This window comes from Gossypium hirsutum, chromosome A08 (genome assembly GCF_007990345.1).
Source record: "Gossypium hirsutum isolate 1008001.06 chromosome A08, Gossypium_hirsutum_v2.1, whole genome shotgun sequence".
Lineage (NCBI taxonomy): Eukaryota > Viridiplantae > Streptophyta > Magnoliopsida > Malvales > Malvaceae > Gossypium > Gossypium hirsutum.
In genome coordinates this window covers 125,715,395-125,970,729 of record NC_053431.1, presented here as the reverse complement: position 1 = coordinate 125,970,729, position 255,335 = coordinate 125,715,395, and the positions used below count along the sequence as shown (strand labels likewise).

General features: G+C 31.0%; 25 protein-coding genes, 4 non-coding genes and 3 pseudogenes across 34 annotated transcripts; 17 read left to right on the top strand and 15 right to left on the bottom strand.

Annotated features, from left to right (window-relative positions):
* Positions 1-3,859: 3,859 nt before the first annotated feature.
* On the top strand, positions 3,860-7,291 carry LOC107909189 (uncharacterized). 2 transcript variants are annotated; one of them, XM_016836641.2, is made up of 3 exons: positions 3,860-4,193; positions 5,409-6,818; positions 6,905-7,291. In XM_016836641.2, exons 2-3 carry the CDS (start codon positions 5,442-5,444, stop codon positions 6,926-6,928), a joined length of 1,401 nt encoding a protein of 466 aa, XP_016692130.1. In that variant the 5' UTR covers positions 3,860-4,193; positions 5,409-5,441; the 3' UTR covers positions 6,929-7,291. The 2 variants fall into 2 exon arrangements, with proteins under 2 accessions (XP_016692130.1, XP_016692129.1); XM_016836640.2 differs by having other exon boundaries at positions 5,337-6,818.
* Positions 7,292-8,241: 950 nt separating this feature from the next.
* On the top strand, positions 8,242-8,437 carry LOC121205902 (U2 spliceosomal RNA). Its single transcript, XR_005900975.1, has one exon. It is a non-coding gene; the product is annotated as a U2 spliceosomal RNA (small nuclear RNA).
* A 3,370-nt stretch (positions 8,438-11,807) lies between these two features.
* LOC107909188 (UDP-glucuronate 4-epimerase 1) lies at positions 11,808-13,467 on the bottom strand. The gene has a single exon (XM_016836639.2). It carries the CDS (start codon positions 13,255-13,257, stop codon positions 11,965-11,967), a length of 1,293 nt encoding a protein of 430 aa, XP_016692128.1. The 5' UTR covers positions 13,258-13,467; the 3' UTR covers positions 11,808-11,964.
* An 8,099-nt stretch (positions 13,468-21,566) lies between these two features.
* Positions 21,567-24,192, bottom strand: LOC107908208 (tetraspanin-15). The gene is made up of 2 exons (XM_016835451.2): positions 23,556-24,192; positions 21,567-22,109 (listed from the first exon to the last, which is right to left on the bottom strand). Exons 1-2 carry the CDS (start codon positions 24,144-24,146, stop codon positions 21,816-21,818), a joined length of 885 nt encoding a protein of 294 aa, XP_016690940.1. The 5' UTR covers positions 24,147-24,192; the 3' UTR covers positions 21,567-21,815.
* Positions 24,193-26,361: 2,169 nt separating this feature from the next.
* LOC107908206 (tetraspanin-7) lies at positions 26,362-28,385 on the top strand. The gene is made up of 2 exons (XM_016835450.2): positions 26,362-27,017; positions 27,908-28,385. Exons 1-2 carry the CDS (start codon positions 26,508-26,510, stop codon positions 28,193-28,195), a joined length of 798 nt encoding a protein of 265 aa, XP_016690939.1. The 5' UTR covers positions 26,362-26,507; the 3' UTR covers positions 28,196-28,385.
* A 3,716-nt stretch (positions 28,386-32,101) lies between these two features.
* LOC107909187 (very-long-chain aldehyde decarbonylase CER3) lies at positions 32,102-42,240 on the top strand. Of its 2 annotated transcripts, XM_041075246.1 has the most exons (12): positions 32,104-32,195; positions 32,300-32,517; positions 32,600-32,835; positions 33,845-34,064; positions 37,412-37,539; positions 37,753-38,009; positions 38,178-38,285; positions 38,647-38,853; positions 38,946-39,056; positions 39,374-39,547; positions 40,468-40,635; positions 41,812-42,240. In XM_041075246.1, exons 1-11 carry the CDS (start codon positions 32,142-32,144, stop codon positions 40,630-40,632), a joined length of 1,878 nt encoding a protein of 625 aa, XP_040931180.1. In that variant the 5' UTR covers positions 32,104-32,141; the 3' UTR covers positions 40,633-40,635; positions 41,812-42,240. The 2 variants fall into 2 exon arrangements, with proteins under 2 accessions (XP_016692126.2, XP_040931180.1); XM_016836637.2 differs by lacking the exon at positions 41,812-42,240 and having other exon boundaries at positions 32,102-32,195; positions 40,468-40,772.
* Positions 42,241-48,167: 5,927 nt separating this feature from the next.
* Positions 48,168-49,163, top strand: LOC107908205 (transcription factor IBH1-like 1). Its single transcript, XM_016835449.2, has 2 exons — positions 48,168-48,369; positions 48,534-49,163. The coding sequence occupies exon 2, from the start codon at positions 48,535-48,537 to the stop codon at positions 49,042-49,044; it is 510 nt and encodes a 169-aa protein (XP_016690938.1). The 5' UTR covers positions 48,168-48,369; position 48,534; the 3' UTR covers positions 49,045-49,163.
* Positions 49,164-60,357: 11,194 nt separating this feature from the next.
* LOC107909186 (putative RING-H2 finger protein ATL49) lies at positions 60,358-61,909 on the bottom strand. Its single transcript, XM_016836636.2, has one exon. The coding sequence runs from the start codon at positions 61,854-61,856 to the stop codon at positions 60,552-60,554; it is 1,305 nt and encodes a 434-aa protein (XP_016692125.1). The 5' UTR covers positions 61,857-61,909; the 3' UTR covers positions 60,358-60,551.
* A 12,418-nt stretch (positions 61,910-74,327) lies between these two features.
* LOC121204752 (RING-H2 finger protein ATL56) lies at positions 74,328-75,098 on the top strand. The gene has a single exon (XM_041075244.1). It carries the CDS (start codon positions 74,426-74,428, stop codon positions 74,954-74,956), a length of 531 nt encoding a protein of 176 aa, XP_040931178.1. The 5' UTR covers positions 74,328-74,425; the 3' UTR covers positions 74,957-75,098.
* Positions 75,099-81,924: 6,826 nt separating this feature from the next.
* On the bottom strand, positions 81,925-85,452 carry LOC107909185 (protein SUPPRESSOR OF MAX2 1-like; annotated as a pseudogene).
* A 17,831-nt stretch (positions 85,453-103,283) lies between these two features.
* On the top strand, positions 103,284-109,326 carry LOC107909183 (diacylglycerol kinase 7). Its single transcript, XM_016836635.2, has 12 exons — positions 103,284-103,783; positions 104,113-104,232; positions 104,606-104,743; positions 104,831-104,916; positions 105,133-105,220; positions 105,704-105,779; positions 106,194-106,276; positions 106,391-106,461; positions 107,025-107,102; positions 107,312-107,399; positions 108,054-108,170; positions 108,897-109,326. The coding sequence occupies exons 1-12, from the start codon at positions 103,433-103,435 to the stop codon at positions 109,053-109,055; spliced, it is 1,455 nt and encodes a 484-aa protein (XP_016692124.1). The 5' UTR covers positions 103,284-103,432; the 3' UTR covers positions 109,056-109,326.
* Positions 109,327-110,562: 1,236 nt separating this feature from the next.
* On the top strand, positions 110,563-112,559 carry LOC107909182 (small nuclear ribonucleoprotein E). Its single transcript, XM_016836634.2, has 6 exons — positions 110,563-110,722; positions 110,823-110,849; positions 110,970-111,032; positions 112,000-112,078; positions 112,159-112,204; positions 112,288-112,559. The coding sequence occupies exons 1-6, from the start codon at positions 110,681-110,683 to the stop codon at positions 112,295-112,297; spliced, it is 267 nt and encodes an 88-aa protein (XP_016692123.1). The 5' UTR covers positions 110,563-110,680; the 3' UTR covers positions 112,298-112,559.
* Positions 112,560-116,362: 3,803 nt separating this feature from the next.
* LOC107909180 (TPR repeat-containing thioredoxin TTL1) lies at positions 116,363-121,144 on the top strand. The gene is made up of 7 exons (XM_016836632.2): positions 116,363-117,475; positions 118,620-118,815; positions 119,288-119,472; positions 119,553-119,886; positions 120,234-120,411; positions 120,500-120,606; positions 120,680-121,144. The coding sequence occupies exons 1-7, from the start codon at positions 116,802-116,804 to the stop codon at positions 120,830-120,832; spliced, it is 1,827 nt and encodes a 608-aa protein (XP_016692121.2). The 5' UTR covers positions 116,363-116,801; the 3' UTR covers positions 120,833-121,144.
* A 273-nt stretch (positions 121,145-121,417) lies between these two features.
* LOC107909181 (olee1-like protein) lies at positions 121,418-122,355 on the bottom strand. The gene is made up of 2 exons (XM_016836633.2): positions 122,146-122,355; positions 121,418-121,896 (listed from the first exon to the last, which is right to left on the bottom strand). Exons 1-2 carry the CDS (start codon positions 122,315-122,317, stop codon positions 121,568-121,570), a joined length of 501 nt encoding a protein of 166 aa, XP_016692122.1. The 5' UTR covers positions 122,318-122,355; the 3' UTR covers positions 121,418-121,567.
* A 913-nt stretch (positions 122,356-123,268) lies between these two features.
* LOC107909179 (phosphoenolpyruvate carboxylase 2) lies at positions 123,269-127,481 on the bottom strand. The gene is made up of 11 exons (XM_016836630.2): positions 127,325-127,481; positions 126,947-127,159; positions 126,464-126,855; positions 126,311-126,395; positions 125,999-126,221; positions 125,813-125,916; positions 125,652-125,739; positions 125,421-125,575; positions 124,323-125,321; positions 123,867-124,253; positions 123,269-123,780 (listed from the first exon to the last, which is right to left on the bottom strand). The coding sequence occupies exons 2-11, from the start codon at positions 127,124-127,126 to the stop codon at positions 123,484-123,486; spliced, it is 2,910 nt and encodes a 969-aa protein (XP_016692119.2). The 5' UTR covers positions 127,127-127,159; positions 127,325-127,481; the 3' UTR covers positions 123,269-123,483.
* Positions 127,482-133,446: 5,965 nt separating this feature from the next.
* Positions 133,447-135,384, top strand: LOC107907767 (protein LIGHT-DEPENDENT SHORT HYPOCOTYLS 10). 2 transcript variants are annotated; one of them, XM_016835087.2, is made up of 2 exons: positions 133,447-134,107; positions 135,074-135,384. In XM_016835087.2, the coding sequence occupies exon 1, from the start codon at positions 133,563-133,565 to the stop codon at positions 134,100-134,102; it is 540 nt and encodes a 179-aa protein (XP_016690576.2). In that variant the 5' UTR covers positions 133,447-133,562; the 3' UTR covers positions 134,103-134,107; positions 135,074-135,384. The 2 variants fall into 2 exon arrangements, with proteins under 2 accessions (XP_016690576.2, XP_040931177.1); XM_041075243.1 differs by having other exon boundaries at positions 133,453-134,107; positions 135,059-135,384.
* A 3,611-nt stretch (positions 135,385-138,995) lies between these two features.
* Positions 138,996-140,771, top strand: LOC107909178 (multiprotein-bridging factor 1b). The gene is made up of 4 exons (XM_016836629.2): positions 138,996-139,340; positions 139,494-139,577; positions 140,340-140,422; positions 140,525-140,771. Exons 1-4 carry the CDS (start codon positions 139,199-139,201, stop codon positions 140,642-140,644), a joined length of 429 nt encoding a protein of 142 aa, XP_016692118.2. The 5' UTR covers positions 138,996-139,198; the 3' UTR covers positions 140,645-140,771.
* A 62-nt stretch (positions 140,772-140,833) lies between these two features.
* Positions 140,834-144,546, bottom strand: LOC107909177 (tubby-like F-box protein 7). The gene is made up of 4 exons (XM_016836626.2): positions 144,041-144,546; positions 143,237-143,324; positions 141,657-141,786; positions 140,834-141,467 (listed from the first exon to the last, which is right to left on the bottom strand). Exons 1-4 carry the CDS (start codon positions 144,389-144,391, stop codon positions 140,891-140,893), a joined length of 1,146 nt encoding a protein of 381 aa, XP_016692115.1. The 5' UTR covers positions 144,392-144,546; the 3' UTR covers positions 140,834-140,890.
* Positions 144,547-146,649: 2,103 nt separating this feature from the next.
* On the bottom strand, positions 146,650-148,242 carry LOC107909176 (protein DOG1-like 4). The gene is made up of 2 exons (XM_016836625.2): positions 147,800-148,242; positions 146,650-147,098 (listed from the first exon to the last, which is right to left on the bottom strand). The coding sequence occupies exons 1-2, from the start codon at positions 148,180-148,182 to the stop codon at positions 146,801-146,803; spliced, it is 681 nt and encodes a 226-aa protein (XP_016692114.1). The 5' UTR covers positions 148,183-148,242; the 3' UTR covers positions 146,650-146,800.
* Positions 148,243-153,083: 4,841 nt separating this feature from the next.
* On the bottom strand, positions 153,084-154,046 carry LOC107908211 (B-box zinc finger protein 22). Its single transcript, XM_016835455.2, has 2 exons — positions 153,748-154,046; positions 153,084-153,649 (listed from the first exon to the last, which is right to left on the bottom strand). Exons 1-2 carry the CDS (start codon positions 153,931-153,933, stop codon positions 153,467-153,469), a joined length of 369 nt encoding a protein of 122 aa, XP_016690944.1. The 5' UTR covers positions 153,934-154,046; the 3' UTR covers positions 153,084-153,466.
* Positions 154,047-155,004: 958 nt separating this feature from the next.
* On the bottom strand, positions 155,005-157,931 carry LOC107907766 (beta-glucosidase 12-like; annotated as a pseudogene).
* A 6,786-nt stretch (positions 157,932-164,717) lies between these two features.
* On the bottom strand, positions 164,718-165,846 carry LOC107907765 (uncharacterized). The gene is made up of 2 exons (XM_016835085.1): positions 165,282-165,846; positions 164,718-165,178 (listed from the first exon to the last, which is right to left on the bottom strand). The coding sequence occupies exons 1-2, from the start codon at positions 165,844-165,846 to the stop codon at positions 164,718-164,720; spliced, it is 1,026 nt and encodes a 341-aa protein (XP_016690574.1).
* Positions 165,847-167,454: 1,608 nt separating this feature from the next.
* TRNAL-AAG (transfer RNA leucine (anticodon AAG)) lies at positions 167,455-167,535 on the top strand. The gene has a single exon. It is a non-coding gene; the product is annotated as a tRNA-Leu (tRNA).
* Positions 167,536-177,079: 9,544 nt separating this feature from the next.
* Positions 177,080-177,160, top strand: TRNAL-AAG (transfer RNA leucine (anticodon AAG)). Its single transcript has one exon. It is a non-coding gene; the product is annotated as a tRNA-Leu (tRNA).
* A 1,052-nt stretch (positions 177,161-178,212) lies between these two features.
* LOC107928366 (zinc finger BED domain-containing protein RICESLEEPER 1) lies at positions 178,213-181,750 on the top strand. 2 transcript variants are annotated; one of them, XM_016859575.2, is made up of 4 exons: positions 178,213-178,630; positions 179,175-181,163; positions 181,257-181,322; positions 181,419-181,750. In XM_016859575.2, the coding sequence occupies exons 2-3, from the start codon at positions 179,201-179,203 to the stop codon at positions 181,310-181,312; spliced, it is 2,019 nt and encodes a 672-aa protein (XP_016715064.2). In that variant the 5' UTR covers positions 178,213-178,630; positions 179,175-179,200; the 3' UTR covers positions 181,313-181,322; positions 181,419-181,750. The 2 variants fall into 2 exon arrangements, with proteins under 2 accessions (XP_016715064.2, XP_016715063.2); XM_016859574.2 differs by having other exon boundaries at positions 178,244-178,630; positions 181,408-181,750.
* Positions 181,751-182,119: 369 nt separating this feature from the next.
* LOC107928367 (trifunctional UDP-glucose 4,6-dehydratase/UDP-4-keto-6-deoxy-D-glucose 3,5-epimerase/UDP-4-keto-L-rhamnose-reductase RHM3-like) lies at positions 182,120-185,413 on the bottom strand (annotated as a pseudogene).
* A 1,328-nt stretch (positions 185,414-186,741) lies between these two features.
* Positions 186,742-186,813, top strand: TRNAM-CAU (transfer RNA methionine (anticodon CAU)). The gene has a single exon. It is a non-coding gene; the product is annotated as a tRNA-Met (tRNA).
* Positions 186,814-188,020: 1,207 nt separating this feature from the next.
* LOC107909173 (ribokinase) lies at positions 188,021-191,950 on the top strand. The gene is made up of 4 exons (XM_016836622.2): positions 188,021-188,713; positions 190,506-190,691; positions 191,237-191,432; positions 191,540-191,950. Exons 1-4 carry the CDS (start codon positions 188,075-188,077, stop codon positions 191,629-191,631), a joined length of 1,113 nt encoding a protein of 370 aa, XP_016692111.2. The 5' UTR covers positions 188,021-188,074; the 3' UTR covers positions 191,632-191,950.
* A 701-nt stretch (positions 191,951-192,651) lies between these two features.
* On the bottom strand, positions 192,652-194,505 carry LOC107909172 (uncharacterized). Its single transcript, XM_016836621.2, has 2 exons — positions 194,057-194,505; positions 192,652-193,146 (listed from the first exon to the last, which is right to left on the bottom strand). The coding sequence occupies exons 1-2, from the start codon at positions 194,263-194,265 to the stop codon at positions 192,942-192,944; spliced, it is 414 nt and encodes a 137-aa protein (XP_016692110.1). The 5' UTR covers positions 194,266-194,505; the 3' UTR covers positions 192,652-192,941.
* A 596-nt stretch (positions 194,506-195,101) lies between these two features.
* On the bottom strand, positions 195,102-201,428 carry LOC107909171 (ubiquitin carboxyl-terminal hydrolase 25). Of its 2 annotated transcripts, XR_001687179.2 has the most exons (8): positions 200,583-201,428; positions 199,857-199,932; positions 199,644-199,736; positions 198,330-198,416; positions 197,191-198,239; positions 196,382-196,510; positions 195,464-195,652; positions 195,102-195,379 (listed from the first exon to the last, which is right to left on the bottom strand). XR_001687179.2 is itself a non-coding variant. In XM_016836619.2 (7 exons), the coding sequence occupies exons 1-7, from the start codon at positions 201,242-201,244 to the stop codon at positions 195,529-195,531; spliced, it is 2,220 nt and encodes a 739-aa protein (XP_016692108.2). In that variant the 5' UTR covers positions 201,245-201,424; the 3' UTR covers positions 195,102-195,528. The 2 variants fall into 2 exon arrangements, 1 of the variants encoding a protein (XP_016692108.2); XM_016836619.2 differs by having other exon boundaries at positions 195,102-195,652; positions 200,583-201,424.
* A 16,405-nt stretch (positions 201,429-217,833) lies between these two features.
* Positions 217,834-220,061, bottom strand: LOC107909170 (9-cis-epoxycarotenoid dioxygenase NCED3, chloroplastic). The gene has a single exon (XM_016836618.2). It carries the CDS (start codon positions 219,883-219,885, stop codon positions 218,167-218,169), a length of 1,719 nt encoding a protein of 572 aa, XP_016692107.2. The 5' UTR covers positions 219,886-220,061; the 3' UTR covers positions 217,834-218,166.
* A 28,119-nt stretch (positions 220,062-248,180) lies between these two features.
* LOC107907764 (uncharacterized) lies at positions 248,181-250,290 on the top strand. The gene is made up of 3 exons (XM_016835084.1): positions 248,181-248,976; positions 249,179-249,820; positions 249,905-250,290. Exons 1-3 carry the CDS (start codon positions 248,181-248,183, stop codon positions 250,288-250,290), a joined length of 1,824 nt encoding a protein of 607 aa, XP_016690573.1.
* Positions 250,291-255,335: the final 5,045 nt, after the last annotated feature.

The following is a 255,335-nucleotide window of genomic DNA, read 5'->3' as shown; positions in this document are numbered from 1 at the left end:
TTTTAATAGCAACAAATAACTGAGCTAAAACTCAATCTACATACTGTAAAAATAATTTTAAATATTTTCATTTATAATCATGTATACGTTTATAAAATAAATTTTCATGAAATGCTTCAAATTTTAAATAATTTAAATAATTAAATTTGATTTTTTATATGTAAAGATAAATATTATTATTTTATATTTTAACAGCGGAATAAAAAATTGTACAAACAATATTATAATATTATAGTAGTTTTAAATTTATATATTATTTAAAAATTAAGAGAAATTAACATTATTAATAATAAGTAACAATAATTAAAAATTAAACACTTAAATATATAACATATGTAAGAACTAGTTGTATTAAGAAAAAAAAATTAAAGTGTCTTTGCAAAATTTCAATGCAATAAATACATGTAAGACCTATTTATGAATTGTACATCATTAGATGTCTAAGCAAGCAAAATAGGTCTTACATGTAATTATTGCAAATTTTCAAATACAATAATTACAAAAGTCTTATGTTTCGACCTTGAAGAAAGGCTAGGGGCTACGATTGAAGAGAATTGAAGAGTATGTATAGTTGAGTTAAAGTTAAATTAATCGATTAGATTGAATTAACTCGATTAAAGTTTTTATTTTTTTTCTCTTTAATAATTCAAAATTTTCATAAAACAATTTCGAACGTCATGAATCAACGAATTAAAATCTAAATAGTTTTTTTATCTGATTTCTGATGCTGACTGTTAGATCGACTTAAATATAATGTATGTTATTTTACTTATTAATTGGTATTGAACTACCGTACCAGTTGTCTTCATTGTTTGGAACTCACAAATAGGACTTTTTATTTAAAAAAAATTAATAGACAAATGACTTAAAATGAAAACTTTTGAATAGTTCAATGACTGTTTTGTAACTTTTTGAAGTTGAGTGACTAAAATATAAATTTACTAAAAATTTAATAACTTTGAGTATAATTTATCCAATTTAAAAACAACAAAAGGAAAACTCATAACTCAAAAAAAGTTAAAAATTTCAATTAATTTAAAAACTGATCAAATCAATCCTTAACTCAAGAAGAAGATTGTATATACCAAGATTTCAATGCCAAACTTATTAAATGTCACGTCTTGAAAATAATTACACGATCAAGTTTTTATTTTTTTAAAATAGTCCTACCTCAAAGAAATTGGATTAAAAATAAATTATAGAAGTTAATCCACAATAAAATTATATAATAGTTAGCAGATCGTGACACTTAATATATCTTAAAATATTTAAGTCAACTTATGAAATTTCGAGTGTCCATGTGAAACTCTCATGCTACATTTGCTAATTTCATAGTACTAAATTATTGGTCGGTCATAAATTTTATTGTTGTGTCTAATTATGAAGTTCATGCTTATATTTTGTAGAAATTGATAAATTAGTCCTTCTACTTTAACTCTTTTAAAATTTGATTCTTGTAATTTATAAAAGAAGAAAAGAGAAGTTAATTAAATTGAGTAACATTGCTAATCGCAGCCATTAAACCATTGCCCTTGAAATCAATAGTGCAATAATTTCTATGCAATAAATTAACAAAAGTCAACAGTTTAATAATTTATACTAATAAATTAGTAAAATCAATAGTTTAATAAAGTATGATGATCAAATTTTAACAAATTAAAATGGAATGATTAATTTTTCAGTTTTTGTAAAGTAGAAGGATGAAATTTCAAATTAAACCTACTTAAAATTTTCATAAACAAACTTCCTTTGACAATCAATGAGAAGGACAATAAGGCCCAACTGATCAGGAAAACATAAAGGAGCCAAATAGCAGGGGCGAAGATAGTGGGAGCCCCTGCCCTAAATGGTAAATTTATCATTTAACTCTTCTAAAAATAATAGTAAAATTTTAGTTTAGTCCCTTGAAATAATTTTTTCAACTTTGCCCCTAGCACATAGGCATAAAACACAGATTATTGATTATTAATTTAATTAAATAAATTATTAAAAAATTATTTATGATACTAAAATAACTAATCTAATTTCATATTTTAAATCGATAATCTATTTAATTTTCAATCAAACTAATCCGATCTACCTATTCAATATAATTTTGAAAATAATGATCGCAACCTCTAATACAACGACAGGAGATGAATCAAAGCTGGTTCGGAAACATGAATACAAGTGCAAATTAATTAAGCATTGTCATGCAATTGTTTAATGACACCTAGACGTTATTACCGTGTGAGACTGGCAATGTACACATCAAATGAAATGGTCGGCGGCAAAGGCAAGACTTGTGGACCCGCTTTTAGTAACCGTTAAGATATTGCTTTTTGAGGTTTTTTAACTTTTAACGGACATTTTAATCATGAAAGGCTTCCAACAAATGTAATGATTAATTATAATTCACAATTTAATCATGATGTTCCACCCAATAAGACCAATTTCATATAAAAACAAAGAGAATATTTTCGATTCTTCTCGTAAATTTAAATTTTAGTATGTATTTTTATTTTAAAAATTAATATTTTATTTTTAAAGTTTCACAATTTAGATTCGATTATTTATTTTGTTAAATTTAGATTTACTATATTAACATTTTTTAGTTGCACAAATCATTATTTTTATTTTAAAATGTCATATTAATAAATTTAATAAAAAATAGTATTAACAATTAAATCTGAATTTTAAAATTAGAAAAAAAAAGAAATTAAATTTTTATAAATAAAATTACATGGATTAAATTTTAAGTTTATTAAGAGTACAAGGATTTACGATATATTTTAATCTTAATTTAATTGATTGAATTAGTTGCATAAGTACAATTTCAATTACAATCATAATTAAGTATTATAGAGCGTAATCACACTAATATCTAGAATCAAACTAGAATAGTTATCGAGAGAACTCATATACGATGGAATATAAATTAGAATAAATTTAAAAACAATTCACACATATTTTACACAAGGTGAAGTCGAACCTAAGCATAAATCCCAAAACCTTAGCTTTTGTAAATAATGTTAAGGCATCCTTAGCAAGCAATGTTTACAAAATCAAGCTAGGAGTTGGTCAGTACATCCATCCAAAACAAGATAAAAAAACCAATTAATTCATGAATTGATACAGACTATTTGAACCAAGTAAAAAAAACTTGAATTTTTTAATAATCTATTTAATTTAAACCAGATGAATTGGTCAAACTAAAAATTGATGGTTCAATCGATTCAACCACCAATCTACTTTCAAAAATATCATTAAAACATTAAATTTAAATTTAACGTGAAATATTTTCAATATAAACGAATCAAACGTGTAAATTGCTTTGAATCTAATGCATTTAAAGTTTTTTTTTTACACAAATCTTTTACATATGATTTAGGTTTCATTTCTTACAATAAATGTGTGACGATTTCGTTGATTAAATATATTTCTAAATTTAATTAACAAAATCTAACTTTAACACTTTTTTTAGTAATCACTTTTAAAACTTAAAATCCTAAATAATATAATATTTAGTGCATGAACTTGGCAAAAAATTATAATTTGGTATTTAAATTTTTTTATTCACATTAATCTCAAATTTTAGCAATTTTTTTAATTTAATATCTGAACTTATTCCATGACAATGTAATGATGTGGCACTTTAAAATATATTTTAAAAAACATACAATAATATAACACAATACGGTTATCAAGATTTAATGGAATCTAAATTTAGGGATCAAATTGACAAAAACACCCAACTTTTGAGACTAATGTGAAGAAAGGTTTAAGGATCAAATTAAAAACAATTAACAAATTTAGTGACAAAATATTGACTTATCCCCATTCATAATCACTATAAATTCACACCATTGTCTAAATCTCTGCTTTTTTGATGTTCCGAAATTTATTCTTACGTTTTATTTTTAAACCTCCACTTTCCCAAGCAGTTTCCAAACACCAATTTTCTTTTCTCTTTCTTTCTCTCTGTTTCTCTCTTCTTTTTAAATGCAATGAAAAGCACAAGCCAAGCTTTCATATCTTATTTCTTGTTCGAGTTTCTTTAATGGAAAAGAAAAAAAAGCTGAAACTTTGTAGAAAAATTCGGTGTTCGAATCATGAGCTGTTTGAATTTCGGAATTGATCGCTTTTGTTCGTGTAAATCAAAGCCGGCTTCTCCGAGGATCAAACTTGTTTGTATTTTCTGCAAATTAAAAAAGGTACCTTTTGTTCGTTGAAGAACTTTTTAGATTGTGATTTGAATTTTGTTTTTGAATCTTTGGCGGTAAATATGTATTGCCTTTATGGTATCTGATTGCTTAAAATTTTATCGGTAAAGTTCTTTTATCTTTTTTTTTTGTTCTTAAAATTTTCTCAGTAAAAATTAAAGAATTAAGATCATAAAATTTAAATAGCGAAATGTACTTATTTTTACAAAGATTTTTTTTAGGAAAAAAAGTCTAAATAAAATATATTAAAATTAGTGTTATATTGAAAAAAAAGTGGTGAATATTATCTAAAGTTACTTCGAACAGCCTTTGAAAATTTTGGAAAAAATAAACCCATTTTTAAGTCTAAATTGATGGGTTTGAATTATTTTATCAAATATTAATTCGAGGTAAAGTTACAAATTTTATTTAAACAAAAATATAAATAATTATGGTAAAAAATTCGAAATAGTTTATTAATTTTGAGAAAGAAAACCAAAATATAAATTTACTATATAAGCTAATTTTTTATCAACAATTAAATTCACTTTAATATTTATATATTATTTTCATTTTAGTACTTAAACTTAATAATTAAGCAAGGTGAAACTAGGGCAAATTCTGAAAAACTTATAGAGAGAAAGACGAAATTAAATTATATATTTTTATGAGAGTTAAAATGTAAATTTATAATAATATTAATTTATAATTTCATATATTTTAAAGGAACTAAATGATAGAATTACCATTTTTGGGGTCAAGGCTATTGACTCCCCTTTCTACTATCTTGCAACTAGGTCCATATTGGTATTCGATTTTAGACTCCGTATAAGTGTGATGTAATTTTTGGGTTTAAATATCATGGTTGACCTAGTTATAAGTCCAGGTACCAAAATAACCCCCGCAAAAAGAGTCTAATTGCAAAAGGTTAAAAATTAAATTAACCATAAACCAAATGCTGCCAAGACTCCTGCAATTAGTTGCACAGCAAAGAAAAACTTGTCATCACTCAAGTTTAAATTCCTAATTATGGTAATGTACTTTTTATTTGGTAGTTAAGTACATGTTTCTTTTATTGAAATAAAATAAATCATTGTTTTGCATTTTACTGTGTTTGATTTTTTTATTTTATTTTGTCACTTTCTTGGGCAAAAGTATTTTCCTTTGCAGTTCAGATGAATATATAAAGAACCATTCATAATTTCCTGTGTGCTTAATATTCGTAAGGAAATAAGGAACTAGAACCAACATTAATCCTCCATGGATGCAAGCTCTGCTGCAACATTGCCGACACAAGAAACTGATTTCACAGTTCTAAAAGACACCCTCCGTTCACAGCAACAGCTTCTTCAAAAGCTATATTCCGAGCTCGACGTCGAACGAGAATCCTCGGCGACTGCCACGAATGAAGCCCTGTCGATGATACTTCGCTTACAAGGTGAAAAGGCAGCAATGAAAATGGAAGCAAGTCAATACAAGAGGTTAGCTGAAGAGAAGATTGGTCACGCTGAAGAATCACTAGCAATACTTGAAGAACTTGTGTATCAAAAAGAAATGGAGATATCTTCACTTGAGTTCCAAATCCAAGCTTATAGGTATAAACTTTTAAGCTTAGGGTATGATGATTTGAATGATCTCGAATCACAGTTTATGATGATTCAATCGACCGAGAAAACCGATGGATTCATTGGTGAAAAGGGTATTAAATCTACTGTTAAGAGACTTAGTTCTTTGCCTGCTAGTTTACAAATAGGTTTTGGTGCTAAAAAGAATAGTAATGATAGTGAAAACAATCTGGGACCGGTACAAGATTTGTGTTCGAGCGCGGATACGGGGAGTTTCGATATGGTAGTTTGTGGTTTAGAGTCAGAATCGAGGAGGAGTTCAGTGAATTCAACGACCGGGGACTTTAAATCTTATTTGGAACAAATCAGACTATTGGACAAAAAGGTGAAAGAGATTTCAGATTGTGAGCTAAAGAAAAATTCAGATGTCTCAAAATCTCATGAAGATCCATTAGAAAGGTCCATTTCGAGTACCGCTTGTTGCACTAGTATTGTTCATGATATCTTTGAAGTTACTGAAACCAGAGCGAAAAAGGAAAAATGTATCGGTAAGTCGGTTTTAGGAAGCGATGATCGGCTAACAAAACCGGATTTGATCATGGAAGATACTTTGGGATTGCTTGTGAAAGACGAGATTGATTGCATAAAGATGAATAACTTTTCAAGTGCAAAGCCTGAGAAAGTATCATGTAAACTAAGAGATGGATATGGAACTGAATGTGTAAAGGTTAATAAGGTCCTAAGCGTAAACCATGACAAAAGTTTATATAATAAACTGATAGATCATACAGATGCTGATTGCAAATCGGGTCTTATTTGCCAAGCTACTACCGATGTTACCGACTATCAGTCCGAGTTGAAACAACTTAGCCAGAGAGTTGAACAGCTTGAGAGTGGGAGAAACAATGCAAGGCATGATGAAATTGTAGAAGCAAGGGAAGAGGAATTGAATTTGTTGAAGGATGTAAGAGAACAGTTGAATTTAATACAATCCGAGATGCAAAGTTGGAGACCAAAGAAACTGGAACTGGCCTCTCGTTCGGCCGAGGTGGATTTAGTTCCTCTTACAGAGGTATGATTTGTGATTGCCCTTTTCCTTTTTTCACTCTCTAGCATCCATAAGTATTTGATAATGTGACCAATTTTTGTGCAAAACAGGCAATGCTGTACTTTTGGCTGTAATTCAAGCATTTGATGTTGGAATCAATATATACAAGCACCACTGTAAATCAAAGCATGGCATAGTGAGCTAAAAATGGTGCACATATACTGTATATCTTTTGATTTGCCCGTGAGTTTGTGATTAAAAATAGATAGTTTTGCCTATAAAAAGAACTTCGATTCAAAAATTGCTTTTTGGTTGAGCTTTTTCATGTATGTATTTTCATACAGGCAAATATTAGTCCCGGTTTCTCGATGAAAGAAAAAACCGAGGAAATTACCAAACTGTATCTTATTTTTGTGTTACCCAGACTCGGATGTGAGGTTGGACATGATTGACGCCCTTTGATTTTTTTTTTTTACCTGTTTCGGGTTTCGATATTATCAGATCAAAATAGCCTTTGAACCATTTGAATCACAACTTGTGGATGGCTTGGCTTATGTTGCCTGGCAGATTGTCATATGTGAACTGAAGCAAGCAGCACAGTTAGCTTTGCATGTCAACGCATTTCATGTTGTAAACCTGGAAAATGTTTTCAACTTGGACCAAACCGGAAGTGTTCGGTCCAAATCGGCTCTGCACCCTATGGTGGTCTAAACCCCCTCATAATCACCCCATGGGATATGTTTTTTGTGTTCCCACGTGGTCTAATTCATTTCCACTTCAACATAGATAATAAAACTAATGATGTTTGCCATTGATGCTCCCTTGTTTGACTTACCATTGCAAACTGCGGTATTTTGGATCCATCGAAATTGCAACTTAAACCACAAATTTTCTTGTTGAAGTATCTTGTTCATATTGTTGAATGTTGTTGATATGAGGTTCGAGTTTGGAGATTGGAGAACTGTTCATCTTCGGAGGGTGGAGAATCGTAAAAACGAGTGGTCTTGGGAATATGATGAAAAAAAGAGAGATGGGTCCTTAAGAATGTATATAAACCAGCTTTTGCAGAGGCCTGTGATACCCTATTCGGGGATCATCGAGAATCCAGGGGATCATCGAGAATCCATCTTTTCTCCTCTTTTTTTTTTTAACTATACTTCCAAGATCACTCTTCACCTTCCAAAAGTGAACTGTCCACAAACCTCTAAACCCGAACTTTGCATCAACAAATTTATTATATTTTTACCTCAACCACAATTTTTACATTTCATTGATGGTGCCTTGATTCTTGAATCAAAGTCCCAAGTTGCCCGTATTCAGTAAGGGTTTCAGTCTTTTTATTCGAGGCTTTTATAGTTGGCTTAACTAGAAATCCCACATCAGGAAGCTAACATAAGAATAGGCAAGAAGCTGGCTTTAAATAGAGCGAACCATGATGATATTAAGCATACCTTTCTCGGCCTTTTGGCTAAGATCAAGTGTAGTATCTGTTCTTATCAGTTTAATATCTGATACGTGGGCCAATGGTCCACACGATATTAAATTTATTTTTTAAGGGGGAGGGTACATCACGGTAGCTTGCTACTCGGACTCTCGAGCGTCGCCCAAGTGTTGCACTATTGCTCGGGCCTGGCGCACCCCACCCAATTCCAGTTTTAAGTATTTGTTAATTGGGTCTGGATTGACAACGGTAATGTATATTTTGAACCTGATGGACTGGTAATTGTACTTTGGTTCATTCTATTATCTATTTGGAACAAAATTTCGGTGATGACTTTAGTTTATTCGATCATCAATAATTAATATTTTTTTATGAATTTGTTATTTATTCGATTCAGGTTGAATCGGTTAAATTAAAAACTGGTCGTTTAACTTCTTGTTTAGTTTGATTTTAGAGATTACAACATATCATCTATTTTTTTTTCAAGTAATGAAAATCTCATAATTAAATTTTTAAAATTTTCAAGTATCAAAATGAATCTAATTGTCATGTTCCAAATGAACCAAAAAAAGTATTGGTATCGAAGTGAGCGTGTTTGTCAAGTTCAGTAATAGAATGAACTTAAATAAATAACAATTTTCAACTTCAGATGTTTAAAGTAGATAAAAAAATTCAAAAACTAATGTAAGCCTATTTATTAAATTCGAAGGTCAAAAATTATATTATCTCAAAAGTTAATCCTGTGTAAATTTCATTTTTTTTTGAACTTATCTTATATTTCTAAAGAATAATGGTTTTTCTTATCCAACATCTAAAAAACTATGTTTATCTATGTATTTTATAATTTTTTATATTTTATAAGAGGGTTAAATTTATTATGATTAATTGTTGTTAGTTGTTTATTTTTAAAATTGATATGAATTAAGTTACTTTAAATTTTTTGAGAGATAACAATTTATTTAAATTAAAATCGAGAGAGACTAAAGAAACATTTTTTACCAAAAAAAAAAAACAAATGCCAAAAAGAAAACCCTTGAACTTATAAGCGAGAAGGACGGATTTTGACCTCTCAAGGCATTGTGATCCATAACCTTTTGTTAGGACTTTCCATCGTGACTTTCGAGTCCATAACCTTTTGTTAGCTCCGTTGCTTCCTAGTAGACCAAAAGTGGCTCATCAGGATGCTCCTTGTGAGGGGCACTTGAAGATCAACATCTATGTCGTGTGGAGTGGTGATGAGAGGAGTGCAGTTTGTGGTGCCATTGTTAGTGCCTCGGAAGGGCTTGTGTGTGCGAGCTTTGCGCACTAGTTAGGCAACGTCTTCTATGCCCCTTCCGCTAAAGCTTTAACCATTGATGGTTTTCTTAAGTTTGCGAGTTGGACTTTAGCCAAATTATCATTTAGACGGATTACTTATTTATTGTGAACAAAATTAATAGTGTTTGTTTGACATTTTTCTTTGTTTTTGGTCGTATTGTCAAGGAGATTTTTTTGTGTGCGATTGTTTTACTTATTTATCTTTCTATTTTGCCCATCGATCGACCAATGGTGTCGCTCATTGCTTGACACATTAAGTGTTGGAGGGAAATGATAAATTATGCTTCGGTTTAAACTATTCGGATTTCATCCACAGACTTACGTTGAATATATTATTTTATCCTTTTTTATTCAATAACTTTGTAATATCATATTTTTTGGATTAATTTATATTTTCCTCTCAAAACTATGCAAATATTTTATTCAATAGGTACGTCAATTGTCTTTACCTTTTTTATCTTTATAGTAAAAAAAAAGATTTGTGACCCAAAAACAACTCGATTTCAATATCTCACGAGTCTAATTGAGCTTTAATGTTAGTGTGTAGAAAAAAAAAAGATAAATTTTAATACTTGATTCGAACAACTAGCGAAATTGATTGAGCTATTCATTTTATTATATTATTTATATTCTAAAGTCATACTTTTACTCTTATAATATATTTTAATATTTAAGATATAGTTTATGTATTTAAATTAAATTTTATAAATAATTTATATTAAATGCCTTAAAAATTTTAAATTTTATATTTCATATACTAAAGTACTATTAATAAGCTACAATAAATTATTTTCTAACAATTTTATTGAAGTATCATAATACTAACGAATTTGAAAATAATTTAAATACATATTTTCTATTTTATAATATTTTATCTAAAATGAATATTTTATATTTTTGAAAGCGTTTCTCGACACTTAATTAAATTTTTTTAAAATGTTTTTATGGCATTTTTTGAAAGTATTTTGAAAAGCAACGCCGAATTAGCTTTCAATGACTCATTTCCTTTTAGAACAAAATTCCTTAACATTATTAGTTATATATAGAAGATAAAGCAATGTTTAGTCTTTAAATTTGATAATTTTTTATATTGAGTCCTTGAATTTTTTTGTTTTTGGTTAACATTAATCTTGAAATTTGACAGTTTTTCTCGATTTGGTACTTGAACTTGAATTTTGTGAAAATAAGATGATGTAGCACTATGAGACTATGCAATATAATCACTTTTAAAAAAAACATTATAATTTCTTTACAGCTTCTAATTTTTTTTGATTATATATATATTTTAAATTTTCAAGTAACAATATGACATAATTTCAGAGTACCATATCATCTCTCTTGAACAGAGATGACAACGAGGCAGAGTGGGATGATTTCTTGCTAACCCCAAACCCGTCCTGAAATTCTACTATCATGACTTGAACCCAACTTGACCTCAATTTAAAAGAAATTTAATCCAATCTAAATGTGGTCCGAAAAAATTAATGTTATACATGACTCGACCTGATCTAACGAAAATCAATATCCCTTGTGTTTCAATTTCAACATAGATATTTGGAAGATAAACTAGGGAGATTATATTAGTTTCTTCTTGAGAATCAAGTTGGCTTTTAGTTTTGGTTTTAGAGGACAATAATTAGATTAAAAGATAAAGCTACAAATTTTGGCACTGATTTCTTCCTACTTATACAGTAGATGGGAAACCATTTTATTGATTTATGCCATCTCTATTGAATGGAATTTAAATTTAAGGATTAAATTGAAAAAAAAAAGTTAAATTTTAAAATTAATTTTAACAAAAAAAATTCAAGGATTTAGTTGAGAATAATTTCCAAGCTCAAAACTAATTATTGTTTTATTTATATATATACATAATTTAGTATATATTTTTTGATATAATACTTAAACTACTCATAAATTCCCTTACTTATAAATTGAATGATAAAACATACTTAAGTGTGCTTGAACCCACATCCTCCTTATTATTACAACAACAACTACGCCAATGCCCTAAAGCTCAATCAATAATTTAATATGTATCTTAAAATTATAATTTGATTTAATAAAGAAAGAAAATCCTATTTCATTCAAATGCTAATAAGGTTTTTGTCCCTATATTTTAATTTAGTTATTTTAGTTTTGTGTAATTTTATACATTAAATGCTAATTTGATTCACTAACACAATTATTGATATCATATCATATCACGTAACAATATTGCATACACATATAATTATATTTATTCAAAATAAAAATAATTTAGGAAAATATCTTTAAACTTTACTTACAAAAGAAGAAAAAAAAACATAATTCCATTTTTTTCCCTAAAAAAACTCTCATTTTTTTTTCCTTTGAACTGGTTTTTCTTTTTTAAAAAGAAAACCCTAAATTATAAAAAAAAGTAAAAAAAAATTACCAAACATCTTTACGATTATAACCATAATAAGATAAATACCATCTAACAAATTTTTTCAACCCGGTTTGCAAATCGGTTGTCGGTTTATACCCGAATTCTCTTCGGGCCAAACTAATATTCGCATGTGTGTACGGAACGTCGCCGTTTCCAGGCATTTCCACAATCTTCCTTTTCGCTTTAACCCTCAAATGTTTCTCCAGTATATTCACCAACGTCGGAACCTTAACCGGCGTCGTATTACCCAAATTAAAATTCCTATACGGGGCGGGTCCCCTTTTTTTACCACCCGACCCGGTACTTCTCCCGGATGTATCCAACGATCCTAAACAACCTTTCACGATATCATCAATATATGTAAAATCTCGTGCTAAATCCGCTTTGTTTTTCCCACGATATATCGTGATTGTTTTCCCTTGTAATATATTTCTTGTGAACGAGAAATACGCCATATCGGGTCTTCCCCATGGACCATAAACGGTAAAGAATCTTAACCCGGTTATTGCTAAACCGTAAATATGGTTATAAGTATGTGTAATTTCTTCACCGGCTTTTTTAGTGGCGGCGTATAAGCTAGCCGGCTGGTCAGTCCGGTCTAATTCGGAGAAAGGAACTTTATCGTTTAAGCCGTAAACGGAGCTGGAAGAAGCCCAAACAATAGCCGGCTGGGGATTAGCCGACTTACAAGTTTCAAGAAGGGTAACAAGACCGGCTATATTACTATGAACGTAAGAGCTAGGATTTTCCATGGCGTACCTTACACCGGCTTGAGCCGCTAAATGCATAACGTGAGTAAAAGCCACCAAGTCGAAAAGCTTAGCCATCAGCTTAACGTCGTTTAAGTCACCTTCAACGACTAAAATGGCTTGGCTATGTAACAATGATTGCCTTGCTTTCTTCAACGAAGGGTCATAATAGTTATTAAAATTATCAAGCCCAACGACGCCGTCGCCGCGTTTTTTCAAAGCGAGTGAAACATGGGAACCGATGAAACCGGCGGCGCCGGTCACCAGTACCGACATTCCACCGGGACGATTAGTTTTAGCGGAGTTACGGATTTGTTTCTCCCATTGGATTCCACCCCATGAAGCGGTGAAATACCGGTTACCGGAATCGACGAAGCTTTGGAAACTTAAATACGACGCCGTTAAAGCGATTAAGAAAAGTGCCCATATAAACATGGTGCTGGTTGAAGCGAAACAACGGTGGAATTGACGGTTAATATTATGGCCTCTATCGATTTTAAATTTCCCTGGTGTCGATGGGAACAGTTCATCTTCCAGGGACGGCATTCTTTCTCTTAATTCCTAACTTTCTTTTTTGGAATTACAAGATGAAGAGAGAAAAAAAAAAGGGTTTACTTAAATGATCATGTAAATGAAAATTTGAGGGAAAATAAATAATGGGTGTGAAGGAAAAAAATGAGAGGCGAGGTTTAAATTTTTTTTCATGAACCTATCAATAAAGGGTAGGAGGAAAGGTGAGGAGAGGGGGAGGGTTAATGGTTGGTTACCCTCAAAGTAGTGACATGTATAGACGTACGCCTTTAAGGGGTTGTTTTTGGTTTTTAGCTCCAACTCTCCATTAGGTTAAAATTGGCACAAAATTTGTTTTTGTTTTTTAAATGGAAATAATGTTAAAAATTAAGGGTAAATTGCATCTAAGGTTATAAAAGTATTAGTATGTTACGTTTTGATCACTCAACTTCAAAAAGTTATAAAATAGTTATTGAATTATTCGAATGTTTTCATTATTGAATAATTCGGACTTTTATTTATTTATTTAAGTCATTGGGATGTTTAATTTTCTTTTTAAAAGTTTGGCAAATGAGCTTCAAGCGACAATTCAACAATGGGTTTGGTGACTCAGTACACATCGACGATTAGAAGAACTTATCATAGATCCAAGTTGTTTTGATGTTCAGTGTTGGAGATTAGAGAAGAAAATTGTTTGGATTTTGGTTTGTAGATTGGTGACATTAGAAGCTGTTTCATGAAAAAAGTTAATCTATAAAAGAGAAGATGAAAGAAAGCTTTTGATTGATGTAGGCGTTGCGAATAAAGAAGTCCATACAACAACAATTTTAATAGTCTAGTGATTAAATAAAAACTTTCAAATAGCTCGACGACCATTTTATAGTTTTTTGAAGTTAAATACCCAAAACATAAACTTATTAATAGTTTAATGACCTTGAGTGCGGTTTACATAGAAATCAAATAAAATTTTAAATTTTATTATATAATTAATAATTCAAGCGGTTGAAAATGAATAATTTTTTAATTATATTATATTATTTATATTTGTTATGTATTAAAAATAATAAAAAATGATATACATTTAGTTGATTAAATTAATTAAATCGATTATGAATTTTAATAACTCACCAACAAAACCATTTTAATTGGAACCAAAACCAATTTAACTGAGAAAAAAACTGATTAATTGAAATCAGTTTAACTGAATGACTACCAACTTATTTTCTCACTTATCAATTGTTGGATTTTAAAGTTTGAGGATGAAAATATAATTTAACCTAAAGTATAAGGGCCATTCTATGAATAAGTTATGAGTTATTAGGTGAGCTACTAGTTGTACTTTTTGTTGAGGAGCTCTTTTTCCAAAGTTTTTGAAGTGTAATCTGTTATAAGTTGATGGATCATTGTCGGTTTTTTACTTAATGGAGGTTTTCTCTCTTGATTTTGCAAAGGGTCTGAGTGTTTAAAGCTGCCTGAAAAGGAGGCATGTTCAACAAAACATGAGCGCCTCATCGGATTGGATCGTGGGTTGCGCACAACCACCTACCAAGGAAATGTAAACATTAACGCTTGGTAGAGTTTGAACCCATGTTCTTATATGACATTGTTAGGCTTCTACGCTACCTGGTTCTACTCGCTCTATTGAACCTGTCGCCTCTTCAAGTAGCCTCAAGCACTTGGGCTCTCAACAAAGTTGAGAAACAAAACCCCGATTGAGGATACTATTGATCCATTGAGGGATCTTCCATTAACTCTCGATAAATGACACTTTGAATATTTTTTAAAAAGAATCCACTTCCATTTAACACTTTTATTAATTTTACATTTATTATAAATAAATTAAAATTTTATATAGTGCAATTTTCATTCTTCACATATTATCAATGTTGTTCCAATAGGGTCGGAAGCGTGTAAATTATTGTACTAAAAAATCACACAAAGTTCAATTCCCAAGAAAGAGAGGTGGATCACATGGATCTCTTAAATACCAAGTCTTTCCTTAGACAGAATATCCCTTCTATAGTAATTTAATAGCACAATTAAATACTACTATTATACCCTCAAATATTGAAAGAAAAATAGGACAAGAAAGAACACAAGAGTTTTAACGAGGTTCGGTAAATTATACCTACGTCCTCGGGCACTAACACCAGATGATAACTTTACTATCTCCAAAATATTACAAACAAATAGAATTCCTTAAGAATTCTCAAATGGGAGAAGAGAGAAAACTAAAAGAGAAAGATTGGTTGGGATGAATTGAAATGAGAAATGAGAAGGCCTATTTATAGTTGAGGTTTAAGGACCAAACAATAAATAGCCCATTATCTTAAGGACCAAAAAAAAAATTATCCCATGCCACTTTTTCAAAGTCAACTTTAGGGTGCTAAACTTGCACCACTTTGTATTGTTTGCCATTAATGTTGTCTCCCATTAATGTTAACAATCTCCACCTTGAAAATTTGATTAGGATAATCACATCTTCACACACTTCCTTCAACTCTCCAAATTCGATAAAGCTATCTTTTGTAGTGCCTACAAATGCACTCTCGAGCGCCATACACCTGAAGGTGCTCAAATTCTCAGGATGTTAATCAAGTTCAAACAATGATTAAACTTGATTGTTGTTACCACCTTGGTCATCATATCTGCGGGATTATCTGCTGTTGGAATCTTCTGAAGTAGAATTTTTCTTTTTTCAAAGACTTCCCGCACAAAGTGATATCTTACGTCGATATGCTTGGTTCTTGAATGATAGACTTGATTTTTCGCTAAATGAATAGCGTTCTGACTGTCACAATATAAACTTATGTGACTTTGAACAACTCCTAAGTCTTTCAACAATCCATTAAGCCAAATAGCCTCCTTAACAGCTTCTGTAACTGCCATATATTCTGCCTCTGTAGTAGACACAGCTACTGTAGACTGTAAGGTAGACTTCCAACTCACTGGGGCTTTCGCAAGAGTAAACAGATACCCCGTAGTTGAACGACGTTTATCTAAATCACCAGTAAAGTCGGAATCAACATATCCAACTACAAACTGACCAAGTGCTTCATCCTGTTCAAAAATTAAACCAACATCTACGGTTTTTCGAAGATACCGTAGAATCCATTTCACAGCTTGCCAATGTCCTTTTCCAGGATCATGCATATACCTGCTCACAACTCCAACAGCTTGTGAAATGTCAGGCCTCGTACACACCATCGCATACATCAAACTCCCAACTGCATTAGCATATGGGACTTTCGCCATATATTCTCTTTCATCTTCAGTCTTCGGAGATAATTGAGCACTAAGTTTCAAATGAGAAGCAAGTGGGGTACTTACATGTTTTGTGTTTTCATTTACACCAAAACATTGTAATACCTTTTTCAGATATTGCTTCTGATTTAAACAGAGCTTGCCTCTCGGTCTATCTCTACTTATCTCCATGCCAAGAATCTTCTTGGCCTCACCTAGATCTTTCATCTCGAACTCTTGATTCAACTGAGCCTTCAGCTTATCTATCTCATTTTGGCTCTTCGAAGCGATTAACATATCATCAACATACAAGAGTAGATAAATGAAAGATCCATCATGCAGCTTCTGCAAATATACACAATTGTCATATTTGCTTCTTGTGTACTTCTGCCTTCTCATAAAGCTATCAAATCGCTTGTACCACTGCCTCGGGGATTGCTTCAATCCATATAGCGATTTGTTCAGCTTACAAACCCAATTTCTACCACCAGCATCTGTGTATCCTTCGAGCTGAGTCATATAGATCTCCTCTTCTAACTCACCATGCAAGAAAGCCGTCTTAACATCAAGTTGAGCTAGCTCCAAATTCAACTGTGCTACCAAGGCCAACAAAATTCTAATGGAGGAATGCTTCACAACAGGGGAAAATACATCATTGTAGTCAATTCCCTCCTTCTGAGCGTAACCTTTAGCTACCAATCTTGCCTTGTAGCGAATATTCTTCTTGCTAGGAGATCCATCTTTCTTTGCGAATACCCACTTGCATCCGATTGCCCTTTTACCTTTCGGTAATTGCGCCAACTCCCAAGTATTGTTCTTCCGGAGAGACTGCATTTCTTCATCCATGGCGCTTTTCCATTTATCACTTTCTGAGCTTTGCATTGCTTCTTGATAAGTGATAGGAATATCATCAACAACGGGAAGGGCGTAGGCCACCATATCAGTAAATCGAGCAGGTTTATGAATTTCTCTCCGTGGCCTTGCAACTGCAACTGGTTCTGGTGTACTTAGTGGTTCTTGGGTCAGAACCTCTTCAACCTCTAATTCCTCCATTGTGGCTGGAGAATTAGACTTATTAACTGGGCAAATCCCCATCTGCTCAAACTTCACCTGTTTTGGAGTACACTCCACCTACTGTGGAGTATTGCTCGTCTGAATATCTTTATCTGCTACCTTTTTCAATGTGGCAGATTCATCTAAGGTAACATCTCTGCTACAGATCATTTTTTTTGTGTTTAAGCACCAAAGACGAAATCCCTTCACTCCAGAAGTGATTCCCATAAAGAGAGCTTTCTTTGCCCTCGGATCTAACTTTAACTCATTCACATGGTAATATGCAGTGGTTCCAAACACATGTAAGGAATCATAATCTGTAGCCGGTTTTCCAGACCATACCTCCATAGGAGTTTTTCTTTCTAATGCAGATGATGGCAAATGATTAACAAGATGGCCAGCGTATGTCACAGCCTCAGCCCAAAATTGCTTGCCCAACCCAGCATTGGACAACATACATCGAACTTTCTCCAGCAATGTTCGATTCATATGCTCTGCCACTCCATTCTGTTGTGGTGTATCCCTAACTGTGAAGTGTCGAACAATACCATACTCTTGGCACACATCGAAGAACGGATCACTTTTATATTCCCCTCCATTGTCCGTCCTAAGCCGCTTGATTTTCTTGTCAGTCTGGTTTTCGATCATAGTTTTCCATTTAAGAAAAACTCTAAGCACTTCATCCTTAGTTCTCATGGTATACACCCAAACTCTTCTGGAAAAGTCATCAACAAAAGTAACAAAGTAGTGTTTTCCTCCCAACGAAGGTGTTTTGGAAGGCCCCCACACATCTGAGTGAATATATTCTAAAATACCTTTTGTATTATGGATAGCAGTGCCGAATTTCACTCTCTTTTGCTTTCCCAGAACACAATGCTCACAAAATTTTAATTTGCAAGCCTTTGCACCTTTCAACAATCCTTGCTTTGCCAGAATTTGCAAGGATTTTTCGCTGGCATGTCCCAACTTCATATGCCACAACTGCATTGAGTCCAAGTCTTTGTTACCGGAAGCTGCAGCGACTGCTCCAATAACTGTACTACCTTGGTAGTAATACAAGTTATTTTTCCTGATGCCCTTTAATATCACAAGTGCGCCAGATGTCACTTTCAAAACCCCATCTCTCATAGTAACAACTGAACCATTGGATTCCAAGGCTCCCAATGAGATGGGATTTTTCTTCAAACTGGGCACGTACCGAACATCAGTTAGAACTCTGGTTGATCCATCTTTATTCTTTAATTGGATTGAACCTATCCCAACAGTTTTACAGGCATTGTCATTGCCCATATAAACAACTCCTCCATTTAGTTCTACTAAATCAGAGAACCACTCCCGGTTAGGGGACATATGATAGGTACAACCCGAATCCAATATCCACTCATCTGAATGGAACGACGATGATGATGCAACCAGTGATAGTTCAGAGTCACTGGTATCATACTTTACAACACAAGCATCTACAGCAGCTTTTCCCTTATTCTTCAGCTTTGGACAATTTTTCTTCCAGTGGCCTTTCTCATGACAAAAAGCACATTCATCTTTCCCGAGTCTGGACTTTGACTTTGATCTCCCCTTTTGAGTTTTCTTCCGAGTGTATGAACGACCTCGGACTACTAAAGCTTCTGTATCTCTGATTGAGTTTTTCTGTTTGTCCTTCTTTCTCTGTTCATAACTGTATAAGGCCGCACAGACTTCGCTCAGAGATATATCACTCCTGCCATGAAGTAGAGTAGTTTCTAGGAACTCAAACTCCTCAGGAAGTGACCCCAACAGCATCAAAGCCAAATCTTCATCTTTGAATGTCTCATCCATATTCAGCAAATCAGTGACTAACTGATTAAATTTGGTGATGTGATCATTCATTGTGGTACTTGGGACATATGTGAAGCGAAACAGTCTTTTCTTCAAGTGGAGCTTATTTTGACTGTTTTTCTTCAAAAATTTTTCTTCAAGTGCCACCCACAACTTATTTGCAGAAGTCTCCTTTGAAAAAGCATACCTCTGCTCTCGAGAAAGGCATGATCGAATTGTGCCACATGCCAACCGATTGATCGCCTTCCAATCTTTCTCCTGTACATCATCTGATTTCTCTTCATCAATGGGAATGTCTAGACCCTGCTGAAAAAGGGCATCTAGAACCTCACTTTGCCACATACCAAAATGGCCCGTGCCATCAAAGATCTCCACGGCCAATCTTGCATTTGCAATTATCGGTCTTTTCCACATGGACGATGTTGAAGCTCCTACACCGACCGTTTTCTCCATAATCTTTCAATATACCTAAGGAAATCTTTTCTGATGTGGAAGATCAGTTTAAACTGCAACCACAGAGCATACTACGATTAACCTTCGGCTCTTGATACCACTTGTTGTTCCAATAGGGTCGGAAGCGTGTAAATTATTGTACTAAAAAATCACACAAAGTTCAATTCCCAGGAAAGAGAGGTGGATCACATGGATCTCTTAAATACCAAGTCTTTCCTTAGACAGAATATCCCTTCTATAGTAATTTAATAGCACAATTAAATACTACTATTATACCCTCAAATATTGAAAGAAAAATAGGACAAGAAAGAACACAAGAGTTTTAACGAGGTTCGGTAAATTATACCTACGTCCTCGGGCACTAACACCAGATGATAACTTTACTATCTCCAAAATATTACAAACAAATAGAATTCCTTAAGAATTCTCAAATGGGAGAAGAGAGAAAACTAAAAGAGAAAGATTGGTTGGGATGAATTGAAATGAGAAATGAGAAGGCCTATTTATAGTTGAGGTTTAAGGACCAAACAATAAATAGCCCATTATCTCAAGGACCAAAAAAAAAAAATTATCCCATGCCACTTTTTCAAAGTCAACTTTAGGGTGCTAAACTTGCACCACTTTGTATTGTTTGCCATTAATGTTGTCTCCCATTAATGTTAACAATCAACACCAATGAATTACATTCCTATATTCCTATTTTAGTTGTGTTATTTAATCTTAAACCTCATTTTAGAAGTGGTCCTCAAGTAGACAATAAAACTCTCAACCACAAACTTGATGCTATCTTTATACAATTGATGCACCATATAATTAAATTGGATAAATTATTCCATGCTCCTCAACCATATATTATAATTTGATGTCATGTTTCTGCTACTTACTAAGTTGGCCCTAGCAATGTTCATCTCCAATGTTACTTAGAATCAACATCTCCTCTTCAAAATCTTAATGATTATCGTATTAAAAAGGAGTAAGTTCGTTTTGTTTAAGTTGCGTGAAATCAGATTTGGCTCGAGTTTAGAAAAGTATTAAGAGTATTGAAATTCATTAATACTACGTTTGATTCTATTTGAAATGAAGGTAAGTAAAATTCAATTCGACTTGCAAAATCGAAAAACTTGAATATTGAATTATTCAATTTTTCAAATAAAATCAAATAAGTGAAATGAATTTTTACTACTCGAATGAACTAAAAAACAATATACACCACTCAGTCCTTTCTAATTTTCAAAATGAAGAAATTAGTCTAAATTAGTCTCTCTTGAAAAATTACAAAAATTCAAAATAATCTTCAAAAAATTTTAAAAATAATGTTAAATTAAAATTTTTATCATAATGATAAATTTTAATTTGACATATTTATTTTTTAATTTAACTCGAACAAATTTATTCAACTTGCTCAAATATCATTCGATTTAACTCAATTTGTATTTTTTTTAAATTGAGTTAAAATGGTAAATAAAACTCAACTCAATTAACTTAAAATTTTTTCACTCAATTCCAATGCACATCTCTAACTTGAAATGTGGGGTACAATTTTATATTTAAATCCACACAGATTTACATAAAAAGATTTATAAATATATATAATGTAAGTAAACTTGTTCAAGGGTTAAGTTATCTGTTCAAACCCAAATGCTTGCTTAAGAGTACTTTTTAGGAAAAAATGTTATATATAAGTTAAAAATAATATCATACTTAGGTTCGGTTTACACCCTAGTCCGACCCATAAACACTTTTAAACATAAATATAATTTATAATTTATAAGTTATAGATATTAGACAAAGCATTAAATACCATTTAACCTGAAATGATACATCGAAATACACCAAAACGATAGGAATAGTACTAAAACAAAAACATGACTACTCTCCTCTAAGACGTCTAGGGTCTAGCAATTAAAACTAGTTATTTAACCAAGTGAAACCCTAAGGATTAAATAGCAAAAAACAAAAGAAAAAGGGCTACAGCCAAAAATACCAAAGAATTGAACCTTTTCATGCATCTCTGTCTCACTGCTCTACCATCATGTACAGTGGATCTCCCACATGGTAGCCAAGAACAGAGCCATATGACAAGCTATGAGAAACACCGCCATGGAAACCAAGAACACGCCAAGTTTGGACCATTTGCTTTTCAATGCCTTGACGTAACCTTGTTTACAGCTTTGGCAATCGTAACACAATACGTCCCTGTCGTTCTTCCATGCATTACAGTCGGCGTTTACCGACGGATCGGTTTCCGGTGTATCGTCTTTTTCCCAGAAAGTGGCGTTTACGTACCGCATGTGGCACTCTTCTGGTGGTTTGCAACATCCGGACTTTAAAAAAAAGGGCACATAACTACATAATTAGTAATTTGCCACCCAAAAAAAAAATAGTGTTACAGTGAAATTATGATTCTTATCTCTCTATTATACTCAAAATTGGGAGTTATTCCCTTCATCATATACAGATGAGGTGGTGGTGTTTTAGAACGGTTCAATCTATTGGGCAAAGAGTCGTTGAATGGCCAGAGGTAGGTATTGGAGGAAAAGTTAGGTATTTTGGGTTACTTTAGCTCTCTCATTGAGGTTTCAATTTATATATACGAGTATTTCTATGGTGTCACATGTCATTTTACGGTTGAAGCATTGGTAAACAAGTGGACTATAATAATTAGTTTAGGGAGGGTGGTGCTATTAGCGAGTGGGATCAACTTGACGTGGACGGATTGTTGGGATCTGTTGAGTGAGGTGTTCGCTCGAACGAGGAGTCACCACTAAAGAGTTCTAATGAAAAGAGTTTAGGCGAGGTATCCATGAGGTATTTGGTGGAAAGGGGTAACATCTTGTACTTCAATTCGGCATAATTTGATATGTTAAATGTTGATGTGGACTTTTTTCCTTAAAATCTCCTTTTTCAGTTAGAAGTTGTTTTATGAAAAAAAAAACTATTATTTAACTAGAATAGTTAGTGGTATTAGCTATTGAACTAAATTGAGTGATTATGTAATTCAAGTATAAAGATTAAATTTTAAATTTAAACATGCAAGAATGACCAAAACCATAATTAAGGATGAGTTAGAAATGTGTTTTTAAGAAAAAAATACATGCTCTTATTTTAAACATGCATAATTAGCGGTGATAACTATTTGGATTGACTAATAATATTATAAAGTAGAGGGATCAAGTTATGTTAAATTAAAGTGTAATGACTAAATTTTAAATTTGAAAATAGCAGCAGATCAAAATCATAATTTGACCTAAAGATGAGTAGAATAATGTTTTTAAGAAAATGTCCTTGTTACTAATTTAACTAAAATAATTAGTGATATTGCTAATTAACTATTTGGACTAACCAATGACATTATAAAATAGAGGGATCAAATTATGTCAAATTATGTGGAACGGATTAGGGATGTAATCAAGTGGAGCCAGATTCAAATACTTGTTTAGCAATTTTACATACTAAAGCTTGATTAAGCTCGTATGTATTTAATTTCAAGCTCGACCCCATAATTAAGTTTAGAATTGGCAATATATATTGAGGTTAATAATGTAATCTAGCAATATAAAATATATATTGAAAATGAAATCCTCAATAAAACTTCTAAACTATTCGAGCCTAAATTACTAATCTTGAATTTGGTTCGATCGATAGCTTCAGCTACATGAGCACGAGCACGAACTCGAGCTCCACTCGATAGTTATCAAATTAAGTTTAAATTTTTTCAAATTCTATCTCAACCAAGATGCAAATAGCGGTGTGATGATATATTAATGTACCTCAACGTATGATAATTTCTTCTTATTGAAATCACTCGGTTTCAATGGCATCGACGAAGCAGCCAAATCTTGACACACATGAACATCATAAATACACCCTTTAAGATTATTCCAAAGCCCATCATCATCAACCTTCATCTTAAACCACAACGGCGTCGCCGGTACCCTCCTCGATTCCAAACTATTAGAACCAAGCAATGCCAGTCCAACAGTAAACATCAACGTCAACGGCACCGTCACAACAATAATCGCCACCATCGGCCACCGTGCCCGTAGAAACAACGCCCCATTACAAACCAAGAACACTAAAATCAACCCAACACTGATCCCAATCTGTAACCTCGGCAACTTAAACAACCACTCACAGTCATAACTTTTCATATATAGCAACCAAGTGACAGAAGCAAGAATCGGAAGTGAAAACACAAAGGATACCAATGATAATATCCCTGTAACATGTTTCACTTTGAGGTCTTTGAACATGTTCTTCTTTGAACCTTTGTCTTGTTTGGTTTGGGTGTTGTTTTCGGGGTCGGGTGTTGGTTCAGTTTCTGGTGGTGGTGGTGGTGTGTTGTTTGGTTCTTCCGCCATTGAAGTGAGAAAGTAGAGCTTGAGTTAGTGCTATAGACTGTGTGTGTTCAAGTGAAGGGGAAAGTATCTAGGGATGGATTTTATGCAGTACTTTTGGGGATAAGGGGGCTTGTGTGTCATGGTTTTTACCAGGTCTTGTTCTTTGAACGTGCTTAGCGTACGGGTTATCGTTGGAGAGATTGAGTGATTGTAGGGAAAGGTTATGAATCTGTTTCCTTTGAAATTCATACAAATTTGTATATAATTTACATAATTTTGTAAGGTTTATGCAATTAATATTTGGTTAAAATGTGATCTGAGTCCTTGTAATCTTCATTTTTTGCTATTTAATCCTTTTATTCAAGGAATTTAGTCCCTCTACGTTTCAAATTTAAAAATACAAGTTCAATTGTTAATACAGTTAAAATTTTGTAGTGTTTATGAGATTAAAATTTGGTTAAAATGTGTTCCAAGCCCTTGTACTCTTCACTTTTTTACAATTTAGTCCTTTTATTTTTATTTCAAGAATTTAGTCTTTTTATTTTTCAAATTTAAAAATACAAACTCAATTGTTAACCTTGTTAAAGATTTTCTATTGAAATTTAATTTCATAGCGATATCATTTTTCTGTTATATGGCTTTGAAGTGAGTCTGTTTTTTTATTATTATTTCAAATTCAAAAAAAAGTTCTAATGGAAATAACAATTAAACCTAAATTTTGAGATTTGGAAAATCGATGGACTAAATTTTTAAAAATGAAAATAAAGAAACTAAGTTCCAAATGTAGAAAAAGTACAGGGACTAAAAGAAGAAAGTATATTTTAACCTTAATATTTTTCATATGATTATCGTATTTTATGTTTTATTTGCTTATATAAGCTACATTGCATATTGAGTTTTAAGTAAATTAAATGTGTATAACAATTTTTTCAGCATGATAAAAAAAAATAGGTTTTATTGTGAAATCCTCCCTCTAGTTTATAAAAATTGAAAAATGAATATTTCTATTTTAATTTTTTAGAATTTGGTTCTTGTACTTTTATGAAACTAACAAGGTAAGTTTAATCAGGTGACATTGATAAATTTTATCGTGGAATCATTGATTTATACGTAAGGAATTAGTAAAAATCAATAGTTCGATAATTTATATGCAATAAATTAACAAAAAATTATTAGTTTAGTTTCACGTTTTGGTTAATAACTTGACTAACTTCTTACTTGTTAGTTTTAGTAATGTACAGAAGTTGGATTTTAATAAATTAAAGTATGAAGAATAATTTTTCAAATTTTCTAAATTAGAAGGATGAAATTTAGAATTATACCAATAAAAAGATTGAAACTTGTTAAAATATTAATGATATATATTTGAAAATATATAAAATTAATTTAATTTTACATTAATATTCCTCCTTAATAATTATACTAATCATATGAAATGGAGGACATATTATTTGTGGAATGTTCTCCTTTTCATTAGTGTGATTTTTAGTATTTTAAAAGTGATTACTTTATGAAAATATACACAAATACAAAAATAAGTTAAAATATAAAATATATAAAATATTATTTAATATTTAAATAATTTTTAGTTAAACAAAGTTTTGTTGAAATCGTAATTACAAATAATATAATATTTGAATAATTAAAAACAAAACTAATCAATACAATCGAACTCATAACCAGAATAAATTCGGATAGAGCTTAAACATTGTAGAACTTAAATTGAAATATATTCGGATAGAACTAATACAAGTTTTACATAAGATAAAAACTTAAACACGATATTTTAAAATTTTCAAAACTTGAACTTTGACAAAGCCAAAACTAGATTAAAATGATTCTTTCTACAAGGAGAGTGAATACGGAGTGCCTAGCAATTAAATTTAGGACCTAATATCAATGTGAGTGAACAAGTTGGGCGATTTTTTCAGTTATGGATTCAATTTTGTTGGTTATTCCGATCGGTTATCAATTTTTTAATTTTCAAACCAACCCGACCAAAATAACCAATATAGTATTTTTAATTATTTAAAATATATTTAAAATTTATAATATATCAAATAAATATATATATTATTAAAGCCCAATTGGCACACCTAAAGTCCAATTGTTTATGTGGATTTAATAAAAAACAGAACGGTCTTCAGTGGGTTAAACCAACTTATCTCATAAATCTATATAAATTATGGTGAAAATATTAGATTAAATTCGATTTAGCCACGTGGAACAACAAATGCAGTTACAAAAACGTGTACGGCGCGTGACAATAAACATTCCATGAACCTTCAATAAGATCACTGTTTTTTTTCTCTTCAATCATAACAAGAAAAAAAAAAAACCCCGACCTAATAGAGAAAACCAACAAAAAAAATCCAAAAAACGATGTCGTTCCGCCTGAGCAACAACCTACTCGGTATCCTCAACTTCGTAACCTTCCTCCTCTCTATCCCCATCCTCGTCGCTGGCATCTGGCTCAGCCGTAAAGCCATAACTGAATGCGAACGTTTTCTCGACAAACCCATTATCATCGTCGGAGTTTTCCTCATGGTAATCTCATTGGCTGGATTCGTCGGCGCGTGCTGTCACGTGAAATGGTTTCTCTGGCTTTACCTCGTCGTTATGCTCATCCTCATCGTGCTCGGCATTGCCGGCACGATTTTCGCTTTCGTGGTGACAAATAAAGGGGCGGGAAGGGTCTTGTCAGGGAAAGGGTATAAGGAATACCGGTTGGGGGATTATTCGAATTGGTTGCAAAAGAGGGTTGGTGATGAAAATAATTGGTTTAAGATTAAGAGCTGTTTGGTTGATAGTAAAGTTTGCACTGAGTTTCATAACCAGCATATTAATGAGAGTGTAACAGAGTTTTATAAGGTGCTTTTGTCTTCCATACAGGTACGTTTTATTATTTTTTTAAAGTTTAATTGATTTTTGAGTCGAGTTAATTGTTCAAAGACTCGAGATGAAATTATAATAAAAATATTTAGTTTTAAAAGGTAAATAATTAAAATATTCAAAATATAACTCGAATTTGAGTTAGAATATATTTAAGATTTGAACTTATCTTGACTAATTTTAAGTGTTATGATATGTTGTTTTAGTTTTTTATATTTTTTAATTAATGTGGTTTGCAAATTAAATATATAATATTATAAGTTGAACATTGAAATTATATTAAGTTAATAGGTTGTTTATGTTTAAAATTTTAATAAAAATGAAAAATTTATAAAATATTAAACAAAAATAACATATATATCTAAGAAAAATAAAGAAATATGGATGAGTCTTGTTGATATCAAGTGTAAATTATGATGGTGGACGATGGTTGGAGAATGGTAGTATTGGTGGAGGTTGTATGTAATTAAGAATGGTTGGAGTTAGGAGAAGGAAGGGAGATATATGTAGGTAGAAGAGTAGAGAGAGAGGCCCCAACTCTCTAGGATTTTATAAAAGATATTGTCAGTCTTTTTTAAAGTATTACGTGTCATTTTTTATTGGTTTCATATTTCTTGAAGTTTAATCGGCTAATATGAGTTGTCATGTCAAGACAATAGATAAATGTAATGCATGGATGATAAATGTTTTGTCATTGATCCACCAATAGGTGACCCTAGCTTGTAAGGTTGTAAGTTGCGAAATGATCTCGCAAGGTGTGACAATTTACAAATATTTGATTTAACTCGATCCATGAATACTACCATATTATATTTTGTGACTTAAATTGAGGTTTTTTTTCTTTTTATATTTGGACTTTCCATTTATGTGTTTCATGTTTTATTTTGCAGTCCGGTTGTTGTAAGCCATCAAACGACTGTCAATTCACCTTCCTAGGACCAACAAACTGGACCAAAGGCAATGGTGTCTTCATCAACAACACCGATTGCAATACATGGAGCAATGATTTGGGCACATTATGTTTCAATTGCCAAGCATGTAAAGCTGGTTTTATAGACAACCTAAAGAGTTCTTGGAAGAAAGTAATGGTGGTCAACATTATCTTCCTAGTTTGCCTCATCATTGTCTACTCTGTCGGTTGCTGTGCTTTCAGTAACAGTAGGAAAAGCAAGTCCTGAGGACACTAAGGCTTATTTGTTTGTTTCTTTTTTGTTCATATAGTATTTTGAATTTGGGGTAAGAAATTAGGGTTTTAGTTTGTTGGGTTTTTGCTTTTGTTTTCTACTTGAGTTTTGCAACTTCGGATTTTTTTTCCTTCCTCTCATTGGTAGATTTGCTATTTAATGGAGATTAAATTTTTTTATCAAATTACATGTTAGTATAGTGATGAAATTACACTTCGACCTCAAATAATTTATGATTCATCTCTGATCAACTAAAAAAAATAAAATCTTACACCTAAAATCGAAATTTGCAGTATACAAAGTAGCGTTGATTCCATAAAGACTAGACTGATCAATTTTATATTTTATATGACTAAGATTTATACAAATCTACAATGTTAAAAAAATGGAGTTAAATCTAAATCTAAAATAGATAATAAAAATTTAATAAAAATAGAAATTCTATCAAATGTATGTGCGTGAGAACCACGAATTTAGAACATATATGTTTTTAAAAATAACATATAATAAATAATAAAACATATAGTTTGAAACTAATTAATAATTTCTCTTGAAATATGTACGATATTAAAATAAATACATCATACTAACAATACTAAATGCATTACAAATTTTTTATCATGGTGTTGTATTGAGTTGACTTGTGACACTAACTTAATGAACAACATTATTAATATATACAACTGATGGAGATAATAAATTGTGCTTATTAAAACAAAAATGTATAAAAATATCAAAATAAATGTGAGAAATTAAAGCTTTTACTAATGCGATCGGTTGGGTTGAAATCCCAACATATGCATATTTTTATTGATTTTTTAAATAAAAAAACTAAAAGTACCCTCGAATAACATAATTTATTTTAATTATGGAAGGGCATTTTCATACATTTTCAAACCAATTGGTGACCTAGTTGACAGTAGTGATAGCAACTCAGTGAGGAGCTTAGAAAATATTATAGATAAAAATACAATGGAAATTAAGTTTGAGTAAACTAATAAGACGAAAACTCTAGCTTCAGGTGGGATTTTGACTCCGGTTTCAAACTGATTCCAAACAATAGATTTTCTCCTCCAATCAATAAGTCGATTATAGCGGTCAAGGAATAACCTCAAACCACCATCCATTCCATATGTAAATTAACTGCAATAATATCTTGATAGCTAACCTTTACCAAGTGAATAACCCTAAAAGTAGCTTCCACGATTTAATTACTCGATAGCCTTGTGAACTAGAAGGACATCGCTCAAATCAATGGTCTCAATTGCACAAGTCGTTTAAACTTGATCGTTAACTCCCTTAAAAAATTCAATCACTCACTCAATTGGTCACATAAATTTATTCTTCGATGGATCGAATATGACAATTACGGATCATATCGATCACTAACTGTATGTCATCCAACATTAAATTGAAAATCTCTTTTCAATTGGACATTAAAATAATGTTGTGAGATGATTGAATCTACCTTCTAAACTAAAAAATTAACAAATATCAAAGTGGAGAGTATAAATGCAATTTCAAAATCTCATGGTTCATGCATTGAATTAATTACGGACGTTGGCTAAATCTAGTGACTCATAATAAAAATAAAGCAAGAATCAAAGTTTGGTAGCTCAGGCCTTCCTGTTCATTACCTAATGTCTACCTATATATATTATAATAAATAATCATAATAAAACCTAAATCCTACAGACTCTTTGGCACCTCCGAGGAGTGAAATTAGGGGTTGGCAGGGCTGGAATTTTTGTAATGGAAATTTTTTATTTAAACATTTATAAATGGTAAAATTTTAAATTAAAAATAATATTGTATGAAAATTTTTAAAAATTATAAAGATATAGATTATTAAAGTAATAAAATTACTATTTTACTATCATAAAAAAATATAAAATTTAATTTCGATCCTCCCAACAAAATTGTTTGACTTTACCCTTAACACCTCTTTTGCTAAAAAAACTCAAAATATACGCAAGGATAAAATAAATAAAGCTAAAGAAAAAACATTTTATTTGTTATTAAAGATGAATCTAATCTAATCTTAATTAATTTCTTAAAAATACATCTTCCCAAATAAAAATAATAAAAATTAGAATTCTAAATTTCTTGGATGCTAACTGGGGTTTTCGTGTCAAATTTTCCTTGTAGTTCACAATTCCATTTATTTTTCAACACGTTGTATAACATCGTACCCACATATAAAATGACTAATTAAATGTCAAAATTAGTAGAACACATGAATAAAGTTAATTAAAATAAACAATAAAAATATGTCAATTAAGCTCGTTACTTTACTTACCAGTAAAGAAACCTCCAAAATCAGTCCATTATCATAAATATATTAAGAAATAATAAAATCATAAAATTTAAGATAAACTATACTTAAGCTCATCAAACTATTACTAAGTTTACGTTTCGGTCATAAGGTCACTGAACTAATTTAAAGTTTTTATTTAAGTCAATGAATTATGAAAAAAAGTCTTTAAGTCGTTGAGTTATTAATTTTTCTTTTAAAAAAAATTGTCCAACGAGCTCCAAGTGACGATTCGATAACCATTACAGTGTATCAGCAACCACCGATGAGTAGAACAACATAACTTAAATTCAAGTCAATCTGATTATTAGTGCCAGAGATCGAAGAATAAAACTATTTGGATTGATGAACAAATTCGTGGTATTCAAAATTATTTCATAAAAAAATGAACTTTAGAAAAGAAAGGAATGAGAACTTTCGATTGGTGTAGATAGTGTGAATAAAGAAGGTCATACAACAATGATTTTAAAAACACAATAACTTAAATGAAAATTTTCGAAAAATTTAATTATATTTATAATTTTTTTTAAATTTAGTGACTCAAACGGTTAATAATTTATTGACTTCGTATGTAGTATACCTAAAATTTACATTAACTATGCAAACTTATGGTGACCATAAGTGTTGAGCTCCCATCTAATATCCCCTTCTTCCCCAACCATACTAGCCATTAATGAAATTTGACACAAACCATACAGCTGTCCCTTGTTGAAACCAATGAAAATAAAAAATTCAATGATGCCATCTTACCCAACTGTTTGGTACAATACCAATACCATATAAATTTTAAATTTTTTAAAATAAAAATCAATCTATAATTGTATATTTATTCAATATCATCCTCTAAACATAATTTACATGAATCAAGTCAATACGTCACCTTAAACCGTCTTTCTTTTAGGGATAAATTAATATTTAGCTCACAAACTTAGTATTTTTCCCAATTTAGTCCTTTAACTATTTTTTTTGCCCACAATAGTTCCATAATTTGTCAACTTTTCTCAATTTTGGTTCATATTTATAATTTTTATAAAAAAATATTAGGAAATAACGTGACACAATCTCAAGGTGTTATGTCATCATAGGGATCAAAATTGAAATTTTTTTTACCAAGTTTCAAGACTACGCGTTAGTCTTGAAACTTGTCAACTTGTCCTAGTTTTGGCCCATATTGTACCACGTCATTACTAAAGAAATTATAGTTTTTATTGAAAAAAATTAAGTGACAGTATGGTACAATATTAGAGTGTCATGTCATCATTGGGATCAAAATTGGAAAAAAAATACCAAGTTTCGGACTACATATCCGTCTTGAAATTGGTCAACTTTTCTTAGTTTTGGTCCATGTTGTACCACGTCATTACTCAAAAAATTATAATTTTTATAAAAAAAAAATTAAGTGATGGCTTAGAGTGTCACATCATTACAGGGGCAAAATTTGAGAAAAATTGTCAAGTTCCAGGACTAATGCCAACAAAAAAGGTTGTCAATTCAGGGGCTAAATGTTGAATTATCCCATTCTTTTATCTGTCACCACCATTTTCGTTTCTCCTTGCAGCTATAAAAACCCTCAGAAGATTTCAAAATAAAACATAGTGAGCTAAACGAAGCAAAAACAAGTTAAAAATGGCTAAAAAACCTCTTTCAGCTTGGCCATGGGAAAACTTGGGGAGTTTCAAGGTACGGAAAAGGAAAACTAAAATGTGTTTAATTTTTTTGTCATACAATTTGTTCAATACTGATATCAATTTTTTTTTCTTGGAAACTCTTTGATAATGGCGAAGTATGTGATTTATGGTCCATTAGCTGCAAATGTTATGTATTCATGGATCTATGAAGATTCCTATAAGCATCCATGGTGTGTTCATATACTCATTATATGTGCTTTGAGAGGTTTCATGCACCAACTATGGAATTCTTACAACAACATGCTTTTCCTTGGAAATTGTCGGATTAAGCAACAAGGAGTTGAATTCAAGCAGATTGACAATGAATGGGACTGGTAAAAAAAAAAAACCATGAAATTTCTGTCTTGTAATAATTCAAAGGATTTTGATAATTATTATTATTATTATTGTTTGAAGGGACAATTTTATACTTCTTCAAGGTCTGTTAGCTACCATGGCTTGCCTAATGTTTCCGTCCATGGATGATGAGTTTCCAATATGGAACACAAAAGGGTTTATTACATTGATGTTATTGCATATAATGGTGTCAGAGCCATTGTATTATTGGATGCATAGGTTCTTCCATGGAAGATACCTTTTCACCCATTATCATTCACTTCACCATTCATCTTCGGTGCCCCATCCCTTTACAGGTCGGTAGAAAAACCCGATTTCCTCTTTGTTTTGATTTCCATTTAAGTTTTTTTAATATGAGATAATTGTAATTTTAGTTTCTCCTAAAAATAAATATTCAATTTAAATCTTTTTAATCCTTTGATTAATTAAAAAAATTAGGTTAAATATGCAACAAATCCTTATACTATTTGTAAATTAGAAATTTAATCCCTTTACTTTTCAAATTTTAAAATTTAAGTTCAACTGTTAACACTATTAAATTAATGTTCATTACAACTTCATTTTTTTTAGTTACATTACTACCAAATAGACCTAAGCATGGGTCAGGCCACTCACCCAGGCCCAAACTCCGCTCAAAAAAATGGGAGAGTTTGGGAAAAATATGGACTCGAAAAATGGGATTGGATAAAAAAATAAAACATGTTTTCTAAACAGGCTGGGCCTGGCCCGAATCAACGTAAACTTTCTTTTTTGGTACTGTTTTGCGACCATTTCACTATTATATTGTTGCGATTTCGTTGTTATTATTTGGATATTGTATAACTCTTGTTTTATTATTATTATTGTTACTATTTTAGAGGTATTTGCTTGCTAAGTTGTAACTTCTTAGTATCATTTACTTTTTTACTGTATTTTTAATTTGTTGGGAAATATTTATTTTAATGTTTTTAGTTTATTTGATGTATTATATTTTTAAAAAAAATTATTTTTATATAAAAATAATCTAAAAAATAATCTGGGTCGGGCTTAGGTAGAATTTTAAGCCCATTTTTAGGTTGGGCTTAGAAAAAAGACTTAAAATTTTGCATAGGCCCTAGAGCCGACCTAATCCATGATTAAGTCTACTACCAAATAAATATTTTTTATTTTAAAATATCACCCCAACAAATTAAAAAAAAAAGAAATGAAATGTCGAGGGATCAAGAGACCTATGATATATTTTTACTAAAAAAAAAAAGAAGAGAAAACGATCTCCCTCGTAAACTACTTCATGCATTCATTCACTTTCAATTTTTGTTTTTGCAGCTGGACATGCAACATTTTTAGAGCACCTTATATTATCTATGGTGATTGGAATTCCAATAATGGGGTCAATTCTAATGGGAAGTGGATCAACAAGCATGATTTATGGGTATGTTTTGGGGTTTGATTTTATGAGATGTATGGGGCATTCCAATGTTGAAGTTATTCATGGTGCAATCTTCAACAAGTTACCTTTCCTTAGATATCTCATCTATACCCCCACGTAAGTAAATTTTACCCTTTTTTCAGTTTAGGGTTTATTACTAAAATACATTTAGAGCCAATTTCAATTTGAATTAATTTAATATAAAAGTATAATAAACTGAATTTGAACTTAAATTAAACTAAATCTAGATGGTAAACTATCATAGAGGTTATTGTATTAAAAATCAGATTGTACTAAAAAATTAACGAATTAGTCCTTATATGTTAGATTAAAGAGTAAATTGGTCCTTGTGTTAAAGAATCCATCTATTTCTACTATTAAAAATTGGTCTCTGTATTTTGGAATGAGGTACATGTGGTCTAGTTAATCCATCAGCTATATTAGTTTTTAGCAAAAATGATCAATTTGCTCATGTTTTTTAGTAAAAGGGATAACATGCAATCTGACTCTTAGTAAAGGAACCTTTATGGTACTTTTATCAATTTAGACAAGATCCAGACGTGATGAGACGTGAGTGATTTTTATTCTTCTATACCTAATTTTATTTTAGGAAATGATAATTGTGTAGGATTATATTTAATACATTATTTTTATTTAATTAAAAAAATTAAAGCATTAATTGTACTTTTTCTTTTACACAACAATTGCAAATAATGAACAATAATTTTCTTTAATTAAATACAAATAATGCAATAAAAAATAATTAAATTATCTTTTACTAGTTTATTTATGCACTTATTTAGAAAATCCTTAAACAAAATGTAACTAAAATACATTTAAATATATATTGAATGGTTCCAAATTAAAAATGACTAATTTATAGAAAAAAAAGGACTAAATTGACTAAAAATACATAACAAAAACCTTTTGTAGAAGTTGAATTTTAATAAATATTTTTAAAAATAAAAACATTTATTTCATTTTAATTAAGTGAAAATTGCCATATGGATTTGTTTATGTGTTAATATATGAGATATAAATCTATTAAATAGTGTTTAATTTGTGTCTATAAACAACCCATTGTTTTCAATTTTGGTTAAATTATGTTATTAATCCTTGCACTATATATAAGTTGTTAATTTGGTTATTTTTAATTCTTATACTTTTTACATTTTAAAGTTTTAGTCCTATCTAAACAGTAGCTGCTAAATTCATTAAGTTATGATTTTCTCAAAAGTTGATACAATAAAAATATTATCACATATGCAATGCTATGTTATTTTCTTATTTTCACATATTACTCATTAAGAAGTTAGTGAATGGATTTAGTGATTGTCGTTTGCGTCAAGACTAAAATTTTAAAATTCAAAAAGTATAAAGATTAAGAATGGTCTAATTACAGAAAGTGTATTAAATCTACAACTTTATACATGTTGAGCAAACACTGAAATTTCAACAATAAAAAAAGTATAAAAATTAAAACTGATCAAATTAAAAATACATAGACTAAGTTTACAATTTATACAAAGTACAAGGACTAATATAAAATTTTGACTTTTTAATTTTTAGACTTGGAATTAGGTAGGAATTAATTTAGATCCCTTTTCTTTTTAAATTTTTAGACTTGGAAATTAGGTGTGAATTAATATGGGAAGGAAAGTTCATTTATAGCTTTAAAATGGGAAGTCAGTTTTGTTATAGCTAAATATTTATTAGTTATTGCTACTTATTTATACTGATTTTAATTGCATTTAGTCAAAATCCTTAACCCTTAAATTTAGGTTCTTTTAAAAGAAAAGAAGGTATGTATAGTTATTAAATGATTCAACTTGAAATTGATGTCAATGTATGAAAGATTTTGCTTTTGTACAAAAGATTTGTTAGGGGGCAGCCACAGGTTTATTTTTCTATGGGTCGGGTGGGGTCGGATTTTGGTTGGGTCATGTTGTAATTAAATATTAGTCTATTTGATAGGTTTACGCTTGATTTAAAAAACGAGCTTAAATTTTTGTCTAAGTCCAACCTAAATTATAAACGCTAAACCTAGACTGGCTCGTATTAAATTTTATTTTATTATTTTTTTAAAATTTTAATACATAAAAAATACTAAAAATATTAAAATAAATATTTCCTAACAAATTAAAATAAATTAAAAAAATATTTATACTTAAATAACACTAAAATAGATGCAACTTAACAAGAAAATACTTCTAAAATAGTAATAAAATTAACAATAAAACAAGAGTTATACAATATCCAAACAATAACAACAAAATAGTAGTAACATAAAAACAGTGAGAAAAAAACGACAAAATAACAATTTTTTTTTTGCAAATTAGGGCTGGGCCTAGGTAAAAATCTTACTCGAGGCTTGACTTGTTTAGAGGTGTCCATGGGTCGGGCCCAACTAAAATTTTAGTCTTGTTTGCTAGGCCCAGTCTGAAAAATGGGCCTAATATTTTTCCCAAGCCTGGCCCGAATAAAAATGTTAAAACCCGGGTCAAGCCTTGCCTGCCCGTATTAATTTTTTATATTATTTTTTAAAAAAATTATAATACATAAAAAATACTAAAAATACTAAAATAAATGTTTCCCAACAAATTGAAAAAATATATATATTTATATGTATACTTAAATAACACTAAGATAAGTACAATTTAACAAGTAAATGCGTCTAAAATAGTAACAAAATTAACAATAAAACAATAACAACAAAATAGTATCAACATAATAGTGAAATGGTAGCAAAATAAATAAATAAAAAAGAAAAGGAAAAGCAGCAGATTTTTTTTTTGCATATTTGGGCTGGGCCAAAAAAGCCTTACCCGAGACCAGATCTGTTTTCTAAATGGGTCTTTTTTTTTGTCCACACCCTCCTACTTTTCTGACGGGCTTAGCCCGACCCATAGACATATCTAGTCACAAATACTTATTCAATAATTCATGGATCATAAAACGAATACGTAGGATACTTTAGCAAGCAAAAAAAATCAAATGAATTTCATACATGTATCGTACTAAAATTAAAAAGTTATATTCAAATTTGAGATTCAGTCTTCATACTTTAATTTCCGTTAAAATGCTAATTTTGATTTCTTTTTAAAAGAATTCCTTTAAAAAAATCGTATCAACATAATACGTTGGAAGGAGTTTTTTTTTTTAATTCACATCAATATTTTAATTGGATAGTCTACAATGTTAACTATTTAGAGAAATCAATGACATTGTGTCAAACTTTAGGAACAAAATCATAAATTTGAGTATAATAGAATGATCAAAACTATCATTTGATCAAAATAAAATATATCCAATTAGTCAGGACAGAGCTAAAAATTTATTTTAGAGGGGTTAAAAATTGAATTATAAAATTTTAAGGGGTTAAATTATAAGTCTATTATTGTATTAACTTATTTTAAAAAGAAAAAAGAAGTTTATTAATGTTTGATGTTTATGCAAATTGTCAGGTACCATAGCTTGCACCACTCAGATATGGGGACTAATTTTTGCCTCTTCATGCCCCTGTTTGATGCAATGTGGAATACACTTAACACCAACTCATGGCAGCTTCACAATAAAATTACTTCGAATTCAGGTAAATTTGGTTGATTTCTGGCTTTAAGTTTTAAAAAAGTTTAAGTAAAAATATTAAGTTTCAGAAATAAATTTAAGTAAGATATTAGATCTATCTAAAATACGGACCGAATTTAATATGTTATTCGGGTTTGTCAATGTTTTAAATATTATTGGTTTTTCGTATTTATATTCAACATCCGAATACGAATATGATATATGATTTTTAATGCAGGCGAAAATGGGAGGGTTCCGGATTTTGTGTTCCTAGCCCACATATTGGATGTAATGTCGGCGATGCACATTGCGTTCGTAAACCGATCCTTCGCATCAATATCCTTCTCCACAAGGATATTTCTACTACCATTTTGGCCTGCAACTTTGATGATATTGCTAATGATGTGGGCATGGTCCAAGACCTTCCTCCTCACTTTCTACAACCTTCGAGGCCGTTTGTACCAGACATGGGTCGTTCCCAGATTTGGTTTTCAGGTATATGTGTAATTTTAAATTATGATTATTGATTTTACTGACGTTTTGTAATGATTCGAAGTTATCGTAGATATGAATTTGATAACGTGATTGGTATAAAATTATTAAGAGATGATGTAAATGTAACCAGAAAAATTTATTGGTAAAGAGCATTACTTGTTTTGGCAGTATTTCTTACCATTTGCAGCTGATGGCATCAACAAGAAAATAGAGGAGGCCATTCTAAAGGCTGATAGGATGGGGGTCAAGGTCATTAGCCTTGCAGCATTAAATAAGGTTAGTATTTTTCATTATATATACATATATATATATATATCAGTTAGGATTAAAATTGAACTATAAATTTTTGGAGGTAAAATGTAATTTTATTATCATTTTAATTTATAATTTTATAATTTTTTAAGAGACTCAAAAACAAAATTTCCTGATTCATTTTTTCCTTTTACTTCTATAAAATTTTTAAATTGAGTATGATTCAGGCAACATATTAATGAATTTTGTTATTATCCAAACTCAGTTCAAAATATGGTTTATTCTTATGTTCAAATTTATTTTCAAGTTTATTTTTTTGTTTAAAAATTCTCAAATTTTAAATAAATCCTTAAATTTGACGGATAACCCGATCCTTAATCTACAGAATGAAGCTCTAAATGGAGGAGGAACATTGTTTGTTAACAAGCACCCACAACTTAAAGTTAGAGTTTGCCATGGCAACACATTGAGTGCTGCAGTTATTGTAAAAGAAATTCCCAAAGATGTCAAAGAAGTGTTCTTAACAGGCTCCACTTCAAAGCTCGGTCGAGCGATCGCACTCTACCTTTGTCGAAGGCATGTTCGTGTTCTCGTAAGTCTTTTTCAATTTTCTTGATCATTTCTTCTGACACATTTAATACACGTATCGTATTTATATTGAAAATTTATATACATATATTATAGATGTTAACTTCATCGACCGAGAGATTTCAAAAAATACAAAAAGAAGCTCCAACGGATACCCAAAACTACCTTGTCCATGTTACCAAATACCAAGCAGCTCAAAATTGTAAGGTAAGATAAGTTGTCTTAAATTATTGAATTGTTTTGATCAATGGCGGCACTAAGGGGGTAGCAGGGGCAGAGCCCCCTAAATTGAGAAAATATCACTTTGGCCATAGATGTTAGTAAATGGTAAATTTATATTTTGCCTCTCAAAAATAATAAAATTTTAATTTAATTTTTTAAAATTATAAAGATAAAAATTAATACAATGATAAAATTGTGTTTTAACACTAATAAAATTAGATAACTAAAATTTGACCTCAAAAAATAATTTTTGATTTCACCCCTAATTTTGATATTTCAATAATTATATGATCATGTTGTAGACATGGATTGCGGGCAAGTGGATAACACCATGGGAGCAACGTTGGGCTCCAAGTGGAACACATTTTCATCAATTTGTGGTGCCTCCCATTTTAGCCTCCAGGAGGGACTGCACTTACGGTGATCTTGCAGCCATGAGGTTGCCTGAGGATGTTGAAGGACTTGGGAGTTGTGAGGTTAGCAATCTTCTCATTAAGCATATCCTAATTTTTAGTAAAAATTATAGGGTCAATTATATCAAAAATCTTGAAACTATCGTCTAAGATTCTAAATGGGTTCAAAAAGTTTAAAATATTTTAATTGAGTCATCAAAGTATTAGTATTTTATAAATAAGGTCCTTCCATTAACATAGCTATCAAATTAGTGTTAGTTTAGATTTGATTTGAATCATTTTTTAAACACCTGAATCAAATTGTAAATACAAGTGTACTTATCATATAGATAATTTGAATTTAATATGTTCAATAATCAAATGTCATTAAAATTTAGGAGGACTATTGATTTATTTTAACACGTCAGGTCCAAGTAATACATGCAATAGGGATAGGCGAATCTAGGGGGCAGCAAGGGCTTAACCCCCTAATGAAAAATTGCCTTTTAGTCCCCTCATAAATGATGAAATTAGATGTTTATATACGATAAATTGCATTTTAATCCCTTAAAAATGAAAAGATTTATGTTTAATCCTTATAAAAATGATGAAACCATAAGTTTAATCATAAATGATAAAATTGTACTTTGACCTCTTAAAAATTTATAATTTAATTTCCCTCTATGAAAAATTCGATGACTTCGTCCTTAACAATACAGTAGGTACACACATATTTACAATTTAACTCACACCTTTAAAATGCACTCTATGTCGGAATCAATTCCATTTTCATGTTATTTTATTTCGACCAAAGGTTAAGGGGAAGTGTAAGTAGGTACTTAAGCACTGCTAGTCTTTTGCCACTAAATTAATGATTGATTGACAGTTTAATTAACCTTTAATGTTCAAACTAATGGTAAAACGATACGATACTGAATATTTTGTGCGACCTTTTTCCATTCATATGATTTTTATTTACTAAGTTTTGGTGGATGTTGGGGCAGTACAAGTTGGAGAGGGGAGTGGTGCATGCATGCCATGCAGGAGGAGCAGTTCATCAACTAGAAGGCTGGACTCACCACGAAATTGGGCCAATTGATGTTGATAGAATCGATCTCGTATGGGAAGCTGCACTCAAGCATGGTTTCCGGCCTGTGTTTCAACCTTAAACCGTAATATATAATCGATATTAATGTATTTTGATAAACATATTTGGACAAAAACAATAATTAAGTATTATGTGTGATTTTTATTTGTAAATTCCTTTAAAAATAGGGTTAGTATATACGGAAATATTTAAATTTGATAATTTAGATTTATTTGGCATTAAATTTTTTTAATTGATGCCAAAACTTGAAAATTGTAAGTCAATTTAGTACCTTACTTGACTAACACTATTAAAATGCATTGACACAACATTGACGTGACACGGACGACCAATAGCATGGTAGCACATAGTAGTCTCACATTTTAACAAGTGGCAGAAATAATTTGTTTATCAATTTTAAATATTTTTCCTTTTTGCCATGTGTCAAAATATGAGGTTACCATGTATCACAGTGCTATTGGTGATCAGTGCTACATCAATGTATTCTAACGGTATTAGTTAGGTACCTAAAAAAGGCATCAAGTTGACTTATGGTTTCCAAGTTTAGCTGCTAATTAGGTTTAAAACATGGTTTAGGTACTAAAGGTAAAAGTGTTTTTGAGAAGATCTAATAGGGGATAAAAAGGTAATTCATTGAAAAATACTTCTCCAAAAGTCAAAAGCTAAAAATTTCCCCCGGATCCCTCCCTTGTAGCGACATGGGGGCTAAAAAAGAAAGAGAGAGATTGGGTTTCTCTCGCTTTTGTCATAGTGGGCCCCCAGTGAGAGGCCCGCACGACGGGCTATTATTAGCTTAGTGGTAGAGCACGCCCCTGATAATTGCGTCATTGTGCCTGGGTTGTAAGGGCCCTCAGCCACATGGACTTTTTAGTTTGGGTTAAAATCAAGGTTTTATTTGAAAAGTGCTCATTTACCAAATTTTTTGGTTTGAAATCAAGGTTTGGGTTGAAAAATGCATTTCCATCTCAATGGTAAAAAAACCTAAATAGGTACAAATTGCCAAATTTAGGTATCTCTATATATATTAATCCAAAAAAATATGCTAATTTATTTTATTACCTTCAAAAAATTATTTATTATATATAAATAATATCAATTCCAAGCTAATATTAACATAATGTATTTTTTATGAGAGATTAGTGATAATACTCTAAAATGACGTGTTTTTATATATTAATCATGTGTTTATTTTGAGCTTGAGCCTACTAATTTGAGCTATTTATGTCTTTTTATCTTTTAGGGACTAAATTGGAGGCGAAAAGTAAATTCAAGGGAAAAAGCGTCAATTTGGAGATTAAATGGGCCAATATGCAACGTGGGGCAAATATGGTGCCAAAAGTGCGAACATGGAAGGCACAATGACTTAAAAGCAAATAGAAGAGATTTTATTTTGGAAGACTCTATTTTATTTTATTCTATTAGGATAATTAATATTAAGATAATTATTAGGATTATTCAAATTTAGTATTTTATTTTAATTATCTTTGTTTATCTTTAATTAAATGTATTTATCTTTTTAGAATTTAAGTTCAATTAGACTATCTCCCTAGCACTATAAATAGGGGGTGAAGTGACTCTATTTGGGGGCATCTTTTTCTGTAAACACTCTCCCTCAAAAGTCTTTTGTTCTTTCATATTTCTTTTCAATAAAATTTCTTTTTCCATATTTTTATTTATTTGCTTTCCCTCCATTATCATGAGCTACTAAAAAACCCTTCTAGCCAAAAGTTGTCAATATTTCCCCAAAAAGGTTCTTGAGGCCTAGAATCCATACTTAGCCTTCTCGCCAAGTATTCATCGTTTCTCCGCATTACGGGCTGACGCTTCCGTCCATGGCCCTTAAGAAGTAAGCTTTTCAGCACATGCAAAGGCAGCCGCTTTGTATGTTTTGGAAGGACTGCATAGTCGGTTCGTTAACTTACTGCATCAGAGGTTGGCGAGCCAAAGAGACAAAATAGCGTGGGATTCGCCATTGAGAAGCGTTGATCTAGCATAGATTACTGGCTAGAGTCAAGTTCCCTAAAAATCGTAAATCTAATCTTTGGAGCTGGTGGTCATAGGCTTCCTCTTCCACTATAACTGGCTTACTTGAGTCGAGAAGGATCATCCAAAAGCCAAGGATTGAGCCCAAGGCGGAATGAGACAGCCGGAGGCTGGAACTTTCCCATAAGAATTTCTTTTCTCTTAAAACTCTCTTTATTATTTTTATTATTTTCGTAATCATAATTTCAATAAACTTTAAATTCTATTTTTATTTTATTTTCGCTTCCAAAATCAATTCTTAAATTCTGTTTTTTATTTTTTTTTCCAGGAACGCAGGTTTTCTTGGGCACGATTCTACCCAGGATTTCAAGAGACAAGCATTCTTATAATCTGGTCCCTAAGGATTCGGCCCTACTTCCCCTTTACTATTTCTTTTTCATTATTTTACAGGGAATAGGATATTTTTGGTGCTCTCAACGACCGCATTAATCCAAAAAAAACGAGATAGATCAGCCCAAGTTGTAATGGATCCAAGAGGTAAATAAAATAACCATTCCCTGGCTGAATCTGCTAGGGAAAAAGGGAAAGCGCGCAATTTAATTTGATCCTCAGTTACGCCCTGAGGTTTCATACTCAAACAAACCATATGGAATTCTTTTAAATGCTTGTGGGGGTTTTCATTTTGTAACCCACGGAAAGTTGGCAGTAGCTGAATCAAGCCTGACTTTAATTCAAAATCAGTATCCATAGTAGGATACGCGATGCATAGTGGCGGTTGTTCTGTCGGCGCTTCGGCCAGTTGCCGAATTGTCTGAGCCATAAGTTAAGGTGTTAAATTAGGGTTTTCGTCAACCCTAGTGTTCAACACTTCTTCAGGGGAATCGACTTCTTCTTCTTTACTTTCTAACGTTTGAGTAGGGTTTTCGTTCACCCTAGACTCTACTTCGTCGTCGATTCTACCTTCTGTTGTGCAGGCTCCAGATTTGGAATTGAAACCATTTCCCGCGCATCTCAAGTATGCATTTTTTGGAAAAGGTAATACCTTACCCATTATAATTTCAAATAAACTCTCTAAACCCGAGGAGGAAAGTTTGATCCAGGTACTAAAGAGTCATAAGGATGCGATTGGCTGGACCATTGCTGACTTGAAGGGGATAAGCCCCTTGACATGCACCCACAAGATTTACTTGGAGGAGAACACGAAACCAAGGAGAGAGGCACAAAGACGCTTAAACCCGAATATGATGGAGGTGGTGAAAAAAGAAATAATTAAGCTGCTGGATGCTGACATCATTTCCCCATTTCTGACAGCAGATGGGTAAGTTCGGTACAAGTCGTGCCCAAAAAAAGGGGCGTGACAGTAAAGAAAAATGTTGAGGGCGACTTAGTACCGGTCTGAGTGCAGAACGGGTGGCGTGTCTGCATCGATTACAGGAAGTTGAACGCTTATACTAGAAAAGATCATTTCCTTCTTCCTTTTATAGATCAAATGCTTGAACGTTTAGCTGGTAAAACTCACTTTTGTTGTCTTGATGGATATTTAGGTTTCTTCCAGATCCCTGTTGCGCCAGAAGACCAAGAAAAGACCACTTTTACATGCCCGTTCGGCACGTTTGCATACAGGAGGATGCCATTTGGACTTTGCAATGCACCAGCTACCTTCCAGAGATGCATGATGAGTATATTTTCTAAATATGTAGAAAAAATTATTGAAGTTTTTATGGATGATTTTACCGTGTATGGAAACTGTTTTACTGAATGCCTTGAAAACCTTACGATAATTTTGAACAGGTGCATAGAATTTAATCTTGTCTTGAACTATGAAAAGTGTCATTTTATGGTAGACAAAGGTTTGATTCTAGGTCATATAGTCTCATCTAAGGGAATTGAGGTTGATAAGGCCAAAATTGACATTATAAATTCTTTGCCATATCCCTCTACTGTTAGAGAGATACGTTCTTTTCTTGGCCATGCAGAATTTTATAGGCGTTTTATAAAAAACTTCTCAAAAATAGCTGAACCATTGTGCGAGCTATTGCAGAAAGACAAAAAATTTGAGTTTGACTCAAAATGCAAGGAGGCTTTTGATACACTTAAGCAAAAGTTGGTAACCGCCCCTATAGTACAAGCACCAGACTGGAACTATCCCTTTGAAATTATGTGCGATGCAAGCGAACGTAGCGTGGGAGCCGTATTGGGACAAAAGATAGCGAAAGAGCCTCATGTCATCTGTTACGCCTCAAAGACCCTAGATGATGCACAAAACAACTACACAACCACAGAAAAAGAACTTTTAGCTATTGTGTTTGCTTTAGATAAATTTCGATCATATTTACTGGGATCTAAGGTGATTATTTTTTCTGACCATGCAGCTCTTAGGTACTTAATCGCAAAGAAGGAAGCAAAGCCAAGGCTCATTAGGTGGATTTTACTGCTCCAAGAATTTGACCTCGAGATTCGTGACAAAAAAGGGTGTGAAAACCTGGTGGCCGACCACTTGAGTAGGATAAAAACTCCATTTGATGATGATCCCAAAAAACCTAAATAGGTACAAATTGCCAAATTTAGGTATCTCTATATATATTAATCCAAAAAAATATGCTAATTTATTTTATTACCTTCAAAAAATTATTTATTATATATAAATAATATCAATTCCAAGCTAATATTAACATAATGTATTTTTTATGAGAGATTAGGGATGGGTAAAAGTGTTTATTAGCTGAATTGAGTGGATGCATGTATATATAGCATTAATATTATACATAATTTTCAAGTTCGATTCAACTCAAAATATAAGCTTTAAATTTTGCTACAGCCTTTTCATATTGTAAATGGTTAACTCAAATCCGATTAGGTATATATATTTTATTTTAGAATATATTATATTTCTTTAACAATTAATATGATTCTTTTACTACCGTTATATTTTTTTATTAAATTCCTAAATATAAATTGAATATTAGAGCCTAAGCCCGACCCGTAATTTAAACAGGTCTGAACTTTTTGTTTTGTGCAAATTCGTTTTTCAAGTTTTATATTCTATCTAAACCCTCTCAAATATCAAGCAAACTTTTAGATTTAGGCAGATAACTCGACCCTTAAATATATCTAGGGAAAGAGTGTCCAAATTTAAACTCGAAATGTGAAATCAACAAAGGCTTAAACAACACAAATAATACTCTATTTGTATGGGCATAAATTAGTTTGAAAATAAGATGTTTATTACAATGCCATGTGCTAAAAGATTGGACAATCACCAAGACTCAAACTTTGTTGTATAATAAAATTATGGGCAAGGCAAAATATTCAGACAAGGCATTTGGATAAGTCATATTATTGTGTAAAACTTAAATGATAAAACCCAAAAAATAAATAAATTGCATGAAAAAGGTAAGTGAGGGGGGCAAGCATGCATGCAAGCAAGCATGCGCCCTGTGCTACTCTTTAATAACCCTCCCTTGATTTTCTCCTGAACATCCATTGTTTAAAGTAACCATTTATTCAACATGGCCCTACACCTCAGAAACCTTGTCTATGAATATAAATATTGGTTTAATTTTGTCTTTGATCCTTGTACTTTTTTGAAATTTAAAAATTATCATTTTATTTTTATTTCTAGAAATTCAATCGTATTACCAGTTTAAGAATTGAAAGTTAAAGCTCAATTGATATCACAAATACAAATTCAACTAATGTTAGTTAATAATGTTATCAATTGAATTTTAATTTTTAAATCAGACAAATAGAGGGACTAAAATTTTAAAATTAAAAGCTAAGGGATGAAATTTCAATAATCCAAAAAGTAAAAAACCAAACTAACTAAAGGCTAGTTTTTTTTAACGATCAAGTATACTTTATATTCGTTTTTGTGATTTTTTCTCTCAACAATGTCATATCTAAAATTTAAACTCGAGTACTTTTTCTAGAAATACAATATGTATTATCATTACACTTAATTCTTATTAAAAAGTAGGTACAGAACTAAACCATAAATATTTGGGGAAAATAAAATTAAGGGGACAATAATAAATTAAAAGAATTACTTAGTTAAGATCCTTAATAAACCTAAGATGACTAATTTAAAGTTTATATTTATAGTAATGTTTTAATTAAAGTATATTTTTTTCCGAATATATTTAAAACTATTTATAGCCCCTCCTTAACTCATAAATAGGAGGATAATGCGCTTCAACGCACTCGAACTCACATCCTCTTGCATTGGCAATAATATTTATACTAATCAAATTAAGACTCAATCGACACTCACACCCTCTTGCATTGACAATAATATTCATACTAATCAAACTAAAATTCATTCGACACGAAAGTAAAAACTAAATACGCAAAAATCTTGAGATTTTATTCGGAAAAAAAAAAGAAAAGAGAGGAAAGAGTTATATTTATTATACATACTAAGATCTAAATAAGGGGGATATCATGTATATATGTATAGATGTAATGATTGAAGGAAAGAACCCCATGTGGAGACCATGTGGGGAGGAGAGGAGAACGGGGGAGAGCCTTTTAAGTGCTTAACTCCTTTTTTTCATTGCCTAGTCTTTTTAAAACTTTTGGATTTTAATTTTATACATGATATATAGATAAATAATTATTTTGTATATTGACATTAAAATTAAAATATTATAGAAATGAGATTACGAACAATGGTAGATCTTGATATTAAATTTTAAGATTTAATTAAAATTTTTAAGAAATTTAATAATAATTTTTAAAAGATTTTGAGGGTTTAATCAAAATTTCAAAAACTTCAAAGTGTTAATGATGATTTTTCAATTTTTTTTCTAATAAAGATCCATCTTTGGTTAAGAATTTATTAAGTGTTTTTAGTTCAATTGAGGTAATTATTATTATAAAAGTCAGAAAAATATAAATTCGAAGGCACTTAAACATATGAATTTTTTTTAATTTAAAAGTATCGAGGTTAGGGGGTGTAGTAGGACTGATTGTACCATAAAAATATAAATTAATATACTTATATATGTGTACATACAATAAGGTTAGGTAGGTGGAAGAGAGGTGTTTTTCATGTTAACTCCAATTTAGGATTTTTGTTTATATTCGTAACCCAAACTTACAAATGTTGGCTTTGCTTTAAACATAACATAAAATCAATATTTTTTAGGATGTTTTTTATCTCTCTCACTACACATAAATAATGGTGAATGTACCTTAGAGATCACTTTATTATAGGGATGTGATCAAATTAGCGATTACTGTTTATGATTTTTTTATGGTTTCTATAAATAAAATTTTTTATTTAGAATTGATCTACAATTGAAAAAAAATAATTTTCAATACATTTTTATACAGTAAATGTTAACTCTGTTATAATTGGACTTATTTAATTTTTTTTAATAATATATGGACTAAATTGATCCATTTAATAATAAAAGGACTAATTTGATCCAATCCTTATAATAGAGGGACTTTCAAGATACTTTAACCCATAAAAAACCCAATAATAATAATAATAATTGAAATAAAAGAAAAAAAAAAGGTTTTAAAATATATCCCTAGGTTTATGGGGTGGGCCATGAATTGTCATGTGCTTGCATGTGCATTGTCTTTCCCTCATAGGCCTACTACTTGTTTTCCCATTGAGCAAATAAATGAAGTTTTATGGTACATTCCCTTCCCCTCCCCTCTCTATTTTCTTGGATTCTGATTCACTTTCTTGGATCTGTTTCACTCTCTCAGTCTCAGTTTTCTGATACTTCTCTCATCTCAACAATAATTTCATTAAAAAAAAACCATATATATATATTATTTCCATAGAAGAAGCTTAATCAAGGTATGTACATGGTAACATGCATAATAACAATCTTAGTCCCTTGCTAAATTGCTACTAATGCCATATTATTGTCTTCTCTGAAACCCTAAGTTCCATTTTTGTTTTACTTTCAATAAATTACAATATTGGTCCTTGAACTTTTGTTTGTTTTTTTTTTTTTATAGGATGCATCTTCCTCATAGTACACTCAAGCAAGAGTTTGTCAAGAAATGGATAATGGGTCTTCAAAGATGCAAGTTTTCAAACAAGAACATGAGTATCTTTGAGAGAAAAAAGGCCATAAAGTTATCAGCTGATACAGCCATGGCATCTGCAAGAAAGGGTCTAACCTGTTGGAGCCGAGCACTCATTTCGACCCCCGATCGGTCGGCGGTGCCGACAACGACGAGACGAGCTTCGTTGGCGTGTAAGAAGATTGTGAAAAGGAGCCGTAGGATCCGAAGGACAGCAAAATGTGGTGCTGCCCGAAAGAGACAAATAACAAGGTCTATTGCTCAATGTCTGGTATGGAAAAGAACGCAGATTTTGAAAAGTTTAATACCAGGTGGAGAGTTTATGAATGAAGTGTGTTTGATTGAAGAAACTTTAGATTATATTACATCTCTTAGAGTTCAAGTTGATGTAATGAGAAGCCTTGCTAGTGCTTCAGTTAGAGCTAGTGAACCCCATAATTAAGAGCATCAATGGTGTTTTTTTTATTATTATTTGGTAAGGGTATGGGTCGGTTGATATTAACTGAATATTTTAATATAAATCCTTTGCAACTCCGTTAATGGTAGGGTGTTTTCTTTTTACTTTTGGAGCCATTTTTAAAATGGAAGTTGGAAACCATTGAACCAACCATTTACATATCAACTTTATCTATCTATCTATGTTTCTTTTCCTCTTTATATAAACTTAGAATTTACTCTCTACTTTTATTTTCAGAAATCGAATCCCTCTGATTTTTAGATTTTAAAATTCACGTCCAAAATGACTAAAGAAATGATATTATAATAAATATAAATTCAATAAATTAATTTTAACAGTATTAACAATTAAATTTACATTTTAAAATATAAAAAATAAAAATACTAAATTTCTAAAAATAAAAATATAGGGATTAAATTCTAAATTTATGAAAAATATAAAACGGGTTTAATTTCAATCTTTCTATACTTAATTTTCTTTCCCAAGCACATGTTTCTTATTCATTATATTTATATAGATTTCAACTTTTCCTTCTCTAAAAATTTATTCGTTTCATATTTCTAAATATAGACTTTTGACACTTAGGGTCTAAGGTTTTGAAATTTTGAATCCTTAGAAACAACTTTCATATTATGGATTTATATCTTTTCTATAAATATTTTAATTTAGCTTTGAATATATTTCGAAAATTAATCTTATATACTTTGTAATATATACTTAACTTTGATTATAATTGAAATATATTTAAAATTAAACTAAAATCAATCTGGATAATTTTTATTCACGATGAAATTTAAAATGCGCGTATAACTTTTATATAATGAGACTCGAATTTATAATCTCAAAATTCGAAAAAACATTAAATTATTTAATGTATTGATTATACATAAATTTATGTACTTAAAAGTAATATTGTCAAAAAAAATAATTACAAATTTAAATAGAAAATAGACATAATAAAATGTAATATATGTAGGAGTGTGGGTTTTCTAGAAAGGGTTAAAAATTATGATTTGATATGTCAATTTGTCCTCAGAATCTGTGTACCAAGAAATACCAGCAATGCGATGATTTGATTGATGTCTTCATTAACTTTTTACTTATGTTTCCAACTCAATCCAATTGCTCAGACACCACTCTGTTTTCACTAATCACCTTCCATACCCAAAGTGCTTCAAATATATATAAAACATAAACTCTTGTGTTTGACTTATATTCAGTGTATTTATCATTTTAAATGTAGTCTTGATTTAAATTACGTGTATTTAATGTTTGAGATATAATTTGAATTTGAGTCGTATTAATTACATTATTATTATTATTAAGATTTTATCTTTTTATAATTTACCAATATATATTATATAAAATAATAAAAAATTTATCATGTTTAACTCTCATGAATGTATTGTTCCCACTACTTTTAAATTTAATTTAATGTCATGTATGAAATAATTATATTTATTTTCCATTCAATTTTATAAATTTATAATTTTGTTCAATATTTAAATGATATGAATTTAAATTTTGTCAATTTTTTTAACTTTATAACGATAGAAAATTTAAATATTAAAATCTATTTGATTTGCTTGAAAATAATATAATAATTCATTTTATGAATTTTATATAAATTAGGTTAATAAATAATTAGGTCACGTAATTTTTTTTTACTTAATGTGAATGATGTTAATATACATTTTAAAAAATAATAAAATGTATGCTAAAAGTGGGAAAATATAAAAAAAAATGTTAAGGGTAAGATTATATATTAACAATGATTTAATATATTTATATATATATAACAATTTTCAACAAAGTAATAACACTTATCTTTCACCAAGCATTTTAAAATTCAAGTGTCATTTAACATAACATTTCTCTTTTCCATCGACTTATCAAACGTGGCGTAATCATATATATACACTATAAAGTAATACACACAAATATTTAAAAAAAAATAATTAATTCCTTATTTATAATAAATATAGAATAATTTAATATATTTTAATTATTAAATAGAATAAAAATGTAATTAATTTTTAAAAAAATCCATGACAGCAATAAATACTAGTTTAAACCATAAATGGAAAATTTTCAAATTTTACTTTTAAGCAATGTAGAATCTAGATTTTAGATAGAGAATTAATGAATGGTCAAACTCATCTAATCCGGATTCATTTTTATTTTAATTTAAGGATGAAAACAAAAGGGTTAATTATTCTAGATGTCCTTAAACTATGGTCTAAATTTTAAATTAATTTTTAAACATTAAAATATTCTAATTGAGTCCTCAAAATATTACTATCGTATAAATCATATTTTTCCACCAACCTCACGGCTGCTTATATATATATATATACATATATTGTATTTATTGAAATTTTATATATTAGTAACTTAACTTTTTTAATGTTTACATTATAGTATTAAATATATTTACTATAGATTTAATTTTTATATGATATAAATTGCATAATATATAAAGATAATATGTTAATGTTATATTACAAACTTCAAAAAACGGTTGGGTGGGGCTCGAACCTTGAATGTTTGAGCCCGAGCTTGGCCCATATTTTAAATAGGCCTTCTTCTTTTTTCACTCAAATCCACTTTTTAAGCTTAATATTTTTGTCTAAATCCTCCCAAATTTCAGGCAAACCTTCGGGCTTGGGTGGATAGCTCAACCATTGAACCGGTCTACTTTTTAAGAGCTATTTCTACTTTTTTTTTTTTTCTTAAACATGTTAGAACAAAGTGTCCATGCAATAAATAGACATGTCTAAAATGTGGGCCATATATTTTAAATATGCACCATTAAACAAGTTAAATTTAAAGCCCAAACTAACAACTAATTAAGCTGATTGAATGATCTAATTGAAACAATATTGATACTATGAGAACTCAGTTAAAATATTTTAAAATTCAAAGATTAATTTAGAATATGGATTGTAGTTCGAGGACATAACATGAAATTAACTCAGAACATAAATGTTTGGTCCTTGCACAAAAGCATGGGACACAAAGTAAAAAAAAAAATGAACATATTAAATAAGTCATTTCTAATATCATCATATCTTGAAAACATTGATCTCATATCAATATTATAGTTGAAAATCAAAGTAGTAGTTTATTAGGATTTTATGTTCTTTTTGTTTGTCTATTTGATTTGGACCCCTCTTTTAGCAAATTGACAATAATTTTGCTTTCTTGTGACTCGGTCGGGAGACCACAAACCAAAGCCCTTTTTTTTGATGAATCTAAGTGCTTTCTTAATCTCATATTATGCTGGCCAGCTAATTTGCTTCCATTATATACATTCCAAATCATTGATTTTGACTCATCTCCCTCTTGCATTTTCTTATTAATTGTCAATTGGATATATAGGTAAAAGGGCTTAATGCTTAATTTACTCCTTAAACTATATCAATTTTTCACTTTAGTCCTTGTTATTTTTTCCCAAATCAAGAACTAAACATAATTTATAGCTTAAATTCTATTTTAGCCGTGTACTTTACAAAAGTTGTGGATTTAATCTCTGTAGTTTTTCGAATTGGTCAATTTTAGTCTCTGTACCTTTTGAAATTCAAAAAATGAAAATTTAGTCTTGACTCAAACAATAACAATTAAATTTGTTTGGTTAAATTTAATTACTAGTCTTGTACTATGCATAGGGTTGTAGACATTCGTTAATTTATTAATTGGATTTTTAGTGCGTAATATGTGAAAATAATAAGCTGATGTGACATTACGCATATGATAATATATTTGACGGATCAGATTTTGAAAATAGCAGAACTTAACTTAATGAATTTAACAGTTAATTTTTGGTTTGGATTGAAATTTTAAAATTTAAAAAGTACAAGAACTAAAAATGACCAGATTAAAGTGCATAGATTAAATCCACAACTTTAGCAAAGTGTAAGGACTAATAGCAGAAATTAACCAAAGTTATATTTACCCTAATTTTTAATGGAACTGTCTATAGAGTTCAAGATCATTAAAGGGTAATTAAGACATTGTAGAGCATACAACCAAACAATATACATATACATACATACATACATACATACATACATACGGAGGATTTTCAAAGATAATTGATAATATGCCTTGACGTTCCCTTTGTAAAAAAAATACATAAATAACATTGCTTAGCTTAATTTAATTTTCAGAAATATAATCTACTTGGTCATCTCTAAATGTTGCTGAAAATGTAGATAATAATACACAAAGGAACAACTGCAGTCATACACCATAAGAGTTAGCCATCCTTTTGAGAACACAAACAAGTGACTTCAATCCGATAATGTGCTCGACAGACCTCCGAAACAGCGTCTCCAAATCGGCACCGTCACAACCCGGGACTATCTTCCGCAATGTACGGAGATTCCTTCGCACAGAAATTTTCGCAAACTTCACCTTTTTTCTCATCACTAGGCGGTTCATCCTTGTCCTTTGATTTCCTTGGTTCATGGACATAAAGCAAGGTTTCCCCATGGTAAAAGGCAAGGAAAAATTAAATACTTGCTTGGGGTTTTATAGATTTTAGAAATTTCTTTTTCACTTGCTTGGGGCATTTTAATAGTTCAAACTTTTTAAAAGCTCAAGATGGGGTAGATATGGAGCAAATTTGTGATTGAAGACTTATTCAATACTTGTCAGTTGTCACCTAGTGAAACATCACTATATATATACATATAGGGTATTAATACAAACTTGTAATTTCCAGCTCAATCTTATGGTTAAAGAGGTGTAAATCACAAGGAACAAAAGAAGATGGAATCCTGGAAACTGGTCTCAGGATTTTGTTTTTGGAAGTGAATTTGATCGACAATGAAGCATGGTGCATGAACTTGGAACTGTTTAAATGTTCTGTTTAAAAGAAAAACTCATTTTCATTTCAGTCCCTCTACTATGTTTAAAATTGAGATTTAGCTCCTACATTCTAATTTGGTAGTGAACTTTTATACTTCTTTAATTTGTCAAAAATAGTTGACATCATCTAATTCATCATGTTTAATTGGAATCAAGGGTGAAGCTAAAAAATTGGTTTAGGAGGATAAAAAATGTATTGTAAATCTTTGAGGAGTCAAAGTGCAGATTTATCATTATATTAATTTGTAAGTTCACAAAACTTGAAGGGTATAAATAAAAAATTTTCCTTCTTAATTTTAGATTAACTAATAACATTAATAAGAGTACATATCAAATTATATATGGACTAAATCTCATATATGAGAATAGAAGACAGACTAAAACCATAATTTAACGTAAAATAAAAATTATTATCCATGTTATAATCGTACCTGCGTTAGTATGAATATATTTTATATAATTTATTTCTAAAATATTATAATCATATTCAAGTAATTTAGAAGGATGAGGGAATGATATGGCAAGCATGTATGGGCAGGACCATATTTATGTGTTGGTGGTCGGCATGAATGTTTCCCTTAGACCATATCTCTTCCATCTCAATTTCTCATATTCTGGAATTCTTGGGATTGGTTTTCCACTGCAAAAAGTGCCAGTTTAGCCAGATATTATTCACCAACCAACCACCCAAAAAGGGTTTTTTTTTTTATATTCCGAAATAAATGTATTTATCATCTATAGTAATGATATTCTTTTTGCAGTAAATGTTCTTTGGAGAATTAAACGACTAATCATAAAGCACGTTTCATTTCTATGAGCGAAGCTCAAAACACCCGACTACATGGTTAAGAGATGATATCAGGGGTGAAGTCAAAAATTATTTTTGGAAAGGCTGGAATTGAGTTATGTATTTTTCTAAAGTTAAAATATAATTTCATCATTTATTAGTTTATATATTTATAATTTTTTAAAGATTAAATTAAAATTTTATTATTTTGCGGGAAAATGCAATTTGACAATTTACTCATTTATAATTTTATAAATATAAAGTGGTCAATGTGATGATATTTTTCCATTTTAGGGGCCCTAGCCCTTGCCAGCTCCAAATGAGATGAACAACCACCACACTACACCTCATGGCTTTCTTGTAAGAATTAAAATATATTTCATATATATTTTATGGTCTATGAAAATTAATTTTTTTGAGATCTGTAGTTGTCTCTCTTAATAATGTTATTATCAAAGATTGCACTTAATTTCTCTTCGTAAGACTGCAATGTACCTTATCACTCAACTTAAAAACTGCTAGTAAATAAATCTTTGTCCTTTTACAATTGTTTCATTTATCAATATGAATTTTTCATGATTGAATATGTCTAAATTCAGATATTCATAAATATTTAATTTTTCTATAAAATTATAAATTCTAATTACTATTTGCAGCAGATTTGAAATGAAAAGAGATGCAAACCCTCAAATTTTTCATTTTGTTTCTCTAAAATTTTATTTTAAAATTGCACTTATTAAATAATTCATATATAGTACTTATAATGTTATTTAAAGAAAATTAGATCAAATATTATAAAATTTACACATATCCAATATGCTACCATTTCTTCCTGAAATATGACAAAGATCATAGCATGTAGAATCATGTACTTTTTTCGAAAATTCAGTACCAACTCACCAGCTTGTCTTTTCTCTTAATATTTATATTTATATATATAATAAGATTTAATACATAATATTTTTATAAACTATCAATCAACCAAATAATGCACGAAATTATTTTTTTTAATGATAACTGAGATTGTGTAGATATATATATATACTATCAATATATAAATAGAAGTTAAATTAGTGGCCGAGAGTTTGATTTTTGTTTTGGGTTTAGAGTAATTTTAAAATTCGTGGTTAATATCTACCTTCTTAATGAGAATACAAAATGTAAAGAATTTATCATTAGACTCGCTCCGATAAATACCTTGAAAAAAAAAATTGGGAACAATGTGGTCCTTGGATTGCATATCTTTTTCTCCCATTTGGGGTATCTAATGAAAAGCTGCAATGGATTATGTATATCCAAACTCACCCACCCACGAAGAGATTGATTGAATGTAGATTCACCGAGAAAGCTACAAAGCCTATAAGAAATTGAACATGAGGTGGCAAATCAGATGAACATAGAGGTTTCCCGTTCTGGACCTGCATGCAGGAATGTGGTTTTAGGGGTTCAAAGAATGTAGACAGTTGGTGCCAAGTAGGCCAACTTGCAATAGGACAAAGCTAGCATTTCATCTACTCAGTACATTGCATTCGACTTCATTTATGAAAACTCCCCTGATAGATCTGGTAGTAAAAAAACTGTTTATCCATAAAATTTATCCAAATTTGAGTTTTTATTTGGGCAATTTCATTTGGATATGTGATATTGGGTACGTCTCTATTATGTGTGTCAACATGTGAGTATTAATCTTCCAATTGTAGGTAAAAGTAGTATAAAGATCCTTATGCTAAGAGGTAGATTGTATTTTACACTCTCTATAATTATTTCTGCTAAAAATTTCATCATTTTGTATCGTTATAAACTGGCTTGACTGACATAATAACCAGACCACGTGTACCTCATGATAATGTATAGAGGTTAACTTTGAACAATAAAAATGGAAGAAATTTTTAATAAAAAGATTAATTTACTCTTTAATTTAATGTACAAGAATTAATTTATTTATTTTTTTAAGTAGAAAGAACAATATGCAATCCAAATCCTATTATTCTTTTACCCTAATTGTACAATAGGAAAAACAAATCATCTATGATATATTATATGATTGTACATGTTAAAATATCTATGCAGAATACCTAATTGGATGGGATAGCCTCTAAAATGTTGATATAGTATTATTTTTCTTGATAGAGGACTTGTTCAATGTGTCCTTTTATTAGGTGATACCATCCTAGTGAAGTCATTATTGTCTTAGTGTGACTAGGTGTTTGGATTAGCTTGGATCTCTTGGCGACTGGATTACTTCAATGGTGGAACATGATTTTCGTTTTTATGCCTTTGTTTCACCAAACATTTATTCTCTTTTGTTCCAAAGAAAACTAATATGGTCTTGGATTGGGTTGCACGTGTTGTTAGACTAAGAAGTCTTGGTTTTGACCAAAATGGCACATCCACTATTAGAGTATTACTCTTAATAATATATCATTTGGGATTCGAGTTTAACACATTTTTTAATATAGTATTTGTGTTATTTTTTTGTTTAAATTAGTATCTTTATTTGACAAAAGTTATATATTTTGGTACCTAAAGAAAATAATGTTAATTTATTTTTGTGTTTAATTTAATTTTTAAGGTTGATTTCATAGAAGTTAATTGCTAATATTATTAGGTTTGAAATTTTTATGATTTTATTAATATAATAAATTTAACGTTAAACGTAAATCTATTTAATTTTGTATTTAATTTATCAAATAATGTTTAATGAATATAATTTAATTTGAGTTTTAAGGTCAATCTAATGAAATTAATTACTAATAGTAGTAATTAAATTCATGAGATGAATCATATTAGCAAACTGAAAAGAACTGGACCAAACTGAAATCTCCATATTGCAAATGTACATGATACAACTATTTATTGATTTGAATTAAACTTACAAAGAAGATAAATGATGGTGGAGATAGCATGCAAGACTAGGACAAATTGTTACTGAGATGGGCTGAGCTTATATTTGTTACCCATGAACTGTGCTTTACTTGGGCCAAAAGGTTAACAAGACTTGGTAAGCATTATTTGGATCAAATTCATTTTAATTGGATTTTATAAAACCACCTTAAATTGCTAAATTATAAGAGCATTTAATTTTTGGGGAAATATAAGACCTACATTTTTATAATCTATTCATATAAGTGAAATCTTTAATTGAATTTCAATTCAATTGAAAAATTATTAAAAATTTATTTATTTATATATGAATAGAAATCTTTAATCGAATTTCAATTCAATTGAAAAATTATTAAAAATTTATTTATTTATTTATTTATTTACATTTTGATAAATCTAAAGAAAAAATTACTTGCTAAGGAGAATGAAATGTATTATCCCACTCAGGGTTGTCTTCTGCACTCTAAATAGAGTCTAATCAAATTCATAAAATTTAAAGAACGTCTTGATTAATGTAAATACGACCTATAAACTCATAAATGTCAATATTATAAAAAAAATTAGCCATACATCCCATTATTATTTCACACATCATGTAAATTTGTATATGGAATGAAACAAAGACATTGTCCTTTTATGTCGCATTGCAATAAAAATATATATAGAAAATTAGAAACATTATAAATAAATATTAACATCTGAATAGATTTTCATTTTTTTTTAAAAAAAATTAAAATTGAATGTTGAACAAAGATTTGGTTTGTTCATTGATGTTTTCATATTTGGGAGAAATTACAAAAAAAAAAAAATACTTGTCCAATTATGTTGGTATCAGGTTTTAATATATTCTCGAATGTTGGATATATATTTTACCATATTCTTATCAGAAGTATTTATATTATAATACATTTACTATTTAAATAAAAAAAATGTAAAATTATATCTATAAAATAGTTTATTTTTGCAAGATAAATAGAACTGTAATAACAGGTGCATATAACAACTAAAGAACAGGAACGCAAAATAGTTGGACTCGTTGTTGATTTAACCTATACAAGTTTTTAAATATATAAGAATTACTGGACTTAGTTATATATTGATCAATTACTGTATCAATCCCCTCATCGAAGTAGACAACAAACCAAGACTATTAATAACTATCCTGGTAAAGTCTAGGATAAATAAAATATCTTTAAAATATGTTTAGGGATGAAGTCAGAAATTTATTTTAGAGTGGTTAAAAATAAATTATAAATATTTTACGAAAAAATTTAAGATTTGTTACTATACTAATTTGTATCTTAAAATTTTTAAAGGGCCTCTAAAGCAGTTCTATCATATTAGGGGAGGGACAAGTCCACTACAACTCATTTCTAGCTTCACCACTGAATATGTTTGCAAGTCATTTAAGTTAATCTCCATGAAAGAGATAACCTGATTAGTTTGATCTGAATCAATCTAACTTTTATATATCTGCCAACGTGCATTCATAATATAAGTTATGTCATGGCTCGGTTATTTTGGTTCAAATAATTATCAACTTCGAATATGATAAGTTATCAAATTTGAGCTGTTATAAATACAATTGTAACGATTTTTATAAAAAATTTAACACTTTTTAAATCAATACTTTTTAATCATTTCTCAATTAAATTAACAATAGATTGATATTAATTCAATCAATACTTTAAATATAATATAAATTACATGGTGGACAACAGTACACTTGTGAAGAAGTGTCCATGTCCATACTTCATAATCACTTCCTCTATTTGAGGTTGAACTAAAATAGACATCCAACAACATATGTCCAAATCTAAGTTATTAGCACCATAAATGATTAAATAAATAATCTAAAGCTACACATTGGGGAAAAATAAATCCACAAAAGGACACCAAATTTGTTCCAAGTTAAGCCTCTTTTTTTTTTTCAAAAATAATAATTTCTGTTTTGTAAGATTGTGATATTCGGGTCCTTTTGGATAAATATTTACTTTCAACGTGGTGTATTTAATTTTTTTATCTTACGTTATAGTATTTAATTTCACTATCAACATTAATTTTATACTAATTACAAATTACTGCATCATTCATTTAAAAGGACCCGAAAATTGTTCTAGACTCTTGTAGCACGCAAAAAGAAAGCAGACAAACAATGAAGAAATCATCATTAAAAAGAACCCTTTTTTATTTATTATTATTACTTTTTACTTTCTTTTTCCTATAACATGATCATGCAATTTTGCCTTCCAAAACAAGCAAACAAAAGTGTGTTTTCCTAATTTATAATTTTGGTACATCAAGAAGGGAAAAGGAGTTGTTTAAGTTGAAAATCTGAATTTAATGTTAATATTGATTTGTATTTGTACCCTAAACAAAAATTGTAAAATATAATTATTAAAGAATAATTAAATTAATTACAAATGACGCTAATATAGTATAATCAATTTATTTTCTAATTAATTTTATTACTTTAACCTTAATTTTTTTATATACAATTTTTTCCCTCAACCATTAAAAAATTAATCAAATTATTTTGCTTGGAAAGAAAAATTTTATTGGTCGGTTAACTTTTTTAAAAAATATGATAATCTGGGCAATAGTTTGCATATACGTTAGTGTTATATGGATAATGGTTTTTGAAATTTATTGATTTTTTTTTGAATTGGTATAAAGCATATGAATTATCACGTAAATTGTCGCATTAATATCGTTAAAGAAAAATTAAAATCAAAATAACAAAAGAAGACATCATTAAAAACTAAATATATCATTGTCTTTTGTAATTCCAATCGGTTCTTACATTCTCATTTAATAATGAAGGGTGCCTAATTACACTCATTTTATTACGATTCACTAATTACAATATTTACCTATAACTCGTATTAATTATATTCAAATTTAATTATTATAAAATTTCAAACACATTGTATGCAACACAATTTTTTCCTTACATGTTTGGGCTAAAGGATGAATGAACAACCTTGTTTTGTCTCCCACCTAGCCAAAGCATGGTTCTCCTTGCAAAAGATGGTGTTTTACCTTGTGAATGATCATCTAAGCTATGGCTCCTCTGGTTTTCTTCATCAAACCCTAATTCTTCACTCCCTCCTCCATTTCCCCACCTTGAAGAACCCATCTCAAACACATCATCCCCACCACCACCGTTCTTCACCTTCAACCTAAACGAAAAGGCCCTCCTAGATGAATCCACTTGCTTCCCTTTCTTCCCTCGAAGCCAAATTTTCGATATTGAAAAGCTTTCTTTGTTGCTTCTCCTAATAGACTTGCTGCCATTATCATCAATGGTGGTGGTCATAGTTTCAAAACCATTGAACCCTCTTCTTGATTCACAATCACATTCAGACATTGCAAGGTGGTGACCAGGTGTTAATGGCAAACAAAGCTTTTTTCTCGGTGGTTTCTTCAATGGTGTCCTTATTGGTACTTGTAAGAATGAATTTTCATCCATTACATATTCAAATGACCCCATTGAAAAACACCTCCTTGAATCAACATTACTGTTGATATCACTACAACCTTCAATGCCATTATCAACATTTCTAAGCTTCCCTAGCTTAACAGGCACAATGTTTTCATCCACCATTAAAGTGGGGTTGGCTTCCACATCATCAACAATGGGTGGTGGTGGCGGCGGCGGTGGCGGCGGTGGTGGGGGTGGTGATGAACAGCTATCAATTATTAAACTAGCTCTACATAAAGGGCACGTAGAATGAGACAAAAGCCAAGTATCAATACACTCCATATGGAAAGCATGGCTACAAATCGGTAACAATCTAAGCTTATCTTCAACCTCAAATCCACACAAACAAACAGCACAATCAAAAGGGTTGTGTTTCAAACCTATGATGGATTTGTAAAGAAAAACAGGGAGATTATCTATTAATGATTGGTCGACACCAGCATCATGGAGATGGAATAGTTGTTGCAACTGTCCTTGAAGGGCTGTTATATGGTCTGAATCACCGGGTTCTCTATTTGAAGGTCTTAAAAGGAATCTAATTAAGAGATGAACCAAACCAGAAACAAAGAAGATGATAGCTAGGATTATGATTATAAGCAATAAACTTGGACTGACCTTGTTTATGAAATTTGAACCACTGGATTGTAAGCTTTGTGGTGGTGGCTGTAATGGCGGTGGTGATTGGGGAGGGAAGTAAGGTGGTGGTTGCCCTAATGGAGAAAGATATTGGACCAACATTCTTTGCTTGGTTTCATGGAAAATTGGTTCCATTGTGTTCCAAAAAGGGGGAGGGAAAAAGAGAGCTTAATACGTGGTTTTTAAAAGGTAGAAATAAAAAGGTGGTGGTAGAAGGTGAATTTTAAAAAAATTTGGTAGCAATAATAATAAGTCTACCAAATAGTGGTTAAATAATGTAGAGTTAATCAATATTTTTTGGTTTAATTATTGTTTTAGTCTCTTTACTATGTTAAAATTTAGGAAAAAATCCATCTACCTTTTTATCATTACAATATTGGGTAGGGGAAAGGGGAATGACTATTTGAAATCTGTGTCATTCGAGTGTCGAAGGAGTAGGGACAGCGCCGAGGGGTAGGCAAGACTTTGACCTCCGCCCCAAAATGGTAAATTATAATTTTAGTCTCTTAAATTTTTTAAAATTATAAGTTAGTTTAATGGTAAAAATACATTTTGACCTTTCAAAGATGAAAAAATTTCAATTTGATTCCTTTAAAATTTTAAAATAACAAATATATACAAAGATAAAATTATATTTTGACTTCTTTAAAATTTTATAATTTAATGTTTACCCCCAAAAATAAGCTTTTCGCTTCGTGCCTAGAGAGGAGTTTTAACCACGGCTCCAAAGAAACTTTTTTTTTTCCTTACGAAGTTAAGTTATAAATGTTTAAACTCACTGGGGTGTCAACAATGGGCTTTAAGCCTTTAACCATTACTTTCTTGTAATCTCTTTATTTTTTTACAATGTTATTAATAGATTTAAATCGATAACGATCAAATTCTACTATTAGCCTATATATTATGCATAAGTTGCTGATTTAATTTCTCTATTTTAATCTGATTAATTTTAATCCTTATATTTTATTGACAATCCTAACCAAAACGATGATAGTTAAATCTCTTAGGCTCTATTATTAGTCTTGTACTATTTATAAGTTATGGATTTAGTCACTATTCTCCAATTTAATTATTTTTTGTCCCTATATTTTCTTTTATCGATTTTAGTCCCTACACTTCAGTCACGTGACATTCAACTAAGTAAAATGGTTATCAATTTAGACATTATAAAATCAAAGGATCAAAATATGCCAAGTCAAAAAGAATAAATCCCTAATTTCATAATAGTAAAGGGACTAATATAATAATTAAACCATATATGTTTGAAAGCAAAAACAAATCCAAAATTATTTGGGGTGAAGAGAAATTGAAGAAATTACATTTTGGCATTATTTGATGTATTTTTTGGCATGCTGTCCAAAAAGTGAAGTAAATGATGGAAACAAAAACACCAATTTTTAGGAGAAAAGAAGTCTCCACTATGAAATGAAATCATGTTTCTGGATTTCGTGCACTACAAAAAGAAGAGAAAGCAAGACACATTTTTACTGCATTTTTTGAATTATATTATACTTTATATTCAATTTTCCTTTTTTCCTGGTTTTAATTCGCCAACACCTAAAGTATCCCAATTTTTTAAAAAGAATTTCTCTTAATTTAAACTTACTTTACTTAAATATAATTTCAATTTGTTCCTAAGTTAGAAAATTCTTTTAGGGGATAAAAATTAAATTGTAATTTTTACAATAATAAAAATATAATTTTTAAAGAATAAAATTAAAATATTATTATTTTTAGGGGGCAATATGTAATTTTACCTTTATTAATTTAAATTTTTTAAAAACTTTAAGGGCCAATCGGGGTCCCTTCCAGCCCCTCGAGATTCGCCCTTGATTTCAATGACATTTAAAAAGAAATTAGTAAATAGTTTTGGGTATAATTGTTGAAATTATATATGTGACGTCTCGAATTAAATGTAATTGGAGATTACATTAATTACATTCCAATTCTCATACGGATTAAAATATAGAAGATAATACATTTCAACACACTCAAACCCACGATTTCTTGCATTGGCAACAATACTAATACCAGTCAAACTAAGGCTCAATTAAAACTCTTTATAATTATAAGGTAATGTAATTACTATTATAGGGACGAAATTAAATTTTTTTTAAGAAATAGAATTAAAATATAAACATTTTACACTTTAGGTACTAACCCTCTTGCCTGCCTGCTGCTTCTAGATTCACTTCTGACCCTAAATGTTGAAACCATACTCTAATTTAATGAGGAAAGATGTGAGAATAATATATGTATATATATGAGCATGCAAAACGAGGTTTTCTTAGAAATGAGATAAAGACAACTATATTTAAATACGCATGCCGTGCTCCTTTGCAATTCTTAGCCATGAAAGTTGGGTCACAATATCAAAATATCTGTCATTTTTGCTCTAAAGGTAGAAATTGCTGATTATTAAAATATCATTTTTATATTTTATAATTATATTTAAATAAAAAAAAAATTAATCCAAATTTATAAAATAATACGACAACATATTAAAATTTATTAATATAAATTGGTACATATTTGTTAATGGGAGGTTGGACTTGTTCTAGGAGAAGTTTTTGAAATGGTGTTCGTCGAGAATCAATGAATCCCACAATGATAGAGGTGGTATCATTCTTACCCACTAATGCTGTGTAAGTAGGATGGCAAAACTTGACCCGTCCGATGGATTCTAAATCGACCCGCTTCATATGGAGCGGATTTTTTGTTTGAAAAGTGGGTGAGAGGTGAGACGAGGTAGATTTTTCCTTTTGGATAATGAGTATGGAGCAATTATAGTAATTGCTTGCCCTATGTTGACCTACTCCACTATATAAAATTACCATCTTATCTTTGTATATATAAACTACTATAAGAGTAAAAATGTAATAACGTAATATAGAAAAGAATCATATAGTATATGTTTAAATATTTACTTGGTTTTTAAAAGATTGAAAATATTAAAAATAAGTAGCAAAAATTAAATTGAAGTGAAGTATGGTGGGATAGGGATGGATACGTCCAACATCCATGGAGGTGGTAGTGATTTTTAAGATAATATATCCATAATGGAGTGGAGTGGGTGGTGAAACAAAGCGTGCCAATTGTGGAGCAGAAGTGGATTTTGCAATATTCGCCTTCACTTTTTCTCTATTGCCATCTCTATATATAAGGGCATGAGTTCAAACCTCACCCAGGGGCGAAACCAGGGAGGGCAGGCATGGGCCCCGGCCCCCCCTAAAATGGGAAATTTTCATTTAGACCCTTTAGATTTTTTTAAAATTTTAAATTAGTAAAGGTAAAATTACACTTTGCCCCCCCTAAAATTATAAAAATTCAATTTAATCCTTTAAAATTATAAATATATAGACTATAAAAAATTAAAATTTCCTTCGGCCCCCCCAAAATTTTTTTTCTAGCTTCGCCCCTGACCTCACCAAGACCAAATGCTCATATTTTCTTGGTGGGCGAGGTCTCCCACTATGTGAATCCATCGACGGCTCTCCCTAGAGTCGAAAGTCAAAATCTAGGGATAAAATCAAGCACAGACACCTCGAACATAATACATTTACCGTTGAGAGATATATCAACTTCCGACAAATGACACTTCAATACTTTATCCAGAGCAAATTCTACCTCTCCTTAACAATATCAAATATTGTATATAAATATATAATATTTTAAATATGATTATAACATATAAAAATATACAAACACCAAATCAACTACTAAATTGTGAGTTAGATAAATAAAAGTTACAAAAGAAAAGGAGTTGTTGAACCAAATAAATAAATGAAAGGAGACCAAAAAGAAAAGAAAAAAAAAAGTTTAAGTCCATCAACTTTTTCTAGAAACCTTTTGAAGTTTCAAAGGAGTAATTCATGAATAACCTAATTAAGACTTAATGAGTGAGAAAAAATATTTTTAAATGAATTTAGTATTTTTTTAATAATTCAATTATATATAGGTTATGATCATATTTATTCTTTTTTGATACAATGTTTAAAATTGCTCATAGTCCCTTTTCAACTAATAAATAGGAAGATAATGATTTTCAACGCACTTATACGTTCCTATATCCTCCTGCATTGGTAATAACACCCATACCAATCAAGTTATAACTCAATTGACAGATTGCTTCTTTTATCTGTATTAGGTTTTAAGTAAAAAAAAAATCAACTTCCAATTAATCTAACTCACATAAATTAAAATTAAGTAATTTTAAATTATATTTTTATTTAAGATTTGATTATAAAAATATACCGTTGTTAATATAAAATTATTTTATTATTTTTTAAATAACAGAAGAGTTATTTAGATGGATGGACTAAAGTTGTAACCCAAACAACCCGATCATGAACAAATCATAATTAACAATTTTTTGGTCCCATAAGATGTTTTCTTTTTATTTTTTTACTCCTTTTGTCAAAGATTAGCTCTAATATACAAAACTAAAATGTCAAATGGTTAGGGCATGTAAAAAAAATTATAGAAAAAAACCCCTAAACCAAATTTTTTTAATGAATAACTTAATTAAACCCCAAATTTCTCCCCAAGCAAGGCATCCAAGGGCATATAAAAATAGATAAAGTAAAGCATGCTTTTCACAAATTTGTGAATATAGACTTCTCAAAAAGAATTATCTTAGTTTTCTAAAAAAATTACTTAAGAAAAAGAGCTTTCACATGCATTTAAAATGAAATTGTCAAGCATTCAGATATAACTCAACATGAAGTGGAAGACTATAATTTTTGAAATAATATATAGAAATGTTGGTGGGTCAAGTTCAAATCAAATTTTATTTTTGTCTAAGTCTAACTCGATTCAAATATGAGTCTTAAAATTTGTACAAATTTCGTTGTGTATTTTATTTTTTTATTTAAAAAAATTAAAAATATTATAAAGAAATTAGTGATTAAGCATCCCAAGGGATCTTCAAAATTAAGCAATCCAAACTTTTAACTACAATTTTCAATGTCAATGGAAAAGGGTATTAGAAGATAGAATAGTGACTTGGAAGATTAGGAAGGGACAACTAGTTTGATTATTTGTTAAGTGTAGGGCCATATGGGTGGTACTACATTGATCGAGTAATTCTTTTGGTTTAAAACTTTAATTTCACACCCAACGGCATTCGAATTTGTTTAATCACGTAATATTTTTTAAAGAACGGAATTTAAAAATTATTTTGAGGATTTAAATTGTATATTTTTATGAAAATTAAAATATAATTTTATTATTTTAATAGTTTATATCTTTATAATTTTTTAGAATATTAAATTAAAATTTTATCATTTTTTAAGTCAAAATATAATTTTACTATGTACTAATTTAAAATTTTAAAAGATTAAAAGTGAAAATTTTCATCTGCACCCAATGTTGAGACACTAGAAAGTTTACCTTTACTTTTTTTTCGTTAATTTTTAGCCTAATTTAAAAAAACATGACATAACCACGGGAGTTAAATGATATGACAATGGTCTCTCCTACCTTAACTAGAGGTGAAGAGTTTAATCCTTACCCTTAATATTGAGCAGCTTTAACACTCATGGCCAATAACTACCTCTTAATGGGCCCATCGAATGCGGAGAATTAGTTACTGGGCTCGTTCTAGTAAACATTTTTTTACAACATTTGTAGAATCTTTTAGGTTAAATTGGTCCGTCCAGTTTTTTTAATCGGCTCATTTTATGTTTTTAAAAATTAAGTACAATCAAAGGCGGATACAAGGGGGCTGGCAGTGGCCCTAGCCCCCCCCCCAAAATGGAAATTTTATATTTAGGCCCTTAAATTTTTTTTAAAATTTTAAATTAGTAAAGGTAAAATTATACTTTGGCCCCCTAAAATTATATAAATTCGATTTAATCCTATAGAAATTATAAAGGTATAGACTATAAAAAATTAAATTTTCATTCGGCCCCCCTAAAAATTTGTTCTGGCTTCACCCCTGAGTACAATTATAAATTTAAACCCTCAATCTTTACAATTTTTATCAATTTGGTTTCTATTTTTTACTTTAATTATAGAAAAATTATAGAAAAATTAAAATATTATATTTGTTTCCCAAATGTGACAACAAATTAAAGATAAGCACCACCAATTTGTTTGTTTTCATGCAATTGTCGATGAGCACTTCCTCTTTAACTTGTTGAGAATTGACAAAAAAAAAATAGAAAGACTAAATCCATATAAATTAATAAGTACGAGGATTATTTTTAGAATTTAACCTTTTTTGTTTTCAACCAGCAATACCTAAATCAAGTTTCCATACCATTTAATTATAATGGCACATGAGGGTTTCAACCATTAATGAAGAGGAGCCTCGTTAATACGTATGAAGCCTTTCACCATAAGATTTCGTGTTATTATGGGTAAAGATTTATCGACCCCAACTGTGACAACTATTCTGAAAATCAATTGTCTGATCGGCAGTGTTCACACAAAAAAGACTAAACATAATAAATAAATCGACGTTAAAATTAATTACGAGTAACGTATATATATATGTTTACTTCCAATTCAAGAAGCTTTGCAAACCAGTTCAACAAAATTCCCCTATAATTTGAATCAAGAAATAATGCTGAAATCATTGAAGGAATTTCTCGTATTGGAAATCTTCATTATCAACTGCACATTAAAACAAAGTTGATACATAAACTAAATATGAAAGGACAGTTACATACATGATTAATTGAGATTCAAGAAGTTGATTGGAATTAAGACCAAATTAATCGTATATGTAAATATTATATATAATTGATGGAAAGCATTAATATCATGATTAATTGTTCTTAATAACTGCTTACTTTACTTGATATCAGAATTGAGAAGAAGTCTTTTACCAAAAAAAATTAATTACTTTTTCTATAAATTAATTACGAAATAAAAATAATACAAAGTGATAATGATATACGTGATTCTTTCTTCTTCAACAAAATGTGTAAATATAGCTGCATTTAAATTTTGATGGTTTATATTTCGGAGAGATTTGTATATGTTTAGTATTGACAGTTTTTAGTACTCATCTGTCCATCGAGAAACTTGTAATTGATATTGCATTGAGAGTATTGCTTAATTTACAACTAAGTTTTTAAGAGGAAAATTTAATGGCGATTAATCTAGATTTTCTAGTACAAGAATGATGCTGCTATTTCGGGCTATGATAAGACTTGGGTTTCAAAGATAAATTGATTATCCACTGAGATAGGCTTCATAGATATAGGAAACTCAAAATATATAAATAATTTGTCTGTGTTATTTTCTCTTTATTCATGTTTTCTTTGTAATTATCAATTGTAAGTTCCAACAATAATTTTTTATTTTTTATTATGTTTAATGATACTATTATTTGTTTTTTTAGATATAATTATGCTAGATTAAATATTAAAATATTTTGATAATTATCTCAGGATAAAGTAAATTATTCCTAAGCTCGATCAATAATTGAAAAATTAACCCCACCTCTAAACTTTTTCGAAAGAAATCAACCTTATCACAATGGGTCGAGTCGAAACCCATGGGTTCCAAGTTTTTCTTTTTTTTCATCACTAAGAAAACCTCATTCGTCGTTTGACAAACGTGTTTGAGTCTTATACAAGCAGATTTTTTGTCATTTGTCCTTTGGTAAAGGTGTTCGAATTTTACATTGACGATGTTGTACGTATATTAAAATAATAAATAAATAAATATTGATATAATGATTTATTTGATTTTTTAACTTTATATAAAAATTTATTTTATTTTTTTTAACATTTAAACTTATACTATTTATCAAATCACTCCAAAATGAATAAAAAAATAAACATTTGTTAATTTTACTAACTTGACATGCACGTGCATTGCCATATGAATTCCACAACAACAATAAATTAATTGTTTTAAATTTTAAAATTTAAAACAATTATAAAAATTATTTTTAAAAAAAAATTATTAAAACTATTTTGAAAGTATAAAGATTATAATTTTTTTAAATATTTTTTAATTTAATTAATTACTAATATGACATTCACGTGGATTGCCACGTGGATGCCACATTAGCAAAGTTAACAAATATTAACTTTTCCATCTATTTTAGAGTGATTTGATAAACAATGCAAGTTCAAATATTAAAAGAGGCAAAAAATTAAATGAATGGCTAAAATAACTTTTTTATAAAGTTAGAGAGCTAAATAAGTCATTATGCCTATTTTTTAAAAGGTGTTTGAAATTAGATTTATTCTGTCCAAAATTTCATCTTTATATATTTAAGATGTTTTAGAAAAAAATATTATGTTCGAAAAATAAATTTGAGAAGAAATAAATCCGATTAAAATATAAGCAAAGTTTGGACTCTAACATTTAAAGTCAGATCACAGGCTAATTTGTCCAATTTTTCTAAGTATATGTTTTATCACATTAGTAAATGTTGTAAGTTGCTTATATTTGATTTTAAAAAATATATATATATTAAATATTGAATTAAAAACAATATTTTTTGTAATAAAATTAAAATTTAGTATGATTTATTCTAAAATGGGTTAGAATTAATTATTTACAAATACGAGTGAGCTTAAGTAGATTTTAACGCTAATAGTTTGGGCTCAGGGGTGAAGCTAGAATTTTTGTTTAGGAAAGACGAGATAAAGTTATAAATTTAAGGGGACACAAACTAAAAATTTTGTATTAAAAAGGTTTAAATTAAATTATTAATTTTTCAAAAGTACTAAAATTATAATTTTATCATTTAATTAAAAAAATTAAAAATAACTAAATTCAATCTTTTAATTTTGGGAAGAGAACCTAAAATAATTTTTCCCATTTAAGTCAAGGCCTTGCCTGTTCCTTTGGGGCAAATTAGCAATGTCTTTAGATTTTAGGTTGATTTTTTCAATATTTAAAAAAATACATATCGCAACATATATTTTCTATTAAAATATCAGCTAAAGAAATGAAAACACGTCCTACAATACCTTTCTATTTCTCTCTCCAAAAGAACCCAAAAAAGAACTAAAGCTATAGAAATATCTCATTTCAACTAAACCTCTTGGAAATATAAGAAAATATCTTATTATATATTTATATGCAAAAGTCAGTTTTGCTTGTCCTATACGTGCTTAATCGAATGCATACGTGGAGATTCTATTGTACAAACAGCTAAAGGCATATTTAAATGTATAATATTTTTTTTTCATGTTTTAATTATTATTTTTAGTATTATGCTGGTCTATTTTGTAGTTTATATTCGGAGTTATCCTTCTTAATAATGTTATTTTTAAACTTCGAACTTACATTTTTCATTTAGAAATATAATATGTTTTATAATTACACTTAACCACTCATTTTAATTATTTTGTATTATAAAATTATTAACTCTATTTCAAATCATACTCTTAAATATAATTAGAAAATTATCATTAAACCTCAATCAAGCCTTTCATCTTTTTAGAAATTTCCATTACGCTTCTCGAAACTTTTGAAAATTTGAATTTGGACATAACCAAAATTTTGGGAAACTCTTATTTGGTCTCCAGAATTTTTAAAAATTTTAATTAGACCATCTAAATATTTAGACAAAACTTTAAAGAAGCTTTTTTTAAAAAAATAATTAAAAACCCAATTTTTTAAAAAAATATAAATTAAGTCCCTGTGGTTTTTAGAAAATTTCATTAGGTCTTTCAAAACTTTTAAAAATTTGAATTAGGCCCCACAAAAAGTTTTGGAAATTTGTATGAAATCTCCAAAACTTTTAAAAGTTTAATTAGACCATTCAAAATAGCCAGGGTAATGCTAGGGGGCTAGTAGGGCCCGACCTCCTAAAATGAGAAATTTAACTTTTGACCCTTTATAATTTATAAAATTTTGATTTAGTATATGGTAAAATCACACTTTAACACCTAAAAATGATAAATTTTAATTTAATCCTTCAATAACTATAAAGATACAAAGTATTAAAATGATGAAATTGCAATTTAATTCTTTTAAAAACATATAACTTAATTCCAATCCCCAGAAAAATTTTTTGGCTTCACCCTCGAAAAGAGTTAAAAATTCTTATTAAACTTTTCAAAAATATTTTGAAATTTTTAATTAAAACCCTCAAAATTTTTAAAATTTTAATTAAATCCCGAAAATATCCGTCACTTATCTTAGGATAAGTCCTATAGTTTCCAGGTGGTTTTGAATATTGCTAGTTGTATTGTAACAATGTGAAAATGAAATATTGAAACGGTGCATGAATACTGCGTGCCAAATAACCCGGCATGTCAAATAAATTGGTCTAATTTGTTGCCAGGCACAGTAGTTGTTCAAAATTTTATACTTAGTCCATCTACTAAAATTTTGAAAAATTGAATGCTCTTACTACATTGATTTACAAATTCTAGTCCAACTGATAGCGGTGTTACTTTTCTACCATTAAAAATGCTGACGTGGACATGAAACTACTGATGCGGCATTAACTAATATGCTGAACTTGGTCAACGAATTGTTGACATTGATGACGTGTAATTTTTTTAGTTATATTTTGGCATAAGTTGCAAATTTGTTGAAATTCTAAATTTCAATTTTGACCCAGATACTAGATGTTAAATTATGATATTTTCAAAATATTATGCGGTAGACATATTATCACATGTGTAATGTCATATCAGTTTGATAATTCCACATAATACTGATGAAAAAGACCATCTTATTTCTAGTTAATGAATTTAATGACTAATTTTTAAGTGAAGACTGAAATTTTAAAATTCTAAAAGTATAAGGACTAAAAATGAATGAATTAAATAAATATTATGCATTTTTATTCTTTTTTTGTTTTTTTTAATGTGCAAAAATTGTTACGATGTATATGCCACATCATCACATATTTAAAGAAAATCACATTAAATTATTTGATAAAATTAATGAAAAAAATTGTTCTTAGAGTTGAAAATACACATTTCGTAAACTAAAGTATTAGAAATGACCAACTTATAATAAAGAGACTAAATTCACAAAAATGAATAGTGTAAGGACCATTTATAGAATTAACCAAAAATATGTCACTTTCAAAACAGTTGCAAACTTGTTTATTCCATCCAAAGCAAATGGAATCTTTACTATCAGTAGTGAAGAATATGCTCATCAAGTATAGATAGAAAGTATGATGGGAGAAAAAGTGAGAAAAGACGTGTTAATCTACTTTTCTTATCTTTTATATTTAAATTTAAATTTTAGTACATATATTTTTATTTTCGAGAAATCAGTTCTTTTACTTTTCAGATTTTAAATTTAAGTCTAATTGTTAATACAATTTTAAAAAAATACGTACTTTATAGCTATGTAACTAAAAGATAGATGTTGTAATGAAGTTGAATTTAATAAAACAATTTTAATAATATTAATAGTTGGCATCTAAATTTTAAAATTTGAAAAATAAAAGGACTAAATAACTAGAAATAAAAGTATAAAGACTTATGGTATATTTTAACCATAAATATTGGGTATAGTGGCAAATTATGTTGAAATTTCAAGGAAAGAGTGGACTACAATATTAATAGAGGAGGCTATAAATACCAAAATGATTAATCTCCATAAACCATGAATCCAAAAATAAATTAAAACCGACATGGATGATATATACCCACTACAGCCTTAGCTCCTAAAATAGAAAATTTGTGTTTTAACCCTTCTAAAATCTAAAGAGTTATAAATTAATACATGGTAAAACTATATTTTGACCCTTTCTGAAAATTATAAAGTTTTAAGCTTACAACTATAAGATTTGCATTTTGGTTCTCATAAAAAAATTAATTTAATTTCAACCTCTCCAAAAAAATTTTCTAGCTTCGCCCTTAAATGTAGTTATCGAATACTGAAAGGTGTAAAAAATAGGCATAATGATAAATATAGCCTTTAATGTTTACTCATTCTGTCACTTTGACCTTGATTCTTTTTTTTTTGGATCACTTTGGTCCTCAATCTTAAAATTTTAGTCAAATTGCTTTATTTCTTAATAAAAATTGATTAAACTGTTAAAATTTTAATGGCACTGACATGGTAAACTACGTGGCAGTTTACTTGTACTTCATTGCTGACATGGATAGTATTTGAAGAAGTTTTATGAATGTTTTGAATTTTGTTGCATTTTTAAAGATTTTTTTTACTTTTTATGAAGTACATGTAGACTACCACTCGAATTGTTGCGCTAGCATCATTAAATTTTTTAGGAATCAATCAACTTTTCCATACTAAAAGAAGCAATTTGACTAAAATTTGAAGGTTAAAGACCAAACTAATTAAAAAAAAAAGAGAGTAAGGACCAAATTGATCAAAGAAGTAAACATTAAAGACTAAATTTATTATTATACAAAAAATTATTAAGTATAATGCCAAAAAAAAAAATTCATCTCTATCCTATATAAGGCACACTTTTCAACACTTATCGAGTAAAAAGCCCATAGGAAAACAAATAGAAGGAAAAACCCAAAAAACCAGTTATAAATAAATTTATAATTCTAATTTCCTAAAACAATGAGCGCAAAATAAATAAATATATAATTTTTTGTTTTCATTAATAAATAAATAAATAAATAAATAAAATTTAAAAAATAACGTTTGACCATATCTTTAGCCCCTTTATAAATTTATATTTAAAGTTCGTTTCTTTTATTTCTAATAATTTCTCAGTTTTCACATTTACCATTTCAATCTCAAAATCCCCAGAAAAAGAAAAAGAAAAAGAAAAAAATCCCACCATGCCGCCGCCGCCGCTACCTCCACAATCCTCCCCAACCGGTGGTTCAACGTCGACGCCGTCGAAATCGAAGGAAAAGTTCCTGTCTTTGATCTTAAAAGCCATAATTATGATGCTTCTCATCTCTTTCTTCTTCCTCATCTTACCTTTAGCTTCTTTCCTCCTCCTCCTCCCTCTTCTCCTCCGACACCGCCGTCACCGCCACCGTCGTCACCATCTCCATCCCTCCTCTGGGTTTTCCTGGAAACAACTCAAAAAGCTTCCCCAATTCAGATTCTCCCACGAAACGGAATCCGTCGGGTCGGATTCGGATTCTTGTGTGATTTGCTTAGATGGGTTCAGGCAAGGTCAGTGGTGTAGAAGCCTCGTTGCGTGTGGCCATTTGTTCCATAGGAAGTGTTTGGATGGTTGGTTAATCAAAGTTGCTGCTTGCCCAATTTGTAGAACGAGGGTTCGATTTGAAAATGATGATAATTGCAATTCCGGTCCTTGTTCGAGGAGAGCAGAGTTTCAGGGCTTGTTTGATTTGTAAGTTTATTGCAAATTTAGTCCCTTTTTTTTGTATTATAAAATTGTACAGCTCCCTTTTTCTTAATAATCCTTATGAAGAATTCCTGCAATTTTGATTCACAGTTTGTATTGCTCTTTTAATAATTGAATTGCCTTTTATTTTATTTATTTTTCCTCATGAATATGATGAAGATTGCTGATACCTTTATTTCAATTTTTTATTATTATAATGAGGAAATTGATTATAATTGTTCTTTTTTTGAAGTTTCATTAGTTTTTTTAATTATGGCATTTTGTTTTTTGTTGTGATTATCAAAATTTGAAGGTATTTTGTTTATGTTGTTGATTTCATTTACAATCATTTTCTCTTGGAGATTTTATCCTGCTAGCCTTTGTGTCACCACCTAAGAAATCCTGGATTAAATTAGTCACATAATTTACTGTTTAAAAATTTTAACTTTATTCTCTTAACTCTGAAATAAAATATTTCATTAGCAGAATCATAAAAAACTTTAATAAACAGTAAATGTTAACTCCGGTAGCTTTTGTGTAATTATGTGATAGACCCTGTGTGAGAATGAATCTTTACTGTCCCTAATTATCATGCACATGAATTAGAGTTATTATTTTTTTTATTTTAAAGTCTTGCACCAGTGAATAGGACTAAATTTTAAATGTATGAAGAGTATTAGGATTGAGAGCGTATATTAATCAAATAATAATAAAATGCATGCATCTGATACATATAGAAAGCTCATGATGAATCTCTGTTACATAAATATGCACAGAAGAAATGTTAGTTAATGGCTCTCTCTCTGTGTTTCATTGTTTTACTATGATGCAGCGACATTCATAATTAATTCCATCATAAATATTACTTTGATGTGACCATTTCCTTAGTGTAGATTATTACTCAAATGAGATGAAAAACAAAAGATGTTAGCCTATAATGGTCCAATTGACATCATAAGCATATCATGAGCTTTTTTCTCTAGTGAAACAAGCTTGAAATGAGCTTGTTACAATTTGATGGTGGCTACGCCCATCTAGTTCCTCCATCTTCCTCTCTTCGGGACACAAACATTGTTTTGTTAGGACATGATAAATCAAACCACTTTTAACAAGACAACCATTACTTGTTACAAGCACGTTCTACAGTATTTATCTAACGAAGGTACCATGAAAGTGACTAGTAGGCTCTATCAAGAGGTGACACACGACCTAAATAGGTGAAACTCATAAAAGCATATTCTTCACTCCCAAAGAGGAGACATGCTCATCAGCTCCAACTCAAAGTCCCATCCGTACTTTCTTCTTTTCTAAGCTCTCCTCCCTTTTTCACCACCTCCTACTATGACCCCAAGTGGTACGGCTATCCGCCCAAACAGGATAAATTGTCCTCAATATCCACCACATATTCCTCCATGTCACCTTTTGGTATCAACACAGCTAGAATTGTCTTAGCAAATTCTAGGATGATGGCTCCGCCCACTTAGTTTCCCCGGTTACATCTCTTTGGCGACAAGCATTGTTTAGTCGGGACTTGAGAAATCAAATCTTGACAAAACAACCATCACTTACTAACAAGCTTATCAAGAGGTGACACATGGTCTAAATAGGTCAAACTCATAAAAATACCTTCCTCACCCCAAGGAGGGGCATGTGCAGCTCCAACTCAAAATCCCACTCATGTACTACTCTTCGTTCAAATAGATTGAATTGTTCTAATATCTTCCACCACGCCACCTTTTGTTATCTACATAGCTTAGATCCTTTTGTACCACCATAGGTGAAGGGTGATTGTGCTGCTAGAGGGGGATTCCATGTGTGTGTTTTCACTTTTTTCAGGTCTTACTTGACGGTTTAGCATGCTATTAATTTCACATATTTAATGACATACATCACTTTAGGGGAGTGATCACGATAATTTCTTTGTGAAAAGTGATTGTAGTAACTGGAAATCATCTATTGCACCAGATGTTTTTGAATGATTAATGCCAGGGGACACTTCACTCTTCTCAAGTATTGATCATCTTATCTAAATAGAATGTCAATTTTATTAAAATGGGAACATCATGAAAGATATTTGTGTATATAGAAGATAAAAAGTATTGGGTAAGAATATCTATTTAAAATATCAAAAAAATAATATAGGACCACACAATAAGGGTATGTGATATTGTAGGTTTTATATTAAGAAAAATCGAAAATTAATTTGAATCAAAGTCAATTATTTAAATTAAACCTTTATGATATAAAAATAAATGAAAATTAAAATAATTTTAAAGTTTTATTTTTCATAAAAATACCACATAAAACAAAAGTTATTTTTTATAAACATTTATGAAAAAGACTATTAAAGAATATCTAAAAAAATACAAAACAAAGGTCAAGTCGGGAAAATTAACAAATTCGGGATTATTAAATAAATGTTTTTGTTTTTGTTTTAATAACATCAAAATAAAAAATCAACGATTGATTAAAATAAAAATAACCGGCCGGCGGTGCTGCTTTTCAAAAATATACGCGGCACGACACTGTATCATAGTCGGTTACAGCTGAATTTAATCCCATGTTCTAGACCTCAGTAGATAACGATGAAGACTCATCCAATCAGAACAGTCCAAATCACTTGTCATATATACAAATATCTTTTCAACTTTTCCAATTTCTCATATGATATTGCACTTAAGTTTTTTTTCTTGAGATTATATTTTATTTTTAATTTTAATATTTAAATTAATAATTTTATCGAAAAAATTAATAATGTTAAGAAAAACTCAATCAATCAAAACATGCATATGTTCAATATTGACCGATAATGTGAGAGCTGTCACGATGAAGTAGAGCTGCCCTGTTTTGGACAAGGCATTGGGAGTTGATGAGAATTTGAGTCCAATGAATCATGTTATCATTGCCTCAGCTTGCGGTCAGGCCCCCTTGGGGTCGTTTGGAGGTACAACCATTTAGGGTTGAAAAGGATTTAAAATATTATTTTTTAGTTGTTAAGAGTATAAAAAAATAATTTTTTTAAACTTTTAAAGATCAAGAAAAAAATTTTACCAACTTTTAAGGGCTTAAAAAACTTTTTTTAGCTTTTAAGGGGTCAAAATTTTTTTTATCAACTTATAAAGGACTTAAAAAGATTTTTTCTAATTTTTAAAGAACCTAAAACGTTGTTTTATTATTTTACTTAGGGCTTCAAAAATATTAAAAATGGACTTACTTGCGATTCTTAACAGGGCAATTCGAGTCAATTCATGGAACATTATACATACATTAGCACTCATAATGTTGCGGACATCACTATCACAATGAGGTATTCTCTATTGGTGAATTGGATTTGCTTTAACATGAAGACTTGTTGCTTTTGAATTATGATGGCATTATGAAGCCTAGTGATGAAGTTATTTCGGTCTTGAATCGACTATGCGATGACACGGAAAACATTCTTTTCGTTGTGAGCGATTAAGTGGACTTGAGTTGATGTTGTTGAACCTATAATGCAACTTTACATGAAGATGACAAATGGCTTGTCGATGGAGAATAAAGAAACCGCAATCGTCTAGCACCATCGAGACGTCGATCTCGATTACAGTTTATGCCATGCTAAGGATCTTCATGGTCACTTGGAGAATGATCAAAGACATAGCCGTGGAAAACCTTATATCAAACATGAAAAGCGGGGTGAATTACTAGATTTTATGATGTACGTTGAAGATGATCCGTTGAACAAAGACACGTTCAAAAGCATTGCACAATTGCCAGCCGACCCAAACTTATCGATTGTATTGAAGTTTTTTTTAAGATAAACTATACAATTAGTCACAAAATTCCGTCATTGAATTTAAGTCATAATTTGGTCATTGAATTATTCAAAGTTTTCATTTAAGTCATTAGGATGTTAAAATTGATGTTATATGACTTTCTTTATTTGTACTGCTTGCACTAATCGAAAGTTCTCTTAACCCTTCTTTTCTACAATTTTTTTTATTAAACAACTTTAAACGTCACAAATCTACGAAGTAAAATTCAAACAATTTGTCTCTATTCTTAGGCACTGACTATTAGATCAACTTAGAACTAAAGTATGTTCTTCTACTCGTCAATGAGTATTGATCAACCACACTTGTAGTCAAATCATTGCTTAAAGTTCATTGGCGGAACTTTTTTTTTATAAAATAACAACAACTCAATGATTTTATAAAAAATTTTGAATAGTTCAGTGGCCAAATTGTAACTTTTTTAATTAAGTGATCAAAACGAAAACTTACCATAATTTAATTACTAATGATAGTCTTAGACATTTTCTAATATGAAACTCTTAGTCCAATAAAAAGTTTGGACAATTTCAGAGATGGGTCTAGGTCCAATTACTAGTATTAATGGACTTGGAATCTTATAATATGGTGTGCCAAATTGATTAAGTTTTTTTTTTTCAATTTAATTGGTTGAGTTTAATTCGGCTTTTATAGTTGATTTGACAAAAGTTATTTACTAATATTATTAGGTTTGATGGGTGTGATTTAATTCAGATTGTAGGACTGATTTGATGAACTTTATTGTTAATATTATTAGCTAATTATGATTTTTCATTAAATTAAATCTAAAACTTGAATTAAACACTAAAAAGTTAACATTTTCATCTTCAAATATCAAAATATATAAATTATGTTAAATACAGATACTACATTAAATAAAAAACCACGAATGCCACATTAAAAGAATGTCGAAATCAAATACTAAATTATATATTAAACCTTACAAATAACAAATTGTTATTTAATGGTTTATTTTCTTAATATAAAGTGATCCAACATTAAAGTGCATGGAATGGTAAAAGATTTAATATTTGTTATCAAGTCATCAAATTTACAATTAATCTCGAGTTTAAATCCGAACAATTTATCCCTTTCATTCTTTTTATTAAAAAAAATGGATTAGATTTCAAAAAGTATAATGTCGAATTTAGCTCTCAATATTTATATATTTTTTTATCAATTTTACTTTTATTTTTTTAGATAAATTTGGTCTTTAATCTTTAAAAAGGAGTCAAATAACTTTTTTAATGATATTGGCATAGGAACCCGCGTGTGAGTCCAATGTGTCTGTCCAAGTATATTTCATACTGACATGACACTGTTTGTCTTATTTACCATGTCAACAAATAATTGAAAAATTACAAAATATTCAAAAAATAAAAAAATTAAAATTCAAAAAAAATTATGAAAAGATTATAGACAAATTAGCATGGAGTAGATGTGAATTGCCATGTAGGTTGAAATATTTAAAAATTAATATTTTAGTTGGTATTTTCGTTAAAAACAACAATTCGACTCTTTTTGAAATGTTAATGGTAAATCAAATTCAATTAAAAAAATAAGAGCCAAATTGACAAAAGATGTAAAAGTTAAGTGCTAAATTGACGCTATGCCATCTTAAAATTATATATGAATTTTGATTGAATGCACAATTTCATACATGGACTTTGATTTGGTGCAATTATGCATAAAAAAACTTCGATTTTGCTTCAAATTGTATATATGAAACTTTAATTTTGATTCAATCTTACACAATTAAAAAAATAAATTTATTAATTTATTTTTATATGAGATAAATATAATTATTTATGTACAAACATAAAATGATAATCAGCTTTTTTTAACCATAAAAAATATTAAAATAATTTTTTTTAAGAAAAAAAACCCCAAATTTATGTGGCTAATATGTAAAATTGGATATTATAGAATGTGAGCTTTGCAATTGTATGGCAATTGGCTCTCCCCGGTTAAGTACGTAACCCCTGTGCCCCCACACGTTTTCATACTTTACATATATTTATTTTATAATTTTATATATATATATTTAAAATTAATTATATATTATTACCAATATATATATTCAGGTGGAAAGTCAGATATTTTATAGTGGAGGGCCGGAATTGAATTGAAAACTTTTTGAGGGTCAGAACAGAAAATTTACCAAAATTTTAGAGTTTAAAGAGGCAAAAAGGTATCAAATTAAACTTCATTTTAACGAAAGTTTTTTGTCATTATACTATAAGCTCAGTTCATATATGTATATAGAAAATTAGGTAAAAGCAGCTCTCAATTTTGATATTAAGCAAATTGGTCCATCTAAAAAAATTAGAGCAGTTTAATCTCTATTAAATTTGAAAGTGAGCAACTAAGTACAATTAGCCACGATGTTATCTATACATAATTTTGATTAGTATAATAACAAATTTAGCTCTTGATATTTATATATTTTACGTAAAAGTTGACATAATGTATAAACGTTGCAAGCTAAATTTGTTAAATCAGGATCAAATTCATAGAATGTATAAATTTTGTATGCTAAGTTTGTTATCATAGTAATAGAAAATATGTATAATGACGAAAATCATTAACGTTGTAATTAATTGTTATTAGTTACTCATATTTGAAATTAACAGATTAAATTACTCTATTTTTTTTTAGAGAGATTAATTTGCTTAATATCGAAATTAAGAGGGACTAGAGAGATTTTTTACCAAAAAATTATTATTTAGATATATATGATAAAAGTATCATAAGAGTCCATGTACTACCATCTAGATTGCATTTTGATTATTGAAAAAATAGATAAATTGATCCTTATACATTAGATGAAGTATCAAAATCGTTCCTCCTTTAAAATTTAGCTGCTAAATGCTTGTTTTAGTATATTATATAAATATAATAACAACTTTAATCCTCAACTTTTACACATTTATTCAATTTAATTTTTATTTTCTTATTTTAAACAAACTCATCTTAATATTTCATTCTGTATAGCACCGCATCAACAATGAAACATTGAGCCCCGATTTGTTCCAAATAAAAATATAAAAAAAAATAAAAAACTTTTCCTATAAGTTAAAATTAAATGGAAAAACAATTAGATTGGTTTATATTTTTGAAAAATATAATAAAAAATAATGAAATAAAAATTTAAAAAATGCATATAGTGGAAGCCAATTTCAAGTATTTTATTAATTATATGATAAATAAAATAAAATAAATGCTACATATATATTTTTGTTTTTAACAAAAAAAAAAAGCGAATATTAATAAATATATACCGTTAATCCATCAACGTCTCCCCGCCAAAAATAGTTTGAGTATATTTACATTTCTATCCAACAAAAGTAACAAAATACCAATTGTATCCCCAAATAGCTCTCACTATGAGAACGCATCAAGGACCACCTTGATACTACCAGGCAGCCAATCTCCATGGCTTCGTTCACGGGATTCGTCATCGAGTTCAAGTCGGACAACTAGAGACTCATCTGACACGGGCAATTGTGTTTTCAACCGTTGCAAGCTCGGAACCAATGTTTTCTCTATCCATTCTTCTAATCCGATTCTACCTATCCATACACCACTCGTAATCTTTTCTAGAGCGTCATCTATGATCTCGATCAATACCCTTTCCCCGATAATGCTGGAAAATCTTTTTGTTATGTTGTTTGACATGTTGCGTCTAATGGGACCGAAGTCGACGGGTTTAAAGAAGATTGCATCGTCGACAGAATCAAGCAGTTCACGGGATATTGATGATGTTGAGTTGGATGATAGCCTATTAGCGAGGCCATGTTCTTCATGGTTGGCCGTGAGATCGCTCGAGTTGTGTGATCCATATTCCACATTAGTCACCTCATTAAGATCGAAAGATAGGTGTGAACCGGTACCCTTCCTTGGCTTTGTTGTTCGGCTTGCCTCATGTGCCAACAAGCTCGACGCTTTGAAGTTTTCTCCGAAACAGATAACCTTAACTGCCAACCTCCACTTGCGATACGGGTGAGCTTCTTTTCATCCAGGGAAATACCCTTTGATGAGAATTTGAGATTATCTGGCAACCAATTTGCAGTGAGAATAAAAATAACATTTCCGAGACTGATCTCGCGACCGTGAGAATCAGTGAGTCGGCCTCTCTCCATTGCTCGTTTTATGCCACCTCTAACTAACACATTTGCTTCGTCTATATCTTCAAGCATTACTACCGAGAAAGGATTCCTCTTAACAGCCTCTGCTATTCTATCCAGCACAGTTTTACCACGGAAACTCAAATCGGGTTCCCCATCATCACGTCTCGAGCCTAGACCTATCACCACGGGATCAGCCCCGCATACTTGATTTGAGAGGACCGACGCCATCTTCTTCTTGCCAACCCTGTCGGGACCGGCAAACAATAACCAGACATCACCCTTTGATCCAGCACCCCGTCGTTTTCCATTGTCTAGTTTACACCGCGTCACTGCTGCAGCCACCGCAGATGCTGCATCCTGCTGCCACCACACCTTCTCGGTTAGACCTTTAAGGAGTTTCTTGAACGAATCAGCATCTAACGCGTTTAACAGTTTGTTGCTTTTCAAATCCTGTAACTTGCTCCATGGTTCGGAAGGTGGGCAGCCCAAAAAGTCCCTCACACACTCTTTATGTGTTCTTTCAAGTTCGGTCTCGGTTATCTTTGGCCGTCCGAGAACAAGGTCTGTTCTTACCGGACTTCCAGGTTGGCTAGCTACAAGATTCGGGATCCGTTGCAGTGTCTCCCCACTGCACCTGTTTAATGTTAATTTGGGCTGGAAAGGCACCAAACTCGTCATAGAAAGAGCCATAGGAGCAAACTGGTCAGAGATTAAACTGGATTGATGAAATTTCGGGTGTAGATGCAAGCAAGTATCATTCCATTTCTTCTGGAGTTCTTGAATCTTCTGCTTCAAAAATCAAAAGTATATGTATACATATATATATAGTTGTTATGCACATATTTACACAAAATATTCCAATAAGACTTGTTTTTTGTTTAACTTGAGATTGTTACCTGTGCCTGATCATCATGGACTCTTGCATTCTGCAACCATTGCGGCAATGCCGGCTGAGTTGATTCAGAATTAGCATCAGACAATGGTTTCTCGAACTCCTTGGCTGCTAAAAGTTTGGCAACCTCTTGTTCGTAATCCTGCATGCACTGTGGACAACATCCTTGTTTTCGGGTAGGGTCGAAGTTCTCCAAGAGTTGCCTAGGTCGAGCAGCTTTAGTCACAAACCCATTCATCGAGGATAAGGACTCAACAGAACCGTTAAGGATCCCATTGCTCCCAAACCTGCTATCAAGCATATTATCCAAGTTAATATGAAGATTAAACCTAAAAAGGGCTCAAAATTTGTAAGAACAAATGACCTTGAAAGCATTTTAGAAGCAATAGGAACAGCTTGCAAATCCCAATCATTCTCCATTGAAGGATAATAAACTTGGCACCTCAAATAAGTTTCACAAGTAGCTGTTCCAATCAACCATAGTCTCCCATTACCTTCTCCGAACCGCTGCAACTTCGCCATCTCCGCCACCGCAGCAGCACCGCCTGGTTCCAGTAGAGACCGCCGTTGAGCCCCGATCGGCTGGTTACTCTCTACTAACCATTTCAAGTCACCCAAATCAAGAATGATCCCTCCACAATCTAAATTCCCAATCTTGGCTCCAATTTGAGTGCCTAATTCCTTGATTTTTGCAACCATTTGGGGTTTATCCAATGCCAAATCCTTCCATAAATGAACCACTTCAACGTTTTTAAAAATCCCATCAATTTCTTTACCTTGAATCATCCTTAAAATCTCTTGAACCATCGATTCCGGCGCGGGTTCGCCCACCAAAACCGGGTTCCTTTTCTTTCTCTTCGTCAAAATATCAAACACCTTTTGGACATCTTCATTCCTTTGATGCCCTGACTGGCTGTCTGCCTTTTGTTGTAACCTCGGGTTCAGATACAAATTCCGGTTAACAGAAGGGGCGGCAACGGCCGGTTTGAACCCGAGACCGATTGTCCTGGTCGGATTCTTTCCGTTCAAGGATTGTTCAATGGCGGATTTAACTGCTGGACTTGAAAAACTAGATTCACTCATTACTCTACTAACGCTTGGATCATCGAGGATCGATATAATCAACTGTTCTAATTCAACTTTAACAGCCAAAAGCGGTTGCTGTTGTTCGGGACACCCACGGCGTTGATGGGCTTGAGCGCGTTTCAAAGCAGCCATCAAAGCGTTTGAAATCGGCGGGTCGAGTCCGGTGCCACCATTGTCGGCGTTTTAAGAAGTTGGGAGACGTTCCAACGCCACACTGAAACAAAGCTCCAAAGCTCGACACTGTAACGGGTGGGATGAACTCGGGTGTGATTTAATACACGCTTGGCGAAGGAATCCGGCGGGAGACGATAGAAGCATTGCCGCCACATGAAGCGGCGTCGTTTGGCCGTGGTTCCGACGGCTTGCTTCGGCTATTGAATGGTTTAACACGGTTGCCGCCTCCGGCGTAAGTGTTTGTTGGATCGTACTTAACCCAACTCTCATTTACGTTAAAAAGAATTGAAAGGAAACCACAGATGAAAGGTTTAAGCGATTAAAATCTTTGGGCTTTCTTTATATTTTCACAGAAAATAAGAACAAAAAACAACAAAAAATCGATCTTTATTTCAAAAAAATCTCCATTTTTCCTCACCCATTTTTTCTTTCTCTTTGATTCATCAATAACTAAAAATATCAAGCTCAATTTAAGTGAAAGGATTTAGACTTTATCTCCTCACCACCATCCATAAAATCGGGTAAAAAGGTAAAATTTGAAGAGAAAAAATTGATCTTTTTTTTAAAAGGTCGGCTGAAAGGTACATGGAAATATGTTTGATTTTATCAGACAAAAGGAAAAGGTCAAAAAGAAATTCTGGAAAATTGAGAATTGGAAATACTTTTTCACTTTGCAAAGATTTCTCAAACTATACTCTTTTCTATTTTTTATTAATTAAAATTTTTAATTAAAGTTTCGGCTTTGAATTTTTTAAATATAAAAAACAGGTTTTAGAGTGTTTGACCTCTGTTTAGAGATCCAACTAGATTGATCTCATCGTGCACAAATGTACACTTGCGAGTTTTAGTTTAGATCATTTTCGATTTTTTATCTATATGTTGTAATATTTTGATTTACTTAAACATGTACTTATATTTGTAAAAGTTCGGTAAAAACATCATGCGTCTTTACATTAAGAGATAGATTATATTTTATCTCATTTACTTAAAAATTAAATAAATTAATCTATATGTGTTATTTCAAATAATAATTTAACTCTTAATATAAAAATCTTCATAATATTTTTATTGTTAAAAAAATTCAAAATTTAATTTAATATCCAACATGGGGAAGTTTTAAATTCAACCAAAAAAATTTTGTTGATGTTAAATTAATTAATAAAATTAAATTCATGTATGTTATGTTGAATAATATGAAGTTTAATGTTATTTAGATATAGAATTTTAGTCGTGTGAATAGAGAAAATAATATTATAAATATTTTGTTTATTGTCTACATCCTATAGATTTAATATGAGGGAAAAGTTAAATAATAAAATTAATGCATATGGTTTGATAAAGAATTTATTTAAAAATATTGATTAATAATTATTTTAATTCTTAATTTAATACATTGTTTTAATATTTATTTTTCTATATTTTCTGATATTGATTTAATCGACATCATTACAAACAAACCAATTCAAGCAATTAAATAAATAAATTTTAATTTGATATAATTATACATATGAAATTTTGATTGTAATTTAAAATATACATAAATTCTTAAATTTTATTCAATTGTATAATTTTATTATAATTAATACATCTAAATAATTAGAACTAAAATTAATATTTTAATGTAGGATTGGATTGATAGCTAAAATATATGAAAAGTTTAAAAAATAAAAGTAAGGAATAGATCTTAAAATTGTATATAAATATTGATCAAACGTGTAATTAGATAAATAAATTTTAATTTGATATAATTATACATATGAAATTTTGATTGTAGTTTAAAATATACATAAAATTTTAATTTTTATTCAATTATATAAATTTAAAAAATATATAATACATTAGCTTATTTTTATATCGGCTAAATATAATTATTTATGTATATAATCTATTTAGTTAAATGATGCTTGTTAAATACATAAAATTTCTTAATTTATTTGTGATATTTCTCATCTTAAATTATGTTATTTATGTTCCTAATTGTATTATTTATACTTATATTTGATTTATATTTGATTTAGGAAATAATTGGAGAAAAAGAACTTTATTTTTGTCAAGTTTTTTGTGTATTAAATTTTCAACACAGCGCAATTCTAGTATTTTCACCATGACTTGATCTACAGACTTCTTTTATGGGCTCATAATATATTGATTCAAAGGGTAAGAGATCTAGCTAAAGTTATTTCATGGCTTGAGCCCAAAAACATCAAGAAGTCGCCGAAAAATGTCCTGAAAGTTTGACGCGAAAATTGCCAAGAAACCTTGAAAATTTCTATTTTATGTAGTTAAAAGCATTTTTGTACTTTCTCTATTGTATTATTTTTTTTCATTTAAATAGGCATTATTATGTTAAGAGAGGAGGGATTTAGACCAAGCCGTTCTTAGTTTTGTTTTGTTTTCTATATTTTATGAGTTTATAAACCTTATTTTCTAGTCAAAGGTTTTGTCGAAGTTTGATTTAATAAATACATGAGACTTATTTATTTTTTAATTATTCTTTGTTCATTGGTATTCATGCACCTTCTGTTTTAATTACAATTGCTCAAGTTTATCAAATATTTGGTCAGTATTTGATAGCTTAGACTAGTTGCCGAGTCAATTAGAAAAATTAAATATGTAATTGTTTAATTCATTCTAATACTCGTGACAAATTGCATAATTCGTTTATGTCGTAGTTTACAATTATGTAGTGTGAATGTGTGATATAGCTTAAATAAACCTCATTGAGGTGAGTTTGTTTATTAGAATAAGGTGTTTTTAGTTCTTAATGTTGCCAGTAAGTTAAATACTGGGCATTGAGTTATAAAGTTATTTATTGTTTAGGGAAGTAATTTCAAATGAGTTACCTCTTGGTTATTGAATAAGTAAGAAGAGATTAGTTGTCCAATGTTGAGTCAGCAACTATAACTAATTTATTAAATGACCGAATCTATAAATCAAATGGAGATTTTACCCTTAAAGCTTTTCCCCTTGTCCGAAACTTTTAATCGTTACTTTCTTCATTTTAATTTTTTAATTTGAATTTAATTTTTGTTTTTACAAGACCCCTTTTTTATTTACTTTACTTGTTTTTGTTTAAGGAATAAATTTATTACCTATCTTTATGGATATGACTCTACTTGTTGCTTTCGGCTAATTTATATTTTCAAGTAGATTTTTATTTTTGTAGATCTCGACAACCTATCAATGCTATGTTGATAATTATGTTAGTGGTTTGTAAAAATTGAATCAAATCAAAAATTTATAAATAAAGCTGCATAAAATTAAAGATCATATATCATTTTACATATTTGACAAAAGTTCATTTTTGAGATTTATCCCAAAAAAATAGACCAAACTTTTAAACATTTTTCACTAACACAAAAAATAAAAATCTTGATTTTTTTCATGTACATCATCCAAGATATTACAAAAAAAAATTACAAGCAAGTTTAGAATGAATCAATATTCATATTGTGGAACCAAGATAACTATTTGCCCAATTTATTTCGAATTTTATTTTAAAATATTACTAAAAATTTTATTTGTTTTTAAGATTTTTAATTTTTCTTAAATATTTGTTTAGGTGGCAAAATGTTATGTCAACATTATATAAATGTAGCCACATGTTATCGTTTAAATGTTATGTCAATCACATTAAGAAAGCTTAACAACCAAACTCAGTCAACATTTTACGAGAGGCTTGATTGAATTATTCTTTTCAATTTTAAGAGTTGAATTGGAAGTAAATTTTTATATAAAGAGTTAATTAATTTTTTTAATTAAAACTTTTTATTGGTTTTTTTTCCTTTTCTATCAAAAAGCTTAAAATTAATTTTCATGATAAAAAAATATTATAAATTATAATAATCAATCAAATTGTATATATATTAGGAGAAGGGACAAAATTATATTGAAAATCAAATATATAATATTTTTGCCAATTAAATACCAAATAATAATCGGTTTTGAATATGTGGTTTTAATTTTCAAAAGACTTATATGCTTTGTCCTTAAGTGTAGACATATGTGAATCTAGAAGGTGGGATATAATTATATTAAATTTAAATTCAACTTAAAATAGATAGTTTGTATTTTTTTTCAAAAAAAAATATTTATTATATATATCTTTTGGGTAAGGAATTTGTTGCTATTGGTTATCGACAAAGAGAAGAAGATGTTCGAGAGGAGAATCGGTTCATGTATACTAGGAGGTGAGCCTGTGAAAGGAGAAGGAAATGAGAGAAGAAAAGAGATGGATGTCTTAAGGTTAGTCTTTGATACCTCATGCACTCAGGTTTATATAAATTGTCTCTCTTTATCTTATAGTGCCACATTATTGACAGTATGGAGGTTTGCATGATTGTGTAGGCGGTCAAGTGTTAGTGTCTTTACAGGTCAGTTGTCGTCATAAAGTGTACTATGTGATATTAATTTGATATTCTTGTTCTTGAGGTCATATAAGGCAGTTATGTCTAAGTGCTCTTAGCGAGGGGTGCATGACGGACCATCTCTAAGGTAATTCCGTGGGGGCCCCTAGAAGGTCCCTAACTAACCGTTCTTCACAAATGATTTGCTGTGGACTATTCGATAGCTTGACACATGTTGTGTTTTGGTAAGAGTACAATAGAATTTAATGTCTCATAAGTAAAATTTCGATTTCGAGTATTGTGATTAATAAAATAATATTAATTTTATTTCTAATTAAGAGATTCAATCTTATTCGATTTCAAATTTAATCAAAATTTAATATGACGGAAAATATGGACAACACTCAGCAAAATTGCTTTATAAGTACAATGATGGCATTTTTTTGGTAAGATAGCCAAAAAAATAATCAAAAGCTAGTGCAACTTGTCTGAAATTTTACCTATGCTATACATCTAAATGTAGCTTCATTTTTTTTCTAAGTAGGTAATAATTCATAAAAACAAAAAGCATAAATGACTTATTAATTAATTGGTCCAAGGGATACCCATAGTTGGACGGTGGCAGATGTTAAAATGATGGAAGTACAATTATTTTTTAGTCCCTATTAAAAATTAAGAATTAAGAATTAAACTTTAATCTTTGATTTTTCTTTTGTTAAATGAAAATTTTCCAATTTTGGTTCTACCCAAAAATTAATAGTTCTATTTAAAACTATCTTAAATTTTTTTAAAATTTATATAATTTTTAATTTTTTTTAAAAAGGAGGAGGAGGGTGTTTTGATAAAGAAACAAAAAAGAAGGATATCATAAAGTGAAGTGTCTAGAGTGTCGTCTCCCAAAAAGGGTCTTTAGAATTATATAGAAGGAGATTTTCGGGTCAAATTTCAAGTTAAATTATGATATATTTTATTATAATTGTATAACATAATTCATGTATTTATATATTTTTTCTAATTTTATGCATAATAAATACGTTTAAGGTAATTTTTTATATAAATTATATGCACCTCTCTTTTTAGACTTTTAAGATTAGTTAATATAACAATGGAAAGTGGCTTTGTCTTCATGGACGGAAACCAAGGGCACGCCGGTGGCCGTCCTTCCAAAGTTCTTATAAAGTTAAATCATACATTAATTTATGTAAGTAAAAAAAATTACAACTTTAGAATATAATGATTAACTCCACTATAATTAAAAATTATATTTAATAAGTATGAAATTCGATCAATGAGGACTTCGATCTAGAGGTGAAGTCAGAAATTATTGTTTAAGGGTCAGAATCGAATTATGTATTTTTATAGAGTTAAAATATAATTCATCATTATATTAATTTATATATTTATTATTTCGAGGACTAATGTATAAATTTTAATAATGGGATAAATGTGATATTTTTCAATTTCAGGGCACCTTCAGCCTTGGCCCTGCCATCCCCTTGATGTTCCCCCTACTTAGGTCAAATCAAGGTTCAAGTTGCGGAAATTTTTAGGTCTAATGTTTGAATTTCAGCTTGTGTGGATGTGTAGGCTTTCCTGCACATTTATTTTGGTTATAGTTTAGTTAGTTGTTGAGTTAATTATTCAATTAAGTATTTATAATAATTGACTTTGATTGGACTAGTAATATAGTTGTAACTTCAAAAAAAACAAGTACGAAATTTAGCCCATCGTATTTTAATTTTGAAATTTAGTCCCTAGACTCTTTTGATTTCATAATTGAAGTCCAATTAATTACGTAATTGGCTCACATGGCTAACTTAAAACTTTGTTGAAGCCGTGTTGTTTCATTGAAACAATGCCGAAGAAGCAAAAAACCCTAGATTCAAAATTAGAAATTGCACAACTCGAGATTTAATATTTTTATTTGATTATTCAATCAATCATGCATGTAATACTGGTCACATGAACAATTTTTTCCTGAGATTAAAAATAAAAAACACTAAATTTAAATATAAAAAAATACAAAGATTGTAGGCAGAATTAAACCAAAAATTAAGTACCATATTTTTTCCTCCAAATTGAAAAATAGTGGTTTCTGTCACTATTTTTCTTTATCAGATGAATTTTGTAAAAGCACCAATCAAGCAAAAGATTATCCCAGACCCCTTTTTACAATTTAAGAAATCACTTTCTAAAAGGAAGCAACTATATAAGAAGGAAAAATAATGTTAGATGTTAGATGTTACTCCAACAAAAAAGTTTGATTTATTTTTTCAATCAAAAGTTTGATTATTATTTCGTACATTGATAATGGGGTTTTTAACTATATATATATATATATTTGAGCATATTAAGCACAAATACATTAAGAATCGGAATGATTTGAACTAAAATCGACCCATCAGACTAAAACTCACATATGATAATATCAATAGAGGAATTGGAGAACCTCACATGACAATTACGCATGGTGAAACTTGAATTTAAATATTCAAAAATCCAAAACCTAACTTTTGCCAATAATAATAATGAGGCACGATCAAAGTAAAATAATAATTATTTTTAAATACTAATTAATAGGATTTAAATCATATTAATGTAATCCTTCCCAAATTGTAACTTGACTCGCTGGAATAGTCCTTAATGATTGTATGGTTAGGGAAGTATGGCCCCATCAAAGGAACTCTCCATTATTCACGAGTTTAAAATATATTATAAGTCTTTATATTTTTCATAAATTTGAAATTTAATATTTTTATTTTTTTTAGGAATTTAGACTTATTTCTTTTCGTATTTCAAAATTTAGATCTAATTATTGTCACTGTTAAAATTATTTTGTTAAATTTAAGTTCATTACAATATAATTTTTTAGTTACATGATTATCAAGTGACTTTTTTTTATTTCAAAATGTTATATAAACAAATTTAACCAAAAAATAATAAAAACGCTGATGATTGGACCCGATGAAATTTTAAAAATAAGAAAATTAAATTCTTGAAAATAAAAATATAAAGAGTAAATTCTAAATTAATGAAAAATAGAGGGACTTATGGCGTATTTTAACGTATTCACAAACGAAAAAACTACAAACTAGAAGATGTTAAATCCCCACTTCCAAAAGCTTTATTTGAAAGCATGTGGCATCTATATTTTCCCCTTTACAACTTGTGGAATCCTTAAAAGGCTTAAAAGAGTTACCAACAATGGAAAATCCCACTTTGAGGAAGGTGAGGAAAAAGCTACACTTTTCCCCTCCCAATAATGGTGTTGAAAATTAGGGTTTGTAGCACTCACTAACAATAGTCTCTTTTACTTTACACTCAAGCATATATTCAACTTTTATTTTTGGAGATATCAAGGCAGCTGCTTTCTTAGAATGATTAACCCTTTTGGGGTACATATGTGCAAGTAAAAGATGGCCTACGTGTGCATTGATGTGTGCTTTTTGGGTTTAGCTATAAAGATTTGTTTAAAAAAAAAAGACAAATCTTAAGTAGTCAATGGGAAATATTAACCAAGACACATGTTAAGGCATATATGGGAAAATTAGGTGGAGGTTAAATAAAATGAAAAATTAAATACTGAATTATATAGCATCCGTGATGAGTTGATATTAAGAAGAGTGATACTAGAAGCAGACGGCTTGGATTATGACAGCATTAGATTTTGTTCGTGGAAAGAGTGAGGTGGATTATGATAGTGTTGTTCTACAAAATGTTAAAATAATAGTTGTTAGAGATTGGGAAATTGATCTCAAACATGTGTTTCGTGAAGGAAATTAACTAGCGGATAGTATGGCAGCATGGCTTTTAATCTTGAATTGAGTCTTATTGTCTTCCCATAACCACCTGATGCAATTCTTCAAATTCTACATGATTATTTAGATGGTTTTATAGTGCTTAAAATGGTTGTAGTTTAAACACGGGTGGTTTTCTACATTTACCAAAAAAAAAAAATTAAATACTGAAATTAAGTTATAAAATTCGTTTGATTTATTTCTTAAAATTAAGTATGGGATATAATTAAATTATTTAATAAATGTAATTTTTAAGATTTTGAAGTTAAAGTATTTAAAAGGATAATGTTAAAAATATATATTTTAAAAGATAAATAGCTTGTTATCTATTTATCATTTTTCACACTTTTTCATTCAAAAATTATGTCATTCAATTTTTTTAATATTAATTTAATTATAAGTTTTTATTATATTTACTCTTTTTTTGATACAGTGCATAAAACTACTTATAGCCCCTTCTTAACCTTTAAAGAAGAGGATAATGCACTTCAGCGCACTCAAACGCATATCCTCCTACACTGACAATAATACCGATGCCAGTCGTATTAATACTCAATCTGCAATCACTTTATTTTTTTTAAATGTATATTTTCAATCTTGAGCTCAATTTTTTCCTCTTGATTTTGTCAAATAATTTGGCGTGAAGTTTTTCTACATGTGGTGTAGCATATACGCCTCATGACAAAAAGTACACATCTCAAAAAATAGAAGAATTAAAAATGATTAAATCCACCAAAAAATGCATAGTAAAAGAACTGTTCATAAATTTTACCTATAATATAAATACTATATATATAAAGCTTTCTATTAAATTGATGTCATAAATTAAAAAACACCAAATCATTTGGAGAAAAATAAAATATTTTAAAAATAAAATAAAATCTAATGACCTATTTTCTCCCCATTTAGAAAATCAATATATGATAATATATTTCAAAAATGAAAAAAAAAAAAACCTCCCTCTCTCTCTAGAATAATTATTGGGAATGGAAATCATGAACTCTAAAAGAAATAATTTTCCTAACAGGAAAAGAATATGATTAATGCAATTTGAACCCATGTCACATTTAAAACGATAAACACCCTAAACCATCAAACTAATACATAAAGTTCCAAATGAATCAATTTTTATACACTAAATCATATTTTAATTAAAAAAAAGAATTGAGTGTGGTTATATATATATAGATATTCTTTTCAAATGAATTGAGGGTTAACCATATTACATAATTACAATTCATAAAATTTATGAAGGGCCTACCAATACGAGTATAGTCCACTTCCAAATTTCAACTACAAATCATAAATGCAGATTTGGTTTTCATGCATGAGATGAGTCATTGTCTCAAACCTAAATAAAATTGAAATGTTATGACTTAAAATTAAGTACCTTTGAAAATATTTGAGGCTGCATTTGGAAGTATGGGTCGTATTCATGTGTCAAAACTGTGATGAAAATGAGGCTATTCACATGAATTATATGAAATATCATAAGGGGAATCATATTTTTTAATTAATATGATCATTATTTTGATGGTGTTTTTTTTTACTAAGCGATCACGTTATGTTGTATATAAATATTTGTAAAGGTCAGTTTACCATTACTTTTTATAAACACATTTAGGATAAAAAATACTTTTAAGATAAAAGTATTGTTAAACAATATGTTTTTAAAATTTTCAAAAGTATTTTTGATAAAAAAATAGAAGCAAAAAATTTGAACTTTTGCTTAAACGTATTTTTTAGCTCAGAAATACTTTTGAAAAACAATACTAATTTGACCCTAAATCTTAAGTACTCTACAATCGCGTTATACATAATAGGTTATTATTGCAGAAGTCCCACAAAAAATCATTTTACTTAACCTCAAAGCCAAGGACGGTACTAAGGGGGCAGACACAAGCCTTGTCCCCTCTCCTAAAATGGTAAAAAAATTTAATTCCTGTAAAATTTTTAAGTTAATATAATGGTTAAGTTGTACTATGACCCCTTAAAATAGTAAAACTTATTTATAATCTTTTTAAAATTTATGAAATAATATGTTAATAAAATAATAAAATTACACGTTGATTTTCTTTAAATAATATAATTTAATCTTGGCCCCTAAAAGAAATTTCTAGCTTCGTCGCTACTAAAAGGACTAAAGAAAATAGAAGAGGATTTTCTCTCTCTTGTTTTTTCCATTTTCTTTTCCTACCGAAGAATCTCCATATTTTGGAATCTTGTAAGCACCATGACGAACTCATTTTCTTAGAGAAGTTCGCAGCTTTTCCCCCTTTTCACCATACTTTTGAAATCATTTGATATTACGACTTTTCACTTATTTAGAATAAATCGTCCCCAAATTCTTAATCCAAAATTTATATCAACATATTACAAATTAAAAAAAGAAAGATGTTATAAACAGATAGATCGAACTCTAAACCTAACGTGAATTAAATACTAGTGACATGATTCAACTATTTTGATGGATTTTTTTTATTCAACTATTTTTTTTATTCTTTTTAGGTTTCAATCTAGTTTTGATTAGTTTATTATGTTTAAAATTTAATTATTTTAATTTAATTTCATATAATTTTTATCCTTAATTTTTAATTAATTCAAAAAAATTTAATACTTAATTTAATAAATATTTATGGAAAAAGCATAAAAAGAGTTAAAAGAAAGAAAGAAGAAATACATACAATTTGTGGTGGGCTAAGTTGTGGTCATGGTAGGCTTTGCCCATGTCCACCTAAGTTAGCTAATTTCTTGAGCTTGTAGGTTAGGTTAAGGCCAGCAGATTTAATGCAAATAATATGTCAATATTTTTTGGTGTCTTTATATTTAACATAAGCTCCCGATTAAATTTTAAATAAATGGAATTGTATCATTCGATAAATTCTTTTAATGTTAATTTTTTCATCTAAAAAAATTTAAGATCAAAATTTTATCTAAACATCATCGAATTCTTTATCACTCGAGTCATTTTACATTAGTAGTATGCTTTTAATATTAAAAAACGGTTCAAGAATTTTATACTAATTTGAATAATAAAAAAAGATGTTAATGTCAATTCTTTTTCCGAGGTCGAAATTTAATTATAATTTTTTTATAAATAAAAATATAAGTTTATCATATATTAATTTATAATTTCGTAATTTTTGAAGGGGTAAGATAATTTTTTTTTAATTTTTAAGAGAGCTAAAGTGTAACTTTGTTATATATTAATTTATAATTTCTTTATTTATAAGAGGATTGAATTGAAATTTTTTCATTTTGAGTACCAAAGTGCAATTGTACTATATATTAATTTATAGGTTATTTATTTATAAAAGGACAAGATTGAATTTTTTTCATTTTGGGGCCCTAAGGCTCTTACCTTTCCTCGCTTAGATTTACCTCTAATCTCGATCTAATCACATTAGGTCACATTGTCGACCTAATAAAGAGATAATTGAATAACAGATTTGTCTATCAAATGATGACACATGATTAGAAAAGTCGACCTCATATGCACATTGCTCGACTCTATAGCAAGGGACTCTTCTTCTAGCTTCCTCTTCTTGCAAGAACTTCTTTGACCTATTGCAATTCCTTAATCACTTCATTCTCTATTCACGGCTCTCCTCTCCGTTTTTAGAATGAACCACCTTCTCACGCTAATGTATCGACAATATTATAGATTGATATTATCTAAAACGAATCGTATTACACCAAAATAACCTAATTGCACCAAAAACTCCTATTAAAAACTCTTTAACAAAACATGTTGAGCTTTTTGTCCAACGTGCTGCAAATTTGCGATTCACCTTCCCCAATATATATAAATTGATTCACTAATAACTAACATAATTCGATTGAATCTTAATTAGATTGATATTGATATTATTGTCAATGAAGGAGGACGTGATTTCGAGTGCGTTGAAACACATTATCCTCCTATTTAAAGGTTGAAGAATAATTATAAATAATTTTGAATATAATATAAAAAAAAGATATTATAAAAACTTAGAAATTAATATTAAATAAATTTAAAAACAAAACATTTGTGATGTCAAATTTGACATTGACAACTACGTAGCAACCCACTGTTTTTTTTAATGGACCCATTTTATAGTGGTTTTTCTGTATACAGCAATTTATGGGTGTCAGTTTATAGGATAAAATGAATTTATTTATTTTTTGTGTCACCCAAAGTTGACTTAAGGTGTCCTAACAAAGAATGATTACGAAGCAAACAACCCCACTTTTCTAGTGGTTAAAATACGTATGAGGTCCTTATATTAGAAGATATGAATCAAATTAGTCCCTCTATTTTTAAATGACTGAATTAGTCTTTATACTATTAAAAAGAATCAAATAAGTCTAAAGAGTAACATGGTTAACATTTACGATTCGACTACAGTTTAATTTCAAACAAAAGATTTTTATTTATAGAACCATAAAAACTTTAACAATATTAACTTTATTAAATAATAAATGATATTTTTTAAACAATAGATATCAACTCTATTCCAATTTGACCTTATTTGATACTTTTTAATAATAAAATGACTAAATTAATCCATTTACTAATTGAGAGATTAATTCGATCTAATCCTTATAATACAGAATTTCTCAGATATATTCACCCTTTTCTCTCCTACATCTAGCTTCAATCATGCCATTGGTTGTGTTTTTTTAAACTACTTCAAATGGGATTCAACTATTAGTAAATTTATGTTTTGGTCATTCAACTTCAAAAAGTTATAAAAGTAGCCACTAAAACTATTCAGAAGTTTTCATTTAAGCTATTGAGTTGATAAATCATTGTTGTATGATCTATTTTGTGACATTTTTTGTTCACGTCGATTGCATCAATCGAAAGCTCACATCCCCTTCAATTTTACAATTTTTTTTAATGAAACAACTTTGAACTTCACAAATTTGTTAACCAAAATCCAAATAATTTTATTCTTCGATCTCCGACACTAATTGTTAGATCAACTTAAAACTAAAGTATTCTTTCTCTACTTGTTAATGCATACTAATCAAGGGTGGAGAGCCGACCCCTTAAAATAGAAATTTTCTATTTTGGTCACTTTATAATTTATAATATTTAAATTAGTAATGGTAAAATTATACTTTGTCCCCCTAAAATGATAGAATTTTGATTTAAAATTCATAAATTATATAGTCTATCAAAATCGTAAAATCTTCTCTTGGAACCTACTAGCCGAACTATTTTTATATAAAAATACTTTAATAACTCGATAATTTAAATAAAAACTTTTAAATAATTTAATGACTATTTTATAATTTTTAAAAAATTAAATGAATTTACATTTATAAAAATTGTTTATGCAAATTGGAGGAATTGTCAACATTCTATTTTGATTTTAGAAAAAGCCAAAATAAAAAGAAAATATATAAAAGAATTCCGTCACATGGCCAGCGCAGAAAAATGCCAAAGAAAACAGCAGTGGAAATTCAAATTATGTTTCTAGAAACAAAAAACCAAGCCGACATTTTGGATATGTTAATAAAAAGTTTAAAACAAATTCTCTGGTGCTCCAGAAACGGAATCAACGGTCATTTAGCGCGTGGACCCACCTTCCCTCCAACGCCCGCCATTCGGTTTCCTTAATTACCCTTAGACTAGAACCAACAACAAGTCGTCTTAATTTATAAAAAATAAAAATCATAATAGGAAAGTTGTTATTTATGAATATGGTTATGTAATCTTTTGCTTATTTTAGTTTTTTCACACTAAAAAAATTTGAATTTTTTTTATTTTTTTGTTGAAACGTGAATATTATAACAGTCAATATTGGTTAAGTGGTTTATTTTTGTTAGTTTTAAGAACTCGATCGAGTGTAAAAAAGTCGTAGGAGTTTAATTGATTTGTTCAATTTTGTTTGAGGGCCTTTTATACCATTAATCTTATATTTATTTATCGGGTTAATATAATATTTTATCCATGAACTTTATAACTAGGTCCATTTTAGCACCTATATTCGACAATCATATCTATATTGGCACCTAAACTTGGAAATGAAAAAGTTTGATGACATAGCACTTTAAAATTATATTACATCATTAGTTAAAAGTTGACATGGCATAATATTAGAGTTTTGCGTAATCAAATTTTGACGAAATCCAAATTCAGATATCAAAATAGACTTATCTGCCAATTTCAAATATTAAAATAAACAAAAAAAAATGCAAGTATCAAAGTGGACCTAGTTACTACGGTCAGTTCTGCATTGCTTTTCAAAAGCACTTTTAGCTCCAAAAGCACTTCTAGAAGAAAAGTTGTGCAGAACAAGCTGCTTTTGGCTGAAATTTTTAACTTTTCCTCTCCCAAAAGCACTTTTAATGCTTAATTACTTTTTCACCCCTCCAATAACATAGTATTTTCTCTCTTTTTTTCTTGGTACTTAATTATAAATGTGTTAAAATCATTAATTAAAAATAAAAAAAATATTTTTTTAAATATTAATTACAAATATTTAATAGTTATATTTAAATATTTAAAATATAGTTTATATATTCTAATTAAATTTTATAAATAATTAATATTTATTGCTTAAAAATATTTAAAATTTATATTTTATATATTAAAATATTAACAATAAGTTATAATAATTTTTTATATTCTTACTAAAATATAATAATATTAACTAATTTAAATATTATTTAAATGCATATTTGTCACTTTATAATAACATGTCTAAAATTGACATTTTATTTCTCAATAGTACTTTTTAACAGCAATGCTAAACACTCAAATTTTAAACAAACTTTTCAAAAGCACTCCTCAAAAGCACTTTTTCACAGCACTTTTCAAAAGCATTTTTCAAAAGCATTGCCAAACTAGCCCTAAGTTAGAAGCAAAAAATTATTCAACCCTTATTTATTTATTGTATTGTTTTAATTATTTTAGAATTTATTTAAATTTTAATATAATAATTTATATTATAAAAAATTGTAAACTATTTATATACATTTTAAAACAGATTTATTTGCTCCAGACGTCATCAAACTATGATATTGATCTTCAATCTTCAAAATAGTCTAAATGAGTTTTAAACATATTAGTATTGTTATATCCTCACCATTGTACAACATGTGGTAAGTTGTTAGGTAATCTGAGGACAATTTTCCACTAGAAACAATCTGCATACAAGCCCCCACGAGAAATAGTCCAAACACAACCATTTGTGCGTAGGATGGTCCTTAGATGACCCTTTGCAAACCCTACCCGAATCAACATAGAAACAACTTGCTATGAACCACCTACTAGCTAGGACCGCTCAAATGTAACTGTCTCATACGACCCTAAAGATGAATATGTCAAAGCATGATCACACAATACACTTCATGGTGACAATTGACCTAATATCCCTATCATCTGGTCAACATGCACAAGTGTACAGGGCACTGTACTGCTGACTACAATCGTCTGAGTACCCGGGAGACCAACGATCGCCTCCTCTAAAAACCTTACATAGAAACCTTAGCACACCATCCCTCTCCTCATTACATGGGCTCTCCAACTATCACAAATGAACAGGCACTTCTCTCTACCATATTCTCTTTGTTAGTATTGCATTATTCATATATTTTCATTAGTTTAGTCATACTTAAACATTAAATATCAATTCAAATCTAATGTAAAATATACTTCAAATATATAGACCAATTTATAAATATATGTGATTCGAACTAACATTTTAACACTTAAATTGACGAAAAAACATATAATATTGATACTTTAAACATCCAATCGTAATAGGATATCGTGTGCAAGTAATCTTTTAAAACATTTTTATCACAAAGTATTCACGTGATGCCATGTTTGAACTTGAAGAACAATGATTCTAAGCTTTAGGAATGGGAGAAGGAATCTCATGTAACGCACATGCAACTGTAGAAGAAGAATCTATGCATCTCATTCGCTAGTTTCATCTCAATGTTCCCCATTTGCTGTACATTACTCCCTTTGCTAATTGTTATCCACTAATCTCACTTTTATACTAATATTTCGGGTTATGTTGAAAATATCTCATAAATTCATGTATTTTTTAAAAATTTAAAACTTTACTTTTTATTTTTATTTTTAACAATTTTACATTTTACATTTTAAATTTTAAAAAATAAAGGGATTAAATTCTAGAAAATAAAAATATATGGGCTAAATTTTAAATTTTAGAAAAATATAAAATTTTATGACATATTTTAATCATTTAGCAATTACATCAACTTTGATACTTGTATAATTTTTTCATTACAAAAAAAAGACATAATTGTCAAATTCAAGAGCAAAAATTTATATGGTTAAAATATGGCATAAGTCTCTATACTCTTCACAAATTTAAAATATAATTATTATATTTTTATTTTTAAAAATTTAATCCCTCTACTTTTTAAAATTTAAAATTGAAGTCTAATTATTAATATTGTTAAATTTGTTGGTGTGGCATTTTGAAATAAAAAAAGCTCACATAATAGCAATGTAATTAAAAAAATAGCATTGTAATGAACTTGAATTTAATAAAATAATCTTAATAATGTTAACGGTTTTACTTGAATTTTAAAATCTGAAAAATAGAGGGACTAAATTAAAAAAAAAGTAGATGGATGAAATCTTAAATTTACGAAAAATATTCGGATTATATTAACCCTAATATTTTAATTATGTTTTCGATATTTCATTTCTAGAAAATCCAAGTCAATCGATATTTCATTTCTAGAAAATCCAAGTCAATCATAGTCATAAATGAGCTGCTTGGTGGAAAAAACAAAGTCAAAGCTTTCAATAATTTTCCAATTTGGCTTTAAATATCGTAGATGGCAGTTTTGTAATTTATCAATACCCAGAAGGGCATTTCCCTTTCCTCTGCCTCTCCAACGACCCCACACTGAAACAAACGAAACAAGCCTAACTATATGTTTTTTTAATAAGATAATGGTCGATTTTTTTAATAAGGCCCTTGAACTATATGTTTTTAATGGATTTAGCCTCTGTAATTTCTAGTCCTTTAGTTTTTGAAATGTGTATTTTCAAGCACATAGGTTTTTTCTTATTTCACAATAATTTCACCAAATGATGTGATGACGTGGTATACGGTCGTTAATACTTTATACAATTGGAGAAGGTTTTTTTTTTAAAGATTGAGAATATACATTTTAAAGAGTAAAGAGAGTAAATGCATCAAATTCTAACAAAGAGATCAAATCTACTAAAATTATAAATGTAGGGACTTTTTAGAAATTTGACCAAAAATAATTACAATTAATTAGTATTATTTTATTTTAGCATAATCATAAATTTAGTTTCTAACATTCACTTTAATTGTCATTTTAGTCCTAATTTTTTGATCATTTTAATTTTAAACTTTCAAATTTTAGTCAAATTACTTTTTGTGTGGCATTGCCGTGATAACCAGTGTGGTAATCAACATGTAAATTGTAATGGAGTATAGGTAGACTGCCACATATGTTGCCATATCAATACCATAAATTTAGCCCATAACATTTATTTGGGCATTTTGTCCTAATATTTTTTTTTTATCACATTGGCCTTAAACCTTAAAAATTAGTCAATTTGCTTTGTTTCGGATGAAAAACCTGACTGAAGTGTTAAAATTTTAATAGCATTGTGCATGACAATCTACATGCACTTCATTGTTGACAAGAATATTTATATTAAAAAAACTTTATGAACCATTGTTGATTTTAATTTTTTTTTGAATTTTTATGAAGTATACATCGATTGCCACGTAAAGTACAACATCAATTCTGTTAAAATTTTATTAGTTTAGCTAGCTTTTCTTTCGGAAACAACACAATTTGACAAATTTTGAAGTTCCAAGATTAAAATGATAAAAAAAAAGAACAAAATGATAAAATGAGTAAACACTAAGAACTAAATTTATAATTATGTGAAAATTTAATAGTTCAATCAGGTTTTCACTAAAAATTAAAATTGACTAAAGTGTAAAGGATTATGGCCAAAATGAAGAAAAAAAAAATTAAAGCAAGATAATAAAATAGATGAACATTAGGGACTAAATTTACTATTATACCTTTTCATATCTTATATACAGCTTTTCCATTTTCAAAAAAAAAAAAAAAACAAAAACAACTTCATAACAAAAACAAAAATTCAAAACCTCATCCTTCTTCCCTGGCACTCAATCTATATTTATATAAACATTTTCATATACACCTTTTACTTTACATATTTTGGACAATTACAAGAATTTTTTTTTTTGAAAAATAAATAATGGCTAAGCCGTCGTCGGAAGGAGATTCTTCGACGGCATCACGGACCGGTTCACGTTCCACGATGAGGGAATCATCGTTGAAAGGTTGCGGTTTTTCGAGTTTTACCGGTTTTAGGGCTGAGAAGGAAGATGTTCTGAGGCTGGCGATGCCTCTATATCTACGCTTGGCTATGCTTGATTGTATTAAGAAAAAAGACGTCGACGCCGGTGACCAGCATTTTCAAACGAGCGGGTCCGAAGATGATCCTTGTTGTGAAAATCCTGTCGTCGTTTTTATTAACCCTAAAAGCGGCGGCCGGAATGGTTCCGTCCTTCAAGACCGTCTCCAGCATATGATTAGCCAAGAACAGGTAATACTTTTCAATTTCCTTATGTATATTTGAATTTGTGGTAGCCTTGGTTTTATATGTTGATTGAGGTAAAATAGTCCCTCAAAGAGCAAATTGATACAAAAATTTCATATATTTGTATTGTTAAAAATTCACATGGCGGACGGAATAAACAGAAAGTGGCATGTCGCATGCCATGAGTAAGTCAGCAAACGTACAATGGAATTTTTAAGAGGAGGAGCAATTTGCTCTTTGATTTATCCACAGGGAGCAAAATACAATCTGATTCTAGTAGGGGCCTCCACGTTACTTTAACCGTTTGTTGATGAATTTTTAATTTGGAAATGTAGGTATTTGACCTCCATAATGTGAAACCGGATGAATTTGTACGTTATGGATTGGGTTGCCTTGAAAAGTGGGCTGAAAAAGACAATTGTGCCAAAGAGACAAGGAAGAACATCAGGGTTGTAGTATGTTTCTACTTTCTACCAACCTTTTTCTATAACTTGTCTTCAGTATGTTGGCTATATATATATATATATACACACACATATATAACTTCTGAAAGAGTTAAAAAGGTTATAGTTTAGATTTACAAGATAATAAATTTTTTTTGAAGTGTAAAATTTAAAAATATATCTTTTCTGTAAGAAATATAAGTACATGATTTTACTTTTATGCAGAACTCCTAGAGTTGGTGTTTTATTACATTCATGGTTTTTGATATTCGATCAACGGTGATTTTTTCTTTTAGCAATTTTTACAAAGTTTAGAACAAATTACAAAATTAACTTAAACCCAATATTCCAAACTGATGGTTTAAGACTCTGGATGTTTGGGCAGGTTGCTGGTGGTGATGGTACAGTTGGTTGGGTGCTTGGATGTCTTGGAGTGCTTCATGAAAAGGATCAGTTTCCGGTTCCTCCTGTAGCTATTATTCCTCTTGGTACTGGCAATGACTTAGCTAGAAGTTTCGGTTGGGTAAGTTAACCCCTTTATAAATTTCAAATTTGATGTTGTCTACTGTTTTCTTTTCTTTGTTCCTCATGCTCTGAATGTGCACTGCAGGGAGGTTCATTTCCTTTTGCCCGGAGATCAGCTATTAAGAGAGCTTTGCAAAGAGCTACTAACGGTCGAATTTGCCATTTAGATAGGTAACTAGACATTTAGTACTATCTTTTGCTTATGGGGCGGCATACTGATGTTTTTTGGGTGATCGTCTTTTGTTTTATTAGTTTATAATCCTTTGTTGAGGACTCACTGTATGTATTAGTTTCTTGAAATTGAAACATGGGTTTGCATAAGACATCATTGTTGTATAAATCCTACTTTTTGGTTATGTTATATCAATAATTGTTTCTTTGATGCAGTTGGCATGTTGTGGTGCAAATGCCTGGCGGAGAAGTTGTTGGTCCTCCCCATTCTTTGAAGACTACCGAAGTGTGTGATGTTGATCAGGTAGTGAATTTCTCTGCTCTAAATCCTCTGTTTTATGCAATCAACTTCTACTGTGTGGCTAGTTTTGAACAAGTGAACATTCAAGCTTTATTGAGTCTTTTGAGGGTTAATAAAGTTTTATCTACTCTAGTTTATAAACTTTGACCATTAGGTTACTTAATTTGGGATTATTGGAATTCACCATTTATAAGCTGAGAATAACTTGCAGTAAGGTAATTATGTAAAAATGTGTTTGACTTTCTTTTTATTGAGATTATATTATAGACAAGTTCCTAAAAACAGAGTACCTTCTAGGTAATAGATTAAGATATTGTACTGTTTCTTTCTAAGTATTGTTGTGGTTTACCATCTGATTACTTAGATATGACGCATTAGTGTTCTTTTCTTTAATTAAAAAATCGAGATTTCTTCTAATCGTGATTTGATGATCTTATGATGTGGAATTTCAAATTTAAGTGAGAAAAATCTTGTCTGTGACTGCAGAATTTGAAGATTGAAGGGCGTGTTCCAGACAAAGTAAACTGCTACGAAGGAGTTTTCTATAATTACTTTAGCATAGGTATAGTATCCCAGTTTAACTTCAGGATCTCGATTCTTCTAATTTCATGCATCTCGGAATTCACTTGGTGGGTAGCTGCATATTGTTTTCTTCTTAGAACCAGAATAGAGTAGCTGCTATTTTATTCAAGAGAAACAGAATAGAGTAGTAGCATTCTGAACCAAATTTGTAATAGAGTCTGTAGATGATCAAACTTTTGTAAAGATTCCTTTGCTTTATTAAAATAACTTTTAAATCATCTAAATACTATTTTCCTCTTACAATTGCATAAAGGTTCTAGTAAGTCCACACAAATATGAGCAGAGTTGTCTTCCTAGGAACAAATCTGTGCACATTCTTGCTTATGGTGCTTTTTTTATTACTATTACAACCATATTTGGTTCGTAAGAATTTTTATGTTTTCATTTAATTCAGGAATGGATGCGCAAGTGGCTTATGGATTTCATCATTTACGTAATGAGAAACCTTACCTTGCACAAGGTCCTATTTCAAATAAGGTATTTGTTGTGCTAAGTGGTTATATTGCCATCTAACAAATATACATGCCCCATTCAATGGTTTGCTTTGCTGAAACTAATATTATATTATAATTGGTCCATCTTTTGTGGTAGATTATTTACTCCGGTTACAGTTGCAGTCAGGGTTGGTTTCTCACACCTTGCATGAGTGATCCAAGTTTAAGGTTAGACATTATGATAGTTGTTTAGTTTCCATCTTATTTAATGATGGACAAATTCCATTTTCGAAGTAACAATGTTTTGAATGTAATATCACTCAAGCTAATGCTTGAATCATCTGGAGAAAGTGTAGCTAAGGCATTCTTGGTGCCGAAGGCAAGGCTAAAAAGTGTATTTACCTAACATAAGCTTTTGATGCTTAGATACATTAGTTTGAAAGGTGATGAGTGCCTAATTGACATTACTCCATGAAGTTTTCCTCTATTTTTACTTGGAATTTGACAATATATGTATGTTTTATAATTTGTATTATAAATGCACCTTGCTTTGCTTACGAATGTCTTTTTTGTGCATGTTAATAGTAATAAAACATTACCGCTGTTCTAATGCATGTGCTTTTCAAATGTTTGTTTAGTCACACCAACAAGTTTTTTAATATATCTTTTGTTTACCTGGCAAAAAATAATCTATGAATCCATGAAAAAATCTCTCTTTCTTGTTAATGGTGTTTTGCAGTCAACAATCTTCGTTTTGAAGTAAATATAATTTTAAGATGTTTTAAATGCAGGGGACTCAATAACATTTTAAGTATCCACATTAAAAGGAAGAACTCCTCAAAGTGGGAGCCGATCGAAATCCCTAGAAGGTACATTTCAAGTATCAATTTTATCTTGTTATGCATAAGCATCCTAATTGCTGTATTCATCTCTTTTTTTACTGTCATTGTGTTTACTTATCAACTGTTCATCTTCTCAATTCTTATTTAACCTTACTGTTTACCTACAATATCTATAAATATTTATTTTATATAACCTTCTGCATGACACCCTCTAATATTATGTTATTTTCTTTTAGTGTGAGGGCCATTGTTGCTTTAAATCTTCATAGTTATGGAAGTGGGCGAAATCCATGGGGTAATCTAAAGCCCGATTACTTGAAAAAGGTATGGTAAATCTCTTCAGATTGCTTAGTAATAGTCTTTGTATAGTGTTCATAGTACAATCTCTCTCCCCCCTTCTGCACTTTTTGGGTATACTCGAACTGTTTGCTTATATTTGATGGTTGGATTTAGATTTAAAAAGCCGAGCGATGAATGTGTATATTATACGGACTCTTCATTTTCCCTAAAATGCTCATCTTTGATATGTGTGTGACACATTTGGACATCCATGTCAGTATTATCTTCCAAATATATGGACAAACATTAAAAAGAAGAGCATATCCATGTCACATACTTATATCAGACACTCACCCCTATCAAATGCTGAACTTTTGTCGGTTTAACCGAAAAACATTCGAAAGATGTTACTGCTATGTTTTTCATTCAACACTGTGCATGCTTTATTGATTATATTTAATTATTTCAACTTTGTGGTCTATGCTTATGGTATAATATCAATGTTCTGAGTTATGATTTCTAGGCTGGTAGCGAGTTGCAAGTTACTCAGTCTTTTCGGTTTAATTTTAAGCTTTTATTGAGAAGCTTGATCAAAATCATAATCAAGTTACCCGGTCTTTTCGGTTTAATTTTAAGCTTTTATTGAGAAGCTTGATCAAAATCATAATCTAATAATAGTTGCCTTCAATTATTTTTCAGAGAGGCTTTGTCGAGGCCCATGTTGATGATGGTATACTAGAAATTTTTGGCTTAAAGCAAGGATGGCATGCATCGTTTGTAATGGTTGAGCTCATATCTGCAAAACATATCGCACAGGTAATGTACGAAGTTTTCATCGTAACGAGCTGAATGTAGTTAAAAAATTATATTGTAGAAGTACAAGTTTAGGATGGACTGAAAATTTTTTCCTTGGCCTAAAAATAGGTATATATATACCATTTGCCTTTGAAAAAGTTGTTTCCATTGTTGAGAAAGCCTACTACTAATTACTAAAACTTTATTGGGATAAAGCAAAATTTAGTCCTTGAACTTGGCTGTCTTCCCAACTTGGTCCCTGAACCTGTTTTTTTGGTTCGCATTAATCTTAGAACTTGACAACTTTTTCCAGTTTTGGTCCATGTGATGACATGCCACTTTTAGATTGTGTCATGTCATTCCTTTTACACAATCTTAGAGTGTAACATCATCAAATGCACTTAAACTAGGAAAAGTTGTCTAGGACTGATGTAGACAAAAAAAAAAGTTCAAGGACCAAATTAAAAAAAAATTCCAAGTTCAGGGACTAAATGTTGTATTTTGCAAGAAGATGGATAGTTCCTTGAAAATACCTTACACACTCATAGGGTGAGAGATGCCCCTACTTGCAAGATACTTGAATTCAGCTTAGTAATTGTTGAGCCTAACTCGAGTTATCGAACATGCTGAATGGAGTTGAGCATAAATAATCGAGTTCCTTTGTATACTAGGTGAACAAACATAATCGAGTTATTTGGAAAACGTGGTAAACTGATAACTTCTTTTACGGATTTAAATTTTTTCCAGGCATCATCGATTCGATTGGAGTTGAGTGGTGGAGATTGGAGAGATGCATTTTTGCAAATGGATGGGGAGCCATGGAAACAACCCATGAGTAAAGAGTATTCCACCATTGTGGAAATTAAAAAGGTGCCATTTCCGTCAGTAATGGTCAATGGAGAGTGACATTGGGCTAATCCCTTTTCTTTCTCTCGTATTTTGTAAATCATTACGGTTAGCCGACTATATAACGAAGTAGTGGTTAAGACTTTTGTTGGCAGCATCATCACCGAAGTGTTGTAAATTATTGTTCTCTTACCCCCTAGTGAATAGGAGCTAATTGGTGAACTTTATTCATAGAATACGCCATGGTCTATTTTTTTTTAAAAGGGATGTATTTTAACAATATTTTCTTACTTCTATTTTCAAAATGTCCAATTTGATACTTGAAATTTAACTTCTGTGTATCAATTTGGTTTTTCCTTTTAACGGTGTTAATTATTGAGATTTTTGAAATGTGGTCTAATCATAATCTGCCATATGGAATTGCCAGTTAGAGAAAAGTTCAACTGGTCAAAAGATTTTCCCTTCTATTTTTAATGCCAAAAAGTAGGATAAATTAGTAATATAGAAAATAGTAAGGGTTTTAGGTCGATTGTTCTTATATTTAGAGAAATAGGTTAATTTTGAAGAAAAATAAAATTTTTAAGTTTCTCTTTTTTATTGTTTAAATTTTCCTCTCTTATCGCAATGCAATATGGCACCTCATGATTAGGACACGTGCCAAATAATGTTTGAGTTTTATACCGTTATAAATAGGTATCATAATGATAAACAAAATAAAAGTACAGGTATCATAATGATAAACAAAATAAAAATACAGATACCAAATTGGATAAATTGAAAGTAGAAGTACTACATTGATAATTTTATTAAAATAAGATTTTTTTTATCATTATCCCTTTTTAATATTATATTTATCATTTACATATTTATAAATGATTCATTTTCTTTGATTAGTGTGATATTCTTTAATTTAATTACTCAAAAAAAAATAAAAAAAGGATTGCTTAGTTTTTAAATTAAAGAAATATATGTCTACTCCTTTTTAAAAAATGCTCATATTTTTTTTTAATTTTTCAAAATGCAAATGCAAATATTAAATATTATTAAGTTTATATTTTGGTCACTCAACTTCAAAAAGTTAAAAAATATCACTGAATTATTCAAAAATTTTTATTTAAGTCATTAGACTGTAAAGATTAAAAAAAAATTGATTAGTGAGCTTCAAGCTATGATTTGACGATCAATATACTGGAATAATACCCATAAACGAGTAGAAGAACATTCTTCAATCCAAGTCGACCTAACGGTTAGTGTAAGAGGTAAGAGAAAAAAGCTATTTGAATTTTAATTTGCAAATTCATGACATTCAAAACTCTTTCATAAAAAAAAATTAAACTGTAAAAGAGAAGTGGAAAGAAAACTTCAATTGGTACAGGCGGTGCATATAAAGAAGGCTATACAACACTTATTTTAACATCCAAATGATTTAAATGAAAACTTTCGAATAGATAAACAACCATTTTATAAGTTTTTGAAATTGAGTGACCAAAACGTAAATTTACTAATAGATCAGTGACCCTGGTGTAGTTTAGCCTTTAAAAAAGCGTCGGACCCGGCTGGCTTTTGGTCCTCCTTTAAAATGAGCTCTTCTATTTCAATTTAGGGTTTTAAGAGCTCATTTTTTATCTGTTTAAAACCTTTCGAAAAAGAGGGGGAAAAAAAGAGCGGTCGAGATTTTCACAGCCATGGCGAGCACCAAAGTACAGAGGATTATGACCCAACCCATCGTATGTACATCTTTCATTATTTCCTGATTTCATTTTTTCCCCTTTCTAAATTTTTTTTTCTTACTCGTTTTTTCTGGGGTTTTTTTTTGTGCTGTAACAGAACCTGATCTTCAGGTTTCTCCAAAGTGTAAGTCTCTATTTTTCATTCTTAATTCGCTTGAATTTTCTTTTCTGGGTTTTGCTTGTTTGTTAATGAATTATTGTACTGTTTTTTTTAATTATATTTTTTCGATTTGGAATTGTCCAGAAAGCTCGCATTCAGATTTGGCTTTTCGAACAGAAAGATTTGAGGATTGAAGGCCGAATCATTGTAAGTTTGTGTATTATTTCCTTTAAATTAAGTTTTTTTCTACTTATTTGGTAAATATTTTAATTTTTTTAAAATTGAGTTTTGTCAGGTGTTTGGTCTAAGCTTATACTTGAGGATTCGAACTCGTATTTAAGATCGAGTTATATGCTTTAGTCGGAGTGTCCTCTTTGGTGTTTAGTCTTAGCTTATACCCTGAGATTTAAGTTTTTTTGAAACTGGACCCGACTGACCGGTCGGACTGGTTAGGCAGGGAACCATCCAGGGTAGCCTTCCTGAGAACGTCATTGAACCAGTTGACTTGGGAACCAGTACAGACTGGTTGAACCAGGCATTTGAACCTAATTTTTATTTTTTATTTTTTTATGAACTTTTTAATGATTTAATTAATTGAACTGATCGGACTTGTTGGACCAGCGAAATGGTAAGAACTGTGTTATTTGTTAACCTTGTTTCAAATAGTTAGAATGTAGGTTTCTTTTTTTTTGGTGGTTTTGCATGATTCTCACCGGGTTATGTTATTTGTGTGTAATTTGGTATTAATGCGAAGATGTTATGGTTTTCCATTCCTTGCTCTGATTTGTACATATTTTTTGTTGATGAGATTTGGGGTTTTCTTTGCTTTTTCTCGATAATCGAGAACATTCTCAGGTCGCATTAGTTGACAACCATTGAGTGTTTATTTAGACTGTTGCTATTGTAACAATGAAGGCAAAAAAACAGCAGTTCCCTTGGTCCGTTTTAATGAATAAAATCTGTAGGAACTAAGAATCTTTAGCTCTATTATTCGGCAAGTTTATATTGTTACAAGGAATGAGGCATGAAGTGCAAATTTTGGCCCATTGTACAGCTTGGGAAAGGAAACAGGCATCTATTCAAGGGATTTCAGTCATGTCTTAAAAGTTCTTTTTAAAGAATTTTATGACTAAAAGCTCATTTCATCTTACATGCCCTATTCGGCATTTTGCAGGGTTTTGACGAGTACATGAATTTGGTTCTGGATGATGCTGAAGAAGTTAACGTCAAGAAGAAAAGCCGAAAGTCATTAGGTGAATTATCTTACTCTTATTGTTGTTCTCGTCCCTTGTTTTATGCATATCATCTTATTTGTTCGTTTATTTTTTTCCAGGAAGGATTCTTCTTAAAGGAGACAACATTACTCTTATGATGAATAGGTAAGTGAATCGAAATAAACTCCGTGTCTCTTTCTCTCACACTCGACACTCTCACACTCACATTTTTTTGTTAATTTCTACAGTGGAAAATGATTGTAGATCCAGCAGTTATTTGGACTCGTGAATGCAAAATCTTCTTGTCATCGTATAGGTCAATCTACTATGACTATATCGTACTATCTTTAAAAACATGCCTTCGTGTTAGGACATTCACCTTCTAGGAGGTGCTTCTAGTATTTCAGACAGTTTACTGATGCTTTTGCTTAGATTATCTAATGATTTGACATGTATGATTCTGCTCTTTGATCTGCATTATAAGATTTCTGATTAAGTCGGCATAAAAAACCCTTATTTACGATCCGTAGCCTGCATTCTTCTCGTTTTCGTTAACCATGCATGTGCTACTGTTCGGTTTTGGATTTCATTTATTTCTGGTACGTATTGGCCTCCTCATTTATTTAGAAGATCTAGCTAACTACGAGTACATGTTAATTATGTTACTCCTACTCTTCGTTTGTTTTTCTTCAAGTATAAAATGTTTGATACTCGTATATGATCCATGGATTTGGGGATATGACTTCTAGGAATCCTCAAAATACATAGAAAAACTTGGAAAAACCAGACCATACCTAGTATCCTGTACTTGAGTCTCTCACTCAAATCCAAGAAGCATTATCCTCCTAAGTTTTCGAACCTTATTGTCGAAGTCGTCAATGATTTCGTTTGTGTCAATTTGGCTTTAGTCATGATCTAAGTGTTGCTATGATGTTAGATTGTCTTGAACCTAAAAAGTCTATTTGATTGTAGTTAATATAACTCGGAAGTTGAAAATGACCCTAACTAGAAACTATTTGACTATTAAGTTGCTTTTGGGCTTCGGGTTTAGGGTATAGCATAGTTGTAGCCATTACCAATCTAATGCATCTTTGGTCGTCAAGTGATCTTACAAAAAAAGAAAAGAATCTAAAGTGTCTTGGGAGAAACTCAAATACGAACTAGATTGGTTGTCTGGATCGGAAATCAGTTGGTATATCCCTTTGTACATTAGGGTTGAATTGATCTTTGACGAACTTCTCGAAACCCGTTAAAAATCAGAGATTGGGGTAAACTACACTAATGGTCATTCGATCATTAGTATTTTTTTATCACTTAACTATGAAAAGTTACAAATTATCACTAAATTATTCAATTTTGTTTTTATTTTTTTAATTCACTTGGCTAATATTAAAATAGAAACACTTGAAAATTCAAGATAGTTGGGCGATCAAAACAAAAAAAAAATTGAATATTTGATTGATCATTTTGTAATTTTTCATAGTTATAAAAAAAGAAAGGTGAAATTTTGTTATTAGAAAGTTGTGGATTTAGTCCTTGTATTTTAATTTGATTATTTTAAGTACAAGGAATTCTAGTATTTGAAAATTGTAGTCTTAACCAAATAAATGCTAAACCATTAAGTATATTTTGTTATTTGTAAAATTTAATTTGTCAAACATATTGTTGCATATGTTTAACTTATTATTTTTTTCTATCACTTATAGAAAATCAATTAATAGGTTTAACGAACATTAAAATTAAAAATTGAAAATTCAAGAAATATATTGATTTAAGAATGCAGTGAATTAAATTTATAATTTTATGGGTATTACATGACTGATAGTGTAATTTAATTAAATATATTTAACTGCTACCTAAAGTACACAAGTACTAAATTTTCAACTTATGAAAGATTATAGGACTGACTGTCCTAAGAGTAGAATTTGATAATGTGTGATTATTTTATAATTTTTTATAATTGGGTGATTATTAATATAATTGAGTTTGAAAAATCAGTGATGTAATCAAGGGCATGCAATGATTAACTCTCCCTAGGAGGAATCCAATGATGACATTTTTAGTAGAAATTGAAAGGCATTTGTGGTCGTATCTCATTCACCTTTCTCTGTATTATCTATCTATTGCTTTCAGACAGTTTCTGTAAATGGACCCTATATTCAGTAATGCTAGTACATCTTCTTTTCGGACATAACATTATCACATGATACCAACCTCTTATTTAAAAATAATAACTATAATGTAACCTGAAATAAACGAGATTTTAAAAAAAATTATTTTGTTATTTGTTTATCATCTGCAAATTATACGAGTATTACTGTATAAATTTGAATTCGAATTAAAGATTGTATTTGTGGGATATTCAAATTAGCAAACAGAACAATTTTTGAATATTTAATTTGTAAAAATTTAAATTTGAATATGCTAAAATTCTTTTTATATATTATTAAAATTAAAAAGCATATCCTAATTAATAAATTAGGATTATATATTTGCCTTTGTTCTGAATTTGCAGTGAATAATAATATAGAAAAAATGGATTGAATATCCATGAATTATTAAACTGATATTTACATAGTTATGAAGTTTAGCTGTTTATATGAATTTTTCGAATTATTGACCGATCAATATAGTTTCACTTAAACCCTAAATACTGTATTTTCACTTAAATTTTGTTCATTTTTTTTAGAGAAATGTTCAAATCTCAAATAAAAACCCACTTATCTCTTTAAAAAAATATTTTTTTTTAAATACGAAATTAAATTCTAGCATGTTATTTTTAGGACACATATAACTATTAAAATTTTTCATTTTTCATTTAGTCATTAACTATTAAAATAGTTAACGGATTTATCAATTTGGTTATAATTTTGAATAATATAAAAAATTTAATCCAAATTTATAAATTTTATCAATTTGATCCTCAAACATATATAATTAAATATAAATTATATATTGTGAAAAAGTACAAAATTTAATATTGGTTATATAAAATATTAAAAATGTTTATATTTAATTATAATTATAAGACTCAAATATGCATTTAGCCCCCTGAACTTGGTACATTTTTTTGAGTTGGTGCTTATGATTTTTTACCCAAGTTGGTACCCGAATCTTTATTCCATCAAGGGTTTTAGTACTATTTTGTAACAATGTTAAATATAGGACACATGGTACTCTTAGGTTGTGACATTTGGCATCGGTAATACTATAATTTATTTTTGATAAAATACTAAAAATTATATAAAAATTTAAAATATAAAAGAAATTATAAAAATATATGTATATAAAAGAGTAAAAATATTACAAAACAAAAATCTAAAATTCAAGTTAGAAAAATTGATAAAATTTACATATTTTTCTAAATAAATTGCAAATAAATTAGATGAAGATAAATTTTACAATAAATTTTATGCTTATAATCGGGGACAAATTATTACACAATTTTTCAAGTTCACAATAATGAAAAGGTGATGATTTGAAAAAGGCTTATAAGAAGTTTTTTCGTTTTTCGTTTTATTTGTTAAGTTTCACAAGAAAAAATTGCGTTCCTTTGTTGAAAATGCTATTAACATGATCATGAATGAAGTTGATCAAAATCACAAATTTATATATAAGTTTATCAATATTTAGTTATATGTATTTAAATATAATTATAATTATATTTAATTATATGTGTTTGAGGATCATATTGATACAATTTGTAAATGTAAAAGGTTAAATTTATTGAATTATTTAGAATTAGCATCAAACTGATAGAATGTGTAAGCATTAATGATAAAATATTATTATACCGGTTGAAAAAAATCACGCCATCATTTCTATTAACCATTTAATAGAGAGTGAGTGACTAAAATAAAAATGATATAAAATGTTAGTGATTAAATTAAAATTTTTTATAATTAAATGATCAAAATAAAAATACGTAAAATATATAATTCTATTATTCACCCAAATTTTTATAACATCGGAAAAGAGTTTAATCCTCAATGAGCAACGTCATATCATGCTTAATATAAATATTATTCACCAAAATATCTACTATCCAATTAGATGGTTAGAAAATTTTGTAAAGAGAATGAAATTAAATTATAATTTTTATTATAGGAAAAATATATTTTTTTTATTTTCATAGATTATATTTTTATAAATTTTAAAGGATGAAATTAAATTTTTATATTTTAAAAAAAAATAATTTTATTTTTATTAATTTAAAATTTTAAATATAGGGATTTTTTTTCCAAAACCAACATATATTTCAAATTTACACTTTAATTTGTTTATTTTTTTGTTAAAAAAAAGAAGATAAATAAAATGATGAAATGAAACCTGTCTCGTGAAGCAGCAGGACCAACACTCTTTTCTCTTCCATTTTTCTTTTCTTTTAATTTGATTTCTCTTTGAAAATCCCTTCCTTTCTCTCTCTAAATTCTTTGCTTCTTTCCGTTTCCTTTCCCTTTAGATGTTTAGTTCTAAGTGTTTCCTTTCTACATTCACTTCATTTCACTCACATTACCAATAAATAACCCTCCACAAAGTCCCGAAGGTGAAGGCTAGAGGTAAAGAGAGTAGAATTGGAGTAAAACCCATTTTTAGTTGAAGGGAAAAATTAGGTAAGCCGGTGGCGGAGAGAGGGGGTTTCGAGAAACTTCCCGATCAACTTCGTGACTCACTGAGTTACGATTTTAACAAGCCTGATTTCCGTGAACTCGATCTGGGTTCACCCGTTTCGCCGCTCCGAACTCGACAATCCGGTCTCACGATGACAACGACTACTAGTTCGAGCTCGAGCTCATCCGGATCGGTTTCGGGTCGAAATGGATCCATCGTGACTGGTAGAAGATACGAGTCTCGTATAAATAACAATTCAGGGGAACTTTCCGGGTCAAACGAAACAAGCCCGACTGTTTCGACGCGGATTTTAAAACCGGGTCAGATAAGATCCGAACCCAACATCCCCGTCAGTTCTCCGTCTGTCAATGTTCTTCCGACGGGTAATATATGTTCTTCAGGGAAAATCCTAAAAACCGGCATGGTGGTGAATCGGAGCTCAAGGTCCGACGTTTTGGGTTCTAGGTCCGGTAATTATGGCCATGGCAGTATAATGCGGGGCTCTGGAATGGGAATTAGACACAGTACAGCTTCCAAAGGTGGCACCTTTGATCACAATAACACCATGGGGAAAGCAATGGAACCTGATGAAGTGAAGAGAATTGGCAATGAGATGTATGAAAAAGGACAATTTTTAGAGGCTTTGGGTTTATATGATAAGGCTATAGCTTTGTCTCCAGGTATTGCGGCTTACCGGAGTAACAGAGCGGCGGCATTGACGGCGTTAGGGAGATTAGGAGAGGCGGTGAAGGAGTGTGAGGAAGCTGTTAAGTTGGATCCTAACTATTGGAGGGCTCATCAGAGATTGGCTTCATTGTTCTTAAGGTATAAAACAATTTCGATTATACATTCCTTTTGGTGTTTAAATGGTTTTCTTAGACTGTTGGTAGAAATATTTCTGTATAGTTCTTTTGATGTTTTGAATCTAATTTTGTTAGAAAATTATTGGTTTTAATTGTTGCTAATGTTGTTGATTGCTTTTGGTGGGTTGTGATGCTTTTGATCTACGTTGTTGGACTTCTTGTTTTGTGTGTGTGTATGTTCGTATGTGTGTATGTATTATGTGTGTTTCTTGTATTTCCTTGTTCCTTTAGTTACATTGTGGAGGCAACTGTTAATACAGGTTGCATTTTGCCTTTTTACTAAAAAACGGGGCAAATTAGTCTATGTATCTTAAATCAAAGAGCAAATTGGTATTTTCTGTTAAAAATTTCACCAATTTCTACTGTTAAACACGGGCCTAGTTAATGAAATAATCAGATAGTTACACATGGCGTGTAATGTATACTTTATGTTTGTTAGTGTGTATGTATGTTTGTGTGTATGTTTGAATGTATATGTATGTGTGTTGTATTTCCTTTTTCTTTAGTTGCTTTGCCTTGGAGATGGTCCCAAAGTTTCGATTCGGTGAATGAATTTGAGTAATGCATTGATGAGAGTAGTCACTAATATTATTGATTGTTATATTTATATATATATATATATTAGTTACTTTTCTGTTTGCTATATTTAATATTTATCCTCAGAACTGTCTGCTCTCTATCTTTTCATTTCTGATCCGGGTTTCTTCAATTCTTCGTGCCTGTACTGACTGTTGACTTTTAGTTATATGGTTCTCGTGTTGGTCGTAGTTTGTATTTGTTAGATTAACTTACCTAGGTTTATTCTTCTTTTAAGTATTTCTCTAGTTTGTTGATATTCTATGTTCAGCTTCTCTCAACCAATCTGGTGAAATTTTTTACGGTTTTGTGTTCAAACTACAAATATCCTTAAAATAATTGGCTATTGGATATTGGTTAGCTCATGAGTCTTGAGCTTGTCGGCTATGTTCTCTATCGTCTATAAAAGATTATGTATCCATCTGTTCCATTGTTTTGCATGTTTATGTTACTTCTCTAGAGTTGTTCCCATTGACACCAATGTACCTGTAATATTTTGGTTGCTTTGATTTAATGCTGCTCCACTTCAGGGTCGGGCAGGTCGAAAATGCTAGGAAGCACCTATGTCTTCTGGAGCAGCCACAAGATCAAACTGAGTTACAGAAGTTGCAGGCCGTGGAAAAGCATCTTTGCAAGTGTACAGATGCTCGGAGAATTAGGGACTGGAAGAGTGCATTAAGGGAAACTGATGCTGCCATTGCCACTGGAGCTGACTTTTCTCCTCAGGTAAAAAAGCGGTAAAAGTATAATGGAAGCCTTTGTACTTGGAGTCAGATTGCATTTTACCCCATTTACTCAAAAAATGAGCAAATTAGTCCTTGTACATTAAATTAAAGAGTAAACTGGTCCTTTCTATTAAAAATTTCAGCCATTTCTATTGTTAGAAACTGAGTGGCTGACAGAATAACTAAATAGACGTGTACCTCATTCTGACATGTAAGGACCGGTTTTTAATAGTTAAAATGAATTAAATTTTTAGCAGGAGGACCAGTTTGCTCTTTGATCTAATGTACATGGGCTAATTTGTCAATTTTTTAGTAGAGGGGGCAAAATGTAATCTGACTCATAGTATAAGTGCCTCCATGGTACTTTTACCATAAAAAAGCTCATCTAAAGTTTTTTCTTCATTAAATTACGAAGAATTTGTGCAGTTAACGGACATGGAAAATGGCTGAACTGATTCAAATCGAATTTACAGCTTTTTATGTGTAGAGTGGAAGCCCTTTTGAAACTCCATCAACTCGATGATGCTGAATCAAGCCTTTCGGTTGTTCCTAAATTAGAACCATGCACCAACTCCTGTTCACAGACTAAGTTCTTCGGGATGTTTTCTGAAGCATATCTCTTCTTTGTCCAAGCACAAATTGAGATGGCACTCGGAAGGTTAGTAAAAAAACGATGCTAAGCTTAATCTCATATCAGTGATTTGCAAAATACAAAAATTGATAGCGGATATATTACAGGTTCGAGAATGCTGTTATAGCTGCTGAAAAGGCTGAACAAATCGATCCCCGAAATGTTGAAGTTGCTGTACTGCTTAACAACGTGAAGTTGGTTGCGAGGGCACGGGCACGTGGGAATGATCTGTTCAAATCCGAAAGATTCACTGAGGCCTGCTCAGCGTATGGGGATGGTCTTAGGCACGATCCATCAAACACTATTCTTTATTGTAACAGAGCAGCTTGTTTGTTTAAGCTCGGGCGGTGGGAACATTCCGTTGAAGATTGTGACCAAGCTTTAAGCATCCAACCAAATTACATAAAAGCCCTTTTACGAAGAGCGGCATCTAATAGCAAGGTATAGAAATTCTTTAAAAGCTTTCTTTTAGGTAAAAGTACCATGGAGGCCCCTGTACTAGGAGTTAAATTGTATTTTGCTCACTTTACTTAAAAAATGAGCAAATTAGTTATTGTATGTTAAATCAAAGAGCAAACCACTCCTCTCTGTAGAAATGGATAGAATTTTTAATGGGACTGATTTGCTCTTTAATCTAACGTACATGGATTAATTTGCCAATTTTTTTATTAGAGGGGGCAAAATGCAATTAGACTCCTTATACAAGGGCTTCTCTAGTGCTTTTACCCTTTCTTTGATCATAAGAATAGCCATCTCATGTATATGCTATTTGACATTGTGAACTATAGCTAGAGAGATGGGCTGATGCGGTACAAGATTACGAAGTTTTGCGAAGGGAACTTCCGGATGACAACAAGATTGCCGAATCTCTATTTCAAGCACAAGTTGCATTGAAGAAATCTCATGGTGACTTCGGCGAGGAAGCATGCAGTATCAAACAGTTCCGAGCCGCGATATCTCTGCCAGGTACATTTTTGCCCTTGCATTCACCAAAATTTAAACTATCATCGTTTTTACCGTCTCCCCCTCTTGAAAGAGTTAATTCAATCAACAGGTGTCTCCGTAGTCCATTTCAAGATGAGTTGCCACATGCAATGCAAACAGATATCTCCATTCGTGGATTCACTATGTGACCGCCATCCGTCCGTAAATTTTCTAAACGTAAACGACCCACCTTTTATTTATTTTTCTGATACTCGTTTAGAAAATAACAGAAATGTGTTCTTTCGAATAGGTGGACGTCGAGGAGAGTCCTGGAGTTGCAAATGCCGAAAACATAAGGATCTTACCAACATTCAAGATATACAAAATCGGTTGCTGCCTCAAGGAAATGGTGTGTCCGAGTCGAGAAATGCTTGAACACTCAGTGATACATTATAGCTCTTAGAACCCATGATGCCACCGTTTTCCACTCTAATTTTTTCCGGTACTTTCTTGCTGCCCAAATCTCCATTTTTGTTGGGAATTTACACAAGAACCATTGCCATAGGAACCCAGAAAAGTCACAGCTTTTAGTTCCCTTTTGCAGCTTTTAAATTTATTCATTCATTTCCTCATTGCTTTAGGGTTCATTTTAAAGATGCAATGAGAGGATTTGCAGGCAGGCTGTTAGTAGATGATATGTGCATGTGTATATATATGTGTGATGATAAATATTGTTTCTTTTTTTTTCATCAATAAGGGAAAAAAATTCTTATTATCTACAAATTTGTGCTAAAAATAAATTAAATATAAATTATAAATACTGTTTTGTTTCTTTATTGAGTGGATGCACTTTTAATTGATACATTGAATAAAAAAACTAGCATTGCTGCTTTTTTTTTTTTGATGGTTTATTGACTATATATATATATTTAATTATGGTTTCTAATGCCTCATTGGCTTAACATTTATTTAGGGAAAAATACTATGGAGGTATTTCTGTATTAAAAGTTAGATTGTATTTTGTTCTTCTGAAATGAAATCATTCGGATGTCGAAAATAGATGCTAAATTATTGAATAAAGTTCAATATATGATGAGTACGAGTACATACATATATGTATATATAAGTTAAAATCATATCGAGAGTATGCTATGCTTGCATGATTAAGACTGGATATGATCTTGGGATTTAAAAATCCTTATTCGGTAAGAGGGAAGCCCATTTCTTTAAGAACTTGAGCACATCCAGGGACAGCTACCTTCTTCTTGAAGCCAAGATTGTTAGCCTTTCTGCTAGGCTCAGCTAAGCCATCATCGCTAGTTAACTCCACTTGTGCCTTTTCAAATGCTTCCATCTTCTCGTTACAATCTGCCCTTGGACTGCTCACTGTGCTCACTGCGCAAATCTGTTCCTCGTGGTCGCCTTCCACCGGGATCTTGTACACACCGTTTGCGTCTGTTTCCGCTTCGTGGCTGTACGTAACAGTTTCGTCCCCTTCTTTCCTGCACTCCAACTTCACCTTGGCACCTACAAGAACATTTGAGTTAATAAGCAACTGTAAGAGAAAAGAGAACCATGAGGGATTTAATAAATGAAGATTTCTTGTTCCGCAAGCAAGCAAAAGAAAAAAGAGTAAGATAAAAACATAAAGGTTTTAATAATCAAAGGTTTCCTGTTCCACAATTAAGAAAAAGAAAAAAAAGTGAAACTATAAGGGATTTAATAATCAAAGGTTTCTTGTTCTTCAAGTAAGTAAAAAGAAAGAGAAAAGAAAACCTGGTATGGGTTCGCTGAGTTTGGTTTCGAACTCTACGCGGCAAGTGTCGCAATAAACTTTGCCGAGTACGACGAACTTGTTGCCGAGACTGCTGGCATAGGCGAAGCCAACGAGGGAAGACAATAAGCAGATTGCCATTGAAACCAGGGCCCTCTGTGAAGCTTTTGCCATTTTTTCTTATTTGTTCTTGTTTTGGGTTGATGAAACTTGTAAACAAGAATGGTGAATTTATAGGGACTTAATTTTGTTTCAACCCCTTTTTTTTTCGCCATTTTTAAAGGATTTGCAGAGAAAGACTCATTCTTTTTTAACTAAAATTAGTAATATAGAAGTAACAATAAAATCATGGGTAAATTGCATCAATAGTAACTCAACTATAAGACATTTTCTTTTTTGGTCACCTAACTATTAGTAAATTTCTTTTTTTTTTTGTCACTCAACTATAAAAAGTTACAAAATGGTCAACTAACTATTTAATTGTCTTTTTTGGTGACCAGGTCGGTAGCTTTTAAAATTAGCATGATGGCAACTTTAACCCTCAATATTTTTGCATTGTTTCAATTTAGTCTTGATTGTAAAAAATCTAACCCTTAACATTTACACATTGTGTAATTTGGTCATTTTTTTGGAATTGTACTTTTTTTGTGACCTTTTAACCTAAAAAGCTAAAAAAAAACAAATTTATCAGCTAAATTTGATTGAAAATATAAAAAAATGGAAACACTAAAAAATCCAATATAATAATTTTCATTTTTTTCTCAAAGACAAAATAAACTGCAAAAAAAAAATGAAACACTATAAATATTGAGAGTTAATTTTTTTAGAATCAAGACTAAATTGACATAATTTATAAATGTTGAAGGTTAAAATTGCTATTATGTTAATTTTAAAAGCTATCGCCATTAGTCAACGAGTTACTAAAAAAGACAAATCTGAATAATTTAGACCACTTCCATAGTTGGATGACCAAAAAAGGAATTTACTAATAGTTGATTTACTATTTTTTAACTTTTCATAGTTGAGTAACAAAAAAGATTTTTTTTGTAATAGTTGGGTGACTACTAATGTAATTTACCCTACAATCATTACCCCATAAATGCCTATAATTAGAACCAACCAAGATAAGTAACTTGCTTACATTATATATATATATTGGCCAGATTGCTTACATAATAATTAAAAAGCATATAATATAATAAGTTTTGGTGCAACAATGAACACTGTAACTAGGAATTTAAATAGCATCATCCACATCTTTTAACCCGTCGTCAATATTTTTCGATGTGTAATTCTTATTCTCGGGACTAAATCGACTTAAGAGTTAGCCGAAGTGGGGTTTAACCGGTGTTTTGCAAGCCGGCAGCGATTCCCTTCATGGTCAAGATGAGGGTGTCTTCTAAACCGGGCGCGTATTCACTCGTCGGGTTTAGTTTCACGAGTTCATCCGCGGATTTGTTTGATTCCATGATCTCTTTGGAGATATGTGGACGGAACTTGACGTCGTAGCTCGGGTCACGGATACGTTTGAGTGTGTAGGCTTGGCAGACATTTAGTGTTGTTATGTATGAGTCTCGGAGCCGTAGTCTTTGCTTCAAGTACGGATCACCTTCGAGAAGATCCTTGTGCCCGGCAATCTGGAAATAGCATCTACATTCGTTAGCCAAGTACATTGTTCAAAAGAAATAAATCGAAGCAGGGAATTGTGTTCTAGTGAGTTTACTTGTAGGAGAAGGCTTTTAGTTTCTTCATAGTTAGTCCTCAACCGCTCTCCGAATGACCATAGTTCTTGAGAAACAAGGAGATTATCATATAAGGCGGCGATCCCGGGATCTCCTTTTGCGAAGACCATTTCAACCAAATCGATTGTTACCCGGAAGAAAGGCCATTCGTTGTACATCTGCCGCAGCATATGGAGATTCTTAATGTCCTTTTGAATGGCATGTTTGAATGCTGCTCTAAAACCGAGCCAAACGGGAAGATGAAATCTCGTCTGTGTCCAGGCAAAGATCCAAGGGATAGCTCGGAGAGATTCGATGCCCCCACTTGGCTTCCGCTTCGATGGTCTGCTACCGATATTCATCCTACCATACTCTAACTCGGGTGTAGCCTACAACCAAAAGAAACAGTATTATTCAATCAAAAACTGCTAAGAATGTGAGTATGCAAGTTCACTTACGAGGCGGAAATATTCAACAAATCGAGGTTCTTTGAAGACAATGGAACGGTACTCCTCCGTAGCAACGACAGCCATTTCATCCATCAAAGCACGCCATTCGGGTTTCGGTGAAACCGGAGGGCGCATACCATGCTCAAGTGTGGCAGCTGTAAAACGTTGGAGTGTTCTAAAGCACAAATGCTCTTCTCCGAACGATTTCTCAATAACTTCACCTTGAACTGTAACACGAAGTGACCCGTGAATAGTTTCTGGTGGTTGAGATAATATAGCAAGATGGGTGGGACCACCTCCTCTTCCAACAGTTCCACCGCGACCATGGAACATCGTTAGCTTCACACCGAATTGCTTAGCAACCTTTATAAGCTCCTCTTGAGCTTTGTACAACTGCCACGCAGCAGAGAAACGCCCAGCATCTTTACCCGAATCTGAGTACCCAATCATAACTTCTTGTTTGCCTTTGATCCGGTTTCTATACCAATCTATAGAGAAAAGCCGAGCCAATGCAGCGGGTGCAGCTTCTAAGTCCGCAAGCTTCTCGAAAAGTGGGACAACTCTTAACGGTTGCTTCACGTGGCATTCACGCTGTAGGAGCTCAACAGCAAGAACATCCGAAGGTGTAGTCGCCATTGAAATGATGTATGCTCCGAAGCTGTCTGCCGGGAGTTCCGCTATGACATGGAATGTGTCCAAAACATCAGCAATTTCTTCGGTTTTAGGAAGATCGAGACCAAACAACGGGCGCTTGCCACTTAGTTCAGATAACAACCATTCCTGCTTTTGTTCTTCAGACCATTCTCGATAGGAACCTATTTCCAAGTACTTGGTAATGGCATCTATGACATCGGTGTGGCGATCAGACTCTTGCCTAATGTCAAGTCTAACAAGTGAGAGCCCGAAAGTCGAAACTTGCCTCAAGAAATCGAGAAGGCTTCCATCAGCAATCGGTTGGTCACCACACGAGCAAAGAGATCTATAACACAGTTCGAGCGGCTCCAGGAACTGCATAAAATTTACAACTTTCATTAGCATCGATGCCACTTATGAAGATGCTACTAAACTACTGATACAACAGAACTACAAAACCAGGTTTGAAGAGACCTGCTCAATGTTGGTGAAAGTTGCTTCCACTGGAATATCAGAGATACCGTGAGATAACATTTGACGAGACCGTTCTCGTGTCTGATACAGCTTGTCCCTAACATCACCGAGAATAACACGGTACGGTTCATTCGGAGGAACTTGTTTCCAGAACTCTGCAATACAAGTAACACCAATAAGAACTAAACTAATGGTACGAGAATACGAGATCGGTTGAACATAATAGTATACCTATGTAATGTTTAGCATCTCTCCTTGATGATCTATGAAGTTCTTCAGCACGAACACGGAGCTCATCGCTGCAACGCCACATCGACAACTAAACACACAAACATCGATAAGAACCGAGCCTCAAACGGGACCTTTAAGTTAAAGAATGGAAGCTAAAATACCTCGAACATCAGATCCTCGATTTGGGAGTAGTATAAATTAGCAGCCATCAATCTAGCCAACAAGCAAACATCCCTTGTGACCTCGGGCGTTACCCTCGGATTACCTGCATTATACACCAATAAAACGATATAAACGCCCCCGAATATATACCATCTTCTACTATTTATTTACTTGTGTGGCCATACCATCACGATCACCGCCCATCCATGAAGAAAATTGAATAAGCGGAGCGTTATAAGGAACACGTTCATTAATCCCGATATTCTTCAAAGCTGTATCAACTCGTCGTAAAAATTTAGGGACACCCTTCCATATCGTTTCATGGAAGTAACTCATTCCGGCCCTCATTTCATCTTGAGGAGTCGGTTGTGTCCTTCGAATCTCGTCCGTACGAAATGCGGCTTGAATCTACACGTAAAAGACAAGCAAAAACAGAGTTGCAAGACAGGGGATCACACAAGTTTATCAAACGAATATCACGAAAACCCGACACGTACCTCTCGCTGTAAAGCCTCGTCGAGCTCTTGCTTATCATCCGGAGAAATATCTTTACCATACAACTGCGCTAAACAATTTCTTATCCTGCAAGAAACCGAAAAACTTAGGCATTGAATTGAAATTTTCTTGCATAGGGAAAAAACCACACACACCTTCCATGTTTTTGCAGCAACGATCTACGAACCGATTGCGTAGGATGCGCAGTAAAGACGAGATCAACGGTTTGATTCTTAAGAGCATCGAAAACTTCTTCCGGTGACTTATTCAAATCAACCACAAGTCTCTTTAAAGTTTCTTCGATATCGGATTCGGTGGTAGCCGAATTCTCGTCAACGAAATCGCCCTTTTTCAACTTAATCCTTCGCCGATATGCGATTTGAACTTCTTCGGCGAGGTTAGCTAAATTAAGCATATGCGAAAAAGCTTTAGCTACGACAATGGAATCACCTGGATCTAAACTGGTTAATACATTCCCTAACTCCTCAAGTTTTTTGGGATCATTTTTCCCTTCATATTCAGCTGACAGTTCATAACATTCTTGAACCTAAAAATTTTAAAAAAAAATCCTAAACATTAAAAAATAGTACAAAACAATCCCAAAGCAGATATTGATTAAAAAAGGAAGAAGAACATACAGTTTCTTTAAGATCTTCGCCATGTAAATCTTGAAGAATATCAAGGAATCGATCTAAAAGCAAAGCATCGTATTCAACTAATTTATCATCTTCGCTTACTTTAGAAGGAACCAATAGTCGTAACTGTGCATCAATGGAAGCTAATTTTTGCAACTTGTTTGAATTACTAGCACTCCCCATATCTCACTTAAAGGTTGGAACTTTAGCCTTTTTCTTAAAAAAAAAGAATAAGAAGAAGAAGCAAAGATCAAAGATTGGATATACGGTAATAGATATAGAATCTGATTAATACCCAGAAAATAAAATCTATAAAAAGTTTTGATTTTTGAAAAAAAAAAAAGACCTAGATTTGGGATTTCTTTTCAAGAAATGAATTACCTTAAAAACTGCTAATGACTGCTAATGAGAAAAACTGAAACTGTGGATCAAAGAGAAGGGGGGTTTGTGAGAAGGACTGAAAAAAATAATTTTTTATTTATAGAAGAGACAAGATTCTGATTCAGCTATATTAAAGGTTCAATATTTATTTTTATTTTTAATTTTTTTTCAGGCGGTTTTATTGGCTAAAACCAGTTTCGGAGATTGAAGTGAAAAGGTACCGAATCATAGTTTGGACTTCGTTCTTTGTTGCGGTCTTTACATTCTCTCTCTCTTTTGACTGCAACAAAAAAATTTTGATGAAATTGATTCCGATTCAAGGTCACATTGATGGCACATGTGCTTGTATGTAATAGGATGAGAAATTGTACTTGTAAGGATTAGAGATGATATTATTGAAGGGCATTCACAAATCTTAAATATTAATGGTAAAAAGAATTTAATCACTAAATTCAAGTACATTTTATAATTTTTAAAAAAATATTGAAAGAGTTGAACTTGTTTTATTCAAGGACAAAGTTAAAAATTTTTTATTGTAATTTTTACAATAATAAAAATATAATATCACTATTTTAATAACTTATATTTTTATAATTTTTAAATAATTAAATTAAATTTTTTTATTTTTAAGTGGTTAAAATATAATTTTATTTTTATTAATTTAAAATTTTAAAAAAAATTAAAGAATTTAAATAAAAAATTTTCCTACCAATCCCTAGCTACACTCCCAAATCCTATTTGATTCAGTATCAAATTTAATGGACACATTTTTCAAAAAGAAATAGAATATACTTTTATAGTTGAACAGAATAAAATATATTTTTCAAAGATGCTTCTCTTTTACTTTTTATTTAAGGAGAGTATGTTTTTATTTTTTTTTATTTTTTTTAAATATATATTCGTGAAGTTTTAGTTAATTGAGATGTGAATAATTATTATTTTTAAAATTTTAAAAGAAATTTAGGTAAGAAAATAAAATTATATAAAATTATCATAAAGATAAATAATATTATCATAAATATTATTTAATTATTATTAAAAAATAAATATTATTTATTTTAATATTTAAATTTGTTATAATTATATTTTTTAAAAATTATCATTATAATTTGATTTAATATTTTACATTTTTTAATTATTTTTATTTTTAAAATTTTTAAAATTTTTTAAATAAAAACTGTATATATGTCCACAATTATTGTATAAAACTATTTTAAAGAATAGTATTTTAAACTTTTTCATCTTTTAGCATATCTTTTAAAATGTTCTTATTTTCACTTTTGTCTGTCATAAATTTTTTTAAAAATTTTTAGCATTAAATTAAAAAAAATTGTATTTTAATTTATACATAAAATCATCGCACAGGAAAGAAATTAGTTTATAATAATTTTTATTGAAATTATGTAAGATTTAAAATAAAATTCATTAATTTATAGAAAATGTAAAACAAAATTGTTTATTTTTATTCTTAGAACAATATATTCATATATTTTACTATTTTTAAATAAAAAATACATATTCACTTCTTTTTAAATCACCATTTAGAAATAATGAAAAATATTTAAATTAAATTATATAAATATATAAATAATTTTATAACTTTATTATTTTTAAACAATAAAATAATCAAATTGAGCCAATCTAAGATTGAAAAATATAAGACCAAACCCACCTTAAACCTAGTTAGATCGATTGGAGTGAATAAGTTGTTAAACTCGTACAAATTTCTACTTTTCACCCACTTTTAACTTATTATTTTAATTTTTTTTTAATTTGGATAATAATTAATATAAATTCTTTAGAACTTTGTTTTAATTTATATTTGCAAATTATAATAGATAAATTTGATATTATTAGCCTTGTACTTGTTATGAAATTAACAAATTGCGTGGGTAAACCTATCATAATTAAACCTAAGATAATATATTTTAAAATATTTGTAGAAACTCTTTCATTTAAGATGTAATATAATTAATCAATTAAGTCTTAGCTGGACTGATATAGGTATTATTATCAATGTACGCATGGGTTTGAGTGTGCTGAAGCACATTATCCTTCTATTCATGAGTTGAGAATGAGCTACGAGTAGTTCTAATCCTAGACATTATACCAAAAAATATATGTATATCATTTTCTTATATTTTATCATATTATAAAGGGACAAATTTAAGGGCAGATAAGGGTTTGGACTTCGCTCAAATGAAAACTTATTATTTAAGTCTCTTATAAAATGATTAAACTAAAAATTAATTTATAATAAAATTATACTTTGACTCCTCAAAAAGTGATAAAATTATGTTTAATCCCTTAAAAATAATGGCACAACAAATTATTCCAGGATAAATTCAAAAATAGTCACTTTTGTTTGCCTCAAATTATATTTTAACCACTTATGTTATTGTTTCGTTACGAAGTGGTCACTATACCGTTAAGCTTTGTTACCTCCCAAACGGCGGTACTATGTGGCAGTCCAAATGGATTTTAAATGCAAACTTGGATGTTCAATTGTTGGATGAAAATAGGTTTTCAATTAAATAAATTTAATTTGAACTGCCGTGTAGGACATCCAAGTTGGCATTTAAAACCCATTTGGACTACCACGTAGGACCACCGTTAGGGAGGTAATGGAGCTTAACGGTAGAGTGACTGTTTCATAACAAGATGATAACGTAAGTGACTAAAACGTAACATGTCAAACAAAAATGACCATTTTTATACTTTACCCATTATTATATTATAAATTTATGTTTTAATCTCTCAAAAATTTATTATTCAATTCCACTAAAAAATGATTTCACCCTTGATATTATAGTTGTTTTTTATAATATAAAATTCAAAACATTATTATATTAATGTTTTTTTTTATTATGTCCTATCACATTTTAATTATTATTTTTTCATGCCATGCAACATCTTCGTATTGGACAATTTTCTTAAAATGTTATAGGATGCCAAATTTCAGTCAACTTTTATGATGAGAATGATGGTAATTTCATTTAACATGAATTAATTAATAAATTAAATAAATGACAAATTTTAATTAAATTAAGGTTATCTTCATAGTTGAGCATGCAAAAACATGGAGTAGCTTTGGTTGACTTGAATACAATTTATTTATTGGTATCGGTACCTTTCAATTACACTTCATATTTTCTTTGGATTATGCATAATTATTTTATTTTATTTATTTGATTTGATGTGTGTACATGTTAGATTTTTAATATATGAAATTCAAATTTACGAATCAAATTAGAAAAAAATTATTCAAATTTACCAATCGAGTTAATATAATTACTTCAATTATTAATAACATGAAAATAATATCAATCTCTCATTATTTCTTCTATTTTAGCCTATCTATATTATTCATAAAGTTTTACAATTAAATTTAGGGACAGACAAAATGGTAAATTTTAATATAATTCCTTTAAAATTTATATAATTATAAATTAATATATTGGTAAAATTATTTTTGATCATTTGAAAAATTTAAAATTCAATTTTAACCTTCTTAAAAGGAAGTTTTGACTTCGTCTCGAGTGAAATGAAAGTGTAACATCAAATTCATTTATAGAAGTGAAAGGAAAAAAAATATACAATAAAATTACAATAATTATCCCTTTCAATATTTTATATATATTACTCATACTAATTAAATTAAAGCTCGATCAGTACAAAGTGTGTTTATTTACATTCATCTAAAAGTGGTGACTGAAATAAACAAATTTGTAGTACAAAATTAGTGCATTCAAGTCCTACAGGGCTCTTCGGAATGGTTAAAATTATAGGCCAAACTACAAGCTTGGTTGCACCACTAAGCCCAATGGATTGGGGCTCTAAGTGGAAAAATGACATAGCTTACCCATCCCAATAACTATAGCATAATTTTTCTCCATCTTAGATTTATTAATTCCACTAAGAAAATATAATAGACCAAAAATATATGTTGATGAATCATTGGCATTTTAGGAACAGATTTGAGTCCTATCATTTACAAATTACATGTGGGTTTTTTTTTAAAAAAATTATTTCGATTATACTACTCATTCTCAATATAATTGGTTTCATCATCAATTTATTGCTAAAAAGAAAAAAAATTGGGGAAATAGGAAAAAATTTCAAAAAAATTTCAAAAAAATCATAATTTTTTATTTGGATTGGGTTTGGGTCAATTAGTTAATGAATTTAGGGTTGGGTATTCTTTCTTAGTTTGGATAAAGAATTTTGACCCTAAAACATAAAAAATTCGTTTACGGTTTAACCAATTTAATCCCTCTCTTCAAGTCAGTATGTGAACTAGTTTTTTATTCAACTAATTGGTTCGGTCCAATACAAACAACTATAAATTTCTCTAAAACTATTTTGATTTGATTTCAGATACATTTCGATACATGATCCAATTGTGCTTTATTTGAAATATATAAATGCATATAAATACAAACATAATATAGTATGTGAAATCTCAAAAGAAACCTTAAATCAATATTCTCAAATCTTTCAAGGATTTGAATGATAGAAAAGGTGGAATACTTTTGTAAGCCAAGAATATTTTTAAAACCTTCACCACCTTAAAACGGAATAATTAGCCTTTGATTTTTAGGTTTTATTGAAAGAGGATGACAAAATTTCCAACTTTTTTATACATAGAAAACCCTACCACAAGTTTTCCTTTATAGATTTATTTATTATTACATGGTCAATAGCCAGCTTTGAGCCATTATTTCTTTGGAATTATTGGCTTTTGCCTAGCTTCCATTCCTTAACATTTTCCTCTTTTAACACAGTGTAAAGCCATTGATTCTCCAACACCAAAACCACAGTAATTTCTTTTCATGTTTGTTGCCTACAATTACTTTTTTTTTTCATCAAACTTTTAAGGTGATATCTTATTAACGATTATGGTAAAAAGATAAGAATAAAGAGATTACAATCGTTTAATTAAATTGATTAAAAAATAAACTTACATTTCTTAATACATATTTTACGTGGAATGATTAACGATGGATAGATGTTTCTTTTTTTCCTTCTTTTATTTCAATCGTTAATAGATACATCATCATTTTAAAATTCCATTCAAAATTTTTTGTGATTGTGATTGATGGTATATTACTTTCTTGTAGCAATTCCATATTCCTTTTATATGCATGCATCCCTAGGAAATTGAAATCCCAACAAATACAAATAGGTTAAATATGCTATTAATCCTTATACTTTTCCCAAAATAGAAATTTAATCCAATAAATTTGGTATTTTCTTTATTGTTTTAATAATTAAAATAGTATTGTTTGAATAGAATCAGATTGGCTAACCAGATTAGGAATTGGTTGAGGGATCGGTCCGAAAAATGATTTTGAACCGAACCGACTAAAAAACCGATCAAACCGGTTAAAAACCGATTGAACCGAGTTTTTAGATTTTTTTAAAAATTTTAATAAATTTTTAATCTGATCAACAAACCTATGGCCTAATCATTTTGATCATTGGTCTGGTTTAAAAAACATTAAATTAAAATATAATTAATTACACTATTATGAATTTTCGATTATGTGAATGCAAGTCCTTTTGACGATTCTTATGACTTCAATTCAGGATGTAGGTCCTTGATTAAATAGAATAATAGCAACTTTAATCCCTCCTAATTAAATAAAATTTTATATTCGACCTCTAGACATTTAAAGTTTTATTTTAACCCTCAAAATAGAAATTCCAACTTCACCCGAGGTGTACTGTAATAAGCTGACGAATTATTTTAAACAAATTCAACACATTATTATAAACATATACCCAAATTTCACCATGAAATCCTTCTTATCTTATGATCCTATCTTAAAATCATAGGCTCTCCGCTGTCCAAATTTTGTTAACCAAATTGGAAACTGCTCATTAATCAAACCCACTCAAATAATCAAAGTGGTTCAATCCACAAAGGAAAAAGAGAACCTTATCAAACCATATAGTGCTTAATTAAGCTATAATGTACTCCAAAATGATTGCTTCGATGATGGAAACATAATTATCAACAAATATTTTTTTTTAAGAAATAAATACATACTTAACGCTAATAATAAATTAAAGAAGGAAAAAATGTCATATAGTAAAGCACTTTCAAATGGACCCACTGCTTGTCCTCTCATTACCTTACCTCCATTGATGTGATCTTCATTTTCATTTTTCACCTATTTTCTTTTACCTGTTAAAAGAACAACAACAAAGAAAAAAAGCCCTTCATGAAAAAAGAATGATGTCTTTCAACAAAGGAAAAGAAATAATTGAAGGGTCTTCGAGATCGGTTACAGCCGTGGTGGGGGTTGAAAACCCGCCGCGGTTGAGCCGATACGAGTCACAGAAACGGAGGGATTGGATCACATTCGGGCAATACTTGCGGAACCGAAGGCCACCGGTGGCGATTTCTCAGTGTAACGCTAACCACGTACTCGATTTCCTCGGTTATCTCGATCAGTTCGGTAAGACTAAGGTACACTTACAAGGTTGTATGTTCTTCGGCCAACCTGAACCGCCGGGACCTTGTGCTTGTTCCCTTAGGCAAGCATGGGGTAGTCTCGACGCGCTTATTGGCCGATTACGTGCCGCTTACGAAGAAAACGGTGGATCGCCGGAGACGAATCCGTTCGCTAACGGCGCCATAAGGATTTACCTTCGTGAAGTGAGGGATTCACAAGCTAAAGCAAGGGGAATCCCTTATAAGAAGAAGAAAAAAAAGAAGAATCCCTTGAAGGGTAATGAAGATAACTCTAGCTTCCCTACACAGCGAACTTGAAACTGGTAATAAAAAATTACTTTTGTCTGCATGGAACTTTGTCTTCATGGAATTTTTTTTATGTGATACAAATATTTTAAGATCTGTGATTTAGCTGAAAAAATAGAAGAAAATTGATGTTGAAACGAAAGAAGAACAGTGATTTTTAGTGACAAATTTTTTAATCTTTTTTTAGTTTCATAAAAAACCCTAGAAGGAAAGGATCTGGAAACCCTAATTTTGTATAATAGTATACTTTAAGAAAGACAAAATATTAACAGTACTGGGTAACTTTACCTTAATAATATCAATAATAAAAATTAATTTTCTATGATCATAATGAAAATATATAAAATTTCAATATTGTGATAAATTTTTTATATATAAATATTAAGATAAATCTCAATTTTCAAACCTCCTTTCAATATTGTGATAATTTTTTTATATATAAATATTAAGATAAATCTCAATTTTCAAACCTCCTTTAATTTTTCTCTGATGAATAGATTCTGTACTATTTTGTAGGCCATAAAATTAATGTATATATATATATAATATGTACTTTTCATGATATTAAGGAAAAATTACGATAGAAGTTACATAATTTTAAGTGTTAAAGGTTTGAGTTTTACAAGTATAAATTACACCAGAGTAAATTAATTATTTAAATTTTAATATTTGTAATAAATAATTTTAATGATAAGTGTTACTTAGTAACTTAAAAAAATCTATAAATAATAAGGTAAACCCAATTTATTATTCATTTCCCTTTCTTTTAAATGGTGTTAATTAATAACATAATTTACATATAATCTTCATAATATATAAAATTTCATAATGTATATTAACCCAGAAATGCTTTGCAGCTAATGTCAAATTGCCCCAATTTATTAACAAAGTTGACCACCATAGATATAGTAGCTTTAAAAACCCTTCAAAAGCTTATTAATCTCATGATTAGGTCCTTTTCATTTCAGTTTGTTTCTTTTCAGGCCCTAAATAAAATTCCAAGAGTTGCAACTACATATCAATACGTCCAAGCTCCCATCTTTACTCAGAAATTGCTACCGTTTCCTCCTTTGGATCAACATAAATATTGGGTCTTTATTCTGTGTTTTAAAATGAGAAGCAAAGCTGGAAATGGGAATATATATATATATGTATAGATGGAACTGGAATTGAAGAGGTAAGTTGCTTTCGTCTTTTTTTATATTTCCTTTTCCATGTCAGTTAATTACAAGTACAATGTTGTCCCATGAACTAGTATATGTTATAGTGTTGCAAATTAATCACTGTTATAGTATATTCAACTTTTAGCTGTCTCAAATTTTTGTTTATGATTTTTTGCATGAAAAGTAGAATATTACTTTATATATATATATATATATGAATTTTTTTAGGTATATTTTACAGTTTATGAAAACTCTTTTGAGGTTCATGGTTGTTCCTCACAATAATACCATTTCTAATATTCAAATTTGAGTTCTCTTTGAGGATGTAATGTGCTTTACCATTACATTCGATATATATTGGTAAAAATATTTATTAAGGGATAATATCTTAATTATATTATTAGAATAAAAATGAATGAATGATTGAATAATCTACTCTACATTTCTAAAAAGGATTAATTCCACCAAAAATCCCCAAAGCATGGCATAAATTTTAATATGGTTTCTAAACTTTGAATTAAGTCTTTAAAGTATTAGCGTTGTATTAATAAAGTCCTTCTATTAGCCCGTTGTCAACTTGTGCATCAAATTCTAGCTTAGATCTAATGTAAAACAAAATTAAAACACGTGGATTGAAATATTAAAATGTTTGTACCTATTGCATGAACAATTTGTATCTAATGCATGCATTAAAAGAATAGACAACGCCAATCTAAATTTAAGAGGGTCATTTTCTTTAATATGTTATATCTGAATTGTTCATGCGATAAATACAAATGTGTTTCAATCCGCATGTGTTCTATATTTGCTCAACATTATATTCAAATTAGTATTTACACCTATAGAAAGAGCTGATTGATATGATATTAATAAACACACTATTCAATTAAAACTTTTTGAACTTTGAAACCAATTTAGAATTCGTATCATAGTTTGAAGATGTTTGGTATACATTTTTTCGTATATTGAAATATCAAGGAATATAATGTATTATTGTATTTTTTTATATAATGTCTAGAACTACCCATAACTTCTCCCTAATCTTTAAATAGAAAGATAAATGTGTTTCTATGTGTTCAAACTCACATCTTTCTACACGAAAACAATAAATTTCAAATTTCAAATTTTGATATCTACAATCCTTTCCTTAATATTTAGGCTACAAATTCTATTTTTTTTTTTTTTAAAAAAAAGGACATTAGGACTATTGTATCCTATATAAGTGTATTGGAGACAAATTTTTAAAAATTTCCCCTATTTCATAGTTACCAATGGCATCCCCCACTTATATAATATCTTGTCCCACCTCTTCATAATGTTCTTTGATTTATTAAACATCATTTGGTTTCCTCCTCCAAAGGTTAATGAATAATTACTTAAGATAGTAATTAATTACTATAATTTAATTTTTTTTTCCTCTCAATGGTTCATTTTTTATCTTTTACATTGCAACCCTTTGAGCTTTTGGTTATCCTAGATAAGTCTTATCATTTTCCATTCATTTATTATTATTATAAATAATATAAGAATATAGTCTTATTATATTATATGGTATTTGAAACTTTTTCTTAATGCGGTACTTATATTATTTTTTTTGGTTTAATGTTATACTTATATTTGGTAAGATTTATAGTTTGGTATCCAAAGGTAATAATATTGACTTGTTAGTGTTCAATTCGAGTTTTAGGATTAATTTGATGAAAATTACTTGTTAATATCATTATGTTTGAATTCTTGTTATTTTGTTAATAGAATAAATTTAATGTTACTTATGAATTTATTTAATTTTGGATTTATTTTGTTAAATACAATCTAATATTTCGGCTTTTAGGGTTAATTTGATGAAAATTAATTACGATTTCATCAAATCAACCATAAAACCCGAACTGTTAACTTTAGGTACCAAAATGTATAACTGTGTCAAATATAAATATCACGTTGGACCAAAAAATAATACAAATAACATATTATCAATGAAGTTTTTAGACTTAACAAGTACTATTAGAAAAACGATATATATTTAAAGTATAGTAAAATATATATAAATGAACATATAGTAGTTTTTTTAAATTCCATTACCATCAATATATAAAAAACGAACCCAGATTATCCATGTAAAAAATTAACTTGAAATCTATATCTTCCATTTTCTTTTCGGTTCATGATGAAGATGACCTTTGCTCGTCCCTATTCTTAAAGAAAAAGTTTCATATTATCCATGTAGGACATATACCAATATCCGACATTTTGATTTTGGAACCGATGCAATTGCATTATGATACTACCTTTGTTTAATTCTTAGCCCTAGCTAAGAGTTTTATTTTCGAGTTTGCTGAAGTAACGTAAAATTCAACTTCTTTCGGATATAATTTAACTCAGTTACTACATGCGGTATAAAATGAAAGGTTAAAAATCACTTTTCGTAATTTTAGAATTTAGTCATTATACTTTTATTTTTTAGGAATCAAGTCCCTTTCTTCTCAAATTTTAAAATTTAGATCCAATTATTAACACTGTTAAAACTATTTTGTTAAATTGAGGTTAATTACAATGTTATTTTTTAGTTATATGGCTACCAAATGAGTTTTTTTTTATTTCAAAATATCACATTAACAAATTTAGTAAAAATAATTTAATAATTTTAACAGTTAGACTTAAATTTTGAACTTTACAAAAATTAAAAAAGTATATACAAAGTTTAAAAAAAAAAAGAAAAAAGAAAAAAAAAAGATGACAGATAACAAAATGGAATCTTGATTTGGTATCCATGGCATGTTGAGCTAATTTACGGGCATTTAAGCTTGCAAGCCAATGAGGGGTCTAACTATAGGAGAAAGAGGAAATCTAGTGGTTTATTTTTTTTAAGCTTAATTATTATTTTTATTATTAAAGAAGTTAGTATTATCTATTTATTGGGGAACATTGTTTAAAATATTGTCTATTCATGTGATTCAAATATCTCATTCAATCATTAATCTGTTTTATTTAAAGTATATTTTATTATAATAACCTAAAGTAGAATTTTGGGACATTCTAGATGATTTTGACTAGATTTGGAAGTTTAGATGTCGAGATATTTTGTTAGAAACATATTGTTTGAAAGCGCTGCACCATATTAAAGGGAACTTAATGATAAATTAGTTGGAATCGCATATCATTAATGAAATAAGCTGGTTGATTGCTTAGCAAAAGTTGCAGAAGGAATGTGCATTGACGTTCATTGTTAGTCTCAACTAAACTTGTTTATGGGCTAGATTACACGCTTAAGCCCAAAGGTCCGTTCAAAATTTAAAAGGGTTTGGATAAAAATATTAAGCTTGGTTAAAAAAAATTAGGCCCACTTAAAATATGGGTTGAACTTAAGTTTGAATGGTCAAGGCCCAAGCTCGACCTGACTCATTTTTAAGTTTATAATACTTTATATTATATCATTTGTATATATATTATGTAATTTATATATATTATGCAATTTAAAACACATTAAAAAATAAACCTATGCTAAATATATAATACTATTCTAATATAAACATTACTTTAATGTTAAGATAACTATATAAATTTTCAATAAAAAATGTATAAAAATATTAAATATTAAAATAAAATAAATAATTTTTAAAAAATAATATAGGCGAGTTTAAACAAAATTTTAAGCCCATATTTTTAAGCCGGGCTGGATTAAGATAAACATAAAATATGTCAATATCATACTTAAGCCCGATCCGAACTTGTGCCTTCCAGACCCGACCGGACCCACAAGTAATTCTAGTCTCAATCCCTAATTTTGCTCTCAATGTACTGCTCTTTAAAATTCCTTTTTGTATTTTACGGGTCAGCCCGGATCTAAATCCATGGGCCGACCTAGGTTTTAATATGTTCACCTCTATATATAAAGCTCATCACTGTTGTAAGATTCCTAAAAACCTCACCTTTTTCATTTGACAAACAATGGCCGGAATCGGACCTTTAACCCAAGACTGGGAACCCGTTGTTATTCGTAAAAAAGCCCCAACCGCCGCCGCCAAGAAGGATGAGAAAGTCGTAAACGCCGCTCGTCGTGCTGGTGCCGAGATCGAATCCGTCAAAAAATGTATTTTTTTTACCCTTTTCATTTGAAAGGCAATATTTTTAATCAACGTAAAAGAGCATCGGACCAAAGCTCCCAATATGATAAATCTCAATTAGGGTTCTTTTGTTTAATGATAAAAAATATATATATTTTTGTTTAAATGGAAATCTGCAGCAAATGCTGGGACGAACAGGGCCGCATCAAGTAGTACATCTCTGAACACAAGGAAGCTTGATGAAGAAACTGAAAATCTTGCTCGTAAGAAATAATTTCATCTTTCTTTTGTGTTTATATATATATTCTGTAGATAATATCTAAAATATAATGGTTTGATTGATAGCTTAGCTCAGTTAGCACAGTTGCCATTGAAACAAAGAGGAGGGCGTGGGGTCGAGTACCTATTTTTCATGGTTTTAAGGTTTTGAGGTTACGGGTAGCAATAGAAATTGTATTAGAAAAACCCGAAATGGTTTAGTCCTTATGTATGAAGATCCTTTTTTATATTTCTCAAAAGGAATTTGTGTGTATGACTTTAGATGGGATTGGTTCGAAATTGTTTTGTTCGTAAGCGATCGAAAATACATCCATGACAGTACTCTAAATTCCCAGCTTAATCTTCTATAGCTAGTAGTTTTTATTGAATGGTTTTGGTGTCGATATGGAGAGGTTTTTGAATTCGGTTCTTCATTCCCCTAGGTTTAAGATGCAATACAAATTTAAATATAGTTATATGTACTTATTTGGACACCCTGAATTACTCTTTCTCTCTGTTTGTTGTCCTCGATGTTGGAGCGATCTTATATGATTTATCCCACATTATGCTGACTCGGGACTCGGGTATGGATCGGACATGGGTATGTGTTTGAATTAGTATTGCTTTTGTAACTTGCCATATTCTTTTATAACAACCTTGGCTAACCTTTTTAAACATTTCTGTGAATCTCCGCCTTAACGAGTTTTTAGTTTTCGAGAATGATGATTCCATTGTAAATTCTTATCGTTGTTGAAACTTATGACCAGATGATCGAGTGCCAACCGAACTGAAGAAAGCCATCATGCATGCTCGAATGGAAAAGAAACTTACCCAAGCACAACTTGCTCAGGTATTTTTCCCTTATCTCTCCATATTCTTATTCCCCGTTTTCCTGTCGATGAACCGATTTAATCTTAAATTTTTCACTGGATCTTTCTTCTCGGTCTCACAGTTGATCAATGAGAAACCTCAGATCATACAAGAGTACGAATCTGGAAAAGCCATTCCTAACCAACAGATAATCGGTAAACTCGAGAGGGCTCTTGGTGCAAAGCTGCGAGGTAAGAAGTAAGGCGAGAGTTGGGTCTTTTTTCCTTTTGTGGTGTAAATGAATGTTCTCTACCATTATGGTTTTGCTTGTAAGAACAGTGTTTTGGACTTTGTGGTGACCATGAAATGAAGTGTGTTCTTTAAAAATATATATAATTTGCAGCCAATAGTTACAGAAACTTAAAAGATGATATTTAGTGGAAAACAAAGATATGTTAAAGCTTGTTACTATGGAATATATAAAAATAATGTACGTATCAAAATAAAATCACTCGCAAGCCAGTTTTGTACCAAAGCTTGTAAGGCAGATGGCAAAAGCAAGAAAGGCTGATAAAGGCTGCCTATAATCCATGGTGAATGTGTCATCCCCTACTTTTCTGAACTGGAGGACAACCGTTTCGTTGTCTACTTCCCCTCCCGAGTTTGGATCTACAGTAGCAGACAGTTGAAAGTTCTTCACCGATGCTACTGTTACACGTCCATGGAAATTCAAACACCAGCATTGTAAATGTTCATGCCATCTTGGAGCTTTGTTCTTCAAAACTGTATGGCTGGATGTGGTGTTTGCAGGCATTTTCATCTTGCCGTCGTCCAAATGCTTGTATTCAGCAGTGTTTTCTTCCGGCAAAGGGCATTTTATCGAGCAAACCATCCTCCTAGGACCTCTTGATTTTAAGAGATTGAACTTGTAAGACAACTGCCCAACCTTGAAATTGCCGGCCGGGACTTGGGGACTGATTTGCTTACTCGCAAATCTCCGACTGGCTCTGCTACTTCCAGGCTTGGCACCACTGTGAGGCGGCTGACTATCAAAGATCGTAAAGTTGGTGCCTAGAAAATCCGAACTGCAAAGATTTTAAATATATTGAAGCACTCGCCAAAAAATGCTTTCCAATGCACAAAAGAAGAATTTTCTAAAAAACAAATAAACACATTCACTAAATTCAAAGAGCATATTATTAACCGAGTTCCTACATGTCAGCAAGAGAAAATTCATATTACAAAATACCTCATTCGAAATTTGAACCCCTTACCTTAATTTCCCAACATAGGCATTACTGCCTTGAGATAGGTCATCCGCATCAAGGGATATAATATACTCGATATGAGCACCTTGTCGATATCTTCGTGCAGCCAACAGAAACTTCCCCTTGTCGGTAAATGCTGCAAATGATCGGGAAAATAACTCAACTAGGCTAGATTTCAACCACCAGCACCATCCGGTTGCATTATGACAATTTACAACAATAAGAAACGAGAACTGCTATAGATTGGACAATAACAGCGAACACTATTTGTTCTTAAGAATTCAAATCTCATCTGGTAACAAACTAATATTATAATGGTATTATACAGGCACAATGCATTACTAAAATATGAAAACAAGAAAAAGAAAAGTCCAAATGCACGTAGCATCGGTCCATTAGTAAAAGATATTAGTGAATAAAATTGGGTAAAGAAGCATAGAAGCTTTTATACTAGGAGTTAAATTGCATTTTGTCCCATTTACTACAAAATGAGCATATTAGTCTCTATATGTTAAATCAAAGAGTAAACTGTTCGTTTTGTTAAAAATTTCATCCATTTCTATTTATTAAAAATTGGTTTCTATATGTTAACATAAGGTACCCGTAGCACATCATGTGTAACTATTTGGTTATTCCATCAGCCACGCCAATTTTTAACGACAGAAATGAATGAAATTTTTAACTAAAAGGATTAGTTTGCTATTTGATTTAACGTATAGGGACTAATTTGCTCATTTTTTGCATAAAAGGGGGCAAAATACAATATAACTTCTAATATAGAGGCCTCCATGATACTTTTACCAATAAAATCATATGTCATAGACTGGATACAGGGAAGACTAGACCAGCTCTAATAAAATAACATCAGCAGCTGCCACCATACATTGTTCTCAAGTGAAAGGGGTGGGTGGGCATTAACTCTAAATCTAAGATAATGATATCCCATCTGTAGTATAGACAGGTCCAAAGGACTAAATCATTACCCTTCTATAATCAAAGGGCGTGCAAGACCATTAACTCAAGCAAATTGATAGTCAACCATTGTAGATATTTTCAAGATTTAGACCAAGTCAAGCTGACTTAAGCTATGGTATTAGGTCAGCACAGTTATGGCCCTGCCAGTACAAAAGTCAAATGTAATTTAAAAGCTTCTTTCTTTTGGCCAAAAATGTAATTTAAAAGCTTTGACAAAAAGAATCATATGTCCCTTTCACCTCCCCAGCTCTCCTTTTCACTTCTAAACATAGCATGTAAACAGCTGTAAAAGGCTCGAGGTCGAATCAAAATTCAAGGGTTGATTGATGCTCGACTGAATTGCACTTTTAATTAAAAGCTTGTGCTGAATTTGAGATAAAAATCAAATTACTTAAGCTCACTCAATTAAGCTCGTTCAACTTGATTAGTCTGGTGAGCTACTTGAGTTGAGCATTAGGATGCTCAAATTCAGCTTGCTCAATAATTCGAGCGGAAGCTCAACAATGACCAGACCAAATTCAAGCCGAACTCAAGTAGCTTGGGAGCAAGTATCTTTTTCACACCCTAAGTTGTCATCATGTTTTACCGCTGAACATCAAAATATCACTTACATGGTGAAAGAGCAAGGTAAAGGTAGAACGTTGAATTCTTTTTGTTTCGGGTTATAATACACTGGTTTGGTAAATTACGCGGACCAGGCTGCAATAAGAAAAAGAAAAAAAAACAACAAAAAAATAAGCCAAAGAACTTGAAACAAATCCATTGATCAGTAACGGTAAATTCTAAATGCATTCCCGTTCCAATAGCAGCAACCACAAAAGCAATTCATCTTTGTAGCAAATAGGACTTGAAGATCACAAAAGACAGCAATTCTAAAAGCTTTATTTTGTTTTTGAATTCTCTTTTGTACAACTCAAAGCAACAAATCATGTTGTGATGATTGGGATTTGGGAGGGATAATCACAAGATTTCCAAGTTGCTTAGAAAACAATTCTAGCCCTCAAAGCATAATTTACTTACATAAATGTTCAAAAATGTCATTTGATTAAAAAATTTGAACCTCTTCGCCACATACATTTCCTTAAAATTACTTCATGCTAAGAAAAAAAATTGCATCGATAAGATCTAACTATAAAGGACATTACCGCAAACTAAAATCCAAACAAATGAACAAAAAATGAACTAATTTTTCAACACTAGAGCACAAATTGTCAAGCTGCAAGAAATTTGAAATCCAAAAAAAATTTAAAATATAATAAAAACACTTAAAAAAGCCTCTAAAATTACAAATTCTTAAACCTTTAAAGATATTTCTGTATATTACCTGATAAAGCAATGCCGGATTAAGAAAGTGTATATATCAAATTCAATGACAGAAATAAATCAAAGAAAATTAAGAGGAAAATTCAAATTACCTGTTTAAGACAAGAAGGGAAAGTGATTTTTCCACTAGCAGGAGAAGCCTTAACGATCTCTCTCGTAACTTCTCTCCACTTCTTACACACGCAAGCGGACGCGACGACGTTTTGCCTTGAAGGCCACTGATCTTCACTCGCCTCTACGCGCTCTAGTATATCGCTTAACAACTCCGGCAGCATCGTCGACCACGATTCTCCTCCCTCCTCTTCCTCCTCCGCCGAAGCCAAATAAAAATCCGGTTGACTCGCCGCCGTCGAAATTGTTCCCGACGACGTCGTTTTCGTATACGATCTCGACAACCGCCGCGAAAGGCACGATGATTTCTTGAAAGACGAAGAACACGACATCGTTTCGAAGAATAAATTTTCCCTTTTTGGTGCCTAAAAAATTTTCTTTTGGAGAGAAAAAAAGATTGAAAGAAAAAAAAAAGGAGAGCTGAATGGGGGATTTTGTTCGAATTAAAATAAAAATTGGAGGAAAAATTGATGATGGTCGTTAAAATGAAGTGGCGGTGAGGTAAAAGGGAAGAAATACAAATAAGAATTTGAATTTTTGAAAACGTGGCAGTACTTGATTGGTGGTGATGGATATTTTTATTTGTTTTCGGTTTTCTTACTTTTGAATCGGTCGCCAATTCGTTATGATGAAGACTTGACTGTTATATTTCCTAAAATGCGTCCCGTTTGAGTTGTCGTTTTATTTTTATTGTTTAAATTCATCCAAAATTCTAAAAAAGGAAACTTCAAATCTATTAAATATTTAAATTTATTAAAAAAATATTTCCTATTATTTATTTATTAGGTCAACAAATTTATGTTAACTTATGTCCGATTCTGCAAATTTCTGTTCTCAAATTATTTTTTAAAAAATATATTAGTTGTTTGCAAATAAAAAATAATTTTAAAATTTTAAAAAATATTTCTTTTAGTTTCTTACTTCTAAATGTATATAATTTTTTAATTAAAAATAAATATTCAAAATTATTTGATAAAATTAATGAAAAAATATTAGTCTCGGAATTGAAAATATATATTTTGAAAACTACAGGACTAAATACAATGACTTTTTATAGAACTCCATTAAAATTAATCTATAATGGAGGATACATTTAAAGTTGGTTAAAATATGTTGTAACTTTTTACGCTTTTTATATATTTAAAATTTTATTTTATTTTTTTATTTTTAAGAATTTAACTTTATTATTTTTTGAATTTAAATTTTTAAGTGAAAATTTCTTTAATTTAAAAAACGCCGTCACCAATAAATTTAACAGAATAATTATAATATTATTAAAAAAATAAATTTTAAATTCGAAAAATAAAAAATTAAATTTCATATATCCAAAAATTACAAAGAATTGAAGAATATTTTAACCTTGAAAATTTTTAGAGTACCAAAATATTAAGTAATCGTATGTTGAGCATTTATGCATAAGGAAAATTCCTGATCGAACTAACCAATTCATGTGCGACAACATTAATCTCCCTTGAAATTTGTTGTATGGCTACCTACTAATCTGGTCTACAAGAATTCTGAATTTGTAAGATCAAATCTTTGTACAAAAATTTATATTTTAATCTTAATTACTCTGAAAAAAAAATTTTGCTTTTATATGGTTAATGTACAAATTTATATATTGAAACATGGAAAATAATTGGGTAAAAGTATTATGGAGAATTCAATATTAAGAGTATGATTACATTTTGTCTCTTTTATTTAAAAATAGATAAATTAATCTTTGTATATTAGATAAAATAGTAAATTAGTTATTTTTATTAAAAAAATTTATCCATTTATATTGTTAAAAATGAATGTAGTTAATGAAATAATCGGACAGCGACACTTGGCGTGCCATGCTTACCTCATGTTGAGGTATAATAACTAATTTTTAATAATAAAAAATTAATTAATTTTTAACAAAATGACTAATTTGTTCTTTGATGTAATATATAAATGGATTAGTTTTCTCATTTATTGAGTAGAGGAGCTAAAATACAATCTATTCCCACATACTATATACGAGACTTCGGTATTTGCCAATGCTTAAGAATTGGATACACGATTGCTACATGTGTAGGGGTAATGTCAAAATTTTTTTAGTGAGATCGAAATTAAATTGTAATTTTTATTATAATAAAAATACAACTTTTAAAAGCGAGACACTATGGGTGGGTATTGTTTAATTATATTTTTTAATCATTTTTACAAGAAATACTTAAATATTAATTTTAAAATAACATACAATAATTTAACATATTTATATATACAAAATCATAAAAAAAAATTCTGTTGGCTGGGTTATAGTTGATAGTTTTCGACAACACATAATACTAACAACAAGTGTCGCCATGCATGCTGCAATACACTCACAGACAAGACACGTACGACGTAACCTTCGGCCACAAATCAGCTGTGCCTCAACTTTATTTATATCCTAATAATTATATCTTGAATCGTTATTTTATTTTTAAAAAAAATAAAGAACTTATAAATAAAATTCGATTTTAAACATTTATTTTATCTGCATTTTAATGTCTAAAGTTCCTTTTTATTTATAAATTTAATCAACCAAAAATAACCTTAGTAAAAAGATAATTAACTCAAATTTGAAGTGCAACATAAGAAATCCATTCTTCACATAAAAATTCAGAGTTAATTTAAAACCCCACAAAATAAAATAGAACATATCATAATTTACCCCCCAAACCCTAAATCAGTGGACACATTTATTCAGGAAAAAGAATCACTGCAACGCATCAGTAATTGCATTCACGATCCTGATTCATTCCCCACTCTCTGATCCCCTGCTGTAACTCCACCGCAGCAATCAAGAACTCTAAAGCTTGTTGTGGGGTCAACATGTCAACCACTCTCTTGAGCGTTCTCAACCGTAGATCATCTGCTTTTCGAACAACGGTTACCAACCGTTCGATCATTTTATCAACGTCGGGGGTTGCACCCATTAGATCACTTACGCTGTGCTGCCACTCAGATAATTCATCGGTTATGGCATTCTCTTCCTTCACCGTTTCGCATTGTAGCTCACTCACTCGCCTGTTCCATTTTTATAAAGGGATAATACAACATTTAGTCCCGAACTTAACAAATTTCTCAATTTAGTCCCTGAATTTTTTCCGACAAACGTTTTTAAATTATTTTAGATGATGATGTGACAAAGTATCAAAATGCAACATCATCACAAAGATGAAAAACAGAAAAATTGTCCAATTTTAAGATTAATGTGGAAAAAAAATTCAAAGACTAAATTGAAAAAAAATGTCAAGATCAAGGACTAAATGTTGTTTTATCCCTTTATTAAGTTTAGTCACAAATATTAAATAAAAATAATTTTAATGAAATTATATAGATTTTATAATGACAGCATGCAACATATTTTTCTTCTCTTTCAAAATTTACATTAACATTTTACTTCAATATTTTACATAAATAATTAAATAATTTTTTTTGAAAGGATAATTAAATAAAATAAAATAATGAAAACAACTAAAATTGTAAAGAAAATTATATGTATGATGAAGTATGAACTACTAAAACTTGTTATGCATGCATGCTTGAGTAGGGCAATTTTACAAATTTTAAAGAAGGGTAAATTTTTATTTAAAAAATCCTTGCACTAAAATCATTGATCAAATTATAGTAAAAAAACTATTAACAAATTAGTAGAGGGGCTTGTTATAGAATTTGACCCAAAAAAACAAAATCCATTGGTTTGCATGCAAGTACTTCGGCTTAACCTGAACTGAGTAGGCGATAAGTCACCAAGATCACCGGTCCGAACACCACGAAGAATATCGACGATGTGGGATTCAAACAAAATACTTGACTCGGTGTAAACCAAATGGAAAACCGTGGTGGGTCTCCACCCAGCGATCCAATGGAGGCTTTTCTCGAAAGCTGAAGCCCAGGGGGCGGCGAAAATGTCGAGGACGTCGCGTTCGGCGGCGGCGGCTTTCACCCTGTAGTACTCTGCGTAGTGGGAGAGGACTTTGTTCACTAAGTGGTTTAAGTGGTGAAGGTGATCTTGGGTAGTGGGTGGTTTTGGGGCTGAACAGAGTTGTCGTAGGAGTTGTTGGAGTTGGTCGCTCCAGGCGGTGTAAAAGGCGGTGAAGGTGCTCATTTTGGAGGGAATTTGGGTTTTTTCCGGCGGAGCTGTGGTGGTTTTTTTTGGGGGCACTTCGGGCTTTATGGGGGGTTTTGAACCGGTTGGTTTGTCTATGATCGGCGCGTGTCGGTTTACGTGGAAGAAGGTGATAGATTAATACAAATTTTTATTTTATTTCTATAAGATTATTATTTTATTAAAATACGTAACTGTTGAAACTTTTGTCCAAGTATTTACGAGTTTTAACTTCCAAGGAATGAGACAAATATATAATAATATTTTTTTGAGACTGACTTTTGGTTCAGAATGTTTTATGAATTGAAATTTTGTTTTAATTAATCAAATTCATTTTATTTTTAAATATTTAATAATTTTTAATTTAATACATATTTATATAAATATTGGATACAAAAATATTATTATATGCGTTGCAAGATAATATTAGCGTTAATCTTTCTAATATAAGTAAATATGTATATCTTCATGCACATATCTACCATTTACTTATAACTTGAAGTTACCAAACTTAACATTCTCGATATAAATATGTTAGGTAAACAAAATTTGTAAGATCCATACCCGATCCAGTCGTTAAACCTCAGCTATAGGACACTTCAACAGTTCAACTTGCACAAATACTTTACTAAGAGTTCGCTTCTACACATCATACCAAGTCAATTCACATATAACAATTTTAATGAGTTAGTTTGCACATACTTGACAAAGCTAGTTCGTGTATACTTGACAAAATCAATTAGCGCATGACTACTTACAAAATTAGTTCACACTTACGTTACAGTGATAGTTCGCGCCTTGACACAACTTGCCATTTACACGGTCCACACATTGACTAAATTCGCATATAAGCCCAGTTCGTGTAACACCTGCAATAGAAACAAATTTTCCATCATTGATTCAATGTATAAATTTATGCATAAATTAATATTCAATTAAAATTGAGCCTTAAACGAGTTTACGAGGGCTCTGGAGTTATCCCGAGCTTACAGGAGGACCAAACTGAAAAAGTTTTAGAATTCAAGTGTAGGTACCGATACCAAGGCCAGGTACTGATACCAAATTGGCATTTTGTCATTTTTAAAACAATGTTCATTTGGTAAAGTACCGATACCTCAAACCAAGGTATCGATACCTTTTCCCAGATGACCAAAAATCACATGTTTTTATTACTTTTCATACCCCAAACTCAAACCCTTTGCAAATAATGTCTTAGACACCTAAAACTTGCATAAAATCGTATTAAAAGCATACACAAAAAAATTGGCAAGGTCCTCGATCGATATGAATAAATATAGCTGATTTATCAAAAAAAAACTTGTTACATTTTTTTAGGGTAAACTAGATTAAGGTCTCTCAATTATTAGTAAATTTACACTTCGATTGCCTAATTTCAAAAAATTACAAATTGGTCATTGAATTATTCGAAAGTCTATCCCATTAACTTAGTAATGGAAGTAAGATGTGGGACTTGTAAATTTACAATTTGATCACTCAATTACTAGTAAATTTACAATTTACTCACTTAATTTTAAAAAAAAATTATAAGTTGATCATTGAACTATTAATCAACTAAAAACCAGTTTTGTTGTAGTGATCCTATTTGAATAACCTAATAATCAACTAACCAATGTACCTCAAAGGCTCAGTCATGTAGCTTAGAAATTGACACACACACACACACACACACACACACACACATATATATATATGTACACCACAGCATGATAATAAACTTGTGCATATTGAACATCTGCCAATTACATTATAGGCTCAATATCAACTAAGTTCCCAACCAAACAAAGCATAGCAAGATAATATGACATCTTCTAAATACATGCCACATATAACCAAGTTTAAGCAATTATAAATCTACCAAAATTTTCCATTCAAATTATACATATGCCATTTAAGAAGCTACCATCACATACACATCTTCATTCATGCTCACTTAGAAACCGATATATATATATATATACCACAACATGATAATAAACTTGTGCATATTAAACATTTGCCAATTACATTATAGGCTCAATATCAAACATTTGCCAATTACATTACAAAGCATATTAAACAACGAATTTTTCATACCAAATCTCCATTCCAAACTTATATAATTCTAGCATATCATCTATTAATATTAAAAATATAATCAACTTAAGCCAACATCCATGTACCTATTGGCACTTGCCATACAATTCATAATTTACAGTTCAGTCCCTTATAAGCCAATATCATTAAAGTTATAATTAATATAACTAATAAAAATTAAATATAATCAAACGTATCATAAAATTTACATAGTAAGTTACATATGAACTTACCAGACAAAACATATACTAACAAGACGTCGATGGCTAATTTGTAATTTTTCTTTTTTCGCAATTATCCTCCGATTGGTTCAATTCCCGATATAAATAATAATTCATTTCAAATTTTCAATTCCAAATACCTTATAACAACCTATGTTAAGCTTGTATCGATTCAATTTCATATTTCGGATGTCTCCTAAAATTTTTCTTTTTTCTCAATTTAGTCCTTAAAATCGGAACTAACCTAGCTTTCAAGTTAGAACTCAAATTGCAATCCAATTTCACTATAGTCTATTTAGAACCTCCTATTTTTCATTTCTACAAAAAATTTCACAATTTATGAATTTTAGTCCTTATTAAGCAAAACTATCAATTAACTTCACAATTTAGTTCTGATTCACTTCTAAGCTTAAAATCTATCACTTTAATATCTAAACCTTCAAGAAATCATCAATGAAATCTTTTCAATATTTTAAAAGTTTTAAAAAATAACACACGAGTCAATAAAACTTAAATTCTCAAGATCTCGAAAATATAAAAATTACAAGAAAAAAACTAAATTACACTAACCAATCTTTAAAAACTCAAAACCTTAGGGCCGAATGTGTTCTTTCTTTTTTTCTCTTCTTACAGTTTGGTTGCATGGGGAAGAAAGGACCTTCTCTTTCATTCCACTATGTCTTGTTATTTTAACCATTTATCATTTATTTTCTTTTTATTTTTATTTTCAAAATTATGATGAATTTAATCCACTTACCGTCCACCTTATATATAAGATGGTATAATTTCCATTTAGATCCTTAGTTCTCTTTATTATTAAGAAAGTCCTTAATGATTGAACTTGTACGACTTTTACAATTTAGTCCCTATACCTTAACTAATCACTAATTTAATAAAATTACTTATCCAAAATTCAATTCACTACTAATATAACTCCCTAAATATTTAATAAAAATCTTTACGATCCCGTTTTAACGGGATCTTGAAGCCGAATTTTCTAGCACTACTGGCTTTAGGGTTGATACGCTTGTATCTTAATTAACTATCCAATTAAAAAAATTAAAGGACCGAACTTTAATTAAATTTGATACTAACCTAGTAAATATTAAATAATAATATTTACGGGCTTGAACATCGAAAATGAGATTCCAAAACCATTGACTTTCATGTCGTTACAGTGTGAATAATTTGATTGTGGATTTTCTTAGGTTATTGTTTTGGCCAAAGGAAAAATGGTGAGTGGTTAAGAATGAATGTTTGTTGAGTTGGTTGAACTAAAGGCAAGACATAGGGTTGACAGTGACTTTGTTAGGGTTTGGGGTTGTTTGGATTATCAGTTTAGGCACTAATGGTTTAAAGATTGAGAAACTAAAATGTACACTTATTAATAGTTCAACGACCAACTAATAATTTTTTTAAAATTGGGTGAGTAAATTGTAAATTTACTAATAATTGAGTGATCAAATTGTAAATTTACAAGTCCACATCTTACTTCTATTACCAAGTTAATGGGTTAGACTTTCGAATAATTTAATGATCAATTTGTAATTTTTTAAAATTAGGCGATTAAAGTGTAAATTTATTAATCAGTGAGAGAACTTAATCTAGTTTACCCTAAAAAAGTGTAGCAATTTTTTTTTGATAAATCAGCTATATTTCTTCATCTTGATGCGAGGACCTTGCCAAGCCAACGGAATCATATTGACCTCACCAAATTAACTTTGCTTTAATCAGTGAAATTTGTCTATTGAAATGTATCTCGTCTCATATGGCCATTGACATTTGTCCTTTGCATGCTCAACATGTGAATCTTGCTTAATCACATCAAAATTAATCTAAGACAGTCTACAGAGACAAGACCCCAAGTAACCTCCCATGACGCGTACCAAAGACCTATACCATAACAAGCTCATTACCTAGTGGCAGCTGACCTCATGGGAGCTTATGGTTCCATCTACTTAAAATATACATAAACACCTCATCATACTTCCTACTTTTTTCCTACTTTCTACTTTTTTATATTAAAATGCCAAAATTTATAGATATTAAAAATCATTAGAGGCTATATATTTAAAGAATTTAACATCATTTGCTGAATAAGAGGCAATGGAAGTACAAGAGGTGGTTCTTCGACACATGCTTCGATGTCCAAGTCCTATTTTTCTTTTAAGTAGGATGCTCGTAACATGTGGAAAATTGAAACATTCTTGTATAGACGCTCATATTGATACACTCATCTTGAGTTTGAAAAATTAGTATTAACATAAAAGAAAGTAGCCTAGTTGACATCGGTTAAGCAAGTTCTCAAACCACAGAAAGTAGTTGAAAGGAGGATACTAACAAGTGATTAGAAGAATGGGCTTCTGAATTTAAATCTTAGAATCATCATTGTTAAGAAGGTATTACCTAAATCCTATCTTTTTCTAAAATAAGATTAGACTCAAACCATATGGGATAGCTGTGATTCTACCAGGAAAAGAAAATTGAAAGGATGGAGATGTTGGGTTAAAACCACACCTCAGAAGTTTGATGTGAAAACCGTGGGAAGACTAAGACTTTAGCAGATCATTCATGGAGCCAGTTTACTGCACATGGAAAGGGATTTTTCACACCATTAGATTGATTGCGAGAATCTTTTTGTGCAATACAGCCCTTGCTCAGTTACACACACCATGGAAAATATTGGGAGCAAGACAGGTGAGTGCTTTTTCACTCACTGTTGTCTGTATGTGTAGGTGAGACACGCAGAAATGTTACTAAAGAAGATGGGTGGTGATCTCCACTCTCTAGTACTAGAACAAACAACATTAAACATAGTACAAAAACTAGAACAATAAACCACACCTTGGATGTTCCATTTTTCCATTGATTAAAGCCAAAAAAAGAAGCATCCATTTGCCATTTGCCATTACTGAATGTTTTCCAGTTTTATTAAATTTCACTTCCAACATTTGGTGTATATTGAAAGGTCACTTAGCATTGAAACAAGAGGCACCAATGGTGTCAGTTTTGGTTCCAACATCAACTTCAACCCCAGTAAGCAAAAACCTCTGATGACATGACACAACTGAATTCACTGTATGTATAGCAACATCACATTTTCGACATAGTAATGCCCGGTCTTGCAAACAAAAGAAAAACCCAGATATTTCCTGTCCAAATAAAAAAAAGGGTCGATTCTATCAACATTACATGATAAATTTATTTTACCTTTTAATTCGATTTTTAAAAAAAATTCGGAAGTACGTACCTGACAAATGTCACATTTAGGCATTTGAAAAGAAGAAGAAGAAAAGAGAGGGAGGCGCTGGTGTTCGCTGACCAATTTATTGGCCGCGTGGACTTTCTCGTCGCATTCTAAACACAGCGCCGCCTCGTCGGCGCAGCATAGCACCTTCGCCACCGCCGCCTCACACAGGTTGCACTGTATCCTCATCTCTCTCTCGAAATTTTATTTATTTAATCTATATAATTTGTGGTTTAAGGAAGGCGCGAGCCAACGGATCTTTTTCTTTTTCTTTTTTGAATTTGAGAATGTTTTTTTTAATTAAATTTTGGAATTTGATTGTGTTTATATAAGGAGTGTCGGAGGATGATATTTTTGAGTGTACACGTGGCGAATTTTCAATTGTGTCTTTGACTGGGAGACCAGACCGGACCGCTTATCTGGCACTTTTTGTTAACTTTCTAATGGGCAAATTATTTTTTTAATTTTTTAAATAAAAAAGCAAAATAATTTATCAATGCAAAATATCTCCAGGTAAATATCCAAATTTTACGTGGTTCTCTTTTTGCATGAAAAGTCGAATGGGGGCAAAACTCGGTTGATGAATTAATTTTAAAAGTATTTGAAAGTTTTCGTTTAAGTTATTAATTTGTTAAAATCGTGTTTATGAATGATATTTATTTATATCACCTGCAATAATAGAAAATTTTCTATTCTCCTTTTCTTTTATAGTTCTGTTTTTTTTTTATAAAACAACTTTAAAGGTCGTAAATGGACGAACTCAAATCCAAGCAGTTTTCTTATTCGATCTCTGAGATTGACCGTTAGATCAATTTTGATCTAAAGTATGTTCTTTTACTCGTTAATGGGTATTGATCTACCATATCAATTGTCCAATCATCACTTAAAGGTAGCTAATCAATTTTTTAAAAAAAAAAAACTTAACCGCTTAGTGATTTAAATAAACCCATAATTATATTTAAATATAAATTATAATATATATTTTATTATTAAATATCAATTAATCTAGATTAGTTAAGACAAAAAATTATCCAATTATTGTATAAGGTCAAATCTATTTCGAGGTATAAAATAATTCAATTACTAAATAAATATATTTAAAATGTATTAAAAAAATATAGTGTTGATATATAGAGAGAGAGAGAGCGAGAGTTGAATATAAAACTGTATTAGAACAAAATACATAAACTTTACAAATATATTATCAACAAAAGTAAAATCTTTGAAAAAGTTAGCTCGTTGTTCGAAATATTTATTATTTTATACCTTTAATATAAAATTATGGTACCATTGAGCAGATTCTTTACATGAACGAGTAAGGTTCTTGAAATCAACATAACAAAGTCCAAATCCGATAGTGGAGGTATCTCTCCATTCCAAACTATCAAGTAAATTATAATAGAAATATCCTTTGACATTCACACCATTTCTTATTGCAATTTGGAGTTGATGTAAATGTTTCTGAACAAATTCAATTCTGCTTGGATCCTTTAGTGCCTCGGAGATCGACATGTTGCTTTTCTCCGCATAACCATTCTCAGTAATGTAAATTTTAAGGTTTTTGCTGTAGTTTTTCTTCATAAACTTCAAAAGTTTATAAAGCCCTTCGGGATAAACGTAAAGATATTCATTCCCTCCTGCATTTGGACCAATAAGGACTCCATCTTTGTCAACTGTGGCATTAACATTTGGATCTACCAAGCAGCTAGCTGGTGCAGCATTTGGAGTAGGTGGAACGCTTTTAGCATATCTTGAGGTGTAATAATTGATGCCGATGAAATCAAAAGATCCTTTGACAAGCTCATTTTGTTCCGGTGTGAAAACTGGTAGCCTATCTTTAACTAATCTTCTCATGCTTTCTGGGTATTCTCCGTGCATTAATGGTTCCATAAACCATCCCAACTCAAAATCCATACCTCTTTTTGCTGCTTCTTTATCAAGTGATGAGTTTGAATATGGCTCATAATAATGGGAATTAAGGGCTATTCCAATTTGTCCACCTTGTGTTGCCTGGTGCTCCTTTTTGTAAAGCTTAGCAGCTGTTGCATGAGCAAGAAGAACGTTATGGGCGACAATGTAAGGTTCTGTGGCTGCATTACCATTGGCACACATTTTCCTATCTGAACATCTGCCTGGTGGAGCCACTCCCAAGCAATACCCCATTTTAGCCATAATTAGTGGCTCATTAATTGTAATCCAATTTTTAACTCGATCTCCGAATGTTTTAAAACAAATTTCAGCATAATCCTTGAAATCATTCACAATACTGTAATTTAAGAAGCCTCCATACTTGTTTTCAAGGGCTTCCGGTGAATCAAAGTGCAGAATTGTCACAAAAGGCTCGATGTCATTTTTAATCAACTCATCTATGAAACTATTGTAATGACTGATACCCTCTTGATTTATTCCACCACCGAAAGTTCCATCAGGCAGAATCCTTGTCCAGGGAATGGAAAATCTATAAGCATTAACGCCAAGGTCTTTTAAAATCGATACATCTTCCTTGTAGCGATCAGGGATTTAAATTGCGGTCGCGGTCACGTTTTCGGTCGCGTCACGTTTATCGCGGTCGCGGACATAACGGACGCTATTGCGGTTACTGCGGGTATCGCGGTCGTGAATTTTTTTAAAAGTCGCACAACTTATTGTAAAACATAGTAATTATAATTATAATTATAAAAATAATAATTTTTAGAGTATTTTCTAACACTTATGAACTTTTATTAATATAATTTTGTGTGTAACTCTAAACAAACCCTAAGTAATAAAAATTATGAAAATTTAAAATAATAATAAATAATAAATAATTATCATTATAAATCATAATTACAATATTAATTAAAAATAACATATAAACTAAAATTATAAATCTAATAACATATAAAGGAAATGAAACGGTTCCCTCTATTCTGTTTCAAACCTTTCCTTGTTATTAGAAATCCCCAACTTCTCAAATTGCTAGGGCCCTAGACAAACAAAATAGGAATAGTGTTTTCACCAAATTCAACCTTTTTTCACCGGCGGGCAGCGGCCAGCCTTTGCTGTTTTCAGTTTTCACACAAATTTTTTGCCACTGCCGCCTCCTAATCCACGCCGGCACACCCTGATGGCAAACCCACTCAACCCCGACGGCTTTTCATTTTCTTTTCCTCTTTCACTGTTACTCAACCAACTTTTTTTCCCCTTTTTTTGTTCGCCTAGATCTCTGCTACTGCTAAGTGCTACTGCTACCCATTTCTCATCTTCAGTTCCTAATGGCAAATCCTTTCTCATCTTCAGTTCCTAATGGCAAATCCTAAGTTTTTCTTTCGCTGAAACTTTTCTTTGTACTGCTTTTGCTGCTTGTTTTGTTGAGGTATTCAGTATTCACGATCCATGGGTATGAGAAATAGGATTTTATATTTTCTATTGCTGTTGAGTTTTGAATCTTTGGACTTTGATTCCTTCTTGCTGTTGTTTCAGTGTTTCTGTTGATTTTTGTTAGAGGAGATGATTTTTTTTTAGTTTGCTGTTAACGGAAAATAACGGGAATAGCGGCCCGTTATTGCCGCAATTGGCCGTTACCCGTTAAATTGCGGCCGTGATCCACCGCTATCGGAGTGAATCCGCTTCACACCGCTATTTTCAGCAATTGCGGTTTCGGACGGCGCCGCTACCGCTATATAATGGCCGCTATTTCGGTAGCGGACCGCAATTTGAATCCCTACTAGCGATTATATGAATCAGCAGCTACCTCCAAGCTGCTATTATCTTTTATTTTTTCTGGGAATTCTCGAATAAATTGGTCCCAAATACTCGGTCCTTTCCCTCCAGATTTAGCTGATCCTTCAATCTGCGCAGCAGAAGTCGTTGCTCCGAAAAGAAAATTATCCGGAAAATCTGACCTCTTAACACTCACATATTCTTTTTGAGATTCTTGAGTTGATTGGCAATGGGAACACAAGCAAGTAAACAAAACAAAGACAAAGATGCTTATCAAACACTGAGTTGCTGAAATCGGCAACATCCTTAAGTCCTTGTAACCTTGCAATTTCTGTAGCACTTACAAGATTAACAATAAATACAATCAAAGCATTCAAGGCAAATTGTGGAAGGATACACGAAGGAACAACATTTTATAGATGAGTACCCATCAAAACTATCTAACAAAAACCCTATTTTAGAATAAAGTTGTCATTAACCATGAATGAGACTTTCCGATCATATGGTGTTTTATTAAATTAATTGTCAACCATTAACCAATTTATCCCAAAATTGGCATTTTTAATATTCATATATAAAAATATTTTAATTAAATAAATAATATTTAAAAAAAGTACCAATTTTAGAATATTTCAACAATTTGTATCATATTTATCAAACTAAATAATTGGGTGGACTCTAAAAATTCAGCACACAAAATTGTTTCAATCTAATAATATAACCATTTTATTTAAAACATAATTTAAAATACAATTATTAGTGAATCTCGTGTGTTGACCAATGATAAAACTATAATGTATAATGTATTTTATTATATTATATTTATTTTAACAAATTTTATATTTATATAAATATGTTTTAAACGGTAATAGTCTCTCAGTCTTGTGACAATTATATTGTATTGTAATGCATAAGAACTTAGATTTAATCTCTAGTAATTACACCCTTGCACGTAATTATAAATATATATACTTTTTTCAAAATACTAACATGTATTTAGTAGCTTTTTATGTAGAGAGACAAAATAATTGCAATTTACCACTCAACTCCAAATGTATATGAGATTTTAATGTTTGCAAATTACACGAGTTTTTGCAAAAAAGAGAGAACAAAAACGAATTCATTTAGTTATTATCGTGTCAGATAGATCAGGTTATTGAGTGACCAAAACCTTTGAATAGTTTCGTGACTTAAATAAAAACGTAAATGAAAACTTTTAAATAGTTTAATGAATAAAAACTTTCAAATAGTGTAGTGAGTTAAATGAATATTTCAGTGAATAAAAACTTTCGGCCTATGCATTATATTAGCACACTTTATATTTACTGAAGCCCGACCTTACTCAAAATATAAACTTCAAAACTTACCCAAGCTCATCCATATTTATAAAATTAACCCAACTCCATTTTCCTCTCATCCATATTATTATTTTTTAAAATTTATACTATTTTTAATTTTCTATATTTTCTTTTATTAAAATGTGAATTAAACACATATAACTTAACATACTTTTTAACACTTGTATTATTGTATTATATTTTTAATTTTATTTTATATAAGTTACGTGATATATGAAAATGAAATAATAAAATATATAGTATAAAGTAAAAAATGTGTCGAGTGCCGATTTTAAATAGACTTGATTTCTTTTACTTATGCTATTTTTTCAAACATTATATATTTATCAAAAATTTCTTATATTTTAAATAAATTTTTTTATAATCTCATTATAGATTCGAATTATATTTTTTAATACAATGTCTAAAAGTACATATAATCTCTCTCCTTCCTTAACTCAGCACACTCAAACCTACATTCTCCTATACAAACAATAATACTTATACTAATCGAATTAATACTCAAAATAATATTCAATTCCTGTTTGAAATTTAATCAAATTAAATTGTGGTATGTGTAAACGTATATGATCCAACAATAGACACATGTTAAGTGTATGTGACAGATTTGTCGGGCTTTAGGGGTCTTGTCCCGACACCAGAAACCGTTGCTATGGAAAAGGAAAACATTTATATATATGACAAGATTTTGATTTTGTGTCAAAATGACCATTCATTCCATAAAATCATAAGTTGGAGCCAACCATGCTTTACCTCCCCCCCCCCTAAAATATCTTCTCAATTTCTTACTATTTCAACTGAGAAATAAATTTGATTAATTATTTAGCATCATGATCAAATTGATAAAATGTATAACTATTAAGGATTAAATATGTTATTATATTAATTAAGTAAAGACCATCATTTATATCAATCATTTAATGAAAGGTGCCCTATATAGAACCAATTAAAAACGTTAGTGACAAATGATTAATTATGTAATTTAACCAAAAACTTAATATTAAACACAACATACAAATTTTTAAAATTTTAGATATTAATGAAGTGGGATGAGGATATACATATAAGATATTTTACATATTTTAGTCTCAATTTTATATAATGTTGAAAATAACCTCGTCCATGAAGGGGACATCGAACTAATTGACTTAAAAACTGGTATAGACTAGTTGAACCAGATAAATAAATGGTTGAATCAAATTTTTAATATTTTTATTTTTTATGAATTTTTAATAATTTATTTAAATGATCAAACAAATCGGTGACCTAACTGATCTGACCACCGGTTCAGTTTTGAAAACCTTATTTATAATTGCTTCACATCAATTTTAATTGAGTTGATGTCATGAGTCAACTAAACACAAACTTAGATGAAAAATTATTAAAATATCCTTTTAAATATGAAGGAAGTTATATTATTATGAGGGTATTTTTATCTTTTTATATTTTGATAAATCAATAAATATTCAATTATAATGAGATTTGAATCCATGACACCATGAAATTTAAGCATTTAATTTTACCATTTCAACAAAATATCATCTAGTTTTTATATAAACATTTTGATATTTAGTTTTGATATTTTTTATATATAATTTTTTTAGTATATATAATATACATATTATATTTGTATCCATGGGCGAACACAGATGTATGAAGTGGACTTGGCCCTCCAAAAATGGTAAATTAACTTATAGTAACTTTCAATTTTATGAAATCATAAGTTAATATAATAGTAAAATTGCATTTTGTCCCCAAAAAATTATTATTAATTTTTTTTCGACTTCAGTCATATTCCTACAAATACGATTTTAGTTTATACATTTAGTATATATTTATAAATTTAAATATAAACATTTTAAGAGATAAAATATTAATTTTAAAAAATATGATACGGTAGAATAGAGTAAACATTTACGAAAACTCTTTGTTTAATTTCTAACATTCACTTTTATATATATATGTATATATTTATACTCCTATAAACTTTTCTTCTTTTTAAATGAATAAAAATTAATGAAATGATTCGAGTTTTGTCATCATGTAAACATTAAAATAAAGCGTAAATGTATTTTTCAAAAGAAGAAGAAAGCTTTACATTATAAGCAGACATTATCCCCTTTTGCAGGCTAATGACCTTTTATGGTTAAAGTTTTTTTCCTTTCTTTTTCTTTCAAAGCTGGACTTTGTATTTTGCTAATGTTTAATATCCACAAGGCATAAAGGGGGAAGAAATAAAGTGAAAAATATTCAAAGGTTTTATCTTTTATGTTTGCAGAATATGGATCTCAAAAATTCAACATCAATCTACCCCTAAAAATGTCTAACATAATGGCCCCAACCTTGCAAGTTGACCCTATAAATTCGGTGAATGAAAATTGATTCGACCGGTATAACCTTCGGATCATTAATTCAATCAGATTATTTAATTAAAATATTTGACTTAATTGTATGATCTTTTTAACGTATGATTGAAGATAAAATGTTTAAATTTCATCAATTAGAAAAAAAAATTGTATCTGGATTTGATTTTAATGTTCAATTTAGTACTCATACCTAGAGGTGATCATGGGCCGGGCTGGGACTGGTTCAGGCCGGGCCAAGATAAAATTTTAGGCCCGTCTACTAGGCCCGGGCCCGGCCCGGCCTGAAATATGGGTCTAAAATTTTATCCAAGCCTGGCCCGAAATAAAATTACTAAGCCCGAGCCCGGCCCGACCCGGCCCATATTAAATTTTTTTCTTATTTTATTAAATAAAAAAATTAAAAATATAATAAATCAAATATATTTAAAAACATAAAAACAAATAAAAATAATACTAAAACAATTCTTAAAACAATACACAAATTAACAATATAATAAAAAATAGTTATATTAAAAATTTAAAATAATTTAAAAATAAAAAAAAATATATATTAATATATAATTCGGGCCGGGCTGGGCCGGGTCCGGGCCAAAAAACTCTTACTCGAGGCCCTGCTCGTTTTTTAAACGGGCCTCGTTTTTTTGCCCAAGTCCATTTTTCGGGCCTATATTTTTACTCAAACCCTCCTATTTTTCGGACGGGCCGGGCCGCCCGGCCCATGATCAGCTCTACTCATACCCAACAATATCATGTAGCCTAATGATTTTGACACTTAATATTGAAGCTCAATTTTAGGTAGTTTAATGGGACAAAAAAAAACTCAAGTATCAAATTAGAAAAAACTTAAGTATCGAACTAAACATTGAAGCTAAACTCAAATACCAAATTAAGGTAAAAAAAATCAAGTGCCAAATTAAATATTAAAATCAAAATACCAAATAATATATTAACCCTAAAAAATTATGAAATTGATTTTTACATGCTTAATTTGGTTTTTGTTAGTATTTTTAGAGGATAATTTGATTTTCTATCTATTTATAATCCTTAATTCTCGAAAATATACCAATTTAAATAAATCAATAATTTTCAATCAAACCAATTTCACCCATCACTCCAGTCCGTCTTCTTTCCGACATTGCTACAAACATTCAATATGCACCAACCATGGTGTCTCCTTGAGATAGTCACATGAAGTGCTATTCTTCCAACCTTATACTCAATTATGGATATTTTTATGGCTTTCAAAGAAGCAAATATTTAGAATTTTGTATTTAATGAATGATTGTTGGTCCATGGACGTGTCCTTTATTTATTTACGAGGAGCCAAATTTTATCTATGGTTAAAAAATGTTGATGGGCATTTCCCACTTGTGTGTTACAACAAATAAAGGGCTTATGAAGATATTTTTAAGGTATTTCTCATTTTAGTTCAATCTTAAAATAAATAAGATTCGTCGATTAAGTTTTAACTCGATTGGTATTTACATTGTTGTTAATGTAGAAGGACCTAAGTTTGAATGCGCTGAAGCACATTATCCTCTATTTAAAGGTTGGGGAGAAACTCTAGATATTTCTAGGTATTGTATCAACAAGAACAAATATAATAAGAACCTATCATGAAATTAATATTAAAAAAAAACTTAAAATTAACCTGATTAGATATTCAATTTTTTTATTAAATTGGTATTTAAATTATATATATATTTTTATTTTGGTATTATTTTTTTATTATAAGTATAAAGTACTTAGTTATTTTTTTTTTCAAACTAAAATGTATGTTAATTCAACCGTTAGTTAAATTGCTAAGTTTATTTTAAAAATATAAATAATTAAAATTTACCATGTAGCAAAAAAACTTCTCTCAATTGAGCTTTTTCTACAAGTGTGAGCATTTGAGTTTCATAGTTTTAATTAAGATTTTCATAATTGAATCGATGGTCAAATCGGTAAGGCCACTTATTCTCTATTTGATCGGTTCATCTTATTTGATCAAATAAATTATACAAAATAAAAAATAAAATCAAATTAAAAAATAGAGAAAATAAGTTCAACTGTCTTTTTAATATTATATTACAATGTAATATATTTAAACTTTTATGATATAAATTACTTATCAAATAAACAAGTTGGATATAATGTATTAAACGAAAATGAAATGCGGTTTCAAATTATAATCCCTATATTTTTTAACGTATCAAATCAAAACTATACATGATAAAGATAATATATATAACATACTTTCAACATTCTTTATATTAGATTTAAGTTAACATTTAATTTTTCATATACAAAAGAAAAGAAATAAGGCCATTTCTTTTACATGCAAATGCCAATTTTTTGGGCTTTAAAGTAGCCTTATGGCTACACGGTTTAAAAGAAACAGCTTTTGTTGGTATTATTTATTTATTTATTTTTGGTAGAAAAAAAACAGCAAAAGTGATCACAATAAAAAAAATTTAGACAACACAATATTATTAGAATTATTCCGATCTTTTATCAGTGAACTCAGTACTAAAGTCTCGAATATTCACATTCTGTTGTTACCAGTAACTAGGATCTTCGCCATGTGATCTGCAACTCTATTATGAAATCAAGAGATGTGTTGGACATGCACCTTCCAATTGCGGCAAAATAGTTGGTGAATATTCCGCAACTCCCATAATATGCTTTCGGCTGCACCTCCAGCAAGGATTGTTTTCACTAGCATAGCATTGTCGCACTCAAGTTCCACTTGCCAAAAGTCTTCTTAGGCAATAACGAGCCCCTCTATCAAGGCTCTTGACTCAACCTTAAAAGACAGAATTCAATTTAAAAGATTAAATTATTTTTTTATTATTTTTAAGAGGGGTTAAAGTGTAATTTTATTTTTATTAATTTAAATTTTTTAAAAACTTAAAAAGACCAAATAAAATTTTTATTTTAAGGAGGTCGAGTCTTGCTAGCCTCCTAAATTCGCTCCTGACTCTATCAACAAAGCCAAATAAAAACCTATAACATTAGAAATTGAGTGACGGAATAGTAATTTTAATCTTTATTTAGTGTAATGATTGATAGAAAACATATTTGGTAAAATACCAACAAAGACCAAATTAAACTAGTAAAAATTAATCTTATGGAATTGTTATTATAGTTAAATAACTAATGATATTGTAATAATAGATAGGGCCAAATTATATCAAATTAAAGTATAGTGGTTATTCACCAAGTTCTTTGCTCTACCGTTTGAAATATTCATCGGTCAATGGAGGTTTTCAGTAAGTCAATATCATGGTTGTTTGAGTTTAGCTATTGATCTAAAGAGAGACATCAGAAAAATTAATTTAAGAATTAATGTCTTGATTGAACTCAAACATTTTTAAATTTTTTAATGATTTATTTAATCGAATCAAATAAACTGATTGAATTGATTCATTAAATTTTAAAAACCTTGTTGTTTAAATTTTCACCAAAATAGTTGAAGAGAACCTCAAAATAGGCCCAAATGAAACATATTCCAATCTTATTAAACTTTCAACAAGGGACATTTGAACTTACATGTGCTTTGAAACTAAAGGGAGAAGAGAGCACAAATGGTTTGAATCATAGTAAGAACAAGCAAGATAATTGCAGCAATGGTAGCAACCCCTCTCCAAGGATTAGAAAAATACTCGAGCTTAAGTATTGCTATCCAACTATGGTGGGGAACAGCATTGTATGCATTGAGCTTCATGAAAAGACTTGAATATCGGTTCTCAGTCCCCACGTTATTATATTTGCAGAGACGGTTAAACATGGCTACTATTTCAATAGGGCTGCCAAGCTGTTTAATCAGAATTCTTTTCCGAACAAGAATGCTCACATCCTCAGCAGATTTAATGAGATATCCTATCAGAAAGATGTAATGGCAAATGAAAGTGTCGTTCGGATAATAGCATTGCTCCCACACCATGAGGTTCCCATAAAAAGATTCCGTGGAGTCGTCGACCTTCAGAGGAGGGATCTTCAATTCTCCATTGTTTTCATCAAATTCTATATCGAATAAGCATGTGTTTAAGCTCACCTTGAATTTGACGCCTGCTTCACGCAGTAGAACTGCACTGTATAAATACGCACCTTGTTGCTGCTGCTGCACCTTCCCTTACCTCTAGCTTTTGGAATGATATCAAATTCATGAAGTGTGTATTTCCTCTCAGAATGTTCCATTTTCCACACTGCTGCTGCTTATGAATCGTGGAGTATGGTTGCTGAAATGTTCTTATCAAATCAGTGAAATGCTTAGGGTCTTCCAGGTTGGATCTATATTCAGAACTATGGGGATTGTTTGGTGATAGAACTTCATCAATGGAGATGCTTTGGTTGTAATAATGGCTAAAGAAATGACAGGTGAGATGAAGAAAAGAAGGGTAATGTGGATTACATTTCAAGGCACGTTTATACATTTTCTTGAGAAGAAAGAAAGGAAGCTGGTTTTCAAGCAACATCAAGTCTCGTTTTAGATCATGGATTGTCCCTGATTTGGCAAAGATGAGATCGTTTTCAGCTCTCAATCCTTCGGAGTAAGCTCTTAACAAGAGTTCAAGGATGAAACCGGCGTCAACTAAAATCATTCCAATGAGCAACGACGAATGTGATTGAGTCCCGGCCCGTTTGTCTTGTCGTGCTCTTCCCACTGAATCATCCCAATACCTGTAATACATCTTCTCGTAACACCCTCGGATCTTTGGTAGATACTTTTCAATCAATTCAATGAAATCGTTCAAGCTAGTGTTGGGTTTAGCACGGCGGAGAAACGAGGCCAGGTATCTCTGTTTTTCTTCTTCTTGGTGGCCTGTGTAGTTGAATGATTAATATTTGGAGAAATAAAACAAAGAAAATGATAAAGATTATAATGGAGAAGAGAAATAAATTTTGTATGAAAAAATTCTTTCAAATAATCTTTTATTTCAAGCACACAAAGTTAATAATTCTTCATCAGATACAACTCTTTATATAGGAGTTGTAAGTGACTATTCATCTATATCACTATATGCAAACTAAAAAAAAAAAGTCAAATGACAACTGCAATTAGCTAGGAAAAAAAATAATGGTGTTTGGATACTACAAAATAATTGAGAAAAAGTTTAATTATTAGGTAGTAGTTATATCTAGGCGTGTTTGAAATGCCACGTGCTATAAAACCATAACATGCTTTATTTTTTTATCATAGTCTATTTTTAAACTCATATTTTTATCCAATCCTCCCATTTTTCGAGCGGGTCTTTGAGCTAGGTTAAGTGACCTAATTCATGGACAAGCCTAATTTGAACCTATCTCCATATATGACGTTAGTGGATAAGAATACTATTACTTGATAGTAAAACACGACTAAAATAGAAAAATATATTCTTAAAATGGCAAATAGATAATCTAGATTGCAACAAAACTAATATATATTTTTTAATTTAACGAAAATAGTAATAATTTAGCATCAAATAAAAAAGCAAGTAAAACCAGTATTTTTAACAGAAAACTCAAACTTTGCATTGTTTTCTTAGATTTCATTCTGTGAAGTATGGTGGGGTACCTGATTCAAAATCAATTAATTAGTATATGATAAAAAGGGAAAAGTAAGATTTTTTTTTTATGATTTTTCAAGTCAGAATTTTTTATACAATATCTATTTCTACTTAAAACTTCTTCAAACCCTTAAAACGGAAGAAAAATATGTCCATTGCTTTTAAACCCACGCCTTTCTTATTGTTATAATAACAATAATGACAATTAAATTAAAACTCGAATCAATTTTGAAGTTAAAATTTCTTTTAACTATTAAGTCAACAAACTAGTAATTTTTTTTTTAAGTTAAGTGAGGAAGGATTTATTTTCAAGTTCCCAAGGAAATATAAAAACAACAACAAACTACAAGAGTGATACTAACTATGATTAAAATAGAAGAAAGATTAAGATGTAGTTTAAAACCTTTAATATTAGACACCAATAATGACATGTATATGATGCACTAGTGAAATCCATTCCAAACAATAATGACTAATGCAATCTCTTATTAATAGAAGATGAGTTGAATACTCTTAATTAAGTTTATTGATGACTATTTCATGTCTAAATAAATGGTGATAAAAAAAATTCTATTTATATAAACATAAAAAGTGACGTGTTTTCAACAAAAATTAAAATATTTTTTAATAATAGGGACAAAACTTTTGAAAAATTTAGTTAGGTATTCCATAATATTTAGGAATTCTCATTCTATCCTAATCACAAATGCTCAAAAGTATAAATTTATAACCGGAAGTACCGTTTAATATGTTGAGATGGCCGAGTTGGTCTAAGGCGCCAGATTAAGGTTCTGGTCCAAAAGGGCGTGGGTTCAAATCCCACTCTCAACATATTCTATTTTTATTTTGTTCAAAGCCCAAGATAAGGTTATGGATCTATTGGTTACCAAGGTCATGGACTTAGAATAGGCTTTATTGAGTATGGGCCATGCATTATTCTTTTGGGTACATAATAGCGAACAAACAATTGGGCTAATTTGGGCCTGGTTCAATGGAGAGAAGTAGGATATCCTAATGTTGTCTTGAGCTTCGACAATAGTTGCTGGGATCGGATTAATAACCAATCAGTATATTAAATCAAGTTTTATATTTTTTAATCTTTATGAATTTGTAATAATTAATTGAAGGATGATATAATTTTTGACTCGAACTTAGTAATTAAGTCTATTTTGATATCTGAACTTTACAATTAAATTTATTTTTAATTTCTAAACTTGACGTAACACTTTAAATTTATATCATATCATCACTTAAAAATTAAAACATGCTCCCTCAATTATCATAATTTTTAATTTAGATTCTGCCAATCGTTTGTTACATAAGCTGTTGTCCACCGCCACCAACTACTGTCGAGTATTTATTTTTAGAAAAAATAAATTCATAGAACATTTTTTTATTTTCTCTTTTTGTTTATCTACAGGTTTACTAATGAGATAATTTAAAATCTTTTAAAATTTTATATAATAATAATTTTAGTTCTCAATATTAATATATTGTGTCAATTTAATATTAATTCTAAAAAAATTAATCCTCAATATTTACCTGTCGTGCAATTTGACTCTTTTTTTATAATTTTATTTTTCATTATGACATTGAGAGTTAATTTTAAAAGAATGAGAAAAGATAAAAATTATTATTTTGTATTTTTTGGTATATTTTCAGTAAATTTAGCTAATAAAATTGTTTTTTTAGCTTTTTAAGTGAAAAGGTTACAAAAAAAAAACTAAACTAAATTACATAAAGTGTAAATGTTAAGGGCTAAATCTTTTAGAATTAAGACCAAATTTAAAGATGTTGAGTCACTTTTCCATCAGCCATTTAATAACAGGTGACCAAAAAAGATAAAAATCGAATAATTGAGTAATCATTTTGTAACTTTTTATAATTAGGTAACCAAAAACTAAACTTACGAATAATACGATAACTACTCATATAATTTACCCAAATTCCATATAAATATTACAACCAAAAATGACTTTGATGGAAATAATTCAAATCTAATACAATTACTTTTTTTAGATTTTAAAATCTCATTAAAAAATAAAGGCAAAAAATCCTTTTCACTAGAAAAAAAAAATAAAGGCAATGCAAATATTAGTTGACATTTGGGGTTAGTTGAAGTTGATAGGATCCTTTTGTATTTGGGATTATATTGGATGAATTACTGATGCTGATGATTTTTTTTTGTACTTATTTGCAATTTATTGGGTAAAATTATAAAGGTCCTTTTATTAAGATTTAAATTACATTTTAATCGGGTAAATTAGTTGCTTATCATTTATTCTTTTGATTCCAAAAACTACAAGCTGAGAAAAGGAGAATAATGCTCGTACTAATGCAAAAGCAGACGAAAAGGGACGGTCTAGAAGAGCCAAAGAGCCTGAAATTTCAGAGGATAACAGTTGTTCAGCCTCAGAAAACTTATCAGTCCAGGAATTAGTCCAAGAGATTGAATCCAAATTCAATTCATTACATAATTCTCATCATGTCACGCCTGATTATTGCATCTTCAGCATTCCTGGTAAAATTTTCGAGGAAATTCGGCCCCCTATCGTCCCCGTTACGCCATTATCGGCCCTCTCGTTTACCGCTCCTATCTTTCAGCCCACCATGAAGAAGAAAAATAGAGATACCTGGCTGCCTTTCTCCTCCGTGCTCACCCCAACACTAGCTTGATCGATTTTATCACATTGATTAAAGGGTCTTTAGCAAAGATCCGAAGGTGTTACGAAAAGTTGTATTACAGGAATTGGGATGATTCATTTAATAGACCACGGCAATACAATCGAGCCAGTACTGAATCAGATCCCTTGTTGCTCATCAGAACGATTTTAGTCGACGCTGGTTTCATCCTTGAACTCTTGTTGAGAGCTTATTCTAAGGAATGGAGATTTGAAAATGATCTCATCTTTGCCAAGTCGGGGATGATCCATGATCTAAAGCGAGACTTGATGTTGCTTCAACAGCAGCTTCCTTTTTTTCTTCTTAGGGACATGTATGAACTTGCCTTCGCCGGTTATCCCAATTACCCTTCCTTTCTTCATATTACTTGTCACTTCTTTAGCCATTATTACAACCAAAGCATGTCCATTGATGATGTACTATCGCCAAACAATCCCCATACTTTCGAATATAGATCCAAGCTAAAGGATGCTAAGCATTTCACTGATTTGATAAGAACATTTCAACAACCATATCCATTTCAGAAGCATCAGCATTGCAGCATCAATAATGAAGATCATCAATCCCATTGTGGCAAATGGATTCTAAGAGGGAAAAAACATTTCATGCATTTGATATCATCCCAAAAGCCCGAACCCGAAGGAATCCTAGAGGAAGGAAAGCTATAGCAGCAGCAAGACGAGTATTTATATAGTGCAGTCCTACTACGTGAAGCAGGCGTCAAATTCAAAGTGAGCTTAAGCACATGTTTATTCGATATAGAATTTGACGAAAAGAATGGAGAATTGATGAAGATCCTGTTGATAAGTTAAATTAAAAAGGGGTTGAAAAGTCAAAAATGGTGGGAGGTGCAATTGGCACCGAAAGAAAAAAAATAGTTGGCAAGTTGTTTAAAGTTGAAAGGGATAATTGCAATTTTGGTCCCTAATTTTTTAGGCCATTTGCAAGTTAGTCCCTGAACTTCAACTATAAATAGGCCTAACCATTTCTCATTTCAACTATCCCAACCAATCTTTCTCTCTTAGTTTTCTCTCTTCTCCCATTTGAGAATTCTTAAGGAATTCTATTTGTTTGTAATACTTTGGAGATAGTAAAGTTATCATCTGGTGTTAGTGCCCGAGGACGTAGGTATAATTTACCAAACCTCGTTAAATCTCTTGTGTTCTTTCTTATCCTATTTTTCTTTCAATATTTGAGGGTATAATAGTAGTATTTAATTGTGCTATTAAATTACTATAGAAGGGATATTCTGTCTAAGGAAAGATTTGGTATTTAAGAGATCCATGTGATCCACCTCTCTTCCCTGGGAATTGAACTTTGTGTGATTTTTTAGTACAATAATTTACACGCTTCCGACCCTATTGGAACAACAAGTGGTATCAGAGCCAGGTTAATCGTAATATGCTCTGTGGTTGCAGTTTAAACTGATCTTCCACATCAGAAAAGATTTCCTTAGGTATATTGAAAGATTATGGAGAAAACGGTCGGTGTAGGAGCTTCAACATCGTCCATGTGGACAAGACCGACAATTGCAAATGCAAGATTGGCCGTGGAGATCTTTGATGGCACGGGCCATTTTGGTATGTGGCAAAGTGAGGTTCTAGATGCCCTTTTTCAGCAGGGTCTAGACATTGCCATTAATGAAGAAAAACCAGATGATGTACAGGAGAAAGATTGGAAGGCGATCAATCGGTTGGCATGTGGCACAATTCGATCATGCCTTTCTCGAGAGCAGAGGTATGCTTTTTCAAAGGAGACTTCTGCAAATAAGTTGTGGGTGGCACTTGAAGAAAAATTTTTGAAGAAAAACAGTCAAAATAAGCTCCACTTGAAGAAAAGACTGTTTCGCTTCACATACGTCCCAAGTACCACAATGAATGATCACATCACCAAATTTAATCAGTTAGTCACTGATTTGCTGAATATGGATGAGACATTCAAAGATGAAGATTTGGCTTTGATGCTGTTGGGGTCACTTCCTGAGGAGTTTGAGTTCCTAGAAACTACTCTACTTCATGGCAGGAGTGATATATCTCTGAGCGAAGTCTGTGCGGCCTTATACAGTTATGAACAGAGAAAGAAGGACAAACAGAAAAACTCAATCAGAGATACAGAAGCTTTAGTAGCCCGAGGTTGTTCATACACTCGGAAGAAAACTCAAAAGGGGAGATCAAAGTCAAAGTCCAGACTCGGGAAAGATGAATGTGCTTTTTGTCATGAGAAAGGCCACTGGAAGAAAAATTGTCCAAAGTTGAAGAATAAGGGAAAAGCTGCTGTAGATGCTTGTGTTGCTAAGCATGATACTAGTGACTCTGAACTATCACTGGTTGCATCATCATCGTCGTTCCATTCAGATGAGTGGATATTGGATTCGGGTTGTACCTATCATATGTCCCCTAACCGGGAGTGGTTCTCTGATTTAGTAGAACTAAATGGAGGAGTTGTTTATATGGGCAATGACAATGCCTGTAAAACTGTTGGGATAGGTTCAATCCAATTAAAGAATCAAGATGGATCAACCAGAGTTCTGACTGATGTTCGGTACGTGCCCAGTTTGAAGAAAAATCTCATCTCATTGGGAGCCTTGGAATCCAATGGTTCAGTTGTTACTATGAGAGATGGGATTTTGAAAGTGACATCTGGCGCACTTGTAATATTGAAGGGCATCAGGAAAAATAACTTGTATTACTACCAAGGTAGTACAGTTATTGGAGCAGTCGCTACAGCTTTTGGTAACAAAGAATTGGACTCAATGCAGTTGTGGCATATGAAGTTGGGACATGCCAGCGAAAAATCCTTACAAATTCTGGCAAAGCAAGGATTGTTGAAAGGTGCAAAGGCTTACAAATTAAATTTTTGTGAGCATTGTGTTCTGGGAAAGCAAAAGAGAGTGAAATTCGGCACTGCTATCCATAATACAAAAGGTATTTTGGAATATATTCACTCAGATGTGTGGGGGCCTTCCAAAACACCTTCGTTGGGAGGAAAACACTACTTTGTTACTTTTGTTGATGACTTTTCCAGAAGAGTTTGGGTGTATACCATGAAAACTAAAGATGAAGTGCTTGGAGTTTTTCTTAAATGGAAAACTATGATCGAAAACCAGACTGGCAAGAAAATCAAGCGGCTTAGGACGGACAATGGAGGGGAATATAAAAGTGATCCGTTCTTCGATGTGTACCAAGAGTATGGTATTGTTCGACACTTCACAGTTAGGGATACACCACAGCAGAATGGATTGGCAGAGCATATGAATCGAACATTGCTGGAGAAAGTTCGATGTATGTTGTCCAATGCTGGGTTGGGCAAGCAATTTTGGGCTGAGGCTGTGACATACGCTGGCCATCTTGTTAATCATTTGCCATCATCTGCATTAGAAAGAAAAACTCCTATGGAGGTATGGTCTGGAAAACCGGCCACAGATTATGATTCCTTACATGTGTTTGGATCCACTGCATATTACCATGTGAAGGAGTCAAAGTTAGATCCGAGGGCAAAGAAAGCTCTCTTTATGGGAATCACTTCTGGAGTGAAGGGATTTCGTCTTTGGTGCTTAAGCACAAAGAAAATGATCTGTAGCAGAGATGTTATCTTTGATGAATCTGCCACATTGAAAAAGGAAGCAGATAAAGATATTCAGACGAGCAATACTCCACAGCAGGTGGAGTGTAATCCAAAACAGGTGGAGTTTGAGCAGATAGGGATTTGCCCAGTTAATAAGTCTAATTCTCCAGCCACAATGGAGGAATTAGAGGTTGAAGAGGTTCTGACCCAAGAACCACTAAGTACACCAGAACCAGTTGCAGTTGCAAGGCCACGGAGAGAAATTCGTAAACCTGCTCGATTTACTGATATGGTGGCCTACGCCGTTCCCGTTGTTGATGATATTCCTATCACTTATCAAGAAGCAATGCAAAGCTTAGAAAGTGATAAATGGAAAAGCGCCTTGGATGAAGAAATGCAGTCTCTCCGGAAGAACAATACTTGGGAGTTGGCGCAATTACCGAAAGATAAAAGGGCAATCGGATGCAAGTGGGTATTCGCAAAGAAAGATGGATCTCCTAGCAAGAAGGATATTCGCTACAAGGCAAGATTGGTAGCTAAAGGCTACGCTCAGAAGGAGGGAATTGACTACAATGATGTATTTTCCCCTGTTGTGAAGCATTCCTCCATTAAAATTTTGTTGGCCTTGGTAGCACAGTTGAATTTGGAGCTAGCTCAATTTGATGTTAAGACGACTTTCTTGCATGGTGAGTTAGAAGAGGAGATCTATATGACTCAGCCCGAAGGATACACAGATACTGGTGGTAGAAATTAGGTTTGTAAGCTGAACAAATCGCTATATGGATTGAAGCAATCCCCGAGGCAGTGGTACAAGCGATTTGATAGCTTTATGAGAAGGCAGAAGTACACAAGAAGCAAATATGACAATTGTGTATATTTGCAGAAGCTGCATGACGGATCTTTCATTTATCTACTCTTGTATGTTGATGATATGTTAATCGCTTCGAAGAGCCAAAATGAGATAGATAAGCTGAAGGCTCAGTTGAATCAAGAGTTCGAGATGAAAGATCTAGGTGAGGCCAAGAAGATTCTCGGCATGGAGATAAGTAGAGATAGACAGAGAGGCAAGCTTTGTTTGAATCAGAAGTAATATCTGAAAAAGGTATTACAATGTTTTGGTGTAAATGAAAACACAAAACATGTAAGTACCCCACTTGCTTCTCATTTGAAACTTAGTGCTCAATTATCTCCGAAAACTGAAGAAGAAAGAGAATATATGGCGAAAGTCCCATATGCTAATGCAGTTGGGAGTTTGATGTATGCGATGGTGTGTACGAGGCCTGACATTTCACAAGCTGTTGGAGTTGTGAGCAGGTATATGCATGATCCTGGAAAAGGACATTGGCAAGCTGTGAAATGGATTCTACGGTATCTTCGAAAAACCGTAGATGTTGGTTTAATTTTTGAACAGGATGAAGCACTTGGTCAGTTTGTAGTTGGATATGTTGATTCTGACTTTGCTGGTGATTTAGATAAACGTCGTTCAACTACGGGGTATCTGTTTACTCTTGCGAAAGCCCCAGTGAGTTGGAAGTCTACCTTACAGTCTACAGTAGTTGTGTCTACTACAGAGGCAGAATATATGGCAGTTACAGAAGCTGTTAAGGAGGCTATTTGGCTTAATGGATTATTGAAAGATTTGGGAGTTGTTCAAAGTCACATTAGTCTATATTGTGACAGTCAAAGCGCTATTCATTTAGCGAAAAATCAAGTCTATCATTCAAGAACCAAGCATATCGACGTAAGATATCACTTTGTGCGGGAAGTCTTTGAAAAAGGAAAAATTCTACTTGAGAAGATTCCGACAACAGATAATCCCGCAGATATGATGACCAAGGTGGTAACAACAGTCAAGTTTAATCATTGTTTGAACTTGATTAACATCCTGAGAATTTGAGCACCTTTAGGTGTATGGCGCTCGAGAGCGCATTTGGAGGCACTACAAAAGATAGCTTTATCGAATTTGGGGAGTTGAAAGAAGTGTGTGAAGATGTGATTATCCTAATCAAATCTTCAAGGTGGAGATTGTTGATAAGTTAAATTAAAAAGGGGTTGAAAAGTCAAAAATGGTGGGAGGTGCAATTGGCACCGAAAGAAAAAAAATAGTTGGCAAGTTGTTTAAAGTTGAAAGGGATAATTGCAATTTTGGTCCCTAATTTTTTAGGCCATTTGCAAGTTAGTCCCTGAACTTCAACTATAAATAGGCCTAACCATTTCTCATTTCAACTATCCCAACCAATCTTTCTCTCTTAGTTTTCTCTCTTCTCCCATTTGAGAATTCTTAAGGAATTCTATTTGTTTGTAATACTTTGGAGATAGTAAAGTTATCATCTGGTGTTAGTGCCCGAGGACGTAGGTATAATTTACCGAACCTCGTTAAATCTCTTGTGTTCTTTCTTGTCCTATTTTTCTTTCAATATTTGAGGGTATAATAGTAGTATTTAATTGTGCTATTAAATTACTATAGAAGGGATATTCTGTCTAAGGAAAGATTTGGTATTTAAGAGATCCATGTGATCCACCTCTCTTCCCTGGGAATTGAACTTTGTGTGATTTTTTAGTACAATAATTTACACGCTTCCGACCCTATTGGAACAACAGATCCCTCCTCTTAAAGTTGACGACTCGACGGAATCGTTTTACGGGAACCTCATGGTGTGGGAGCAATGCTAATATCCGAACGATACTTTCATATGTGATTACATCTTTCTAATGGGATATCTCATCAAATCTGCTGAAGATGTGGGTATACATGTTCGAAGAAGGACTATGATTAACCAGCTTGGCAGCCCTAAAGCAATAGTGAAAATGTTCAACAATCTCTGCAAATATATTGATGTGGAGAAGAAGAACCGATATTCAAGTCTTTTCATGAAGCTTAATGCATACAATGCTGTTCCTCACCATAGTTGGATTGCAATACTTAGCACCAATATTTTTCATCTCTTTGGAGAGGGGTTGCTACCGTTGCTGCAATTATCTTACTTGTGCTTACCATGATTCAAACTATTATTGCTCTCCTCTCCCTTTAGTTCCAAATTACTGTGCATTTATTTTATTCTTCAACTTTATCTAAAATATCCTCTGTTAAAAGTTTTAATAAGATGGGAATTGGGATTCTCTTTCGTTTAGGCCAATTTTGAGTTTCTCTTCTTCAACTAAATTTTAGTTGCAATTCAACCTTTTATTTATTAATATATATTAATATAATTATACTTCTCATAATCGGACAATGACGAAGATAGAAGGAATTTGGCAGTCGCCTTAACCCCCAAAAATTATAGAATTATTTTAGAGCCCCTTGCAAATTAATATCGTAAAATTTCATTTTGACACCTCAAATATTTATAATTTATTTTTGAAGGGCTCTCTCAAAAAAAAAAAATTTTCTCCTGCGATATGATATTTCTATCATACAAGTCTAAAATATTATATATATATATTAGTATATATTTAATGGTTTAACGGTTTTAAACATATTACTTTAAATTTGATATACATAATTTATATAAATATTAATCGTGCCAAAAATTATGACGATGTGTAAATATATTTTAATTTTATATTAACGAGAGAGACAACAAAAGAAAATAAAAACCATTAAAAACAGGAAATATTTTTTTATGAAAGCAACGAAATGTAAGCAACCTATTCTATTTTATAGGTTGCTTTCATAAAAAAAATATTTCCTGTTTGTAATGGTTTTAATTTTCTTTTGTTGGCACTATCCCTCTTATAAATAATTTGTATAGTTGGTTGAGTTTATTTTCACTTCAATTATTTTTCCTCAAACTTTTTTTATTCATATTTTAGCCTCCAAATTATATTATTTTTTCACATTGGTACTTTAATTTTTTTTCACTTTGCTTTTGTTAGTATTCCACTCCAAATAAACAACATTAAAAAAATAAAAGGCCAATTAAATTGTGCCACCTATCTTATTATAAAAATATATAATTTTTTATTATATAAAAAAATATAAAATCATAGGAGTTAGACGAAATGACAAATGCCTCTCTTACCTTAACCAGTGGTAAAACCCTATAATACAAATTTTCCATGTGAAGTAAAAATCAGAGCTTTCCAGTCACAGAGATAAAAAACAAAATGGGAAAACTTAGAGCAACAAGTTGAGATGGCCGAGTTGGTCTAAGGCGCCAGATTAAGGTTCTGGTCCGAAAGGGCGTGGGTTCAAATCCCACTCTCAACAATTCCTAATTTTTTTGTTCAAAGCCCAGAATAAGGTTATGGACCTATTAGCTCGCAAGTCCATGGGCTCAATTGGGTTTGGGCCTTACATTATTTATTTCATTTTTGGGTACAATGTAGCAAACAAGCAATTGGGCTAATTTGGGCCTAGTTCAAAGGGGAGAAATAGGCAGTAAAAATCTCATATAGGTCCTTATATTAGGAGTCGAATTGCATTTTGGCCCCTCTACTTAAAAATGGACAAATTAGTCCCCTTACATTAGATAAAAGAGCAAATTGGTTCCTGTGTTCAAAATTTCACCTTTTTGTAGTGTTAAAAATTGGTCCCTATATATCAGCATGAGGTACACATGACAGGCCACATGTTACTAACTGGTTATTCTATCAGTAGCACTAGTTTTTAACAGTATAAATAGATTAAATGTTCTAACAGAAAAGAACAATTTACTTTTTTATCTAACATGAAAAGAATAATTTGTCTATTTTTTAAAGAGAGCAAAATGCAATATGACATGAGCCTTCATGATAGTATTATCGAAATAGGCTATCCCAAACCAATGTTTACCTATTTATATAATTTTTTTATTTTATTTTTCAAAAAGGAAAGTCAACAAAAATAAATGGTTTAATGTATAATTACAAAAAAAATAATCGGTGAAATATGATAATTGTAATTTTTTTTAATGAATTATAAGACGAGGGCAACGCCCTAACAACAACGTGATTAGGCAACTAGAACTTGGACCACACTTGAGAATGTGAACACCCTAATCATCAAGCTAACACTATGGTAATTGTATTTAATATGATAATTTTGAATAAAATATATTTTGTTTTGAATTTTAAATTGTTTTATTTATTTATTTAAAATCAAAATTAATTAAATTTATAAGTAAAAATACCTAAAAATAATTAAATTTAAATTTTTATAAGGTTAGAATTTTAAATTTTATTGATGATACTAATGGAGATAAAATAAGATGTAAGAATATTCAAAATTTAAATTCTTTTTAATTTATTATTAAAAATCTTGCTTAAAATCAATACCTAAATAGAATATTCGAAAAGATTTTTAATTTGCATATATGAAGAGAAGCTGAAAAAGGGTCAAATCAAACCAAACCCAGATTTTTTTAAAGAAAAAAAAATCAAAATTCAACCAAACCCAAATCCGGATTCAAATTCTAGCCGATCCATATCATCATTTTCCTTTTTCTCTGATTGGTTACCAAGAAAATATCCGATAATTAAACGAAAAATATACTCTTTTATCGACGTTGATTGACCCACCCAAATTTTTATTCGGATCTTAACCCAAATTTCTCCTCCATAATTCAAGCTCGGATCCAATTTCTCTTTTTATCTTTTTCCCATTTCCGTCATCTGCAAAACCCAAACCCTCATACCTTCTCGGATCCTCCGATCGGACCCGCCTGTGGAGCCAAGTTTTTTTCTCTGCTGGATAATCTGGGTATGATTTTTTTCCTAGTGTTGTTTGTTTTAATTGTGTGAATTTGGTGTTTTTTAGCGTTTATCTTTGTTGGGTTTTTGTTATATTTTTGTTTAATTCGTTAGAGAAAGAAAAGCTTTATTTTTTTTGAAGGAGCTCAATTGAAAGCTGGCTTTTTCTTAGAATTGTTTATCTTGAATTGAGTTTAAATTTGGTGGCTTTTTTTTTTAACAATTATGTTTGTTGGGTTTTTGTTGCTTTTGGTGTATCATTACTAGTACTTATTTGCTTTATTTTGATAAGACAATATATTTGGTCTCATAATTTAGAACATTTTTTAGCTTTATTTTTTCTTAAAGAACAAAAAAAAACCATTTTTTCTTTCAGTTTGCTTTCTTATTAGTGTTTCTTTCTTTCTTAAATGGTTGTTTGATTTTTTTAAAATATATTTTTTTATGTTTGATTTGATTAATTGGCCATATATATACATTTTGGGATGAATTGATAATATTCAGTTGCATAATTATGATTGCATTTTGGGGTTAATTCTTGTTCGAAAATGCAGGCTTTGGCTCGTCGTAAACCGATTGGATGGAAGTTGCGAATGAAACGGTCATTAAGAAACCGAAGAGGTTGACTTCGGTTGTATGGAATCACTTCGAAAGGGTTAGGAAAGCCGACTTATGTTATGCGGTATGCGTTCATTGTAACAAGAAATTAAGTGGATCGAGTAACAGTGGAACCACACATCTGAGGAATCACTTAATGCGGTGTTTAAAAAGGTTTAACTATGATGTTTCTCAGCTCCTTTCGGCAAAGAAAAGGAAAAAAGATAACACCCTTACGATAGCAAATATCAGTTACGATGAAGGGCAAAGAAAAGAAGAATATTTGAAGCCAACTATTGTCAAGTATGAACCGGAACAGAGAAAGGATGAAGTTTTCAATGTTCAAAGCAGTTGGTTCGATCAAGAAAGGAGTCGCTTAGATCTTGCTCGTATGATTATATTGCATGGCTACCCTTTAGCCATGGTTGAGCATGTTGGGTTTAAGGTATTTGTCAAGAATTTACAGCCACTGTTTGATGTTGTGCCAAATAGTACTGTTGAGCTTTCTTGTATGGAAATATACGGGAAGGAGAGACAGAAAGTTCATGATATGTTGAGTAAATTGCAAGGTAGAATTAACCTTGCGGTTGAGATGTGGTCATCACCAGAAAACACTAACCATGTATGCATGATGGCCCATTACGTCGGTGATGATTGGAAACTACAAAAGAAGATTCTTAATTTTGTTACACTTGATTCTTCTCATACTGATGACTTGCTTTCCGGAGTAATTATCAAGTGTTTGATGGATTGGGATATAGGCTCTAAGTTGTTTGCCATGACGTTGGATGATTTTTCTACTAATGATGATATCGTTCTGAGAATAAAAGAGCAGATCTCGGAGAACAAGTCTCGTCTAAGCAACGGTCAATTATTAGATGTGCGCTCAGCTGTACATGTTCTAAATTCAATTGTTCAAGACGCCATGGAAGCTCTCCGACTGGTGATTCAAAAGATTCGAGGAACTGTTCGATATGTTAAAAGTTCCCAATCAATACAAGGGAAGTTCAAGGAGATGGTCTTGCAAACTGGAATCAATAGCCAGAAGAACTTGGTTCTTGATTGTCCTATCCAATGGAATTCAACATACCTAATGCTCGAGACTGCTATAGAATACAGGAATGCTTTCTGTCAGTTGCCGGAGCTTGATCTTGACCTTGCTTTAAGCGATGAAGAGTGGGAATGGGCAAGTTCCATTACCGGCTATTTGAAACTATTTATCGAAATCATCAATGTCTTCTCCAGCAACAAATGTCCCACGGCAAATATATATTTTCCGGAAATTTGTCATGTTCACATCCAATTGATTGACTGGTGCAAGAGCCCCGATAATTTTCTTAGTTCATTAGCAGCAAAGATGAAAGCTAAGTTCGATAAATATTGGAGCAAATGCAGTTTGTCTTTGGCAGTAGCAGCTATCTTAGATCCCCGATTCAAGATGAAATTGGTGGAGTATTACTACTCCCAGATTTACGGCAGTACTGCATTGGAACGAATCAAAGAAGTCTCGGATGGTCTTAAGGAACTATTTAATACATACTCTATTTGCTCAACTTTGATGGATCAAGGTTCAGCTTTACCACTCAGTAGTTTACCTAGCAGTAGCAATGACGGTAGAGATAGACTAAAGGGCTTTGACAAATTCCTTCACGAGACATCTCAAAGTCAAACTGCAATATCAGACTTGGAAAAATATTTAGATGAGCCTGTCTTTCCTCGTAACTGCAATTTCAATATATTGAATTGGTGGAGAGTTCACACTCCAAGGTATCCAATCTTGTCAATGATGGCACGAGATGTTCTCGGAACTCCTATGTCAACCGTCTCACAAGAGTCAGCATTCCACGCTGGAGGTAGGGTGCTCGATAGTTGTAGATGTCCACTGACTCCCGAGACTCGACAGGCTTTGATATGCACACAAGATTGGTTACGGATGCAATCAGATGGTACATACATACATTATCTTTCATCTCTTTACACAATCATTTCTATTTCATCATACATCTCTTAACAATATGCTATTGTCATTAATGCAATAGACCCCGGTCCATCTTCAAGTCATTATGCTCTACCCCTTTATGTCGAAACAAATTGATTTGTTCTCGGTACGTCTCAGATAAACTTACATTCCTTGCTTAAGAATAGCTAATTTCGCAAGTGCCCTTATTTTGACGTTTCTTTTCATGCAAGGTACATAATAGGCCTTGGTCTCAAATAAGGTATTCATCTCCATGGAGTGCCAATTGCTTTAAGGTATTTCGATGTGGCATTGCGATTATAGTCCTTCATCATGAAGCTTTTGAATGAAAAATGTACATTTTAGATTAACAACTTAATGCTTAAAGCAATGGCTTTAATTCAAAGCATTTAGCTCTTTGATTATTGATAGTTATTTGAGTAAAAGTAGAAGCTTGTTTAAAGCGATGTTGAATTGCCAATAACATGAGCAATGGGGGCATAGTTTGCTTCTATTGTAGTATTTATGTAATTATAACAAGTTTTTAAAGAAAATTTTTGGTTTTCTTCATTGAAATTTAATTAGCATTTTACTATTTAGTCCCAAGTTTTCGATTATCTATACGCTACTATTATAAAAAAATGTTTGAAAATTTATAGATAAAAGTACCATGGAAGCTACTGCAGTAAGAGTCGGATTGCATTTTGTCATGTTTACTAAAAAAATGGACAAATTAATTCTTGTATATTAAATCAAAGAGTAATTTTTTTTTTTTAATTTCATTCATTTTTGCTGTCAAAATTTGGCCCCTCTACATCAATATAAGGTGCACATGAAACCTCACGTCACATGAGGTACAAAAATAATCAATTTGCTCTTTGATTTAATGTGTAGGGATTAATTTGCTAATAATTTTTGTAGAGGAGATAAAATATAATCTGACTCTTAGTATAAAGGCTTTTATGTTACTTTTACCAAATTTATATAATACAAATTAGTAAAGTATCAAACTGTTGAAAAAGAGTGTTGAAGGCAATAACAATCAACAAGTTGAAATGCAAAAAAAAATACACCTAAAGGGAAGTTTCTTTAGTAAAAGGAATGGCTAAGTAAACTACAATACAACCTAATTATAGTAAATGCAGAAGTTAGAGGGGTCAAAACTCGGGTTCTATAGCTGAGAAAACTGGGTTCATAGGTTTAGGTTCGTTTGTTGGGTTCGAAGACGTACTTAATCAATGATTCTTTGATCGGTAACAACTCGTGGAACTCTTTCTTCAACTTGGATGCATCCATTTCGTTATTGCTTCGAGGGGCGACGATTACCTTGGCTTGTTCTTCCAATGTGAAGTTCGTCCACTGGAAGTTGGGGTCGATGTAAGTCTTGTACATCTCGAGGATTTCGTTGTGGCTAACGGCCCCGGGGTTTGTGAAGTTCCATATACCTCTCAAGTTCCTCTTTGCCATCTCAATAGATATCGGTAGGAGTTCGTCTAGGATTGTCATGCTGTTGGGGATGTTGACGACCTTGTTGTAACGTGAGATCTTGGTGATGAAGTTGCGTGGGTTGTTTAGGTCGGATGAGATCGGCATTTGAACTCTGAGGGTGCAGACGTTGCCATATTCTCTCAATAGCTCTTCAACCTAAACAAGAAGGGAAGAGATTACGAGGCATTAAAGACATACACTAGCAGACAAGATGTGAGTTGAATTACGGATATCCGATGGGATTACCATAGCTTTGGTTTTCGAATAGAAGGAACCGATGAAATTGGGTTTGTCTTCTTCTTTAAAGCCAATGCCGGAGCCTTGAGGATGTGCAGCATCGTATTCGAATATACACCCCGTTGCGAAATTCATCATCAAAAGCTCATGTTGTCTGCAAACGTCTGCCAAGGTTAAGGTTCCAACCACATTGGTTCGAATAGTTTCGGTTTTGTGAGATTCACACCAATCAACGTTTGGTCTACCAGTCACACCAGCAGCACTAAAAACATGGGTTGGCTTTATATTTTGAATATCTGCCATGAGCGATGCTCGATTTTCCAAGCGTCCTCTCCCGTATTCAAAGGGAATACCGTGTTTCTCACATAGCTGACCGAGAATACCTCCAATCCAGCCGGTCCTGCCATAGATCAAGAACTTAAAGGATGGTTTTATGGGAGAGATAAAACTTTTGGAGGTCGGAACTATCATTCGGGGCGTGTTAGAAACACTCGGAACTTTCCCGTCTTCCGATTCGAAGTGTCTACTACCAGGCATCATCAGCATTCTTGGGTGTGGAAGCAATGCACCAGCCACATCACCCCACCATTCGGGATTTTTGGTGTACCATGCTATCGTCTTTTTCAACCCCTCTTCCCATATGGTTCGCTCAGACCATCCCAAGTTCTTCAGTTTCTGATCGTCAAGAAAATATCTCTGGTCATTGAAAGGTCTGTTTTCAACACACTGGATGTTTGTCTCGGGATCCATCGAGAAAAGCTTTCATATATCTTTGGCTACATCAATCACTCTCCTTTCCTTCTTTGTTCCGACATTATAAACATGGCCAACTTCACCCTTGTGTAGAATGACTTCAAATGCCTCGGCCACATCTTCACAATATAAATAACTCCTCACATTAGAACCATCCCCATGAATTGGAAGAGTCTTCCCTCTCATCGCTAAGAGGATGAACTTCGGAATCAATTTTTCGGGGAATTGGTTGGGACCATAAACATTGTTTCCACGGGTAGTAATCACCGGTAACCCGTATGACCTACCATACGCCATTACAAGCATTTCAGCACCAGTTTTCATTGCCGAGTACGGGTTTGTCGGGAGAAGTTGAGAAGCTTCATGGTTTCCTACAACCGCATCCTCATCCGTCTCCCCATACACCTCATCCGTGCTCACATGGATAAACCTCCTGATCTGGCCAGTGACTTTACAAGCCTCAAGCAAGACATGTGTGCCATAGATATTGTTCTTGGTAAACTCAAAGCTGTTCCCGAACGAGTTATCGACATGAGTTTGGGCTGCAAAATGCATTATTGTGTCGATAGACTCGGCAACAAGGAGGTAGTTAACAAGATCAGCACTGGCAATATCCCCCTTCACGAACTTAAAGTTCGGTGATGACTGGGAGGGGAGGAGGTTTTTCAGGTTAGAGCAGTAATCAAGCTTGTCGAGCACAACAATTTTGTGACCGGGATAGTTCCGAATAAGCCGATTAGCTACATGGGATGCAATAAACCCAGCAGCTCCAGTTATGAGGATGTTCTTAGGGGTATAAGTAGCCATTTTCAAACCAATTCTACAATAAAAACAAGAACCACTTTTAGCACAGCAGAAGATAATAAAAATCAACACCAACTTGCATAAACAAATACATAAAAAGTACAGATAGAATCTACGATCAAACCTAAAAGATCAATCTAAGAAAATCGAAAAAAACATGCAGCGAAAAATACAAATACAACAAAAAAACAGACATGCCAACAACATAAGTGAATCATATCACCCACTTTTCTTTTCTTTTATAAATAATGTCGCGGGACTGACTCATTCAAGAAAAGTCTTTGAAGTATGTCATTTGTCGACCAGACAGCTGAACCCCAACAACGAAGGTATTGCCTCCCATAACTCAAGTGAGACCATACTCGCAAGTATGTGGTTAATATGTTGGTGATTCGAGTCCCTGTGCGTAGGTTAGATGATTTACATTATTAATGTTCCATACTAAACTGACGTCTCTCCCTTCACGAGTTTTCTGTGAAAGAGGGAGAAAAAACCCCAATACAGTGGCCATACTTAATACGGTGACCATACTTCGAAGGCTTTTGTTGAAGAAATCCCCTCAACAAATAACATTTTGGTTCATCAAATTAGAATGGAATTCACCTCATTTTCCATAAAAATTAAACGATAAACTACCCAAAGCTCCCATTTTTTTTCCATGGAAAAGAAAAAGATCAATATGTTTATTATTAATCAACAAGATCCGCCTTAATCACCAGATCAAATTACCATTTTGAAAATGTAAAAGAAAAAACAAATCCTTTCGCATTCATCATATAATAAATAAAAAGAGACCCATATCCATTTCATAAGCTAACAGAGCAACGAAAGCTATGGACTTCCTTTTTCACAATTAACAGCAGATCTAAGAAAACTAGGATACCCATATCATAAAATGGCCTCAATTGCCAGAAATTTCAAAGAAACATAATGTTCGATCAAATTCGACATAGAAATGGGAAGAAACGTTGACTTACAAGAAGAAATTCAATCAAAATCCAGATAGAGAAATAAATGCACAAATTCTAGAGAGAGAAAATGAGAGATTGAAGAGAAAGAGAAATTGTGGAGACTTTCGTGTACATACACATCCACATATATATACATATAGCTCTATAAATTATAGACGCAAGAGACAGTTAAGGGGAGCCATGAAAATTAACATAAATGCTCTCATTGGATCATATTGTTTACTGGTCCATTGTTTCCTTTTAATGCTCTCATTAAAAAGAATGTCAGAATGTACGATTTTGTGAAGCCCATGCATGTGATTAGTAAACTCAGCAACAGGGCGAAGCCAGAAAAAAATTTGAAGGGTCGAAGGAAATTTTATTTTTTTATAATTTTTAATGGATTAAATTAAATTTTTATAATTTTAGAGGGGTTAAAGTGTAATTTTACCTTTACTAATTTAAAATTTTAAAAAAATCTAAAGGGCCTAAATGAAAATTTCCCATTTTAGGGGGGCCGGGGCCATGCCTGCCCCCTGGTTTCGCCCCTGCTCACTCAACTACAAGATTTTCATTAAAGTTATCCAACTATTAAAATAGTCTCTTTTTTTTTATTTTCTTTAGTCATATTGCTTACATTAATTGAAAATTTTTCTCTTCTTCTTCAGTTTAGTTCTTTCGTTAAATAACTTTAAACATTAAAAATTTTTGAATCAAAACTTAAATAATTTTCTTCTCAAATCTTCGACGCTAATAGTGAAATTGACCTAAATCTAAGTTATATTCTCTACTCACCAACGGGTATTAAATCTATTGGAGTTTGCTAATTGAACTTCTAAAAAGAAACAGGAGAGGCATATATGACAAGAGTGAAGTTAAAATTATGATAATAGGAAATATACATATTTATGTAAATTATATATAATGATTTAAATACAAAAACCAAGTTGTTAAGATAGATTATTTGTCCAATTACCCAAGTTTTTTTTAAAATTTGGATTTTTTTAATTTAAAAATATTTTATTTGATTTTAATTTTAAAAAATAAATTTTAGATGTCAAAGGTTAAGCTTTAGCTAAGTAAGAAGATTTTTTTACAATTCGAAAATGTTTAAACTCGTTTGGTGGACAATTCTATTAACAAAACATCTTATTTAAATATTATATAAATTTTAAAAAATTTTAACATAGTATAGGGACCGAAATAGAAATTTGATTATTTTTATATTAAAAAGTAGAGGGACCAAAATTGAAAATTCACCATTGTTGTTAACAACGTAAAAAAGAGAAGCAAGACAGGTATATATAGTAGTATAGATTAAACAAAGAATAACTAATCAGAGTGGCGCAGCGGAAGCGTGGTGGGCCCATAACCCACAGGTCCCAGGATCGAAACCTGGCTCTGATATTTCCTCGTTCGATTTTTTTCGTAATTCTGTTTCATAATGTGGGCTATTTTATATTTGTTTTGGGCCATGAATATATACTCAAATTTACTACATTATATATAATTTCACATCGATTAAAATCAATCTCTATATAAATATATTTTAGGAAAACAGAAAAAAAAATTATTTTTTTTAAAATATATAAATTGAAACAAAAAGTTGAGTTTTTAGAAAAACTAATCAGAATTGAAAAAATATATAAAAATTTAGCTAAATGTTAAAATAATAAGAAAAAAATCAAAATTCTACTTATATATAAACTCTAAACATATTTCAATAATGTTAATGAAAATTTTCAAATAAACAAAATATAATTTGTAATGTTCAAAAATACAAAATTAGTTCAATTTGGAAAACTACAAACAATATAACTTTTTTTAATATATATTCTACAAAAGTTTTGATAACTTTAAAAATATTTTTTTAAAATAAATAAAAAGTATGTAATTTCTTTCAAAAATTTTAAATTAAAATTTAGTAAATGTTGATTAACAATGTGTCAATTGTAATCAAAATCAATCATACTTTCCTAAAATGTTTAATATATTTTTTAAAATTATAAAAAAAATTAATTTTTTAAATTTCAATGCAAAATAACTTCATTGTGTCATGTTTTAATTAGTCGAAAATATCCCGTAATATATTCTAATAGGTGTTGCCTGTCAATTAATCCTTTTTTAATTCTATAAGACTAAAAATATGCAACTTTAGCTAAAAAAAAATAATTTAGGGACTAAAATGTAAAAAATTAATGCAGTAGAAGGGTCCATTTATAGTTTAAGTCTTATTAGTATAATTTAGTCCATTAAAATATGTCATAGGTCCCATAATTTTTCACAAATTTAGAATTTAATCATTGTAATTTTATTTCTTGAAATTTAGTTCAATTACTTTTCAAATTTTAAAAATAATGTCCAATTGTTAACACTATTATTTTTTATTAAATTTATTTGTATGACATTTTAAAATATAAAATAATACTCACTTGCTATTAATGCAACACGAATTGTATTTAATAAAATAATTTTAATAGTATTAACAATTAAATCTAAATTTTAAAATCTGAAAAGTAAAGGGATTAAATTCCTAAAAATAAAAACAAAGTATAAGAACTTTTTGAAGAGTAGAGGTACTTATAGCATATTTTAACCCATTTATTCCTATTCAGTGTTCATCACCCTAATACAGAGACTTTCAGTCCCATTTTCTCACCAAATAAACATGGAAGGGATCGCCTTTTCACCATCAAATAATTTCCATTGCTATCCCCAAATCCATCCCATCAAAACCCTAACCCCAATCCCATTTCGATTCTGCAATTACAAAACGAATAACCCAAACCAATCCCTTCTTTCCTTTTCCATAAACTCAAGCAAAACCAGCCAAACCCCAATAACCCAACCCCCACCATTAGTCGTAGTTGGCTCAGCAAATGCAGATATATATGTGGAGATCGACAGATTACCCACGGAAGGAGAGACTATTTCAGCCAAAAATGGTCAAACTCTTGCAGGAGGCAAAGGAGCTAACCAGGCTACCTGTGGTGCTAAACTTTCTTACCCAACATATTTTGTGGGACAAGTAGGTGATGATGCGCATGGGAAATTGATAACTCAGGCATTGGGGAATGGTGGGGTTCGTTTGGAGTATTTGAAGAGCTTGGGTGGTGGTGTTCCTACTGGTCATGCTGTGGTGATGTTACAATCTAATGGGCAGAATTCGATCATCATTGTTGGTGGTGCTAATATGAGTTCTTGGCCTGACAAGTTGTCTGATCAGGACTTGGATGTTGTTAAAAATGCTGGCATTGTTTTGCTTCAGAGGGAAATCCCTGATTCTGTTAACATTCAAGTTGCTAAGGTTGGGATCTTTATGCTTTTATGTCTTTTATTTCTTTTGGTAATGCTATGGATGATTTGAGAATTTGGTCAAAAGGATGATGCTTTTAAGCTGGAAAGAGTTGCACTGTGTGCATTTGAAATGATTTACCATTATGGGATTTTTATGATCTCCAAGGAACTGTAGGACCTTCAATTGAGGTTAAAAAGCGCTTTTGAAAAGTGGGTGGGAAAGTATTCTGGAAAAGTTTGGCTGTGTTTACCATTGCTGACAAAAAGTTTGTAGAAAAATAAAATGGTCATTCTGGATATAATGTTGTAAAGTAGAGGATAAGTTGGACTTCTTTAATGAGTAAAAGAAAGTAATTTTAGCTAAAAGCACTTTTGTAAAAGTCGAGAGCTAAAAATTTTAGCCTTTTGGTTTGGGTTAAAACCCGAGTTTAAGAAGATGGTTTGGTTTGAAAAGCTCCTTATTTATCATTGCTTTTGAGCTTTTGGTTTCAAATCATGGTTTGAGTTGAAAAACACTTTTCAAATGGAGCTTGAGCCTCTTGATGTTTAGTCTTACATATTTACTAGTTTATTGCATAACATCTCAAATTAATATGGTTAAGCAGTTTTTAATATGTTCTTTGAATATTATGTCCAGATTTATGATTTCAAAGATGTGTTTATGTCTGGTGAAAAGTAATATTCAAAGTTAGGAAATCCTTTACCATGGTGATTCTAGTCTTGCTAATTAGAAGTAACCTTTTAGCTGTTTTTCTTTTAGTATTTTGCTTTGGGTCAATTGAAAAGCTTCAAAGAACGTAGATGTCATTCAATGATTATTAACTTATGCTACCAAGTACAGTGCTAAAGTATGAGAAGTGCTTAGAAATTCTGAGAGACTTTCAATTAGCAAAGCTTATTAAGGTGTTATAATTTATCCTTAAGTTGGTATGCTGTTTTTTTCTTTCCAGCTCAAGATCATTCTACTAAAAACTTTATTATGAACTCGTGTGATGAGGATCTTCTACATGGTTCACTCTGAACTTGGAGTTGTTGCGTTCCTTATGCCTTAGAGAGTGCTCTATGGCTAAGCTTTGAGGCTTGAACATCTTGGTCATATTTGAAATTTGGGGTTATACAATTTTGATATGCCCCTTTAAGTATTTCCTTGCCTTCAATAATACAATAGAAGGAACTCTGAATAGTTTTATATATCAAAGTCGCACAATAGAAGGAACTCTAAATTGAGAAGGCAACAACAGTTTGTGAGAACGATATAAGATGGGTTTGAGATGCCTTTGAAAAATAAGGGATGCTAGGGTCTCATATTTTAGGTTGCATGGATGCTTTTCCATTTTAATTTGATGTGAAATAAGATTTGGATTTTGTGATAACATCCTCAAAAGTAGGCTTAATTCTTAGAGAAAAGATTTTGGGTATTGTTGTAGTTATTTGGAGATGGTTGGGTATTTGTTTAGGGTTATTTGGTTAGAAAAGGAAAGTGGTGTGGTTGTAAAGTGAACTCTACCTCGATCAGACTCGTGTCGGTTATTCTCAATTCAAAGTTGAAGAGATTATTGATAATATTGTGACTGCTACATTGGTAGTCTGGTGCAGTGAGATAAAATTTATCCTCTTTAGTAGCCAAAAGCTAAGGTCTCGGGTTCTCCATTGACAATGAAGTCCATTTGGTCTAATTGAAGGTGAACTTGATATTTGCCTATTTGGTCTTGGGTTCTGTACTATATTTTTTTGCTTCACTGATATGGACTTTACATGGTAGAATTTACTAGTTCAGTCTCTCTTTCGAGGTTTCTTTTCAGGCTGCGAAGGGTGCTGGTGTTACCGTAATTATGGATGCTGGCGGAATGGATGCACCAATGCCCCAAGAACTTCTAAAGTTCGTTGATATATTTAGCCCAAATGAATCTGAACTCGGTCGATTGACGGGAATGCCTACTGATAATTTTGAGCAGATTAGTCAAGCGGCTGCAAAATGTCACAAAATGGTGAGTTTTTCTACACCTGAAAAAGGCCTTAGTTTGTCATTTTATTAAACCTTAACATATAAGCTTTTAAAGTAAATTGTCACAACAATTCAGTATTGGCAACAACTGTGGCGATTACCACAAATTTTTGTCCTTTAGATATGTTTCACATGCAACAATTACTTCTCCCCTCTTTCATGGTTAATTCTGTAATGATCAATAGAGAACATGCTTGTAGTACTAGTTGAAACATGTGGACTAGCATGGTGAACAATCCCACGCACGTTTTGCCGAAATAGACACAGTAAAAGCATTATGGAGGCTCTTATATTAGGAGTCAGATTGCTTTCTGCCCCCTTTACTCAAAAAATGAGCAAATTAGTCCCTGCACGTTAGATTAAACAGTAAACTAGTATGCTTTTTTTTTTTTTTGTCTTGTTTGATCAGTTCCAGTTTTAACTCGAATAAATGGCCTTAAGTAATGAGCAAGCTTTTTGTGGAAACTATACAAGTCCCTAGGCAGATGCCAAGTTTTTTACTACAAGTTAAATGTGAATAACTTTCAGGGTGTTAAGCAAGTTCTTGTGAAACTTGGGGCCAAGGGATCTGCTTTATTCATAGAAGGTGAGGAACCAATTACACAGCCTATCATTCCTGCCGCACAAGTTGTAGATACAACAGGAGCTGGGGATACATTTACTGCATCCTTTGCTGTGGCTCTCGTAGAAGGAAAATCCAAAAGGGAATCCTTGAACTTTGCCGGTATTCCTTGCCCTCTCTCAGTTACTCGTATATATATATTCATATATATGTATATAGGCCATGACCTTGCCTATCTTCACATTTATTCTGTTTTAACAATTCCACAGCTGCAGCAGCCTCTCTTTGTGTTCAAGTGAAGGGAGCCATTCCTAGCATGCCTGACCGGAAATCAGTTTTGAATCTTCTTCAGTCTCTATGAATTTTATTCTGTTTTGCTTGATCATTCATGGGCTGCTAAAACATCTGTGCGAATGTTGTTTTATAAATAAGGGAAAAAAGCTATTATTTTGCTTTCTGCTGCTCAGTTTCAAAGTAGAGCTTCATGCTAGAACAGGAAAACTGGTTTGAAGAAGTCTTAAGCTTGATCACTATTTCACCATTTTGAAGGACTGGTCTTGTCTGCAGTGTAAATATGCTGTCTTTGTCCCAATGGGGACAATGTCACATGAATAAGGAAAAGCTGGTAGTACTTTTGTTCTTCATTGGCTTAATGTATAATTTGATACACTTTTTTCTAACAGGTACTTGTGTTATTTTTTGGTTCAATGTGATACCTGAATTTGACAAAAGCTATCACCTGAATATAATAACAATAACTTTTTAGTGTTTAATTTAAATTTTAAAGTTAATTTGATGAAAATTCATAATTACTTACTAACATTAGTAACTTTTATCAAATTAATTTGAAAACCCAAATGAAATCATATTATTAAGTTGTATTTGACAAATTAAACAAATTTGTAGTTAAGACTAAATTTATTTTATTAACAAAATTATAAAAATTTTAAGTATAATAATATTAGCAATTAACTTTAATCAAATCAACCATAAAACTCAAATATAATAATATTAGCATTTCATTTATGAACAATATAGCAATATGATTGGACCGGTTCTATTGGTTGTCCTATTTTTAATTCAATCAATTATTAAAAATTTTTAAAAATGATAAATAAATAAAAAAGCATTTAAAAAATTAAAATTTGATTCAACCACCAATACAATCAATTTTTTAGTCCAATTTAATCGATTTCGATGGTTCACTCAAAAGTTGGTTCAAAGCCAAATTAACTTTCTCCGGATGGATACACTAGCTGTTCCCAATAATCACGGATTAACTATTACTACAATTGAGTTGGCAAAATAACTGCATGTGTTCCCTCTTGATGCATAGGCAACAACTCATGTCATAGATAGAAAGTATGATCCTCAAAACATATAAAGAAAAATTAGGAAAATATTGAATATATCCATATCCAACATTTACCCCAACAGCTATAATTTCACAGTAGTCCAAAACTAAACATCATGTATCTAAACAGAGCAGACAGAGAAGATAGTATAAGACCATATTTAATAAGCTAAATAAACTTTAAGTTCTGAGCTCCAAATCATAATCAAACTTGAACAATATAGAGGTATCTTACATCACCCCAAGCATTTATATTTTATTTCATAATAACAATGGAGAAAAGAAGGTAAAAGAAGAGCATGAGGTTATAAAAGCACTCACTCAAACTTATAGTGTTTGTCAACAGCCACTGAAACTTCCCAAGTGCAACTCATCCCTTTAGGAAACTCAACTAAATCACCAGCACCAATTTCAACAAAGTCATTGCTACCTTCAGGGTATACCTTGACTTTCCCTTCCAATAGATAACATGTCTCTTTTGAACTATATGTCCATGGGAATTTACTAGGAGGACAACCCCACCTGTTAAAATATATATATCCAATCAGAAATGTTGCTATTGCTTAAATGTAAATGATGTTGATGAACAAATTGAAAAAGTAATGGACTATTAAGGTAATGAAAATGATCTTAACCCTGATCTACCATAAAGCACATAGGTTTAAAAGACACTTCTAATAAGAAAGAAAATGAAAACTTACACCTAATTACAGACAATCTAGAAAAATGAACCACCTTGCAACTAAGCGGTAAGAGTATCAAGCTCCTATATTTGGAATCAGATTGCATTTTACCTATTTTATTCAAAAAAATAATTAAATTAGTCATTTTACTTTAGATTGAAAAGGAAATTGGTACTTTCTATTAAAATTTCATCCATTTCTATTGTTTAAAATAGATGTGGCTGAAGGAATAACTAAGTAGTTAAACGTGTTGTATCACATGCACCTCATACTAAAATAGAATGACCAATTTTTAACCATAAAAATGGATGGAGTTTTGATCAGAAGGATCCGTGTGCTCTTCGATCTAAATATAAAAATTAATTTGCCCAATTTTTTAAGTACAAAGTGCAAAACATATTCAGACTCCTAATAAAAAAATAACACTGAAAATCAAAAAACCAAATACACTTCTTAGCATCACAAAGCATTCAACTATGAACCTTTTAGCAAACTCTAAACTAACACACAAGCCAAATGCTACCATGCAACATATATCGGAAAAATCCCTACGAGGCCTAAAGCATTTTCACTACTTATGCACTGGGTTCTTGCATTATATATATGTTGGGGGATTATTTGAGTGGCGTTCTAGTTCCAATTTTCTACAAATAATCTCATCAATTTTAAGAAAATTGGATAAAAGACAAAAATCCATCAATAAAAATAAAACCCCATCAATATATATATATATAAAGGTTTAGCCATACTTGGGCCACTGGCGTACACCAAGCTGAGAAAGCTTGGATTCTGAGGGGTTGGTTTCAACTTTGATGCCGAGTTTCTCAGTAGCCATGCTTTCGGATCTTATGTTAATAGGCGCCAAAGGACGACGAAGCGGTGAATGTTTGGGTTTGAGGCTGTTAGAGGGTAAGAATGAAGGTGAGGTTCCAGAAGCAAAGGCAAAAGCGGATGCCATTTTGTAAATAATTATTTTAACAAAGATCAGTCATTCATTCAAGAAAAAAAAGGCCCAACCAAACTGCAAATTCATTAGTGTTTAGTGATGATGGGATAATATGGGCCGTTCCTGCCTCATCTTTTTCCAAGCCGATTCATCTTTGACGTCTGGCATTTTCCCATTTGTTTTTCAAGGCATTCCTTTAATCAAACAACTATGTATTTTTTTTGCACAATTATGCATTTATACATTTATTTTTCCACATATTTCTCTTTTTCTTTTTTTTTCAAAATTGTCAAAATTGTTGTGGGTGCTTTCAAATAAATAAACGATTATAGGCGGGAATCAAACCCCTAACCTCACAAGTAAGGGATGAAATTAGTGATCACCACAACAAACTTTATAATTTTAACTAAACTTAGTTTTTTTTTTATTCAAATTAGTACTTAGTTATTTGAACCAAAAAAGTTAAATACAATCCAATGAATATAATTTAATTTGAATTTTAATATTTAGATGAAAATTAATTACTAATATCATTATTTAAATTAAATAATAATAAATTAAAATTATTTAGACACCCAAATATATAAATTTTGTACAATATAAATATAAAAAAGAAATCAAACTGGGGTATGAATATATTTATTATAATTATAATCCGTAAACAAATAGCACATGTCTCGATTAATTCATTTTTATAAAAGAACCAACACATTGTAATATTTATTCATTTTCAAGATAGATTTTAAGTGGAGCAACAATTGTAGGTTTTAACTCATTGATAGTAAGTAATTCACATAAACCTAGTATCATCGGATCACATTTTGATGGGAGAATTTTAATGCAATCCATACAATGAAGAATTTTAATACTAATTGATTTCTTCCAAAATATTCTTCATACAAAATGAATTAAGATTTCCTCACTTTTCAGCCAAAACAAAATTATATTGAAGAAACAAGAAAACAACTTCTACAAGGCCTCAACAGATCAAAACTTTTGTCAATATTCCAACTCACCACTTTTATCTCGAAATCATTCATGGGGCAACCAGCGACAAGCATGTCCAAAGATGAATATCTAGTGCCATTGCTGGATCAACATACACCCAAAGATGTATATTCTTTCACTACAACACCAATTTGTACTATAGATTAACATGACAAGACACTGGCTAAGAGAAGTTAGCCAAGAAGTTCACATCCGTGATTACCTGAAAGTTGGAATAACTGGATCTCAAGATTGAACGGTTGTTTGCTTCAGTGCCGGTTGAGCTGATCAAGGAATTGGATGTTCTTGTGTTCTTCGGCTAAAAGATTGGATACGTTTGATTAGTTCTTCCTTTAGTGGTTTGGGTATTTGTCGAATAAAACTGGCCTTTGCATCTGCAATCAACTTCTTCCTGCACAAAAATAGTTGAAGGTAAGAATCAAGGTTTGACATTTATGACGCTGATACAAATTGTGGGGATATTATTGCAATAAAAAGAATAGGAATTAAAAAGGTAAAAAGAGTGTGTAGTGCATCTAGCAAAGGAAATAGAAAGGCCATTTGTTATGTTTTACTCCTTGAAAACTGCAAAAACTTGCTGCAAAGAAAAGAGGCATACCAATTGAAATCCATGGTGAAAGGGAACCAGACATCACACGGCATCACTCATAAAACAAACATTACATCTCAAAATGACCATTTATCCTAAAACGATACATTATGAACGAAACCCGCAGCACTAAATTCTTGCATACTAAACATAAGCTCAAATCACTTCAATCACAGCAACACTTCTATCTCATTATCCAGGTCCATGTATGTGCATGTTTATATCAAGGTTGAGTAATAAATAAGCCTTAGGTTTGAAAAACAATGCTTGAAAGCATTTTATTGACTCAAAAGCTCTGGGGAACCAAATCAGCCTTGGCTTGAAAAAAGAAAAAAAAAATTGTCTTTCTTTGCAAGTATATGCTTCTATAGAAGTTTGTCATACATGCCAACAATTCACACCAATTTGATGAAAATCTACAGCAAGAAGAATGCATCAAAATTCCTAAAGAAAATCATGCATGCAAAGTAAACATAGAAATTAAATTACCCATACATGGACGCGTTACATAACAGTTCAACAAAGACTTACTCTAAATCATTGCCACTCAGGGTGTTTCCAATCTCCAGCGCATATGACTGCTTCTTCAAATTCATGAAATTGTAAACATTATAGTACCAGCCACAGGATCGCAAAACTGAAGAAGCTTCTTTTTTCAACCTGGTAAATATTGCATTGAAAATTAAAAGCATGCCAAAATAACAAAGATGATGTTAAAGCAATAAAAAACCAATTTTTCACTAGTTAAACACAAGTATAAAAGCTGAACTATAAAGAAATTGTATGTAACTAAAATATTCATGCCAGTAAGGATTCAATTTTCTAAGCCCTGCTAACTATTGTCTGATGCTGTACAGCAAACAAGAAAACAAAACTGTTTTTATGCATACATCAATAATATAATCAAGTTAACAAGCTTTTTTTTTTTTGGTTCTTTCACACTGCGACTAATTCCAAATGCAACTTGCTCATCAGTGCAGGTTAACAGCAGCAAGTAGACCTGCGATTACTGAACATAAAATTAACATGACATGGAAGAAAATAACTAAAACACATTATGAAACACAAACACAACACAAATACAAAAACACGCCAAGATCTAGGAAACACAAATCATCAATATGTCAAAAGTGAAAACACAAATTGCCAGGTGACTTCGAACACAGTGACTTCTAACTGATCTCCAAATTGAGAGAGATTTTGGAACTGGACAATCATAAAAGACAATGCTATTAAAATTAACAGAACCGCATAATCGCAAACAACTAATATGCTGCACTTAGTGAGTAAAAAAAATGTATATTATACCACCAAAGCAATTGAGATAGATTGCAGCTTACATTTCTTTCATGTTTCCCACTTCTGCACGAGATCGAACATCTTGGGAAAGCAAAAGACAGGACTTTCCTGCCAGCATGGATAAATCACAGGAGTCTTCTATTTTCTTAAGCGCTGAGTAATCACAGCAATCTCTAAATTTTTCATTTGGCTCCGAGTTAACACAGGAGTCTTTTAGTTTTGTCATTAGACTTGTGTTACCAGAAGAGTCCTTTGGTTTTATATTTGGCCCCAAAATATCACAAGAGGCTTCCGGTTTTCTCTTTAGCCCTGAGAAATTAAAGGAACCGTTCCATTTTCTCTTTGACCCTAAAACATTACAGAAATCTTCAGATTTTCTATGTGGCCCTAAGATATCACAAGAATCTTCTAATTTTTGCTTTGCTTCTAAGATATCAGATGAATCTTCTGATTTCTTTTGCTTTGAGTTATCACAGGCATCAAAATGAGCATTATTAACCTCCACTCCAACTGCCATCCTACTGCTACCATTAACTACAAAAGGATCTGATTTCATAGAATTTCCATTTGTCAATGCAAATGGTTGGCTTTTTTCACTACCAGCAGTATCAACTTTTCTGCTCTTGTCAATAACATTCCTGTTCATCAATGGCAACATATCTTTCTTATTCTTGTCCACATGAATTGAATCCTTTGAAACTCCATTCACGGTGATGTTTTGAGTCTTATGGAAGTCAATTTTTCCATTAACCGTAATTGGAAGCTTTTTGGGAACAGGTTTTTCAGAAATGTTGAATTTCACCCGTGGGGTTGAAGACTGTTTCCCAACCTTATCATTCTGTGAAAATTGCTCAACAAAAGGTTTTGTTTGGACCGGTTTCAATTGGACAGCTTTCAAGACTTTGGATGTCTCACTTCCGTTAGAAACATGTGGTTTAGCTCCATTGGAAGAAAATGAAGTGCTCAAAGACCCAGGCCTTTGGTTAGTACGAGAAAAGAAAAGAATATAAACCTTCTCTGACAAGACCTCCTGCAGGGTTGAAAGTGAGACAAAGGAGTCATTGCAACAATACCACCTGCCCATTGCATCCTTTACGAACAGAAAACAAATATCAGCAAATAATTCAAGAGTGCCTTGAAGAATACATATAAGGTGGAAGAAACATGATAACATAAGCACCTTGATATATGCATAATAGTGTCCAGATTCTGGTGAGGACCCTGAGTGGACAATAGTACCAAATAGACTATACTCTGGCCGTGGATCCTGCATTGAAAATAACAACAAAATTACAAAAAAAAAGAAAAGAAAAGAGGGGATAGATGATATATGGCACAGAACAAGTATAACCCATCATTTTGTATGGGATAACAAAGAAAATGCTCAAGTGTGTCAAATTCTATTGGGTAAAACTGCTAGAGCTGGAGAGACTTGTCAAGTAAAGGTGTAGAAGAATGGGACTGTTTTGCTTACTTTAGCAGTGCTAATGGGGTAGTAGAGACATAATCTTACATTTAAGACATTTATTTTCCTAGTTTTGCTCTCCTATGCAAGCTCAGTTTCTCCAGATTATTTTAGATGTCGGTTCCTTCAGTGTTTCTTCAACCAACATTTTTTCTATTTATTCAGAGTCTTACGTTGTGTACCCAATATACCCCCTACACATGTGCCCCACTCAAGCACTCCCTACAAGCTTTACTACTTATAAAAAGAGAGCAGTAATCCCTAATACTATATTGAGAATCTTTTACCCTGAAATAAAAGGCACATTTCCATAATAAGCTAAGTGCACTATACCCATCAAAATTCCTTCTAAATTGTAGAGAATCCATTAGCATTCTTTCTAGCCACTGGTGGATTCTAGCAGCAGTGTGCCAATTGCAGTTGGCAACCTCTAAAATGTATTTGAAGCTATTTCTTCCACTTCTAAAAATCTATACATCCCAAGGTAACCAGGCAAATATCTCCTTAATCTGAAAGGAGTTTTAATATTCTCTTCTTGCAGATTAAAGTCTACACTATATTAATTGGGTAAACTCCATTATCCATTTTTTCAGTAGATTTTTAAAAGATAACCTATCAAGAATCACACTTAACAGATGACTAAAACTGGCAAGAAGAACAAGAAGTGCTTGACAATAGTTTAGTCCATTACAAGTTAGTGTTGACACTCAGAGTTTTCATTTCTATAGTTGACTCCATCGCAAATCAAACAATCATGGGGATTAGAACGTGTTTAAAGTCCAACATTCCACCATTCCATATTGATATTCAGGCTATTTGGACAAATGAAATGACAAAATATTTTATATTTGAAGATTAGAGCTCAATGTCCCAGCAATGTACATTATTTTTTAGGAAATCACTTATACCACCTTCTAGAGAGGTATCATTAGTTAACTTGCAACTACACACATCTTTATTAGTCACAGTTAAACTTAGATGATAGAATTAACAGAATGCGGCAAATGTAGAAGAAACAGCTTAACACACCTGGCTAGCTTTGCACATGAAGCTTGAAAGAACCAAAACTTCTTCGAATGTGACAGGCCTATTAATCTTCCCACCAAAGATTCCCTCAAATCTCTGCCATAACAATCCAAAAACCACTCCATTAATCCAAGAAACAATAAAAGAAAAACTAACTTAAACAATTATAATATTGGCAATGAAAACCAAGACTAAGATTTTAAAAACATGCCATACCTTCAGTTGAACCACAAGGATATTAGGTGCTTGACGTATAGACAGTTGCTTCCTTGCTGCCATCAATTTCTTACAACTAAAAATCCATAAGTTTCTCATTCAAAACACAATAAGCCAAAATAAAATGTGCCAATCACACTCTGCCAGGGTCACTCTTGCATTAGCAATTTTTTTCTTCCTAAAAAGGCTTATATAGTAAAAATGATGAAAAATACAAAACCATAACAGATAAAAAAAACAAAAGCCTATAGGAATAATACCAAACCTAAAATATTTATGCTACACAAAACTAAAACCATATATTGCGATGTCTAGAAAACCCATACTGCTAGCTTTTTAGTTGTTCCTTGGTTCTTTTTGCTTCTGAAAGTACAAGCATGTAATAAAAGCAACCAAGACACTAGCTAAACAAATATTGCTCCCTTTGATTGCTACTTTTACTACTTCGATATATATATATTTGGTAAAGGGAAAGGGATAGGGGTAGGGGTAGGAATTGTTTAGGATCCAACCCGGGTATCAAGTCCTTTGTCACTCCACCCGTGGTTCAGTTGACTACTACATCGATATACTAGTTTCATTTCCTTTTTACCACATTGATTCTTCACAAACATTGTCTGTAATTAATTAGTCTATGTTGAAAGCAAAAGCAACATCAAAATGATACCCAAACAAATAAAACCAAGAATTTAAGCAAGTTGGAATTTGAACTGAATTTGAACTTACTTCTCACACTTGTACTTATTATTCCCATCCAAAACTTCAGGCTGAAAGAACTTATGCATAGCTTCCTTAAGTGAACCACTATTCAAAATATCAAGGCTAATATCCATAATCTCATCAACCTTATTTGACTCCCCACCACACCCCAAACACTTAACCTGGCTTTGCAAAGCACCCCCAAATATCTCCTTAACTACGGTATTGTCATTGACAGCTTCTTCTCTTCCTCCTCCTTCACTTCCCTTTAGCCGCAACTTCTTTAAACGCAGACACGTGTTATGGCAAGCATCGATAACGTACCGCAAGAACTCATGCGCGTCCTCTTGTAGACCGAACCGGAAGTGCTCGGCGAAGATTTTAAGGCAGCTTTGGATCTTGGAAGGAGCGTCGAGGGTGAGATCGAGGGTTAAGGAGCGTGTAATCCACGCTTCGAGGATACAGAAAGGACAGTCTCGGGGTTTCTTAGAGGCGGAGGCGTCGCAAGAGGAGGAGTGTTGGGAACGGAGACAGAAATTGGCGAGCGGCGGAGTGTAGGTGAGGCACTGAAGGACGCTGTTGAGGTAACAAGAGTTGCCGAGGTTTCTTAAGCCTAAAGGAGGGCCTTTCTTCCGTTTTTCACTGAGTAGACTCGGCTGCCAAGTCATTTGTAACTCGACAATTCCCATTAACGGCGGTGGTCCTCCTTCGCCGATCTCTCATCGGACGGCCACTCCCACCAGCAACGCAATCGCATTTCCTTCAAATTTTTAAGGAAATTCGCTCTCAAAAATCAAAATTTCCCCCCTTTTCCCCATTTGCCAGGGTTCGTTGCTTTTTTTTTCCTTCAATTCCCATTTTTCTCAATTAATTTGGTCAACTAAAGTCTTGGTCTTTATTTTGTTTTTATTAACTTTGGGTGAAATTATAGTTTTAGTCCTTTATTATGGTAAAATTTGAAATTTAATCATTCTATTTTAATTTGATATAATTTAATCTTTTTAATTTTATAATGTTTTTATTTAGTCCAAAATTGCCAACACTTGTAACTAATCTAGCTCAAGTGTGAATGTGAAATTTCTCTAAAATTATCTTTAAGCATTCAACTTACGTGTAAATTTATATTAGATTAAGTTGTTTGACTGAATTTTTTTTTAAATAGTCTTGAATAATTGGTTCATCTATAAATTATTTTTTTTAAAAGTTTTACATCAACAATTTAGTAGAATAGTTAACCATATTAATATCAAAATTTGATCGAACTGTTTAATTGAACTTATTAAATCAAGAACCAATGACATAAAATTGAATATAGAGCAAACCATTCTGAACTTGTTATAAATAAAAAATTGAGAGAAAAAACACTAGTGGTTCAATTGACTAAATCAATTTATATATATTTTTAATATTTTTATTTAATTGTTATTGAATTAACAGTTCAACAGTTGAATTTAGAATTGACTGTATAAACAATTCGATTGTAAATTCAATTTTTACAATATTGATTAATATTGTGAATGCTTTAATAACATTATAAAATACGATAACCACATTGTGTCAAACTAAACTAAAGTAATTAAATCATAAATTTTAACGCAATAGAAGGAAAAGAAAATAAGAACGAGACCTTTTATTCATTTATTCGAAGATTTAATTATGGATTTTATTTCTTTACTTTATGAAAATCGAAAAGTTGTTCTATCTACTTTGATTTGTCAAAATTTGATCCTCGTACTTGATGGAAATTGAGAAATTAACCCAATTAGTAATACTGTTAAACCTTAACTAGAAAATCAATTACAATGAATTAACAAATTATATGCAAAAAATTAATAAAAATCAACTGTTCAAATTTATGTTTTTACTCACAATTGGATTAAGTTCTTAGTTTTTGTAAAGTAAGAATGTCAATTTTTGATAAATTGAAGTAGAAGGATAATATTTTTAGTTTTAGCAAAGTAGAAGGATAAAATTTAGAATTAGACCTTTTGTGAGCATACCGACCTTTTTTTGGTTAAGGTCCATTCCTATGATTTTCTTCGGCTTTTGGTGAATTGGGCTTTTCTAATATCAAAGAAAAATAAGATGAAAAAAAAAACAGTGGGAAACGAGGAAATATAAATTGTATGCAATTTATTTTTTTCAGATAAATATTTAGTATAAGAGAAGTAACGTTAAAGATAAAAATAATTAATTTTATTTTTTATTGCATTCTTTTTCATTTTCTTCTCAGTTATACAAATATGACATAATTTATTTTAATACAATAGGAAGTTTATCTTTTTAACTTTATCATTCGATTAAATTATTGAGTGTTGGATAACTTAATGTTCTTATATTTATATGGAGTATCATATTTTATATTCATGTAAGTCAAGAAAAAATTTAAAAAATGGAAAATCGAAATGATTCGTGATGTTTAAATATTTTTTTAAAATTAAAAAGTTGTGGTTGCTTAAATTGAATTGAATCATATTTTTATTCCATAAATATGTGTTACATGTTTCTTATTCATATGAATCAAGCATAATTTTACTAATCTTTAATGCCTTGCTATATCAAGGGATCTTGTCCAACATAGTTCTTGTCACTTGCCTCTTGCCTCTTGCCTCTTGCCTCTCTTACATGTTTGACACTTAGAATTTCAATTTTGGCACATTTCGACAAATTAAGGAGTCATATCCATCTTTTGCATGGTAATACGTGAATCTTCACCGAGTCTAATTATTAAGGTAATCAAGTCCGATCAACACTTAGCTAGGAGGCTACCCATACCTTCCAAAACGACCTACAAGGCCAAGATCTTAACACATGTCTAAGTAACCAACTTAAAGCTATAAATATTTCCCTATCTTAGCAAGAAGAGGCAAGACATTTCTTTAAGAAAAGGGAATGGGGGAAGATAGAATCTCCCACACCTATAGCTTTCCGCATAATCACTATATGAATAGTCATTCTCCTCTTACAACAATGATTTTGAAGCTCATTAATTTCTCTTTCTTTCTTTAATGATTTTTTTTTAATTCGTGATTATTTTTCTCAAAAATATCATTTTTAGGGTTTTAACTTGAATTATTTCATTAAAACCCAACACTTGTTGTAAAACTGATTAATTGTTAGTCACTACATTAATCAAATCATAACAATCTATCATTATTATCAAAATACATCCACTTAATAGGATATTCATATTTCTATTTTTTATAGATGATATTAAAAAAATAATTAAAACATAGATATAAATACGCATAATGCCGAAAAAATAGTAAATTTTTTTCAATCATTAGAGGAAAGGGATGACAAATTTTGAATATGTAAATGCTAGGCAAAAAATTTAATTACTACTTCAAACAAGTTTTAACAAATATAATAAGGTTTTTGTGTTTAAAAAAATATTGCAAGAATTTTTAGGAAAAAAAATACTCATGTAATTCATTACCACCATAAAAAGGAGGATAATATGCTTCAATACATTTGAACTCACATCTTCCTGTATTGATAAGAATACCCATGCCAATCAAATTAAGACTCAATCAACATCTTTCTACTATTATTAAGAAAGGTAAAGAGAGTAAAGAAATTATTAAGTCAAAATTGATTTTATAAATTTTATATAAAAATAAAAACATTTTCATAATAATATTTATTAGGGTAAACTACAAAAATAGCCACTTTTGTTTGTCTCAAATTACATTTTAGTCACTTATGTTTGAAATATTACATTTTAGTCACTTATGTTTGAAATATTACATTTTAGTCACTTACGTTATCGTTTTGTTACAAATTGGTCACTCTGTCATTAAGCTCCGTTACTTCCCTAATGACATTCCTACGTGGTAGTCTAAATGAGTTTTGAACGCCAACTTGGATGCCAAAAGGAGACGAGAATAATTTTTTTATTAAATAAATTTAATTAATTAAAAATTTTAAATTAATTACACCTTGAACTGGAAAAGAAAAATCATTCGTCTCCTTTTTCTTTTAATTTTTTTTTCATTTTGACTAAAAAAAATTATTTTCATCCCAGTTGGATATCTAAGTTGACATTTAAAACTCATTTGGACTGCCACGTAGGATTGCCGTTAGGGAGGTAATGGAGCTTAACGACAGAGTGACTACTTCGTAATAAAACGATAACGTAAGTGACTAAAACGTAGTATTTCAAACATAAATGATTAAAATGTAATTTGAGGCAAATAAAAGTAACTATTTTGTAGTTTACCCTATTTATTATTTTATTAAAAAAAGTTTTTTGATGCGCAATGAACAAAAGTCGACTAGGATTAATTTAAAATAAAATTTATATTTAGTGTATTAATAAGGTATAATCTTATTTGCATTATCGGTGAATTGGATGGTGATAAATTATTAAATTAAAATTAATATAAGTGATTTAAATTGATTTTATATTACGAGTTACAATATCACATTAAATGTATATATATATATATTAGAAAAACCAAACAAGGAACATGCAAACCCTTTTGAATGACAAATATTTACACCCGATTTTTGGATAAAATGTTGGGATAATATGACTTTGGCGCCTGAACTTGGGAATATTTTGGTATTTGTATTTTTTATCTACTTTGATCATTAAAATTGTTAATTAAATTCATGTTTATTCTTAAAATTTGGGTTCTATCAAGATTTGATTATGTAACCAATTTTATTAGAATATAATCAGATTAGACGAACCAAGAATTGATCAATATAATGGTTTAAGCAAAGGGTTTGAAATGATTAACTTGGAAATTATTTGAAATTAGTAAAAATTGAAAATCTGGACAAAAAATGTCAGTTTAACAATTTGAAATTTCTTTATTTTTAATTAATTAATTTTGGTTCAACGGTCAAACCGATTAAGTTAGTTGAATCGAGAATTGATGGCCTGACCTATTCAACCGCTTGTCCAGTTATTAAAAAAATTGAATGTGACACTATGAGATTATGCAACATCTTCAAACTTGTATATTTTTCAAGTTCAGTAATGAAAATAGGCCTAGTTGCTAACTTCAAATACTAAAATAACAAAAAATACAAATATCAAAGTCAAACCCAGTTACCAAATTTAAGGTAAAAAATTATATTATCCCTATAGAGCTTCTACTCTAATGCTAAAATATTAACATTATTTATGTCATGTTTTTGAACCATGACAATGCACGTTTTGGATTTCACAACCTTTCAAAATATTCCCTAGTTCTGTCACATTGCATAAGCAATTTAGCCACATCGAACAGGTGATTGAAACATAAAGAACATGTGTTCAACAAGGTTACATAAGCAATGCAAAGCAGCCAATCTGTCAGAGAAAGGGCAAGTGAGGATATTGTTCCATTCAAAATTTCGACCAAAAAACAAAATGCAGGCAAGAATTTGGTGCATATGGTTTCATTTTGGTGGTTGAAATTACCCTATCCAATGCTCACACCCTTTATATACGTCTCAAAAGTTGATGCATATCACACCTTTGACCTTATTCACCTTGTTTTTCAGCTATATCATGCCAAAAAAACATAATATATATTATATAAATATACGTGGTCATGCATGCTTCATTCTTGAACAGCTTTGCAGTGTTTCTCGACCCTTCTATAACATGTAAACTTATAATGTATGTATATATTAATTTGTGGTAGCAAAAGGCATTTGAGGAATTAAGATTTGCATGGTTTTCAGTGATTCATATAATAATATTAAATATTGTGAGCTCTGTTGGAAAGGTGGAAGGGGCAAACTATTTTGTTCACTCAATATATACACACATATATAAAATTTCCATGGATAAGAGGATTCTCGCTCATCCAACCAATCTACGAAGACATTCTGATAACCTATGTCTCCGTATGCAAAAAAAATTGCTTAATTGAGGATTTTAGTAGTTTATGATAATTCGTGCAAAAATTAAGTCAAGGAATATATTAAAATTTTCAATATGAAGTTTTTATAAATAAAAAAATTGAGCGTTAAGAGGTTTCATGATAACAAGATCTTACCACTTGTTTAGGTTATATGTGTATGAGAGAAAACACTTCTATTTGTTCCTTAAGATTTGTGCATAAATTGGATTGTTTATCAATTTACATTTTAATGAGAGAGTGTGATAGGAATATACTAAGGACCAATCATATGATAATTGTAATATCATACTTTTACCTAGCGTATTTATAAAGGTATTGTAATTAATGTTTTTTGCATTTATTTTTATGTTTAAATAAATTGTATAATGATAATGTTCAAAACATGATATGACCATTTTTAAATGTTTTTAGTCAAAGTATTATTGTGGACATGAACAATAATAATATATTAAGACTAATATGTGTTTAATTGATGATAAGTGTTGTTATAAATATGTGATATTAACTCAACACATAAGTATATGTTAAAAGAATAATATAATGGATTAACCCACCATGAAAATGTTTTTTTTTGGATTATTATGTAATAGTCACAACGTCTCTCATAGTGATAATTGTATGTATGATCCTTAGACTTGAGATTGTCATTTTTCCAATATCGTGAGTCGTATTTTTTGACACAGTTAAACGTCTTCCGTAAATGGTTGTAATATTAAGATTGGTGTTGGGTGTGCCACAATCTATGTAGTGATGTGAGTGATCAAGATAGAATTTGTCCCTACTATATAATATTAGAAGCAATATTTTAGACCTCTTGATCGAGTGAGACTATAAATGCATGACCATGAATGTTGATATGAGATACCACACTCATTTATTTATCTTAGTCTACTTGAGAAATCAATAAACAATAGATTGGGCTATATGAGGGTGATTGTTCCATGACTTGTGTTCAATTTAGATATCAAGAACAAAGGGATATATTATAAGATGACATTATCATGGAAAGGTTATGTCAAACCATAACTTTTTGTAACTTGAGTAAATGTGATGTTTTTCTAGATGCCAATAATTATTTGTAACGTTAGAAATGATCTAATATTACTACCATCGATGTGGGATCCTTGAATTATAAAAGGATGAAGTTAACTTGAATTATATTAATTATAGAAATGTTCTCGTAATTAATTTAATTCGATTAAGTTAAATATTAGATACGATATATGTGTATGCTTGATGCGCATACATTGAGGATCCAATTAAATTAAATATAAAAATGAGTTTCATATGATTTTAATTGAGTATATCTTTATCGTAATTATTAAAAAGGGTTTTTTAATAATTTTAATCAAAATGTATATTCAAAGTTTGAAATAAACTAATATTGTTTTGGAAAGAAGATTTGTTTTATTCCAATCCCTTAAATCACTCTATGTGATTAGCTATTAAATAAAAATTTCTGACTATAGGAAAGTCTTGATTCTCCTTCCATCATTTACCCCGAAAATTTCCCTGGTCTAACAACAAGGGTTTTTCAAAAAAATCCTCTGAAAAATTCAAAGTAGTTTTCCGATCGTTTTCACCAGGTGGATACCTTAGGGGCCAGAACTGAATGTTATGGCTATGGTCTGTTTTCTGCTTTGGACATCGACTTCTAGAACCGGTTTTCCTTGCTCAGATTACGGAGGTATAGTTTCGAATCTTTCTTACAACTTAGATCATTTCACGTACATGGATCCATAGGTTGTCATCGCTAGAATTAATTTTCTTCTGCACCACGGGATGTATCGATGTTCCAACAAAATGACCCAATTTGAACTATAAGAGTGAGGTTGTAATTTGGCAAATTAATTGAACTTAAATCACGACATGTACTTATTAATTTATAGTGGACTATTTTCTCACTAAAGCTTGTAGAAAATTTCTGAATTGCATGAACAAATGTGTTATCCATTTTTATTTTATAACTTATATGAACTTCGTTCAATTTCAACTGAACGGATATTTGACAAACAAAATCAACAATTTTACAATTAATATCAAAACTAAGCATTTGAAGTACTAATTGGACATCATATCATTGATTTACAATTAAGATGGATGATTTGATATGTTTCTTGGACCCCATGTTGAATGGAACCAACTATACCTACTAAAAAAATGAAAGAAAGAAAACTTTCATTAAGTACATAGATGAAAAGACACTTGATGCTCAACTCTAACCAGTTGAGAACCACCAACAGATGATGTTTGTGCTGGAAACACTCCCAAACCTGAAGTTACTTGTACAAGTAAAGAAGAAAAATTCGCCAATGCAAACTCTAACGCTCTCATGTGGATAGACTCAAATAACATGTGTCAACCTAAGCAATGCAAAGCAGCAAATCTATGAAAGAAAAGGGCAGGTGAGGATATTGTTCCATTGAAAATTTGACCAAAACCCCAAATGCATGCAAGATTTGGTGCATATTGTTACATTTTGGTGGCTGAAAATTATCTTATAGCCTCCTCACACCCTTTATTTACGTATCAAAAGCTGACGTAACATGCAGGTCACACCTTCTTCACCATGTTTTTCAGCTATATTAGGCAAAAACATAATATATATATATACGTGGTGATGCACATGCTTCATGTTCCAACAGCTTTGCAGTGTTTCTCGACCCTTCTATAGATTTGCATGGTTTTCAGCAAAAGCTTTGAGTGAGTGATTCATATAATATTATTGTATTGTCAGCTCAGTTGGAAAAGTGGAAGGGGTAAACCATTTCGGCCACAATATATATTTTTATATGTAATTTAATTTCCATGGACGAGAGGATTTTCGCTCATCCAACCAATCTATGAAGAGATTCTGATTACCTATCTCTACGTCTGCAAAAAGTTCGGCACAGGGATTCAGAGTTGCAGATGATCCACAGTGGCTGCCGCTTTGGTTTAATTTTAACATTTTCTTCACTATTGTATAACATGGTAAAATAAAATAAAATACATCATCGGTAAACACATTATATTCTAGAAAGAAAATATAAATATAAATTTTAAAATTACATTATTAACAGGAATAAACCGTAAAAAAAGGTAATATCTATGATTATAAAAGAAAATAGATGATACCTTAATTACATAAAATATTGTCTTTAAAACTACTGTATACTGTTATAATCTTTTGTGGGCTAAAGCAGTTACCTACAGAATTTAATATGGTTCATGAGGTTATTTGTTTTTTTTTTCAAATAATTTATATTAACTTTGTTAAATAAATTTTTTAAATTAAAATATTATTTATGTTTGTTTTATAATTTATGAAAATTAATTTTTTTCGAGTTTATAATTACTACTCCTAATATTATTTTGAGAATTTTATGTATCAAAAGTTGACGCATCATGCATGTCACTATATGATAACTCAATTTTTTTTGTTAATTTATCTTATAGATGTAACTTCTTTTCTAAATAAAATCAATTTTGGGATATCATATTAAGTCGTTAATGCATTTTAGCTCTTCATAAATTCGATTTTATCATAAATGCGAAATACTTATTTTATAAAAATGACAAATAAAAAAAAGTGCGGGAGAGATGAAAAGATGTAAGGTCGTTTGTCTATTCGGCTAGTCAAACATGGGTTAATTCATAGATCTTTGGGCTTTGATTATCAAGGAATAGAGACTTTACAAATACAGTTTGAGGATTGACATTCCACTGCTGTTATTTTATATGTATATGGTTACAATTATCTAAGTTCTCAATGTCCCTATGATATAGCACTAGACGGACTGTTAGCCAGTGTGTATCGACTTTTTCATTTTTTTTTAGCTCAATAATGGTAGAACACTACCATAGAACAGAAAATAACATACAAAAACATCTCATAAACACCACCTATCCCCAATCAGCCAAAAAGAACCACTCATAAAACAGAGCCCATCAAAAACACCAAACAAAAACGAAATCCCCTCCAAAAAATCTCTCTCTGATCAACAGACACAACAACCAAACAATGATAGACCACCCAAACAATGAAATACCCTCTAGACTCATACCAAAACACTCCCCAATTCTCAAGCATTCTAAGGAAAACTAAACCCAACTCACCACCAAGCCTTAAACAAACATGGCCTACTCATACCAGCAGTTGCTAGTGTTTCAGCCATTTCGTTCCCGTTTGTATTAGCAATAGAAAATTATATCTTTCCAACACAGGCAATCCTCCTTTCTAAGTCTGCAAATATAGCTCGTTTCGACCAAGGTCTCCTTGTTTTATCCAGAACCCAGTTAAAAACCAACCTCGAGCCCATTTCAACAATTAAAGAGCCTCCCTTCCAATCTAACTCAGAAAAAATGTCCAACGTTGTAATGACAGCTCCTAATTCAGATGTGACAGCATCACAAGCGTCACAAGGGCCCGAGAATATAGCTCTAACACTACCTACCGCGTCCCTCATCACGCCTCCACAGCCCGAAGCACCCTCAGAAGCAGTTCCACTAACGTTAAATAACAGCCACCCATGTGGAGGAGAACAGCAACCTATCGAGCCAGATTTAGAGAGTCTGCACTTAACCGGGCAAAACCACTTAACATAGTTAGCATAAATTACTTAATTTGTTATCAATAGAAGTTGAATTAGGGGTGGAGCCACATGGATAATTGTGGGGTTAACCGACCTAAAAAATTAATGTAGTTAAAATATGGGCCGGGGTCAAGCTCAAACATTCAAGGTTCAAGATTGGCTCGACCTGTTTTTTAAGTTTGTAATATATTAATTATGTTATTTATATATATTATGTAATTTATAGAACATAAAATTTAATCAATAGTAATATATAATACTATAATGTAAACTATAATGTAAACTATAATGTAAACATTAAAAAATTATTAAGTTGCTTATATATAATTTTAATAAATGGAAAGGTATATAAAATTATTAAACATTATATTAAAATATAAATATTTTTTAAATTTTAAAAATAATATGGACGAGCTTAAAATGGATTTAGGTTAGTTATTAACAAACATCAGGGAGCTTAGGCATAGCTTTAGACTTGTATATCTAGCTAGATTGAGCTTGAGCAAATGTAATGTGTGTTAATAGAATGCTTAAAATATAAATATTTTTTAAATTTTAAAAATAATATGGACGAGCTTAAAATGGATTTAGGTTAGTTATTAACAAACATCAGGGAGCTTAGGCATAGCTTTAGACTTGTATATCTAGCTAGATTGAGCTTGAGCAAATGTAATGTGTGTTAATAGAATGCTTAAGCTTAGTTTAAACCCAACTCAGCTCAACTCGACCTATAAACAAATCTAATCCAATCTCTACAGCAAATACTCTAGAGGGAGTGGCTACTTAATTAGGTTGTTTTCAATATGGTTTTTGGGAATGATATGTTGGTATTATGTATAAATTAGCTAGAATTCAATATTATTATGTATTTAAAAGATATAAATATATGAACTTCCAATTCATAAAAAATTATAGGTAATTGAATTTAATAAATTTTGATATAATTAATAAATGCTAGGTGCAGTGATAAGGCATATTATACTCTCAATAAAAAAATATGAGTTTAAATTTTAGAGATGACATTGTTAGAAAGAACAATTATGAACTCTAAATATGGACTATAAAAAGACATGAATATTGATATAAAAAAAATTCATGTAAGTTACCATCTTTAAATTTTACCAAGTTATATCACTTAACTTCTATTATTTACAAAATCACTTATGAACTCCGTTAAATAACCTATTTTAGTAAAATTAAAGTATGTTTCATTTTCATTTTACGATACATGAAGATTAATTCTTTTGGGGTTTGTGATTGACCATGACTCATGTTTTAGTAGCGTTGATTGGGCCTATATGTTCATAGTTATCAAGAAATCAAAATTAATTAGTGCCACTCCAAAATTCATTAAGAAAACCTTAAAATCATGTCAATTAAATATATTATCCATAACTACTCCGTTCAACAATTATTATTAAGATTTAGACTTGAATTTCTCTCAAGTAATTTTAATGTAAAAGATACCTTAATATGCATATGTGATTTATTTTTTAAATAAAATTAATTTCGGAATATTGTATTAAGTCACTTATGCAATTCGACTCAAATTTTCATTAAAATTACTTGACATAGTTTAAATTACTTAATTTATTAATAATTGAAGTTGAATTAAGAGGAGAGACATATGGATGATTGTAGGGCTAATTGAACTACAAGTAAGTAATTAAGTTACAATAAAAGAACTGGGAGTGGGTTTACAAACATATGAATTGAATCCTAAATCTCATACCAGTCATTTTGAAACCTACATAAATTTACCAATGATCGCCACTTCCAGTTACTACACTTGTTCTTTTTCAAAATTTCATTACAAACCACCTATGAATATGTAGCCAATATTACCTTCCAACACACTTTCTTAAGCAAATAATCCTTGCGACTCAGGACGTGAATTATAGGATGAATATCCCTGACCAATGACAAACAGCCAGGTTTCTCCTTTGGAAGTAATTTTAATCTTATGATCAAAGAGTGGCTCTTATGTCAAGCCTTTTCCCCTTCCATATAACTTGACATCTCATCTTCCAAATGCACATCACACTCTGCCTAAGAGCTCCTCAGCCCCATGTTCCATGTGGCTAATTTTCCTCACCAATATTCAAAAAACCATTGATCAAAAGTACTTATATGTTTCCTGTTAAAACTAACATCGATAATGACAAAAGAAATGATCGCGAAACAATAAGAAAAGAAAAAAAATATAAATTTTATGTGAAAAATCCTTTCGGGAAAAACTATGTGTAGAGGAAAAGAAAATTTACTAATGTTTAAAATCGAATGATACAAGAGGAGTTTCTAACTATATCTATTTAAATGTTGAAAAAACACTATATTCTAATCAATGTTAAATAGAAGAAATATAATTTTATACGAATTCTACATCTATTTCAGCCCTCGACCTTAAACCCTACATAGAACCTCTTATTTTACTACTATATTTTAACTTTTTAATAAAAATTCGGATCATACCATTCTAATATTTTCCCTTTAACATGCCTCAAACCCCATTCACATCCTCCTCACTGCTACACAAATTACATACACGTATCAAAAGCTGATATGAATGTCACACCTTTGACCTTACACACCATGTTTTCCAGCTATATTATAGCCAAAAACATAATATATAATAAATAAGTATATGTGGTGATGCACGAACAGTTTTGCAGTGTTTCTCGACCCTTCTATAACATGTAAAATTAAAAATATACATTAATTTGCGGTAGCAAAGGCATTTGAGGTATAAAGATTTGCATGGTTTTCATCAAAAGCTTTGAGTGAGTGATACATATAATATTAATATTTTGTCAGCTCAGCTCTGTCGGAAAGGTGGCAGGAGAAAACCATTTTGGCCACTCAATATATATATAATTTCCCTGGCTGAGAGGATTTTCGCTCCCCCAACCAATCCATGTAGAGGTTCTGATTACCTATCTTTACGTTTAATTTTAACACTTTCTTCACTCCTCTTTTAACATAGAATAGTGACAAATATTGTCCCTAATACCTGTGTGATGACAGCCTCAAATTAGTGCTTTTCTGACTTAAAAGTCCCTAAAACTTCTTTTTGTTAAAAAATGGTATCTAGATTATGACTCAATTACACAAATTACTTTAATTGTTAATTCTATTAAAAAATATCTAGTCAATTATATTGTGGCATGTGTCAAGTGATCAGATAAGCCAATTTTTTAAATTATATTTATCATAAATAAGAAAATGAATAAAGATATCACATATCATCAAATGATTGGCTAAGAAATTTTTATAATGAAGCAAATGGTTAGAGCAATTTGTTTAATAAAATCATAATTTAATTATCACTTTTGATCAAAATAAATTTTAGGTACCTGAATGGAAAAGCGCAATAATTTAGGGGCAATTATTCAGTTACGCTTTTTTCTCTCAAAAGTTTTTTTATTTTTTCTCACACGCTCTCTTTAAAATTTTTATAGATAAGTGATTAATCTTTTAAGATTTTCAAATGTCTCTTCTTAACTTGGTAATATTTTTTTTCCTTTTCAAACTTTATTAATTAATTCTAAAAAGATTAAGATTATGACTGTGATAAATTACTACTTAGATTATGTTTGTATTAATTAAATGATTTTAGATTATTAATTTCATATGAAACTCTAAACATTTTTCCTTAGAAAACATAGTTTATTAATAGAAAGGAAAATGACACCACCAGTTATTAAATTTAAAAAGTTTAAATTATAAAACATTATATAAAAAGAAAAATTTTAAATATAAAAAAAATATATTAAAACAGTGAATCAACAATCATGTCTCTTAAAATGAAAAAAATTATCATTTAAAATTTTTAATTAATAAAAGTAAAATGAAATTAAAACATTTTACCTGACTTTAACAGTATAGATAATTCAAAAGTAAATATGATTTCTTCTGATTTTTCAAAACAAATTTAGAGATTATAAATGCCATTCGTCGATCATTTTGACACGAAAGATTTAAGAAAAGCAAATGTAACCTTTGACATGATGAGCATAATCACTTCAAATAGTATTTTTTTTTATTTCCAACGTCAATATATTGAAATATTTTTTTATAGAATAAACTATAGCAATTTTTGCCATGATGGTTCAACTTATACCACTATCCTTAACCAATATATTTTTGTTTAGACATTAGGAGTTAAGTCTGATGTCGGATGTTTTGTTCCTTATTTATTCAGGTGTTTTATAATTTTACTTATGAAAGAGGTTGGTTTTTCTCAATGCATTTCTAATATCATATATACACATTGATTGAGCAAAAAAAAAAAAACTATCCTCAACCAATGTAGAAGTGAGTTGGTTGCATGATCTTTTATTTGAATTTTCAATATTGAAAAAACTAAAACCACATGTCTTAATCCATCGTAATAATACTGCTATTATTTGAAAAGTTGATAGCAAATATTACAATAGAAAATGTAGATCTATAAGAAGAAAGTATAGCTATGTGAAATCTCATATAACTAATGGTATGATTAATGTTGATTATATTCAAAGTGTTGATAATCTCACATATTCTTTGACAAAAGCTTTAGTTAGAGAAAAAAATATGGATAGTAATAATGAGGATAAGACTAAAGCCTGAACAATAATAAAAATCAATAATAAGGATACTTTACATAATGATTAGAGATCCCAAAAATTAGATTCAAAAGGAAAAATGAATACATATTTAAAAAATCTCTCTTTTCGGTATAATGAATGTATGTATAACAATAATAGAAGTTGAGTATAACTATACTCTTAATGAGGTCCATAACTAGTTTGAGTGAAATGCAGAGTTACAAGAACATCCTTGATAACCTTATTTATATAAAAATTAGGACATATTCTCTAAAGCTTTTATTATAATCGGAATAAAGTACATTACTATAATGTGCTAGATTACAAAACTCATTGTAAAGCATAGAAATCTATGTGTTTGACACAATACACAGTTTCCCCAAAGAAGCCTTAATTCAATATTGGCTCTAGAACATAACTTGTTTAACACTAAATATAAGTTTATGCCATTGACATATGTATAATGCATAACTTTCTATCTTCACTTGAAAAGAGAGATTTACTTTCTTCAAAATGTTTGTGTATTAATTTAGAAGATTTAAACCACGAGACTTGAAGATTTTAAGATATCGATAGATTCAAGTACACTTTCGCATATATTTTATGTTCTTAATGATTTGACATGATAAAACTCGGTTTATTTAGTTTTATATTATAATTTTATGATTGTAACACTTAATTGATAATGACATGATCAACTATTAATTTGACAAAATCAAAAGAAATAGAAACCGACTTTTCATTTTATGTTTAGAATGAAAAATTCAGTGTCTAATTTAGATGAGTCAAATATTTATTCATAATTAGGTCAGGAATATACTTAATTACTTGGGTAACCAAAATTGGAGTTTGATTTTCAATAATTAGATCAAGTTAGTGTTTTAATTACTTATAAGAAAATTTTAATACCCAAATTACTAATCAAATCTATTAGAATAAAATTAGATGAAGATAGAAAAATTAGCTAATATATTTAATGAAAATTTAATTCTAGGTATTTACTATTGATTGATTATTCTTTTTGTTAGAGTTATGTGACCTGAATCCCGTTTGATCTGATCTGAAAAGTTCGACGTACAATTCATTTGTCAAATAAATAAAATAAAGAGGCAAAATAGGAGATCTGTATAGGACTATATTTCTTCAATTAAACATTGATTCTAAAAGGGTTGTTTAATCCTTAAAATGCGTGTAGTCGAAAACCTCTTGTATTGTGATTTTTTAATATTAGTGAATTTCTCCTCTTCTGTCCGTGATATTTCCCGATAAGGGTTTTTCAAATAAAACTTGTGTATTCTTATTTTTCTTTCTTATTGTTTTACGATCCTTCCTATTGCCATTATCGAAGTATAGTATAACACTTTTAAATCTTTTAAAAATTATATTATCAATTATTTTTATAAGTTAAAAGAATATAAGTTACAAATAATAATTTTTATACCATTTATCACGAAATATATACTTGCGGGTACGATATTTGTCCACAAACCCTTAACCTCGTGTTGAGTTGTGAACTTCAGCTATATAATTTCCCAATGAACATCTGTGCTGTTGTAGGCAACCATCCATTTCCCCCCATGAATTTTTCCACTGCTTACATTTCATATTGCCTATGAGGTCATAAAAATTTGTTGCAATTTTAAGCAGGAAATTACTATTTGGACAGCTCCTTCGGGTTAAATAGCAAGGAAGATAACTACGATTAGGTATTAAAATTGAGATTACGGTTGCATTTTCGGTCATTATCACATTACAACACTATTAATAATATCTCTAAGCTAATCAATTCATGGTTAAACCACAATTTATGACCGAAGTTCGACCCTCCGAACCTCTTATTGTCTCGGCAACGAACCGGTTTCGTTGCTTTCAAGTGCTAGGAATGTCTACAACATGTTGCATATTCTTCCATCAGGTATCTCATCTACATTGCACCATGCCAATGGTAGGTTGCCAATACCATCCATGATTTGCAGCAAAGTTTGAGTCACAAAATCTATCAAATTTGAATGACTAAAAAAGGGTCCAATCCTAAATTTATTTAACATTTAACTCCTTTGCTGTTTTTCTCATTTGTTCATTGCTCTAAATTACACTTATGATGTTCATTGTTGTTGATAAAAGATTCGGGTTTAGGGTCCTCTCTTTTACCACACTTCCGAGACCCCTTAACCCGAATCTTATATCAACAAAACATCATTGAAAATAGTAGCAAACAAAGCAACATGTAAGAAAGATCAAAAGAGTTGAGATGTGGGAGACTGGTATTTCTATATATAATGTAAAATTTCAAGTATTTACAACCAAAAAAGAAAAGAAAAAAACAAAGAATTACAGAGGATACAAGCACTACATATTTTGCTTTTAAATTTTATGTACGGTTTCATGCACACTGAAGTGAAAAAAAATATATGCATAAAACCAGCTGAGCTTCAAATAGTGTATGTACCTACATATCCCAAAAGCTACAAACTGGTCTCTCTTAAAACCCCTATATGAAACAGAGGAAGGGATTCCGGGGACAGTATATACATGCATCCCACTGGTAAGTCTCTTCCTGAAAATCGTAAACATGAAAGATATGTAATTAAGCCTGGTTTTCCAAGTCCTTTGAACTTATGAATGTTCCATGGAAACCATATGGGACTCGAGATGGAAGCTTAACCGTAGCTTCTAGCTGTAAATCCGTGGCGTTTACGATCTGCAACTCCGATTTCCATGTCTTTTCGTCGTGAACGAAAGCTAAAATGTAACCATCGTCTTCATTTGTCGAAAGGTTTAGAGGGAAAAACAATGGTTCACCACCATACCTATGGTCACCATACATGTATTTTTTTACCTCACCGGTTGATAGATCAACTTTGGCAAACCCTGAAACTTTAGGCCATGGTTCAGCCAATGCTAAATAAGCAAACCTTGTTTTTCTCCCTAGTAAATTCCGGTTCACCATGCCTGCTTCCAAGTTGACTTGTTCGGATTCCGATATGATAGGGCGGCGCCTGGATTTTCCGGTCTTTAAGTTGAGTCTAATTTCAGAGAGGACACTTTTGAGAGATTCATCACTTTCGTTAAAAATGGAGTCTGGTGGTGTCATGCATGAACCGATTACAACAATTTCATCAGTTTCAGGCTCTTCCCAAGCATTCCAAAGATGAAAACAAAAGCAATCAGGTGCTTCAACCCATTTAATCTCTGAACCATCAATGGCATTCTTAGCTAATACCCCAAATTTCGACATTTTGTTCTTATCATACACCACCGGCGACCCACCATGGATCATTTCAGGCAATTTGAACACTACTTGTTGGTCTGGGATCACCACGAAATTCTCGGTAATAGCAAAATCATGCATCATGGTAGGACCCTCCACCGGAATTTCAACGTCCGGTGACTTTTTGCCATCCGGTGAAACACGAAAGTACTTAAGGTATGGCTTTTGAATAACATCATAACTAAGAGCAAAGAATTCACCCGATTGTGGATCAACTTTGGGGTGAGCAATCATTGTTGAATTCAATTGACCGTCGAAATTGTATCTGCCGATGGTTTCTAAGTCGCCGGCGGGAGTTATATGAACATGGTAAGGCAAATCATCTTCAGACATGGCGAGTAAATGGCCGTTGAAGTAAACAAGTCCAGCGTTGGCAACGCCGGTGCCGTGACTTGGATCAACAAGACCGAACAGTCCACGAGTGTAGAAAAGTAACAGTCTAGCTATGCCGGAATGACCATGGAGTTCACCGATGGCTTTAGGGAAAACAGGACGGCCTAAATCACGTTCTTGGACTAAACGATTAGTTTCAGTGAACCTACATGCATAACTAGCTGACCCATTTTTTAACTGAACCGCATGAACCATACCGTCACCGTCGAAGAAATGGTGACCGGCGACTGGTTCGTGAAGTGGGTTTGCTCCGTTTCGAACGTACACACCTTGAATGCAGTCTGGGATTGTTCCAATCACAGGTAACCGATGTTTGACAGGTTGTTCCGGTACCGGAGCGAAATTACCGGCGATTTGAACTCTGGGGTCAGCTGTTTTTGGAAGAGGATGTTGACTTTCGTGAGAAACCAAAGCATTCTCCACTACATCCAAAGCCATAGCAGCAACTCTTTGAAAAGGATTCCATTGTTGGGGTTTCTCAGTAGGTGGTGATGATGATGATGATTGTTTAGGCAAATGAAGAAATGATGGAGCTTGAAGAGAACATGAAATGTTGTGCCTTTTTGAAACTGGGAATTTAGGCTTAAAACAAGTCCCAATAGCAGCTGCTGCTGCTGCTGGTGATGATGCATATGCAGACATGGATGCTTAAATTTAAGCCAATTAATAATAAAAAAAGGGTCTGTTTTTTGCTATGGTTTGTTTTGGATCAAAAGGAGAATCTTGATTGGCTTTGGGTGAGTAAAGATTTGCATGTGAGAGAGAGTGTTGATGTTGGGGTGAATGGAGAGCAAAGAGGGTTTGGTGTTTTTGAAGGAGTTCGTGAGGGGGTATGAGAGAGAAAAGAGGGTATATATAGGGAAAAAGAGGTCCTATAATGCATGCAAGAGAAGCCCACGTGTTGCAATTTTGTAGCAAAAAAGGGCAAAAGGGAAGTGACAATTTAAAGTGATTAATAGTAGGGGTGGGGACAATGTTGCTTTATCCTTTGACACGACAGCTCTCTTTCTTTATATTCAAAATCCAATATAAAGTTGGGCAAACTACCTCAAAGTCCCTCAATCATTAGTAATTTATATTGTGGTCATTAATTTTAAAAAATTATAATTTAATCACTAAATTATACGAATATTACAAGTTCACCGCTAGCCTGTTAACTTTGCAACAGACGTCTCATATGGATGTTAAGCAAGTTTATACTTTGGTCACTGAACTATTCAAAAATTTTAAGATTTTAAAAACCTCCTTCAGAGTTATATTTTAGTAATCTCGCCACCATTTGATCTCCTTTTCCCCCCGCCAAAAAAAACACTAAAAGAGTTTTTTCCTCCTCTTTCGACTTTATAATTTGATTTTCCTTAAAACAACTTGAAACTTTGCTGATTCAAACTTGAAGCTCTAACAGAAAAGCTATTTGATCTTCATCCACCGTCTTCGAATGGCCGCTTGACTCTAATATGTTTCTCTTTTCAATCATATGAAACTCTCCATCTGGCTCCTAATTAAATTTGGTACGTTTGAGTCTTCTTTTTTAAATGTTTTTATTCTCTCTTTTTTTTATTATGTCCATTTGCTTCTATATGGATACGCCATACTAAAAAATAGAAATAGTTGTCGTAAATTTTAATGACACTATCAATTTTTTTAACATGTCAAGTCCAAGCTTTATTTACGCTAGATATATATGTGTTTAAAATTTGTTCCACATATTTAATTATTCTTTAATTTAAATTTAAATTGACATTTAACATTCAATTTAACTTAATCAAATAAAAAAATCAAATTAATATGATAGTGGTATTTTAAAAACTCAATTATAATATTTTAATGTTTACAGACAAAACTAAAATATAAATCACGATGATGTCTAAAAAGATTAAGTCTTATTAAAAAGATTAAAAAATTGTATTAACATAATAAATATTGTTAGGATACATTATTTAATGTATGAGTTAAGAGAGACCAAAAAAAAAGTTTCTTTGAAAATATAGAATAAAAATGATTTTTATATAATTATTTTTAACAAACAATTATTGTAATGGCGTAAATTCAATGTTATCGGAACAGTAGTTTCGTAATCACAAATCCGATTTAAAAAGAAATTTATTTCAATATTTTTACTTAAAATTTTATATGATAGGAAAATCGTATGAAAATAATGATAGGAAAATTTTATCAATTTAGTGATTAGTTAGAAAAGGAAATTATTGAAGAAATTGGGTAAAATAAGGTATCGGGACCTCTATCTCGTAAAACCGAGTCAAAAATAATTTTATAAATATTTATGAAATGTTATTAATGTGGTATAAAAATTTCGTTAGGAAATTTTAATGTTTGGGTAGTCAATTAAATGAAAAGGACTGAATTGTAATAGGTGTAAAAGTTGCTAGAGTGATTAAATAGCTTATTAGTCTAATGAGAAAGGATATAAAAGGCAATTAGACCCAAAAGTTATTTGGGCTGGACGGCAAGGGTATGAAATCAGCAGAAAATTGATAAATTAAGGGTAAAATTGGAATATTGCAAAATTAACTAAATAAAACTAGGACTAAATAGGAAATATCTAGATTTCTCTTCATTTATATTCAATTCCAGCAGCTAAAAACGCCATATGAGGGTTCTCTAAGCTGGTATTTCATAATTTTTGCACCAAGTGAGTTAATCCTTGCCTTTTTCTTGTAATTTTTGTGTTTCTAAGACTTTTACAACTAGATCCTACTATTAAATTCATTAGTTTTTGATTTCATGGATGAAATTTAAAGTCACCATGGTTGAGTGCTGTAAGTTTATGATGAAATAGAATGAAATTAAAGCTTTAATTTGTTTATGAGATGATTTTATTAGGCAATTTCAATGGAAATTGATTTTTGGGACCTAATTGCGAAAATGTTTGGAATTAAAGTCTATTGCTGAAATTATGATTCCTAAAGGTTGTAAACCAGTTTAAGGTGATAGAATAAAATGTTAATTGAGAAAAATCAGCTCAATTGAGAGGCTAATTGAGTAGGGACGAAATTATCATTTGTTAAAAGCTTAGGGGAAAAATGGTAATAAACAGCTTGCACTAAAACAGTTTGGACAGCAGCAGTAGACTAACTTTGAAAAATCACCAAAAATTGTAGGAATCGAATTAGAAGATGAACAAAATATGGAATTAAAGCTTATTAAGTCTAGTTTCTCATAGAAGAAATATTGTAAGCAATGGATTTGTAAATTTTGAGATATAATGAATTTTGTGAGACAAGGTCAGAATGAATTCGGGTTCCCCTGTTCTGACTTTGAAAAATTATAAAAAATTGAATAAAAATAATTAGGGACTTAAATTTATATTTCTATAATTCTGAATGAGTCTATTTTTAATAGAAACAAACAATAACATCATTTGAATTCTGTATAAAGAGATAATTTATTTTTAGTGAAAAAGGGTCAGAACTGTTAGACAACAGAACATGGGTGACTTTGAAGAATAAACTGTACTGATTGGCTAAACCAAAAATTCTAAAAATTTTATGGGAAAAATATATATGAGTCTCGTTTCAGGGAAAATTAACGGATCTTAATTTGGAGTTCCGTAGCTCAAGTTATAAATAATTTAGTGATTATGACTCAAGTAGACAGCTTTGAATGAACTATAAATAATAGTTGAATTATAGAGAATGTTGCATATTGAACATGAAATGTATTAAATTGATAATTAAATTTATTTATTTAGATCCAGAAGATTCAAATACGAAGCTAGATCGAGGAAAGGAAAAAGTTCGGGATTAATAGATTTTTACTGTTTACAAACAAGTATCGAGGTAAGTTCATGTAACTTGAATTATATTCTTAAATGCTTGAGATTGTATGTTATTTATGTGAATATGATTTGAATATTCATTGTATGAAAATTGGTGAAACATTGATATATTTGATAAAAAGGGGAAGAAATCCCGTTTGAATGAAAGGAAAATTCGATGGATCTCTGAAAAGGAATTGACGGTAAAAAGGATCTAGCCCGGACGGGTGATCCTATCTTGATATAGCCCTCCCGAAGAATATGTGAAAAATGGATTTAGCCCGGACGGGTAATCCGAATTAGGGTCTGAATTTAGCCTGGACTGGTAATTCATATCCAAGCTCATTAGAGTAATTGTCGTTGCAGGGGATTTAGCCTGGACTGGTAATCCCGATAATACTCTATGAGTTTATATTGCAGGGGATTTAGCCTGGACTGGTAATCCCGCTGCAAGGTTGAGGTTCGCGGGAGTGTGCTCTCTGAAATGGAAATGTGCGCACATGAATATGAATTGACGGACCCGGAATTGTACACTAAAAGTGTACCTCTGAAAATCCATCGAAATTCTGATAAATTCAACGGGATAAATATGAAAAATAATAAGGGAATGAAAATCATGGTATTGATGAGTACATCAATCATGGTATATATTATTGGTACATGGAAATTATTGTACTAACTTGAATGTTGAGTTTGTGCATGTTAGGGTAATAATGCATTGAATGGATATATGAATGTTTATTATATTGTATTGAAAATATTAGGTAAGTATAATTCTTGTTACATGAGCTTACTAAGCACAAAGTGCTTACCCCGTTTCCCTTTTCCCTGTTTTGTAGCGTTAAGAGCTCGGAGGTCGGATTTGGTCGGAGACACATCACACTGTCAACCTCAGGATTTCGGTATATAAAGAAACTTTATTTTGGAAATCAATGGCATGTATAAGCTAACAAAGTAAATGTTAACGTGAAATGAATGTAAAGTTAGCCATTAGTATGGTTAACAAACCTGGTTATAGATATGTGATGACGTTATCTTATATAAATGCACGAATCTATCATGAAAATATGTTGAATTGAAAAAAAAATTAATTCGTAAACTCCGGTAATGCCTCGTACCCTATTCCGGCAATGAATACGGGTAGGGGTATTACATTTATTGGTATCAGAGTTACGGTTTAGTCGGTTCTAGGACCGATGTAGTAAATACGGGATTAGCTATACATGCCATTTAAATTATTATTGATAGTGTGATATCTCCTGACCATTTAAAATGTGTTTTTCTTATAGTAATGTCATCCGACCGAGCTCAATTTGAGGAAGCTGGGAGTCATGCTCCGGCTTCAGTACAAAGAGAAGAAACTAGCAGTAGAAGGCCCGAGACAGAGGGTCGAGGGGAGGAGGCAAAAACAGCCTTCTTTCAAATGATGAATGAATGGTTTAATCAATACTTAAGAACTAACCCTGTAGTGCAGCAAGTTCAAGCTCCCCCTCCTGCTCCTTCACCGGTTCCCGAGATCCCACAAGGTACAGGTACTAAATCTGTCAGAAAAGGGAAAGCTCCAGTAGATAAAATTCGAAAATATGGGGCCGAAAAATTTCGAGCAGCAGTTGATGATGATTCCGAACGGGCTGAATTCTGGTTAGAAAATACTACTCGGGTTCTAGAAGAATTATCTTGTACACTAGAAGAATGTCTGAAATGTGCCGTCTCACTGCTAAAAGATACAGCTTACCATTGGTGGAATACTAAAGCTTCAGTTGTTCCGAAAGAAGAAATTACATGGGAATTCTTTCAGACCGAGTTCAGAAAAAAATATATCAGCCAGAGGTTCCTTGACCAGAAAAGAAAAGAATTTCTTGAGCTAAAACAGGGCAATAGATCAGTATCTGAATATGAAAGAGAATTTGTTCGATTGAGTAAATATGCTCGAGAATGGGTACAGTCAGAAGTTGAAATGTGCAAACAATTCGAAGAAGGGTTGAATGAAGACATTAAGTTACTGATCGGAATTCTTGAAATTCGAGAGTTGCAGAGAGAGCTTATAAAGCAGAAGAATTGAGTAAAGAAAAGAAACAGGCTGAGAGGGAAGCTCGAATTTTTAGTAAAAGACCGATAGGAAAATCCCAGTTTTCTGCTTCAAAGAAATTGAAGAAATATCAGGATCGTTCTACTTCAGCCATTGGGTATTCGGGCAAAGAACGAGGTTCTCAACGCACTAATCCAAGGCCTTCTACTCCATCAGTGACCAGTGTTGGCAGTGTTGGCACTCCTAAACCGAGATGTCAGTACTGTAATAAAGCTCATTTTGGTGAATGCCGATTTAAGAGTGGGGCTTGTTACCGATGTGGTTCTTTTGACCATCTCCTCAGAGATTGTCCAGAAAGAGTTGAAAAAGAAGTTGAACATATATCGAAGCCGAGTAATCTAGTTTCGAGGGACAGACCACCTCGACCATCCGGTAATGTCAGTGGTAGTTGAGGAGCTACAAAAGATACTATAGGTAGGCCTGAGGTACGAGCACCTGCTAGGACATATGCCATTCGTGCCAGAGAAGATGCTTCAGCACCCGATGTTATTACTGGTACATTTTCTTTACTTGATACTGATATTACTGCATTGATTGATCCTGGTTCTACGCATTCATATATATGTGTTAAACTTGCAATTGTTAAAAATTTATCTGTTGAACCTACTGAATTTGTGGTTAAAGTCTCGAACCCCATGGGCCAGTCTGTGTTAGTGGATGAAATTTGTAAAAATTGTCCACTGATGGTAAGAGGTTATTGTTTCCCGGCTGATTTGATGTTACTGCCATTTGATGAATTTGACGTGATATTGGGTATGGATTGGTTAACCCAGCATGATACGGTAGTAAATTGTAAACAAAATATATTGTGTTAAAATGTCAGAATGGTGAGTTGCTCCGGGTTAAATCTGATCAGACAGAGGGGTTATCTGATATGATTTCAGTAATGGCAGCACAGAGGTATGTCAAAAAGGGGTATGATGCTTACTTGGCTTATGTACTCGACACCAAGGTATCTAAGTCAAAGATACAGGTAGTTCCAGTGGTATGTGAATTTTCTGATGTGTTTCCAGAAGAATTACCAGGATTGCCACCAGAAAGAGAAGTGGAATTTTCTATAGATTTGATTCCGGGAATTACTCCGATCTCCATAGCTCCGTACCGGATGGCTCCTATAGAATTAAAAGAGTTAAAGACACAATTGCAAGAGCTTGTTGACAAGGGTTTTGTTCGACCGAGTCATTCACCTTGGGGTGCTCTGGTTCTGTTTGTGAAAAAGAAAGATGGGTCTTTGAGATTGTGTATCGACTACCGGCAGCTTAATAAAGTAACCATAAAGAATAAGTACCCGTTACCCCGGATTGATGATTTATTTGATCAGCTGAAAGGTGCTACTATGTTTTCAAAGATTGATCTTCGATCAGGTTATTATCAGTTACGGATAAAGGAGTCAGATGTGCCAAAAACAGCCTTTAGAACCAGGTACGAGCATTATGAGTTTCTAGTTATGCCGTTTGGGCTAACTAATGCACCTGCAGTATTCATGGATTTGATGAACCGGATATTTAGACCGTACTTAGACAGATTTGTAGTAGTATTCATTGATGATATTTTGGTTTATTCTCGGGATGAAAAAGAACATGCAGAACATTTGAGAATTGTGTTGCAAATTCTACGAGAGAAGCAGTTGTATGCTAAATTCAGTAAATGTGAATTTTGGCTTCGAGAAGTGAGTTTTCTTGGACACATTGTATCTGCCGAAGGCATCAGGGTAGATCCAAGTAAAATCTCAGCTATTGTCAATTGGAGTCCACCGAAGAATGTATCTGAAGTTAGAAGTTTCTTGGGTTTAGCTGGTTATTATCGGAGATTTGTATAGGGATTCTCTATGATAGCTTCTCCAATGACTCAATTATTACAGAAAGATGTAAAGTTCGAGTGGACTAATGAATGTCAACAAAGTTTCAACCGATTGAAAGACCTATTAACGAAAGCACCTGTATTAGTGCAGCCTGAACCGGGTAAGGAATTTGTTATTTACAGTGATGCCTCATTAAATGGTTTAGGTTGTGTTTTGATGCAAGAAGGTAAAGTAATAGCCTATGCTTCAAGACAACTTAAACCACATGAAAGAAATTACCCAGTACATGATCTTGAATTAGCTGCTATTGTATTTGCGCTGAAGATATGGCGGCATTACTTGTACGGTGAGAAATGTCATATTTATACTGATCATAAAAGCTTGAAATATTTGATGACACAGAAATATTTGAATTTGAGACAGCGCAGGTGGCTTGAACTGATAAAGGACTATGATTTGATTATTGATTACCATCCGGGTAAGGCTAATGTTGTAGCTGATGCTTTGAGCCGGAAATCTCTATTTGCTTTACGAGCTATGAATACCCGGTTATCATTGACTGATGGTGGTTCAATCCTAGCTGAATTGAGAGCTAAACCGACATTTTTACAGCAAATATGTGAAGCTCAGAAGAATGATGAGAAGTTACAGGTTAAACGGGCACAGTGTGAGTCAGGTAATGATTCTGAATTTCAGATTGGTTCTGATGATTGTTTATTATTCAGAGGTAGGGTATGTGTACCTCAGAATTCAGAGCTCTTACAGAAGATTCTACGTGAGGCCCACAGTAGTACTATGTCTGTACATCCGGGGAGTAATAAAATGTATAATGATCTGAAAAAGATGTACTGGTGGTCGGGAATGAAACGTGATATCTCTGAGTTTGTATCAAGGTGTTTAATATGTCAACAAGTTAAAGCTGAACATCAGGTACCTTCGGGGTTACTTCAGCCAATTACTATACCGGAATGGAAATGGGAAAGAATCACTATGGATTTTGTATCGGGGCTACCTTTGTCTCCGAGGAAAAAAGATGCTATTTGGGTGATTGTAGACCGATTGACAAAGTCAGCTCACTTTATTCCGGTAAGTATGGATTATTCTTTAGATAAACTAGCTGAACTGTACATATCTGAGATTGTCAGGTTACATGGAGTACCTGTCTCCATTATATCAGATAGAGATCCCCGATTTACGTCTCGTTTCTGGGACAAATTGTAAGAAGCCTTGGGTACTCAGTTGTATTTCAGCACTGCATTTCATCCTCAAACAGATGGTCAATCTGAGTGTGTAATTCAAGTATTGGAATATATGCTCCGATGTTGTATACTAGAGTTTGAAGGTAATTGGGAGAGGTATCTACCTTTGATTGAATTTGCTTACAATAACAGTTATCAGTCTAGTATTAAAATGGCTCCGTATGAAGCTTTGTATGGTAGAAAATGTAGAACACCGTTATATTGGACAGAGCTCAGTGAAAGGAAGATACATGGGATTGATTTGATCCGGGAAACAGAAGAAAAAGTAAAGGTTATTCGAGATAGTCTAAAAGCAGCTTCCGATCGTCAAAAATCATATGCCAACCTTAAGCGAAAAGAGATTAAATTTCAAGTCGGTGACAAGGTATTTCTGAAAGTGTCTCCTTGGAAGAAAGTTCTTCGATTCGGTCGAAAGGGTAAATCGAGCCCTATGAAATCATAGAAATAATTGGACCGGTCGCTTATCGATTGGCATTACCACCGGAACTTGATAGAATCCATAATGTTTTTCATGTATCTATGTTACGACGATATCGATCAGATCCTTCACATGTTATTTCTCCGACAGATGTAGAGATTCAACCGGATATGACTTACAGTGAAGAACCGGTCAAGATATTGGCACGGGAGACAAAAGAGCTTAGAAATAAAAAGATAAATTTGGTGAAAGTATTGTGGCAAAAGCACGGGATTGAGGAAGCAACATGGGAACCGGAGGAGGCAATGAGGAAACAATACCCAAACCTCTTTACTGGTAAGATTTTCGAGGACGAAAATCCTTAAAAGGGGGGAGAGTTGTAATGGCGTAAATTCAATGTTATCGGAACAGTGGTTTCGTAACCACAAATCCGATTTAAAGAGAAATTTATTTCAATATTTTTGCTTGGAAATTTATATGATAGGAAAATCGTATAAAAATATTGATAGGAAAATTTTATCAATTTAGTGATTAGTTAGAAAAAGAAATTATTGAATAAATTGGGTAAAATAAGGTATCGGGACCTCTATCTCGTAAAACCGAGTCAAAAATAATTTTATAAATATTTATGAAATGTTATTAATGTGGTATTAAAATTTCGTTAGGAAATTTTAATGTTTGGGTAGTCAATTAAATGAAAAGGACTGAATTGAAATAGGTGTAAAAGTTGCTAAAGTGATTAACTAGCTTATTAGTCTAATGAGAAAGGATATAAAAGGCAATTAGACCCAAAAGTTATTTGGGCTGGACGGCAAGGGTATGAAATCAGCAGAAAATTGATAAATTAAGGGTAAAATTGGAATATTGCAAAATTAACTAAATAAAACCAGGACTAAATAGGAAATATCTAGATTTCTCTTCATTTATCTTCAATTCCAGCAGCTAAAAATGCCATAGGAGGGTTCTCTAAGCTGTTATTTCATAATTTTTGCACCAAGTGAGTTAATCCTTGCCTTTTTTTTGTAATTTTTGTGTTTCTAAGACTTTTACAACTAGATCCTACTATTAAATTCATTAGTTTTTGATTTCATGGATGAAATTTAAAGTCACCATGGTTGAGTGCTGTAAGTTTATGATGAAATAGAATGAAATTAAAGCTTTAATTTGTTTATGAGATGATTTTATTAGGCAATTTCAATGGAAATTGATTTTTGGGACCTAATTGTGAAAATGTTTGGAATTAAAGTCTATTGCTGAAATTATGATTCCTAAAGGTTGTAAACCAGTTTAAGGTGATAGAATAAAATGTTAATTGAGAAAAATTAGCTCAATTGAGAGGCTAATTGAGTAGGGACGAAATTATCATTTATTAAAAGCTTAGGGGGAAAATGGTAATAAACAGCTTGCACTAAAACAGTTTGGACAGCAGCAGTAGACTAACTTTGAAAAATCACCAAAAATTGTAGGAATCGAATTAGAAGATGAACAAAATATGGAATTAAATCTTATTGAGTGTAGTTTCTCATAGAAGAAATATTGTAAGCAATGGATTTGTAAATTTTGAGATATAATGAATTTTGTGAGACAAGGTCAGAATGAATTCGGGTTCCCCTATTCTGACTTTGAAAAATCATAAAAAATTGAATAAAAATAATTAGGGACTTAAATTTATATGTCTATAATTCTGAATGAGTTTATTTTTAATAGAAACAAACAAGAACATCATTTGAATTCTGTATAAAGAGATAATTTATTTTTAGTGAAGAAGGGTCAGAACTGTTAGACAACAGAACAGGGGTGACTTTGAAGAATAAACTGTACTGATTGGCTAAACCAAAAATTTTGAAAATTTTATGGTAAAAATATATATGAGTCTAGTTCCAGGGAAAATTAACGGATCTTAATTTGGAGTTCCGTAGCTCAAGTTATAAATAATTTAGTGACTATGACTCAAGTAGACAGCTTTGAATGAACTATAAATAATAGTTGAATTATAGAGAATGTTGCATATTGAACATGAAATGTATTAAATTGATAATTAAATTTATTTATTTAGATCCAGAAGATTCAAATACGAAGCTAGATCGAGGAAAGGAAAAAGTTCGGGATTAATAGATTTTTACTGTTTACAAACAAGTATCGAGGTAAGTTCATGTAACTTGAATTATATTCTTAATTAAATGCTTGAGATTGTATGTTATTTATGTGAATATGATTTGAATATTCATTGTATGAAAATTGGTGAAACATTGATATATTTGATAAAAAGGGGAAGAAATCCCGTTTGAATGAAAGGAAAATTCGACGGATCTCTAAAAAGGAATTGACGGTAAAAAGGATCTAGCCCGGACGGGTAATCCGAATTAGGGTCTGAATTTAGCCTGGACTGGTAATTCAGATCCAAGCTCATTAGAGTAATTGTCGTTGCAGGGGATTTAGCCTGGACTGGTAATCCCGATAATACTCTATGAGTTTATATTGCAGGGGATTTAGCCTGGACTGGTAATCCCGCTACAAGGTTGAGGTTCGCGGGAGTGTGCTCTCTGAAATGGAAATGTGCGCACATGAATATGAATTGACGGACCCGGAATTGTACACTAAAAGTGTACCTCTGAAAATCCATCGAAATTTCGATAAATTCAACGGGATAAATATGAAAAATAATAAGGGAATGAAAATCATGGTATTGATGAGTACATCAATCATGGTATATATTATTGGTACATGGAAATTATTGTACTAACTTGAATGTTGAGTTTGTGCATGTTAGGGTAATAATGCATTGAATGGATATATGAATGTTTATTATATTGTATTGAAAATATTAGGTAAGTATAATTCTTGTTACATGAGCTTACTAAGCACAAAGTGCTTACCCCGTTTCCTTTTTCCCTATTTTGTAGCGTTAAGAGCTCGGAGGTCGAATTTGGTCGGAGACACATCACACTGTCAACCTCAGGATTTCGGTATATAAAGAAACTTTATTTTGGAAATCAATGGCATGTATAAGCTAACAAAGTAAATGTTAACGTGAAATGAATGTAAAATTAGCCATTAGTATGGTTAACAAACCTGGTTATAGATATGTGATGACGTTATCTTATATAAATGCACGAATCTATCATGAAAATATGTTGAATTGAAAAAAAAAATTTAATTCGTAAACTCCGGTAATGCCTCGTACCCTATTCCGGCAATGAATACGGGTAGGGGTATTACAATTATAATTTTAATATATTCATGTAACTATAATTAGATTTAATCATTATAATTTATAAACGAAGAAATTATAATTACATTTAATACATTCGTATAACTACTATCATATTTGGTAACCAATGAGGTGAATAAGGAAAAACGACGAAGGTAGAATGAATGGGAGAAGTATGAAGGTTGGGAAGGGATTGCGATTTTGTGGAGAAAGTTTTGAGAACAGGGAGAGAGAATGTCTCACGTGAGATGTTTGCATGACCCTTTTATAGTAGGATAAGCTTTATTAACGTGTCCTGAGATCGCTAACATGGATGCCTGATTTGACACCCTCAGCAGTGATGGTGACATGATGTCTGAAATTAATGGATTATTTCCTTCTACACTCGTGATTTGTTCCTAATTCATCTTATTTACTCTAAGCTCCTCAATGAGCTTTTTGTTTCTTTCATTTCTTTCATCTGCCTGTTTTTGCCTATCCATTTGCTCTTGGATAAACTTCTTTTGCCCTTCATATCTCTTTTGTTGGAAAGACATTTGATCCTCCATAATTATTATTATCTCTTGTATGTCTAGATACTATTGATTACTGGACTACTGACCCTAGACATTGGACTATTAATATAATTTATTCCAATAATAATTATAATATTACTTTTATAAAAATATATGTACAATATTTAAGAATTTGATTACTGTCACATTTCAATTCGATCTCAATTCAAACATAAAGTTATTATTTTCACATAAAATTTTAAAAAATATTTACTTACGATGGGATTCAAACTCAAAACATTATAAATTTTAAATATATTTTTATTATTTCAACTAAAAGAATATTTAATTATTATTTTAAAAAAATTAAATATAATTTTTATCCATAATGTGCGATAATCTAATAGTAATGTTGAGTGTTTGATTAGTCTCTTACCCTAATATGTCATGGATGACCTTAAACTAATAAAAAGATTAATATTCATTTATAATATAAAATTAATTAAGCTAATGATTGATTTGATTGAATATAGACCAATCTTGTTTTAAGTCAATTTATTAAATTAAAAAAAAAGAATTTGTTAGGTAATTTTTTTTATTAGTGTATAAAAAATTGAACTCGTGTTACGTATGGGAACAAGATTCAATTTTTACCTAACAAAGATACTTTTTTTTTTTTTACAATATTCAAACATTGGCTTTTCTTCAAGTCTTCTTCTTCTTGTTCTATTTTTTTTTTCTATGGAAGTTTTATTTTCTTATAAATTTAATGCAATGTGAACATTTGAAATTAAAAAAAAAATAGAGGAAAGAAAAAATAGAGAGCAATCGATTTGCCAAACTAATTAACTAGTTTTTAATTAAAAGAAATAACTAAAAAAATGTTAATTTCCACATTTTATTTAGGTCGGATTAGATTGAGGTTTTACTTTTATAAAATTTCTATATTTAAGTTTGAGTTTATTTCCATCTTAATTAAAAAAAACTTATTTTGTTGTTTAAAAATAATAAAATATATCATTTACATTTATATTTATATATTTTATAATTAATTTTTGATGAAATTTTTATAATTAAATTTAAATAAATTATTTGGTATAAATACAAAATTCATATATAAACTTTAATTCAATGGGTAATGTTATATGTGAACTTTGATTTTGTGTGATTTTATAAATGAAATTTTGATTTCATTCAATTTCCAGAAATCACTAACAATATTATAAAATTAGCATAATTTTACGTTGATAAATTTACATACACAGACTATTATATTAATCAAATATGAAAATAAATATATGTATTTATTTCTTAAAATGTATCAAATTGAATTAAAATTAAAGTTTCATATATATAATTACACTAAATTAAAGTTCATATATCAAATTGCATATTAAACCAAAGTTCATGTATAAATGTAATATTTATCTCAAAATATTTTATACATTATTTAAATTAAACATTTAATTTCAATACACGTAAAAAAAATTGTTTCATTTAATCATACACAACTAAGTTATCATATAAAATCAAAATTATACACATTAATCATGTGAATTTCCAACTTCCATAGTTACATCTTTAGAAGGGATAACTTCACATTTGGTATATGTAATTTCATAAAATGATTAATGTGATATTTATATTTTGAAAATGTTCAGTGTGCTATCTGAACTATCAATATGTGTTTTATTATGGTACATGTACTTTCACAGGATGTCAAATGTAGTACATGAACTTTAAAAATATCCAATGTGGTACAAGAACTATCAATATGTATTTTCTTATGGTACCTAGTATTAACAATGTTAGTGAATTACTAAGCCAACCAATGGAGATTCAACACTTAAAATTTTTCTTTTCCAAATCACCAAGTCCACATGAATAATGTAACATTATATGAAAAACCAAATAAAACAAAATATTAAAATTTAACAATATGTTTAGTTAATTATTTTTAAATTTAATTCTTCTGTTTTATTTGTTTTTTATTTATAATATTTTAATAATTTTTAGGCTTAAATAATTAAAAAATCAATTAAATCCTTCATATCATTAAAATTTTCATGTCAAATATCATATTAGCATTTAACGATTCATCGAAAACTTAGATAGAAAACCATATTCAAAGGGTTAAATTGATTTTTTAAGAAGATTTTAACAATTAAAAAGGGTTTTTAAAATGTGATTAGATAATTTGATTTTAGATAAAATATGTTAATTATATTATCTGAAATAGCATAGCAATTTAGTGTCTCTATTGGTGATAGAAAATGATCCTCTAAAAAGTAGTTCAAATTACAACTATTCCACCAACCGATTTTACCTGAAAAAACGGCCAATGACCAAAACCCCACCAAGCTTTCCATCTCAATTTCTTTCGTGTTACCTTTAATCTATCAAATAATTAAATTTTGTTTTATCTAACCCACCAATGGCAAGCCTACATATTTCAATAATAATACAACATTTATAGAAACTTTTTCTTAGATCCTTTCGGTAAAGTGCTTGCACTTTAATCAACTTCATAAACATTAATTATGATTAATATGTGTTTATATCTATGGTAAGAATAAAAATATTTTAAAATTATATTTGCTTATATCTTTATAGTTTTTAAAAGAATAATCGAGATTTTAACATTTTTGTAATATCAATTTATAATTTTATCATTTATTTTTTAGAGTCTGAAACATCAATTTTCTATTTTAAGGAGGACCAAGGTCTTTGCCTATCTATCCCTTCACCAATGTTAATAAAAAAATTCATTAACTTAGAATAAAATGAATTCAAAATATACTATTAGTCGGTTGTTTACTTTAGAAATGCCTCAAAGGACCAATTGCTTTATTGTATTGTGATAATCAAGCAACTATCTATTACCAATAGTGAAGTTAGATATTTTGTTTTGTGGGACTAATATCAGAACATAAATTTTGAAAAGAGTTATATTAGAAAATAATTAGACTAAATCAATTAAAGAAATGTATATCTCAATCATCTCAATTAACTTTTTAGTGTCACAATTGGTGACGGGATATCATCCTCTAGAATAGTTCAATTTACAACTATTCCACCAACTGATTTTACCTGAAAAAATGGCTAACGATCAATAAAAACCAACCAATCTTTCCATCTTAATCTCTTTCGTGTTGCCTTTAACTTTAATCTATCAGATAATTAAATTTGTTTTATTTAACCAACTGACCTGCCACAATTTGTTGTGGCAAATTAAGCTTTTCTCAACGCTTAATAAATTTGTATTCAAGTAATTTAATATCTTTTTAGTTAGTTTATCTTTAAATTCAATAAAAATAGACATTTTCGTGTGCCTTATAACCTGTTAGACCAATATGGGCCTAAGGAACGATTAATGTGTTCGTTGAGTGTTCAAACGATGTTTTGGGCTAACGAGTTAGTAGACTGCCCTAGATGTCAAAAAATTTAAGGAGGATGTCGCGACAACCAACTTCGAACTTCAAAGGGAGCATTCTGCAACGATATCGTGACAACAACCCTATAATATCGCGAGATTCAACTTCAAATTAACTTAGAGGGGGAATATCTAGCTTTCAATGTCGTGACAACAACTGACTTCAAACCAAAAAGGGAGGAATATTCAATGTTTCATGTTGCAACACGAACTATAGGATGTTGCGACACCGATTCAACGAGGCCTAATCAATAGCTAAGGGTGTTTTTCGTTCACGCACTACAAATTAACATGCTTAGTAGAATTTAATGGACCTAATTTGGTCATTTAACAGGGAAACTATAAATATTAGTGCTCGAGACTTAATTGGAGGCGTCTTTCAATTATTACTTTCCTTGTTCTTAAATTTACAGTATATTATTTAGATTTTTCTATTCAACATTTATTTGTTTCAATTCAAGTTTCAGTTTTCTTTTATTCATCAATTTATTTGTTTACTTCATTTTTACAACAATCGTCTTACAATCAACATCTTTTTCACGGGTTTTCCGGATCACGCTTCAACAAATTATCAATGGATCTAGATTTTTCTTTTCCCTTTTCTTTTTTTTTTTTACTTTCAATTGAATGTTTAAAATTCGATTAGAGAGATTTGCATCTAATATGGCCATGAACTAAAAACCCTAGGAAGATTGACGAGTGGAAGTGGGAGTGATTAGCTAAGGGATTAGGGTTTACTCCAGATAAGTTGGTATAGGTTAAGTGAAATTAAACCCTATGGCTGACAACCCTAAAAAGTAACTTAGATAGATGAAGTCGAAAGATAGTCTACTAAGCATCACTTAATCTATCATGATTTAAGCTATCGGGTCAAAAGATAAGTAAGTTAAGCAGATCAATTAATTTAATTATAGATCGAAAGGTATTAATTTTAACTATCAGCTAATTTATTAAAACCTAAATCTAAAGTTAATCACAAACATGGAAACGAGTTAATCTTCTGTCTATATAACTTGATTGAAATTAGATTGTTTAGTCTTAGTTTTTATTTTTATGTTCTTTTAATTTATATCATCTCTTTATTAATTGTCTATCGTAATATAATTAGTATGTGATTATTATTTAGACTTATTAGTGTGTAAGTTGCAATTTAGTTTAGACAAATTTCTCTTGGGTACGCTTTTTAAAATACTTTCTTGTGTTTCGTTATAAACATTTTAAACTATATTACAATTTGACATGCATGCTTGTAGATACCACATTTTAATTTTCACATCAATTTACAAATTTACAAAGCCTGATGCACGTACATCGAGGCACAGTCACTACCCAATGGCAAGGCTACAAATTTCAATAATAATACATTAATAAAAAAAATTTCTTAATCCTTTTTTCCAAAATGCATGCACTTTAATAAAGTTGTTAAACATTAATTTTTCTAATCACATCTTACAAATGGGAGAAATTTTGAATAAGGTTTTTGAGTGTCAATAAGAGATTTAATCATTACTTCCGTATATTATTGACAGTAAACATTAAATATGAATAATTTTTTCTTTAAATTTTAGAAAATGATTTTAAACCCTAAAAAAATTGTAAAAGTAAGATCATTATCTTTAAAATAGAGATTTGAATAAATTTTTTATACTCATAATAAAAAGAAAAAGTCATTAAGATATTACATACAAAATCTTCGCTCAACAATAAATAAGATTTCGCTTATATAAATTATGTGTGAACGAGTCCATTTGTGTTATCCTCTTGGGTCAAGTGAATCATATTTGTGTGGTGAAAGAAACCAAAAAAGAAAAAGAAAAAGAAAGTCCACAGTGCTTATTTGGCCAATGCATGAGGTGGAGCATCTAAAATGTACAAGTGAAGATCAATCACCATGCAAAGTGTCAAAAATTGTGGATGAGGAGCTATCACATGACACCAAACTCCACTTGGATTACACTAACTTTTCCACTTTGAAGATACCCATTTGTTTTCTAAATCCTACATGTATTGTTTACTCTCTATGTTTTTTTTTACTGGCTGTTAAAAGTGGTTGAAATAGTAATTTTTAAAAAAAAAATTATCAATTTCGAAATTTTAAGTAACCTATCATCATATAATGTGAGGTATATAATAACAGGAAATAAATAAATTTTGATAGAAATTACTAGCGAAAATAATAATTAAATTAAAAATTTTAAATTAAAAAAGATTGAATTTGATTAAATTTTAAATTCTATATAAATACAATCACTAAGAACATATTATTACCTTTCATTCAAAGTGTCTTAAAAGCAATATGGCATGAATCATGTTTTCTTATTGATTTATGTTAATTCTTGATGGTCGAAGATTTTGATGGCTTCTTTTCATTTTCCATACTCTCCTTTTTTTCGTTTTACATGTTTTGTTGGATCTACAATAAATAAATAAAAAAACTCTTGAAAATGAGTATGAATTAACACTAACAAATAATAATATATAAAGTAAACGAGATATAACTTAAACATAAATAATTAAAAAGAACCATCCAATATTCTAAAAGTTAGATTTAAAATCTTAAAATATAATAAAACATTCTCGTATTATTATTATTATTATTTTGTTTTTACATATAATCATATTTAAAAAGTATTTTATATTTATATAAATTTGGACATATTTGATATTTTGTTGTCTTCTTATTGTTTTTACCCACACCCTATGATCATCTTGTATTGCATGTGGGGTATATATTAACTAGTAGCCAATGGCTTGATCAAAAGAAAAGGAAAAAGTAGCCAATGGGCTTTTAAAGGTAGGCCCAATTGTCTTGCCAAATTTGTTGGGGGGCCCACCTCAAGAAGGAAACAAAGGCAAGCCATGCCCTTAATGGATATATAAAATTAATTTACCACTAAATAAAAAATTGAATAAATGTTTAATTATAAAAAGTAAAAAAAGATGGTTCATCATTAAGCCAAATTTAGATGAAAATAATTGTGTTTTAGTTCATCAAAATTTTACTATTTTACAATTAACTCACACACTTTGGCGAAATTAGAAAATTTTTTAGGGTTGGATTGTAGATGTTTATTTTTATGATAGTTAAAATATAATTTCACTATTTTAATAGTTTGTATCTTTATAATTTTTTTAAAAACTAAATTAAAAATTTATCATTTTAGAGTCAAAATACAATTAGTCTAAAAGTTTATTTTTTTTAATAATCTCATTATAAGTTTTGATCATATTTGTACTTTTTTCGATATAATGACTAGAACTATCCATAGCCCCTTCCAACATATAAATAAGAGAATAATGCGCTTCAACGCACTTGAATCCACATCCTCTTGTATTGACAACAATATCTATATTAATCGAATTAATACTCAATCGTCGAGTTAAAATTTTAATTAAATCAAAGGTTAATTACCCCGAAATTAAGGATTAGATCAAATCAAATATTTTCTTTTTTCTTTTTTCTTTCGCATGCAACTATGCCCTCATTATAATGTTGATGCCAATCCAATAAAAAGAAAGAATTGGGCAACATGGCAAAATCTAGATCGAACACTTGTACCTTTATCCCGACAAAACCCAATGTACATCCTTTTTTATCTTGTTGCTGTGTGCGTAGGGACATTGAAACAAATTCAATTACTTGTTTGGAAACTTTTTTTCCCAAATACGACAAAGAATTATATACTTATTTTTTTCTCGTGATCGAAAAATTTTACATTTTTATATTTTGGGAAAAATATTAAATACTTTTGAAAAAGTTATTATCATTGATAATTTTTTAGTATTTATAATTTTGTTAATTGATAATTTTTTCGTATTTATAACTTTGTAACTCAACATATTTAATTAAGTCGATTATATTATTAGTTGAGATACATAGAATTTAACCTATCGAGATCATTTACTTAATGTACACCTGTTATTTACATGTTATATATATATATTTATTTATTTTTAGGAGAGAAAATCGATTTAATTGATCGGGATCAATATTTTTTTAAAATTTAATTGACCGATTTAATCAATATTCTTTTTAAATCAACTTTAATATGAAAAAGTTAATCCTATCAATTTTAGTCAAAAACACCTATCAAATCAAATCAATTCTGATACGGTCAATTTAATCAATTTTTCAATTAACCGACTTTGAGTTATTAGGTTGTGTTTATAAGATTATATATTTATTATATATTGTAAAATATAAATATATGTTAGTAATTTCCTAATCTATTTTTTAGCTAAATACCTATTATTATATATATATATATGTGTGCGCGCGCGCATAATATTTCAGCTAATTTCTTCACTAATAATATTCAATTATGCACCTAAACTGGTCTATGGGCTGCATTGCGCATGGGAAATGAGTTGAGCTTTCAATAAATAAATAAATTAAAAGTATATTTTATCAATAAAAGTGTTTATGACCCAATTCAAAAAAAAATTAGAGCGGAAATTAAATTATAGATTTTTACGATGGTAAAAATATAATTTGATAATTTTAATAGTTTAATTCTTTATAATTTTTAAAGGATTCAATCAAATTATTATTATTATTTAGAGGACCAAAGTATAATTTTACCATTATTAATTTAAAATTTGATAAATTATAAAGAGTCTAAATAAAAAAAAAAATTCATTTTAGGTCAGAACTCCTGCCAGCCTCATGCTTCACCACTGCAAGTCTAAGTTGGATATAGTATATTATCAAATATCATATATAATTTTCTAAGTTAAGTTTAACTTAAAATGTGAGTTTCAATTTTTTTTCTAAGTTTATTTAATTTTGTAAACAATTAATTCAAACCCATCCACTCATATTATTTTAATTTTTAAAATAAAATTTAAAATTTAAAATTTATTAAATTTTTAAATATAAACAATTTTACATATTTTAAATATGTATAGCATATTTAATTTTTATATATACTTTTTTGTTGAGCCTGGGATGACCTTGAGCACCCATCATCACATGTAAATGTTATGTAAGAGATATTCTTTAAATTTATTTTGCTTTTAAGTCTTAATTTTTTATGATTTAATTTAAGTATATTTTAGTTTTTAATTCAATTGATTCTAGTTATAATTAATCAGATATGTATTATTTATATTCTAGAAAAATTATAATAATATAAATTATATAATATATATTTAAAAAATAAATATTATAAACTTGAAAATAAATTAAATTAAACTAGATTTAGACTTTAAATATTAAAACTTGAACTCAACTTATATTTTAAATATTTTTTTTATCTAAACAACTTTTTAAAATTTAATATTTTTATCAAGCACTCAAATAGTAGACAGACTTTTAAACTTAGCAACTAATCTAACTCTTGATCAGTTCTAAATAGTAGTGGGGATTGACTCATTGTACCCACAAATGCTTAGTTTCAATCATTGAGTTTTGTTTATGAGACTTGGGCTTGGATGAGGAGAGATTTGATATTAAAAACAAAATTGATTCTTTTTTTAAATGAATAAAATTGAAATTGTTTGAGAATGGAATTCATAGAATGTGCTTCGTATTTTCGATTGAATAGACGATGGTATCATGACGAGAAGTTTCTCGACGTTACAATAACGAATGACATCATAACGATACGAATGGGGACGTGGCGACGTGTTTCCTACATAAATTGAGTTTTTCTCCCAGTTAAACTTTGTCATCTTTTTCCAGTTAAACTTTGATTAATTAGTATGATTAGACCTCAATTTTTAGCCTATTTAAAGAGGCATTGTATCCCTATTTTAAGAGGTCAATTAAAAGGTTACTCATATAGTGAAAAGTCGAAGTCTCTTTTACTCGTGATTTTTTATCCTTTTAACTGAACGTTTTCCACGTAAAATTTGTATTATCTTGTTGTTTATACACGTCAATCTCCAACATCTTCTAATCTTTAATTTAATAAAAAAAGAGCCTTTACTATTTGGATTGTTAGAAAATTTATTTCTGACCATTCGGTATCTAATAAATGTATTAGGTCGAATTTTAATTGGATCTAAAATAAAAAATTTTAATTCAAAAAATTTAAATCCGAAACTTTACTTAAAAAGAATACTAAATATCTTATCATTTAAAGTAATATAAATAAATGATAAAAGTTGATAAGCTAGAAACTTGTAACGTAATCAATGACCAAAGCTGGTTATGATAAACACTTGCGAATGGTTTTCGAACTAATAATCCCCCATCAAATTTGAAGTATCTATTTTTCTATGCTTATATAAAATGTCTGATCAAACTCAATCACAAAACCAATAAAAATAAAGAGATTTTTTTTTTCAAATACAAATTTAATGTAATTACAAGTTAAAGTTTAAGCATTTACAAATGGGGGAATTTTAAAAAATATTGATAGGTCAGGGTGTTCATATTAATAAAAATATATATTTTTATAGATTGGGTTTACTTGCAACAAGATAAGTTTTTTTTTTACTTAATTAGAATTTAGATACTATTTATATTTAAATATTGTAATTATTTAACTTTATTTTCATCAGATTTATATTTAGATAATAGATACTATTTATATTTTAAATATTGTAATTATTTAACTTTATTTTCATCAAATTTATATTTAGATAATAGATACTACTTTGTATTAATTTACTAAATTAAATTAAAAAAATGTTATTAAATTTATCATAAAATTATAAATTAAATACAATAATAAAAATTTGTAAACAAAACTTTTGAAATTTTTTGGGGCCAAACACAAATTTATCTCTTTTTTTTTTGAGCATTGATTATAAGATCAAAATAAAAATTTTAAAAACTCAAAAAGGCATAAGTGAAATCTTATAAAATTTGGGGAAGGGGTTTGGATCTGCCTGCTCAGTAAAATTGGATTGAATTACAAAATAAAATCAAACTATTATAACATATAAGTAAACAAACGAAGAATTGAAAATGATCCGAACTAAAACCTAGGAATATCAACCTTTTCAAAATAAAACTAAATTAAAATTTTAAATAATATCAGTTATTGTTGGGGATCAATCCGGTTAAGTAACGAATAAGTAAAAATAACAAAAGAAATTGAGAAATTGAACACACAAATTTAACGTGGAAAAATCCCTCCAAAGAGGATAAAAAATCACGGGCAAATATAATTTTACTATAATGGCAAAAGAACGAAGAGTACAAAAGATGGAGATAAAAACTAAACCCCGAAAACAAAGAACCCTAAAAACGTAAATACAAAATTCTCTAAATGTTTTATGAGTTTTAATATCTAATGGGTGTATTTTATAAAGTTGTAAAAGAGCCTATTTATAGGCTAAATTCATAGGTCAAATAATAATAAAATAATCTAAACTAATCTGATTGAAACAAATAAACAAAGTTTAACTAGAAGATTATTTCTCAAGTTTGACTAAAATAGGAGTCATACTTAACAAATCTCCACATTGACTCATATTTCTACAACAACATCTGTAACGTCCCCCTACCCGAGACCGTTGCCGGAGTCAAGCAGGAGACATTACAAAACTTATCTTAGCACTTAAACAGTTTTCGTAGTAAACTATCCATCTGCGTCACGGTCGCTAAAAAAATCATATCTTGAGTTACGAAACTCGAAATCCAATTCCGTAAATTTTCCCTGAAACTAGACTCATATATCTACTTACTAATTTTTTTCTAGAATTTTTTTGTCAGGCCAATTAGTACAGTTTATTAGAAAAATTCTCCCCTATTTCAGGGTTCGGCTACTCTGACCCTTGTGCACTACGAATCAAATTTCTTCCTGTACAGAAATCCAATGACTATGCCATTTGTTTCAATTAAAAATAGACTCAATAAGGAATCCATACAAATAAAGTTTGAGTCCTAATTCTTAATACACAATTTATGGTGAATTTCTAAAGTCAGAACAGGGAATCCAGAAATTGTTCTAACTCTGTTTCACCAAAACGTAAATATCTCATAAAACACAATTCTTTTACCTATTTTGTTTCTTCCATATAAAAATAGATTCATTAAGCTTCAATTACATATTTTATTCATCATCTAATTCACTTTATACTATTTTTGGTATATTTTCAAAGTTGGACTACTGTTACTGTCCAAATCTGTTTTAGTATAAAATGTTGATAACTAAGTTTATAACATCTTCATTTCTTCTCTCTACAACATTTACCAACAATTCCTCTTATTACTCTTCACTAACATATCAAAACATACCATACTTAAGGTTTTGGTAACATTTACAAAACATACCAAAATATCACTTAACAACTTAGATACTTTCAAAATGACCAAAAGACATCCTAGGTACAATGCCATTTTCCAAAAAGATAGAAACTTCACCAATTTGAGTTCGGGGATCGGCTTGTATGCTGAGTCCTTATACTTTCGTACCTAGCCTGCGCATGGAAACAAACCGTACGCTGAGAATACTCTCAGTGGTATTTCTATAAACAATAGCTTAATCAACTTTAAAACATGGTAATTCAAACACATTATTGCTATTATTCAATATCAATGAGTACTTTAATAATCTTTACTTTATTTACCCTTATTAACATAACTCGGACACTGACGGATACACGGATCCAACCCACACTCCGGGATAAGCACATAGTGCTTCATCGGAACAAATCCGGAACTTTAACATTATAGTACACAAAGTACTTCATCGGAACAAATCCGGAACTTTAACAGTAGTCGACACATAGTGTCTCATCGACTCAATGTCAGAATATCTCAATACTTCCAATTCCTATGACATGTCAACTATATCCGACTAGCCCGACACTGCTAATAGGGTATTCAAAATCACATTCATTTCAATATGGTAAAAATACTTACCTCATTCACATTTTCATACAATATAAATATCAAATATAGCAATAACGATTAAGCTCGGTTTATAGAAATACAAACCACTATTTATCGAATTTAATCGATATCTTCGTTCACTTTCTCTTTTCTCTTCTTTGATGACGTATCCGGTGCTACGTTTGCTACTAACAATCATACAATTAAAAATCATCAATATACTAATTCATAAAACACATTTTCACTTTCTATCAAACTTTTACAAAAATTCCAATTTCGTCCTTTTTTCCATTACTAATCTTTTTTCTTTAACTTAAGCTTCATATTCTCTTTTAATCAACTCATTAACAATTTCTAACTCATAAAATTCATTATAAAACATAAATTTTGAGCTCTATTAAACTTAATCCCTATTTAAACCTAACTTAGAATTCTTTTAATAAATCACTCAATTTTCACTTCTAACTTCAATTTCTATCAATTTAACCCATAAAACCTCAATTTATTCAACTAAATCAATATCTAAAAATTTTCTATTTTTCTTCATTTTAACCTCATACATGTAGAACTTTGAATTAGGCATCCATAAACATAAAAATCATAAGAAAATGAGCTAAAACAACTTACCAATCAAGCTTTAGGGCCTTAATCCTCAAATTTCCCTTTTCTATTTCTTTCTTTCTTTCTTTTTTTCTTTCCCACGTTTGCTCTCTGTAACTCTTTCTATGTTTCTTTACTCATTATTCTTTATTCATTATACTATATTATATTATTATTAACCTATAATAAATATAAAATTAACATGTGTAATAGCTATAACATAAAATATCTTATAGCTATTACACATATATACCAACTATTACACATGTTATATCATACATTCACACACATGGCACTTAGGGTCTAATTGCTAGATTAGTCCCTTTTACTAATCTTTAATCTATAATTAAACTTTTATACCGTATGCAATTTAGTCATTATTCTAAATTCAAGCTACTTAACTTAATCAAACATTAAATAACCATTCAACTATAATTCATAAATATTTCTAATAAATATTCATGAATATATTTCACGGAAACAGTACTCAAGACTCAATTTCCGATACCGTAACTTTCGGTTCATTACAGCATCTTTGCCAAAGTCCGTCACAAGCTTATTTGGAACTATGCAAGGAATTAACTGAGTTGAATTTGTGCTTAGAAATTGGAAGACTTCTAGCCTTCGACTTGTACACTGTCAAATCAAAACTAGCTGGGGTTTAATTTTCACGAACACAGTGTCCTAATTTTTCGAAACATGCATTAAAAAAAACATCTTTTTAATGAAACAGTCATACTTTTTTCCCTCCTATGACCAGATTGTCTTTACTCCAAACGAGTTGACTTCGACTCCGTAACGAATGAGGGACGTCTAATTTCACCGGTCACTGTAGAACCTTTCAAAATATAAACACTGTTGGTCATTTCACCTTTTAACAAAATGAGAGCTCCACAAGATACCTTAATACTGCTCGACTCGATGTTAATTCTACATCCTTTCAAGTCTAAAATACTCAATGAGATGAGATTTTTTCATAAATTAGGTACATACTTGACATCTGAGAGTGTCTTAATCGTCCCATCATGTATCCTAATTTTAACAGTACCAATACCAATTACCTTACTGGATGAATCGTTTCCCATGAACACAACTCTACCTTCAATCGAACTGTATGTGGAGAACCATTCTATATTAAGACACATGTGAAAAGAATATCCCGAATCTAAAATCCACTCGGACGTAAGCTTCAAGTTATCACTTGTTGACACTAACAAGAAATCATCACCACTTTCATCGGCCAAATTAGCACAAGCTACATCTTCCTTATTACTCTCAGTAGCTCTTTTATTTCACAGTTTATAATAATCTGCTTTGATGTGATCTAACTTTTTACAATAGCGACACCTTTTGTCTCGCTTTTTTGATGCTACCAAAACGGAAGCTTGCGTATCTTCCTTGCTATCTAAACAAAACTTATTGTTTAGTTTGTCTCTACTAAACAAATGACCCTTCACATCTTCAAGTGAGAGTTTGTCTCTGTCATAAATCAGGGTCTTCCTGAAAGACTTGTATGAAGGGGGTAAAGAGCACAATAATAGCATAGCGTGATTTTCATCGTCAATCTGAACCTCAACGTTTTTTAAATCATTTAAAAGATTAATAAATTGACTGATGCAATTTCTAAAAAGCTCACTTTCATTTATACGAAACGTAAATAGACGTTGTTTTAACAATAAACGGTTAGCCAGAGACTTAGTCGCATAAAGAGTTTCTAATCTTTTCCACAAGGCGAATGAAGTCTTCGCCATCAATATCTCCTACAATACCGTATTCGCGAGGCACAACTGGATTGCAGACAAAGCTTTTTCATCAAGTTCTTCCCATTCTGTTTTATTTAGATTTTCAGGCTTTTTCTCGGTAACAACCTTTTTCAAGCTAAATTGAACTAGAATTGCCATCATCCTAACTTGCCACAGATTAAAATTTGTCTCACCATCAAACTTCTTAATTTCAAATCTGGTTGCTGCCATCTCTAAATGGGGTGATCTATAAAAATTGAACTAGTTCTGATACTATTTATTGAGAATTAACCCGATTAAGCAACAAACAAGTAAAAATAACGAAAGAAATTGAGAAATTGAATACATAAATTTAACGTGAAAAAACTTCCAAAGAGGATAAAAAATCACAGGTAAAGATAATTTTACTATAATAGCAAAAGAACGAATAGTACAAAATATAAGATAAAAACTAAATCCTAAAAACTCGAAAACAAATAACTCTTAAGACGTAAGCACAAAATTCTCTAATGTGTTATGAGTTCTAATCTCTAATGAGTGTATTTTTTAAGATTGTAAAAAAATCTATTTATATGTTAAATTCATAAGTCAAATAATAATAAAATAATTTAATTAAATTAAAATTTTATTAAAACAAATAAATAATTATTTCTTAAATTTAACTAAAATAACAATCATACTTAACTGTTATCAAATGTCATTTCAACCTTTTTAAGTGCCTTAATAGATTTCTCAGCAACGTTGAAATTTTCAGTCAAGACAGTCCTCGTAAATCGTAATACATGCTCATATTAATTCAGATAAACACTATTCTAAATTAATTAAAAATCAAAATTAAACTTTAAAAAATGATCATTTCCTCTTCTCAGAGCATCTGGTTGCAGCAGCAGCTCTGCTATTGTCCTTGCTAAAAGAAAGTTGAACTCTTTTCATTTTCCAAATGGCCTATTATCAGAATATTTGAAAAAGAAAAAAACACCCAAAGACCAAAAAGCAATTTGCAGAAGCTGCTGATCAAGAGCACGAACAGTTAATGTAATCAAAACCCATTGTGAGTTTTGTCTGTTGATTCCCTTCTTACATTTATTTTTTTGGTTTCTAAATGGAAAAAAGGATTAAAAATAAGAACTTTTGTCTGTTTGGTTGCAGAGAAATGGTGGGAAAGCAAAGAAAAAAATTCCAAGAATGACCCATTAGTTTGCTGTAGCCTGGTTTCTGTCAGTTTTTAATTGTTTATTTATATGCTACTGTCATTTTCTCATATATATATATATATATATTTTTCCTTTGTTTTATTTAAAATTTGACAGCATTGTTTTAGAAGATGAGTAACAGTTTTTTCGCCATTGTCTATTATGATGGAAAGATTTCTAAGAGTGATACAGATGTTGTATTTGAATCTGATGATCCTATAAGCTTAACCTTTATAAAGGACATTCCTTTAGAGGAAATGAAGTGTAAAATCAATAGAAAAATAGGAGCTGGAAATACAAAGACAGTATCTAGTCTTACATATAGATTTCCAGTGTCTTTAATTCGAGGAGCTTTCGTATATAGAGCAGTAGTTATTGATGATGATGATGATGTCACGACTATGATCGCCGCGCATGAGAAAAGTGGGAATGTTAATCTCGAGCTCTATGTGAAGCTCGAGGATGTTGAAAAAGGATGTAGGGACGTCAATGTTCCGGCACCTAATCCGGAAATTCAACCTATTAGACAATGTGAGGCCGAGATACCTTCAAGCTCCCAAGTAGCAACCGAAGCTGCTATTGATTTGAACATTGTACCATTCGGTGAATCCTATGTGTTCGAGGAGTACGAGAACGAGGATGAAGATGAAGAGGATAGAGATTCTGATGTAGAAATCATTCCGGCCCCTGGTCCCCATTTGTCATCAAGTATCGGATCTAGCCGTGATCTTCCTGCAATGCAAGCTCATGAATTTCCCGAGTATGCTCATATAATACCGAGCCTTATGACTTATTCAGAGACTGGTGATCTTTGTATTGGGATGAGATTTCCGACGAAAGATGCTGTGCTTTCAGCTATCAAGCATTACAACATTAAACAATCTGTGGATTACAAAGTGATTGTGTCGACACCAACGAAATATGTGGGTAAGTGTATAATGTTTGGCCAAGGATGTAAGGAGCATTAGAGCAACGTTTATGAAGAGGAATCGAATATGGGAAGTTCGAAAATATAATGGTCCTCATACTTGCAGAGTAGAAAGGATATCGCAAGATCATAAAAAATTAGACTCGAATGTGATACGTGACTTCATAGTTCCATTAGTCAAAGAAAACTTGCCTATTTCAGTTTCGGATTTGATTGTTGAGATACGAACTCGGTATGGATACTGCGTCTCGTATAGAAAAGCTTGGAATGGAAAGCAAAAGGCAATTGCTGAATTGTATGGTGATTGGGATAAATCATATAATGATTTGCCTAACTTGTTGGCTGCAATGCAACAATATGTTCCGGGTACCGTGGTGGAATTACAAACACTGCCTGCTTATGATGGAAATCGATTAGTGGAAGGTAAACGTGTTTTCCATCGTTTATTTTGGACATTCAGGTCTTGTATTGAAGGGTTTCGGTATTGTAAGCCTATTGTTCAAGTAGACGGTACGTTCTTGAATGGGAAATACAAGGAAACATTGTTGTTGGCTATTTCACAAGATGGAAACCACAATATTCTACCGTTAGCATTTGCTATCGTTGAGGGCGAGACGAAAGAGGCTTGGGCTTTCTTTCTGACAAATTTAAGAAAGCATGTTAAACAAATGGGCATATGTTTGATATCGAATTGGAATGAATCAATCAAGTCCGTGATCAGGAGTAAAGGAATTCGTTGGGTTCCGCCGTATGCATACCCAGTATACTGCCTTCGGCATGTTGCAGTAAATTTCATGAAAGAATTTAACGATAATGAGTTACGTCAAGAAGTTGTCAGCATGGGTATGTAATAATTTTTATCAAATAACATGCTGATTTTTAATTGTATACCTCTGTGGTTAATATATATATTTTTTTCTTTAGCAGGCAATGAGTTGACAAGTACTCGATTTCATCAAAGATTGGAAAATGTACGAAAAAAAAACAGTCGGGCAGGCGAATGGTTGGACAATATCTCGAAAGAAAGGTGGACTTTGTCATATGATGGAGGGCGACGTTATGGTCATATGACGACCAACTTAGCTGAATTTATCAATCCAATGTTTAAGGGGACGCGTCATCTTCCAATTGCTGCTTTAGTCCATGAATCGTACAGTATGTTAGCTCAACTTTTTGTGGAGATGGGTAAGAAACAACTTACGATGATGGACTCGGGACAAATTTACTGCGAATTAGTGACACAGGAATTACAAGAAAATTGTTCAAAAGCTAAATCTCATCGTGTTCATGATTTTTCGCATGCAAATTGTTAAGAAATGGCTTAAAATTGGTAGTGGATTGTTGTTGTTGGTAGTGGGTTGTTGGTGGTAGTGGATTAGTGGATGGTTGTTGGTGTCCATTTTCAACCACAAATCTTTGCCAAAGTTTTGGACAATTATGTCCTTGAACTCTCTTATAAATAGAGAGGTTCATTAGCCATATTCATCATCCCAAACCAAGAGAGAGCAAAGCTTGTTCTTTGAAAGCTAGGATTTTAGCTTTCGGGTTTTCTATAGGGGTTGAGAGTTGTGAGGTTCTCGGGTTGTGTCTTGAGTGTAAAACACTTGTAATCTTCATCTTGTTATAGTGAAATTTCTTTTCGCCTCTGCCCGTGGACGTAGGCATTAAAGCCGAACCACGTAAATCCTTGTGTTCACTTTATTTTTCGTTCCGGTCAATTTACTTGTAGTCATATCGGAGTTCTCGAATCGATCCTTTCCGCAACAAATTGGTATCAGAGCGTAGTTGAAGGAGTGATAATATTTTCTGAATTGCCCTGTGACTGCAGCTTTGTCTGATCTTTCACATCAGGAAGAAAATATTATCATTCATTCAAAGGTTCCAAATTATGGCTACAAGTGTTTCATCGACTAAGTATGATGTCGAGAAATTTACCGGGAAAAATAGTTTCAGTTTATGGCGCATCAAGATGCGGGCAGTGCTGGTTCAACAAGGATTGCTAAAAGCATTGTCTGGTAAAGATAAATTACCAAGCACGCTTTCGGAAGAGCAAAAGGATGACATGCTAGAAAGAGCACATAGTGCTATTCTGCTATGTCTAGGAGATGAAGTGCTACGAGAAGTAGCGGATGAGAAAACCGCGTCCGGTTTGTGGCTCCGGTTAGAGAGCAAGTACATGACGAAGTCATTGACGAACCGGCTCTACCTCAAGCAAAGACTCTATGCCCTGAAGATGGAGGAAGGTACACCTGTTTCCCAGCACCTGGATAAATTCAATTCCATTATCATGGATTTGAATAATATCGATAACAAAATCGATGATGAGGACCAAGCAATAATTGTTTTGTGTTCTTTGCCTCCCTCGTATGAGAATTTTGTTGATACAATGATGTACGGTCGTGATGACCTGACTCTAGAGGAGGTGAAAAATGCCTTAAGTTCCAGTGAGTTGAGGAAGAAAATCACTGGTAAGGTGGTCGAAAACAATGAAGGCGAAGGCTTGGTTGCTCGAGGAAGATCCAAGGCAAAGGGTGGAAGTTCAAGTAAAAGCCATCCTAGATCGCAGTCCAAGAAGAGAATACAGTGCTACTACTGTAAGAAGTACGGGCACATGAAGGTAGATTGTCCGAAAAGGAAGGAGAAATCAGAATCACAGGAGCAACAAAATGATCGTGCGAATGTAGCTGATGCAGATTCTTCAAGTGATGCCGAGATCGTTCTTGCAGTATCCGACTCTTACGCTGGTGGGAGATGGATTCTTGATACGGGAGCTACATTTCATATAAGTACTTCGAAAGATGCATTCTCAACATACGAGAAGCATTCTGGTTCAGTACTAATGGGAAATGACCACGCATGTCAAGTCATGGGGATTGGCACAGTTCGTATAAAGATGTTTGACGGTATTGTTAGAACTCTAACTGATGTTCGGCACATTCCAGAAATGAAGAAAAATTTGATCTCTTTGAGTACGTTGGACAAGAAAGGCTTTCGGTACTCTGCTGAAGGTGGAGTTCTCAAGGTATTCTCGGGTGCTTTGACTGTGATACGTGGTAATTTGGAGCGGGGCCTTTACTTCCTCGATGGTTCCTCGGTTACAGGTGTTGCGGGAGTGTCATCATCAGATGATCTAGATTCTGACACCACGAAGTTATGGCATATGCGGCTCGGGCATATGAGCGAGAGAGGCTTATCGGTGCTAAGCAAACGAGGATTATTGTCTGGGCAGTGTACAGGAAAGTTGAATTTCTGTGAGCACTGCGTCTTCGGTAAGCAGACTCGGGTAAAGTTCAGCACTGGGATTCACAAGACAAAAGGCACAGTGGATTACTTCCATTCTGACCTTTGGGGGCCTTCTCCGACAATTTCTAAAGGTGGTTACAGATATCTGCTTACCTTTATCGATGATTACTCGAGAAAGGTTTGGGTGTATTTTCTGAAGAGCAAGTATGAGGTTCTCATCAACTTCAAGCAATTTAAAGCTTTGATCGAAAATCAAACAGGAAAGAAGATCAAGCGATTCCGGACGGATAATGGCTTGGAGTTTTGCTCAGGTGAATTCAATGAGTTCTGCAAAAATGAAGGAATAGTGAGACACCGCACTGTTCGTCGAACACCACAACAAAATGGAGTTGCAGAACGCATGAATAGAACTCTCTTGGAGCGAGCTCGTTGCATGCGATCAAATGCTGGGCTCGGTGAAGAATTTTGGGCTGAAGCTGTTAATACTGCTTGTTATTTGGTTAACAGATCTCCGTCAACAGCTATTGAGCTGAAGACTCCTGAGGAAGTATGGTCTGGTTCTCCTGCTGATTACTCTGGTTTAAGAGTGTTTGGCTGCCCTGCGTATGCTCATGTAAATGAGGGAAAACTCAAACCGAGGGCGAAGAAATGCATATTTCTTGGATACGGCCAAGGGGTGAAAGGATACAGGTTGTGGTGTCCTGATCCGGTTTCGTCCAAGTTCATCATCAGCAGAGATGTGACTTTTGATGAGTCATCCATGCTTCGATCCACCACAAATTCCCGGGAAAAGGAGGAGTCAGATAGAATGGGAGATCACGGTGTTGAGAAGCAGGTGGAGTGTCAGGTGGACGCTCCAATTCCTACGGAAGGTACTTCAGTCCAGGATGATCAAGTTGAGGTGCAAGATTCCGATGAAGATGAGTCACCTCAAGAAAAACCATATAGCATTGCCACTGGAAGAACGAAGAGACAAATCAAACCAAATCCGCGTTACGCTAATCTGGTGTCTTTCGCGCTCAGTGTGGCGGAGTCCATTGGTATAGAACCTTCCAGTTATAATGAGGCTGTCACGTGTGATGAGTCGGCACAGTGGGCAATTGCTATGAGTGAGGAGATAGAATCTCTTCACAAGAACCATACTTGGGAGTTGGTTAAGCCGCCAAGTAACCAGAAGATAGTTGGTTGCAAATGGGTCTTCAAGAAAAAGGAAGGCATCCTAGGGGTTGAAGCAACTAGATTCAAGGCACGATTGGTTGCTAAAGGCTTCACTCAGAAAGAGGGGATTGACTACAATGAAGTTTTCTCCCCAGTCGTAAAGCATTCTTCCATTCGTGTATTACTTGCCATGGTGGCCAAGTCTGATCTAGAACTTGAGCAGCTTGACGTAAAAACGGCGTTCTTGCATGGTGAGCTCGAGGAAACAATCTACATGCGTCAACCAGAGGGTTTTACAGTTCCTGGTAAAGAAGACCATGTCTGTCTATTAAAGAAGTCTTTATATGGATTGAAACAATCCCCAAGGCAGTGGTACAAGCGGTTTGATAGCTTCATGATTCAGCATGGTTACACAAGATGTGACTATGATGCTTGTGTCTATCATCGGAAGCTCTCAGATGGTTCGCACATTTATTTGTTGCTGTATGTTGATGACATGTTAATTGCTTCCAAAAACATGTCGGAAATCAACAAGTTAAAGTCGCAGTTGAGTGGTGAGTTCGAGATGAAGGATCTGGGTGCTGCCAAGAAAATTTTGGGCATGGATATTCACAGAGATCGCAAGGCGGGCAAGCTTCGTGTGTCGCAGAAGAACTACATTGAAAAGGTTCTTCAACGCTTCGGCATGGATAAAGCGAAAACTGTGAGTACTCCGTTGGCACCACATTTCAAACTCTCTGCAGAGTTGTCACCACAATCTGATGAAGAAAAGCAGCAAATGTCTCACATTCCATACTCGAGTGCAGTTGGAAGCGTGATGTATGCAATGGTTTGCACTCGTCCAGACATTTCACATGCAGTTAGTGTGGTCAGCAGATACATGAGTTGTCCTGGCAAGGAACACTGGCAGGCCGTGAAATGGATTCTCAGGTACTTGAGAGGTTCTGCAGATTTATGCTTGGTATATGATCAGAGTGACTGCACTAGCAGTGTCACGGGCTATGTGGACTCTGATTATGCTGGAGATCTGGACAAAAGAAGATCTCTGACGGGTTATGTTTTCACTTATTCTGGAGGAGCCATTAGTTGGAAAGCTGTGTTACAGTCTACCGTAGCCTTATCTACGACTGAGGCGGAATATATGGCGTTAGCAGAAGCAGTGAAAGAAGCATTGTGGATGAAAGGTCTAGTAAGCAGTTTGGGTTTACAACAGGATTTCACTGTTGTATTTTGCGATAGCCAGAGTGCCATACATCTGACTAAAAATCAGATGTTTCATGAACGGACCAAACACATTGATGTCAGATATCATTTTGTTCGGGAACATGTTACGCAAGGTGACATTGTTATCAGCAAGGTTGCTACCGAGAAGAATCCTGCAGATATGTTAACTAAGGTGATCCCTGCATATAAGTTCAAGCATTGCTTGGACTTGATAGGTATTCGGGATTGATTAGCGCCAGAGAGGCGTTTGGAAGAGGTGATCCAGTTCGAGGAATTCACTATGATGTTCAGCTTGGTAAATTTCAAGCCAAGGTGGAGATTTGTTAAGAAATGGCTTAAAATTGGTAGTGGATTGTTGTTGTTGGTAGTGGGTTGTTGGTGGTAGTGGATTAGTGGATGGTTGTTGGTGTCCATTTTCAACCACAAATCTTTGCCAAAGTTTTGGACAATTATGTCCTTGAACTCTCTTATAAATAGAGAGGTTCATTAGCCATATTCATCATCCCAAACCAAGAGAGAGCAAAGCTTGTTCTTTGAAAGCTAGGATTTTAGCTTTCGGGTTTTCTATAGGGGTTGAGAGTTGTGAGGTTCTCGGGTTGTGTCTTGAGTGTAAAACACTTGTAATCTTCATCTTGTTATAGTGAAATTTCTTTTCGCCTCTGCCCGTGGACGTAGGCATTAAAGCCGAACCACGTAAATCCTTGTGTTCACTTTATTTTTCGTTCCGGTCAAT

Coding starts and splice junctions, on each gene's coding strand:
- LOC107909189 (XM_016836641.2), top strand. CDS start 5,442: ATGGATGCAAGCTCTGCTGCAACATTGCCGACACAAGAAACTGATTTC. Junction 6,819..6,904: donor ATTTAGTTCCTCTTACAGAG/GTATGATTTGTG, acceptor TGTGCAAAACAG/GCAATGCTGTACTTTTGGCT.
- LOC107909188 (XM_016836639.2), bottom strand. CDS start 13,257: ATGCCGTCCCTGGAAGATGAACTGTTCCCATCGACACCAGGGAAATTT.
- LOC107908208 (XM_016835451.2), bottom strand. CDS start 24,146: ATGGCGGAAGAACCAAACAACACACCACCACCACCACCAGAAACTGAA. Junction 22,110..23,555: donor AGAAATTATCATACGTTGAG/GTACATTAATAT, acceptor TTTTTTTTAAAG/TCCGGATGTTGCAAACCACC.
- LOC107908206 (XM_016835450.2), top strand. CDS start 26,508: ATGTCGTTCCGCCTGAGCAACAACCTACTCGGTATCCTCAACTTCGTA. Junction 27,018..27,907: donor TGCTTTTGTCTTCCATACAG/GTACGTTTTATT, acceptor TTTATTTTGCAG/TCCGGTTGTTGTAAGCCATC.
- LOC107909187 (XM_041075246.1), top strand. CDS start 32,142: ATGGCTAAAAAACCTCTTTCAGCTTGGCCATGGGAAAACTTGGGGAGT. Junction 38,010..38,177: donor TTCCCAGATTTGGTTTTCAG/GTATATGTGTAA, acceptor TTGTTTTGGCAG/TATTTCTTACCATTTGCAGC. Junction 38,286..38,646: donor GCCTTGCAGCATTAAATAAG/GTTAGTATTTTT, acceptor CTTAATCTACAG/AATGAAGCTCTAAATGGAGG.
- LOC107908205 (XM_016835449.2), top strand. CDS start 48,535: ATGCATCTTCCTCATAGTACACTCAAGCAAGAGTTTGTCAAGAAATGG.
- LOC107909186 (XM_016836636.2), bottom strand. CDS start 61,856: ATGGAACCAATTTTCCATGAAACCAAGCAAAGAATGTTGGTCCAATAT.
- LOC121204752 (XM_041075244.1), top strand. CDS start 74,426: ATGCCGCCGCCGCCGCTACCTCCACAATCCTCCCCAACCGGTGGTTCA.
- LOC107909183 (XM_016836635.2), top strand. CDS start 103,433: ATGGCTAAGCCGTCGTCGGAAGGAGATTCTTCGACGGCATCACGGACC. Junction 103,784..104,112: donor ATATGATTAGCCAAGAACAG/GTAATACTTTTC, acceptor TTGGAAATGTAG/GTATTTGACCTCCATAATGT. Junction 104,917..105,132: donor CGAATTTGCCATTTAGATAG/GTAACTAGACAT, acceptor TCTTTGATGCAG/TTGGCATGTTGTGGTGCAAA.
- LOC107909182 (XM_016836634.2), top strand. CDS start 110,681: ATGGCGAGCACCAAAGTACAGAGGATTATGACCCAACCCATC. Junction 110,723..110,822: donor GGATTATGACCCAACCCATC/GTATGTACATCT, acceptor GTGCTGTAACAG/AACCTGATCTTCAGGTTTCT. Junction 111,033..111,999: donor GGATTGAAGGCCGAATCATT/GTAAGTTTGTGT, acceptor GGCATTTTGCAG/GGTTTTGACGAGTACATGAA.
- LOC107909180 (XM_016836632.2), top strand. CDS start 116,802: ATGACAACGACTACTAGTTCGAGCTCGAGCTCATCCGGATCGGTTTCG. Junction 117,476..118,619: donor TTGGCTTCATTGTTCTTAAG/GTATAAAACAAT, acceptor GCTCCACTTCAG/GGTCGGGCAGGTCGAAAATG. Junction 119,473..119,552: donor ATTGAGATGGCACTCGGAAG/GTTAGTAAAAAA, acceptor GATATATTACAG/GTTCGAGAATGCTGTTATAG.
- LOC107909181 (XM_016836633.2), bottom strand. CDS start 122,317: ATGGCAAAAGCTTCACAGAGGGCCCTGGTTTCAATGGCAATCTGCTTA. Junction 121,897..122,145: donor ACTCAGCGAACCCATACCAG/GTTTTCTTTTCT, acceptor ATGTTCTTGTAG/GTGCCAAGGTGAAGTTGGAG.
- LOC107909179 (XM_016836630.2), bottom strand. CDS start 127,126: ATGGGGAGTGCTAGTAATTCAAACAAGTTGCAAAAATTAGCTTCCATT. Junction 126,222..126,310: donor ACGAGGCTTTACAGCGAGAG/GTACGTGTCGGG, acceptor TTTTACGTGTAG/ATTCAAGCCGCATTTCGTAC. Junction 125,576..125,651: donor AGATGCTAAACATTACATAG/GTATACTATTAT, acceptor CTTGTATTGCAG/AGTTCTGGAAACAAGTTCCT.
- LOC107907767 (XM_016835087.2), top strand. CDS start 133,563: ATGATGTCTTTCAACAAAGGAAAAGAAATAATTGAAGGGTCTTCGAGA.
- LOC107909178 (XM_016836629.2), top strand. CDS start 139,199: ATGGCCGGAATCGGACCTTTAACCCAAGACTGGGAACCCGTTGTTATT. Junction 139,578..140,339: donor AGAAACTGAAAATCTTGCTC/GTAAGAAATAAT, acceptor ACTTATGACCAG/ATGATCGAGTGCCAACCGAA. Junction 140,423..140,524: donor CCCAAGCACAACTTGCTCAG/GTATTTTTCCCT, acceptor TCGGTCTCACAG/TTGATCAATGAGAAACCTCA.
- LOC107909177 (XM_016836626.2), bottom strand. CDS start 144,391: ATGTCGTGTTCTTCGTCTTTCAAGAAATCATCGTGCCTTTCGCGGCGG. Junction 143,325..144,040: donor TCCCTTCTTGTCTTAAACAG/GTAATTTGAATT, acceptor TTCTTATTGCAG/CCTGGTCCGCGTAATTTACC. Junction 141,787..143,236: donor TTACCTTGCTCTTTCACCAT/GTAAGTGATATT, acceptor GATCATTTGCAG/CATTTACCGACAAGGGGAAG.
- LOC107909176 (XM_016836625.2), bottom strand. CDS start 148,182: ATGAGCACCTTCACCGCCTTTTACACCGCCTGGAGCGACCAACTCCAA. Junction 147,099..147,799: donor TTATCGCCTACTCAGTTCAG/GTTAAGCCGAAG, acceptor AAAATGGAACAG/GCGAGTGAGTGAGCTACAAT.
- LOC107908211 (XM_016835455.2), bottom strand. CDS start 153,933: ATGAGGATACAGTGCAACCTGTGTGAGGCGGCGGTGGCGAAGGTGCTA. Junction 153,650..153,747: donor CTAAATGTGACATTTGTCAG/GTACGTACTTCC, acceptor TTATTTGGACAG/GAAATATCTGGGTTTTTCTT.
- LOC107907765 (XM_016835085.1), bottom strand. CDS start 165,846: ATGTATTACAGGTATTGGGATGATTCAGTGGGAAGAGCACGACAAGAC. Junction 165,179..165,281: donor AAAGCTAGAGGTAAGGGAAG/GTGCAGCAGCAG, acceptor TATTCGATATAG/AATTTGATGAAAACAATGGA.
- LOC107928366 (XM_016859575.2), top strand. CDS start 179,201: ATGGAAGTTGCGAATGAAACGGTCATTAAGAAACCGAAGAGGTTGACT. Junction 181,164..181,256: donor GTTACGGATGCAATCAGATG/GTACATACATAC, acceptor TTAATGCAATAG/ACCCCGGTCCATCTTCAAGT.
- LOC107909173 (XM_016836622.2), top strand. CDS start 188,075: ATGGAAGGGATCGCCTTTTCACCATCAAATAATTTCCATTGCTATCCC. Junction 188,714..190,505: donor TTAACATTCAAGTTGCTAAG/GTTGGGATCTTT, acceptor GTTTCTTTTCAG/GCTGCGAAGGGTGCTGGTGT. Junction 190,692..191,236: donor CTGCAAAATGTCACAAAATG/GTGAGTTTTTCT, acceptor AATAACTTTCAG/GGTGTTAAGCAAGTTCTTGT.
- LOC107909172 (XM_016836621.2), bottom strand. CDS start 194,265: ATGGCATCCGCTTTTGCCTTTGCTTCTGGAACCTCACCTTCATTCTTA. Junction 193,147..194,056: donor GGTGTACGCCAGTGGCCCAA/GTATGGCTAAAC, acceptor ATATTTTAACAG/GTGGGGTTGTCCTCCTAGTA.
- LOC107909171 (XM_016836619.2), bottom strand. CDS start 201,244: ATGGGAATTGTCGAGTTACAAATGACTTGGCAGCCGAGTCTACTCAGT. Junction 198,417..199,643: donor TCATGTGCAAAGCTAGCCAG/GTGTGTTAAGCT, acceptor TTTTCAATGCAG/GATCCACGGCCAGAGTATAG. Junction 196,511..197,190: donor GTGGGAAACATGAAAGAAAT/GTAAGCTGCAAT, acceptor AATATTTACCAG/GTTGAAAAAAGAAGCTTCTT.
- LOC107909170 (XM_016836618.2), bottom strand. CDS start 219,885: ATGTCTGCATATGCATCATCACCAGCAGCAGCAGCAGCTGCTATTGGG.
- LOC107907764 (XM_016835084.1), top strand. CDS start 248,181: ATGAGTAACAGTTTTTTCGCCATTGTCTATTATGATGGAAAGATTTCT. Junction 248,977..249,178: donor GACACCAACGAAATATGTGG/GTAAGTGTATAA, acceptor TGCCTATTTCAG/TTTCGGATTTGATTGTTGAG. Junction 249,821..249,904: donor TCAAGAAGTTGTCAGCATGG/GTATGTAATAAT, acceptor TTTCTTTAGCAG/GCAATGAGTTGACAAGTACT.